This window comes from Ambystoma mexicanum, chromosome 13, assembly GCF_040938575.1.
Source record: "Ambystoma mexicanum isolate Mex_15411 chromosome 13, UKY_AmexF1_1, whole genome shotgun sequence".
Taxonomy (NCBI): Eukaryota; Metazoa; Chordata; class Amphibia; order Caudata; family Ambystomatidae; genus Ambystoma; species Ambystoma mexicanum.
In genome coordinates this window covers 829,034,374-829,322,731 of record NC_090938.1, presented here as the reverse complement: position 1 = coordinate 829,322,731, position 288,358 = coordinate 829,034,374, and positions in this window count along the sequence as shown.

Genomic DNA, 288,358 nt, shown 5'->3' with positions numbered 1-288,358 from the left:
TTTGTTATGCTGTGTTATACCTTGCTCTAGGGCCTTTAATGCTTTGTTATGCTGTGTTATACCTTGCTGTAGGGCATTTGAGGGCTTCTTTTTGCAGTGTTATACCTTGCTGTAAGGCCTTTGAATGCTTTGTTATGCCGTGTTGTACCTTGCTGTAGGGCCTTAGTATGCTTTTTTATGCCAAGTTATACCTTGCTCTAGAGCCTTTAATGCTTTTTTATGCCATGTTATACCTTGCTCTAGGGCCTTTGTATGCTTTGTTATGCCATGTTATACCTTGCGCTAGGGCCTTTGAATGCTTTGTTATGCCATGCTATACCTTGCTCTAGGGCCCTTAAGGCTTTGTTATGCTGTATTATACCTTGCTCTAGGGCCTTTAATGCTTTGTTATGCTGTGTTATACCTTGCTGTAGGGCATTTGAATGCTTTGTTATGCCGTGTTGTACCTTGCTGTAGGGCCTTAGTATGCTTTTTTATGCCAAGTTATACCTTGCTGTAGGGCCTTTGTATGCTTTGTTATGCCATGTTATACCTTGGTCTAGGACCTTTGCATACTTTCTTATGCCATGTTATACCTTGCTGTAGGGTCTTTGCATGCATGCTTATGCCGTGTTATACCTTGATGTAGGGCCTTTGCATATTTTCTTATGCTGTGTTATACCTTGCTGTAGGGCCTTTGCATACTTTCTTGTGCCGTGTTATACCTTGCTGTAGGGCCTTTGCATACTTTCTTATGCCGTGTTATACCTTGCTGTAGGGCCTTTGCATGCTTTCTTATGCCGTGTTATACCTTGCTGTAGGGCCTTTGCATAATTTCTTATGCCGTGTTATACCTTGCTGTAGGGCCTTTGCATGCTTTCTTATGCCGTGTTATACCTTGCTGTAGGGCCTTTGCATAATTTCTTATGCCGTGTTATACCTTGCTGTAGGGCCTTTGCATACTTTCTTATGCCGTGTTATACCTTGCTTTAGGGCCTTTGCATGCATGCTCAGGCCGTGTTATACCTTGCTGTAGGGCCTTTGCATACTTTCTTATGCCGTGTTATACCTTGCTGTCGGTCCTTTGCATACTTTCTTATGCCGTGTTATACCTTGCTGTAGGGCCTTTAAATGCTTTCTTATGCCGTGTCATACCTTGCTGTAGGGCCTTTGCATACTTTCTTATGCCGTGTTGTACCTTGTTGTAGGGCCTTAGTATGCTTTTTTATGCCATGTTATACCTTGCTATAGGGCCTTTAATGCTTTGTTATGCCGTGTATAGATTGCTGTTGTGCCTTTGAATGCTTTGTTATTAATGCCATGTTATACCTTGCTCTAGAGCCTTTAATGCTTTTTTATGCCATGTTATACCTTGCTGTAGGGCCTTTAATGCTTTGTTATGCTGTGTTATACCTTGCTGTAAGGCCTTTGAATGCTTTGTTATGCCGTGTTGTACCTTGCTGTAGGGCCTTAGTATGCTTTTTTATGCCAAGTTATACCTTGCTGTAGGGCCTTTGTATGCTTTGTTATGCCATGTTATACCTTGCTCTAGGGCCTTTGAATGCTTTGATTTGCCATGTTATACCTTGCTCTAGGGCCTTTAATGCTTTGTTATGCTCTGTTATACCTTGCTGTAGGGCAATTGAGGGCTTCTTTTTGCAGTGTTATACCTTGCTGTAAGCCCTTTGAATGCTTTGTTATGCTGTGTTGTACCTTGCTGTAGGGCCTTAGTATGCTTTTTTATGCCAAGTTATACCTTGCTGTAGTGCCTTTGCATACTTTCTTATGCCATGTTATACCTTTCTGTAAGGCCTTTGAGTGCTTTGTTATGCCGTGTAGTACCTTGTTGTAGGGCCTTAGTTTGCTTTTTTATGCCATGTTATACCTTGCTATAGGGCCTTTAATGCTTTGTTATGCCGTGTATAGATTGCTGTAGTGCCTTTGAATGCTTTGTTATTAATGCCATGTTATACCTTGCTCTAGAGCCTTTAATGCTTTTTTATGCCATGTTATACCTTGCCGTAGGGCCTTTGTATGCTTTTTTATGCCATGTTATACCTTGCTGTAGGGCCTTTGTATGCTTTGTTATTCCGTGTTATACTTTGCTCTAGGGCCTTTGAATGCTTTGTTATGCCATGTTATACCTTGCTATAGGGCCTTTGATGCTTTGTTATGCCATGTATAGATTGCTGTAGTGCCTTTGAATGCTTTGTTATTAATGCCATGTTATACCTTGCTCTAGAGCCTTTAATGCTTTGTTATGCTGTGTTATACCTTGCTGTAGGGCATTTGTATGCTTTGTTATGCCATGTTATACCTTGCTCTAGGGCCTTTAATGCTTTGTTATACTGTGTTATACCTTGCTGTAGGGAATTTGAGGGCTTCTTTTTGCAGTGTTATACCTTGCTGTAAGGCCTTTGAATGCTTTGTTATGCCATGTTATACCTTGCTCTAGAGCCTTTAATGCTTTGTTATGCCATGTTATACCTTGCTCTAGAGCCTTTAATGCTTTTTTATGCCATGTTATACCTTGCTGTAGGGCCTTTGTATGCTTTGTTATGCCCTGTTATACCTTGCTCTAGGGCCTTTGAATGCTTTGTTATGCCATGTTATACCTTGCTCTAGAGCCTTTAATGCTTTTTTATGCCATGTTATACCTTGCTGTAGGGCCTTTGTATGCTTTGTTATGCCATGTTATACCTTGCTCTAGGGCCTTTAATGCTTTGTTATGCTGTGTTATACTTTGCTGTAGGGCATTTGAGGGCTTCTTTTTGCAGTGTTATACCTTGCTGTAAGGCCTTTGAATGCTTTGTTATGCCGTGTTGTACCTTACTGTAGGGCCTTAATATGCTTTGTTATGCCAAGTTATACCTTGCTGTAGGGCCTTTGTATGCTTTGTTATGCCATGTTATACCTTGCTCTAGAGCCTTTAATGCTTTTTTATGCCAAGTTATACCTTGCTCTAGGGCCTTTGTATGCTTTGTTATGCCATGTTATACCTTGCTCTAGGGCCTTTGAATTCTTTGTTATGCCATGTTATACCTTGCTCTATGGCCTTCGTATGCTTTTTTATGCCAAGTAATACCTTGCTGTAGGGCCTTTGAATGCTTTGTTATGCTGTGTTATACCTTGCTGTAGGGCCTTTGAATGCTTTGTTATGCTGTGTTGTACCTTGCTGTAGGGCCTTAGTATGCTTATTTATGCCAAGTTATACCTTGCTATAGGGCATTTAATGCTTTGTTATGCCGTGTATAGATTGCTGTAGTGCCTTTGAATGCTTTGTTATTAATGCCATGTTATACCTTGCTCTAGAGCCTTTAATGCTTTTTTATGCCATGTTATTCCTTGCTATAGGGCCTTTAATGCTTTGTTATGCCGTGTATAGATTGCTGTAGTGCCTTTGAATGCTTTGTTATTAATGCCATGTTATACCCTGCTCTAGAGCCTTTAATGCTTTTTTATGTCATGTTATACCTTGCTGTAGGGCCTTTAATGCTTTGTTATGCTGTGTTATACCTTGCTCTAGGGCCTTTAATGCTTTGTTATGCTGTGTTATACCTTGCTGTAGGGCATTTGAGGGCTTCTTTTTGCAGTGTTATACCTTGCTGTAAGGCCTTTGAATGCTTTGTTATGCCGTGTTGTACCTTGCTGTAGGGCCTTAGTATGCTTTTTTATGCCAAGTTATACCTTGCTGTAGAGCCTTTGTATGCTTTGTTATGCCATGTTATACCTTGCTCTAGGGCCTTTGAATGCTTTGTTTTGCCATGTTATACCTTGCTCTAGGGCCTTTAATGCTTTGTTATGCTCTGTTATACCTTGCTGTAGGGCATTTGAGGGCTTCTTTTTGCAGTGTTATACCTTGCTGTAAGGCCTTTGAATGCTTTGTTATGCTGTGTTGTACCTTGCTGTAGGGCCTTAGTATGCTTTTTTATGCCAAGTTATACCTTGCTGTAGTGCCTTTGCATACTTTCTTATGCCATGTTATACCTTGCTGTAAGGCCTTTGAGTGCTTTGTTATGCCGTGTAGTACCTTGTTGTAGGGCCTTAGTATGCTTTTTTATGCCATGTTATACCTTGCTATAGGGCCTTTAATGCTTTGTTATGCCGTGTATAGATTGCTGTAGTTCCTTTGAATGCTTTGTTATTAATGCCATGTTATACCTTGCTCTAGAGCCTTTAATGCTTTTTTATGCCATGTTATACCTTGTCGTAGGGCCTTTGTATGCTTTTTTATGCCATGTTATACCTTGCTGTAGGGCCTTTGTATGCTTTGTTATTCCGTGTTATACCTTGCTCTAGGGCCTTTGAATGCTTTGTTATGCCATGTTATACCTTGCTATAGGGCCTTTGATGCTTTGTTATGCCATGTATAGATTGCTGTAGTGCCTTTGAATGCTTTGTTATTAATGCCATGTTATACCTTGCTCTAGAGCCTTTAATGCTTTGTTATGCTGTGTTATACCTTGCTGTAGGGCATTTTTATGCTTTGTTATGCCATGTTATACCTTGCTCTAGGGCCTTTAATGCGTTGTTATGCTGTGTTATACCTTGCTCTATGGCCTTTAATGATTTGTTATACTGTGTTATACCTTGCTGTAGGGAATTTGAGGGCTTCTTTTTGCAGTGTTATACCTTGCTGTAAGGCCTTTGAATGCTTTGTTATGCCATGTTATACCTTGCTCTAGAACCTTTAATGCTTTGTTATGCCATGTTATACCTTGCTCTAGAGCCTTTAATGCTTTTTTATGCCATGTTATACCTTGCTGTAGGGCCTTTGTATGCTTTGTTATGCCCTGTTATACCTTGCTCTAGGTCCTTTGAATGCTTCGTTATGCCATGTTATACCTTGCTCTAGAGCCTTTAATGCTTTTTTATGCCATGTTATACCTTGCTGTAGGGCCTTTGTATGCTTTGTTATGCCATGTTATACCTTGCTCTAGGGCCTTTAATGCTTTGTTATGCTGTGTTATACCTTGCTGTAGGGCATTTGAGGGCTTCTTTTTGCAGTGTTATACCTTGCTGTAAGGCCTTTGAATGCTTTGTTATGCCGTGTTGTACCTTACTGTAGGGCCTTAATATGCTTTGTTATGCCAAGTTATACCTTGCTGTAGGGCCTTTGTATGCTTTGGTATGCCATGTTATACCTTGCTCTAGAGCCTTTAATGCTTTTTTATGCCAAGTTATACCTTGCTCTAGGGCCTTTGTATGCTTTGTTATGCCATGTTATACCTTGCTCTAGGGCCTTTGAATTCTTTGTTATGCCATGTTATACCTTGCTCTATGGCCTTCGTATGCTTTTTTATGCCAAGTAATACCTTGCTGTAGGGCCTTTGAATGCTTTGTTATGCTGTGTTATACCTTGCTGTAGGGCCTTTGAATGCTTTGTTATGCTGTGTTGTACCTTGCTGTAGGGCCTTAGTATGCTTATTTATGCCAAGTTATACCTTGCTATAGGGCATTTAATGCTTTGTTATGCCGTGTATAGATTGCTGTAGTGCCTTTGAATGCTTTGTTATTAATGCCATGTTATACCTTGCTCTAGAGCCTTTAATGCTTTTTTATGCCATGTTATTCCTTGCTATAGGGCCTTTAATGCTTTGTTATGCCGTGTATAGATTGCTGTAGTGCCTTTGAATGCTTTGTTATTAATGCCATGTTATACCCTGCTCTAGAGCCTTTAATGCTTTTTTATGTCATGTTATACCTTGCTGTAGGGCCTTTAATGCTTTGTTATGCTGTGTTATACCTTGCTCTAGGGCCTTTAATGCTTTGTTATGCTGTGTTATACCTTGCTGTAGGGCATTTGAGGGCTTCTTTTTGCAGTGTTATACCTTGCTGTAAGGCCTTTGAATGCTTTGTTATGCCGTGTTGTACCTTGCTGTAGGGCCTTAGTATGCTTTTTTATGCCAAGTTATACCTTGCTGTAGAGCCTTTGTATGCTTTGTTATGCCATGTTATACCTTGCTCTAGGGCCTTTGAATGCTTTGTTTTGCCATGTTATACCTTGCTCTAGGGCCTTTAATGCTTTGTTATGCTCTGTTATACCTTGCTGTAGGGCATTTGAGGGCTTCTTTTTGCAGTGTTATACCTTGCTGTAAGGCCTTTGAATGCTTTGTTATGCTGTGTTGTACCTTGCTGTAGGGCCTTAGTATGCTTTTTTATGCCAAGTTATACCTTGCTGTAGTGCCTTTGCATACTTTCTTATGCCATGTTATACCTTGCTGTAAGGCCTTTGAGTGCTTTGTTATGCCATGTTATACCTTGCTCTAGAGCCTTTAATGCTTTGTTATGCCATGTTATACCTTGCTCTAGAGCCTTTAATGCTTTTTTATGCCATGTTATACCTTGCTGTAGGGCCTTTGTATGCTTTGTTATGCCCTGTTATACCTTGCTCTAGGTCCTTTGAATGCTTCGTTATGCCATGTTATACCTTGCTCTAGAGCCTTTAATGCTTTTTTATGCCATGTTATACCTTGCTGTAGGGCCTTTGTATGCTTTGTTATGCCATGTTATACCTTGCTCTAGGGCCTTTAATGCTTTGTTATGCTGTGTTATACCTTGCTGTAGGGCATTTGAGGGCTTCTTTTTGCAGTGTTATACCTTGCTGTAAGGCTTTTGAATGCTTTGTTATGCCGTGTTGTACCTTACTGTAGGGCCTTAGTATGCTTTGTTATGCCATGTTATACCTTGCTCTAGAGCCTTTAATGCTTTGTTATCCCATGTTATACCTTGCTGTAGGGCCTTTGTATGCTTTGTTATTCCGTGTTATACCTTGCTCTAGGGCCTTTGAATGCTTTGTTATGCCATGTTATACCTTGCTATAGGGCCTTTGATGCTTTGTTATGCCATGTATAGATTGCTGTAGTGCCTTTGAATGCTTTGTTATTAATGCCATGTTATACCTTGCTCTAGAGCCTTTAATGCTTTGTTATGCTGTGTTATACCTTGCTGTAGGGCATTTTTATGCTTTGTTATGCCATGTTATACCTTGCTCTAGGGCCTTTAATGCTTTGTTATGCTGTGTTATACCTTGCTCTATGGCCTTTAATGATTTGTTATACTGTGTTATACCTTGCTGTAGGGAATTTGAGGGCTTCTTTTTGCAGTGTTATACCTTGCTGTAAGGCCTTTGAATGCTTTGTTATGCCATGTTATACCTTGCTCTAGAACCTTTAATGCTTTGTTATGCCATGTTATACCTTGCTCTAGAGCCTTTAATGCTTTTTTATGCCATGTTATACCTTGCTGTAGGGCCTTTGTATGCTTTGTTATGCCCTGTTATACCTTGCTCTAGGTCCTTTGAATGCTTCGTTATGCCATGTTATACCTTGCTCTAGAGCCTTTAATGCTTTTTTATGCCATGTTATACCTTGCTGTAGGGCCTTTGTATGCTTTGTTATGCCATGTTATACCTTGCTCTAGGGCCTTTAATGCTTTGTTATGCTGTGTTATACCTTGCTGTAGGGCATTTGAGGGCTTCTTTTTGCAGTGTTATACCTTGCTGTAAGGCCTTTGAATGCTTTGTTATGCCGTGTTGTACCTTACTGTAGGGCCTTAGTATGCTTTGTTATGCCAAGTTATACCTTGCTGTAGGGCCTTTGTATGCTTTGTTATGCCATGTTATACCTTGCTCTAGAGCCTTTAATGCTTTTTTATGCCAAGTTATACCTTGCTCTAGGGCCTTTGTATGCTTTGTTATGCCATGTTATACCTTGCTCTAGGGCCTTTGAATGCTTTGTTATGCCATGTTATACCTTGCTCTATGGCCTTAGTATGCTTTTTTATGCCAAGTAATACCTTGCTGTAGGGCCTTTGAATGCTTTGTTATGCTGTGTTATACCTTGCTTTAGGGCCTTTGAATGCTTTGTTATGCTGTGTTGTACCTTGCTTTAGGGCCTTAGTATGCTTATTTATGCCAAGTTATACCTTGCTATAGGGCATTTAATGCTTTGTTATGCCGTGTATAGATTGCTGTAGTGCCTTTGAATGCTTTGTTATTAATGCCATGTTATACCTTGCTCTAGAGCCTTTAATGCTTTTTTATGCCATGTTATTCCTTGCTATAGGGCCTTTAATGCTTTGTTATGCCGTGTATAGATTGCTGTAGTGCCTTTGAATGCTTTGTTATTAATGCCATGTTATACCTTGCTCTAGAGCCTTTAATGCTTTTTTATGTCATGTTATACCTTGCTGTAGGGCCTTTAATGTTTTGTTATGCTGTGTTATACCTTGCTCTAGGGCCTTTAATGCTTTGTTATGCTGTGTTATACCTTGCTGTAGGGCATTTGAGGGCTTCTTTTTGCAGTGTTATACCTTGCTGTAAGGCCTTTGAATGCTTTGTTATGCCGTGTTGTACCTTGCTGTAGGGCCTTAGTATGCTTTTTTATGCCAAGTTATACCTTGCTGTAGGGCCTTTGTATGCTTTGTTATGCCATGTTATACCTTGCTCTAAGGCCTTTGAATGCTTTGTTTTGCCATGTTATACCTTGCTCTAGGGCCTTTAATGCTTTGTTATGCTCTGTTATACCTTGATCTATGGCCTTTAATGATTTGTTATACTGTGTTATACCTTGCTGTAGGGAATTTGAGGGCTTCTTTTTGCAGTGTTATACCTTGCTGTAAGGCCTTTGAATGCTTTTTTATGCCATGTTATACCTTGCTCTAGAGCCTTTAATGCTTTTTTATGCCATGTTATACCTTGCTGTAGGGCCTTTGTATGCTTTGTTATGCCATGTTATACCTTGCTCTAGGGCCTTTAATGCTTTGTTATGCTGTGTTATACCTTGCTGTAGGGCATTTGAGGGCTTCTTTTTGCAGTGTTATACCTTGCTGTAAGGCCTTTGAATGCTTTGTTATGCCGTGTTGTACCTTACTGTAGGGCCTTAGTATGCTTTGTTATGCCATGTTATACCTTGCTCTAGAGCCTTTAATGCTTTGTTATGCCATGTTATACCTTGCTGTAGGGCCTTTGTTTGCTTTGTTATTCCGTGTTATACCTTGCTCTAGGGCCTTTGAATGCTTTGTTATGCCATGTTATACCTTGCTATAGGGCCTTTGATGCTTTGTTATGCCATGTATAGATTGCTGTAGTGCCTTTGAATGCTTTGTTATTAATGCCATGTTATACCTTGCTCTAGAGCCTTTAATGCTTTGTTATGCTGTGTTATACCTTGCTGTAGGGCATTTTTATGCTTTGTTATGCCATGTTATACCTTGCTCTAGGGCCTTTAATGCTTTGTTATGCTGTGTTATACCTTGCTCTATGGCCTTTAATGATTTGTTATACTGTGTTATACCTTGCTGTAGGGAATTTGAGGGCTTCTTTTTGCAGTGTTATACCTTGCTGTAAGGCCTTTGAATGCTTTGTTATGCCATGTTATACCTTGCTCTAGAACCTTTAATGCTTTGTTATGCCATGTTATACTTTGCTCTAGAGCCTTTAATGCTTTTTTATGCCATGTTATACCTTGCTGTAGGGCCTTTGTATGCTTTGTTATGCCCTGTTATACCTTGCTCTAGGTCCTTTGAATGCTTCGTTATGCCATGTTATACCTTGCTCTAGAGCCTTTAATGCTTTTTTATGCCATGTTATACCTTGCTGTAGGGCCTTTGTATGCTTTGTTATGCCATGTTATACCTTGCTCTAGGGCCTTTAATGCTTTGTTATGCTGTGTTATACCTTGCTGTAGGGCATTTGAGGGCTTCTTTTTGCAGTGTTATACCTTGCTGTAAGGCCTTTGAATGCTTTGTTATGCCGTGTTGTACCTTACTGTAGGGCCTTAGTATGCTTTGTTATGCCAAGTTATACCTTGCTGTAGGGCCTTTGTATGCTTTGTTATGCCATGTTATACCTTGCTCTAGAGCCTTTAATGCTTTTTTATGCCAAGTTATACCTTGCTCTAGGGCCTTTGTATGCTTTGTTATGCCATGTTATACCTTGCTCTAGGGCCTTTGAATGCTTTGTTATGCCATGTTATACCTTGCTCTATGGCCTTAGTATGCTTTTTTATGCCAAGTAATACCTTGCTGTAGGGCCTTTGAATGCTTTGTTATGCTGTGTTATACCTTGCTTTAGGGCCTTTGAATGCTTTGTTATGCTGTGTTGTACCTTGCTTTAGGGCCTTAGTATGCTTATTTATGCCAAGTTATACCTTGCTATAGGGCATTTAATGCTTTGTTATGCCGTGTATAGATTGCTGTAGTGCATTTGAATGCTTTGTTATTAATGCCATGTTATACCTTGCTCTAGAGCCTTTAATGCTTTTTTATGCCATGTTATTCCTTGCTATAGGGCCTTTAATGCTTTGTTATGCCGTGTATAGATTGCTGTAGTGCCTTTGAATGCTTTGTTATTAATGCCATGTTATACCTTGCTCTAGAGCCTTTAATGCTTTTTTATGTCATGTTATACCTTGCTGTAGGGCCTTTAATGCTTTGTTATGCTGTGTTATACCTTGCTCTAGGGCCTTTAATGCTTTGTTATGCTGTGTTATACCTTGCTGTAGGGCATTTGAGGGCTTCTTTTTGCAGTGTTATACCTTGCTGTAAGGCCTTTGAATGCTTTGTTATGCCGTGTTGTACCTTGCTGTAGGGCCTTAGTATGCTTTTTTATGCCAAGTTATACCTTGCTGTAGGGCCTTTGTATGCTTTGTTTTGCCATGTTATACCTTGCTCTAGGGCCTTTGAATGCTTTGTTTTGCCATGTTATACCTTGCTCTAGGGCCTTTAATGCTTTGTTATGCTCTGTTATACCTTGCTCTATGGCCTTTAATGATTTGTTATACTGTGTTATACCTTGCTGTAGGGAATTTGAGGGCTTCTTTTTGCAGTGTTATACCTTGCTGTAAGGCCTTTGAATGCTTTTTTATGCCATGTTATACCTTGCTCTAGAGCCTTTAATGCTTTTTTATGCCATGTTATACCTTGCTGTAGGGCCTTTGTATGCTTTGTTATGCCATGTTATACCTTGCTCTAGGGCCTTTAATGCTTTGTTATGCTGTGTTATACCTTGCTGTAGGGCATTTGAGGGCTTCTTTTTGCAGTGTTATACCTTGCTGTAAGGCCTTTGAATGCTTTGTTATGCCGTGTTGTACCTTACTGTAGGGCCTTAGTATGCTTTGTTATGCCAAGTTATACCTTGCTGTAGGGCCTTTGTATGCTTTGTTATGCCATGTTATACCTTGCTCTAGAGCCTTTAATGCTTTTTTATGCCAAGTTATACCTTGCTCTAGGGCCTTTGTATGCTTTGTTATGCCATGTTATACCTTGCTCTAGGGCCTTTGAATGCTTTGTTATGCCATGTTATACCTTGCTCTATGGCCTTAGTATGCTTTTTTATGCCAAGTAATACCTTGCTGTAGGGCCTTTGAATGCTTTGTTATGCTGTGTTATACCTTGCTTTAGGGCCTTTGAATGCTTTGTTATGCTGTGTTGTACCTTGCTTTAGGGCCTTAGTATGCTTATTTATGCCAAGTTATACCTTGCTATAGGGCATTTAATGCTTTGTTATGCCGTGTATAGATTGCTGTAGTGCCTTTGAATGCTTTGTTATTAATGCCATGTTATACCTTGCTCTAGAGCCTTTAATGCTTTTTTATGCCATGTTATTCCTTGCTATAGGGCCTTTAATGCTTTGTTATGCCGTGTATAGATTGCTGTAGTGCCTTTGAATGCTTTGTTATTAATGCCATGTTATTCCTTGCTCTAGAGCCTTTAATGCTTTTTTTATGTCATGTTATACCTTGCTGTAGGGCCTTTAATGCTTTGTTATGCTGTGTTATACCTTGCTCTAGGGCCTTTAATGCTTTGTTATGCTGTGTTATACCTTGCTGTAGGGCATTTGAGGGCTTCTTTTTGCAGTGTTATACCTTGCTGTAAGGCCTTTGAATGCTTTGTTATGCCGTGTTGTACCTTGCTGTAGGGCCTTAGTATGCTTTTTTATGCCAAGTTATACCTTGCTGTAGGGCCTTTGTATGCTTTGTTATGCCATGTTATACCTTGCTCTAGGGCCTTTGAATGCTTTGTTTTGCCATGTTATACCTTGCTCTAGGGCCTTTAATGCTTTGTTATGCTCTGTTATACCTTGCTGTAGGGCCTTTGTATGCTTTGTTATGCCATGTTATACCTTGCTCTAGAGCCTTTAATGCTTTTTTATGCCAAGTTATACCTTGCTCTAGGGCCTTTGTATGCTTTGTTATGCCATGTTATACCTTGCTCTAGGGCCTTTGAATGCTTTGTTATGCCATGTTATACCTTGCTCTAGAGCCTTTAATGCTTTTTTATGCCAAGTTATACCTTGCTCTAGGGCCTTTGTATGCTTTGTTATGCCATGTTATACCTTGCTCTAGGGCCTTTGAATGCTTTGTTATGCCATGTTATACCTTGCTCTATGGCCTTAGTATGCTTTTTTATGCCAAGTAATACCTTGCTGTAGGGCCTTTGAATGCTTTGTTATGCTGTGTTATACCTTGCTTTAGGGCCTTTGAATGCTTTGTTATGCTGTGTTGTACCTTGCTTTAGGGCCTTAGTATGCTTATTTATGCCAAGTTATACCTTGCTATAGGGCATTTAATGCTTTGTTATGCCGTGTATAGATTGCTGTAGTGCATTTGAATGCTTTGTTATTAATGCCATGTTATACCTTGCTCTAGAGCCTTTAATGCTTTTTTATGCCATGTTATTCCTTGCTATAGGGCCTTTAATGCTTTGTTATGCCGTGTATAGATTGCTGTAGTGCCTTTGAATGCTTTGTTATTAATGCCATGTTATACCTTGCTCTAGAGCCTTTAATGCTTTTTTATGTCATGTTATACCTTGCTGTAGGGCCTTTAATGCTTTGTTATGCTGTGTTATACCTTGCTCTAGGGCCTTTAATGCTTTGTTATGCTGTGTTATACCTTGCTGTAGGGCATTTGAGGGCTTCTTTTTGCAGTGTTATACCTTGCTGTAAGGCCTTTGAATGCTTTGTTATGCCGTGTTGTACCTTGCTGTAGGGCCTTAGTATGCTTTTTTATGCCAAGTTATACCTTGCTGTAGGGCCTTTGTATGCTTTGTTTTGCCATGTTATACCTTGCTCTAGGGCCTTTGAATGCTTTGTTTTGCCATGTTATACCTTGCTCTAGGGCCTTTAATGCTTTGTTATGCTCTGTTATACCTTGCTCTATGGCCTTTAATGATTTGTTATACTGTGTTATACCTTGCTGTAGGGAATTTGAGGGCTTCTTTTTGCAGTGTTATACCTTGCTGTAAGGCCTTTGAATGCTTTTTTATGCCATGTTATACCTTGCTCTAGAGCCTTTAATGCTTTTTTATGCCATGTTATACCTTGCTGTAGGGCCTTTGTATGCTTTGTTATGCCATGTTATACCTTGCTCTAGGGCCTTTAATGCTTTGTTATGCTGTGTTATACCTTGCTGTAGGGCATTTGAGGGCTTCTTTTTGCAGTGTTATACCTTGCTGTAAGGCCTTTGAATGCTTTGTTATGCCGTGTTGTACCTTACTGTAGGGCCTTAGTATGCTTTGTTATGCCAAGTTATACCTTGCTGTAGGGCCTTTGTATGCTTTGTTATGCCATGTTATACCTTGCTCTAGAGCCTTTAATGCTTTTTTATGCCAAGTTATACCTTGCTCTAGGGCCTTTGTATGCTTTGTTATGCCATGTTATACCTTGCTCTAGGGCCTTTGAATGCTTTGTTATGCCATGTTATACCTTGCTCTATGGCCTTAGTATGCTTTTTTATGCCAAGTAATACCTTGCTGTAGGGCCTTTGAATGCTTTGTTATGCTGTGTTATACCTTGCTTTAGGGCCTTTGAATGCTTTGTTATGCTGTGTTGTACCTTGCTTTAGGGCCTTAGTATGCTTATTTATGCCAAGTTATACCTTGCTATAGGGCATTTAATGCTTTGTTATGCCGTGTATAGATTGCTGTAGTGCCTTTGAATGCTTTGTTATTAATGCCATGTTATACCTTGCTCTAGAGCCTTTAATGCTTTTTTATGCCATGTTATTCCTTGCTATAGGGCCTTTAATGCTTTGTTATGCCGTGTATAGATTGCTGTAGTGCCTTTGAATGCTTTGTTATTAATGCCATGTTATTCCTTGCTCTAGAGCCTTTAATGCTTTTTTTATGTCATGTTATACCTTGCTGTAGGGCCTTTAATGCTTTGTTATGCTGTGTTATACCTTGCTCTAGGGCCTTTAATGCTTTGTTATGCTGTGTTATACCTTGCTGTAGGGCATTTGAGGGCTTCTTTTTGCAGTGTTATACCTTGCTGTAAGGCCTTTGAATGCTTTGTTATGCCGTGTTGTACCTTGCTGTAGGGCCTTAGTATGCTTTTTTATGCCAAGTTATACCTTGCTGTAGGGCCTTTGTATGCTTTGTTATGCCATGTTATACCTTGCTCTAGGGCCTTTGAATGCTTTGTTTTGCCATGTTATACCTTGCTCTAGGGCCTTTAATGCTTTGTTATGCTCTGTTATACCTTGCTGTAGGGCATTTGAGGGCTTTTTTTTGCAGTGTTATACCTTGCTGTAAGGCCTTTGAATGCTTTGTTATGCTGTGTTGTACCTTGCTGTAGGGCCTTAGTATGCTTTTTTATGCCAAGTTATACCTTGCTGTAGTGCCTTTGAATGCTTCTTTTTGCCGTGTTATACCTTGCCGTAGGGCCTTTGAATGCTTCTTTTTGCCTTGTTATACCTTGCTGTAGGGCCTTTGAATGCTTTGTTATGCCGTGTTATACCTTGCCGTAAGACCTTTGAGTGCATTGTTATGCCATGTTATACCTTGCTTTGGGCCTTTGAAGGCTTCTTTTTGCTTTGTTATACATTGAGGGCCTTTAAATGCTTCTTTAGCCCATGTTCTACCTTGTTGTAGTGCCTTTGAATGCTTTGTTATTTATGCCATGTTATACCTTGCTCTAGAGCCTTTAATGCTTTTTTATGCAATGTTATACCTTGCTCTAGAGCCTTTAATGCTTTTTTATGCCATGTTATACCTTGCTGTAGGGCCTTTGTATGCTTTGTTATGCCGTGTTATACATTGCTCTAGGGCCTTTGAATGCTTTGCTATGCCATGTTATACCTTGCTGTAGGGCCTTTGTATGCTTTGTTATGCCGTGTTATACCTTGCTCTAGAGCCTTTAATGCTTTTTATGCCATGTTATACCTTGCTGTAGGGCCTTTAATGCTTTGTTATGCCGTGTATACATTGCTGTAGTGCCTTTGAATGCTTTGTTATGTATGCCATGTTATACCTTGCTCTAGAGCCTTTAATGCTTTTTTATGCCATGTTATACCTTGCTCTAGGGCCTTTAATGCTTTGTTATGCCGTGCATACCTTGCTGTAGTGCCTTTGAATGCTTTGTTATTCATGCCATGTTATACCTTGCTGTAGTGCCTTTAATGCTTTTTTATGCCATGTTATACCTTGCTCTAGGGCCTTTGAATGTTTTTTTATGCCATGTTATACCTTGCTGTAGGGCCTTTGTATGCTTTGTTATGCCGTGTTATACATTGCTCTAGGGCCTTTGAATGCTTTGCTATGCCATGTTATACCTTGCTGTAGGGCCTTTGTATGCTTTGTTATGCCGTGTTATACCTTGCTCTAGAGCCTTTAATGCTTTTTATGCCATGTTATACCTTGCTGTAGGGCCTTTAATGCTTTGTTATGCCGTGTATACATTGCTGTAGTGCCTTTGAATGCTTTGTTATGTATGCCATGTTATACCTTGCTCTAGAGCCTTTAATGCTTTTTTATGCCATGTTATACCTTGCTCTAGGGCCTTTAATGCTTTGTTATGCCGTGCATACCTTGCTGTAGTGCCTTTGAATGCTTTGTTATTCATGCCATGTTATACCTTGCTGTAGTGCCTTTAATGCTTTTTTATGCCATGTTATACCTTGCTCTAGAGACTTTAATGCTTTTTTATGCCATGTTATACCTTGCTCTAGGGCCTTTAATGCTTTGTTATGCCGTGTATACCTTGCTGTAGGGCCTTTGAATGCTTTGTTATTTATGCCATGTTATACCTTGCTCTAGAGCCTTTAATGCTTTTTTATGCCATGTTATACCTTGCTGTAGGGCCTTTGTATGCTTTGTTATGCCGTGTTATACCTTGCTCCAGAGCCTTTAATGGTTTTTTATGCCATGTTATACCTTGCTGTAGTGCCTTTGAATGCCTTGTTATTTATGCCATGTTATACCTTGTTGTAGTGCCTTTAATGCTTTTTTATGCCATGTTATACCTTGCTCTAGAGACTTTAATGCTTTTTTATGCCATGTTATACCTTGCTCTAGAGCCTTTAATGCTTTTTTATGCCATGTTATACCTTGCTGTAGGGCCTTTGTATGCTTTGTTATGCCGTGTTATACCTTGCTCTAGGGCCTTTGAATGCTTTGTTATGCCATGTTATACCTTGCTCTAGGGCCTTTAATGCTTTGTTATGCCGTGTATACATTGCTGTAGTGCCTTTGAATGCTTTGTTATGTATGCCATGTTATACCTTGCTCTAGAGCCTTTAATGCTTTTTTTTATGCCATGTTATACCTTGCTCTAGAGCCTTTAATGCTTTTTTATGCCATGTTATACCTTGCTGTAGGGCCTTTGTATGCTTTGATATGCCATGTTATACCTTGCTGTAGTGCCTTTGAATGCTTTGTTATGCCATGTTATACTTTGCTCTAGGGCCTTTAATGCTTTGTTATGCTGTGTTATACCTTGCTGTAGTGCCTTTGAATGCTTTGTTATGCCATGTTATACCTTTCTGTAGTGCCTTTGAATGCTTTGTTATGCCATGTTATACTTTGCTCTAGGGCCTTTAATGCTTTGTTATGCCGTGTTATACCTTGCTGTAGTGCCTTTGAATGCTTTGTTATGCCATGTTATACCTTGCTTTCGGGCCTTTAATGCTTCTTTATGCCATGTTATACCTTGCTCTAGAGCCTTTGCATGCTTTGTTATGCTGTGTTGTACCTTCTGTAGGGCCTTTGAATGCTTCTTTTTGCTTTGTTATACCTTGCGGTAGGGCCTTCGTATGCTTTGTTATGCTGTGTTGTACCTTCTGTAGGGCCTTTGAATGCTTCTTTTTGCCTTGTTATACCTTGCTGTAGGGCCTTTGTATGCTTTGTTATGCCGTGTTATAACTTGCTGTAGGGCCTTTGTATGCGTTGTTATGCCGTGTTGTACCTTGCTGTAGGGCCTTAATATGCTTTTTTATGCCATGTTATACCTTGCTGTAGTGCCTTTGAATGCTTTGTTATGCCATGTTATACCTTGCTCTAGGGCCTTTAATGCTTTGTTATGCCGTGTATACCTTGCTGTAGGGCCTTTGAATGCTTTGTTATTTATGCCATGTTATACCTTGCTCTAGAGCCTTTAATGCTTTTTTATGCCATGTTATACCTTGCTGTAGGGCCTTTGTATGCTTTGTTATGCCGTGTTATACCTTGCTGTAGTGCCTTTGAATGCTTTGTTATTTATGCCATGTTATACCTTGCTGTAGTGCCTTTAATGCTTTTTTATGCCATGTTATACCTTGCTCTAGAGACTTTAATGCTTTTTTATGCCATGTTATACCTTGCTCTAGAGCCTTTAATGCTTTTTTATGCCATGTTATACCTTGCTGTAGGGCCTTTGTATGCTTTGTTATGCCGTGTTATACCTTGCTCTAGGGCCTTTGAATGCTTTGTTATGCCATGTTATACCTTGCTCTAGGGCCTTTAATGCTTTGTTATGCCGTGTATACATTGCTGTAGTGCCTTTGAATGCTTTGTTATGTATGCCATGTTATACCTTGCTCTAGAGCCTTTAATGCTTTTTTTATGCCATGTTATACCTTGCTCTAGAGCCTTTAATGCTTTTTTATGCCATATTATACCTTGCTGTAGGGCCTTTGTATGCTTTGTTATGCCTTGTTATACCTTGCTGTAGTGCCTTTGAATGCTTTGTTATGCCATGTTATACTTTGCTCTAGGGCCTTTAATGCTTTGTTATGCCGTGTATAGATTGCTGTAGTTCCTTTGAATGCTTTGTTATTAATGCCATGTTATTAATGCCTTGCTCTAGAGCCTTTAATGCTTTTTTATGCCATGTTATACCTTGCTGTAGGGCCTTTGTATGCTTTGTTATGCCGTGTTATACCTTGCTCCAGAGCCTTTAATGCTTTTTTATGCCATGTTATACCTTGCTGTAGTGCCTTTGAATGCCTTGTTATTTATGCCATGTTATACCTTGCTGTAGTGCCTTTAATGCTTTTTTATGCCATGTTATACCTTGCTCTAGAGACTTTAATGCTTTTTTATGCCATGTTATACCTTGCTCTAGAGCCTTTAATGCTTTTTTATGCCATGTTATACCTTGCTGTAGGGCCTTTGTATGCTTTGTTATGCCGTGTTATACCTTGCTCTAGGGCCTTTGAATGCTTTGTTATGCCATGTTATACCTTGCTCTAGGGCCTTTAATGCTTTGTTATGCCGTGTATACATTGCTGTAGTGCCTTTGAATGCTTTGTTATGTATGCCATGTTATACCTTGCTCTAGAGCCTTTAATGCTTTTTTTATGCCATGTTATACCTTGCTCTAGAGCCTTTAATGCTTTTTTATGCCATGTTATACCTTGCTGTAGGGCCTTTGTATGCTTTGATATGCCATGTTATACCTTGCTGTAGTGCCTTTGAATGCTTTGTTATGCCATGTTATACTTTGCTCTAGGGCCTTTAATCCTTTGTTATGCTGTGTTATACCTTGCTGTAGTGCCTTTGAATGCTTTGTTATGCCATGTTATACCTTTCTATAGTGCCTTTGAATGCTTTGTTATGCCATGTTATACTTTGCTCTAGGGCCTTTAATGCTTTGTTATGCTGTGTTATACCTTGCTGTAGTGCCTTTGAATGCTTTGTTATGCCATGTTATACCTTGCTTTCGGGCCTTTAATGCTTCTTTATGCCATGTTATACCTTGCTCTAGAGCCTTTGCATGCTTTGTTATGCTGTGTTGTCCCTTCTGTAGGGCCTTTGAATGCTTCTTTTTGCTTTGTTATACCTTGCGGTAGGGCCTTCGTATGCTTTGTTATGCTGTGTTGTACCTTCTGTAGGGCCTTTGAATGCTTCTTTTTGCCTTGTTATACCTTGCTGTAGGGCCTTTGTATACTTTGTTATGCTGTGCTATACCTTGCTGTAGGGCCTTTGAATGCTTCTTTATGCCATATTATACCTTACTGTAGGGCCTTTGTATGCTTTGTTATGCCGTGTTATAACTTGCTGTAGGGCCTTTGTATGCGTTGTTATGCCGTGTTGTACCTTGCTGTAGGGCCTTAATATGCTTTTTTATGCCATGTTATACCTTGCTGTAGTGCCTTTGAATGCTTTGTTATGCCATGTTATACCTTGCTCTAGGGCCTTTAATGCTTTGTTATGCCGTGTATACCTTGCTGTAGGGCCTTTGAATGCTTTGTTATTTATGCCATGTTATACCTTGCTCTAGAGCCTTTAATGCTTTTTTATGCCATGTTATACCTTGCTGTAGGGCCTTTGTATGCTTTGTTATGCCGTGTTATACCTTGCTCCAGAGCCTTTAATGCTTTTTTATGCCATGTTATACCTTGCTGTAGTGCCTTTGAATGCTTTGTTATTTATGCCATGTTATACCTTGCTCTAGAGCCTTTAATGCTTTTTTATGCCATGTTATACCTTGCTGTAGGGCCTTTGTATGCTTTGTTATGCCATGTTATACCTTGCTCTAGACACTTTAATGCTTTTGTATGCCATGTTATACCTTGCTCTAGAGCCTTTAATGCTTTTTTATGCCATGTTATACCTTGCTGTAGGGCCTTTGTATGCTTTGTTATGCCGTGTTATACCTTGCTCTAGGGCCTTTAATGCTTTGTTATGCCGTGTATACATTGCTGTAGTGCCTTTGAATGCTTTGTTATGTATGCCATGTTATACCTTGCTCTAGAGCCTTTAATGCTTTTTTTATGCCATGTTATACCTTGCTCTAGAGCCTTTAATGCTTTTTTATGCCATGTTATACCTTGCTGTAGGGCCTTTGTATGCTTTGATATGCCATGTTATACCTTGCTGTAGTGCCTTTGAATGCTTTGTTATGCCATGTTATACTTTGCTCTAGGGCCTTTAATGCTTTGTTATGCTGTGTTATACCTTGCTGTAGTTCCTTTGAATGCTTTGTTATGCCATGTTATACCTTTCTGTAGTGCCTTTGAATGCTTTGTTATGCCATGTTATACTTTGCTCTAGGGCCTTTGAATGCTTTGTTATGCTGTGTTATACCTTGCTGTAGTGCCTTTGAATGCTTTGTTATGCCATGTTATACCTTGCTTTCGGGCCTTTAATGCTTCTTTATGCCATGTTATACCTTGCTCTAGAGCCTTTGCATGCTTTGTTATGCAGTGTTGTACCTTCTGTAGGGCCTTTGAATGCTTCTTTTTGCTTTGTTATACCTTGCGGTAGGGCCTTCGTATGCTTTGTTATGCTGTGTTGTACCTTCTGTAGGGCCTTTGAATGCTTCTTTTTGCCTTGTTATACCTTGCTGTAGGGCCTTTGTATACTTTGTTATGCCATGTTATAACTTGCTGTAGGGCCTTTGTATGCGTTGTTATGCCGTGTTGTACCTTGCTGTAGGGCCTTTGAATGCTTCTTTTTGCTTTGTTATACCTTGCGGTAGGGCCTTCGTATGCTTTGTTATGCTGTGTTGTACCTTCTGTAGGGCCTTTGAATGCTTCTTTTTGCCTTGTTATACCTTGCTGTAGGGCCTTTGTATACTTTGTTATGCTGTGCTATACCTTGCTGTAGGGCCTTTGAATGCTTCTTTATGCCATATTATACCTTACTGTAGGGCCTTTGTATGCTTTGTTATGCCGTGTTATAACTTGCTGTAGGGCCTTTGTATGCGTTGTTATGCCGTGTTGTACCTTGCTGTAGGGCCTTAATATGCTTTTTTATGCCATGTTATACCTTGCTGTAGTGCCTTTGAATGCTTTGTTATGCCATGTTATACCTTGCTCTAGGGCCTTTAATGCTTTGTTACGCCGTGTATACCTTGCTGTAGGGCCTTTGAATGCTTTGTTATTTATGCCATGTTATACCTTGCTCTAGAGCCTTTAATGCTTTTTTATGCCATGTTATACCTTGCTGTAGGGCCTTTGTATGCTTTTTTATGCCGTGTTATACCTTGCTCCAGAGCCTTTAATGCTTTTTTATGCCATGTTATACCTTGCTGTAGTGCCTTTGAATGCTTTGTTATTTATGCCATGTTATACCTTGCTGTAGTGCCTTTAATGCTTTTTTATGCCATGTTATACCTTGCTCTAGAGACTTTAATGCTTTTTTATGCCATGTTATACCTTGCTCTAGAGCCTTTAATGCTTTTTTATGCCATGTTATACCTTGCTGTAGGGCCTTTGTATGCTTTGTTATGCCGTGTTATACCTTGCTCTAGGGCCTTTGAATGCTTTGTTATGCCATGTTATACCTTGCTCTAGGGCCTTTAATGCTTTGTTATGCCGTGTATACATTGCTGTAGTGCCTTTGAATGCTTTGTTATGTATGCCATGTTATACCTTGCTCTAGAGCCTTTAATGCTTTTTTTATGCCATGTTATACCTTGCTCTAGAGCCTTTAATGCTTTTTTATGCCATGTTATACCTTGCTGTAGGGCCTTTGTATGCTTTGTTATGCCATGTTATACCTTGCTGTAGTGCCTTTGAATGCTTTGTTATGCCATGTTATACTTTGCTCTAGGGCCTTTAATGCTTTGTTATGCTGTGTTATACCTTGCTGTAGTGCCTTTGAATGCTTTGTTATGCCATGTTATACCTTTCTGTAGTGCCTTTGAATGCTTTGTTATGCCATGTTATACTTTGCTCTAGGGCCTTTAATGCTTTGTTATGCTGTGTTATACCTTGCTGTAGTGCCTTTGAATGCTTTGTTATGCCATGCTATACCTTGCTTTCGGGCCTTTAATGCTTCTTTATGCCATGTTATACCTTGCTCTAGAGCCTTTGCATGCTTTGTTATGCTGTGTTGTACCTTCTGTAGGGCCTTTGAATGCTTCTTTATGCCGTGTTATAACTTGCTGTAGGGCCTTTGTATGCGTTGTTATGCCGTGTTGTACCTTGCTGTAGGGCCTTAATATGCTTTTTTATGCCAAGTTATACCTTGCTGTAGGGCCTTTGTATGCTTTGTTATGCTGTGTTATAGCTTGCTTTAGGGCCTTTAAAGGCTTCTTTTTGCTGTGTTATACCTTGCTGTAGGGCCTTTGTATGCTTTGTTATGCTGTGTTGTACAGTGCTACATCTGTATTCTTGATTGCCCCCATCATTAACCCCCTCCCCGCTCTACTTTATACTACACAAGTATGCTGGCCACTCACACTATGCAAATGCACACCTGTAGCCCCCGACCCTCTCGAACACACGTACACCATGTGAACACCATACATGACACTCAGTCGACTGCACATTGACAGATACCCTACTCTTGGTGCTCCCTTCTGAATGCACATGCCCCAGGTGTCCACACCACAGTTCGCCTAGAAGCACACCAGCACACAGAGAGCGGCCCTTCTGATCTGCACACATGTGTATTTTATTGTTTAACGCATGGGCCTAGCGTGGGGGCAGTGGAGTGCTGCATAGTGTGTGCGTAGCCCATGTTTGGGCTGGCATCTCTTAACAGTAGCGCAGTACTGTGAGTTCCCGCCTGCGCATCGGTCTGTACATCCTTTGGGATTAGTCCTTGGCCAGGTGTTGTTGACACAATAGCAACACAACAGTGAACCAATCCTTCACTACTCCCTATGTTCCTACTAACTAAACTATTGTAGTTTCCCGCAGGGCTCAAAGCGTGCGGAGACCATGAGAAAGGCAGCAGGAGTATGCTATAAAACCTAAAATAACATAATATGACCAAGGCTCCCGGTTTTATGCAAATCATTTTTCTCTCATTTTATCTGTATTCATCCACATTTATTATTCGTCACATAAAACGTTAATTCGAAAGCATCATTTTTCTGCATGTAATGCTTTTAGGGCACAGTTATTCCACGTCATTGCCAGGTTCCGTGATGTCATGAGAGCTGATGGCTGCAGAGCAAAGATATGTGTCGTCACCAATTAGAAGCACTTTGCCGCCCTCTTTCACACATGCTGCACACTCTGCGAGTCTGACGTGGCACGGCCCACAGTGCTTGATTGGAGGGCGGGGAACGAGCACAGACAACGGCCTTCCTGGTTTTCTTTCTTCCATTTTTATTAATAAATGGAGACAGAAAGCAGACTGGTGTCCTCACCTGGGGTGTAGTGTCCAGGTGTAGGGGCGCTGCATTATCTCTTCTGTTACTTTTCTTGACTGGTCCCTGCGCCCATCTTTCGTGCGCTTCTCCCTAAGCGAGGGGATGGGACCGCAGAGGACAAGAAGAGGGGGGCGTGGGGGGAGGGGCAGTCCATGGACAATAGATGGTGGCCTCTTATTTAGAGACCACAGTGCACGACACTGCTTCAAGATGGAGGAATCCGAGGGGTTGCACAGGGATGGGCCTTTGGAGGGGAGGGGTCCAGCTAGAAACCTTTTCATCTTGACGTCTGCTTAGGGAAGCTGACCTGGGTTGTCTGAACAGCTGGAGGGGCACTCAGGTGTCTGTCCACTTTGAATTGTAGCCCTTGTAGGAACCTCCTTGCTCGTGCGGTGCAGCACATTGGGGCGTGCGGTGTTCTGAACACTCTGCAGCGTAGCCGTCGTCTTGCCAGAGAGGCCCCAAGACGGAGCCCGGTATGTGGAGAAATGTGGGCCTCGCTGGGGAGCACCACAGGGGCAGAGATTGAGGAATGTGTGGTGTAAGGGGCAAGAGGGCGAGAACCTGCACCAATCCATGCAGGAGGGAAGCTCTGTGAGGAACCAGGAACTCCAGGGTGGAAGCCAAGGCAGGGTCCCATGGAGGAGGCACAGGGGGTAGGAACACTCTGACGGGGCCTGGGGTCTTGTACCCACTCGTGGGGTGATATTTCACGACGTCTGTGGTATTGCCTCCAGCTCTGGAGGCTGCCCCTGCAGTAGCGTGTCCAGCTCCGGGGGCCACGTCTGTGGTATTACCTCCAGCTCTGGAGGCTGCCCCTGCAGTAACGTCTCCAGCTTTGGGGGCCACATCTGTGGGTATTACCTCCAGCTCTGGAGGCTGCCCCTGCAGTAAAATATCCAGCTCCGGGGCCACGTCTGAGGTATTACCTCCAGCTCTGGAGGCTGCCCTTGCAGTAACGTCTGGGGTACTGTACTCGTTTCTGGTGACCACATCAGAAGTATTGTAGCTAGTTCTGGAGGTCACATCTGGAGAATTGTGTCAATTTTTGGAGGCCACATTGGGAGTGTTGTATCCAGTTCTGGGGGTCACACCCAGGAACTTATAGCTAATTCTAGGGGCCACTTCTGGTTTATTGTATCTTTTTCTGGGGCCACAATTGGATTATTGTATCAAGTTTTCGGGATCACATCTGGATTGGTGTAACCCACTCTGGGGGCCACATCTAGGATTCGGTTTTCATTTCTGTCGACACATCCAGCGGATATTTTGACGCTTCTGGAGGGCACATCTGGGGTTCTGTTGCCATTTCTGGGGACACATCCGGAGTATTGTGTTCACTACTGGAAGCCACATCTGGGGTTCCGCTTCCAGATCTGGCGGTACATATGGAGTATTTGGTCCACTTCTGGAAGCCACATCTGGGTATTGCATGTAGTTTGGGGAGACATATTTGGGGGTTTGTGTCTAGATCTGGGGGCTACCACTGGATTGGTGTAGCCTGCTCTGCAAGGCACATCTCTGTAATTTTGTATCTAGTTCTGGAGGCCACCTCTGGAATTCGGTTTCCATTGCTGGAGACACATCAGGAGCATTGTTTTACACTTCTGGAATCAATATAATAAGGAGACAAAGCTAAAGTACAGTTGCTAGAGTATGAAAAAACTATACTCAGATAAGGGGGGACCTGACAGAGTTAAAAAATAGGTAACAATTTTAATAGTTTGTCATAAAGATTAAAACATACAATTAAATGAGATGGTCCACAATACAAAGCTAAACATCCAGTAAACGACAGGGGATATGTCACAGGCTTGAATAGCAAGTTAAAACAGGTTCACAGAAAAAACAACACACAAGGTTGGTACTTATAAAGCAAGTAGTAAAGTACCAGGTTCCTATTAACATAAATGTGTCGTGAATATAGGTCTCTGTTTTTAATCCAGAGAATTGTCTCGACATGTTTCTGTTCATAACAACATTAGTGTAGAACATTCATCAGGAGGAAGTATTATTACGACATAACCTAATTCTTATTGGGTCATGAATATAATCAACGTTTGTCTCGTAGCATCTGTGGGGTTAAAAAACACAAACAACAAAGAGTCAGCGTGTGGGTAGCTAGATACTTTGATAGGTTCTAATGAAAGAACTTGAACACTGAAAATAAGGGGTAAATACCTTAAATGGTGCTGGTGGGGGCTCTCTACTTTTGTTAGTAGGGTGGCGTAGGAGGATAATTCAGTCCTACAAAATATATAAGATTTATACGTATAAGCATACAACTTTACTTAAAGGTAAGAGCTATATATGTGCTCACAACACGATAGCAGAATCACTAGACCATCCTGTTCTGATAAGTTGAGTAATAGTGCAGTAGGGTCGAGTACCCTTAGAAAGGACGAATCAGAGGGGAGAGTCCCTAGAGTGCAGAAGATAGATAGAGTTGAGTATCGTGGCGTGCAGGTGCACGGTAGAACAGTAGCGAGAAGTGCTGGTACTAACTGGTACATTCGTGAGAGGTATGTATCGAGAGTCATAATGGAAAAGGAAAAAACGTGCAGCTGTTGGAAAAATGAGAACAGACACCAAGAAGGTACTTAACAGAGCCATACACTTCTGGAAGCCCCATCTGGGGTTCTGCTTCCAGATCTGGGCACCCATCTGGAATTCACTTCTGCTAGCCACATCATGGCATTGAGTACAGTTCTGGAAGCCACATCTGGGGTTCTGCTTCCAGATCTGGGGACACATCTGGAATTCACTTCTGCTAGCCACATCTGGGCATTGAGTACAGTTCTGGAAGCCACATCTGGGGTTCTGTCTCCAGATCTAGGGACACATCTGGGGTATTGTGTTCACTTCTGCAAGTCACATCTGGGCATTGAGTGCAGTTCTGGGCGCCACATCCGGGGTCTTGTTTCCAGTTCTGGGGACTTCTGTTGAGTTTGGGTAAACATAGCTCCAGATATAAACAGCACCATGAAGCTACATAACTACGGCAGGAGGCGCTAGAGGGTAACCATGTGCTCTTAAAGAAGGGGCTCAAGGGTTCCAACATTTTTACACTTGAGACAGGGCCAGATCAGAGAAAGGGGAGAAAATGCTGGAGGGGAAGAGACGGAGCGAGGGAGGGGGGGTAGGAGGAGGGGAAAGAAATGGAGTTCAGGAGGGGAGCGTTAAGTAGTGGTCTGCAATGAAAGGGAAGACAAACAGAGGGCACAGGCTATTCTGAAGACACTAATGACGAAACAATACAACACCCGCATAGACCGGGAGCCACATACTACGCCTGGGTAAAGCTGGGGACTGCATAAGATCACGGTAAGGGGCAGCCTGGAGCTGTGCTTTGCTCTGAGTTGGAGGAGGAATCGAGGCAGGCTTCTAACACGGGGCGTGGCCTAAGTATGAGCAGCTGGGTGTGGGGGTTAGTGGGGGCTGGACATCATTCCCAAGGACTGGCACTAGTAGCCAGGCAGGAGAGGAGGGTGCATTTCTGAGTCTGTCTCTTCATTGGTTTCTTAATCACAGGCGCAGATCCCCGCAGGCAGATCTATTCCCAACAGAGATGCTCTCTGCCACCTGGTAAAAGGGCTGCCTTAGGAGGGTGGTGCCTCTGATAATGAAACAAAAGAAGGCGGGTACATTTCTATCATAAATGTTGGTGTCCTTGTCACGCCTTTTGTTTCTTAATCAGAAGCATTACCCCCACAAGCAGCCCTTTCACTACAGGACAATGACCATCTCTGTTGGGTTAGGGGGTCAGCACCTCTGCAGCTAGTGAGGGGAGCCCAACAGAGCCCTATCTCCATAGCACTTTGTTGACACTGACGGGGCTCTGTCACAGCTAGCCCCGGCCCACTTAAAGCCCTGAGCTGGAGAGGTTTGCCGGCCCTCTGCAGACATGAAAGCCCATATTTCTGTTCTCCATCGACAGGTTATATTTTCTCGTTTTGAAAAGTTAATGCCCGCCCTCAGGGATGAAAACAATGAGACTTGGAAGATAGGGGGGGCCCAAAAAGACATGGGGTGGCAGGTTAAGGAGAGCGGTCAGGCTTTCGGGGAATGTACCAACCTGGAGACTGATCCCTATGGCAGAGGGTCTGCCACCAGCCTGACTCCAGTGACGCCATGTATTGGATCGGGGGCGCCCTTGGGGGGGCCTAATGATGGCCATTTAGACAGGACATGTTGTAGGGTATTAGAAAAGGACTGTAGTACGGCGCCTTTCCCAAATCTACCAGTGTTCCGTACAACAGCAAGGAAATAACCCCATGGTGTTGAGTGTGTAACCCCCCTCTGAGGAAACGTGTCTCCCTGATTTATAGAAGCTTAGCCCACTCCTGAGTCAAAAACGTCACTTTTTAGAGAAAACAACTGTGCATGTGGGTGCTGCACGTGTATATGCGTTTGTGTGTGTGCACATGTGTGTGCGCACGCCTGTATGTGCGTGCGCCCTTGTGTGGGTAACACAGCACCTAATTTTCAGGAAGGCGATCTGTGTGGGTGGAGAAAACGAAATGTAGATTCCTGCAGAGAATTCCCGAAAAAGATTTGCAAAGAAATGGAATTTCAAGGACATTTTTATTTACTGAGGGCACTTACTATCCCGCTAGACGGGAAAGCGGAGATACTATGCAAATAGATCGCAGATACAATAGACAAGATCGCCCCAGAAAAAACGCTCACCCCATCAAAGAAAAGAGCAATGACAAAATGGTTCACCCCACTATTAAGCGCCATGAAAAAGGAAAACAAAAAGATGGTACTATAATGGAGGAAAGAATACAACCCAAAAGAAAAACACTGTTCCAAAAACAAATCTGCACATGCAAGAAGGAAATTCAAAAGGCGAAGGGAAGACATTACGATGACAGAATCACCAATGCCGCCAACACACAAAAAGAAATATTTAGCATCATTAAAGAAATAAGAAACCCACCAGGCTGTGATAACAGCCCAACCCCCTCATAGAAACTATGCAACGACCTGGCAGACCACTTCAAGAAAAAAATCAATGACATCCGACAAACCATACAAAAGAGACCACCCAACCACAACATACAACCTAACAAACCTAACATGAAACCACAGCACAAACTCCAAAGCTTTCCTGAAATATCAGCAGAGGCATTCGCTATGCTGGTAAAACGAAGCAAGAAAGCTGGTTCACCCATGGACCCATGTCCCCCAGACATCTACAAATCAATCCTCGCACAAGGAACGCCAGCAGACCAGTACAGAAAGCTTCTAAATCTATCACTAACTACAGGGACTGTACCGAGGATCTTCAAATCAGCATATATCAAGCCACTCTTGAAAAACACAAGTGGCGACGTAGATGACCTCTCCAACTACAGGCCGATCTCTAACATCCCCTACCCGGCAAAACTTCTAGAAACCTATGTATATAAACTAACCCAAGAACACATAGAAAAACACCACCTTCAAGACCAAGCTCAAGTCAGTTTCAGACCAGCAAGAGGAATGTAAACAGCACTACTCTCCATCTGGGACGACCTCAAAACTAACGCAGACTCAAACACTACCTCAGCCCTTATTCTGCTCGACCTCTCCGCAGCCTTTGACACAGTGAGCCACAACACCCTGACCAAAACACTAGAAGACATAGGCATAACAGACACAGCCCTACTCTGGACCAAATTATTCCTAGCAGAAAGAACAGAAACCATATGGATTAAACCGTTCAAATCCACTCCACGAGTTAACGACTGTGGAGTGCCACAAGGATCCTCACTATCTCCACTATTTTTCAACATCTATCAGACTCCGGTTATCAGAATCTTAAAAAATACAACATCACATGCTACAACTACGCAGATGATACTCAGATCATCTACAAAATCAAAGACACCGATGCCGACCATTCAACCCTAACCGACTGTCTAAAAGAAGTCTTCAACTGGATGGATGCCAACAACCTGAAAATCAACCCACGAAAGACAGAAATCATGATCATATCCAAAGACCAAGAGAACGAAACCACCATCCTGTGGCCTACGGAAATGCGAAACGCACCAACACCATCGAAGGTGGTAAAAAATCTGGGAGTCCTAATGGACAACACCCTAACCTTAGAACCAAAAATAAATGCAACATCGAAGAAATGTTTTTTCCTCCTCCAAACGGCAAGAAGAATTTTACCGTTCCTCTCCTTCACGCACAAAACACTCACTATCGTCGCCCTAATCATGTCAATAATTGACTATGCAAACAGCCTCTACCTCAGAAAACCAGAACACCTCCTGAAGAAACTGCAACGGATCCAAAATGCAGCAGCAAGACTACTCCTCAAACCATCCAAAAGAGACCGCATCACCCGAGCCCTAAAAAACACTACACTGGCTCCCAGTTAAACATCGCATCACCTTCAAAACAATGTGCATAACGCACAGGGAAATCGGTGGACAAGGAGCAGAATTCCTACAAAAGAAAATAACAATCTATAAACCTACAAGATCCCTCCGATCAAGCAACGAAGTCCGCCTGGAAATCAAACCATACCAAAAAATTTGGAGGCACCTCCTTCTACCACTTACCACTACCACTTAGCTTCAAAAACTTGGAACAACATCCCAAAATAAATAAGAAACACAGAAGATCACCTAAAATTCAGGAAATCACTAAAAACCTGGCTCTTCAACACCACTGACCCAAACTGAAAGCCGAAACATACAAAAGGATGACTAAACTGGAAAGGACATGGACAGCCCTAGAAATAACGGGGAAGCTCCCTCGGCACCTGGACGGGTGACACCAGATAGACTGGAACTCAGGCGACACGCACTGAGACCAAATCAACTACCCCACCCGCCCCTTAGTTACCACCAGGTACCACAGTGTTGTGGAATTGCTGAGATATTGGCAACTAGCACACAACCTGAGTTGTTGACATTGGCAGGTGCACTGGCCACAGGAGTATGAAGGGAGGACAGGTGGGGCTATGAGAGAGCCTGATAGAGGCGGGACAAGATGAGTAAGGAACCTTGAATGTCAGAGGGACCCAGATCAGGACAGGCGCATCAGGGGAGACTACACAAGCCCAGCGCCTGAATTCAGGATAAAGATGCCAATTAATCAAATCCACTAACAATTTCCCCTTCTGCATACACCCCTCAATCTCCAAACCAAACACAACCAAAACCTACAGCACAACAAACCGCACAAACTTCACTACATTGCAACAACAAAACAATAAACACACATAGACTCGCACAACAGTACATGATGACTACCGGCCGCAAACACCCCAGGCCCAGCCAACGGACCCACCGTGCTGAGTCCGCCAACAGCACATCACTGCTCTCTTGCACTTTTCCTGCTTCTTCCCACTAACCCAACCCCCCCCCTCTTTCAGAGCCGCCAGAGCACCAGGGGACCACTCCGGTGGTGATAGTGCGCGGTACAAATGTCCATTAACATAAACATTAACATTAAAAAGTGGTGCACAAGCAGTTCCACCCCAGTGTGTCATCAAAGCATTGTGCCTTGACGCCCGGATAGGGAAGAACCCAGGCACTGCTTGGCACTGTTGGAATGTTCAAACCTGGAAAAGTAGCTGCGAGAGCATGGCAAGGACTCAGCCTTCCAGGTCAGAGTTACTTCATTGGAGATGTCGGACCAGTGCACACTTAACATCACACTGAGAGCACACCCTGCAATATTCCTGAATTCCCTGCTTAGCACTCTTTGCAGTTTCCATATGCTCACCCTGTGCCCACCTAACATTTGCATGGCCCCCTAGGCTCTGGTTAGCACTGTTTGAACTGTCCCATAATGCCCTAGTTCAAGTGGCCCACGCTGGAGAACTCTGCAGCTCTGCCCCGCAGGTCTGAACCTAAAGGGTGGGACGGCACCCGCCCACAGAGCTGTAGTGTGCCAGTCCAGAAAGGACTTTGCCGGTAAGTATACTGGCACCATTGTTTCCAGACCCGCAAACTTGTAATGAGGCCCATAGATTCCAATGTGCAACCCCACATTGGGAAAAGTCACTTGCAAACCCTGTGATCCAATGCCACATGAGGGCAGGCGCAAAATTCAACGCGCAAAGGATCCAATGCTTATAAAACACACAATGCACACCATACAAACGTTGCACAGTCACAATGAACGCTGCAATAGCGGAAGCCATCGTACACGGACACAGAAGGAGGAGGAGGATGCCCAGACCCTGGATTTTTACACCACGCACCACACTGATTAGGATGCCTAACGACCAGGTGCATGCTAGTTACTGGTACCCAGCCCCTGTCATCCTAGACCCTGTCAGGGGGTGAGGGTAAGACATAGCATCACCCACCATCTGCTCCTAGTCCCTTAACTCCTTGAAAAGGTGCTGACAGCACTACACTTCATTGCCACAGGCTCCCTTCAGCGCACCACTGCCACAGCTGGTGGGATATCTCAGGCCACACACAATCCTACTGGAGCCATCGACTGTCCACATGTTGCGCCACTGCTCCTCCGATTGACAGAGCGCATATACCGCAATGGTAAGCACTGTCAACGTGCAGGTCGTCTCAGATGCAAATAGAGTGATCATGCAAGTCAATGCCAATTTCCCTGCATATGCATGATAGCTATACTTACCGCAAGTCACCACTCTGCCGGGCCCTGGCATCTGGAAAATATGGCAACACCTGGCTCATTGGTGAGTGTGAACTGGCACACATGTGACACACTGAACAACAGTCCATGACAATAAACGCCAATAACAACCATATAACCATATGCAGGGGACAGTGCCTACCCGCTATCACTGTTCATGAGGACGCCATCAGGGAATCCCGACACCAGCATGTGTACTGCATAATGTAGCCACACGGCATGACATACCAGTTGATATACAGGTGGGACATCACCATCAGCCACAGGCACCAACCTTCCCTTGGTTCTCCAAAGGGCACAGGGAGAGGCTGCACACATTCAGCTTGTGCAAACAAACTTTACCTTAAAACCCGCCTCTCTGAAGCAAACGCACACTGAGGCCACTGCTTTGATGCCATTCAATGATGATTTGGGGCCTATCCTCCGTGCCCATAACAATACCCTGAGAATGTGTGTCTGGGAGAGGCAAACTGTGTGTGTCCATCACACATAAAATAACAGGCAGCAAACTCTGACACAGGCATAGCAGATGGAAACAACAGTATCCATTTTGTTATTTAGATGCACTTTCAGATCCCAGCCATTCCCAAATAATTCAGACTGCGGAAAATATACTAACACGTGGGGAATGCATATAGGTGGGTATAGAGGGGAGGAGGAATCATGTGGGTAGAGGTGACTGGCGGAAGACACGTGTATAGTAGAAACATATATACATTCAAGGGAAACTAACCACTTGCTTTGCAGAAGTGTCATGTAGAGTACATTGTATGCACATGATATTCATAACATGCACTAACGCCATAATCGAGAGTCGGCCTGAATCCTCGCAGGCCATTTCAGAAACACAAAACAACGAGGCCTCTCCTCTTGCATGACTATGACAGCCCAACCCCTAGGCAAGGCAGGGAACATGCACATACACACACATGCAAATGTATCTAGCTAGAACTATGTACAATTAGACAGGAAGGTGTTTGGCAAATGCGGTTAGGGTTGCAGCAGACTGTGAAGGTCATACCCATGGTGGGAGCAAGGGCAGAGGGTCTGAGCTGCCAAAAAACGAGCTGAGATCCAGGGCACCAGCATCCCCCCAGGATAACGCTCATCCCATTTGAACTACAAAGACGTCCAGGGATAAAGCTCCTAAATTCACTAGTTCAAAGGATTAGTGGGACATTCAGGAACCCCAGGCCTACCTCTAGGGTAGGCCTGGGGTGCCTGATAAAGGGGGCAACAGAGAACAACAAGGTCCATGATTTGTACCAGGGAGAGTAAACGGTGTAACCAACGTATATAGGATTGCTGCGGGGAGGCCTGATGGGGGCGCCTGCATGTCTGGGATGAGGAAAGAGTTGCTTTGTTTGCAAGGACCAGGCTGACCTCGAAGTTGTCTTCCAAGCACATGTGGGCGGCCAGATGCACATCACGCTGTAAGACCTAAAGATAGGCTGGTGTATTCGAAAGCCGAACCAATCATTTCACAGGGACCCAAGGTGAAGAGACTGTCACCCATGTGTTAAGAAGTTGGAGGAGAAGATGAAATGGCCAATGGGAGAGGGGTCTATGTGTGAATAATAGCATGTAAATAGGCACAAGCCAATGAGGGTGGGGGATGAATACTGTATATGTGTATACTGTATATGAACAGGTCATTGGGCTGTGTGCGTGCTGGTAGAGAGATTCCCAGACCCCCCTTTGTTCTGTATATGAAATGCACCACACATAACTATTTGTGGAATCAGACAAAATACAATATTACGGCTGTTACACCAAGCAAAGGAAAATACACCGACACAGGCTTGTAAAGATTCCCAGAATCTTTATTACAAAACTGAACAGTAGTCAACACAGTACACAAATAGCTATTTGGCCATCAATACATCACGGAGACCACCAGCAGGGTTTAATGTGAGCAGTGAGCAGAATTTGCTAGCTGTACATCGGCATATTTATACAGTTTTTTATAATGATGTCCAGCCTCTTACAAGTTAATAATACTTAATAATACTTTACTAATTTACATATCTCATGCATGCGGTTTACTTTTGAATACATTTACTAACACACTATATTATTCTTTAATTTAACGTTACACTCTTTATGTATCGTTTTAATACAGATCAAACAAATGTTTCGCATATCGTATTTGGATAGCATTACTGTTCTTGTATACTTATAGTTTAACATTTGCTCATTCAAGTAATTCCCTGATCCCGAGGTCAACAAAGGACAAGGTCTACATGACCCTAACATGTAGCCCGGAGGCAGGTTGGACATTAACCCCCCTACAGAGGTTGAAGAGGTTAAAGCAAGAACAAGAGCACACGAGACGGCCATTTTAGAATACAGGGTGACTTTGTACGAAAAACTAAAATGGCGGTTCTAACCTAAAATGGAGGCTCGATTTACTTGGGGTCATGACCTTGTAATACGGGTTTCCTCGCAAAGCGACTGGGCATAGGCCAACATATACGATGAGGATGAAACAATATTATATCAGTTCTAACAAACCCTCCTTTTGGCCTATGCCAAGCGCTAAACTATCTTCATTCACTTTGCGACTAACTCCACATTTCAACATCTATACATCCCGAATCATTGTCTGACATATCTATTGCCATTAGATCTGACACCAGAGTTTCTTTCAACACATACTCTTTGGAAACCTTCTCTGGGGTGTATATTTTATGCCCTAGTAGACTTGTTGCTTGCACGCAACATCCCCCTTATACTTACCATATACCAGGGAGACACTGTATACAACAGCAAAGAAACAGAAAACTTCCCAAGATAATCAACAGGGCCGAAAACAACTTCCATCCCCATGACCGTAGGAGGTCCCAAAACCATGCACTAGGTTCCCAGTTTCCCTCAGGAACATGTACTTCTGAACTAAGAACATGTAGATTTTGGATAGCCCTAAAGATCGTCGGAGAGGAGTCTGGTACGTAAACGCAGCAAGCGGACCCCACTAATTTAAATACTCCTCCACGCTCAGCCAGAATGACATCTAATGCCATCCGGTTCTGAAGAGCCACTAATCTTATCACTCTCTATTCTAACGTCATATTATAGAGTATGTCAGTGGTCCAATTGATGGTTCTCTCCAATATTCTCGCTAGTCCCCTGATATGTACTGAATTCGTAATTTGCCCAAAAAATGGCACAAAGGATTTCATGATATCTCCTAGAGTTTGTGTTGGAGTATCCCCTTTCACACCTCATCGTGGACGAGTTTTCGAAACATCTGCAGTACTGGCAATAAATACCCCAGGTAGTAGAATCCCTAAATAGCAGGTTCCTTGCCAATCCCTGGGCAGTCATGGAAATGCCACATTACCGCAAACAAAATAGACAGGTTCGCCTACGTACAGAGGTCTGTTTTCACTAGTCAAATTCGCAATGTTGGCGCACTTTCTAAAATTACCCATTGACCGCGTTCCATTCCTCTGTATGCAGAAGGATACTGAATCGCGGCTATGATTAACAGAATAAGATGGAGGCGTAGCATCCTTATTGCCTATAGGAGCCATTTTGAAAGAGAATAACGCTGAAAGGGACGAGACTATCTATCAGAGGGCCTAACAGAAGCAACGTTTGGCTTACTTCTATTTGCAAAAAGCGAGCAACCCAGGGGCATCAAAACATGCTTTTCAAAGTTATTTAAATTTGTACCATCAAAGTTCCCTGAGATGCTGTCATTCCATCGACCAAAAAATAGTGCTCTAAGAGAAGCGTAACAGGCAGTTGTCAAAGGTAAAGGATAAATATACCAACCTAGCCCCTTATCCCCATGTTGCGGTAAATGCGAACAGATCCAACAATTGGTCTTATTAAAAATTGCATGCGTGGAATTCATGATTAACAATAGGGTATTATTCTGATAGTTCCGTCTATGCAAAGAATCTCTAGGCGACAAAGTATGCAATTGTATGGAAGGAGTGGGGATAACAGATACGTTTTCAATGGGTAAAAAGTCCTCTAACGATATGATTCCTCCAGATACCAGAACCCAAAACCTACAGTTACTAAAAATCCAATAATTATCACAAAAAGGCAACAATACACTCTGGGGGTCCCTTTACATGTTTGATCATTGTCTCTGCTAGTCACATGTTTATCTAAAAGTTCCGTAACGGCGGTAGCGGGTGCAGGCATTGTAGTCTTCAACCGAAAAAACACCAATTGTTCGTTTGCTGGCGACTCCAGTCACGTGTCTTCTTAATGTCTTTCCCACAACCCTTAGCCAACAGAATCTTCCCGTACAGTCGGGCCAAAAAGCAAGCCCTCAAATGATTTTCTCAATCGCACAGTCAGACCATGCTGTACGTTTACTTCCTTGGACGCAAATTATATTTTGCAGTTTCTGGTGTGGACAAAGTGTTGTCACTTCCTCCTGGAAGTGGCGAATGAACGGAAATGTAATCAGAAAAGGATTGATCCGGAAGTTCCACTGTTGAGGAGTGCGGAGACAAGATGGCCGTTTTGTCTGGCCTTGCGGATTCTGAAGCGGTCTCCGATTCTCCCTTGTTGGTTTTTGCTGTTTCAGGCATGCTAGTTACAGCAGTGGGAAGGGATTCTGTATCTTCTGTATCATATGGCATGGGCTGTGGGATCCGTTTGGTGTGCGTCGCATGAATCCAGTTCTTATGACCCGCTACCCGCACAGCAGTCTGAGTGACTAGCAGGACTTGGTAGGGACCCCTCCACCGAGGTGCAAGGCAAGACAAACTCTCAAAAACCTTTGTGAGGATCCAGTTCCCCGGTCGTAGACTGTGACCCGGACCCTCGTAGCATACAGGTAATGCCTCTCGCACCTGGTGATAAATTGAAAACAGATTTTTAGTCAACTGGTTACCATAATCTGAAAGAAGCACATTTTCTAAGTCCCGTAGTGAACAGCTTTTTGGCAAACCCCACATATTAGCAGGTCTCCCCATTACCACCTCAAAGGGAGAGAGCCCAGTCTTAGTTTGAGGGGTTGTTCTCATCGACAGCAACACGATCGGTAAGGCGTCCGGCCATTTTAGATTGGTGCCGGCACACGTTTTAGCGAGTTTGTTCTTTATAATGCCGTTATGCCTTTCCACTAATCCGGCACTTTGGGCATGTCTGGCTGAATGGAACCGTTTGTCAATCTGTAATTCTTTGCAAATTTGTAGGATTATAGTAGTGATAAAGTGTGGCCCATTATCTGACCAGATGACTCTCGGCAGCCCGAACCTAGGAAAATACTCTTTCAACAGAGTTTTTGCCATGGTTATGGCCATTGTATCTCTAACCGGGAGGGCCTCAACCCACTTACTAAAGGCACAAATGACAACCAACACATATTTAAGATTGTTACAACGTTCCATTTGAATAAAATCAAAGTGAATAACCTCAAACGGGACCGAGGGTGGAGCGAAACTTCCTCTAGGAGTCGAGGTACCTTTTCCTACATTGTGGTGCAAGCAGACCATGCAGCTTTGAACAAAACGCTTCACAGTTTTGAAAATCTTATCAATGGCCCATACACTGTGTAGCATTTTAGTCAATTTACGCGCACAAACATGTATCGGACCATGAGCCATAATAACCATCATTGTAATGTAGGTGTCAGGGAGTAACCATTTTCCTTCAATATTGTCTACCCAACACCCATCGTCATCCAATCTCCCTGCACCCTCGATCCATCTCTTAGTTTCCTCTATGGTAGCATCTTCTTGAATATCTTTTACAGCATCGATACTTTCACCCAAAGTGCAAACGTTTACAATTTCTTTTACAGCATACATTTCTGAACTGAAATCAGTGGCAGTTTGTTTAGCTATCTGATCGGCGAAAGCATTCCCTTTTCCTACATCATCTGCAACCTTTTGATGTGCTGAACATTTTATGATAGTTAACTGAACAGGGAGTGCCAGTGTTGAAAGTAATCGCACTATTAAAGTGCCATGCTGAATTTTCGTTCCGTGCGAGGTAAAGAAACCTCGTTCTTTCCAAAGTCTACCGAAATTATGGGCCACCCCAAAAGCATACTGACTATCGGTTCATATATTTACTGTAAGCCCTTCAGAAAGTTCACAAGCTCGAGTTAACGCTATAATTCCTGCGGCCTGCGCGGAATTATGCATAATTCTTTTAGTTTCCACAATCGTGCTTAAAGTAGTGACAGCAAAAGCAGCCGTGGATGTACCGTCTTGAAGTTTAAAACAAGAGCCATCACAAAATAGCTCTCCTTGTGGGTTATTCAAAGGCGTGTCTTTCAGATCGATTCTGCCTTTAGTCTCCTGTTCTGTCATATAAAGGCAATCGTGTGACGTATCGTCACCATCAACAGTATCTTGCGAGACAGGTAAAAGTTCAGACGGATTTAATATACAACACCTCTGAATTTGAATGTGGGGGGCAAACAAGATTAGTTCATATCTTGTCAATCGTGCAGAAGTAAGGTGTTGCGTTTGAGTTCTATTCAATAAAATATCTACAGAGTGAGGTACCATTAGGGTTAACACATGACCCAGGACCATTCCCTCACTCTGTTTTACAGACGCAGCAGCAACAGCGCGCAAACATCTTGGCAAAGCGCATGCTACAGGATCAAGGGCGGAGGAATAGTAACCGCACGGCCTATTCTTCCCTCCATGCTCCTGCGTTAATACAGCCAAAGCACATCCATCACGTTCATGCACAAACAATACAAAGGCCTTGTCATAATTTGGAGTTCCTAAAACCGGCGCTGAACACAGTGCGGATTTGAGCAAATCAAATGCTGTCTGGTGTTCCAAAGTCCATTGCAATGGCAAAGAAATGCCCTTCTTTGTCAAAGCCAGCATTGGTTTAATCGTTAACGAAAAGTTAGGGATCCACAACCTACAATAAGAAGCCATACCTATCAGGGCTCTAACTTCCTTTTGCGTATTTGGGACAGACATGCCAGAAATAGTCTTTATTCGTTCAGGTGTCAACCGTCTTCCCTCCTTTGACAGGAGGTAGCCTAAATATGAGAAATGGAAGTGCACTACAAGAACGATGCACATCTCACCTCACATCTTTCACCTTCTGAGCCTGAACCAGCTGTACCGTCAAACACATCGAGGCACTCCTCCATAGGTCTGCAAACCACTCAACTCTGCCGATGTGTTGTGTGCATGCATCCATCAGCAATGTCCCCTTCAGGCTCAGCAAAGAACTTCCCCAGCCGAATGCAACAGTAGAGAAAAACAACACAAGGTCAGGACACGTAACACATCCATGCACTGCAACATGTGCCCCAATGTGTGCCATGTGACAAATGCAACCAAGGACTACCCAGCCACCCATCACCATGTGTCCCTGCACCCATGCAGTCACATCTGCCAACCTCAGGCACATGCAATTAAAACACCCTACACAGTGACACCTTCAACACCCACAATACCTCCACTGCATGCGCCTCAGAGTGCCATGCAGTGAAGGGCCATGTACCACTTACCCCTTGTTCTGGTGAGAGAACATTGTGAACACTCTGATCGGGCTCGAGTTAGAATGACACAGAGAGGACTCCAAAATAGAGGTCACTGAGAGGTTGGAAACCCAGGATCCCATTGGAAGCACTCCTGATGCCCCAAAATGGCACCCCCTGATTAACGTGGCATCAGGACAGTGCAGTAAAAACTGGCATGACTGGCAAACTGACAAACTGACAAACTGGCAAACTGACAACGGGATGCAAACATCTCATCAATTGCACTGAAGACAGGATCCGGCAGAAGGCAGTTGGACAAAGAGGCAGCAGTCATTCAGTAAGGCAGGGTACAGAGGCAACTGGCATAAAAGAGACAAACAAATTAGAGAAAGGAATGAGAAACGGAGGATAAGGAGACTGCTATAGAAAGTGTGCAGGGAACAGGCAAGAGGAAGGGACGGCAGACTTCAGAGGGACTGGACGTGGCCCAATGTGCTGGGAACTGACAGCAAAATATCTGGCGGTGTACCGTGCATGGTACATGTCCCATGGCAAACAACACCGGGCCAATGGCGTGTGCCTGATGTCTGTGGTGAACATGGCCTGCCATGCTGTGCTGTTTGTGGATTTGCCTCGGGACACCACCCCCAAAAGGGGCAGAAGTACCAAGAGTGGACTGCCAGCATGGTTAGACATGACATGAACAGCTGAGTGAACGGATGCCGCGGCGGCAGGCAATACACATGCAAAAACTGCAAGCACTCGCTAGACTCCCATCACCACATGTTCCAACCCCGATGTAGCCGGACCAGCCACACTCATGACAACTCACCAATGCCCGACAGCAACAGCCTACCTCACAGCAAACCCTCCGCAACCAGTGCTCCCCTGATTGCCATTTAAAAACCGCAAGCATAGACTCACCAGCTTACCATGTGTCCCCACACCCATGAAGCCATACCTGCTCACCTCAGTACAAGGAATAAAATGTAACAACCCACACAATGGCAGACTCCCAGCACCAACGACACCACAAGTGCCACCCTCAGTGCCTTCGACTTACCTGCACAAGGTACCCACCTGTGTTGCATCCACAGCATCCCCCCTGAAACAACATTCTGAACTTGCAAATACATCCAATGCATTAAAGTAAAGAAACTGCACAGCCTTCACAACTCCCATATGGACAAAGGAAACAGCCATGGACCAACCAGTGTCAATGTCCAGAAGTACAAATAACCCAGCGTTAGCAACTATCAACATCCCAACAGCAAAACTCACCAACAGAGAAATCAGTGACAGCGAAGCAAACAGATTGCAAGCACAGCACGTCATGAACCCTGGAAAAAGGTCTCAGTTAGCCCAGGGATGCGGGCACAAGTAAGGACATTGATTGCCGGCATACAAGTTCTGTACACTCACTGTCAGGTGTCACATGTGCCTTTGGGTCACACATGGATGCAGGGGAGGAAAAGGGACACCAAGTGAGGAGGAGATCTCCCGGGAGTGGAAGTAGAACTGTGCTAGCTGATGTGAAGGATGACAGAGGGCAAGAGGGAGACAGGACACAGAGTGATGAATGTGTAGCTGTGGAGTGGAGTGGAGAGAGGGACAGGGATAGGGAAATCGTGGTGCAAGGAGGAGACTGGCTGGTGGGGAGATGAGAGGAGATACGTTGGGCATTACAGTGGGTGAGGGCAGAGAGAAAGTGGGCAAGAGGGGAAGGCAGAGACAGAAACACTTGAAACAAATCAGCCTGGTCAGAGAGCCTGGAAGGCACATGGATGGAAAAGTAGCACATGTTGGGGGTGAGAAAGGACAAAGGTGGGTGACGGAGAGGGGCAGACTGGAAAAGAAAGGCCACCTGTCAAAGGTCAATCAGCAGGTTTACATCACAGAAACAACATGCTCAACCCACCATGCCATGTAAACCAGAAAAAGACCCATGTTTGCAACATCCACTCAAATAGGTGCCTTCAACCACATTTCCAAACCCTGCACCAAACACCAACTCCCCCTGTTGGACACCACTGTAAATGAACTTGAGGACAAAATGCAGCTCTTCACTCACCCTCCAACAGACCGCACACCCTGTGTGATACCACTGCAGTAAGTGTGCAGGGATCACAGGGTGCACTGGCAACACCTACAGGGGCAACAGGCGACCAGAAGGTGGGGTAAGCGGACTATGTGCCACATGCATGTGCCCACAATGTGCACACACACCGTGCTGGCGCTTACAGTGCTGGATTTGTGCAACAAGTCATGGAAAAGGCAGTCATGAATTAGTAGGACAAGTCATGTGAGTGGTTAAGGGAGTGGAATGGACAAGGAGTACACTGGCAGGGCCCCGTAGGACACGTAGGGCAGGGTGAAGAAAGGGGTGGCAGACTAGTGGTGACACAGGGTCCAGATGCACATAGAACGCAGGGCGTGAATGATGTCACTCCAGAAAGTGGCAAATACTGCAAATGGCTCCAGTGAGACAAGTGCTGCATTTTCCCATTATTTTTGTAGTCAATTGTGGAAGTGCGACCTCAGAACCAATGCACACGTATTGAAGTGGAAGGGCACATACACTCACATGCATGTGGACTGGCACACATTTGCACTGACATTCACTGTGACTAAATTATTACACTCACAGAAAGCAAATGTGTGAGAATGCATGCAAAGATTGTGGTGACCATTAATACAGATATAACACGAGAGACAGTGCTCATCCTTACCCTCATCACCTCCACCAGAAGCTGTACCTCCACATTTGTAAAAGGAGGGCCAGTACCTGGCAGAGGGCATGGGGACCAGGGAGGTGAAAGGGTGCAGGAAGGACTTCCCATGGAGTGCAGTCACTGGATGAATCAGGATCACTGCAACAACATGCAACATGGTATGCCACCAGCCAAAGTAGTAAATCATGCATAAAGCACATATGTGGAAAAAGGCCTTCAACCCATTGTTACCTGCACATGTCATCCAGTTGTTCTCATGACAACCATGACAGTTGACACCCCTGTGCATGGCTGCTTCTCCAGTGCTGCACTCACCAATCCACTGAGAGGGCAACAGCACATCGCTCAAGGAAAGAAAATAGAAAAACAAGAGCCCATCTTGGATTGGGGAAAAACAACACATGCCTCCATCCTGCACTGGGGGAAAAAAGTCTACCATGGAGGGGAGTGGGAGGGTGCATGTCAATATCCACATGAGTGCACCACAAAGAAATAAAAAATCAAAAAACCAATCCCTCCATGTGCTCATGTACATCACAGCAACAGTGGTTGAGGAGGTGTAGGGGTGCTGGTCGCCCATCCTGCGGTTGATCTGCAGGTGGTTGTGGTGGTGGCATGGATCTAATCCATGCAGTGCCAAGGCATGGTCTTCATTGGCCAGGTTCAGCCATGAAACGGATGCATGCACCAGCACCCCAAAGGTGATGAGGTCACAATGCACTTCATCCCGAGTGGCCACAGAGTCTGTATGCACACTCACTCGTGAAGCATCAAATTGCTGGTACATTGTCTGCCTCAAGGCATCCATCTCCTTGTGGAGCTGTGTCCTTGTGGCTAAGAGTTCATCATGCAGCGCAGTCCTCAAGCTCTCCATCTCATCGCGATTGGATCAACGAGATGCCAACATCTCATGCCTCAGGGCCTCTGTGTGTGCCTGAGCATCTGCATGCAGGCACTCCTGAAGACACCTCAGATCAGCCCGTCGGCCCCTGATGTTGGCCTCCATGACCACTCTTAGGGAGCGGCTTGAGGACTGCATGATCTCCAGCCGTTGTGCATCCCAGGTCCTTGGTGGGGTCATGTTCTCAGCCAGTCGATCCATGCCCTGTGCAATTCGATCCAACACATTGCCATGCCGGATGGCGGTACGCAACATTTGCTGCTCGCTCACTGTCTCTCCAGCCTGCACATGCCACCACATGTGTGGGGCCCACAGCGGTGTGATGCAAGGGATCAGACCCATTGCTGCGGTGTCCCTGTCATTGGCTGCAGGTCTGCAACCCTCAGTTGGACATCAGCCCCCGAACCTGACCCCAACTCTTGGGAGGGTGGCCGTGCAGCTGTAACCACCGTTGACGCGAGGCCCACCACTGACTGACCCTGTAAAGCCAGTAGCACTGACGCAGTCTCAATGGCCCCATCTGATGTGCCCGTTGGGCCACTCACCTTCTCCCTTAGTGCATGCTCCAGTTTTGGTTCTGCATCCGAATCAGTAGAGTCTGAAGAGTCCAAAGAAGCAAGAGCACGACTGATAATCACCTGTAGCGCCTGTGGATTTTCATGGTGCAGTACACTACGGCCTACACTGGTAGACTGACATCCCAGCACCTCTCCTTCCTCCTCCTCTGTATGCTCTGCATCATCACCTGCACATGGATAGGCATTGACATTTTGAGTCGTTTGTGTCCTCACATACATGCACGTGCGTGTCAAATGGCACACAGACACAAAATGGCAGGACACCCATGTATCTGACATTGTGACATGACACACTGTGAGCTATAGGCCATGGATAGATGGAATTTGCTGACATGCAGCACCATCCCACCCCTGGGCCAGTCCATGCTGTTGGTGGGCACATAGACATACTAAAGTAGCAGCCACAGTGATGCAAGGGATAAGCATGTGTGTGTCATGCATCGACTGATGGACACATACAGGGCTTTCATGTCAGACAGGTGGTACTATTTTGAAGTGTATGAACACATTTGTAAATTGACCATGCACCTATGCAACATGCAATGCATAGAGGTACACTCGTTGGCATTATTCATGCCCCTAACCGTTTGCATGGGATGTCTACAGACATTTCCATAGGAGAATACCAGACTGCCCAGCTTGCCATGATGGGCCACCATCAGCTATTATTCACCATGTTTTGTCTAGTGTTGCCCCTTGCATTATACAAGTAAAGTTGCATCTTCAGAATGCCTGCTACACAGGCCAGCGGTCTGTGGGCACTGATTCCCCGGCAGGCTAGTCACATCACACAGTGTCATGGCAGGAAGCTCGGATATGCATCCTGACATGCATCCCGCAAGAGCAGGTGACAACACAAATGATGTGTGTGGTCGAAATATATTGCACGCACTTGATGTACAATGCAATGAGACAGGCCCTAGGAAAGTGGAAATTAATGAATTGGGGTTGTTGTACCATAGTGGAAAGGTCCGCAAAGGAAATGACCGCATGAGAAATGTACGATATACATCAATGTTCATACATTTCTCATGCCGAAATTTGTTTAAAACAACCCCAAAACCTAACCCCTGCCCACACCCCCAACACACCCCAACCCCTACTTACCTTTTACCTCGAAGCGCAGTGTTCCTGCAACGCTGGTTCCCTTTCACTTCTGTGATCGGGAACTGGCGCTTTCTTCTTTTATTTTGTCGGGCAGTCGCTGGGGTGTCCCCTGAAACCTCGCTCACTATACTGAATGGTATAGTGAGCAGGGAGTTGCGTGGGAGACCCCCGCAGCCCCAGCAGCCTTTTTTTTTGGAGGTGATGTGTGCCTGTCAGGGGAGCATGTTATGGGGTGCTGCAAATTGTGCATATTACAAATATTGAAACCCTTCATGCAAGTGTTGGCACAGCTGTGTGGGCCAGCAGACAGTGATGAGGACAGTCACTCTAACATGTGCCACACATGTGTACAACACAGGAAAATCACTGAACGCAGCCCTTTGTGACAGAAGTGTGCACGGTAGCAAACATGCATTACCCATGGATGGCTGACAACTGCAGCCAGCTGCAGTGCTACACAAATATGGGTAGGTCAACCATTATTGTCCACCCGTATGATGCACACAAATGCCAATCACCATATGTGTCCTTGTGGGTCTCCACGCCTTCCACACCTTACACCTGCTAAATGCGGATGAGTTGACTCATGGCCTCTTCAATTGGAGTCAGCTCCAACTCATCTGGTGGCCCCCCTTCAGTGGGCAGTGCAGAGGCCAGGTTGACACTGTGCTTATGCTTGTTCCTCCATGTGAAATCATTCCACCACTTATGTAACTGTTCAGCAGTTCGATTCTCCACACCTAAGGCGTTGGTGAGGTCTGTGACATGCCGCCAATTCATGCCGCCAAAGCACGACTTCCTCAGTGAATCCTTATCCTGTTCCGAGTCTTGGGTTGAAGCCTCTTTCTGCTCTGCAGGGCGTCCCTTCTTGGCCCTAGTGGCCATAGCTGGTGCTGCTTCACCTGTCTGCCTCCGACCACGTCGACGTCCAAGTCCCGGGTCTACTGTGGGCTGAAACCCACCACGTCCTCCTGTGGATGGGGCAGATGTGTTATCACCATGTCCATGACCATGACCCAACCCTGTCTACTCCCTTTCCCTTTTGGGTCCTTTCCACTTATGGTGCAGATATAATGGATAAATGGAAAGATATTACGCTGGGCAATATGAGGAAGGGAACACGCTACGTTAAGTGCAATGTAGATCGGCCATGACGTTTAAAAGAAAGACACAAACACAAATTACAAAGACTCAAAAAATGTGTCACAGACCAACTGTCTACCGGTTTCAGTGGCCACGTGTGGCCACAACACACACGTTGCCACTGAAACTGGTAGACAGTAATTGCTACAATTTATAGATACCAATTTAACTTTTTGTATATGAGCAATTTTTTTACCTCACCCCTCTTGATGCAGTAATAACAAGACCTAGGAAAACGCATAGTAGAGTGTGTATTGTCTTTATGTTGGTCTGTGACACAATTTTCGAGTCTTTGTAATTTGTGTTTGTGTCTTTCTTTTAAACGTCGGTACACGTGGTTTATACACAATCCCTGGGTCATTAAAGTTATGTATAACCCAGTGGATGTTTGTATACCTAACCACTAAAGCACCAATTTGTTTCTCTGGCTATTTGTCTCTTCCAATACAGACACATAGTGGAAGAGAGTGGTTGATGGCCACGATTTAAACAATGCTGAACGTCTTACAACAACTAGAAGTAAATAGTTTATCTTCTTATCCTGTCCCCTGTTTGTAAGCGATACACCAGCGCTACATAGGGACAGATGTGGGTACGAGAAAGGGATATTCAGAATTTAATTCTATCCTTTTCTGTCTTCCTCCACAGCCTTGTTTACTGCTGGTGGTAAAATTCACAGCAGTTCTCTGTTGCCTTGAAAAATAAGTCTGCCCTCAACCACAGTAGTTTTATCCACAGTAGTTTTTGTCTGGTTTTGGAAATCAGACGTTGTTTGGTTTTAACTAAATCATACCACAGTTGGCAATTGCCTCACCATGCCACGTCATATGTCTTGGTATTGTCTGTGCACTGCCCTCTTTGTTCTGTGTTTACATGTGAATGTGTCCTGACTGTGCTCATAATTGACCCTGGATTGGTGTGTCTGTTTTGGATGCATATGAATTGTTCGTATCTATTTGCTCGTGGCCGATTTGGCTGATTTTTTGCAGCCGTTTTGAATGCAAATATATAAGGGGGAAACCCCCCGCATTCCCCCGCCCCCACGATCCTCCTATATTATTTATTACCACAAACCCACCCCCCGCATACATTTGCGGTCGAAATGGCTGTAAACATTTTGGCCAATTCGGTCGCTGGCAAATGGGCCCCGGTCAACTTGGGTAATACCTGTGTTTCCATGGAAATTGCATGGCCATGTGTGTGAGTGTGGCTGTTGCTGGTTGGACCATGGCAACTTTATGTTACTGCAATTGCCTCAACCCAGACCAGCCTCCCCATGCCAGTGATGTGTCCATCAGAGATCATATGTTGCCCGGTCTGGCTCGTCTCACGAGGCAGACAGCAGTCATCCGCGATAATGCACAGGGTACTCTTGGTATGCTTGTGCATCATCGCAATGAGCTATGCCGCCTTATGGGCTTTCTGGCAACAGCAATGGTCTCTGGTGGGCTCTCTGAGCTGTTCTCTGTCATGAACCTCTGCTCCGCTTCCTCCTCTGTGCACCAGTCATCCTCCAGGGTGCCTTCTGGCTACATTCCAGCCCAGCCCCCTGTGCACCTGTCCCACCACCAATGCCTCATCTGCTGGAGCTAACATCCCTGCCCGAGGTGCGAGTCCCATCAACAAAGGATGAGGTAGTCACTGTGCCTACCCAGGCACCGACACGGCCACAGGCAATTTGTACCAACACAGTGTGCACTGGGCACGGCGGAAGCAGATGGCAACAGTGAGGTGGCAGACTCTGACAGGAAAAAGCACCCCGAGCAGGCAGGTGGCACCTATAAGGCAGGGGGAGATAGAGTGGTCTCGCAGGCTATGTCTTATCTGGCGTTATCAGGGGCAGCTGGTTGCAGGGAGACAGCGGGCAAAGGAAGCCCAGGTGATGGTGTCCAGGGCTGAGTTGGCACTCCGGCGTGCACGTTTGACGGGCTGCCATCCTAGAGCTAACTTGCAGGTCGGCACAGGAGGCAGAGCATCAATTGGTGGCCACCCTGCAAGACCTCTAGGCTACTACGGAGGCCTGCCTGAGGGAGGAGGATGTGGCCCGTGGCTCAGCACTGGTGGACATGTTGTCAGAAATTGCAGAGGACTAGCCCACTGCCTTTGTATATGGTTATATAGGTTTCATTTCTGCTTTTTATTTTCCTGACTTCAAAGTCATTCCTTCCCTGTTTTTCGTGTATATAGTTGTTTAGCAATAGGGTTAATTTCTGTTTTTTGTCTTTTACCCTGCACTTCCGGAACATTCCTTGCCTTTTTTTATGTATATAGTTATTTTCAATACAGGTTTACCATGAGTTAATTCCACGCTTCATGCAGTTCATTTGTCTGTCTACGCATTTCATTGTTTGAATTTCATGCAGTGCATTTGTTCATTGCAGGTCATGTGTATTTTGGCATCGCTGTGTGTGTCATGTTGATGCTGTGAGGTTTGCAGTGGAGTGCACATGTGCATGACATGTGAGGTTGAGGCCATCAAATCACTTGAGGCTGCACTGGATGATTTGTATATTCCATTCCGTGTGCAGCAACACTGCATGTTTGGCGTTAGTGTGTAGTTGGCATGGAGGCATCTGTTGTGTGTGTGAGGATGTACATATGGGTATGGTTGTGGTGATGTGTGGATGTCTTATGATATTTTTTGTTGATTCTCATTGGGGATGGATTGCCACCTGTTCATGTATATTTTCACGCTTTCGCATTGTTTTCATTTCAGGTCCACTGTTGTTCATGTGTCCCTTTTGCACATGCTTGGGATTGTGTATGTGCCCACACTCTATTCACTGTAGTGTGTATTTATCATTGTAGGTGCTGCGGTGGGTAGTGGGCTCACTGTGGATGAGTGGTTTTTGACACATCACTTGTGCATTTGATATTTCATTGTTGTGTCACTTCCATGTAATGCTCACACACCCACCGACATCTGCAGTCAGGGTTTAATGTGAGCAGTGAGCAGAATTTGCTAGCTGTACATCGGCATATTTATACAGTTTTTTATAATGATGTCCAGCCTCTTACAAGTTAATAATACTTAATAATACTTTACTAATTTACATATCTCATGCATGCGGTTTACTTTTGAATACATTTACTAACACACTATATTATTCTTTAATTTAACGTTACACTCTTTATGTATCGTTTTAATACAGATCAAACAAATGTTTCGCATATCGTATTTGGATAGCATTACTGTTCTTGTATACTTATAGTTTAACATTTGCTCATTCAAGTAATTCCCTGATCCCGAGGTCAACAAAGGACAAGGTCTACATGACCCTAACATGTAGCCCGGAGGCAGGTTGGACATTAACCCCCCTACAGAGGTTGAAGAGGTTAAAGCAAGAACAAGAGCACACGAGACGGCCATTTTAGAATACAGGGTGACTTTGTACGAAAAACTAAAATGGCGGTTCTAACCTAAAATGGAGGCTCGATTTACTTGGGGTCATGACCTTGTAATACGGGTTTCCTCGCAAAGCGACTGGGCATAGGCCAACATATACGATGAGGATGAAACAATATTATATCAGTTCTAACAAACCCTCCTTTTGGCCTATGCCAAGCGCTAAACTATCTTCATTCACTTTGCGACTAACTCCACATTTCAACATCTATACATCCCGAATCATTGTCTGACATATCTATTGCCATTAGATCTGACACCAGAGTTTCTTTCAACACATACTCTTTGGAAACCTTCTCTGGGGTGTATATTTTATGCCCTAGTAGACTTGTTGCTTGCACGCAACATCCCCCTTATACTTACCATATACCAGGGAGACACTGTATACAACAGCAAAGAAACAGAAAACTTCCCAAGATAATCAACAGGGCCGAAAACAACTTCCATCCCCATGACCGTAGGAGGTCCCAAAACCATGCACTAGGTTCCCAGTTTCCCTCAGGAACATGTACTTCTGAACTAAGAACATGTAGATTTTGGATAGCCCTAAAGATCGTCGGAGAGGAGTCTGGTACGTAAACGCAGCAAGCGGACCCCACTAATTTAAATACTCCTCCACGCTCAGCCAGAATGACATCTAATGCCATCCGGTTCTGAAGAGCCACTAATCTTATCACTCTCTATTCTAACGTCATATTATAGAGTATGTCAGTGGTCCAATTGATGGTTCTCTCCAATACTCTCGCTAGTCCCCTGATATGTACTGAATTCGTAATTTGCCCAAAAAATGGCACAAAGGATTTCATGATATCTCCTAGAGTTTGTGTTGGAGTATCCCCTTTCACACCTCATCGTGGACGAGTTTTCGAAACATCTGCAGTACTGGCAATAAATACCCCAGGTAGTAGAATCCCTAAATAGCAGGTTCCTTGCCAATCCCTGGGCAGTCATGGAAATGCCACATTACCGCAAACAAAATAGACAGGTTCGCCTACGTACAGAGGTCTGTTTTCACTAGTCAAATTCGCAATGTTGGCGCACTTTCTAAAATTACCCATTGACCGCGTTCCATTCCTCTGTATGCAGAAGGATACTGAATCGCGGCTATGATTAACAGAATAAGATGGAGGCGTAGCATCCTTATTGCCTATAGGAGCCATTTTGAAAGAGAATAACGCTGAAAGGGACGAGACTATCTATCAGAGGGCCTAACAGAAGCAACGTTTGGCTTACTTCTATTTGCAAAAAGCGAGCAACCCAGGGGCATCAAAACATGCTTTTCAAAGTTATTTAAATTTGTACCATCAAAGTTCCCTGAGATGCTGTCATTCCATCGACCAAAAAATAGTGCTCTAAGAGAAGCGTAACAGGCAGTTGTCAAAGGTAAAGGATAAATATACCAACCTAGCCCCTTATCCCCATGTTGGGGTAAATGCGAACAGATCCAACAATTGGTCTTATTAAAAATTGCATGCGTGGAATTCATGATTAACAATAGGGTATTATTCTGATAGTTCCGTCTATGCAAAGAATCTCTAGGCGACAAAGTATGCAATTGTATGGAAGGAGTGGGGATAACAGATACGTTTTCAATGGGTAAAAAGTCCTCTAACGATATGATTCCTCCAGATACCAGAACCCAAAACCTACAGTTACTAAAAATCCAATAATTATCACAAAAAGGCAACAATACACTCTGGGGGTCCCTTTACATGTTTGATCATTGTCTCTGCTAGTCACATGTTTATCTAAAAGTTCCGTAACGGCGGTAGCGGGTGCAGGCATTGTAGTCTTCAACCGAAAAAACACCAATTGTTCGTTTGCTGGCGACTCCAGTCACGTGTCTTCTTAATGTCTTTCCCACAACCCTTAGCCAACAGAATCTTCCCGTACAGTCGGGCCAAAAAGCAAGCCCTCAAATGATTTTCTCAATCGCACAGTCAGACCATGCTGTACGTTTACTTCCTTGGACGCAAATTATATTTTGCAGTTTCTGGTGTGGACAAAGTGTTGTCACTTCCTCCTGGAAGTGGCGAATGAACGGAAATGTAATCAGAAAAGGATTGATCCGGAAGTTCCACTGTTGAGGAGTGCGGAGACAAGATGGCCGTTTTGTCTGGCCTTGCGGATTCTGAAGCGGTCTCCGATTCTCCCTTGTTGGTTTTTGCTGTTTCAGGCATGCTAGTTACAGCAGTGGGAAGGGATTCTGTATCTTCTGTATCATATGGCATGGGCTGTGGGATCCGTTTGGTGTGCGTCGCATGAATCCAGTTCTTATGACCCGCTACCCGCACAGCAGTCTGAGTGACTAGCAGGACTTGGTAGGGACCCCTCCACCGAGGTGCAAGGCAAGACAAACTCTCAAAAACCTTTGTGAGGATCCAGTTCCCCGGTCGTAGACTGTGACCCGGACCCTCGTAGCATACAGGTAATGCCTCTCGCACCTGGTGATAAATTGAAAACAGATTTTTAGTCAACTGGTTACCATAATCTGAAAGAAGCACATTTTCTAAGTCCCGTAGTGAACAGCTTTTTGGCAAACCCCACATATTAGCAGGTCTCCCCATTACCACCTCAAAGGGAGAGAGCCCAGTCTTAGTTTGAGGGGTTGTTCTCATCGACAGCAACACGATCGGTAAGGCGTCCGGCCATTTTAGATTGGTGCCGGCACACGTTTTAGCGAGTTTGTTCTTTATAATGCCGTTATGCCTTTCCACTAATCCGGCACTTTGGGCATGTCTGGCTGAATGGAACCGTTTGTCAATCTGTAATTCTTTGCAAATTTGTAGGATTATAGTAGTGATAAAGTGTGGCCCATTATCTGACCAGATGACTCTCGGCAGCCCGAACCTAGGAAAATACTCTTTCAACAGAGTTTTTGCCATGGTTATGGCCATTGTATCTCTAACCGGGAGGGCCTCAACCCACTTACTAAAGGCACAAATGACAACCAACACATATTTAAGATTGTTACAACGTTCCATTTGAATAAAATCAAAGTGAATAACCTCAAACGGGACCGAGGGTGGAGCGAAACTTCCTCTAGGAGTCGAGGTACCTTTTCCTACATTGTGGTGCAAGCAGACCATGCAGCTTTGAACAAAACGCTTCACAGTTTTGAAAATCTTATCAATGGCCCATACACTGTGTAGCATTTTAGTCAATTTACGCGCACAAACATGTATCGGACCATGAGCCATAATAACCATCATTGTAATGTAGGTGTCAGGGAGTAACCATTTTCCTTCAATATTGTCTACCCAACACCCATCGTCATCCAATCTCCCTGCACCCTCGATCCATCTCTTAGTTTCCTCTATGGTAGCATCTTCTTGAATATCTTTTACAGCATCGATACTTTCACCCAAAGTGCAAACGTTTACAATTTCTTTTACAGCATACATTTCTGAACTGAAATCAGTGGCAGTTTGTTTAGCTATCTGATCGGCGAAAGCATTCCCTTTTCCTACATCATCTGCAACCTTTTGATGTGCTGAACATTTTATGATAGTTAACTGAACAGGGAGTGCCAGTGTTGAAAGTAATCGCACTATTAAAGTGCCATGCTGAATTTTCGTTCCGTGCGAGGTAAAGAAACCTCGTTCTTTCCAAAGTCTACCGAAATTATGGGCCACCCCAAAAGCATACTGACTATCGGTTCATATATTTACTGTAAGCCCTTCAGAAAGTTCACAAGCTCGAGTTAACGCTATAATTCCTGCGGCCTGCGCGGAATTATGCATAATTCTTTTAGTTTCCACAATCGTGCTTAAAGTAGTGACAGCAAAAGCAGCCGTGGATGTACCGTCTTGAAGTTTAAAACAAGAGCCATCACAAAATAGCTCTCCTTGTGGGTTATTCAAAGGCGTGTCTTTCAGATCGATTCTGCCTTTAGTCTCCTGTTCTGTCATATAAAGGCAATCGTGTGACGTATCGTCACCATCAACAGTATCTTGCGAGACAGGTAAAAGTTCAGACGGATTTAATATACAACACCTCTGAATTTGAATGTGGGGGGCAAACAAGATTAGTTCATATCTTGTCAATCGTGCAGAAGTAAGGTGTTGCGTTTGAGTTCTATTCAATAAAATATCTACAGAGTGAGGTACCATTAGGGTTAACACATGACCCAGGACCATTCCCTCACTCTGTTTTACAGACGCAGCAGCAACAGCGCGCAAACATCTTGGCAAAGCGCATGCTACAGGATCAAGGGCGGAGGAATAGTAACCGCACGGCCTATTCTTCCCTCCATGCTCCTGCGTTAATACAGCCAAAGCACATCCATCACGTTCATGCACAAACAATACAAAGGCCTTGTCATAATTTGGAGTTCCTAAAACCGGCGCTGAACACAGTGCGGATTTGAGCAAATCAAATGCTGTCTGGTGTTCCAAAGTCCATTGCAATGGCAAAGAAATGCCCTTCTTTGTCAAAGCCAGCATTGGTTTAATCGTTAACGAAAAGTTAGGGATCCACAACCTACAATAAGAAGCCATACCTATCAGGGCTCTAACTTCCTTTTGCGTATTTGGGACAGACATGCCAGAAATAGTCTTTATTCGTTCAGGTGTCAACCGTCTTCCCTCCTTTGACAGGAGGTAGCCTAAATATGAGAAATGGAAGTGCACTACAAGAACGATGCACATCTCACCTCACATCTTTCACCTTCTGAGCCTGAACCAGCTGTACCGTCAAACACATCGAGGCACTCCTCCATAGGTCTGCAAACCACTCAACTCTGCCGATGTGTTGTGTGCATGCATCCATCAGCAATGTCCCCTTCAGGCTCAGCAAAGAACTTCCCCAGCCGAATGCAACAGTAGAGAAAAACAACACAAGGTCAGGACACGTAACACATCCATGCACTGCAACATGTGCCCCAATGTGTGCCATGTGACAAATGCAACCAAGGACTACCCAGCCACCCATCACCATGTGTCCCTGCACCCATGCAGTCACATCTGCCAACCTCAGGCACATGCAATTAAAACACCCTACACAGTGACACCTTCAACACCCACAATACCTCCACTGCATGCGCCTCAGAGTGCCATGCAGTGAAGGGCCATGTACCACTTACCCCTTGTTCTGGTGAGAGAACATTGTGAACACTCTGATCGGGCTCGAGTTAGAATGACACAGAGAGGACTCCAAAATAGAGGTCACTGAGAGGTTGGAAACCCAGGATCCCATTGGAAGCACTCCTGATGCCCCAAAATGGCACCCCCTGATTAACGTGGCATCAGGACAGTGCAGTAAAAACTGGCATGACTGGCAAACTGACAAACTGACAAACTGGCAAACTGACAACGGGATGCAAACATCTCATCAATTGCACTGAAGACAGGATCCGGCAGAAGGCAGTTGGACAAAGAGGCAGCAGTCATTCAGTAAGGCAGGGTACAGAGGCAACTGGCATAAAAGAGACAAACAAATTAGAGAAAGGAATGAGAAACGGAGGATAAGGAGACTGCTATAGAAAGTGTGCAGGGAACAGGCAAGAGGAAGGGACGGCAGACTTCAGAGGGACTGGACGTGGCCCAATGTGCTGGGAACTGACAGCAAAATATCTGGCGGTGTACCGTGCATGGTACATGTCCCATGGCAAACAACACCGGGCCAATGGCGTGTGCCTGATGTCTGTGGTGAACATGGCCTGCCATGCTGTGCTGTTTGTGGATTTGCCTCGGGACACCACCCCCAAAAGGGGCAGAAGTACCAAGAGTGGACTGCCAGCATGGTTAGACATGACATGAACAGCTGAGTGAACGGATGCCGCGGCGGCAGGCAATACACATGCAAAAACTGCAAGCACTCGCTAGACTCCCATCACCACATGTTCCAACCCCGATGTAGCCGGACCAGCCACACTCATGACAACTCACCAATGCCCGACAGCAACAGCCTACCTCACAGCAAACCCTCCGCAACCAGTGCTCCCCTGATTGCCATTTAAAAACCGCAAGCATAGACTCACCAGCTTACCATGTGTCCCCACACCCATGAAGCCATACCTGCTCACCTCAGTACAAGGAATAAAATGTAACAACCCACACAATGGCAGACTCCCAGCACCAACGACACCACAAGTGCCACCCTCAGTGCCTTCGACTTACCTGCACAAGGTACCCACCTGTGTTGCATCCACAGCATCCCTCCTGAAACAACATTCTGAACTTGCAAATACATCCAATGCATTAAAGTAAAGAAACTGCACAGCCTTCACAACTCCCATATGGACAAAGGAAACAGCCATGGACCAACCAGTGTCAATGTCCAGAAGTACAAATAACCCAGCGTTAGAAACTATCAACATCCCAACAGCAAAACTCACCAACAGAGAAATCAGTGACAGCGAAGCAAACAGATTGCAAGCACAGCACGTCATGAACCCTGGAAAAAGGTCTCAGTTAGCCCAGGGATGCGGGCACAAGTAAGGACATTGATTGCCGGCATACAAGTTCTGTACACTCACTGTCAGGTGTCACATGTGCCTTTGGGTCACACATGGATGCAGGGGAGGAAAAGGGACACCAAGTGAGGAGGAGATCTCCCGGGAGTGGAAGTAGAACTGTGCTAGCTGATGTGAAGGATGACAGAGGGCAAGAGGGAGACAGGACACAGAGTGATGAATGTGTAGCTGTGGAGTGGAGTGGAGAGAGGGACAGGGATAGGGAAATCGTGGTGCAAGGAGGAGACTGGCTGGTGGGGAGATGAGAGGAGATACGTTGGGCATTACAGTGGGTGAGGGCAGAGAGAAAGTGGGCAAGAGGGGAAGGCAGAGACAGAAACACTTGAAACAAATCAGCCTGGTCAGAGAGCCTGGAAGGCACATGGATGGAAAAGTAGCACATGTTGGGGGTGAGAAAGGACAAAGGTGGGTGACGGAGAGGGGCAGACTGGAAAAGAAAGGCCACCTGTCAAAGGTCAATCAGCAGGTTTACATCACAGAAACAACATGCTCAACCCACCATGCCATGTAAACCAGAAAAAGACCCATGTTTGCAACATCCACTCAAATAGGTGCCTTCAACCACATTTCCAAACCCTGCACCAAACACCAACTCCCCCTGTTGGACACCACTGTAAATGAACTTGAGGACAAAATGCAGCTCTTCACTCACCCTCCAACAGACCGCACACCCTGTGTGATACCACTGCAGTAAGTGTGCAGGGATCACAGGGTGCACTGGCAACACCTACAGGGGCAACAGGCGACCAGAAGGTGGGGTAAGCGGACTATGTGCCACATGCATGTGCCCACAATGTGCACACACACCGTGCTGGCGCTTACAGTGCTGGATTTGTGCAACAAGTCATGGAAAAGGAAGTCATGAATTAGTAGGACAAGTCATGTGAGTGGTTAAGGGAGTGGAATGGACAAGGAGTACACTGGCAGGGCCCCGTAGGACACGTAGGGCAGGGTGAAGAAAGGGGTGGCAGACTAGTGGTGACACAGGGTCCAGATGCACATAGAACGCAGGGCGTGAATGATGTCACTCCAGAAAGTGGCAAATACTGCAAATGGCTCCAGTGAGACAAGTGCTGCATTTTCCCATTATTTTTGTAGTCAATTGTGGAAGTGCGACCTCAGAACCAATGCACACGTATTGAAGTGGAAGGGCACATACACTCACATGCATGTGGACTGGCACACATTTGCACTGACATTCACTGTGACTAAATTATTACACTCACAGAAAGCAAATGTGTGAGAATGCATGCAAAGATTGTGGTGACCATTAATACAGATATAACACGAGAGACAGTGCTCATCCTTACCCTCATCACCTCCACCAGAAGCTGTACCTCCACATTTGTAAAAGGAGGGCCAGTACCTGGCAGAGGGCATGGGGACCAGGGAGGTGAAAGGGTGCAGGAAGGACTTCCCATGGAGTGCAGTCACTGGATGAATCAGGATCACTGCAACAACATGCAACATGGTATGCCACCAGCCAAAGTAGTAAATCATGCATAAAGCACATATGTGGAAAAAGGCCTTCAACCCATTGTTACCTGCACATGTCATCCAGTTGTTCTCATGACAACCATGACAGTTGACACCCCTGTGCATGGCTGCTTCTCCAGTGCTGCACTCACCAATCCACTGAGAGGGCAACAGCACATCGCTCAAGGAAAGAAAATAGAAAAACAAGAGCCCATCTTGGATTGGGGAAAAACAACACATGCCTCCATCCTGCACTGGGGGAAAAAAGTCTACCATGGAGGGGAGTGGGAGGGTGCATGTCAATATCCACATGAGTGCACCACAAAGAAATAAAAAATCAAAAAACCAATCCCTCCATGTGCTCATGTACATCACAGCAACAGTGGTTGAGGAGGTGTAGGGGTGCTGGTCGCCCATCCTGCGGTTGATCTGCAGGTGGTTGTGGTGGTGGCATGGATCTAATCCATGCAGTGCCAAGGCATGGTCTTCATTGGCCAGGTTCAGCCATGAAACGGATGCATGCACCAGCACCCCAAAGGTGATGAGGTCACAATGCACTTCATCCCGAGTGGCCACAGAGTCTGTATGCACACTCACTCGTGAAGCATCAAATTGCTGGTACATTGTCTGCCTCAAGGCATCCATCTCCTTGTGGAGCTGTGTCCTTGTGGCTAAGAGTTCATCATGCAGCGCAGTCCTCAAGCTCTCCATCTCATCGCGATTGGATCAACGAGATGCCAACATCTCATGCCTCAGGGCCTCTGTGTGTGCCTGAGCATCTGCATGCAGGCACTCCTGAAGACACCTCAGATCAGCCCGTCGGCCCCTGATGTTGGCCTCCATGACCACTCTTAGGGAGCGGCTTGAGGACTGCATGATCTCCAGCCGTTGTGCATCCCAGGTCCTTGGTGGGGTCATGTTCTCAGCCAGTCGATCCATGCCCTGTGCAATTCGATCCAACACATTGCCATGCCGGATGGCGGTACGCAACATTTGCTGCTCGCTCACTGTCTCTCCAGCCTGCACATGCCACCACATGTGTGGGGCCCACAGCGGTGTGATGCAAGGGATCAGACCCATTGCTGCGGTGTCCCTGTCATTGGCTGCAGGTCTGCAACCCTCAGTTGGACATCAGCCCCCGAACCTGACCCCAACTCTTGGGAGGGTGGCCGTGCAGCTGTAACCACCGTTGACGCGAGGCCCACCACTGACTGACCCTGTAAAGCCAGTAGCACTGACGCAGTCTCAATGGCCCCATCTGATGTGCCCGTTGGGCCACTCACCTTCTCCCTTAGTGCATGCTCCAGTTTTGGTTCTGCATCCGAATCAGTAGAGTCTGAAGAGTCCAAAGAAGCAAGAGCACGACTGATAATCACCTGTAGCGCCTGTGGATTTTCATGGTGCAGTACACTACGGCCTACACTGGTAGACTGACATCCCAGCACCTCTCCTTCCTCCTCCTCTGTATGCTCTGCATCATCACCTGCACATGGATAGGCATTGACATTTTGAGTCGTTTGTGTCCTCACATACATGCACGTGCGTGTCAAATGGCACACAGACACAAAATGGCAGGACACCCATGTATCTGACATTGTGACATGACACACTGTGAGCTATAGGCCATGGATAGATGGAATTTGCTGACATGCAGCACCATCCCACCCCTGGGCCAGTCCATGCTGTTGGTGGGCACATAGACATACTAAAGTAGCAGCCACAGTGATGCAAGGGATAAGCATGTGTGTGTCATGCATCGACTGATGGACACATACAGGGCTTTCATGTCAGACAGGTGGTACTATTTTGAAGTGTATGAACACATTTGTAAATTGACCATGCACCTATGCAACATGCAATGCATAGAGGTACACTCGTTGGCATTATTCATGCCCCTAACCGTTTGCATGGGATGTCTACAGACATTTCCATAGGAGAATACCAGACTGCCCAGCTTGCCATGATGGGCCACCATCAGCTATTATTCACCATGTTTTGTCTAGTGTTGCCCCTTGCATTATACAAGTAAAGTTGCATCTTCAGAATGCCTGCTACACAGGCCAGCGGTCTGTGGGCACTGATTCCCCGGCAGGCTAGTCACATCACACAGTGTCATGGCAGGAAGCTCGGATATGCATCCTGACATGCATCCCGCAAGAGCAGGTGACAACACAAATGATGTGTGTGGTCGAAATATATTGCACGCACTTGATGTACAATGCAATGAGACAGGCCCTAGGAAAGTGGAAATTAATGAATTGGGGTTGTTGTACCATAGTGGAAAGGTCCGCAAAGGAAATGACCGCATGAGAAATGTACGATATACATCAATGTTCATACATTTCTCATGCCGAAATTTGTTTAAAACAACCCCAAAACCTAACCCCTGCCCACACCCCCAACACACCCCAACCCCTACTTACCTTTTACCTCGAAGCGCAGTGTTCCTGCAACGCTGGTTCCCTTTCACTTCTGTGATCGGGAACTGGCGCTTTCTTCTTTTATTTTGTCGGGCAGTCGCTGGGGTGTCCCCTGAAACCTCGCTCACTATACTGAATGGTATAGTGAGCAGGGAGTTGCGTGGGAGACCCCCGCAGCCCCAGCAGCCTTTTTTTTTGGAGGTGATGTGTGCCTGTCAGGGGAGCATGTTATGGGGTGCTGCAAATTGTGCATATTACAAATATTGAAACCCTTCATGCAAGTGTTGGCACAGCTGTGTGGGCCAGCAGACAGTGATGAGGACAGTCACTCTAACATGTGCCACACATGTGTACAACACAGGAAAATCACTGAACGCAGCCCTTTGTGACAGAAGTGTGCACGGTAGCAAACATGCATTACCCATGGATGGCTGACAACTGCAGCCAGCTGCAGTGCTACACAAATATGGGTAGGTCAACCATTATTGTCCACCCGTATGATGCACACAAATGCCAATCACCATATGTGTCCTTGTGGGTCTCCACGCCTTCCACACCTTACACCTGCTAAATGCGGATGAGTTGACTCATGGCCTCTTCAATTGGAGTCAGCTCCAACTCATCTGGTGGCCCCCCTTCAGTGGGCAGTGCAGAGGCCAGGTTGACACTGTGCTTATGCTTGTTCCTCCATGTGAAATCATTCCACCACTTATGTAACTGTTCAGCAGTTCGATTCTCCACACCTAAGGCGTTGGTGAGGTCTGTGACATGCCGCCAATTCATGCCGCCAAAGCACGACTTCCTCAGTGAATCCTTATCCTGTTCCGAGTCTTGGGTTGAAGCCTCTTTCTGCTCTGCAGGGCGTCCCTTCTTGGCCCTAGTGGCCATAGCTGGTGCTGCTTCACCTGTCTGCCTCCGACCACGTCGACGTCCAAGTCCCGGGTCTACTGTGGGCTGAAACCCACCACGTCCTCCTGTGGATGGGGCAGATGTGTTATCACCATGTCCATGACCATGACCCAACCCTGTCTACTCCCTTTCCCTTTTGGGTCCTTTCCACTTATGGTGCAGATATAATGGATAAATGGAAAGATATTACGCTGGGCAATATGAGGAAGGGAACACGCTACGTTAAGTGCAATGTAGATCGGCCATGACGTTTAAAAGAAAGACACAAACACAAATTACAAAGACTCAAAAAATGTGTCACAGACCAACTGTCTACCGGTTTCAGTGGCCACGTGTGGCCACAACACACACGTTGCCACTGAAACTGGTAGACAGTAATTGCTACAATTTATAGATACCAATTTAACTTTTTGTATATGAGCAATTTTTTTACCTCACCCCTCTTGATGCAGTAATAACAAGACCTAGGAAAACGCATAGTAGAGTGTGTATTGTCTTTATGTTGGTCTGTGACACAATTTTCGAGTCTTTGTAATTTGTGTTTGTGTCTTTCTTTTAAACGTCGGTACACGTGGTTTATACACAATCCCTGGGTCATTAAAGTTATGTATAACCCAGTGGATGTTTGTATACCTAACCACTAAAGCACCAATTTGTTTCTCTGGCTATTTGTCTCTTCCAATACAGACACATAGTGGAAGAGAGTGGTTGATGGCCACGATTTAAACAATGCTGAACGTCTTACAACAACTAGAAGTAAATAGTTTATCTTCTTATCCTGTCCCCTGTTTGTAAGCGATACACCAGCGCTACATAGGGACAGATGTGGGTACGAGAAAGGGATATTCAGAATTTAATTCTATCCTTTTCTGTCTTCCTCCACAGCCTTGTTTACTGCTGGTGGTAAAATTCACAGCAGTTCTCTGTTGCCTTGAAAAATAAGTCTGCCCTCAACCACAGTAGTTTTATCCACAGTAGTTTTTGTCTGGTTTTGGAAATCAGACGTTGTTTGGTTTTAACTAAATCATACCACAGTTGGCAATTGCCTCACCATGCCACGTCATATGTCTTGGTATTGTCTGTGCACTGCCCTCTTTGTTCTGTGTTTACATGTGAATGTGTCCTGACTGTGCTCATAATTGACCCTGGATTGGTGTGTCTGTTTTGGATGCATATGAATTGTTCGTATCTATTTGCTCGTGGCCGATTTGGCTGATTTTTTGCAGCCGTTTTGAATGCAAATATATAAGGGGGAAACCCCCCGCATTCCCCCGCCCCCACGATCCTCCTATATTATTTATTACCACAAACCCACCCCCCGCATACATTTGCGGTCGAAATGGCTGTAAACATTTTGGCCAATTCGGTCGCTGGCAAATGGGCCCCGGTCAACTTGGGTAATACCTGTGTTTCCATGGAAATTGCATGGCCATGTGTGTGAGTGTGGCTGTTGCTGGTTGGACCATGGCAACTTTATGTTACTGCAATTGCCTCAACCCAGACCAGCCTCCCCATGCCAGTGATGTGTCCATCAGAGATCATATGTTGCCCGGTCTGGCTCGTCTCACGAGGCAGACAGCAGTCATCCGCGATAATGCACAGGGTACTCTTGGTATGCTTGTGCATCATCGCAATGAGCTATGCCGCCTTATGGGCTTTCTGGCAACAGCAATGGTCTCTGGTGGGCTCTCTGAGCTGTTCTCTGTCATGAACCTCTGCTCCGCTTCCTCCTCTGTGCACCAGTCATCCTCCAGGGTGCCTTCTGGCTACATTCCAGCCCAGCCCCCTGTGCACCTGTCCCACCACCAATGCCTCATCTGCTGGAGCTAACATCCCTGCCCGAGGTGCGAGTCCCATCAACAAAGGATGAGGTAGTCACTGTGCCTACCCAGGCACCGACACGGCCACAGGCAATTTGTACCAACACAGTGTGCACTGGGCACGGCGGAAGCAGATGGCAACAGTGAGGTGGCAGACTCTGACAGGAAAAAGCACCCCGAGCAGGCAGGTGGCACCTATAAGGCAGGGGGAGATAGAGTGGTCTCGCAGGCTATGTCTTATCTGGCGTTATCAGGGGCAGCTGGTTGCAGGGAGACAGCGGGCAAAGGAAGCCCAGGTGATGGTGTCCAGGGCTGAGTTGGCACTCCGGCGTGCACGTTTGACGGGCTGCCATCCTAGAGCTAACTTGCAGGTCGGCACAGGAGGCAGAGCATCAATTGGTGGCCACCCTGCAAGACCTCTAGGCTACTACGGAGGCCTGCCTGAGGGAGGAGGATGTGGCCCGTGGCTCAGCACTGGTGGACATGTTGTCAGAAATTGCAGAGGACTAGCCCACTGCCTTTGTATATGGTTATATAGGTTTCATTTCTGCTTTTTATTTTCCTGACTTCAAAGTCATTCCTTCCCTGTTTTTCGTGTATATAGTTGTTTAGCAATAGGGTTAATTTCTGTTTTTTGTCTTTTACCCTGCACTTCCGGAACATTCCTTGCCTTTTTTTATGTATATAGTTATTTTCAATACAGGTTTACCATGAGTTAATTCCACGCTTCATGCAGTTCATTTGTCTGTCTACGCATTTCATTGTTTGAATTTCATGCAGTGCATTTGTTCATTGCAGGTCATGTGTATTTTGGCATCGCTGTGTGTGTCATGTTGATGCTGTGAGGTTTGCAGTGGAGTGCACATGTGCATGACATGTGAGGTTGAGGCCATCAAATCACTTGAGGCTGCACTGGATGATTTGTATATTCCATTCCGTGTGCAGCAACACTGCATGTTTGGCGTTAGTGTGTAGTTGGCATGGAGGCATCTGTTGTGTGTGTGAGGATGTACATATGGGTATGGTTGTGGTGATGTGTGGATGTCTTATGATATTTTTTGTTGATTCTCATTGGGGATGGATTGCCACCTGTTCATGTATATTTTCACGCTTTCGCATTGTTTTCATTTCAGGTCCACTGTTGTTCATGTGTCCCTTTTGCACATGCTTGGGATTGTGTATGTGCCCACACTCTATTCACTGTAGTGTGTATTTATCATTGTAGGTGCTGCGGTGGGTAGTGGGCTCACTGTGGATGAGTGGTTTTTGACACATCACTTGTGCATTTGATATTTCATTGTTGTGTCACTTCCATGTAATGCTCACACACCCACCGACATCTGCAGTCACACACTGCTTGCTCTCATGTCATGCTCCACCTCTGCCTAGAATGCAGTTGTGTCCCATGTTAGCTGTTTCTGTGTGGCGGCACACATTTCCTGTCTCACTGAGTCATGCAGTCTCTGACTGACCTCCCGTCACCCAGGCACAGGCCTGTCATGTTGTGGTCCCTGACAGGGACTTTTCCACCCCTACCACCTGGGCTGGTGAGGGGGGCTGGTGGGTGGTGTCTAGAATTGAGAGGGCTGTCTGGCGGTATTGGCAGAGGTGAGGGGTGCTTGTGGGTGGTATGTGGGATTCACTGACTGCCAGGGGTATTGGCAGAGGTGAGAGGGGCTGGTGGGTGGTGTTTGGGCTTAAAGGGGTTGCTGGGGGTATTGGTGGAGTTGCAGGGGGCTGGTGGGTGGTATCTGGGCTTGAGGGGGCTCCTGTGCAGCAGGGGTATATTCAAGCAGTTTGGGTGCCTTAAGAGCAAGGACAACGTTTCACAGTTTTGCAGGGGTTCAGCCATTGCTTAGGGGGTCCTTGCACAGTTTTGCTGGGGTGCAGCTGTTACGGGGGACCGCACGTAGAATCGCAGGGATGCTGGCGTCACTTAAGGAGGACCTCTCGCAGATTTGCAGGGCTGCAGCCATTACTTAGGGGGGAGCTTGCGCAGTTTCGCAGCAGGGCAGCCATTATTTTTGGGGGAGCTTGCACAGTTTTGCAGGAGTGCAGCCATTATTTTTGGGGGAGCTTGCACAGTTTTGCAGGAGTGCAGCCATTATTTTTGGGGGAGCTTGCACAGTTTTGCAGGGATGCTGCTGTTACTTAGGGGGGAGCTTGCACAGTTTTGCAGGAGTGCAGCCATTATTTTTGGGGGAGCTTGCACAGTTTTGCAGGGATGCTGCTGTTACTTAGGGGGGAGCTTGCACAGTTTTGCAGGAGTGCAGCCATTATTTTTGGGGGAGCTTGCACAGTTTTGCAGGGATGCTGCTGTTACTTAGGGCAGAGCTTGCGCAGTTTCGCAGGAGTGCAGCCATTATTTTTGGGGGAGCTTGCACAGTTTTGCAGGGATGCTGCTGTTACTTACGGGGAACTTCAAGCAGATTTGCAGGGGTGCAGCTGTTAGGGGGGACCTCGCACAGATTTGCAGGGGTGCAGCTGTTACTTAGGGGGCGCCTCGTGCAGTTTTACAGGGGTGCAGCCATTACTTACAGGGGAGATGGCACAGTTTTGCTGGGGTGCTGCCGTTACTTACGGGGGACCTCACGCAGATTTGCAGGGCTGCAGCCTTGAGTTAAGGGGGACCGAGTGCAGTGTCGTCGGGGTGCTTGATGGTGGGTCAGTGGTGGACGCAGAGGTTTAGGCAAAGGTTGGTCTATGGCTATGGTTTTGGATTGCGTGGGGGCGTGTTGTGGGCGTTAATCGCGCAGCTCGGTTGTCTTTGCAGGTCGAGTTGATTTGTGCTTTAGAATCCATGAATACGCGGAGCGTTCATGGGATACTTTGGACATAGGGACGCACAAAGTCATTTTTGGTGTGGAGACTTTGCGGGATCATTGCACACCTTTCTATGAACTGGTCCCTTAATTTGTGTATAATTATTGTAATGCTTATAACACGGCCCTAGAACCCTTTGCAAGTTCTCATAATGTGTCACTTAGCACAGATTCACTCTGCCCATGTCCGTAGTGCCCCTGGATAAGGACCATGAGGTGATACCCAGGCCATGCCAGTCCAAGCCAATATTCTGCTGGACTCTTTGCCGTAGCCAATCACAGCACATATTCATGGTCACCCACAGATGAACATAACCAACCTCCCAGTACCATTTGGCAGGACATTGTGCCCATACTTGTGACCCAATGCCAGAATCATGTCTTCGGGGTACAGACCTTAATTGTGACCCTACCAGGCATTTACGTGTATGTTACTGCTCATTTAAAGGTCAAAGGTTGTGTGTGCATGTGGATCCCACAATCACCCTGATGTGGCATTCTGTTGCGCAGATCACATCATGAAACAGCAATAAAATGGTAAACAAATACATAGGTCTAAAGACTGAGCTCTCATGATTTCCTCCAGGCGGTGGTAGAGAACGGTGTGTTCTACAGTAGCGTATGTTGCCACGAGGTCTACAGGTTGAGCTCTCATGATTTTCTCCAGGCGGTGGTAGAGAACGGTGTGTTCTACAGTAGCGTATGTTGCCACGAGGTCTACAGGTTGAGCTCTCATGATTTTCTCCAGGCGGTGGTAGAGAACAGTGTGGTCTACAGTAGCGTATGTTGCCACGAGGTCTACAGATTGAGCTCTCATGATTTTCTCCAGGCGGTGGTAGAGAACGGTGTGGTCTACAGTAGCGTATGCTGCCACGAGGTCTAAAGATTGAGCTCTCATGATTTTCTCCAGGCGGTGGTAGAGAACGGTGTGGTCTACAGTAGCGTATGCTGCCACGAGGTGTACAGATTGAGCTCTCGTGATTTTCTCCAGGCGGTGGTAGAGAACGGTGTGGTCTACAGTAGCGTATGCTGACAAGAGGTCTAAAGATTGAGCTCTCGTGATTTTCTCCAGGCAGTGGTAGAGAACGGTGTGGTCTACAGTAGCGTATGCTGCCATGAGGTCTAAAGATGGTGCTCTCGTGATTTTCTCCAAGCGGTGGTAGAGAACGGTGTGGTCTACAGTAGCGTATGCAGCCACGAGGTCTAAAGATTGAGCTCTCGTGATTTTCTCCAGGCGGTGGGAGAGAACGGTGTGGTCTACAGTAGCGTATGCTGCCACGAGGTCTACAGATTGAGCTCTCATGATTTTCTCCAGGCGGTGGGAGAGAACGGTGTGGTCTACAGTAGCGTATGCTGCCACGAGGTCTACAGATTGAGCTCTCGTGATTTTCTCCAGGCGGTGGGAGAGAACGGTGTGGTCTACAGTAGCGTATGCTGCCACGAGGTCTAAAGATTGAGCTCTCGTGATTTTCTCCAGGCGGTGGTAGAGAACGGTGTGGTCTACAGTAGCATATGCTGACAAGAGGTCTAAAGATTGAGCTCTCGTGATTTTCTCCAGGCGGTGGTAGAGAACGGTGTGGTCTACAGTAGCGTATGCTGCCATGAGGTCTAAAGATGGCGCTCTCGTGATTTTCTCCAGGCGGTGGTAGAGAACGGTGTGGTCTACAGTAGCGTATGCTGCCACGAGGTCTAAAGATTGAGCTCTTGTGATTTTCTCCAGGCGGTGGGAGAGAACGGTGTGGTCTACAGTAGCATATGCTGCCACGAGTTCTACAGATTGAGCTCTCATGATTTTCTCCAGGCGGTGGGAGAGAACGGTGTGGTCTACAGTAGCGTATGCTGCCACAAGGTCTACAGATTGAGCTCTCATGATTTTCTCCAGGCGGTGGGAGAGAACGATGTGGTCTACAGTAGCGTATGCTGCCACGAGGTCTACAGATTGAGCTCTCATGATTTTCTCCAGGCGGTGGTAGAGAACGGTGTGGTCTACAGTAGCATATGCTGGCACGAGGTCTGCAGCTCTCATGGTTGGTTGCCGACTAGGACACTAAGAAGTGTTCCTTAATGTCTAGGTTGTTGGATTCTCTCCTGCTGGTGGATCTAAAGCTTGAGTCTGCAGCCTGCAACTCTTCAGAATGTATGGACTGTGACTCCCATTATTACATTGGCATTGATTGCGCTGGTTAAGGCAGATGGGAGATGTAGTCCAAAACATCTAGAAGGCCAAAGGTTGCAGACGCCTGCCCCAAATCCTGACTGATGGCCATGGAAGAGGCGGTGGTCCCAGCTGTCGGCCTGACATTGTTTTAAAATAATTCTCTTGGAAAACGTCGCTCTACATGGCAGGTCAGAATCTGGGCAGAAATATGAAGAATGGGTGGTGTTAGTTTTGGGCTATGTTGGACACATGCCCAGTGATGATCTGCCCCTAGATAAGTAAATCCGTGACTGAACACATTGGCAACTCAGTAGACACAGTCCATTCCTTTCTGATCAGACACATTGCTGCACGCGCAGCTTTCTAGTCTGGAAGCCCCACAGGAAAGGTTCCAAGTGTCTTGGTGGAGAGGACTTCATGATGGGGGCGGGGGGCATGTCAGGGCATCACAGCCTGCATAAGTTTAATGACAAATCTTCCCACCACCTCGCATGCCCAATGTGCCTTGAAGGGACCCTCACAGTGAAGCATTTGTATAAATCGCCAATAAAATGGAATATATAAAACGAAGACAGTCTGCACACCTGCCCCGTCCTGATTCCAATGGGAATGTCTGAACACTTCCTGCACTTGCGCTGCATGGCGGTGCTTTCTTCTGGAAGAGCTTTGGCTCCTCCATCCCTGACATATGATTGGTTCTTTTGATTGAAGCCATTTGCAGAATAATTAAGATCTCAAGAAAAGACCAAGAATGAGGTGAAGGAAGGGGTTCTGCTTCCTGTGGCATTTCATTTCTTTCTCTGATGACCCTGTCCAATATCCCAGTCCTCTGCTGCCTTCCTAGCTAGCGCTGGGCAACATTGTGAAATTCTCTTTCGTCAGCCGCAGAAGCCAAATCTGTAAAATGTTAATCTGCTTCACTGCAATCTGCCGTTATGCCACCCCTACGTATTGAAAAGAGCGCTGTGAAGTTTCTTGTGCCGTGTCGCGAAACTGAACGAGCTGCACAAAGTTTCTTGTGTCGCTGCGTGAATCTAGTAGGGATCGAAAAGAGCGGCACAAAGTTTCTTGTGTCGCTGCATGAATTGAGCATGAATCGAAAAGAACGACAAGAAGTTTCTCATGCTACTGTGTGAAACTACCATGGATCAAACAAAAAGCTGAGCAAAGTTTCTTATGCCGCTGCGTAAACCTAGCATGGTTTGAAAACAAATGTGTAAAGTGTCTTGTGCTGCAACTCCAAACTAGTAGTGACCTAAATAATAAGCACGCAAAGTTTTTCGTGTCACTGTACAAAACCAGCACTGATCGAAAAAGACATGCACAAAGTTTCTTGTACCACTGCAGGAGACTAGTACTGATTGAAAAAAGATCTGCACAAAGTTTCTCGTGCCGCAAACCTAGCACGGATCGGAAAAAGACCCGCACAAAGCTTCTTGTGACGCTGCGCATGCCTATCATGAATCAAAACACTGTGTATAGTTTATTGTGGCTCTGTGCGAAACTAGCATGGTTCGGGAAAACCCACATGTGATATCGTGATAGTGGACCTCCTCACGCAGCCACTCGAGTATCCTCTCACAAATGCAAGGATACCCCGACACAGGAGCTGGGGTGCAACACGTCTTTAATCAAACGATATCTGACTCGAACTGCCCATTTGGGTGGTAACCCCGCCCATCTACAACACGTGGGACGCAGCCCACTAAACAATGATAATTAGAAAGAGGACTCATCCTCATATCAACTAAACAGTGACAACACCACACCCTCCCTTTACTAAACATTTAGTTACGCCCTCAGTCCATTTCTTCGATGAGGCGATAAGGTTTTTTTCTTGTTCTCTGTGGTCGATAGTTCACTCTTGCAGATGGCTCTGCCCGTTCTTCAGGTGCCATGTCGTTTCCAGAGTCTTCCCTGTCTCCGTCATAGAGAGCGTCCCACTGAGAGAACGTTTCATTCATGCTTGTGTCACCGGCGTACTGAGTGCTATGCAGCCTTCTGAAATGAGAGGAGTTTCGAGTTATGGACCGGTGGTCTCCTTCCGCGGTGATGAGTGACCCTTTATTCTTGACAATGATGAGTGGCTCCTCATTGAAAGGAGCTGCATTTTTGCGCTGTTGAGGTTGTCGGACTACTACCATGTTCCCTGGTGCCAAGTCACTTTCTCTGGCCCGGCGAGTGATGTCGGCAGCTTGTTTCATGTTCTCCTTCATGAGAGTGTCTCTTATCCTCATTTCAGCGTCGTCCTCATATTGGTCTTCATTAGCGGCTACATGGGGTAGTCGTGTTCTAATCATTCGTCCGAACATCACTTCTGATGGCGACTTCCCAGTGGTGCTGTGTGGGGTATTCCTGTAGTCTCGCAGGAGTTGGCATAGCAGTTTTCCGACAGGCTCTCCTGTGAGGCACGCAATTTGTGTTGTGCGTTTGATGCTGCTCATGAACCGTTCTACTGTACCAATTGCCTAAGGCCACAAAGGTGTTACTTTTCTGTGGCGAAAATCCATGTATTCTGCGGCGAAAACCCATGTATTCTGCAAATCTCTGGAAGTCTTGTCCAGTGAATGGGGGTCCGTTGTCGGACTTGACTACTTTGGGTATTCCGTAGGTTGCGAACATTCGATCCAGTGCTGGGATGGTATGATGTGCGGAGGTGGACGGGACTATCTGCAGGTCGGGATACCTTGAGTATTCATCTACGGCTACCAATATGTAATCACCCCCTTCCATGGGTCCAAAATGGTCGACGGCTATTTCTTCCCAGGTTCCTTCAGGCAGCGCAGTCATGCTTAGCGGTTCAGGGAATGTGTGCGGCTTTATGATGGTGCAGGTGGGACAGTTCTTCAGTAGTTCTTCCACTGATGTGTCCAGCTGGGGAAACCAAAGTTTTTGTCTTAGAATCCTTTTTGTGGATACAATGCCCCTGTGTCCTTTGTGTGCTAGTTCCAGCACCTTCTGTCGTAGGTTTCTCAGGATGACGAGCTTGGTCCCTTTTAGCAGTAGTCCTTCCTCTGACTTTGCGAGTTTTTCTTTTACCGCTAAGAATCATGTGATGTCTTGTTTAGTGTCCTCATTCATTGTTTCGCGGATCTGCTTTGCATGTTTCCATCTCTCCGTTTCCAGGCATTTTAGGATGATTTGTATTCCTTGGTCTGTGTTAGATTCCCTCGTTATTTGTTCCATTTCAAGCCCTTGTGCTGTGCTGCTGTGAATGACGTATCTTATATACTGATCAGCAATGGATAGTTCTGGTCCACTCTTTTCTCTTGGGTGGCGGGAGAGAAAGTCTGCAGGGTTTTGTTCCTTCCCCGGCCTGTGTATGATGGTGAATTGCTAATCCTGTAATCGAAGTGCCCACCTGGCTATTCTTGGTGGCATTTTCGCCTGAGGATTGCCATAAATGAAAACGAGTGCCTGGTGGTCTGTTACAAAAGGTTTTCCATATAGAAAAAGATGAAAATGCTCGCAGGCCCAGACGACCGCCAGTCCTTCTGTCTCCGCTTGCAAGTAGGCTTGTTCAGTTTTGGAGAGGCTTTGACTGGCGTAGGATACTATGTGCTTCCCACTGCCCTCTCTGTTGTCCAATTGCGTGAGAATGGCACCCAATCCTACGGGACTGGCGTCCACGATGAGTTCTGTGGTCTTCTTGGGGTCAAAATAGGCCATGTTGCGGGCATCAGAGATGCGGTCCTTAATGATTTGGAATGCTTCTTGGCATTTGGGGGACCAGACAAATTCGGTGTTTAACTTGGTGAGGGCTCTGAGAGGTTCGCTGATGGATGCGAAGTCTCGTATGTATCTTGTGCAATAGCTTTCAAGCCCTAGGAAGGATCTGAGGTCTGAGGTTGTCGCGGGTGGTTCAGCTTCACGGAGTGCGCTTACTTTTTCGGGGTCTGGTGTCATTCTCTTCTCAGAAAATATGTGTCCAAAGAACCTGAGTGTCTTCTTGCGAAACTCACACTTTTCTTTGTTCCACGTTAGCTGGGCTTCTTCAAGAGCCATGCAGACCCTCATTAGCGTGTCATCGTGTTGCTCTTGAGTTTGGCCGAAGTCTAAGATGTCGTCGCTATAGTTCAAACAGTTGGGCACGTGTTTGATGACATTGTGTATTTCTGCTTGGAGGATTTCTGCCGCGGAGGACACTCTAAAACTCAACCGTTTGTAACGGAATAGGCCTAGGTGGGTGGCAAATGTTACATACCTGGAGTTTTTGCTTAGTTCCAGCTGGTGGTATCCTTTGTTTAAGTCGAGCTTGGAGAACACAGTCGCTCCATTCAAAAGATGTACCATGTCTGTTATTCTCGGAGCTTGGTGTCGTTCCCTCAGGATGGCCTTGTTTGGTCTCCTCATATCTACACAAACCCTGATGTCTGGGGAATCTCTCTTGGGCACCGGCACTATAGGGGAGACCCACGGCATGGGGCCTTCAGCTGGCTCAATGATGTCTGCCTCGAGTAGTTTGGCTAGCTCATTTTCCACTTGCTGTTGAATATTGATGGGGATACCCCTGTAGTGCTGTGCTACTGGTGGGACGCTGGAGTCGATATGGAGCTCAATCTGCCTGTCCTTCAGTTTTCTGAGGCCTTTGAACAGTGCTGGGAAGACTTGGTCGATGCTCGCTGTTGGGTCTAAGTACTTGTGCACCATGAGGCGATATAAGATGTGAATGAGTCCCATCTCAATGGCTGCTCGATAGATTAGAATGCATCCGCTCTCAGTGGCAGCCTCTAGCACATGCATGGGGATGTCCTTCTCATGTTCCTTGTATCGACATGAAGCCATGAAGAATCCTTTGCATGCCAGTGGTGTTTTTGATCCGTATGGGTAGATGAGAGCTTGTGCTGGCTGTAGGCGCGGGGCATTTGGTATGCTTTCATAGACCTCCTCACTGATTACATTCACGGTAGCTCCTGTGTCTATCAGAAATTCGGCCGTAGATTGGTTGACTTGTATTCTCAGAATTGGGCTGTGTTCTTTTGCCGTATTGTTCCCAAGGGCATATAGGTATCCATTTCTTCTTGGTGTTTCTTGATGTTTTTCTGGTCTGCTGGTTCTCTCTTCCGAGGATGCACTTGACACGCTTTCTGATTGTGACTGTTCTATGAGGCACCGCACGTACCTCCTGGGTCTTCTCCTTGTCTTGTGTGGTGTAGTTTTGCTCTCTCTCCAATCCCTTTTGTCTTGTCTTCTTTCTACTTGTTCGTCGAGGTATCTGTGACGTCCTTGTTCATGGGGTTGATGAGTGACCCGGTGATGTTGGGTGGGTGGGTTTTGTTCCAGTTCATTCGTGGGTTTTCCACTTCTCCCTGCCCCCTTCATCTTGCTGCGGAATATCAAACACACAGCCTTGTAGTGGTTGTCACCACCACATGCGGAGCATGTCTGGCCCATGGCAGGGCATGTCCCTTTTGGGGGTATTCGTGTCCACATCGATAGCAGAACGGGTCACTGTTGGCTTTCGCCATCCCTTCTAACTTGTTAAGACTTTCGTGCTTTCCGTGCGTGATTTTTATTTCATCCAGGCCCTCTACTTGCGCTGCGAGTGCAGCATCTGATCGGGCCAGATGCAGAATTTCGTCCAAACTTCTCGGTTGTTGCAGCAATCGTTTGCGAAAATCAGCGCTTTCACATCCCACAATGATTTGCGACCTTAGGGCCTCCTCATTGGAGTAGTTTTTGAAATCACAGTGTTTCATTTTTGCCCGTAGCCTCATGACGAAAGCATCCATGGTTTATTCCTTGATCTGCTTGGTGGTGTGGAATACATGTCGTTCATAGTCTACATTAGTGTGGGGCGTGAAATATTCTGTGAGCGTTGTCTTTAACTTGGCGTAGGTGTCTATGGTGTTTTCTGGTATTTCGTCGAGGATGTCTCGCACGTTGGAACCTACAGCATGGTTTAAGAGATTTAGTTTCTGTTCATCCTCTAGTGGTCCGGCCGCTTTTAAGCATACTTCAAAATCCCTCAGCCATCTTTTCCACCTTGATCCGAGGGTGCCAGTGTCAGTGAGGTCGAAGTTTGCCGGCAATTGGGCTAGGAGGCTGTCATCTTTCTGTGCTCTTTTCTGGCTGGAGTCACAGGGACTGTCAGTGGCTCCTCTTCCGAGCTATTCAGGGGCTGAGCCGTAGTTGCAGGGAATATCAGTGATTCCCCTTCCAATTCACTCATGAGCTGATTTTAGGTGTTTCTCCTTGCGCTGGCTGTGCAAGGTGGGGCTTCCTTTTCTCTGTTCGTGGCGACACACTTTCGTTTCTGGCGGCGCGCTGCGCTGGGCGTGTGTGCCAGGAGGGTGCACTGGGCCACGTGGTGGCAGCCTTGCAGGCCTTGAGTTTGATTCATGTGTTCACTTTGGGGAGGATGCTGCGTTGTGGACTTTGACGGCGGTTCGCGTTGGGGCGCGTGAGCTTACCCTTGTGTAGAAAGAAAACGGGAGGGCCGTGTCTCTCCCTCCCTCCTCAGAGTTTCTTGTCTCTCGTTGCCGTCAGCGGGAGGCCAGTGCTCCTCGACCGCCCGGAGATGTGCGCAGGGAGCCGCTGCTCCACCCGCGGGTGAATTGAGTGTGCCTGCCGGCGTCGTTTGGCGGGAGAGGTTATTCCTCCCCTCTGCCCGGATGTATGTCACGCGGGGAGCTGCTACGGGTGCTCCGCCCGTGGAATGTGCGCATGGGAGACTCTTCAGAGTTCGCGCAGGGCTGCAGGGCCTTTTTCAACAGTGGGGAGCCTTCTCGCTCCGACCCACTAGTCACCGGGAGTCCTCGACCGGGAGAAGTCCCGCGGCTCCAGTGGCGCCTGGTTGCACGCCACGAGCGCTTTGGACTTGAGGTGGCGGGCACGGTGGAGACAGGTGTCCACTTCGTCGCCAATGTGATATTGTGATAGTGGACCTCCTCACGCAGCCACTTGAGTATCCTCTCACACATGCAAGGATACCCCGACACAGGAGCTGGGGTGCAACACGTCTTTAATTAAACGATATCTGACTCGAACTGCCCGTTTGGGCGGTAACCCCGCCCATCTACAACACGTGGGACCAGGGGAGTTGCTAGGTCTGGAAAAGACCCGGGGCTAAACTGATGTCGGAACTGTCGGGACTGGGGGCTAGCTAGTCTTTTGGCTGTAGCTCCTGAGATTCTATCCGGGGCTACAACCAAAAGATAAGGGGCTATAGCCCCCTTAGCCCCCCCTAGCAACGCCCCTGCGTGGGACGCAGCCCACTAAACAATGATAATAGAAAGAGGACTCATCCTCATATCAACTAAACAGTGATGACACCACACCACACAAAGTTTGTTATGTCGCTGCACGAAACTAACACGGATTGAAAAAAAAGACCTGTGGCAAGTTTCTTGTTACACTACACGAAACTAACATGGGAACGAAACTGAACGTGCCACGAGAAACCACACAAAACCGGGCGAAATGTCAATGGCGGGGGAACCGCAAGGCTGATTTCGTAGAACACGTGGAAGCAGATTCCAGTGTATATTCTGCACTTTTCACTTTGAGGGCAAAAGTGTTGCCCACCCCTATTCGTAGCCCTGCTGTGGCCTAGTGTTAGTGCTACCTTCCAGAACGCTCATGTGTATTGAGCTCAGAAGGATGTGCTGTGAAACCCGCCTCTCCTAGAAACAAGGCACGTGAACTGCACTCATCATGTAGGTTTCGGCAGTAGATGCGTTCACCTGCTGAGATATCTGATGGTCTGATGCAGAAGGGGCTACACTTGCTCAGTTTTACTATGGTCTTACTATGGTCTTACTTGTTCAGTGCGGTTTTCACACAGCATTTACGTGTTATGGGACCGCGCCGTCATTTCGAGCTGTAGGGCTCCCAGAACCCTTTCTGAGGCCCAGCACTTGTGCACCAGATTCTGACACGTTTCAATACATTTGACTTTCACAGATGTGCGATGTGCGGGTGTGCAGTGGGCTACCGTGAGAGGTGGGGTGCACACCCGCCCCAGAGCGCCCGACAGGTGCTTCGAGACAGCCCGAGGGCCTCCCACCCGGCAGAAGGAGCAGAAAGTCCCCCTTTGTATGAAGGGGGGGCTGTTAGCCGGCACATTTCTGACAGCTGACACACCCAAAGGGAGAGGCCCCCTCTGGAAAATGCCTGCGTGTGGGGGGGGTGTGAGATAGCAACTATATTTTGGTATTTTTCTCTCTCCTCCAGCTGAGATGTAACTTTTTTGAGGACCTTCAGGGCTGTTGTCTTGATGTCTTGAGAACTCAAGAATGGCAACAGGTTGCAACTTGGCAAGCCGGGGTGGGGGGGGGGGGTCTGATCTCTGGCCCTGGGGGAGGGGGTGCGGGGAGGTCTGTGTGCACGCAGCAGAGGCGCCCCTGCGTCACCTGTGTCTCTATCTGGGACACAGAGTCTTGACGCCTTGTCTCTCCTATGACCCCATGACAGCCACGTATGGATTCACGTATGGATTGGAAATGTGACTTATGGCCCCGCTCCACGTATGGATTGGAAATGTGACTTATGGCCCCGCTCCACGTATGGATTGGAAATGTGACTGTCTTTATGGCCCCGCTCCACGTGTGGTTGGAAATGTGACTGTTGTTATGGCCCCGCTCTACGTGTGGATTGGAAATGTGACTGTTGTTATGGCCCCGCTCCACGTATGGATTGGAAATGTGACTGTTGTTATGGCCCCGCTCCACGTATGGATTGGAAATGTGACTGTTGCTATGGCCCCGCTCCACGTATGGATTGGAAATGTGACTGTTGTTATGGCCCCGCTCCACGTATGGATTGGAAATGTGACTGTTGTTATGGCCCCGCTCCACGTATGGATTGGAAATGTGACTGTTGTTATGGCCCCGCTCCACGTATGGATTGGAAATGTGACTGTTGTTATGGCCCCGCTCCACGTATGGATTGGAAATGTGACTGTTGTTATGGCCCCGCTCCACGTATGGATTGGAAATGTGACTGTTGTTATGGCCCCGCTCCACGTATGGATTGGAAATGTGACTGTTGCTATGGCCCCGCTCCACGTATGGATTGGAAATGTGACTGTTGTTATGGCCCCGCTCCACGTATGGATTGGAAATGTGACTGTTGTTATGGCCCCGCTCCACGTATGGATTGGAAATGTGACTGTTGTTATGGCCCCGCTCCACGTATGGATTGGAAATGTGACTGTTGTTATGACCCCACTCCACGTATGGATTGGAAATGTGACTGTTGTTATGGCCCCGATCCACGTGTGGATTGGAAATGTGACTGTTGTTATGGCCCCGCTCTACGTGTGGATTGGAAATGTGACTGTTGTTATGGCCCCACTCCACGTATGGATTGGAAATGTGACTGTTGCTATGGCCCCGCTCCACGCGTGGATTGGAAATGTGACTGTTGCTATGGCCCCGCTCCACGCGTGGATTGGAAATGTGACTGTTGCTATGGCCCCGCTCCACGCGTGGATTGGAAATGTGACTGTTGCTATGGCCCCGCTCCACGCGTGGATTGGAAATGTGACTGTCTTTATGGCCCCGCTCCACGCGTGGATTGGAAATGTGACTGTTGCTATGGCTCCGCTCCACGCGTGGATTGGAAATGTGACTGTTGTTATGGCCCCGCTCCACGCGTGGATTGGAAATGTCACTGTTGCTATGGCTCCGCTCCACGTGTGGATTGGAAATGTGACTGTTGCTATGGCCCCGCTCCACGCGTGGATTGGAAATGTGACTGTCTTTATGGCCCCGCTCCACGCGTGGATTGGAAATGTGACTGTTGCTATGGCCCCGCTCCACGCGTGGATTGGAAATGTGACTATCTTTATGGCCCCGCTCCACGCGTGGATTGGAAATGTGACTGTTGTTATGGCCCCGCTCCACGCGTGGATTGGAAATGTCACTGTTGCTATGGCTCCGCTCCACGTGTGGATTGGAAATGTGACTGTTGCTATGGCCCCGCTCCACGCGTGGATTGGAAATGTGACTGTCTTTATGGCCCCGCTCCACGCGTGGATTGGAAATGTGACTGTTGCTATGGCCCCGCTCCACGCGTGGATTGGAAATGTCACTGTTGCTATGGCTCCGCTCCACGTGTGGATTGGAAATGTGACTGTCTTTATGGCCCCGCTCCACGCGTGGATTGGAAATGTCACTGTTGCTATGGCTCCGCTCCACGTGTGGATTGGAAATGTGACTGTCTTTATGGCCCCGCTCCACGCGTGGATTGGAAATGTGACTGTTGCTATGGCCCCGCTCCACGCGTGGATTGGAAATGTCACTGTTGCTATGGCTCCGCTCCACGTGTGGATTGGAAATGTGACTGTTGCTATGGCCCCGCTCCACGCGTGGATTGGAAATGTGACTGTTGCTATGGCCCCGCTCCACGCGTGGATTGGAAATATCACTGTTGCTATGGCTCCGCTCCACGTGTGGATTGGAAATGTGACTGTTGCTATGGCCCCGCTCCACGCGTGGATTGGAAATGTCACTGTTGCTATGGCTCCGCTCCACGCGTGGATTGGAAATGTGACTGTTGCTATGGCCCCGCACCACGTGTGGTTGGAAATGTGACTGTCTTTATGGCCCGGCACCACGTGTGGATTGGAAATGTGACTGTTGTTATGGCCCGGCACCACGTGTGATTGGAAATGTGACTGTCTTTATGGCCCCGCTCTACGTGTGGATTGGAAATGTGACTGTTGTTATGGCCCCGCTCTACGTATGGATTGGAAATGTGACTGTTGTTATGGCCCCGCTCTACGTATGGATTGGAAATGTGACTGTTGTTATGGCCCCGCTCTACGTGTGGATTGGAAATGTGACTGTTGTTATGGCCCCGCTCTACGTATGGATTGGAAATGTGACTGTTGTTATGGCCCCGCTCTACGTATGGATTGGAAATGTGACTGTTGTTATGGCCCCGCTCTACGTATGGATTGGAAATGTGACTGTTGTTATGGCCCCGCTCTACGTGTGGATTGGAAATGTGACTGTTGTTATGGCCCCGCTCTACGTATGGATTGGAAATGTGACTGTTGTTATGGCCCCGCTCTACGTATGGATTGGAAATGTGACTGTTGTTATGGCCCCGCTCTACGTATGGATTGGAAATGTGACTGTTGTTATGGCCCCGCTCTACGTATGGATTGGAAATGTGACTGTTGTTATGGCCCCGCTCTACGTGTGGATTGGAAATGTGACTGTTGTTATGGCCCCGCTCTACGTATGGATTGGAAATGTGACTGTTGTTATGGCCCCGCTCTACGTGTGGATTGGAAATGTGACTGTTGTTATGGCCCCACTCCACGTATGGATTGGAAATGTGACTGTTGCTATGGCCCCGCTCCACGCGTGGATTGGAAATGTGACTGTTGCTATGGCCCCGCTCCACGCGTGGATTGGAAATGTGACTGTTGCTATGGCCCCGCTCCACGCGTGGATTGGAAATGTGACTGTTGCTATGGCCCCGCTCCACGCGTGGATTGGAAATGTGACTGTTGCTATGGCCCCGCTCCACGCGTGGATTGGAAATGTGACTGTCTTTATGGCCCCGCTCCACGCGTGGATTGGAAATGTGACTGTTGCTATGGCTCCGCTCCACGCGTGGATTGGAAATGTGACTGTTGTTATGGCCCCGCTCCACGCGTGGATTGGAAATGTCACTGTTGCTATGGCTCCGCTCCACGTGTGGATTGGAAATGTGACTGTTGCTATGGCCCCGCTCCACGCGTGGATTGGAAATGTGACTGTCTTTATGGCCCCGCTCCACGCGTGGATTGGAAATGTGACTGTTGCTATGGCCCCGCTCCACGCGTGGATTGGAAATGTGACTGTCTTTATGGCCCCGCTCCACGCGTGGATTGGAAATGTGACTGTTGTTATGGCCCCGCTCCACGCGTGGATTGGAAATGTCACTGTTGCTATGGCTCCGCTCCACGTGTGGATTGGAAATGTGACTGTTGCTATGGCCCCGCTCCACGCGTGGATTGGAAATGTGACTGTCTTTATGGCCCCGCTCCACGCGTGGATTGGAAATGTGACTGTTGCTATGGCCCCGCTCCACGCGTGGATTGGAAATGTCACTGTTGCTATGGCTCCGCTCCACGTGTGGATTGGAAATGTGACTGTCTTTATGGCCCCGCTCCACGCGTGGATTGGAAATGTCACTGTTGCTATGGCTCCGCTCCACGTGTGGATTGGAAATGTGACTGTCTTTATGGCCCCGCTCCACGCGTGGATTGGAAATGTGACTGTTGCTATGGCCCCGCTCCACGCGTGGATTGGAAATGTCACTGTTGCTATGGCTCCGCTCCACGTGTGGATTGGAAATGTGACTGTTGCTATGGCCCCGCTCCACGCGTGGATTGGAAATGTGACTGTTGCTATGGCCCCGCTCCACGCGTGGATTGGAAATATCACTGTTGCTATGGCTCCGCTCCACGTGTGGATTGGAAATGTGACTGTTGCTATGGCCCCGCTCCACGCGTGGATTGGAAATGTCACTGTTGCTATGGCTCCGCTCCACGCGTGGATTGGAAATGTGACTGTTGCTATGGCCCCGCACCACGTGTGGTTGGAAATGTGACTGTCTTTATGGCCCGGCACCACGTGTGGATTGGAAATGTGACTGTTGTTATGGCCCGGCACCACGTGTGATTGGAAATGTGACTGTCTTTATGGCCCTGCTCTACGTGTGGATTGGAAATGTGACTGTTGTTATGGCCCCGCTCTACGTATGGATTGGAAATGTGACTGTTGTTATGGCCCCGCTCTACGTATGGATTGGAAATGTGACTGTTGTTATGGCCCCGCTCTACGTGTGGATTGGAAATGTGACTGTTGTTATGGCCCCGCTCTACGTATGGATTGGAAATGTGACTGTTGTTATGGCCCCGCTCTACGTATGGATTGGAAATGTGACTGTTGTTATGGCCCCGCTCTACGTGTGGATTGGAAATGTGACTGTTGTTATGGCCCCGCTCTACGTATGGATTGGAAATGTGACTGTTGTTATGGCCCCGCTCTACGTATGGATTGGAAATGTGACTGTTGTTATGGCCCCGCTCTACGTATGGATTGGAAATGTGACTGTTGTTATGGCCCCGCTCTACGTATGGATTGGAAATGTGACTGTTGTTATGGCCCCGCTCTACGTGTGGATTGGAAATGTGACTGTTGTTATGGCCCCGCTCTACGTATGGATTGGAAATGTGACTGTTGTTATGGCCCCGCTCTACGTGTGGATTGGAAATGTGACTGTTGTTATGGCCCCGCTCTACGTATGGATTGGAAATGTGACTGTTGTTATGGCCCCGCTCCACGTATGGATTGGAAATGTGACTGTTGTTATGGCCCCACTCCACGTATGGATTGGAAATGTGACTGTTGCTATGGCCCCACTCCACGTATGGATTGGAAATGTGACTGTTGTTATGGCCCCACTCCACGTATGGATTGGAAATGTGACTGTCTTTATGGCCCCACTCCACGTATGGATTGGAAATGTGACTGTTGTTATGGCCCCGCTGCACATGGATTGGAAATGTGACTGTTGTTATGGCCCCACTCCACGTATGGATTGGAAATGTGACTGTTGTTATGGCCCGCTGATGCTTGTGGGGTAGATTTCCGTGAATCCCAGAGTTTGCTGTTCTCCAGACAGGCCCAGGGTGCTGCTTCGACCCCCCCTGCGAGGGAAGCGCAAGGCGTGCGTGGACGGGCGCCCTGTTAGCTCTGCTGGGGCTTTTCTAAGCAGGAGCCCTGCAAGTCTGAGCTGAAAGGCGATAAGTCATTCAGAGAAGACAGCGGAATGAAGGCAGGGCAGGGAGGCGATGGACACGTCGGAGCAAGTTCATGGGTAAGTGTGAGCAAAAGCACCCCCCTCCCACCCCCCCCGGGGGCATTCTGGGTACAGACAGACTGCCAAGTGCAGCTGCGCTGGAAGGGCCGGTGGTCGAAGTGTACGAAGGGGAGCAGTGGAATAAGTTCCCTGCTGGCCTCCCCCTGAACCCCACAACCCCCATCACCACGCCCCCCCCAACAAACGCACCTGCTGTTTAAGGGAATGTTCAGTGCAGTGACTGAAATGCAAGATTCCACTCCCTCCTACACTTTTATTTTAAAATGAAACCATTGGGTTGCGGCGCAGGGACGAGTGGGAACAGGAGACCCGGAGGGAAGCTAGGTGCATTTTACACATGTTTGGTTCTAGCAACTTTCCCAAACTCAGCAGTTCGGAATACCCAAAATTTGCATTCACAACCAGAATTGCAAAAAGAGCGCAATTCTGAATGATCGCACAGACCCCCGAGTGCACACAGGACCGGGAACAGCAAAGCATGCTGGGAATGGGCTTGTGTACAGCAGGGACTTGACTCACCACACGAAGAGGGCCTAAACCTTCACACACTGTTCCGACATGTGTCACCCCAAGTGCAAACATTCCACTCACAGGGTGACCTGCCCTCCATGAGGTGCCCTCCTTCTGCACGTGCTGGGGTTACTGGATCCGTGAGCTCGGGCCTTGTCAGCCACCATGGCACCCCTTTCCGCATACTCACAACACACCTAAGAAAACACCACACAGAACAAGTCAACATGTGACGCCTAAACTCAGCATCGGCCTCGTGACCTGTGTCAGCTTTACCTAAAGAGAGGTGGCTCCACACCGACGCCAGCGTTCCCCTCCAGCACCCCCCTGACTGCAGATCGGGGGCTTTGGTGCTATTTCTCTGCTCTTATGAGGGAGGCCCCCCACGTTTTCCAGCATGAAGCAGTGCTGTGTCACATGTTAACATAATCCTAAAGTAGGGTGCATTAGGGCATCCCTTGGTGCGTACTGCTGCCAACTGTGTGTAAGGCATTCCTCTAAAAGTATCTGGCTTGCTACACTCCTTTCAACATATCAAAATGTGCCTTGCGTGATCATGGCTAAATTGCAACTTCCTTCCAATCCAAGTCTTTCTTCTTGAGTTGAGTTTCAAAAGTAGTCTTCTGCCCCCAGGCAAGCACCACCATTAACTGCCCACAGAATAGTTATCACCAAGTTTAGAAAACCCTTGAACACCTTCCTACTCTGAAAGACACACTTCCATCAGCTTAAATGTCTTCAAGGAGTTTCTTCTTTTGCTTTCAGTAGTGTGTGTGTCTATCCTGGTCTAAAAGGATGACTTTAGACAGCATCCTGGAGTCATCCGATGATCATCGAACTACATTAGAAGTCATTCCCACATCATCAGAAGTCCTCAGGCTGTTAAAGTCATCAGCAAATGTCTCAGAATGGTGGGTGATGATTTGGGGATGAGTTTAGGATGACCGGCCGATTACTTCAAGAGCATCACCTTGTTTGTCCCTGATGATTTGGGGATGATTCTGGGATGACCTGCCGATTACTTCAAGAGCATCACCTTGTTTGTCCCTGATGATTTGGGGATGATTCTGGGATGACCTGCCGATTACTTCAAGAGCATCACCTTGTTTGTCCCTGATGATTTGGGGATGATTCTGGGATGACCTGCCGATTACTTCAAGAGCATCACCTTTTTTGTCCCTGATGATTTGGGGATGATTCTGGGATGACCTGCCGATTACTTCAAGAGCAACACCTTTTTTGTCCCTGATGATTTGGGAATGATTCTGGGATGACCTGCCGATTACTTCAAGAGCATCACCTTGTTTGTCCCTGATGATTTGGGGATGATTCTGGGATGACCTGCCGATTACTTCAAGAGCATCGCCTTGTTTGTCCCTGATGACCTGCCGATTACTTCAAGAGCATCGCCTTGTTTGTCCCTGATGATTTGGGGATGATTCTGGGATGATTCTGGGATGACCTGCCGATTACTTCAAGAGCATCGCCTTGTTTGTCCCTGATGATTTGGGGATGATTCTGGGATGACCCGCCGATTACTTCAAGAGCATCGCCTTGTTTGTCCCTGATGATTTGGGGATGATTCTGGGATGACCCGCCGATTACTTCAAGAGCATCGCCTTGTTTGTCCCTGATGATTTGGGGATGATTCTGGGATGACCCGCCGATTACTTCAAGAGCATCGCCTTGTTTGTCCCTGATGATTTGGGGATGATTCTGGGATGACCCGCCGATTACTTCAAGAGCATCGCCTTGTTTGTCCCTGATGATTTGGGGATGATTCTGGGATGACCACCTTTTTGTCCATGAACTGCTGATTACTTCTGATTTTCTTATCATTTTACACAGATGATGACTAAGACCCAATGAGTGTAATGCCTATAGGAGTTTTTTTTTTCAGGGTTATAGTTAACATCGTTTTGGGATTGTGATAGGATTGTCTTGGGTTGCACTGTTTTTGGATTTGTATAAGACTGTTTGGGGATTGGATTGCTTTTGGATTTTTACTGGATTTTTTGCAGATTGGATATCTTGGATTGTTTAGGGATTTCAAAAAAGGAAGCCAAATGCAATCCACTGAGTACAATGGGATTTTCTGCATAACAGGTTGGCTCGTGAAATGGATGTATTTGTAGTTTTGTACTAAATCCGCGATTTTAGCTACATTTGGGTGCTCCAACATAGAAGGCAAAGATGGAAAGTGAGTTTTTCCAGTACACTATACATGAGTCTAACTAGAGTCATTCTAACCAATCTTACTCAAAAGGGCTACATCCTGGGGTAATTCAAACCCCTTTCCCTGAATCTTTTGGAAGCATCTTGAAATAATTTAAACTCATCCTGGAGTGGTCTGCAATAACCATTCACAATTCCTAAAGTTATCATGGAACCATCCTGGAGTAATCCCCACCCATCTTGAAGTTATCATGAAGTCATCCTAGAGTTGTCATGGAGTCATCCTAGAGCAATACAAAGTCTTCCTGGAGTAATCCCAACTCATCCTGAAGTTGTGGAGTCATCCTGAAGTTGTCATGCAGTCATCTTAGAGTTGTCATGGAGTCATCCTAGAGCAATACGAAGTCTTCCTTGAGTAATCCCAACTCATCCTGAAGTTGTGGAGTCATCCTGAAGTTGTCATGCAGTCATCTTAGAGTTGTCATGGAGTCATCCTAGAGCAATACGAAGTCTTCCTTGAGTAATCCCACTCATCCTGAAGTTGTTGTGAAGTCATCCTGAAGTTGTCATGGAGTCATCCTAGAGTTGTCATGGAGTCATCCTAGAGCAATACGAAGTCTTCCTGGAGTAATCCCAACTCATCCTGAAGTTGTTGTGGAGTCATCCTGAAGTTGTCATGGAGTCATCTTAGAGTTGTCATGGAATCATCCTGGAGCAATACGAAATCTTCCTGGAGTAATCCCAACTCATCCTGAAGATGTTGTGGAGTCATCCTGAAGTTGTCATGGAGTCATCCTAGAGTTGACATAGAGTCATCCTAGAATAATCCAAAATCATCCACGAGTAATCCCCACTCATCCTGAAGTTGTCATGGAGTCATCCTGGAGTAATCCAAGATCATCACTGGAAGTAATCCAAACTCCTCCTGGAGAGAGCTTCTAGAGTCATCATCTCATTACATATTTTGGCCTGTACACATACTTCAGGATGATCTTCCTGAACTATCCATGGATGACTCTAGCACGGAGTCATCGGATGACTCCAGAATGATTCCAGGGTGATCTTCCTTGTGTCCTTGTGAGAAGAGCCGTGTGCTGTGACCATCCATGCAGTCCATGAAGCACATTCGAGTGTAGCATTACGCATCCACACTGCTTTGTTAATTTACCCATGATGGTCTAATCCAGCCTTAATCAGTCGGTATTCGCTTTATGTAACATGCATATTTATTCTCTCTACCAAACTATTGGCCCACGGATCATTCATCCTTCTGACATCCTGTAAACCTTGTGCTGTCAGTTAATTTTCATTTTCTAGAGAGGTGAATTGGACCACATGTCTGGTCCCCTTTTTTCCTTTTTATTAACTGGGTTTTCCAGCGGGAGGGGGGAGGGGGTGGGGAAGGGCAGATTACAAACACGTTAATGCCTGCAGGAAATTCGCCTGCCAGTGATTTGGAGGGAGTTTGAATTCTGACTCATATTACAGAAGAACAATGTTTCACCACTCTACTTTTGTGTGGACTAATGATCCTTTCTTACCTGGAAAAGGGAGAAGATTTGAGTTAGTTGCCAGTTGTCTGTTGTTAAGATGGCTATTTCTCAGTTTGCGAGCTCCCATTTCCCCATCTAATTTGTGTTGTTGCAAAATGGGCCCATGTCGTGCGGTGCACTTTGAGCCAATCGGCACTGGACACCTATGCCTGAATACAAGTGGTTAACAGAAACTACGTGTCCTAGGAAAGAACCATTAGGAAATGTAACCTGCTCTCAACAAGTGGAATCACTCAGAGAGATAAAAACATTGTATTTCATCTGCTCCATGTGGACCCCACCAAACCCTGTAGCCGCCAGTTTTGAAGAGTTCTGGCACGGAGGATATCGACTGGTTACTGCTGTTATTTTATTGATGTTCTTGCTGCAACTTCTTGCAGGGGCTCATCTTTTCGAGGGAAATCATGGCCCAAGGAGTTTAGAAAGTACAACAATGTCCAATTTCCCAATCACCCCATGGAATTCTCAATAAAATGATGAGATTCCAAATCACCCTCATGGAATTTCGACTAAGACTGTGCAATCAAGAAAGAACCTATGGAATTTTAAAATGAACACAGAGCATACAATTGACCCCAAGGAGGTCTGAAAGACAACGTGTTAGAGGGAATGATATTCTGGGTGTCCAAAAGACAAAGTGCTACTGGCAATGATATTCCGGGTGTCGGGGCGTCACGAGGCTTCGGTGCATTGATTAGAAGGTTGGGAAAATGATTGGCTTGCCAGCCAGAACTGTCAGGTAAAATACCTGGCTGGTGAGAACATCTGGAGGTCTGGTCATAGGTTGCACAGTGGGTTCAGAATTCTCCTTGATTAAAAATGCACCATTTTGCTTTTAGGGTGGACCCCCCTGGGGAAAAGGATGAAAGGGAGCAGTGCAACCAGCTGTTGGGTGAGTCCAAAGCACTGGGGATGACTATCGCTCGGATAAAAAAGAAAACCTTGTTAGCAATCACCTGACACGTGAGAGAGTCGGCCACATGCGTGCCAGCCTCCCAGGAAACGAGAGACTGCGCAAACAGGCAGAGTATGCCGCTGGCTAGTACCTCAGATGACCCCTTACAGGCTTCTGTTAGCCCCTCACACAGGACTCCCTGATGGGCCCCACTGATGGGCCCCACTGCGCCTGGCACTTATACAGCACACTGACCCCATCACTCATGGGCGCCTCAAGCATTTCTTCTTTGTCACAGAAGGTCAATGAGGACACATTGTTGCTAACATCGAGTGAACGACCAAAGAAGATTGTTTACAATTGATTTTGGGGGGCGAGCGTATGGGATAACGCCATCCTGCATGTGCCACCCTTTACAGACCCTCCCAATACCCTTTTCCATAACGATAAAAGCAACCCTCTCCTTGGCACATAGGTCGGGTGTGGGCAAGTGACACTGAGAGGCAGTCAATTCCTCACATATGCTCATTGGATGCCAGCTCTGGGCACATAGGATGGGCATGGCCATAGGGCCAGTGAGAATCAGTCGATTCCTCACATGTGCTCATTGGATGCCAGCTCTGGCCACATAGGATGGGCATGGCCATAGGGCCAGTGAGAAGCAGTCGATTCCTCACATATGCTCCTTGGATGCCAGCTCTGGCCACATAGGATGGGCATGGCCATAGGGCCAGTGAGAATCAGTCGATTCCTCACATGTGCTCATTGGATTCCAGCTCTGGGCACATAGGATGGGCATGGCCATAGGACCAGTGAGAAGCAGTCGATTCCTCACATATTCTCCTTGGATGCCAGCTCTGGCCACATAGGATGGGCATGGCCATAGGACCAGTGAGAAGCAGTCGATTCCTCACATGTGCTCATTGGATGCCAGCTCTGGGCACAAAGGATGGGCATGGCCATAGGGCCAGTGAGAAGCAGTCGATTCCTCACATGTGCTCCTTGGATGCCAGCTCTGGGCACATAGGATGGGCATGGCCATAGGACCAGTGAGAAGCAGTCGATTCCTCACATATGCTCCTTGGATGCCAGCTCTGGCCACATAGGATGGGCATGGCCATAGGGCCAGTGAGAAGCAGTCGATTCCTCACATATGCTCCTTGGATGCCAGCTCTGGCCACATAGGATGGGCATGGCCATAGGGCCAGTGAGAAGCAGTCGATTCCTCACATATGCTCCTTGGATGCCAGCTCTGGCCACATAGGATGGGCATGGCCATAGGGCCAGTGAGAAGCAGTCGATTCCTCACATATGCTCCTTGGATGCCAGCTCTGGGCACATAGGATGGGCATGGCCATAGGGCCAGTGAGAAGCAGTCGGTTCCTCACATATGCTCATTGGATGCCAGCTTTTGCCACATAGGATGGCATGGCCATAGGAACAGTGAGAAGCAGCCGATTCCTCATATATGCTCCTTGGATGCCAGCTTTGGCCAAATATGATGGGCATGGCCATAGGGCCAATGAGAAGCAGCCGATTCCTCATATATGCTCCTTGGATGCCAGCTCTGGCCACATAGGATGGGCATGGCCATAGGGCCAGTGAGAAGCAGCCGATTCCTCATATATGCTCCTTGGATGCCAGCTCTGGCCACATAGGATGGGCATGGCCATAGGGCCAGTGAGTGAGAATCAGTCGATTCCTCACATGTGCTCATTGGATGCCATCTCTGGGCACATAGGATGGGCATGGCCATAGGACCAGTGAGAATCAGTCGATTCCTCACATATTCTCCTTGGATGCCAGCTCTGGCCACATAGGATGGGCATGGCCATAGGACCAGTGAGAAGCAGTCGATTCCTCACATATTCTCCTTGGATGCCAGCTCTGGCCACATAGGATGGGCATGGCCATAGGACCAGTGAGAAGCAGTCGATTCCTCACATGTGCTCATTGGATGCCAGCTCTGGGCACATAGGATGGGCATGGCCATAGGGCCAGTGAGAAGCAGTCGATTCCTCACATATGCTCCTTGGATGCCAGCTCTGGGCACATAGGATGGGCATGGCCATAGGACCAGTGAGAAGCAGTCGATTCCTCACATATGCTCCTTGGATGCCAGCTCTGGCCACATAGGATGGGCATGGCCATATGGCCAGTGAGAAGCAGTCGATTCCGCACATATTCTCCTTGCATGCCAGCTCTGGCCACATATGATGGGCATGGCCATAGGGCCAGTGAGAAGCAGTCGATTCCTCATATATGCTCATTGGATGCCAGCTCTGGCCACATAGGATGGGCATGGCCATACGACCAGTGAGAGGCAGCAGGTTCCTCATATATGCTCATTGGATGCCAGCTTTGGCCACATAGGATGGCATGGCCATAGGACCAGTGAGAAGCAGTCGATTCCTCATATATGCTCCTTGGATGCCAGCTTTGGCCAAATAGGATGGGCATGGCCATAGGGCCAATGAGAAGCAGTCGATTCCTCATATATGCTTCTTGGATGCCAGCTCTGGCCACATAGGATGGGCATGGCCATAGGGCCAGTGAGAAGCAGTCGATTCCTCATATATGCTCATTGGATGGCACCTCTGGGCACACAGAATGGGGTTGGCTGTAATGCCACTAAGAGACAGAGAATGCTTCCTTGGAGGCCAGCTCTTGGCATGCAGGATGGGCATGGCCATAGGGTCACTGAGAGACAGCAGGTTCCTCATGTATGCTCCTTGGATGCCAGCTCTTGTCACTTAGGATGGTCATGGTCCTAGTGCTGGCAAAAGCCTGACATTTCCTTGGATTTCCTTCTAAGCAGCCAGTCCTCCGCCCATACTGGCGTTGGTCGTATATGCACATAGATGGTCTTTGGGGAGGGGATTGAGTCACTGGCGGTTGGTTGGCAGTCAAAGGCCTCCTATCCAAGGCCTATTATAGGTGCCCTCTTGAAGCCTGAGACGTGGCAGAGTCCTGATGCCCAGGTCCAGGTGTTCCCCAGGACTGAACTCTGTTGTTTGTCGGTCTTGACAGAGGTCTGGAGCAAAGCCATAATCACATCAGATGCTTACATTGTGCACTACAACTACCAAAGTAAGAAGGCTTTTGGATCGATGCACAGGGCTCCCTAACCCCTATTGGTATGAACGAGTTCATTCATTAGTCAATATTTTCTTCTTTTAGGATCACATATTGATCGCTGCTTTTTGTAAAGTTGCCTCACCCAATGTCTAGACTTTTTCTTTTACCCTTCACCTCTAAGCTCTTCCGTTAGTCTACAATGACACCCCTTCTTTCATTCCTTTCTTGTCCTCTCTCTTTTCGGTCTTCCACTGGATTACATTTGTACCTTACAATCCCTTCTATTTTTTCTTTCCTTCCTTCTCGTTAACCACTCCCGTTTTTTTGTCGCTGTTGCTCGACCTTCCTACCACATCTTCCATTTCATCCCTTCTAATGTTTACCCTTTCACACGTGTTTACTTTGAGAGCTCTTTATTCTCGCGCCTGACCCCCAGGTACGCGCCTTTTCCTCTTTTCCTTTCCTTGATGTAATGGAAACACCTTCAGGGTGTCCAGCCTTGTCGCTTGGAAATGTTTGTGGATACCTCTGCGCGCGCATTTCAAGTGCAGGCGCAATTTACAGGCGCAGCACTTTGCCCCTGGTTTCAAATGCCTTTGTGAATCTGGCCCTCTTTTGGATGCTTAATCCATGCCAGTGAGGTCTGGTGCCCGGTCATCAGTCCTGGATAACTGCCCCGACTCCCTCTCGGTGAGTGGTCATGTAGGCATGCACTGCTTGCCAGTGAATTTGAAGGGGATTGCCCTGTTTTTCCAGCCCAGCACTGAAATCCAGGCACACTGCACCCCACGTGCTTTCGGTTTATGGAACGCTTTCCACCTGCGGCTCAGTGTGGGCACCTCTGCTGTGCCAGTTGGATTTCATAGTGCCATCGCAGATTGGAGGCTGCATCCAGCTGGCCACGAGTGCTGCTTAGTGCTCAGACTAAAGGGCAACAGGTCAAGGAGCTATGTCTACCCTCAGGGCGAGCACACATTGCTTCCCCATCACTGTGTGCCGGCTTGTGGGCGTGGCTCTCGGCAATGCACGCGTTGCTCGGTATTTTTGGCGGGTTCATTGGTGCCTAAGTATCTGGAAACCGTGCCAGCAGCATGCCAGACTGGTACATTGGGCGAAGTTTCAACCAATGACTACTGTATTATTGAACAACACAAGCTTCTGTTGACTTTTGAACTGGCCTACTTTATGTTTGCGCTTAACCTGATCGGCGACTGGGAGGGCGGATGCGGGCCCTTCCCATGACGTCAGCCGATGTCATCCCTTGACTGGATGGGTGGGGGGGAGGAGTCACTGCTCCATATGCTGGCTCTGCATTCCCTCCCTGGGGAGCATGCAAAGAACACGAGATCTCCAGCGAAACAATATCCCCACTGGCCAATAGGTGGCACTGCCCCCACAACGAGCACTGCACTGACTCCCTTCCCTGTGTGGACTCTTCTGGCTATCCACCTATGCCATATTCCAACACGCCAGTAGGTGTCACTGCTCTCACTGACAGGCACGGCGCCAGCTCTCTATGCTGAAGGGAAGGACCTTCATACTTCTTCCGGACCCCAGTCAAAGTCATATTGAAATGGCCACTAGGGGTCACTGCTTCCATAGAGACTGCACTAGGTTTCTATGGAAGAAAGCAGACCACTTCAGGGCCTCAACCAATGATATCCTTTGACCGGCCACTAGGTGTCACTGCTCCTATGGTAGTGTTCTTGGTTTTGGCAGTGGGGGTAGCAGGGTTGGTGATATGATATGATATGGCATTTATAGCGCGCCTATACACAAGTGTTTCAAGGCGTGACGTGGCAAGGGAGGAGGAACAGAGGGAAGACAGAGACAGCATCTTACTAGGCCAGGTGACACTGAGACTGCGCAAGTGCAGAGGAGGGGGAGGGGGAAACATGGGGTGGAAGGGGAAGGGAAGGGGGCAGTGAAGTGCATAGGATAAAAAGTAAAATAAATAAAAACAATAAATAAAAGTGCGGCCCGCTAGTGGCAACTTCAAGGGTAAGTGCAGACATCAGGTGTCAAGTACTGGCAGGGAGCTGTAGGGATACAGAACAGTCCCCGTGTGCAGGGGTTGCCAGGGGGCAGTGCAGGTGTCTGACGCTGGCGGAGAGGGGACCTGGGCCCGAGATTAGAGGGTAAACCAGGGCAGTTTCAGCCAGGAGATCAGCAGAGGAGAGAAGGATTGAAAGCAGAAGCAAAAAGGAAGGTTGTGAGGTGCTTCCGGAACCTGAGATGGTTCTCCTCAAGTTTCAGAGAGGCAGGGAGGCTGTTCCAGAGGGAGTCCCCAGCAGAACAAAGAGATCTACCACCAGCTCGCTGCTTGGAGAAGTGACTGACCCTGAGGAAGTTGGAGGCGGATGAGCAAAGAGCTCGAGAAGGAAGATATTTAGGAAAAGAGAGTTGAAGGTATTGAGGCCCCAGGCCCCAGAAGGCCTTGTGGAGAATGCAGAGGGTTTTGAACTTAATCTTTGCAGCCACTGGGAGCCAGTGCAGAGATTTCATTCCTGGAGAGATACGTTCGCTGGGCTTGAGGTCAAGCACAAGTCTTGCAGTCGGAAGGTTCGGTTCTAGATTCGTTGGAAAGCCCAGGAACACAGCTTTAAGATGAAAGTTCAATCTCGTTCCTAGCACAAATGGTTTCGGAGATATGGATGATTTTGTGAAAGTAGTTTTTCGAATTTGAAATTTTAAAGCTCAGAATGACAGGTGACAGTTTGCAGCTTTAGAATGACAGATGACAGGATTACTAGGAGGCAGTTCTACTTAGGTTAAAATAGTTTGGATTAGATTATTTTAACTAATAGATTGGTTCTGCACAGTTCTGCTAGGTACTCACAATATAAATTTGAACTAGGCCTCGTCACGGATCTGGTCAACACGTCCGGCGGCGGTTCTCTCTGCTCGGCGGGTCAATCAGGCACCGGTTCTGCTCACAGCGATCCGGATCTCTGGTTCTGCTCACAGCGGTCTGGGTCTGGTCTGCGGTTCCGGCAAAAGTTCTTGGCAGGGAATTCAAACAGCTCGCCCGGCTGTTGAATAGTTTGCAAATGATTTTAAGGATGCTGAGGCCTGCTGAGAAGAGTTCTCAGTTTGTGGGTTTAGGCCCTTGCTTTAAGTTCTGAAGTAAATTTCTGGTCTCTGAAGATTGATGGATGTGAAGTCTGGAGTCTCCCGGCAGAGGGTCCCGCAGAAAATGGAATTGAATGTCTCTACCTGTCCCAGCAGTCTCTTTTTATGTGTTTTGGAAGTGTGTGTGTGCGTGGCATAACTGAGCCTGCCCCTCTCTACTTGTCATTGGCCCAATTCTCCCCTCTCCCATGATTGGGGGAAGGAAATGGATTGTCATCATGATGAGGTCTGTTTATGGGTCAGAGGATCCTCCCCTGGTCAATTTGCCCACAAATCTATATTTGTTTCAAATACATATTTCCCAGGTACACAAGTGGTTGACATTGCATGTACATATTACACCTTGCTTAAGGTAGTCTCTGTTCCGCCTCTGGCGTTTCTAGGAGCTTGCATTTAAAAATGGCAACTTATTTTCGATTTTAGTGGGTTGTGCAATATGGGATTTTCATCAAAAATTATACAAAGGTACATTTCCCTTCCACATATATCCCAGTAACTTTCCATGTCTCTAGCTTAAACACATTGTCTACAATATTCATAATTAGCGGGGTTTTGCCCCAGAACATGGTACAAATTGGAGTTTGGACTCAAATTGTGAGGGCATTTTTGAAACTAAGACTCTCAAAGTTGTACATTCCTGTCATTTGGTTACAATAAGTTATCACTGTTTCTATAAAATATATATTTGTTGCAATTCAACTCCCCAAAGTGTTTGGGTCCGCCTCCAGAAGTCTGGGTGGGTCAGTGATCACATGTCTCTCCTTGCTGGCTGAGGGCTGTTGACAGGAAACACTCAAAATTAACATACCCCATTTAACAGAAAGGGGCTATTGTCACTCTCCTCCAGGCTGAAGGGGAAACCCCCTCCCTCTCACTCAGAAGGGCCATGTGATATCCTGCCACCTGTGGTGAGTCTCTGGGGTGCTAAGAGTTCTCAGCCTCTTGGCCTCTGGGAACAGCAGGTGACTAAGATTTTCAATTAACCAACAAGCTTTGAAGTCCCTGCGTCTCTTGCAACTCCTAAATACAGTTTCCCTGTCAGAGTTTAGACCGCAAGCGCCGCCTTGGGGAATTTGTCAGCAGGTGACTAAGATTTTCAATTAACCAACAAGCTTTGAAGTCGCTGCGTCTCTTGCAACTCCTAAATACAGTTTCCCTGTCAGAGTTTAGACCGCTAGCGCCGCCTTGGGGAATTTGTCGGTACTGCATCCATTTTTGAGTTGTCTTGAATTACTGCATTTCAATAGAGTGGTCTTTTGCTTGATAGTATAGGATCCTTGCTTAACATTGTTTTGATGGCATCCTTACAGTAGAGTGGTGATGTGGAACCCCCCACAAGAAGGTTGTATCTTTGGAGTGGTCTCGTGCCAACTGTGCAGTTCTCCTATTCTGGCGTGAATGTGGGCGGCGATAGCTCATCCCCACATCCACCCAGTCTATTGATTTAGTTTGTTCTGGGATAGAATAATGGGCAGCGACAGCTCATCCCCACATCTACCCAGTCTATTGATTCAACATGGGTCAAAACCCTTGACAAAACCCCCCCCGCCCGACTACGCTTTGATTCAAGTCGAGGGGAAGTCGGGTGCAAAGGAGGTTTTGAGCCCTTGCGCTGGTATTGTCACGAGTGTTGGGAACCAGCGTATTATCCTCCAAATCTGATAAATCAATGTCCACCTCCCCTTTCTCCTCATCTGTCTCTTCCGGAACTGGGTTTCGTCTGGAGGTCTTGGTCTGGGGCTTCTTCTTCTTTGTGAAGAGGAACGGCCGTCCGCGGGAAGAAGCCACCCTGATCCCCTCATAAACAGGGAAGCAGCCGGCCCCCTTCCTGCAGAAACCAAGATGAGAGGAAAAAAGCAGCCGCTTAAAACAACCTCTCTACGGATGTAGTTGGTACCAATGCTGAGCAGGAAGAGATGACTGTGAGCCCGAGAATGCAGAAAAAACCGGAGCAGGATAATCAAGGTAAGTCTTTCTCGGTGCAGCAGTAGGCTGGAGAATCCGGTGAAGCAGATACTGAACAAGGAGCAGTGCGAGAGACCGGAGTGGAGAAACCGCCAAGAATCAGGAACGGGAGCAAGGAAGGAGAGGAGAGAAGTAGAGCGAAAGGATACCGCGATAGAGGTCGCGGTGAATGGCAACTGGAGTAAGGCAAGGAAAATAAAGTAGCACGGCAACAAGGCACAGGAAACAAAGTTGCAACACACAGAGCCCAGGGGAGGGCATGGTTAAATACAGGAACAAGAGAAAAAGACTAGACCGTCAAACCAGGAAGTGAAGAGAAAAAACACGGAACATTCTAATGGCGCCGCCAACGCCAAGCCTTCCATAACCGCCAGCGACCACCAAAAGACGGCGGCATGACAGGTATGTCCCCATTATCTTCTTCCAATTCTGTAGATGGCACAGTTCAGCATCTTTTCCTCCACCCAGTTGGATCGATCGGTTCTCCTCGCCGGTCCTGATGGGAATATTGGGCGGTACCCCGGGCCCCTAGGGTCTCTGCTCCCGGTCCCCGGACGTCCTCCTTGGTCAGTCTCCATGGTTTCCTCTCTCCTAGGATGATAAAGCAAAAGCGGCAATACACATTCCTAGACATTTTTCCACCACTATTAATGGTGTGGCGAACATGTACATTTTATACATCCGAATGCATTTTGCAGTCTGATTTTAAAAACAATATATAACAAGGAACTTTTGCATTACGTTACTATATTTTTGATATGTGGAATATTTTAGAGTTTGAACTGACTTACTCTGGAGCGGCCCCCTCTGGTATTGCAGAGGACTCCTCCAGTTGCTGCAGGGTGTGCCTGGGATAGCAACACTTTAGCTGATTTATATGTACCCACTTGTCTTCCCCCTCTGCCAAACCGCCTTTGGGGATGCGGATCTTATAGGCAACAGGGGAGATCTTGTCTATAATTTCAAACGGTCCCTTCCATGTAGGCAAGAATTTTCGCTGTTTGGCCTGGTTCCTTTGGAAATTGTATAGATAGACCCAATCACCCACCTTATATTCCTTTCGGGTAGTCTTCAGGTCGTAGTGGGTTTTCATGCTATCAGCTGTCAGCTGATCTTTCTAGATTCCGCTGAGCATAGGCAAAAGCATGTTGGAGGTGTTTCCTTAAATTTTCCACATACTCATGAGTTGTGGAGGCATTTATCAGTGTCTGCTCTTGGGTCCTGTAGAGCAAATGCTGAGGAAGCACCATCTTGCGTCCAGTCATCAACTCAAATGGTGACATTTTAGTTGCAGATGAAGGGGTAGATCTGATGGCCATTAGGACCAGAGGTAGTCGGATATCCCAACTTGGCCCAGAATCTGCCACAAACTTTTTTAATATGCTCACAATGGTTCGTTTGTATCTCTCCGCTGCTCCAGAAGAAGCTGGCCTGTAAGCAATACGTAACTTCCTTTTGACCCCCAGTATCTCCCACATCTTTGTCATTACTTCACTGGTGAAGTGGCTACCTCTGTCTGACTCAATCCTTTGAGGTAGACCGAAACGGGAAAAGATGTGGTTAATCATCAGGGCAGCTGCAGTTTCTGCCTTGCAGTTTGGGGCTGGGAGACATTCCACCCACTTGGTAAACAAGCATGTAACGTTCAACATGTACTTGTTTCCTCTAGACGAGCGAATTACAGGGCCTACGAAGTCGATTTGCAAATCTGACCATGGCAGTGTCATCCCCCTCTTTTGGAGAGGCGCACGGTGTGTGAGGGATGATGGCTAAAATTGTGCACACACAAGACACCCCTTCAAGTATTGGTTGAGGTCCTGGCCCATGTGTGGCCAGTATGGAACCTCTCTTAAGATTTCCAGTGTTGTGTGAAACCCCCTATGACTGGCGGTGGCCGCATCATGGGCGTGACTTAACATCAGGCTTCGGAATGAGGTAGGAACCACCCACTGATCGTGGCCAGGTTTGGATTTTCTTACCAGCAAACCGTCTTGGATTCGGAACATTTTTGGACATTTCATCAACACTCTTAGGTCCCCTTTCCCAATGTAATCGGTATCCATCAGGGGAAAGTTCTCAGGGTCCTCAAGGTGTTGGCAAAACTTATCAATAATTGGATCCCCCTTCTGAGCTGTAATTAAATCAGCATCAGGGGTCTCCTTACTCCATTGTGCAGTTGAAAGATCATTGTGAGCATTTGTCTGGGACCTGGTGATAGCAGTGACCTGGATTTCCCCCAACAGGGACTCTATTTTGATTAGATCCCCTTGGATGGCCCCGGTTTTGGCCAGCTGATCAGCTAAGTCATTTCTAGTTTTGTCTGGTCCCTCTACTTTGGAATGACCCTTGATCTTTTTCCAGTAGATGGTCATCCCATTCAATGTGACCAGATAATCTATGTTTTGGATTAACTTCCCATGTTTCAGGGGTTTGTTATTAGCACATAACATGCCTCTGGTTTTCCAATTAACCAGGTGCTCCACGAACCCGTTCTGTACATAATCCAAATCTGTGATTATGACCAGTTTGTGGAGTTGATGTTGGACAGCAGTGAGGATCGCCTGTTGCACAGCCATTAATTCTGCCACCTGACTACTTCGGGGACCAATTTTGTATCCAGCGGAGGGTTCTGGAAACTCCCTCACCCATGCATTCCCTACGCCGGCCACCAGTTCTTTCTCCCCGTTGTTGTCAACATGGTAAGAGCATCCATCCACATAGACAGTGGGCATTCCCTCACACTTGTCTTCTTCAAAGACTTTGTGTGGGGAATTAAGGTATGCCTTCATGTTGTCCATGGTTTTTAGACTTTCGTCCTCGAGACAGTTTTCTCTGGCACAATCATGCAAGTCAGCCAGACCTTGCGCGAGGGGCCTCTTCTTGTTTTGGTCATATCTGATCTCTACAGGAAAGCCTTGCATTGACAGAATCCAGGAAGTAATTCGGGAATTACTCACATTTCCGGCCCGGATTCTGTCACTTTGGAGGTATTGCAGAGGCTGGTGTGGAGTCTCCACTATGATGAGTTCCCCCTGGATAAACAGGCAGTAATTTTTCAATGCCCACACCGTTGCCAGGAGTGCCTTCTCACAATCGTTGAATTTTTCCTCCACAGAGGATAAAGTTTTAGTCGCATAGGAGATTACTTTATTGACCTTGTCATGCTTTTGGTATAATACTGCTGTCAAGCACCTATGAGAGAACCCTGTCTCCAGGAAGAACTCCTTGTTTCTGACAGGGTAAGCTAGGCACGGTGCTTGTGAGAGGCTTCTCTTGAGTTGTCTTACTGCCTCGGATTGTTCTGGACCCCATTCCCACTTGACCCCCCCCTTCAAGAGATGAATCAGGGGTCTAGTGATCTCTGCGTAGCCTTCAATGAACTTTCTGCTGTAATTAGTCAGTCCAAGGAGGCTCCTTAGTTCCCGCAGGGTTGTGGGGTCTTTCAGTTTCTGAAGTGCTTCCACTTTCTTTTCCTGGGGACAGAGACCCTGAGGAGTAATCTCATGCCCCAAGAAATTAACACAGGTTCTACACCACTGTGCTTTCTGAAAGGAAAGTTTGCTCCGGCGGCCCTCAACTGTGTCAGAACATAATGGATCTGCGCTATGTGTTCTTCCACAGATGAACTTTTGATGAGGACATCATCTACATAAGCCAGGTTACCCCTCGCACCCAGGTCGGGCATGGCCTTGTGTAGGAAAATGTTGAATTCATTGCCGGAGTTGAGGTATCCGAAGGGAGTCCGGGTCCAGGTGTAATGCTGGCCCCCAAAGGTAAAAGCCAGTTTGTATTGGTCCTCCCTACTGACAGGCACGGTCCAGTATCCATTGGTCAGGTCTATTGCAGTGAATACTTGTGACCCTTGAATCTGGGCCAGCCCTTGGTCAATGTAGGACAGAGGCCATCGGGAAGTATGGACCCGTTTGTTGAGCTCCCTAAGGTCGGCACAGAGTTTCCACTGGCCATTTGGCTTCAATATTCCCAACACCAGATTATTGAAAGTGCTGTGGACTGGACGGATTATTCCCCCGGAATCAAGGTTCTTAATTATTTCAGTAAGGGACTCCATGGATGCGAGAGTCAAACGATATTGCTTCACAAACACTGGAGTCATTCCAGGGTCCGTGGGAATTGTTGTGGTGTGGATGTTGGTGCGACCACAGTCATATGAGTCTACCGCAAAGAGATCTTGAAAATCCAAGAAAACTTGTTTCAACTTTTGCTTCTGTTCCAGAGTCACACAGGCATCAGCTAGGTTGACTCTCTCTTCCACCATCTGCCTGAAGCCTGGAAAGACTTCTGGTTTTGCTATCTCAGCGGCCTCCTCCAGCTGGGTGGAGAAGTCCCTGGTCAGAGTACTGATTTGGACCAGAGGCTTCAGTTGGGCAAGGCAGCCCTCATGGACCTGGAAAATCACCTCATCCCCTCTGAAGTCACAAGTCACATCTTCCTTACCATAAGGGCAAGAAGTGTACACCAGGAACTTCCCCCCATGCCAGGTGAAAATCCTGTCTGGTGTTGTATTGTCCTCACTGTCACTGTCAAAACAGTCCTTGGGGATCGGTCCTAACAGTTCATTTCCTAAATCAATGGAGAAATGTCGGTCATCAACCGCCATTCCAATGATGGCGCCTGCGGCTAGAGTAATACTCTGTAAGTCGCTGTTATCCACCTCTATTGGAATGGTTTCATGTTCTATGTTGGCTAACGCTGTTGGGTTTACCCCTAACCCTTGCTGTTGGAGAGAAGCATTTAGATGAATATAAGCAGCAGGGTTTTTCAATTTTTGTTCTCTTTTAACTTTCACTTCCAGGGAGAATTGTCGGGTCCTTCCTGGGATGGTGACTTCCTCTTTAATCTGAATTTCAACTGCATAAGGTAGAAATTGAGCTGACCTAAATGCTTTTTCTGAATCATCAAAGCCCATGGGATTATCCGCTAATCGGGACCAAGCTTTGAAGTTTATTAGGTCCAAACTAATGGCAAAGCGATTGAGAATGTCACTGCCTAAGTAAAAGGCGGCAGTGACGTCTCGCACGACCCTTCAATTATGGACTATGCTCATGTTGCCAATGGAGATTTTGAGCATACACCTGCTTGGCAGGAGATGTTTGGAATTAGGTGCTTCCAGGTCCATTTCCCATTTGTCTATCAGTTTAAATGTGGGAATGGCTGGATCTTTTGGGAGTTGGCGGAACATGGGTTCGCTAATGAAGCTCTTACCGTTGTTCACACACACTCGAGCGAGAACAGAGTCCTTCCCATCATTTAACTGAACAGGGATGAATAACTGCTCTCCAATTTGCTGAATATCATCCAGGCTCTGAGCTGATTTCACATCTTTCTGGACTATAGGAGTGGGAGTTTCTGATTGTGGATTAGTAAAGAATTTCAGGGTGTTTCCTTCCAGTGTGGAATACCACCTTAAACTGGAAGGAAGGTTGATTTTCAGAAATAGAGAGGACCCTCCATCACCAGTCTGTTGTCCTACTGCTATTACTGTCACGTCTGGAATTTGGTTGTTCTGGAAGTGAAATTCTACTTGGTCAGATTTTTGTTCAACCATGTGGCAGGTGCCAGTTAAACTAACATGGTTGACACTCTGTTTTAATTTTATTGGTCGACTAGTCTGGGTCCAGAGGACCTTGTTTACGCAATCTATTAGGGGTTACAACCTTCTCAGGAGGTAATTCCCTAGTAAACAAGGGGTGCCCTCTGGAGTCACTACTATGACCGGGTGTTTCACCTTGTGTCGCCCAATTTTGATGTCCAAATCTGTAGTCCCCTCGACAGGAATTTCCTTCCCGTCAAAGTTCTGCAGTTGTCCAGGAAGAGAGGTGAGAGGAATACAGTAATTCTCCCCCCTTCCTGCATTTAGTTCATCAAAGGCCCTTTTGGACAGAAGGGTAGCTTGGGATCCAGTGTCCACCAGTACCGAAATTGTACCCTGCCCCTGTACTTGTAGCGGGGCATAATATCTTCCCTCCTTCTCCTCAAGGGGGCACAGATAATGCACATTTTTGGACAACTGGTGGGCTAACTTTCTGGTTTTGGACATTGCTAGCGAAGAGATTTGGGCAGAATTCTGTGGAGGGCCTGGGGAATCTGAAAGAAAAAGTTGGCAACTGGAAATGGTTTTGGGTTCTGGGCTGCCCCCCCCCCTTTTTGGAGGCAGTCATCAGGATGGGTTTGACCCATGGGATTTTGGTATTGTCGGTTCTGGGATGAGATGATGGGCGGCGGTAGCTCAGTCTCCACATCTCCCCAGTCTGAATTGGCATCCCTTGGGACCCATTTTTCCTTGGGAAGAGTTCCCCCATCTCTGAAGGAGAAGTTCCTTTTCCCAGGATCTTCTGAGGATCCCTCTCCCTCAAATTGGAAGACCTGTACCTCCTCCACAAAGTGGGTCTGTTTGGGTCCTTTTTTTCTCCTACCCCCCCCCTCTGCTCCTTGGGAAGCAGTCTTTCAGGGGCAGGAGATTTTGTTTCTGGTTCCTGGTTTTCCAGGGGCTGTTTACAAGTTGGGAAGGAAGCTTCCTCAAAGGCTTAAAAACACTCCCTTCCCCTTGTGCCGCCTCCCTGGGAACCGGTGGGTTATCGGGGTGCTGCCCCCAGTATTGTTCTGGAGCACCAGGTCCAGAGTTTGGGGCATTCTGCGGTGGCATGCTCATCTGAGGGTTCTGTTGAGCCCTCAGTATGTGACCCAGATCTCGTGCCATATTTTGGACCTGGCGCTCAAGTTGTGAAACCCGCTCAGTCTGATACGGGGCTCTATTTTCTCCCCTGGGCTGATCCCAGGAAGGGTAGCTATCCCTTCTCTGGTAATACCCAGGATTGGGAAGATTTGGGTACCCCTCCACCCTTGGCCTCCCCTCTCCCGGATCAGGTTGTCTGGGCTCAGGGAATTGGGGAAAGAAGGATGGATGATTTTGGGGCTGGAAATTGGGTGGATACCTAGGGAAAAAGTTCTGCCCAGGATTTGGTGAATTTCTGCCCTCCTAGGGGACGCTAGGAGGGAAGTTCCCTGGGTCAGGTGCTTGGCTGGATCCCCCCCCTTGGGCTGGAGGAGTCCACACACAACCCAGGATGGGTCGGTTTCCCTTGTAGCGGGGACTTACATAATCAGGGGATCGGGGGACCCCATTTGTGGGACTACCTCCTTGACTCCCTGTCTGTGACTGGCCCGAGGGCCTTCTGGTGTTAGAGTTATTTGGTGCAGGCAGGTTTTTAGGCCCCCCATCTCCAAATCTAAAACGGGGACAACCTTTACCTCTGCCACCTTAGCAGCAGCAGGGGTGCTGTTGGTTTTGGGGTTTTTCTGTGCATTATTTTTATTTTCGATGGGCTTCTGCACCTCATAGATCCGGGTAGCCTGTTCAATGACCCAGTCTAAAGATCGTTTCTCATGAAAATCTCTCACGAGCTGGGTATTTATGTATTTGGGTAAGGCATGGAAAAACGTATTGATAAATTCTCTGCTATCCGTGCGCATCCTTCTGGTGGTCTGCGCAAAAGCACCCTTTAATTCTTGCACAAACTCTTGTGGGGCCTGCTCCTCCCCACATTGCAAATTGTAGGCTGCCTTACGAGCCTCTTGAGGATTTCTGTGCACAGAAAAATGTTTCAAGATGGCCGCCCTGTATGTGGACCACCTTGAATGGTTTTGATCCTCCAGCCCTGCAAAGAAACTGGAGTATTCTGGTGAGAAGGTCCATTTGACATACTGGATGCAGCTACTGCTGTCCTTCAAACGGAAAGTCTCCATCATTTGCCCATAGAGCTCCAAGTGTTCCCAAACAGAATACTTGGCGTTCTTATGATAAGGCATGATGACACTCCTTATTGCCTTTATTTGTTTCAATGGGTCCTTAAGCAAGGCCCTTTTTGCCTTATTGGCCTTTTTGGTTCGGGTAACCCTGGTCCATTCATCCTCTGACTCAGAAGCACTGCTCCCAGAGGTGCCCGTCTGATCTTCTAGGTTTTCCCGGATTCTGCGAGCCTGGAAATGGCTGGCAGAATGTGGGGACCTGGTCTCCTGTGTCCTGTAATGCTCAGAGGAGTCTTCAGATCCCTCCTTGCTGCCAGGATTTGATGGGTACACCCCCACTGACATAACTGGGCAGAGGTTTTCAGGATGCCCTTAATGTGCCTACTCTCCTGGGGTTCCCCACTAAATTGCACTGTGCTTGGGTGCCCATACCCGGATGCCTGCCCCTCCATTCCTGGGTGGTACTGGCCTATGAGCCCCATACATTTGGCTGGTTGGTAATCTGCCACTCCTGTGGCCCTGTGCTCATGCTCACCAGGGGACATGGGGGTGGCAGAGTCCAGGGACTGGGAGAGATGAAGGCCTCTGGTACCAGGGCTCCTGAGGGTATGCTCAGGCGTTTCCCTTTCCCAGCAAACCTCGTCTCTATCAGCCCCTGCTCCCTGTTGCAATGCAAGAGCCTGCACTTTCAGTTCCTCAGTCAAGGCCTTACTAGACTCTATCAGTCTCTCCTGCATGGCTACCTGTTGCTGGAGCTTATCATTGTGCTGACAGAGAGCCTAATTTTCTCTCTGTGCCTCCTGATTGGTCCTGGAGTACTGGGCCAGTCTCTGCTGCAGGAGGGTTACCTCCTCAGTCCCATCCCTACTGGCCTGCTCCTTTCTTGCCAGAGCCTCCTCCACCCTCCTGGTGTGATCTAGCAAGCCCTGATGCTCTTTTTGGAGGTCACCCAGCCCCTGGAGGGCCAAGTGATTTTCTTCAATTTTTCTTTTTAAATGGCAGAATTCCTGGCATAAGGTATCCCTTTCCTGACCAAGAGCCTGCATTTGTGATGCCAGGTCGTCCCTCTGCCTTTGAAAGTCACCAGCTTTCTGGTGTTCTTCATCAAACTCTGCCTGGGTATCCAGGTATTTCAAAATCAATTTATTGCTTTCCTCTTTCTCTCTGTCTAGTTGGATTTGCAGGGTGGCTACCTGCTCTGTGCATGCCCTGTTGAAATTGATCTGTTGCTCCAGCTTTTTCTGGCTCTGCAGTAAGGAGTCCAGACTGTCTTGGTGCTCCTTCTGCAAAGCCAGAATTCTGGTATCCTGGTCCGTCTTTTCCTGTTGCAGTCTATCCATGTCCTCTTTTATTTTAATGATATACTGCCTACTATCATTTTCTGACTCCTGGCTCCTCTGCAGCCTCTGCTCAGAAGAGACCAGGTCAGATTGGGCCTTTTCTAACACCATCTGTTGCCTACTTGCCAGATCTTGGCCTTCAGCACATTTGTCCTGCATGGCTCTCATATATAGATACAAATATGCCGCTATCCTAACCATCTTGTCGTGTTCATCTTTAGCTTTAGGAGCCATGTATAATTCACTCAGGGCCACATGTAATGGACCCTGATCTCTCCATATATCTGACCCTGTTTCAGAGACCTGTTGCGCGATTGCCTGCAACCACACCTTTTGATTCTGATGAGTCCACTCACCTCTCACAAATGGCTTATGTAAGAAGTGCTCTCTGGCTATTTTGATGTCTACCAGTGTCGTCATTCTGGAATTTGAGTAAATTCCTGACTTACAGAAGTTTGTATTTTATTTTTGCAAGACAGACCGTTTCCTTAGAGCGTTCCTTTGAGGAGTGCTTTACAGCGTAACACAACGTGGTGATCCGACCAGATGTATGTCTCCTGTCAGTTAGCAGACTGTATTAATCTGCAAAAGTGATAGATCTAACCCAGAATCTCCGGCTACGAGCCCCCACTTTTGTAAGCGATATTCAATCAACACTACAGCTACGTCAATGCCTAGTCTGGGATGCTGAGGGAAACCCTTATTGATATATTTTTAGGTCCAGTTCATGTACTCTGGATGACAACCCTTATATAACACCCCTCTCTTAGAATCCCCCTGACCCCACTGAGCCAAGAAGTAGGTCTGTTTTGCAAATTTAAAAGGTTTATTTGAGAAATATAAACAATATATATATATATCACACGTCTATAAATAAATTGATAATGGATCTTACACTTGTGAATATGAGCAGTAATAAGCAAGAGGTAACTTATGAATCGGAACAGAAGAATATGGTGGGAAAGAATGCTTTATATGGTTCAAGGAAACGCAATGATGAATGAAATGCAGTACAGAAAATAACTTGATATGGCTTCAACAAAAGACAATGGCCCTCATTACGACCCTGGCGGAGGACCATGGTGCAATTTGCACCATAGTCCATGGCGCAAAGCTGCCAACTCCGCCATGGGGGTTGGCGGACTTACCACCCCATTCCGACCTTGGCGGGGCGGTAAGTCCCCAATCCCCATTTACCCTTCCCCATTCCCATTTTTGCCCCATAGGGTATAATGGGAGTGGGGAAGGCGTTAATTACGCCACCGTAAATTACGGTGGCGTAATTAACAACAGGTCCCGTAGCGCCATGGATTTTTCCGCCCGGAAAAACCAGGCGAAAAAAGCACCATGGCGCTACGGGAACTCGTAGTAAGGCGGAAAGGTACGCCATGCATTACGCTGGCGTAAACCCCTTTCCGCCAGGGTCGTAATGAGGGCCAATGTAATCACTTTTCCCCTGGTGGCAATTCACCCCCCCCCCTGTATGCAATGCAAGGAGATGGAAGTACACACACAGTCTTCGGGAATACAATCAAATACAATACGGAATTCAGTTCCCCCCCCCCAGCAAGCTTAGAGGAAACAGGCAGAAGTTTTAAACACAGGCCCAAAATGCTTTTAAATGTGATGGCAATAGATGGGAAAATGTGCTAACTGATTTTAATTCCCTCTAGAGATTCAGGGTGAGTGAGAGATGCTTGTTGGTATTAGTTCAGGCTCACTTGAGCAATGCTCTATGAGTTATTATCAGGTTTCAAATGGATTTTTAACAAAGGAAAGAATGGAGCTGCTATTTTGACAAGTGGAGAAATTTAGCCAAAATCGCAAATCACGGTAAATTTCAGGAGTGTGTAAATCGCGATCGCGGAAAAGATATAGGGAGTAGGAAGTCGTTTCTAGGTCCGTTGGAAAGCCTAGAATCACAGCTTTATGATGGAAGTTAAATCTCGTTCCTAGCACAAACGGTTCCAGAGATATGGACGATTTTATGAAAGTAGTTTTTCGGATTTGAAATTTTAAAGCTCAGAATGACAGGTGACAGTTTGCAGCTTTAGAATGACAGATGACAGGATTACTAGGAGGCAGTTCTACTTAGGTTAAATAGTTTGGATTAGATTATTTTAACTAAGAGATTGGTTCTGCACAGTTCTGCTAGGTACTCACAATATAAATTTGAACTAGGCCTCGTCACGGATCTGGTCAACACGTCCGGCGGCGGTTCTCTCTGCTCGGCGGGTCAATCAGGCACCGGTTCTGCTCACAGCGATCCGGATCTCTGGTTCTGCTCACAGCGGTCTGGGTCTGGTCTGCGGTTCCGGCAAAAGTTCTTGGCAGGGAATTCAAACAGCTCGCCCGGCTGTTGAATAGTTTGCAAATGATTTTAAGGATGCTGAGGCCTGCTGAGAAGAGTTCTCAGTTTGTGGGTTTAGGCCCTTGCTTTAAGTTCTGAAGTAAATTTCTGGTCTCTGAAGATTGATGGATGTGAAGTCTGGAGTCTCCGGCAGAGCGTCCCGCAGAAAATGGAATTGAATGTCTCTACCTGTCCCAGCAGTCTCTTTTTATGTGTTTTGGAAGTGGGTGTGTGCGTGGCATAACTGAGCCTGCCCCTCTCTACTTGTCATTGGCCCAATTCTCCCCTCTCCCATGATTGGGGGAAGGAAATGGATTGTCATCATGATGAGGTCTGTTTATGGGTCAGAGGATCCTCCCCTGGTCAATTTGCCCACAAATCTATATTTGATTCAAATACATATTTCCCAGGTACACAAGTGGTTGACATTACATGTACTCATTACACCTTGCTTAAGGTAGTCTCTATTCCGCCTCTGGCGTTTCTAGGAGCTTGCATTCAAAAATGGCAACCTATTTTCGATTTTAGTGGGTTGTGCAATATGGGATTTTCATCAACAATTATACAAAGGTACATTTCCCTTCCACATATATCCCAGTAACTTTCCATGTCTCTAGCTTAAACACATTGTCTACAATATTCATAATTAGCGGGGTTTTGCCCCAGAACATGGTACAAATTGGAGTTTGGACTCAAATCGTGAGGGCATTTTTCAAACTAAGACTCTCAAAGTTGTACATTCCTGTCATTTGGTTACAATAAGTTATCACTGTTTCTATAAAATATATATTTGTTGCAATTCAACTCCCCAAAGTGTTTGGGTCCGCCTCCAGAAGTCTGTGTGGGTCAGTGATCACATGTCTGTCCTTGCTGGCAGAGGGCTGTTGACAGGAAACACTCAAAATTAACATACCCCATTCAACAGAAAGGGGCTATTGTCTCTCTCCTCCAGGCTGAAGGGGAAACCCCCTCCCTCTCACTCAGAAGGGCCATGTGATATCCTGCCTCCTGTGGTGAGTCTCTGGGGTGTTAAGAGTTCTCAGCCTCTTGGCCTCTGGGAACAGCAGGTGGCTAAGATTTTCAATTAACCAACACGCTTTGAAGTCCCTGCGTCTCTTGCAACTCCTAAATACAGTTTCCCTGTCAGAGTTTAGACCGCTAGCGCTGCCTTGGGGAATTTGTCGGTACTGCATCCATTTTTGAGTTGTCTTGAATTACTGCATTTCAATAGAGTGGTCTTTTGCTTGATAGTATAGGATCCTTGCTTAACATTGTTTTGATGGCATCCTTACAGTAGAGTGGTGATGTGGAACCCCCCACAAGAAGGTTGTATCTTTGGAGTGGTCTTGTGCCAACTGCGCAGTTCTCCTATTCTGGCGTGATTGTGGGCGGCGATAGCTCATCCCCACATCCACCCAGTCTATTGATTTAGTTTGTTCTGGGATAGAATAATGAGCGGCGACGGCTCATCCCCACATCTACCCAGTCTATTGATTAAACATGGGTCAAAACCCTTGACAAACCCCCCCCGCCCGACTACGCTTTGATTCAAGTCGAGGGGAAGTCGGGTGCAAAGGAGGTTTTGAGCCCTTGCGCTGGTATGTCCCCATTATCTTCTTCCAATTCTGTAGATGGCACAGTTCAGCATCTTTTCCTCCACCCAGTTGGATCGATCGGTTCTCCTCGCCGGTCCTGATGGGAATATTGGGCGGTACCCCGGGCCCCTAGGGTCTCTGCTCCCGGTCCCCGGACATCCTCCTTGGTCAGTCTCCATGGTTTCCTCTCTCCTAGGATGATAAAGCAAAAGCGGCAATACACATTCCTAGACATTTTTCCACCACTATTAATGGTGTGGCGAACACGTACATTTTATACATCCGAATGCATTTTGCAGTCTGATTTTAAAAACAATATATAACAAGGAACTTTTGCATTACGTTACTATATTTTTGATATGTGGAATATTTTAGAGTTTGAACTGACTTACTCTGGAGCGGCCCCCTCTGGTATTGCAGAGGACTCCTCCAGTTGCTGCCGAGTGTGCCTGGGATGGCAACAATTTAGCTGATTTATATGTACCCACTTGTCTTCCCCCTCTGCCAAACCGCCTTTGGGGATGCGGATCTTGTAGGCCCTTCCATGTAGGCAAACATTTTATCTGTTTGGCCTGGTTTCTTTGGAAATTGTATAGATAGACCCAATCACCCACCTTATAATCCTTTCGGGTAGTCTTCAGGTCGTAGTGGGTTTTCATGCTATCAGCTGATCTTTCTAGATTCCGCTGAGCATAGGCAAAAGCATGTTGGAGGTGTTTCCTTAAATTCTCCACGTACTCATGAGTTGTGGAGGCATTTATCAACGTTTGCTCTTGGGTCCTATAGAGCAAATGCTGAGGAAGCACCATCTTGCGTCCAGTCATCAACTCAAATGGTGAAATTTTAGTTGCAGATGAAGGGGTAGATCTGATGGCAATTAGGACCAGAGGTAATCGGATATCCCAACTTGGCCCAGAATCTGCCACAAACTTTTTTAATATGCTCACAATGGTTCGTTTGTATCTCTCCGCTGCTCCAGAAGAAGCTGGCCTGTAAGCAATATGTAACTTCCTTTTGACCCCCAGTATCTCCCACATCTTTGTCATTACTTCACTGATGAAGTGGCTACCTCTGTCTGACTCAATCCTTTGAGGTAGACCAAAACGGGAAAAGATGTGGTTAATCATCAGGGTAGCTGCTGTTTCTGCCTTGCAGTTTGGGGCTGGGAGGCATTCCACCCACTTGGTAAACAAGCATGTAACGTTCAACATGTACTTGTTTCCTCTAGACGAGCGAATTACAGGGCCTACAAAGTCGATTTGCAAATCTGACCATGGCAGTGTCATCCCCCTCTTTTGGAGAGGCGCACGGTGCATGAGGGATGATGGCTGAAATTGTGTACACACAAGACACCCCTTCAAGTATTGGTCGAGGTCCTGCCCCATGTGTGGCCAGTATGCAACCTCTCTTAAGATTTCCACTGTTGTGTGAAACCCCCTATGACCGGTGGTGGCCGCATCATGGGCGTGACTTAACATCAGGCTTCGGAATGAGGTAGGGACCACCCACTGATCATGGCCAGCTTGGGATTTCCTTACCAACAAACCGTCTTGGATTCGTAACCTTTTTGGACATTTCATCAACACTCTAAGGTCCTCCTTCCCAATGTAATCGGTATCCATCAGGGGAAAGTTCTCAGGGTCCTCAAGGTGTTGGTAAAACTTACCAATAATAGGATCCCCCTTCTGAGCTGTAATTAAATCAGCATCAGGGGTCTCCTTACTCCATTGCGCAGTTGAAAGATCATTGTGAGCATTTGTCTGGGACCTGGTGATAGCAGTGACCTGGATTTTCCCCAAAAGGGACTCTATTTCGATTAGATCCCCTTGGATGGCCCCGGTTTTGGCCAGCTGATCAGCTAAGTCATTTCCAGTTTTGTCTGGTCCCTCTAATTTGGAATGACCCTTGATCTTTTTCCAGTAAATGGTCTTCCCCTTCGATGTGACCAGATCATCTATGTTTTGGATTAACTTCCCATGTTTCAGGGGTTTGTTATTAGCACATAACATGCCTCTGGTTTTCCAATTAACCAGGTGCTCCACGAACCCGTTCCGTACATAATCCGAATCTGTGATTATGACCAGTTTGTGGAGTTGATGTTGGACATCAGTGAGGATGGCCTGATGCACAGCCATCAATTCTGCCACCTGACTACTTCGGGGACCAATTTTGTATCCAGCGGAGGGTTCTGGAAACTCCCTCACCCATGCATTCCCTACGCCGGCCACCAGTTCTTTCTCCCCGTTGTTGTCAACATGGTAAGAGCATCCATCCACATAGACAGTGGGAATTCCCTCACACTTGTCTTCTTCAAAGACTTTGTGTGGGGAATTAAGGTATGCCTCCATGTTGTCCTTGGTTTTTAGACTTTCGTCCTCGAGACAGTTTTCTCTGGCACAATCATGCAAGTGAGCCAGACCTTGCGCGAGGGGACTCTTCTTGTTTTGGCGATATCTGACCTCTACAGGAAAGCCTTGCATTGACAGAATCCAGGAAGTAATTCTGGAATTACTCACATTTCCGGCCCGGATTCTGTCACTTTGGAGGTATTGCAGAGGCTGGTGTGGAGTCTCCACTATGATGTGTTCCCCCTGGATAAAAGCGCGGTAATTCTTCAATGCCCACACTGTTGCCAGGAGTGCCTTCTCACAATCGTTGAATGTTTCCTCCACAGAGGATAAAGTTTTGCTCACATAGGAGATTACTTTATTGACCTTGTCATGCTTTTGGTATAATACTGCCTTCAAGCACGTATTAGAGAACCCTGTCTCCAGGAAGAACTCCTTGTTTCTGACAGGGTAAACTAGGCAAGGTGCTTGTGAGAGGCTTCTCTTGAGTTGTCTTACTGCCTCGGATTGTTCTGGACCCCTTTCTCACTTGACCCCCCCTTCAAGAGATGAATCAGGGGTCTAGTGATCTCTGCAAAGCCTTCAATGAACTTTCTGATGTAATTAGTCAGTCCAAGGAGGCTCCTTAGTTCCCGCAGGGTTGTGGGGTCTTTCAGTTTCTGAAGTGCTTCCGCTTTCTTTTCCTGGGGACAAAGACCCTGAGGAGTAATCTCATGCCCCAAGAAATTAACACGGGTTCTGCACCACTGTGCTTTCTGAAAGGAAAGTTTTGCTCCGGCGGCCCTCAATTGTGTCAGAACATAACGGATCTGCGCTATGTGTTCCTCCACAGATGAACCTTTGATGAGGACATCATCTACATAAGCCAGGTTACCCCTCGCACCCAGGTCGGGCATGGCCTTATGTAGGAAAATGTTGAATTCATTGCCGGAGTTGAGGTATCCGAAGGGAGTCTGGGTCCAGGTGTACTGCTGGCCCCCAAAGGTAAAAACCAGTTTGTATTGGTCCTCCCTACTGACAGGCACGGTGCAGTATCCATTGATCAGGTCTATTGAAGTGAATACTTGTGACCCTTGAATCTGGGCCAGCCCTTGGTCAATGTAGGGCAGAGGCCATCGGGAAGTATGGACCCATTTGTTGAGCTCCCTAAGGTCGGCACAGAGTTTCCACTGGCCGTTTGGCTTCAATATTCCCAACACCGGATTATTGAAAGTGCTGTGGACTGGACGGGTTATTCCCCGGGACTCAAGGTTCTTAATTATTTCAGTAAGGGACTCCATGGATGCGAGAGGCAAACGATATTGCTTCACAAACACTGGAGTCATTCCAGGGTCCGTGGGAATTGTTGTGGTGTGGATGTCGGTGCGACCACAGTCATATGAGTCTACCGCAAAGAGATCTTGAAAATCCAAGAAAACTTGTTTCAACTTTTGCTTCTGTTCCAGAGTCACACAGGCATCAGCTAGGTTGACTCTCTCTTCCACCATCTGCCTGAAGCCTGGAAAGACTTCTGGTTTTGCTATCTCAGCGGCCTCCTCCAGCTGGGTGGGGAAGTCCCTGGTCAGAGTGCTGATTTGGACCGGAGGCTTCAGTTGGGCAAGGCAGCCCTCATGGACCTGGAAACTCACCTCATCCCCTCTGAAGTCACAAGTAACATCTTCCTTACCATAAGGGCAAGAAGTGTACACCAGGAACTTCCCCCCACGCCGGGTGAAAATCCTGTCTGGTGTTGTATTGTCCTCACTGTCACTGCCAAAACAGTCCTTGGGGATCGGTCCTAACAGTTCATTTCCTAAATCAATGGAGAAATGTCGGTCATCAATCGCCATTCCAATGATGGTGCCTGCGGCTAGAGTAATACTCTGTAAGTCGCTGTTATCCACCTCTATTGGAATGGTGTCATGTTCTATGTTGACTAATGGTGTTGGGTTTACCCCTAACCCTTGCTGTTGGAGAGAAGCATTTAGATGAATATAAGCAGCAGGGTTTTTCAATTTTTGTCCTCTTTTAACTTTCACTTCCAGGGAGAATTGTCGGGTCCTTTCTGGGATGGTGACTTCCTCTTTAATCTGAATTTCAACTGCATAAGGTAGCAATTGAGCTGACCTAAATGCTTTTTCTGAATCATCAAAGCCCATGGGATTATCCGCTAATCGGGACCAAGCTTTGAAGTTTATTAGGAAGCGATTGAGAATTTCACTGCCTAAGTAAAAGGCGGCAGTGACGTCTCGCACGACCCAACAATTATGGACTATGCTCTTGTTGCCAATGGAGATTTTGAGCATACACCTGCTTGGCAGGAGATGTTTGGAATTAGGTGCTTCCAGGTCCTTTTCCCATTTGTCTATCAGTTTAAATGTGGGAATGGCTGGATCTTTTGGGAGTTGGCGGAACATGGGTTCGCTGATGAAGCTCTTACCGTTGTTCACACACACTTGAGCGAGAACAGAGTCCTTCCCATCATTTAACTGAACAGGGATGAACAACTGCTCTCCAATTTGCTGAATATCAGCCAGGCTCTGAGCTGATTTCACATCTTTCTGGACTATAGGAGTGGGAGTTTCTGATTGTGGATTAGTAAAGAATTTCAGGGTGTTTCCTTCCAGTGTGGAATACCACCTTAAACTGGAAGGAAGGTTGATTTTCAGAAATAGAGAGGACCCCCCATCACCAGTTTGTTGTCCTACTGCTATTACTGTCACGTCTGGAATTTGGTTGTTCTGGAAGTGAAATTCTACTTGGTCAGATTTTTGTTCAATCATGTGGCAGGTGCCATTTAAACTAACATGGTTGACACTCTGTTTTAATTTTATTGATCGACTAGTCTGGGTCCAGAGGACCTTGTTTACCGCAATCTATTAGGGGTGACAACCTTCTCAGGAGGTAATTCCCTAGTAAACAAGGGGTGCCCTCTGGAGTCACTACTATGACCGGGTGTTTCACCTTGTGTCGCCCAATTTTGATGTCCAAATCTGCAGTCCCCTCGACAGGAATTTCCTTCCCATCAAAGTTCTGCAGTTGTCCAGGAAGAGAGGTGAAAGGAATACAGTAATTCTCCCCCCTTCCTGCATTTAGTTCATCAAAGGCCCTTTTGGACAGAAGGGTAGCTTGGGATCCAGTGTCCACCAGTGCCGAAATTGTACCCTGCCCCTGTACTTGTACCGGGACATAATATCTTCCCTCCTTCTCCTCAAGGGGGCACAGATAATGCACATTTTTGGACAACTGGTGGGCTAACTTTCTGGTTTTGGACATTGCTAGCGAAGAGATTTGGGCAGAATTCTGTGGAGAGCCTGGGGAATCTGAAAGAAAAAGTTGGCAACTGGAAATGGTTTTGGGTTCTGGGCTGTCCCCCCCCCTTTTTGGAGGCAGTCATCAGGATGGGTTTGACCCATGGGATGTTGGTATTGTCGGTTCTGGGATGAGATGATGGGCGGCGGTAGCTCAGCCTCCACATCTCCCCAGTCTGAATTGGCATCCCTTGGGACCCATTTTTCCTTGGGAGGAGTTCCCTCATCTCTGAAGGAGAAGATCCTTTTCCCAGGATCATCTGAGGATCCCTCTCCCTCAAATTGGAAGACCTGTACCTCCTCCACAAAGTGGGTCTGTTTGGGTCCTTTGTTTCTCCTACCCCCCCTCTGCTCCTTGGGAGGCAGCCTTTCAGGGGCAGGAGATTTTGTTTCCGGTTCCTGGTTTTCCAGGGGCTGTTTACAAGTTGGGAAGGAAGCTTCCTCCAAGGCTTCACACCCTTGTGCCTCCTCCCTGGGAACCGGTGGGTTATCGGGGTGCTGCCCCCGTCATTGTTCTGGAGCACCAGGTCCAGAGTTTGGGGCATTCTGCGGTGGCATGCTCATCTGAGGGTTCTGTTGAGCCCTCAGTATGTGACCCAGATCTCGTGCCATATTTTGGACCTGGCGCTCAAGTTGTGAAACCCGCTCAGTCTGATACGGGGCTCTATTTTCTCCCCTGGGCTGATCCCGGGAAGGGTAGCTATCCCTTCTCTGCTAATACCCCGGATAGGGAAGATTTGGGTACCCCTCCACCCTTGGCCTCCCCTCTCCCGGATTAGGTTGTCTGGGCTCAGGGAATTGGGGAAAGAAGGATGGATGATTTTGGGGCTGGAAATTGGGTGGATACCTGGGGAAAAAGTTCTGCCCAGGATTTGGTGAATTTCCGCCCTCCTAGGGGACGCTAGGAGGGAAGTTCCCTGGGTCAGGTGCTTGGCTGGGTCCACGCACAACCCAGGATGGGTCGGTTTCCCTTGTAGCGGGGACTTACATAATCAGGGGAGCGGGGGACCCCATTTGTGGGACTACCTCCTTGACTCCCTGTCTGTGACATGCCCGAGGGCCTTCTGGTATTAGAGTTATTTGGTGCAGGCAGGTTTTTAGGCCCCCCCATCTCCAAATCTAAAACGGGGGCAACCTTTACCTCTGCCACCTTAACAGCAGCAGGGGTGTTGTTGGTTTTGGGGTTTTTCTGTGCATTATTTTTATTTTCGATGGGCTTCTGCACCTCATAGATCCGGGTAGCCTGTTCAATGACCCAGTCTAAAGATCTTTTCTCATGCAAATCTCTCACGAGCTGGGTCATTATGTATTTGGGTAAGGCATGGAAAAACGTATTGATAAATTCTCTGCTATCCGTGCTCATCCTTCTGGTGGTCTGCGCAAAAAAGCACCCTTTAATTCTTGCACAAACTCATGTGGGGCCTGATCCTCCCCACATTGCAAATTGTAGGCTGCCTTACGAGCCTCTTGAGGATTTCTGTGCACAGAAAAATGTTTCAAAATGGCCGCCCTGTATGTGGACCACCTTGAATGGTTTTGATCCTCCAGCCCTGCAAAGAAACTTGAGTATTCTGGTGAGAAAGGCCATTTGACGTACTGGATGCAGCTACTGCTGTCCTTCAAATGGAAAGTCTCCATCATTTGCTAGTAGAGCTCCAAGTGGTCCCAAACAGAATACTTGGCGTTCTTATGATAAGGCATGATGACACTCCTTATTGCCTTTATTTGTTTCAATGGGTCCTTAAGCAAGGCCCTTTTTGCCTTATTGGCCTTTTTGGTTCGGGTAACCCTGGTCCATTCATCCTCTGACTCAGACGCACTGCTCCCAGAGGTGCCCGTCTGATCTTCCAGGTTTTCCCGGATTCTGCGAGCCTGGGAATGGCTGGCAGAATGTGGGGACCTGGTCTCCTGTGTCCTGTAATGCTCAGAGGAGTCTTCAGATCCCTCCTTGCTGCCAGGATTTGATGGGTACCCCCCACTGACCTAACTGGGCAGAGTTTTTCAGGATGCCCTTAATGGGCCTACTCTCCTGGGGTTCCCCACTAAATTGCACTGTGCTAGGGTGCCCATACCCGGATGCCTGCCCCTCCATTCCTGGGTGGTACTGGCCTATGAGCCCCATACTTTTGGCTGGATAGTAATCTGCCATTCCTGCGGCCCTGTGCTCATGCTCGCCAGGGGACATGGGGGTGGCAGAGTCCAGGGACTGGGAGAGATGAAGGCCTCTGGTACCAGGGCTCTTGAGGTTATGCTCAGGCGTTTCCCTTTCCCAGCGAACCTCGTCTCTATTAGCCCCTGATCCCTGTTGCAATGCAAGAGCCTGTGCTTTCAGTTCCTCAGTTAAGGCCTTACTCTATCAGTCTCTCCTGCATGGCTACCTGTTGCTGGAGCCTATCATTGTGCTGACAGAGAGCCTCATTTTCACTCTGTGCCTCCTGTTTGCTCCTGGAGTACTGGGCCAGTCTCTGCTGCAGGAGGGTTACCTCCTCAGTCCCATCCCTACTGGCCTGCTCCTTTCTTGCCAGAGCCTCCTCCACCCTCCTGGTGTGATCTAGCAAGCCCTGATGCTCTTTTTGGAGGTCACCCAGCCCCTGGAGGGCCAAGTGATTTTCTTCAATTTTTCTTTTTAAATGGCAGAATTCCTGGCATAAGGTATCCCTTTCCTGACCAAGAGCCTGCATTTGTGATGCCAGGTCGTCCCTCTGCCTTTGAAAGTCACCAGCTTTCTGGCGTTCTTCATCAAACTCTGCCTGGGTATCCAGGTATTTCAAAATCAATTTATTGCTTTCCTCTTTCTCTCTGTCTAGTTGGATTTGCAGGGTGGCTACCTGCTCTGTGCATGCCCTGTTGAAATTGATCTGTTGCTCCAGCTTTTTCTGGCTCTGCAGTAAGGAGTCCAGACTGTCTTGGTGCTCCTTCTGCAAAGCCAGAATTCTGGTATCCTGGTCCGTCTTTTCCTGTTGCAGTCTATCCATGTCCTCTTTTATTTTAATGATATACTGCCTACTATCATTTTCTGACTCCTGGCTCCTCTGCAGCCTCTGCTCAGAAGAGACCAGGTCAGATTGGGCCTTTTCTAACACCATCTGTTGCCTACTTGCCAGATCTTGGCCTTCAGCACATTTGTCCTGCATGGCTCTCATATATAGATACAAATATGCCGCTATCCTAACCATCTTGTTGTGTTCATCTTTAGCTTTAGGAGCCATGTATAATTCACTCAGGGCCACATGTAATGGACCCTGATCTCTCCATATATCTGACCCTGTTTCAGAGACCTGTTGCGCGATTGCCTGCAACCACACCTTTTGATTCTGATGAGTCCACTCACCTCTCACAAATGGCTTATGTAAGAAGTGCTCTCTGGCTATTTTGATGTCTACCAGTGTCGTCATTCTCGAATTTGAGTAAATTCCTGACTTACAGAAGTTTGTATTTTATTTTTGCAAGACAGACCGTTTCCTTAGAGCGTTCCTTTGAGGAGTGCTTTACAGCGTAACACAGCGTGGTGATCCGACCAGATGTATGTCTCCTGTCAGTTAGCAGACTGTATTAATCTGCAAAAGTGATAGATCTAACCCAGAATCTCCGGCTACGAGCCCCCACTTTTGTAAGCGATATTCAATCAACACTACAGATACGTCAATGACTAGTCTGGGATGCTGAGGGAAACCCTTATTGATATATTTTTAGGTCCAGTTCATGTACTCTGGATGACAACCCTTATATAACACCCCTCTCTTAGAATCCCCCTGACCCCACTGAGCCAAGAAGTAGGTCTGTTTTGCAAATTTAAAAGGTTTATTTGAGAAATATAAACAATATATATATATCACACTTCTATAAATAAATTGATAATGGATCTTACACTTGTGAATATGAGCAGTAATAAGCAAGAGGTAACTTATGAATCGGAACAGAAGAATATGGTGGGAAAGAATGCTTTATATGGTTCAAGGAAACGCAATGATGAATGAAATGCAGTACAGAAAATAACTTGATATGGCTTCAACAAAAGACAATGTAATCACTTTTCCCCTGGTGGCAATTCACCCCCCCCTATATGCAATGCAAGGAGATGGAAGTAACACACACAGTCTTCGGGAATACAATCAAATACAATACGGAATTCAGTTCCCCCCCCAGCAAGAAGTTTGAAACACAGGCCCAAAATGCTTTTAAATGTGATGGCAATGGATGGGAAAATGTGCTAACTGATTTTAATTCCCTCTAGAGATTCAGGGTGAGTGAGAGATGCTTGTTGGTATTAGTTCAGGCCCACTTGAGCAATGCTCTATGAGTTATTATCAGGTTTCAAACGGATTTTTAACAAAGGAAAGAATGGAGCTGCTATTTTGACAAGTGGCGAAATTTAGTCAAAATCGCAAATCGCGGTAAATTTCGTGAGTGTGTAAATCGCGATCGCGGAAAAGATATAGGACAATTTTGTGAAAGTAGTTTTTCGGATTTTAAATTTTAAAGCTCAGAATGACAGGTGACAGTTTGCAGCTTTAGAATGACAGATGACAGGATTACTAGGAGGCAGTTCTACTTAGGTTAAAATAGTTTGGATTAGATTATTTTAACTAAGAGATTGGTTCTGCACAGTTCTGCTAGGTACTCACAATATAAATTTGAACTAGGCCTCGTCACGGATCTGGTCAACACGTCCGGCGGCGGTTCTCTCTGCTCGGCGGGTCAATCAGGCACCGGTTCTGCTCACAGCGATCCGGACCTCTGGTTCTGCTCACAGCGGTCTGGGTCTGGTCTGCGGTTCCGGCAAAAGTTCTTGGCAGGGAATTCAAACAGCTCGCCCGGCTGTTGAATAGTTTGCAAATGATTTTAAGGATGCTGAGGCCTGCTGAGAAGAGTTCTCAGTTTGTGGGTTTAGGCCCTTGCTTTAAGTTCTGAAGTAAATTTCCGGTCTCTGAAGATTGATGGATGTGAAGTCTGGAGTCTCCGGCAGAGCGTCCCGCAGAAAATGGAATTGAATGTCTCTACCTGTCCCAGCAGTCTCTTTTTATGTGTTTTGGAAGTGGGTGTGTGTGTGGCATAACTGAGCCTGCCCCTCTCTACTTGTCATTGGCCCAATTCTCCCCTCTCCCATGATTGGGGGAAGGAAATGGATTGTCATCATGATGAGGTCTGTTTATGGGTCAGAGGATCCTCCCCTGGTCAAATTGCCCACAAATCTATATTTGATTCAAATACATATTTCCCAGGTACACAAGTGGTTGACATTTCATGTACATATTACACCTTGCTTAAGGTAGTCTCTGTTCCGCCTCTGGCGTTTCTAGGAGCTTGCATTCAAAAATGGCAACCAATTTTTGATTTTAGTGGGTTGTGCAATATGGGATTTTCATCAAAAATTATACAAAGGTACATTTCCCTTCCACATATATCCCAGTAACTTTCCATGTCTCTAGCTTAAACACATTGTCTACAATATTCATAATTAGCGGGGTTTTTCCCCAGAACATGGCACAGATTGGAGTTTGGACTCAAATCGTGAGGACATTTTTCAAACTAAGACTCTCAAAGTTGTACATTCCTGTCATTTGGTTACAATAAGTTATGACTGTTTCTATAAAATATATATTTGTTGCAATTCAACTCCCCAAAGTGTTTGGGTCCGCCTCCAGCAGTCTGGGTGGGTCAGTGATCACATGTCTCTCCTTGCTGGCAGAGGGCTGTTGACAGGAAACACTCAAATTAACATACCCCATTCACCAGAAAGGGGCTATTGTCTCTCTCCTCCAGGCTGAAGGGTAAGCCCCCTCCCTCTCACTCAGAAGGGCCATGTGATATCCTGGCTCCTGTGGTGAGTCTCTGGGGTGTTAAGAGTTCTCAGCCTCTTGGCCTCTGGGAGCAGCAAGTGGCTAAGATTTTCAATTAACCAACAAGCTTTGAAGTCCCTGCCCCTCTTGCAACTCCTAAATACAGTTTCCCTGTCAGAGTTTAGACCGCTAGTGCCGCTGTGGGGAATTTGTCGGTACTGCATCCATTTTTGAGTTGTCTTGAATTACTGCATTTCAATAGAGTGGTCTTTTGTTTGATAGTATAGGACCCTTGCTTAACATTGCTTTGATGGCATCCTTACAGTAGAGTGGTGATGTGGAACCCCCCACAAGAAGGTTGTATCTTTGGAGTGGTCTTGTGCCAACTGCGCAGTTCTCCTATTCTGGCGTGAATGTGGGCGGCGATAGCTCTTCCACACATCCACCCAGTCTATTGATTGAGTTTGTTCTGGGATAGAATAATGGGCGGCGATAGCTCATCCCCACATCTACCCAGTCTATTGATTCAACATGGGTCAAAACCCTTGACAGGATAGTCTCGGTCTTACTGGCATTAAGGCAGAGATCATTGGCGGCCCACCGCTCCTGGTGGTGGTCGTGTCACTGGAAGGGGAAGAGTTGGCAATGATAGACTTCTTGCAGTGGGTTTACCAAACCCATCCACTTGACGAGGGTGGCAATAGTGGGTACTAGGTAGAGCCCGAAGCTATGTGACCAGGAACCAAAGGATTCACAAGATGAAGCGTATGGACCCCTCCCTCCAGGCCAGGGACAGTTCCCATGGGAACCAACCACCCCCACCTCCCAGACCAGCTGTTGAGAAAGGGTGCACTGCAACCTGCTAATAAAACCGCTGTTACATGGGTCATGGGCTACACCCAGAGCTCCGGACTTCTACATTCCAATGGGACACAGGCTCCAGAGGGGCTATTTAGGGATTCCAACAGGGACCCCTCTTCATTTATAAAACCACAAAACAAATGCTCAAACATTTCCTTTATAAACACAGCCCGATAAATACAACACTGGGCGTGAGGTCCCGCTGAGCCCCCATCAGCCCCTCGGGTAGACCTATAGGGGGGAACTGACGGAACAGACCCCTTCTTCCTGTCTATTAGCACCCACTGGAGAGGGAGTTGTGGGGGGTCCCAGTGGGGCATCCACCACCTGTGTGGTCCCCAGCTGGAGGTCACTTCCCTTACCTGCCCCACACCAGGGTAGACAATACCACCATTTCCACTATTATTCTATCCCTTTCCCCTCACTTATCAAAACTACCACCCAGCTAGACTCCCCTACTTAATTACTAACATTCACTATCCTACGAATAACTATAATCATAAATAACACTAACTGTGAGGAATTCAACCATCCGCACGGTAGAGTGCGCTTGCCTCGCTTTTTTGATTTTTTAATAATGAACAGGAATGATGGGAGACCAACCTCAGAGGACTGTCTGAGACCATTCCACACACAGACCATCTGCTTCCCGCACAAAACGTATAGCCACATGTACTCCGGGAAGACGCAGCCTACAGGTGCCGTCTTCCCCTGTCATATTCAACTGGAATGTGACAGCCCTGGATACATCAAAGCATCTCAAGGAGGGGGAAGGCACACCTTCCTCCAGCATGGGCAGCCTAATTTAAAAATCAAAGGACCCATGGATCTGCTTTCCTTTGTCTTACAGCTGGTGGCAGTGCATACTCATGAGAGATAATTGCAGCAAGCCTGAAGTGGCTTGGTTGCCGAATAGACACCAGGAAAGGCGGGGCTAACACCTCTTTGGTATGCAATGTCAACATGAAGCTAGTTTCCACCCCTCTGTATGAAAGGCAGTGAAATGCATGTCTGGGTCCACCATTTACCATAGGCAAATCCTTGCAGAGCTGATCCCTTTCAGAGGGGGGAGAAGTATGTGATTTGGGGGAGACAGGAAGTCTGCTCCCAGCACAAACTTCAAGGGAACCCTGCGCTTTAATCAAAAGTCACAGAGGGCTCAGTTAACCAGAGAGACACTTTGATCTACAACAAACAGGGAGATGGATAGACTTAGGTTTATGTTGTCATCCCCTTGTCTGTCCTGTTGCAAAGCAATCTGGTCCTGACCTCATGCATAACAGAAGATTGTTGGTGGGAACCCAGGATTGGTTAATTAAGGTAGGCTTAGCCTGCACCAATCACTGGGGCCCATTTAGCTTTAATAGAGGGCTGAACCCCCCACTTAGCAGATAATTTGAAGACTTTGAACGGAGTAAGAAGAATGACTTATTTGGATGCAAGCTGAAGGTACACTCTACCTTGCATCTTCTACCAGTGAAGGAAGGCCAGGAGTTCCAAGAGGGAAGCAAGATCCCTCCTCTAAACATCTCTCAGGGAACAGAGGGAGATACTGGACTCAGAGGACCCATCCAGCAGCTCCAGAACAGGTACCCAGCCAGCACACAACATGCCCGGCTAGGTTCTGCCAGCAAGCTTCCTAGGTAGGACGTGCCAGCAATCCAGATCTGCCAACCAGCACAGAGACAACACTTCTTGACCCTGAGCAAGCGCGCTGGACAGCTTGCAGACTTCCGTCCAGCCTTGCTTGCCGAAATGTCTGTCGCCTGGTACCCACAGCTGTCTCATGCCACTAACTCTTTCTCAAGGGTTGCAAAGCACCTTTATTTTATTTATTTGCATTTATCAAGCACGCTTGCAGCCCATGAGGCATCGAGGCGCTGTTACAGATGATAAGCAGACTTGAGTTACAGGCGGGTGCCCAATGGGCTCATGGTTATACAGTAACAAACAAATATGCAGGGAATTGCTCAAACCAATTCATGATAGATATTCTGTTTAGACAAAGAGTCTAGTTTTGATAGCCTTGCGGAAGGCTAGGTGTGATTCAATCAGTCTTAGTTGAGGTGGCAGTGCGTTCCAGTACGTGGCTGCTTGGGTGGGGAAGCTGGAACCTCCAGCGCGCACCTTTCGTGAGGTAGGTGTGACAATCATGTTGGCATAGCATGGTCTTAGGGGTCTAGTGGCCGTGTGCCTGATGATTCTGTCGATCAGGTAGGGCGGGGCGAGCTTGTGGAGGCATTTGTGGGTGAGGGCAAGCGTTTTAAAGACAATTCTCTCTTTGACAGGGAGCCAGTGCTCGACGCTTGACTGCCTCGACGCTGTCAAGCACCAAGAACTTCTTCAGCACCAGGTACATTGTTGTTCTGCCCCCCTGGCCCTTCTTCGAAAGCCCCTAGAGACAGTTGATAATAACCTGCAGTAAGAACTCCCTGAAGGAATATGAGAAGGAGCTAAGCACATGAACTGATGACGTCATAAGAAAGTGTGCACGATGTCCCGAGCTACTGCCTAAAGACAATATATGGATCCTAGAGGATGAATGACGAAGTAAAGAATTGAGTAAACTGACAAACGTGAAAAAGAAGATGATCACACGTTTACAAAGTGCTGCAGAAAACAGAAGTTCAATGAATGTACAGACTCTGAAACGCAAGGTAGATCAAGTGATCACAGAGGTTAGCTATGAGTAGTGAATAGAATGCAGGCGAAGCTGCCATTGTAAAGAAATTGGACATTGGTATCATGAAATAAATACGCCAGAAACTATGAAGGGTAAATGGAAAGCTGTGTCTCAGCTGAATAGCAGGGGTATGGAGCTGTGGGGCGAGGCTGCCTGGCCTGAAGTCAAGATCCTAGAAATCGAGGTCAGCTATCGACTCTGAAGAAGAATGAGCGTGCCAAGGATGAATCCTCTCACCTTAAGGTGTGAGAAAGAACACATGGGATGCCAAGTTTGAATTCACTTAGAGTATTTAAAAGCTGCAAAGTGAACCAGATTGTGGTCTCCTGTCACGTGAGCCAAGGATGGAATAGGAACTTGAACTTGGAGTTCCAGACACAATATTGAGTGCCCTCACTCCCGTGCATTCCCAAAGATGAGAATACTCTACAAGGCCAAGTACAAAGATAATTTCATGGCAGAAGACATGGGCAATGAGAGATGCTGGGCTAATTGGGTGGTGAGGTAGCTTCATGTCCTACTCCCTGCACCTGGGTCTTGGCTTATGTGTTGCTAAGTAAACTGAATGTTCCAGACATTGAACAAGCATGCCAAACCAATTGTACTAATCCTTATAACGAATGACCTTATAGCATGTAAGACCAATGAGAAAGTATGTATCTATTGTTTCTGAAATTACATGTTTTGAGAAAAAGGCATAAATTGTCCACCTGATAAAGGACAGCCAATAACAATCCTAGCTCTGATATAAGTCTATATCTAGATGTTTAGCTTAACCAATCCCGATCCTTGATAGATTTTTCACTATTGCCACGTAGTATGACATCACTGTCATGCATTGTTGAGTATAAGAATTGTATTTTTTGTGGAGATCATGGAGAGACTAAGCCTCCGTATGTTGATGTTCGTTGTAACCTCCCTGTTTTAGATCATTGTTAATAAAACAGTAACTTGCCATCTTCCTGAGTTGGTTCCGTTATTTGGACTCAGAGGTATTCTGCATGATCCCATCCATTGTATATGCAGGTTCCAACGGGCCATAAGCTCAATGGCGCAGGGGAAGCCAGGAACATGAAAAGGAGACAGTACACAGGTTCATATTGAAAAATAGTAGAATAATGTACAGTGGTTTGTATCATGTACCGTGGGGGGGCCAGGGAAGATGGTCACTGAAGGGGTGGAGGCGAGCAGCCATTGATGCAAATGGGCATCCTTTGAATACCACGTCAGAGCTCTGCAGAGGTGTTTGTTTCTAATGTATATGGTCAATACAGTGGTATGCTGGTGGCTCATGGGGGGGCATAAGTGGTAGGTAGTGTGTAGTCTGCTATGTCTGCAGGTTACACCCCCACTATTGCCAGTTATTTAGGTGGGATGTGAAATCCAGTGGAGGCTTTAACATGGGGGTGTGGCCTAAAGGTGGGCTGCCTGCCCGAAACAGTACATCATGAGACCCCGTGAACATGCACTTTGGGATGTCCAGTGTGGTCTCTGGGGGCCATGTGAGTCTGCACACTATAAGTACATCTTTGTCTCCAGCTTGTAAATACATGGCTGTCTATCAATAAAAAGCCCTCACTTTGCATTAACACAATCCACTCAGAGTGAAACTAACTCCCATCCTATAAATAAATCACGCATAAGATGAGAAAGGAGAGGGAGACCCTGCCCACATGAGATTTGAAAGCAGATGGAGACACTGCCCGCATGAGATGAGAAAGGGAAGGGGGACCTGGCCCACATGTGATGAGAAAGGGGAGGGAGACCCTGCCCACATGAGATGAGAAAGGGGAGGGAGACCATGCCTGCATGAGATGAGAAAGGAGAGGGAGACCCTGCCTCCATGAGATGAGAAAGGGGAGGAAGACTCTGCCCACATGAGATGTGAAAGCAGATGGAGACCCTGGCCGCATGTGATGAGAAAGGGAAGGGAGAACCTGCCCGCATAAAATGAGAAAGGAGAGGGAGACCCTACCCGCATGAGATGAGAAAAGGGAGAATGACCCTGCCCACATGGGATGTGAAAGGAGATGGAGATCCTGCCCACATGAGATGAGAAAGGAGATGGAGACCCTGCCCTCATGAGAAGAGAAAGGGGAGGGAGACCCTGCCCGCATGAGATGAGAAAGGGGAGGGAGACCCTGCCCGCATGAGATGAGAAAGGGGGGGACCCTGCCCACATGAGATGAGAAAGGGGAGAGAGACCCTGCCTGCATGAGATGAGAAAGGGGAGGGAGACCCTGCCCGTATGAGATGAAAAAGGGGAGGGAAATCCTGGCTGCATGAGATGAGAAAGGGGAGGGAGACCCTGCCCATATGAGATGAGAAAGGGGAGGGAGACCCTGCCCGCATAAGATGAGAAAGGAGAGGGAGACCCTGTCCGCATGAGATGAGAAAGGGGAGGACGACTCTGCCCACATGTGATTTGAAAGGGGAGGGAGACGCTGCCCACATGAGATGAGAAAAGGGAGGGAGACCCTGGCTGCATGAGATGAGCAAGGGGAGGGAGACCCTGCCCGCATAAGATAAGAAAGGAGAGGGAGACCCTGCCCACATGAGATGAGAAAGGGGTGGACAACTCTGCCCACATGTGATGAGAAAGGAGATGTAGACCCTGCCCACATGAGATGAGAAAGGGGAGGGAGACCCTGCCCGCATAAGATAAGAAAGGAGAGGGAGACCCTGCCCACATGAGATGAGAAAGGGGTGGACAACTCTGCCCACATGAGATGTGAAAGGAGATGGAGACCCTGCCCACATGAGATGAGAAAGGGGAGGGAGACCCTGCCCGCATAAGATAAGAAAGGAGAGGGAGACCCTGCCCGCATGAGATGAGAAAGGGGAGGACGACTCTGCCCACATGTGATGAGAAAGGGGAGGGAGAACCTGCCCACATGAGATGTGAAAGGAGATGGAGACCCTGCCCACATGAGATGAGAAAGGGGAGGGAGACCCTGTCCACATAAAATGAGAAAGGAGAGAGAGACCCTACCCGCATGAGATGAGAAAAGGGAGAACGACACTGCCCACATGTGATGAGAAAGGGCAGGTAGAACCTGCCTCCGGGAGATAAGAAAGGGGAGGAAGACTCTGCCTGCATGAGATGAGAAAGGGGAGGACGACTCTGCCCACATGTGATGAGAAAGGGGAGGAGAACCTGCCCACATAAGATGGAAAAGGAGATGGAGACCCTGCCCACATGAGATGAGAAAGGGGAGGTAGACCCTGCCTCCAGGAGATAAGAAAGGAGAGGAAGACTCTGCCTGCATGCGATGAGAAAGGGGAGGACGACTCTGCCCACATGTGATGAGAAAGGGGAGGAGAACCTGCCCACATAAGATGTGAAAGGAGATGGAGACCCTGCCCACATGAGATGAGAAAGGAGATGGAGACCCTGCCAACATGAGATGAGAAAGGGGAGGTAGACCCTGCCTCCAGGAGATAAGAAAGGAGAGGATGACTCTGCCCACATGAGATGAGAAAGGGGAGGGAGACCCTACCCACATGTGATGAGAAAGGCGAGGGAGACCCTGCCTCCATGTGATTGAGAAAGGGGAGGAAGACTCTGCCCACATGAGATGTAAAAGGAGATGGAGACCCTACCCACATGTGATGTGAAAGGAGATGGAGACCCTACCCACTTGAGATGAGAAAGGGGAGGGAGACCCTGCCCACATGAGATGAGCAAGGGGAGGGAGACCCTGCCCATATGAAATGAGAAAAGGGAGTGAGACCGTGCCCACATGAGATGAGAAAGGGGAGGGAGACCTTGCCTCCATGAGATGAGCAAGGGGAGGGAGACCCTGCCCACATGAGATGAGAAGGGGGAGGAAGAACCTGCCCGCATGAGATAAGAAAGGGGAGAGAGACCCTGGCCCCATGAGATGAGAAAGGGGAGGGAGACCCTGCCCACATGAGACGAGAAAGGGAAGGGAGACCCTGCCTCCATGAGATGAGAAAGAAGAGGGAAACCCTGTCTGCATGAGATGAGAAAGGGAATCCCTGGCCACATAAAATGAGAAAGGCTAGGGAGACCCTGCTCGCAGCAGATGAGAAGAGGGGGGGGACTCTGCCCACATGAGATGAGAAAGGTGAGGGAGACCCTGTCCGCATGAGATGAGAAAGGGAGGGAAACCTTGGCCGCATGAGATGAGAAAGGAGAGGGAAACACTGCCTGCATGAGATGAGAAAGGGGAGGGAAACAGTGCCTGCATGAGATGAGAAAGGGGAGTGAGACCGTAGGGGAGTGAGACCCTACGCACATGAGATGAGAAAGGGGAGGGAGACCCTACGCACATGAGATGAGAAAGGTGAGGGAGACCCTGCCCAAATGAGATGAGAACACAGAGGGAGACCGTGCCCGCATGAGATAAGAAAGGGGAGGTAGGCCATGCCCGCATGTGATGAGAAAGGGGAGGGAGAACCTGCCCACATGAGATGAGAAAGGGGAGGGAGATCCTGCCCACATGAGATGAAAAAGGGGAAGGAGACCCTGCCCACATGAGATGTTAAAGGAGATGGAGACCCTGCCCAAATTAGATGAGAACGTAGAGGGAGACCCTGCCCGCATGAGATAAGAAAGGGGAGGTAGGCCATGCCCGCATGAGATGAGAAAGGGGAAGGAGACCCTGCCCACATGAGATGTGGAAGGAGATAGAGACCCTGCCCACATGAGATGAGAAAGGGGAGGGAGACCCTGCCCACATGAGATAAGAAAGGGGAGGGAGACCCTGCCCACATGAGATGAGAAAGGAGATGGAGACCCTGCCCTCATGAGATGAGAAAGGGGAGGGAGACCCTGCCCGCATGAGATGAGCAAGGGGAGGGAGACCCTGCCCACATGAGATGAGAAGGGGGAGGAAGAACCTGCCCGCATGAGATGAGAAAGGGGAGAGAGACCCTGGTCCCATGAGATGAGAAAGGGAAGGGAGACCCTGCCCTCATAAGATAAGAAAGGAGAGGGAGACCCTGCCCACATGAGATGAGAAAGGGGTGGACGACTCTGCCCACATGTGATGAGAAAGGGGAGGGAGACACTGCCCACATGAGATGAGAAGGGGGAGGAAGAACCTGCCCGCATGAGATGAGAAAGGGGAGAGAGACCCTGGCCCCATGAGATGAGAAAGGGGAGGGAGACCCTGCCCACATGAGACGAGAAAGGGAAGGGAGACCCTGCCCACATGAGATGAGAAAGGGGAGGGATACCCTGCATGCATGAGATGAGCAAGGGGAGGGAGACCCTGCCCTCAAAAGAAAGGAAAGGAGAGGGAGACCCTGCCCACATGAGATGAGAAAGGGGTGGATGACTCTGCCCACATGTGATGAGAAAGGAGAGGGAGAACCTGCCCACATGAGATGTGAAAGGAGATGGAGACCCTGCCCACATGAGATGAGAAAGGCGAGGGAGACCCTGCCCGCATAAGATAAGAAAGGAGAGGGAGACCCTGCCCGCATGAGATGAGAAAGGGGAGGACAACTCTGCCCACATGTGATGAGAAAGGGGAGGGAGAACATGCCCACATGATATGTGAAAGGAGATGGAGACACTGCCCACATGAGATGATAAAGGGGAGGGAGACCCTGCCTGCATAAAATGAGAAAGTAGAGGGAGACTCTACCCGCATGAGATGAGAAAAGGGAGAATGACACTGCCCACATGTGATGAGAAAGGGGAGGAGAACCTGCCCACATAAGATGTGAAAGGAGATGGAGACCCTGCCCACATGAGATGAGAAAGGGGAGGTGGACCCTGCCTCCAGGAGATAAGAAAGGGGAGGAAGACTCTGCCTGCATGCGATGAGAAAGGGGAGGACGACTCTGCCCACATGTGATGAGAAAGGGGAGGAGAACCTACCCACATAAGATGTGAAAGGAGATGGAGACCCTGCCCACATGAGATGAGAAAGGAGATGGAGACCCTGCCCACATGAGATGAGAAAGGGGAGGTAGACCCTGCCTCCAGGAGATGAGAAAGGAGAGGGAGACCCTGCCCGCTTGAGATGAGAAAGGGGAGGATGACTCTGCCAACATGAGATGAGAAAGGGGAGGGAGACCCTACCCACATGTGATGTGAAAGGAGATGGAGACCCTACCCACTTGAGATGAGAAAGGGGAGGGAGACCCTGCCCACATGAGATGAGCAAGGGGAGGGAGTCCCTGCACACATGAGATGAGAAAAGGGAGTGAGACCGTGCCCACATGAGATGAGAAAGGGGAGGGAGACCTTGCCTCCATGAGATGAGCAAGGGGAGGGAGACCCTGCCCACATGAGATGAGAAGGGGGAGGAAGAACCTGCCCGCATGAGATGAGAAAGGGGAGAGAGACCCTGCCTGCATGAGATGAGCAAGGGGAGGGAGACCCTGCCCTCATAAGATAAGAAAGGAGAGGGAGACCCTGCCCACATGAGATGAGAAAGGGGTGGGCGACTCTGCCCACATGAGATGAGAAAGGGGAGGGAGACCCTGCCCACATGAGATGTGAAAGGGGATGGAGACCCTGCCCACATGAGATGAGAAAGGGGAGGGAGACCATGCCCACATCAGATAAGAAAGGGGAGGGAGGCCCTGCCCACATGAGATGTGAAAGGAGATGGAGACCCTGCCCACATGAAATGAGAAAGGGGAGGTAGACCATGTTCGCATGAGATGAGAAAGGGGAGGGACACCCTGCCCGCAGGAGATGAGAAAGGGGAGGGAGACCCTGCCTGCATGAGATGAGAAAGGGGAGGGAGACCCTACCCACATGAGATGAAAAAGGGGAGGCAGATCCTGCCCACATAAGATGAGAAAGGGGAGGGAGACCCTGCCCACATAAGATGAGAAAGGGGAGGGAAACCCTGCCCGCATGAGATGAGATAGATGAATAGGGAGATCCTGCCCACATGAGATGAGAAAGGGGAGGGAGACCCTGACTGCATTAGATGAGAAAGGGGACGGAAACCCTGACTGCATGAAATGAAAAAGGGTAGTGAGATCCTGCCTGCATGAAGTGAGAAAGGGGAGGGAGACCTTGCCTCCATGAGATGAGCAAGGGGAGGGAGACCCTGCCCACATGAGATGAGAAGGGGGAGGAAGACCCTGCCCGCATGAGATGAGAAAGGGGAGGGAGACCCTACCCACATGAGATGAGAAAGGGGAGGGAGACCCTACCCACATGAGATGAGAAAGGGGAGGCAGATCCTACCCACATGAGATGAGAAAGGGGAGAGAGACCCTGCCCACATGAGATGAGAAAGGAGATGGAGACCCTGCCCGCATGAGATGAGAAAGGGGAGGGAGACCCTACCGGCATGAGATGAGAAAGGGGAGGCAGATCCTACCCACATGAGATGAGAAAGGGGAGAGAGACCCTGCCCACATGAGATGAGAAAGGGGAGGGAAACCCTGCCCGCATGAGATGAGAAAGGGGAGGGAGACCCTGTCCACATGTGCTGAGAAAGGGGAGGGAGACCCTGCCCGCATGAGATGAGAAAGGGGAGGGAGATCCTGCCCGCATGAGATGAGAAAGGGGAGGGAAACCCTGCCTGCATGAGATGTGAAAGGAGAGGGAGATCCTGCCCACATGAAATGCGAAAGGGGGGGGAGACCCTGCCCACATGAGATGAGAAAGGGGTGGGAAACCCTGCCCGCATGAGATGAGAAAGGGGAGGGAGATCCTGCCCGCATGAGATGAGAAAGGGGAGGGAAACCCTGCCTGCATGAGATGTGAAAGGAGAGGGAGATCCTGCCCACATGAGATGCGAAAGGGGAGGGAGACCCTGCCCACATGAGATGAGAAAGGGGTGGGAAACCCTGCCCGCATGAGATGAGAAAGGGGAGGCAGATCCTACCCACATGAGATGAGAAAGGGGAGAGAGACCCTGCCCAAATGAGATGAGAAAGGGGAGGGAAACCCTGCCCGCATGAGATGAGAAAGGGGAGGGAGACCCTGTCCACATGTGCTGAGAAAGGGGAGGGAGACCCTGCCCGCATGAGATGAGAAAGGGGAGGGAGATCCTGCCCGCATGAGATGAGAAAGGGGAGGGAAACCCTGCCTGCATGAGATGTGAAAGGAGAGGGAGATCCTGCCCACATGAGATGCGAAAGGGGAGGGAGACCCTGCCCACATGAGATGAGAAAGGGGTGGGAAACCCTGCCCGCATGAGATGAGAAAGGGGAGGGAGACCCTGCCCGCATGGGATGTGAAAGGGGAGGGAGACCCTACCCACATGAGATGAGAAAGGGGAGGAAGACTCTGCCCGCATGAGATGAGAAAGGGGATGGAGAAAACCCATGAGGCCAACTGCATCCTTGTCTATCAAGACCAAAAGGTAAACTAAAACAAAATCCAATAGACAAACAACTAGGAATTCCCATTTGCATTTCCAGACGCCTAACATTACAATGTCACAAGGACATGAGAGCTCATAAAGATCCATTTGTTTTGCCTATAGGAAATATCAGAATTAATAAGAACCGTCACCTAATAAGGCAACCTACAAACAAATTCACCAACAATGGATGAGCACTTATGAAATGCTGCTGTTTATGCAACGGTCCATTAGAACACAAGGCTATCTTCTCTATGAGTGGCTAAGGATATGACCTGTCCCTCCTTTTGAAACAGTGTTTTATTTATGTATCTGTTTTGCTTTTCTTTAGGCAATTTTAAAACATTACCTCCTGATGACCGACTAGAAGTATAGTGGAGCAACACGTGATGAGGTAGGAATTTCTTCTTGAGGATTTGGAAACTATTGTACTTTACTTTATTTATTTATTTTATTTTGTATTTATTGTATTTGTTAATACGCCCAAACCCTCGGGTATCACGGCGTAGACTTTACCCTTTTCCATTGGGACAACGCATAACACTCATGATGGTCTTATTAAAGAATGTTCACCTTTGAACACCTGACTGTTTTAAACTTTGCATTCTTAAACGAGTCACAGTTGGCACAATATTTATGTGCCCCATCCCTGTTTTTTTCAAAGGTGGGTTTAATTGTTGTAAATACTGTTGGAGTGCACACTGGGGTGCTGTGCGGCCTCGGTGTGTCTGCATCGACAATGCCCCTTCTGCTCTGCACACTCCACCGGAAGCTTGATACTCCATAACTGGCCACATCACAATGTTGTGTCTCTCGAAATTCTATCAACTTCATATTCTCCTAGATGTATCCGCTGCTTGCGGCATGGTGCGGCACCCCAATCTTCCCGACTCTCATCAACGTTTGGCATTTCGGGGTCTTCTCCCTTAAATTTTTAGTATATCATTTAGGTGTGGTGATCTGTCCAAGTGGGGTAGTCAGTGAGTCAGTCAGTCAGCCTGTGAGTCAGTCAGTCAGGCAATCTCTGTCTTCCTACACTTACTCTGTGTACTGGGGCCAGTGTTTCCTTTCCTTCTCTTCCTCCCTATTGTAGAGCTCCCCAAGGCTCTGCTCTGGAACCTCCACTCATCACTATTTAGGTCTGCTTTTACTTCTTTTAATTCTTCCTTTCATCTGTGAAGGCACTTTGCTGCTGATGAATCTGACATCTATTCTATCTCTCCTCTTCAGTTCTCCAACGGACTAACTAAAGCTGTCTTTCCTCTGTCGATTATTCGATGTATTTTACCCTCTGCATCTCAACCTTAACACAAATGCAATGCTATCTGTGTGCCCCAATTGTATGCGCGTCCGTCCCTCTCTCTCTTCCGATCTCATTCTATCATCCACGGCGTGTAGCCTTTTCAAGGTCTTTGACTATCCTTTACCTCAGCACATTTCCACAGTTGCACAAATATATCGCCGTTTGCTTCAGAACATCAGCAAATGTCGTCCTGTCGCCATGAGTTCCTTGTTTGCAAGCATGGCAGCCTCCTGGCACTTAGCTTTCTACTGTCTACACGGGTATGTTCCTGCTTTACCCACTTCTCCTCTTTGCTCCTGACCCCACCTTCCTACTCTGCCACTGAACGTCAATATCTCTATAACTCATATATCCACCCACTCTTCCAGCTCACATACTCTGCACATATCCCTCCTCAGCCCATCTCTTGCCACTCGCTCCTACTTTCTTGTGCCTGCAATCGAGTTTACTGTCAACTGCCTTCATATGCACCCTGGCTCTTCTGCCAACTCCTCTGCATTGCTTTCAACAACCCCCAGCTCTCTCTGTCTGACTCAAATGTTTCCACTCTCTGCCACCAATAAGCGTTTCCTGCCACTTCAAATTTCTCTCTATCTCTTTCTTACTGCCCCATACTCCGGAACCCCCATCTCTCATCCTGGGCTCAACCCCTAAACATCCCTGCATTTGTGTCATGCAAATGTAATGTCTGATTTCAATTGTCCTTTCATGGCAAAGGATTATGGCTCACTTCTTTTTATATCACAAAATAAATGTGTCTCTTGCCTATTAATTTGTTCTATTGTGTTTCCCTCTGCTAAGAAAGTTGGCAAAGGAACTCCTTAGGTTAGGCCAGCTTATACTGGTTGCACCACTTTGGCAAGAGCACTTGTGCTACACAAACTGGATTATTGCAACACCCTCTATTTGGGTTGTAATAAGTACATTACGAAGAAAATTCAAATACTTCAACATAACGCACTAAGAGCAGCCCTAGGAATGACTAAAAGAGAACATATATCAACAACTAGAAGAAAATGTAATTGGCTTTCAACTATTGACAAAATTAAACTAAAAACTATCTCACTAACTTTCAAATGCCTCAATAATGCAGCACCCAGTTACCAGACAGAGAGATTCGAAAGAAGACTCACATCCAGAGCCACTAGAGCAGCTTACACTAACTGCTTATCAGTCCCCCCCTTCAAAATGACCACAATCGGGGGGAATAGTTTCCCTGTCAAAGCTGCCCTTCTGTGGAACTCCCTCCCACCTACATTAAGGACTGACCAATCCTACCTACACTTCAGACTACACATCATCAGCTGGCTTACAGAAAATGATCTGTAGCTTTAGCACCCCCTGCTATTCCTTGTACTAGACCGCTGTACCCTATACGGCATGCTTTGCATTTGTGTAACCCTATCTGTATTCTACTTGTATTATACGCTGCATTGTGCTACTGCACCTGTAATTATATAATTATGTAACTTTGTAATTACGTAACTATGTAACTATGTAAGCTTAAAGTATTCCTGTCCTCGCGCCCTGATACCTTTGGGTCAGGTGCACGTTATAAATAAATAAATAAATAAATAAACAAATAAATAAATAAATAAACAAAACTTTTGGCGGCTGTCAACCACCATGGAATCTGTTCTTTCACGTCCATTCACTCTATTGGGCTCTGACCCGGTGAAAATGAAATATGCTGTTTTCAACCTCCGAGGGGACTAAAAGGGTTGAGTCGAGGCATGACGTCCTGTCCCAAGTCTTGTCATGTCCTGCCCATGGTTTTTGTCCCTTTCTGGATACCTTTTTTGTCTCCTGGGCGGGTGAAAACAACCAACTTAATTTTGAATGGGTGATAGCACATGTAAGTGAATGGACATGTACAGAGCTTGGTGGGTGAGAGAACTGATGACAAGGCTGGCGATAGCCAGCAAAAACATGTGCCTTGAGAGGTATGCTTTTAGTTTCTGTCCACAGCCTGGTCATTTCCTGCCCCACGTCTTGTCCTTTCTTGTTCACTGCCTTGTCATTTCCTGATCTTGGCCACTTTCTGTCCGCAGCCTGGCCATTTCCTGACCCTCATCTTGTCACTTCCTGTTCCTAGCCTTGTCATTTGCTGCCCATGGTCTTGGTCACTTTATGTCCACGGCCTAGCTAAGTCCTGCCCCGCGTCTTGTCACTTCCTGTTCCCAGCCTTGTCATTCCCTGGTCTTCTCTATTTTCTGTCGACAGCCAGGTCATCTCCTGCCCCTCATCTTGTCATTTCCTAACCCCAGCCTTGCCATTTTCTGCTCATTGTCTTGGTCACTTTCTATCAACAGCCTGGCCGTCATCTTGTCACTTCCTGTCCCCAGTCTTGTCACTTCCTGTTCTGAGCCTTGTTAATCCCTGGCATGGCCTTGGACACTTTCTGTCCACAGCCTGGTTATTTCCTGGCACTCGTCTTGTCACTTTGTGTTCTCAGTTTCATGTCTATGCTGTGATCATGCTTTTTCCTGTGTTTATCACTTGCCCGCCATAGATTAGGCACTGTGTTCTTGTTACTTCCGTTCTGCTCTTAATAGTACATATATCTGCTTGTGCCAGGTCTATTCTTATATAAGATACTTTCCTGTTCTGAGTTTTAATGTTTGCTATGGGTTTGCCTACGTCCTATCTATGGGTTGTTGAACCGCAGCCCACAGTCTGTGCACTTCCTTCTCACAGTCTATGCACTTCCTGCCCTCAGTCTGTGCACTTCCTCCCTCAATCTGTGCACTTCCTGCCCACAGTATATGCACTTCCTGGCCACAGTCTATGCACTTCCTGCTCTCAGTCTGTGCATTTCCTGCCCACAATCTATGCACTTCCTGCCCTCAGTCTGTGCACTTCCTGCCCTCAACCTGTGCACTTCCTGCCCACAGTATATGCACTTCCTGGCCACAGTCTATGCACTTCCTGCCCTCAGTCTGTGCACTTCCTGCCCACAATCTATGCACTTCCTGCCCTCAGTCTGGCCACTTCCTGTTGTCAGGTCTTGTACTTCCTATCTGTTTATCCACTTCTTGGCCAGGAATGTACTCGTTTGTTATCCTAAATTGGTGAAACCCAGAAACATGGACCGCGTTGCCTTACAGACAGACCTCTCCACTCAGAATACTCGGATGCACTTATCCAGCTGCTTCTGCCTCTTCTTATCTCTGGAAGTTCACCGTATCTTTTTCTTTGAGCTTCACGGGTCATTTTATCTTCACATTTGCAAAGGACACGTGTTTTTCACTTTCATTTTCAGCATAGGTTTTTTTCAAAGAAAATATTGAAATACAGCTTTGGAAAAGCAGAAATATACTTTCGATTGGTAAACATCGGGTCTTCAGGTTACAATGAATAAGGTTTGATAAGAAAATGTAGCTAATAAATGAGATTAAATTCACCTTAATCTAAAAAAAGCAAAATAGGTCGGGAATAATGATTTATTTGTGGATGCTTTATTCCCAGTTTTGGAGAAACCAAAGTCTAACTTGCCTGGGGGGGGCAAGTTAGTGACCTGAGTGGGGTCAAGCAAGGTTGAGCTTGGATTCCACACTAAGGGACACTGGGCCTCATTACGACTGTGGCGGCCACAATATAAACAGTACCAGTAAGGGACCGGCACCGTTCATTCCGGGCCCCCACATTACGAGTTCTGCAGCGGGTCCCGCTCTGTACGCCTGGCCAGACCAGACGTGCAGAGCGGCACCCGCTAGCAGAACAGGATGCTAACAACGGACCTGTTGTTAGCATCCTCCCATTCCCATTGAGCCCTATGGGGGCCCCCTATGGGGGCTCAAATGGGAATGGGGATGTACCAGGTCCGGGTCCCGTGAATGGGAATTATCGGGCCCGCAAAGGTCGGAATGGCCCAGTAATTCCCATTTTGCGGGACCCGGTCCCGAGTTTGGGGGTAGCCATGCTGCTAAAAACGGCATGGCTACCTCCAAACTCGTAATGAGGCACACTGTCAGATTGCACAGGCAAGGAAGACAAGCGTGAGTTGCTGACAAGATGGAAGAAGTGCTTGTGGATGACATCAGACTTCAGTGATGAGAGGAGGGGGCATTGGGCCATGTGAGGAAAGGTGACAGAAAGGAGATGGCATCGGGAGCCTGAGAAGCCGGGCTTAGAAGAGTGTGGGCAGCCAGACCATTGGGCCATAGAGAGGAGGTGTGTGCTGAGAGCTGTGCCCTGTGCCCAGAAGCCAGGGATGGTTCAGCAGGAACATGGTTGCTAACAGGAGGTTAGTGGAGGCTGCCACATTGTGAAAACAAAAAGGAAATACACTGAACATGGGTTACAAAGGAACATACAAATATCTTTATTTTATACTGAACAGGTTCAAAGGACAAAGCAACAGATAGCTATCGGCCCTCAGTACAACACAGCAAACTCCAGCGTGGTTTGGTGTGCTCAGTGAGTGCGACTGTACATTAGAATAGTCACACTTTATATACCTTAGAAACATGATGTTCAAACTATTTCCCAGTTAATATTAGTTAATGCATTACGGATCTAGGGTTCATGCCGAGTTCACGCATCTGTGCACTTAGAGTTTACCTTTAATGTATTCACTAACAAGCCTTACTGGCAACAGTATATCTTAGGATTTCATGTTAAGCCTTCTAAACAGTTTTATACAATGTAGTCAAGCAAGTGTTCACATTTCAGTATTTTAATACATTGTGTTTTACATATGCTCATGGATTAGCTTCGTTGGTTCAAGTAATCCTCTACATACAGGTCAGCGAAGGACAAGGTCTCAGTTCCTGATGCCATCATGTAGCCTGCAGGCAAGTTATACATTAGTTTATACACAGAGGTCAAGGCGGCCATGTTGCATTTGGAGTGACATTGTCCACCATCGTAGAACACAGGGTGACTTTAGAGGGAGAATCTAAAATGGTGGATAGATCTGAAATGGTGGCTTACACTGATCTAAGGTCAAGACCTTGCAACGCGGATTTCCTCGCAAGTGGCTTTTAAGCAACTTGGCGTAGGCCAATTCACATATATTCATACAGTATAGGAGGCACGATATAATTTCCCGTTCGACAACATGACAGGTGGTTATTTATGGTATGTTATGTTAGGTGATATTTCCATAGCGTCTGCGTCTGCTCGAAGCGCTGTGAGGATGAATGCCCTTTGCAAGACTGTAGTCTGTGTTGAAACTAATGAAGGAGTGGTAACATGCGTGTCTGCATTTATAGCCCAATCGAAGGTAGGTAGAGAATGGCTTCTCTCTAACAGCAGCCCATATTGCAGCCCATATTGCAAAGGCGAGAGGACGGGTGCTGTGTCAAATTGTCAAAGAGTCGAAGAGTCAAGCTATGTGAACAACTAAACTGAATTTTGCGTGCGACTCAGCTGTATTATATGGGTCATAGCGCTTAGGGGCTGAGGGTGATGTATGTTTAGGGCAAGGTATAGACAAATAATACTTTTGTCAAAGGTGTGTGGTTGTGTGAACAGCTGGACAGAATTTGTTTCGAGGGGCTCAGCTGTATTCTGTGAGATGCAGCGCACGAGAGTCTTGGGGAGAAGGACTGAAGCATATTAGTTTTAGTCATGTGGTGTGTACTATATAAGTGTGCTAAGGAGTGCTCTGATCCCCCTAACATACAATAATTTCCCACAAGGGAGGGTGGGCGGCGGTTAGCACTTGTGTGTGAGGGTGCTGAACGGAAGAGGCAGGTTGTGAGTGCCTTCCTGAAGGCAAGGTGGTCCACAATGCAGCAGGTGGTTTCTGGGAGGATCTTCACAGCAGTGTTTTGTACTCAGAGTTTTCCTAGCTTCGATGCAGGTGCTCCTAGGTATAGGGCATTAGCGTAGTCTGGACGTAAAAGGATGTTAGCAACGATCGCAGATCCTCTGTGTGGGAAGGTCAGGTAAGGAAAAAGGCAGCGGAGGATGCGTATGTGGAGGTAACAGTATTTTACCACAGAGTTGATGTGTTGTGATAGGGCCAAGTCTGCGTCCATAATGCATCTGAGATCTTTACTGTGTTGGAGGTGGGGGGGCCTAGGGAGAGCGGCCAGGTGGTGGGTTGAGGGAAAAGGGCAGTCTTCCCGCATAGGGAGATTTCAATTGCACCTGGATTAAGTAGGAGGTGATTGGCCGTAATCCAGTGTTTGATATCTGAGAGGCAGGTTGTGAGATCAGGCGAGGCAGAAGCTGGGCTGGTGGGGATTTTAAGATGATTTAAGTTTTGTCTCTGTAATTGTAGCACAATAGACCATTGGATTGAATGAGTGCAGGTAGGGGGCTCAGGTAGAGGTTAAAGAGGAGCAGAGAGAGAGAGAGGTGCCCTGTGCCACTCTCTGGCTGACTGGGCGGGGAGCCGAGGAGAACAGAGGTATGTGCAATATTTGCGATCTCTTGGCAAGGAAGGAGCATATCCATTTCAGATCAGTATCCCTTATTCCGGGAGTGTGTCGTCTCCTGGTGAGGATGAAGTGGTTGATGTGTTGAACGCTGATCAAAGGTTGAGTAGGATTATGGCAGCACAGCCATCTGAGTCGGTGTGTCTTTTAAGATTGCCCGAGATGGAGACTAAGCAAGATTATGTTCCTCATAATGGTGTGAAGCCTGATTGAGCAGTGTCTAGGATCTTGTTGGATTCTGAGAAGAGGCATAGTTTTCAGTAAGCCGCTCAGCCAGCTAATTTGGCTATGAAGCAGTTATTCGAGATGGTACTGTTGTTGGTATAGTCAAGGGAGGTCTTTTTAAGGAGGGGATTGAAAAGCAAGGTCTTACATTCTGCTGGGAAGATACCAGAAGAGAGTGATGAGTTGATGATGGATTGGACAAGATTGCCAGCATAGGTGGATGTCAAGATTTCTTTTAGCAGAGTGGGGAGGAGGGCTGTAGTCTCCGGGGGAGCCAGGAAGATGGCTAACTGATGGTAGTTTGAGGAATTCTGGATGGAAGAACAGTGATAAGGAGGGGAGAAGTGGTAGTTTAGTAGGTTGTCCTGTTACCGGGGAGGAGATGGAGTAAAGGGGGCTGTGGGGGTCAGGATTTTATAGAGGATTGAGGTGTGTCTTTCCTGGACTCTGTTCTGGAAGTGTCTGAGGGAGAGTCACACAGGGATTGAGTGTGGCGGGGTGAGTTGGTGGAGTATGCAAGGGCATTGAATTCAGAGATGAGCTTAAATAGTTCCCTGGTTGGGTGCAGGGGTTTGGAGATTCTGTTCCAGTAATGGGATTTCTTGGCTTTGCTCACTTCTGCGTGATAGAGTTTGACCTGAGATTTAGGCCATTCGGCTGGTTGAGGATGGGTCTGCACGCCATCTACGCACACCTTGATATGGTTCAAGGGTTTCAGTTTTTGGGGGCTGGGGTGAACCATCTGCGTGAATGGCCTTGTCTATTAGAGAAAGATCTGATGGAGCAGAGGGGGCTGAGTGCTTCTGAAAGTCAGTGATCGAAGCTAGAGCTGGTGATCTGACCTGAATAGAAGGGGGTGGGGTCAGGGAGGCGAGGGGGGTCTCTGCCAGATCAGGAGTCACTTTGTTTTCCTTCTAAAGGCGGGTGTGAGTTGGAGGAGTACAGGCCAGAACTGGAGAACACAGTAAGGGGCGCGACTGATAAGGAGTGGAGCCAGTGGTTAGCAGGAGGGGATGTGGAAGGGACTGGGCACCCCTGCTTATATGCGGGCCACTGGGAGAGCTCTCCCACCCTAGGGTTTAGCTAGACCACCACATGAGTATTTTTTGTGACTGTTCCAGTGAATCATTCTATATCAGGTGTACAAAGCTGCCACCTGACCCGAGAGCAGGTAGCTAGGATATTATACTATATATAGGGAACATACGTGCCGCTCACCCTGAAACCCTGATGAGGTAAAGCTTAGGGTTTCCCAACTCAAAATCCACCATCTCACACACACAGGTACTAATATGTGATCATTTTTGGAAGTACCAATTTTAAATACTTCGTCAGGTTTGCCTCCTTTTGCTTGAACACAGATTTCATAAAGTTGCCAAGTGTGGGATGAGAATTAGCAAACATTCTGAAACTAAGTGACTGCAGTTACATGTCACTAACATATAGGCCTGGTTTTTCTCACGTGTTTCCTAGCCTGTCAGATTTCGGGAAAGCTATGTTCCGAACCATTGTTCGATGGTTTGCAGATCTTAGGTGACTGAGAGGCAGCTGGCTTTTTTCATTGGTTTATACACATCGAGAACCAAACCAATGTAATGTAATGTAATGTGGCATTTGTATAGCACCTATTGCTACTGGTATGGCCACTAAGCGCTGTGGGTGAGCGCCCATTGGAGGACTAAAGTCTGGGGTATGAGAGATTAGTCTGGGGAATTCTGAATGCGTGTGTGCATTTAGCCGGTATGAAAATAGGTGGGGGTGGCTAAGTCCCAGCCTGTGACCCAAGTAGAACTGGCTTGTGGTTGGCTGCTGTGAAGCCTGTCGTGAGAGTATGCAAATCAGGGAAACTGATTATGTGCACAGCTTGTGCGAAAGAGATTGAGCAGTGTGTGTTTGTCGATGTTTGCGTGTGGGTGGCCATGCTAGTGCGATGCATAGCAGAGATTCATGGCAGGTTACTTGTTTTGTTGATGGATTGCCGGTCCTGTGGTGCAGCAGAATCCATTCTGTGCGTGCTCAGCACTTTCTTGCCGTCTCCTCACGTGACTGATCCATGCCCCCACCTACCTTTCTGGGGGTGGAGTTCATACGAGAAGTGGATTATCTCAGTCAAGATAAAAAAATAAAAAATACGATGCAGGTGGGAAGAGCCAGGTCCTAGTGCCCTCTGGAGACGAGGCGATCGCACGTGCACCGGATGCCAAGAGGGATGGCACTCCATACTGTGGGTGCCTGGATGGAGAAGAGGGATCCCCCTATTCTGGTTGATCCAGTGGAAAGGATGGCCAAGAGGAGAGCTGCACCCAATCTCAGGTCTCTACCTGGTCCGCCGGTGGTAAGCCCTTGTCACAGATATTCTCAGCCTGTGTAGAGCACAGTGCGAGATGCACACGGCCCTGAAGGTGGACCGTCCTCCCACAGGGAATCAGTGCAGGACACAGAGGGAGGGTGTGATGTGCTCTACAGGGCCCAGGAGGAGCCTATGTGAGGGCATTAAAAATAAATAAAGTAATAACTATTAATAAAATGTCATGCAGATCTGTGGAGGAATCACGACAGTACCCTCTTAAGCCTGTTCTGGCAGGGAAGAATCAACTTGCGGGGCACCAGTGATCCAGGGATGAATATCGGTTTCTAAACTCTGGTTTGAGCCACTGCTGCTGCCTTCACTAGGAGGTGGATCTGTTGGTCTCCTTCTGCTCTTCAAGTGCCAGCGTGCTCAGCTCTATGGGGACCTTGTCCCGCTGTTTCTGTTCCTCTAGCGCTAGTCTCCTCTCCTTGAGCAGGAGCTTTCTGGCCGCTACCTCATTAACAGCTGGAACAATTACTGGGCCACTTAGAGTCTGTGCTGAGCACCTGTGGGATGTCGCACTAGCCCCTGCCCTCACTGACACTCTAGAGTGTTGAGAAAACATGCTTTCCCCCACAGCGGGATGGTTGGCGAGACACACTGCTCATGCTGTCTTCCTGGTCACCTTCCACTTCCCACTCTGGGAGGTCTTTTCTGTCGGGTACACAGGGCCTAGCCCATCCCCAGGGGTCTTCTCCCCAACTGCCCTCGCTTCTACCCAAGCTTGAAGGCTCATCAGCAACTCAGGTTTATTAAACCCGGTGCTGTGGGGAAGTCCCCACTCTTGACATAGGACGCGCAGGACATCCTGGTTTATATCTTTCACAGTCTTCATGTCAAGCTCAGTGATTATTACAAACATCTAGAAGTGCCTAAACATTGCCTGCAACAGTACTTTTATCGTTGGGTGACTAAACTGTGGCCAAGGCTCCAACTCGATCCGACCGACTGCAACCAATGTGACAAATCAACTTGCGGGGCACCAGTGGTCCAGGGATGAATATGGGTTTCTAAACCATCAATCAGCCTCACACCTCTAGTGCACAGAAGGGATCGGAACAGATTGGAAACACAAGCAAATTATTAACCTCCTTGTCCAATTTTGGGAATGTGGACGGAACGGCAGGCTTATCTCTACAAGGTTGTGGATCGTTGGTTAGTTGCAACACAGTGAAATTACAATTATTACCCAATGAGAAAAGGGACTGTCCAGTCAAGGTTGTATAAAAATATCTACTTTATTATTACTACAACAGACAATTCTGGCAACACTACAAAATACAACCCACCCTGTAAAGGAATGCAGAGGGTAGACAGTTTCAAGAAGGAAAAAGGGCTGCACTCTGGATACTGACAGGAGGGTAGTCGGTAAAGTAATTAATCACAATAGTTCAAGGATACTTGGTTTCAGCACCAAGGGAGCAATGGGTCATAAAATGTCACTAGGGGCCTTTGGAGAAGGACCAGGGGGTCAGAATCACAATGTACCTTCTGCATGTAGAAGTTCTTGCTGCTCGACGGTGTGGAGTCGGTTCCAGGGCACTTTGCAGCTTCTGTGACAGAGTTCAAGATGGGAGACAGCTGTGGGTATCAGACAGCAGGCAGTTTGGTGAGCAAGGCAGGATGGACGGCTGCACGCTGACCTACATGGTGACTCAGCATCAGGAATTGTTGTCTCAGTGCTGGGTGATGGTTCTGAAGCACTGGTTGAGGTGTCTCAGACAGTGTTACCGACTGTGGTGTAACAAGAGTCAGTGGCGCAGTCAGTTGCAGCTGGAGGGGCTCGACTGGCTCAAAAATGTCCTTTAAGGTGGACGCTACTGATGCTTGTCATGCACTACTCCTAGCTTCTTCACTGGGCTTGTGTCAACCTTACTTGTACTTGGTTTGGTTCACAGACTGTCTGGCACTTCCCACCTAGGAAGCTTGCATGCAGAGCCTAGCAGGGCACACTGTGTGCTGACTGGGTGCCAGGTCTGGAGCTGCTAGACGGGTCTTCTGAATCCGGTATCGCCCTCTGTTCCCTGGGAGATGTTTAGGGGAGGGATCCTGCTTCCCTATTTGCTAATCCTGGCCTTCCTTCACTGGCAGAAGGCAGGGTTCAATGAGTTCTTCTTGTTACTCCTAGCAAAGTCTTCAGATGATCTGCCCAAAAGGGGGGCTCAGCCCTATTTTAAAGCCAAATGGGCCACAGTGATTGGGACAGGCTAAGGAAACCTCCATGAACCAATCCTGGGCCCCCACCAACAATCTCTTGTATGCATGAGGTCATAATTAGAATTATTTGCAACAGAAAAGGTAAAGGGGTGAAATCATGTAATACTAAGTCCAACCCATCTTCCTATATGTTGTAAATTAAAGGGTCTCTCTGGTTAATTAAGCTCTTTGTGGTTCCTGATTAAAGAAGTGGGTCTCCCTCGAATCTGCGATGAGAACAGGCTCCCTGTCTCCATCAAATCACATACTCTTACCCTCTGAATGAGGTTTCCCTGCAGGAGTGACTAATGTAAACACAAGTCCCAGACATGACAGGTCACTGCCTTTGATATTGAGAGGCGGGAGCTGGCTTCAGGTTGACCCAGTGCATACCAAAGGTTCTTGGGGTTTCCTGTCTGTTTTGTTAAACTCTGCAGCCAAGCCTTATGTGAGCCTGTTTGAAGTATACTCTATTAGTATGTTAATAAAGTTAATTGCTTTCACCATCTGCAGGGGGTAAACAAACGGACAGGGTGGATCCATGGAGCCTTTTATAGTAAATTAGGCTGGCCATGACAGGACGAAGGTTTTGGCCCTCCCCTTTCTGAGTTGTATTATGTGCTCCACCTGTCAGACCCCAACTAAATATGACAAGGAGGACTGCGCCTCTAGGCTGTGTCCACCCAGAGTACATGGTCTATGTGTATGTCGTGAGGTGAGCATGGGAAAATGTGTGTGGATTATCCCCACACATTTTCCGGTGGTCGATCTACCATCATTCAATTTCATATAACATTTCGTAAAAGCCCAGGTGAACGCGCACCCACTGTGCAGATGATCGAATTCCTGGCAATGGCTGCAGCAAAAGAACGTTAGACCCATATGCACTGTCCAGATCAGAACCCGTTATCAGAAATAGCACCCTAATTCAGCAAACTTGTACCTAGAGGTAACGTTCCGAGTGGAATTCCCTCCTTCAACCGATCTACATATTTGCCCTGCCCCACGCCCCATGCACTCTTTTGCAAGGGTAACACTTGCCACCCCAGGGTAGAGAATGTAACCTTGGATACATGCAGAGGTTTCTCACAGCAGGGCAGGGCAGGGTTCCAACTATTCTCCACTCATCCTTTGCATCTGTGCTTCTTTCGAACCCTTAAGTCCAAGGTACAAGTGAATTGGCCAGAAGGTATTGAGGATTTTGTCCAAATGCGCCCCATGGTGCAGAGGTCAGCTAACTCAAAGTTAACCCTTTCCTAAAAGCAGAGTTTGGATTACGACACAAGATGACTCTTTAAGTTTTAACTGCCATGGGTTCCCCCCTTGGCCCCCCAGTGCCAAGGCCTTTTTTGGAGATTTCGGTATTTCACCATTCAAAGCCTTCTAACATTTGCTCCTTCATTAACCTCTTAAGTTCCAAGGACGAGCTATCTCGTCATTGGCACTGGGGAGGTAATCCCAAGGACGAGATACCTCGACCTTGGCACTTAAGGGGATTTAATATTGGGTTGTTAACCATTTCAGAAACGTCCATTCTTCACAGGGCCCTGGAACTTGTGTGGCTTCCAAGTGCACAGGGCCCTTCTTGGTCTTCCAGTCCCTCCAAGTTCTTAAGTCTTTGAATCGATCTGTTTGACCTGCGGGGTTAAAGTTGACTTTCTTTCTGTACCCCAAAGATCCTCGCTGAGGCCTTCTTCAAGTTAAGCCTCAATGCATTCATTCATTCATTCACATGAAGCGCTTCGTTGAGCTCCTCCAGAGCCCATGGGCATTTAGTCACCCAGATGCCTCAGTGGGCTCGATTCGTAACCCATAGACCGCTGCTTCCAGAAGTAATGTCTCTGGGAAATCACTTTTACTGAAAGTATTGAGGAGAACTGTGAGGGTCAGCGCACTTCAAGAGTCACGCTTTCTTTTCCTCAAAATCAGCTTGCAACTTTTCTCCAAGTCATTTCTTTTCAATGTTAAGATGGACCCATGTAGGCGATTTGCTTTCTTCAAGTGTAGCTGTTTTTGCTCAATTGAATGAGAAAGTTCAACCACAGGAGACTTTTGTGAAATAAATTGAGTTTCTCGTGTGAAATCGCTTAAAGCGTTGTTCGTTCTCCCGTGACTAAGCATTCAAGTGTCACACGCATTCTTTGATTTATTTGCAATTTATGAAGATTTTATCTGAGGAAGTTTTTTTGTTGCGAGGAAAGAAGGAGATGAAAAGGGAACTCAGAAGTGGGTCCAAACATATTGACTCCCTGCCAACGGAGTCCCTCAGCAGCCCCCGCAATCACGCCCCCTTCTCGAAGCAGTTTACCAGACAACTAACTCACTTCAAAACAAGCACGTCTTGGGGTTAGGGTACCAATAACCACTAGTGTGCTGCAACAGCGCCAAGAAATTCCCGAATGCTGCCCTGAAAAGTGCCGTGAAGCGCCGCACCCCCCTGCGGCATGGCGCCCGTCCCCCCAGGGGGGCCTCTGCAGGCACCTGGGCTTCAGGGAATTCACACGTTTGCGCAGCTGTTCTTTCAGATGTCTTGTGTTCACTTCAAAGGAATGTTAGGTTTTCACCAAATCGACATTTCTTAAGATGTAAAATATGGCTCTGTGCTGCTGCACCCAAAACGTGAATGCAATCTCGTGACTGGCTGCATGGGGGCCAGACTTGCGATGCAGCTTATAGAGGGGGCTTCAGTTTCAGGGGCTTTTGCTTTCTTTCCAGATTACTTCGGCTAAGTATTTTTATTTCATTGTGGCGGTCCCTATGCCATTCCATTCCCTTGGTGATGCGTGCTTCCGGTCCTGATAATGCAGATTACAGCGAGGAAGGAAGTGCAGCCAGAGTCGAGGGAAGCACAGCAAGTGTGGAGGGAAGCGCAGCCAGTGTGGAGGGAAGTGCAGCCAGTGTGGAGGGAAGTGCAGCCAGAGTCGAGGGAAGCACAGCAAGTGTGGAGGGAAGCGCAGCCAGTGTGGAGGGAAGTGCAGCCAGAGTCGAGGGAAGCGCAGCCAGTGTGGAGGGAAGTGCAGCCAGAGTCGAGGGAAGCACAGCAAGTGTGGAGGGAAGCGCAGCCAGTGTGGAGGGAAGTGCAGCCAGAGTCGAGGGAAGCACAGCAAGTGTGGAGGGAAGCGCAGCCAGTGTGGAGGGAAGTGCAGCCAGAGTCGAGGGAAGCACAGCCAGTGTGGAGGGAAGCGCAGCCAGTGTGGAGGGAAGCGCAGCCAGTGTGGAGGGAAGTGCAGCCAGAGTCGAGGGAAGCACAGTGTCAAGACTTGATGGTCGTGTAGGCGATGATACCACTGTCCCCAAGTTCCACTCGAGCAAACAATCAATATACTGCTCGAGCAGCCCTTGAGGCCACAGGTGGTGAATGTCGTCAGCCGGAACCAGGAATGCCGGAAGATGTCCCCCCGACCACTGTAAGGCAAACATGTGGGTTAGATAACAAATACACCCTGTACACAATCCTTAATGTTTATCTACAAGGGAGCTTACCCTGAGTGGTTGTTTGGAAACCAGTGTTGATGTGGGGTCAAATATTTTGGCCAACTCACTCACCAGGAGGTCGAAATCATAAAGGTCCGGGTGATCGTTTTCAAGGAAAGGATTAGCGGCAACCCCAGACAGATGGGAAAGCAGAAAAGCGGCCTTTGTGGTGGAATCATGAAAGACTAAGGGCCGACAAAGGAAATGAAGCTTACACTGATTGATAAAGGTACAGTATTTTCTGGGGTCCCCCTGGAACTTCTCAGTTGATGCCAAAGGAAACTGGGTGGGCAATACCACGGGAGTAGGTGGCGTGAGGGGTGCAGAGGGGTCTGGGGTTGGTGGTGCCGGATCCCCAAATTCGGCATCTGGCGGTAAAGGGTTACGGTTGCTCTGGATGTTGTCTAAGCGATGATGAATAGCGGTTGTGGCAGCCGCCACTTTCATTCTAAGGGATGCAACAGCTTGCATTAGAGCAGCCACAGGATCCCCGGCAGCGGGTTCCATCGCCTGAACGACCAGAAATGGTTTCACAGTCTGTCAAGACTTGATGGTCGTGTAGGCGATGATACCTCTGTCCCCAAGTTCCACTCGAGCAAACAATCAATATACTGCTCGAGCAGCCCTTGAGGCCACAGGTGGTGAATGTTGTCAGCCGGAACCAGGAATGCCGGAAGATGTCCCCCCGACCACTGTAAGGCAAACACGTGGGTTAGATAACAAATACACCCTGTACACAATCCTTAATGTTTATCTACAAGGGAGCTTACCCTGAGTGGTTGTTTGGAAACCAGTGTTGATGTGGGGTGTTTGTCTGAGGGAGCCGGCAGGGTTGACGACAAGGTAGCAGCCTGGCAATGCACTTGAAGGATGGAATCACCACCTGATACGGAACCTGGTACTGTGAGCCAAACAATATGGCACGTGATCCAAAGAGCAGAGTCTAAACCAAGGGGCAATCCAATTGCAGTCCAGGAGGAAAGCCGAGGTCGTGTCCAGGGGGAGCGGTTCAAGACAAGGTACCAAACAAGGGAAATCCAAGAAGCAGTCCGTGGGAGGAGCCGAGGTCAAAGCCAGAAAGAAGCAGGTCTGGGCGAGGTACAAAGGGGAAGTGGGTCGGAATCCAAGGGCAAAATCCAAGATCCAGAAAAGCAGCGTCAAGTCCGTAGTCCGTAGTCCAACCAAGATCAGCTGTGAAGCGCGGATGGGAGTTCGCGCGTCGCTTTTGAACGCTCGCTCCAGTGACCATGTGGCCCACGCACGTGCTCGTGATTGGGCGCTCCTGCGATCACGTGGCTCACACACGTGATTGGCGCACACACGATTGGACGCGTGGAGGAAGAGCGTCCAAGCGCCGCAGCGGAGACGCGGAATGCCCGTGGCGCATTTCCACGGCAACCGCCAATGCAGAAATGGAGAGCGAGGCATAAATCAGCGCCGCTGAGTTCGGCCAGCCCCTTGTCGGCAAACCTGAAGGTGAGGATGTGCAATGGTGCGTGTGGAGACTTGCTGTGCTCTATGTCTCTGCCGTGTATTGATGGAATTACGGGGTGCAACAGGAGGGCTTGTGGATGTGGATGGGGGCGTGACACACAGCAAGTGTGGAGGGAAGCGCAGTCAGTGTGGAGGGAAGTGCAGCCAGAGTCGAGGGAAGCACAGCAAGTGTGGAGGGAAGCACAGCCAGTGTGGAGGGAAGTGCAGCCAGAGTCGAGGGAAGCACAGCAAGTGTGGAGGGAAGTGCAGCAAGTGTGGAGGGAAGTGCAGCCAGTGGGAGGGAAGTGCAGCCAGAGTCGAGGGAAGCACAGCAAGTGTAGAGGGAAGCGCAGCAATTGTGGAGGGATGTGTAGCCAGTGTGTAGGGAAGAGCAGCCAGAGTCGAGGAAAGCGCAGCAAGTGTGGAGGGAAGTGCAGCCAGTGTGGAGGGAAGCGCAGCAAGTGTCGAGGGAAGCATAGCAAGTGTGGAGGGAAGAGCAGCCAGTGTGGAGTGAAGTGCAGCCAGAGTCGAGGGAAGCAGCACAGCAAGTGTGGAGGGAAGCGCAGCCAGTGTGGAGGGAAGCGCAGCCAGTGTGGAGGGAAGTGCAGCCAGAGTCGAGGGAAGCACAGCAAGTGTGGAGGGAAGCACAGCCAGTGTGGAGGGAAGTGCAGCCAGAGTCGAGGGAAGCACAGCAAGTGTGGAGGGAAGTGCAGCAAGTGTGGAGGGAAGTGCAGCCAGTGGGGAGGGAAGTGCAGCCAGAGTCGAGGGAAGCACAGCAAGTGTAGAGGGAAGCGCAGCAAGTGTGGAGGGATGTGTAGCCAGTGTGTAGGGAAGAGCAGCCAGAGTCGAGGAAAGCGCAGCAAGTGTGAAGGGAAGTGCAGCCAGTGTGGAGGGAAGCGCAGCAAGTGTCGAGGGAAGCACAGCAAGTGTGGAGGGAAGTGCAGCCAGTGTGGAGGGAAGTGCAGCCAGAGTCGAGGGAAGCGCAGCAAGTGTGGAGGGAAGTGCAGCCAGTGTGGAGGGAAGTGCAGCCAGAGTCGAGGGAAGCACAGCAAGTGTGGAGGGAAGTGCAGCCAGTGTGGAGGGAAGTGCAGCCAGAGTCGAGGGAAGCGCAGCAAGTGTGGAGGGAAGTGCAGCCAGTGTGGAGGGAAGCGCAGCAAGTGTCGAGTGAAGTGCAGCCAGTGTGAAGGGAAGCACATCCAGAGTTGAGTAAAGCACAGCAAGTGTTGAGGGAAGTGCAATCAGTGTGGAGGGAAGTGCATCCAGTGTGTATCGAAGAGCAGCCAGAGTCGAGGAAACCGCAGCAAGTGTGGAGGGAAGTGCAGCCAGTGTGGAGGGAAGTGCATCCAGAGTTGAGGGAAGCACAGCAAGTGTGGAGGGAAGTGCAGCCAGTGTGGAGAGAAGTGCAGCCAGAGTCGAGGGAAGCACAGCAAGTGTGGAGTGAAGCGCAGCCAGTGTGGAGGGAAGCGCAGCAAGTGTCGAGTGAAGTGCAGCCAGTGTGGAGGGAAGCACAGCAAGTGTGGAGGGAAGTGCAGCCAGTGTGGAGTGAAGCACACCCAGAGTTGAGGAAAGCGCAGCAAGTGTGGAGGGAAGTGCAGTCAGTGTGGAGGGAAGTGCAGCCAGAGTCGAGGGAAGCACAGCAAGTGTGGAGGGAAGTGCAGCCAGTGTTGAGGGAAGTGCAGCCAGAGTCGAGGGAAGCACAGACAGTGTGGAGGGAAGCGCAGCAAGTGCGAGTGAAGTGCAGCCAGTGTGGAGGGAAGCACAGCAACTGTGGAGGGAAGTACAGCCAGTGTGCAAGAAGTGCAGCCGGAGTTGAGGGAACCACATCAAGTGTGGAGGGAAGTGCAGCCAGTTTGGAGGAAAGCACAGCCAGAGTTGGGAGAAGTGCAGCAAGTGTGGAGGGAAGTGCAGCCAGCGTGGAGGGAAGAGCAGCCAGATTCGAGGGAAGCGCAGCACGTGCGGTGGGAAGAGCAGCCAGTGTGGAGGGAAGTGCAGCCAGAGTCGAGGGAAGTGCAGCAAGTGTGGAGGGAAATGCAGCCAGTGTGGAAGGAAGTGCAGCCAGAGTCGAGGGAAGTGCAGCAAGTGTGGAGGGAAGTGCAGCCAGTCTGAAAGGAAGTGCAGCCAATCTGGAAGGAAGCACAGCCAATGTGGATGGAAGCACAGCCAGAGTGGAGGGAATCACAGCCAGTGTGGAGAGAAGTGCAGCCAGAGTCGAGGGAAGTGCAGCAAGTGTGGAATAAAGTGCAGCCAATGTGGAGGGAAGCACAGCCAAAGTGGAGGGAAGCACAGCTAAAGTGGAGGGAAGCACAGCGAAAGTGGAGGGAAGCACAGCGAAAGTGTAGGGAATCACACCCAGTGTCAAGCGCAGTGCATTGAGTGTGAAGAGAACTGCAGCCAGTGTGGATGGACGCACAGCCAGAGTGGAGGGAATCACAGCCGGTCTGAAGGGAAGTGCAGCCAGTGTGGAGGGAAGCACAGATAGAGTAGAGTTACGTTTACTCAGTTTGGATGGAAGTGGAGCTATTGTGGATGGAAGCCCAACCAGTGTGGATCAAATCAGTCCATGTGGAGGGAAGTGCAGGCATTGTGGTGGGAATTGCAGGCAGTGTGGAGGGAAGTGCAGACAGTGTGGAGGAAAGGGCAGCCAATGTGGGTGTTAGGCAAGAACTGGAGTAGTAACCCTGTGGGAGACTACACCACCCTTGTCCTCTTGGTATTAGGTAACCCACCTATTGGCATAGGCCTCTACTACACATGTTGGTAGTGTGACTGAACAGCCAGGCTTATCTCAAGAGGGGTAAGTGTGAGCTGTAGAGCTGTAGCATTGGAATTCATCAATACATGTATCCAAATAACACTTCACTTCAGGTTTTTTAGTAAAATATTTATTTATTTAACTGTCCATTTTAAATAAGTATTCTTTAAAAGGGGCAAGGTGTAACAATAAAAATACACTTCAAAATACTTTGTCAGAATCAAGACAAGAAAGTAGATACTCTTTAGAAATGCTTCATACAAACTTACTACACCCTGAGGTGACTTCACTAACTAGGACAGTATTGGCATTTATATATCACTTTTGTACTTGGCAAGTTCTGAGGTTGGCAGAAAGGAATGGTTAAAGGAAGGAAAAAGGTTAAACAGGTTCTCTGAGCATGTGAGCACTTTCAAATCTTCCAATGAAGTCTAGATAAAAACCTTTCCCAGCAATATTAGTTCAAAAGCAATGTATCACCTATGAGGGACAGTTAGAATCAAAGTCAATGGGACAGAAGAGTCTGCAGGGAGCCAGGACAGTCAAAGCCAATCTGAACAATGTCTGTAGAGCGGAGGCACTTCTTAGATAGCAACAAAAGTCTTGCACAAAGTTAGAGAGTTTGTTGACGAAAATCACTGTTGGGCCACAAGCTGTTACACTTGTGAAAGTTAGAGCTACAATCAACTCTAGAAAAGCAGCTCCTTCAGATCTCAATGGAGAAGAGCAAGCTACAGACAAAGAGGTAGGTACCCGTTAGTCAGATCAGTACCTTAGGTTAGAAGAAGAGGATCCCGTTGGCTTCTTTCCTGGTTGCAGACTTGTAGATCTTGTGTTCCTGGGCCTCAGTCATCGGGACAAGAGGGAGGAAGTCTGGAGGACTCCTGCACAGCATTTCAAAGGTGGGCCGCAGCTACAGGCGTTCTTTGGGTCAGCAGTACTTCACGGTTTCAGCGCCTGCTAAACAGCACTGTTGCAGATCTTGGACACCGGTTGGACTTCCTTCACTACTTGTGCCCAGCACTCTGGTGAGGTGACTCGAGCTTGGGTCGTCCTGCTTCGGGAAGGTCCTCAGGAGACTCCTGGAGCTTTTGGCCGACTTACAGAGGTTGCACTTGACTATAGATGTCTCAACCCCTGGCACTCGGTTTGAGCAACAGCAAAGAAATACAGTGAGTTGGGGAAGGTCTTCCAGCAAAGCTTGCCTCGGGGTTAGTTGGTCCCACTAACCTAACGGAAGAAGCCGTACTTTCCGGAGCTTCTCTGGTCGTTTTGGAAAAGCAGTTTCAGCACAGCAGAAGGGCTTCACCTGGCAATTCAATGGCAAGGAAGATGCATCAAGCTTTGTTGACCATTCCTTCATCGGATTTTTGTCCAGTGGTCGACTCTATCTTCAGTCCAAGAAGCCTCTCCTTTTTAAGCAGGTTTCTCCATTCATGCACAGCCTAGCTGTCACTCATACAGCAGGACAGCCAGCCAGCCAATTAGGACTGGGTGCATTCAGGTTATCAAGGAGACAAAGGACAGGGGAGTTTCGGGCACATGCCTCACTTCCTGCCCTTTCAGACACACTGGAGCCAGAGGCGGGATTCAGTACCGATGCCTGCCAAAGGCAAAATGAACAAAGGGCTTAAACTTGGTTTGGCACGTAGAGTAAAACCCACAAAAGACCTCACAAACACAAAATGGTGAAAAAAAGAAGACCAGGGCCATTATGACATAATGGTCACCCATGGGTGCTATACTGCAGCTGAGGATTTCGCCTGAGGAAGAAAAGCAGAATTGTAGGAAAATTAAACCACTGCGACCAGCCATTTAATGTATGTAGTGAGGATAAAATAAAAATGTTACATGAGTAAGTAGGAAAAGGGGTTAATAAGTAACACCCCCAGCCCTCCACATAAAATGGGGTGTGCTGGACTTACAAAGAGAAAAGATTAGCAAAGTCAATTTCACTTTACAATACTTTGGAACAGTAGTTCACACAAGAAAAGGTATCTAAACCTTAGGAGAAATCGAAAGGATTTCTCTGTGACACTGCACTGAGGGTTCTGTGTGTCACTGTACAAAAGTAGATGCCTATGGAGTTTGACAGAGTCCAAAAACAAAAGAAACATATGATCCAAATCATATCAAAACACACGAGAGAGTGGGAAAACAGGCTCACTCTCTCCAGGGTGAAAATACAAAAAGTCCTAAAGCCCAGCAAAAGGGCTGGGGGTCTCTAAAGTTAAAGGGAAGTAGCACAGAAATGAGAATTCTCCCTAACAGGGGAAGCACAGTCAGTGTGAAAGTAAGTTCACACTGCATGGAGGGAACTAAAGCCCTGTGTAGAGGGAAGCACAGCATTGTGGAGGGAATCACAGCCAGTATGGCGGGAAGTGCAGCAAGCGCAAAGTGAAGTGCAGCCAGTGTGACTGAAGTGTAGGCAGTGTGGAGTGAAGTGCAGCCAGAGTGCAGGGAAGCACAGGTAATGTGGAGGGAAGCACAGCAAAAGTGGAGAGTAGTACAGGCAGTTTGGGTGGAATCGCAGACAATATGAAGCAAGGTGCTGGCGGTGTGGAGTGAAGTGCAGCCAGAGTGCAGGGAAACCCATAGGTTTTATGTGGAAGGAGGTACTCCAGCACATAGGAGAAAGAAACGAAAGGTGGCAACTGCCACAAGGAGGTAGGAAGATGCTCCCCTGAAAATCCAATAGATTACCTAACCGTCTTCTGAAAGGCGCACGTTTTAACCTTTGTGACCCAGATTTAAGAAGGCAAGAGGTGCACACCACATATGGTTTACACAAGTGTGGGGGTCTCTCTAGCCAGAACAAACCTGTCTATGGGATATATTCCACCTAATAGGGTCTCGAACTTTGTTTTAGCTGTCTGCACCTTTCACAGAGGAGAAATATCCATTTTCACATCAGTCTGGTCCCACCCATGAGGGCAGCCCAGCTCTGAAATGCTTCGCAATTATCCTCTGAACAAGAGTACTGTCAGCAACCCCAAACATGTGTTTCAGCCTTGCTGGGCCTCCTCCGTGAGGTGGAGCTGTGCCTCTCTGAGCACAGTGAGCAGGGAGTCCACGTCTGCGTTACCCTCGGTGAGCTAGGGTAAAGCAGAGCTTTTTTCACAATGTATAAAGGAACATGGTTCTATGGGATGTATCCCACTCACGAGGGTCTGCAATCACGCTTTAGCCCCCGCACCTGTGCACATCGCAGAGGCTGAGGGCCATATCCTGATTTGCTCCAGAGAATGAGTCCCATTTTCTTCTTTGGGGGTTAGTCGCAAAACACTGAGTGAAGCCTCCACTGTGCACCTTCTGACATTTCCACGCACAATTGACGTGTTTGCTCTGAGGCGTCTCTTAAATTCTCAGGCAGCGGTGAAAGTGGGTGGAAATGAACGGGTACGGCGCTCCCTTACTTTTCCTGGAAATCCTTCAAGGTTCCCTTACATTATGCGACTGAGAATACTGTTCCAGGACGGCAACGCTTTAAAAAGTACTTTTTGTTTTAAACTTCACCCCTTCTGGGTCTCAAACCCTAGTGCTGCAGATATGAAGCCAGTGTAACATTGCACTGAGCTATCTCACAGGTGCTTGACTTAGGGTTATTATTTCAATAGACTGCTTGGGATGTAAAACCCATTCCCAGGCAGCTAAAAAGCACTGCGTTACAGCAATCGGCGTATGAATGGCTGTAGACGGAGCCACGTTTGGAGGCAATGGGAGGGGCGTGTGTGGCTGGGCGTGTTCTTTAAGAGGTGCGAATGGTGCATTCCAAGGAGGACAGTGACACACTAATGGTGGTCATTTAAATGCCATTTCTTTCGTGTTTTTGTCAGTCTTCCTAGAACTGTTGTAAAACACAATGTTGCAGGGTGGGGTTCAGGAAAGGAATGGGGTCTGAATGGAGGGGTTAGGGGATGCAGTGATGGTATGGGGGAGTGGGCAAAGGGAACATCCTTCCACTACTTTTTGTTTACACTTCAACCACTGCCAACATTTTATATTTTTTGTCTCGTTATCTTTAACGATAACATTGGTGGCTAATTGGAAATAAAGGGAATATCTGCACACTGCAATTAATACTAATTGATCAAACATACATCCAACATCACATTGTTGTTGCAGGTCTGCAGCGGTCATCGGTATTCTCATGAGCTCCCTTCTGCCCACAGACGCACTCGGAGACTGGTGTGTGCAGTTCGGCTCCCTGGTCGTTCTGATACGGCTGGGAACTCCCCATTTACTTATAGTGCACGCAGCGGAGAGCAATGTCACTCCGCCACGTGCTGAGCCCTTAAAGGGGAAGCACCACACTCCTCCTTTTTCATAAGGACAAAAATGAACATCTTAACACTACTTTAATTAACACACATAACACACTGCAAACCAAAAACCCACAAAGACCCCTTTAATGGCAACCACCTGGACCCCCTCTCCAACTGTAGAATCCCAGAATGTTGCTCCTGGATAAGGACTCCAGTACATAGTCACTGAGGAGAACAGGTTTCCCTCGCCCTGTCCTCAGGGGGTACCTCCTGCCAGCCTCCCGTTGTCATGATTCCTGCCCCTCATGTCCCCAGTCCTCCAAGATGTCAGGCTGGAGCCAGGCCACAATCACCTACATGGCCCTCAAGGGACTCTCCATCCCTCCAAAGACCCACTTGGAGTCAGACTTGGCGCTTGTGGCACCAGACTCACTCACTCCCATAGGATAACATTGGGGATTGGACTTGTAGTGCATTGATGGGGACAAGATGAATGCCCCCACATATTTCGGTTCCCAGAACTGCATGTGCAGTCAAGTCTTTTGGGTGTGGTTCAGCCCAGAGACACCTGGGATACCCAGAGACTATTTAAGCCACACCCAGGCTGAGAAACATGCTTTGCGTTTTCTGCACCTGCAACGTGACACTCACCGTGTTTGGATCGGTCTCCAGTAGGCCTGCATCTTTCTTCTGCGCTCAGCTCCTGCAAGAACAAGAACACCGTTAGGAACATCCTTATCCTGCGGCGCTTCTGCCCATCATTCATCGCTCCTTCTGTTCTGTGGGCATCTTCGGCGGTGTCATTCCCACCCCGGCACGAACAGAAAAAAGGCATTAGTAAGCATTCGGCAAATCTTCGCTTATTTTTAAAGACTGTATGAGCTTCAAACACTTACCTGAATCCCAGCCGCTCTGGGGGAATTCTGTCTCCGGAACTTCTCACCCATCTGTAAGAGGGAAAGACACTCCAGGTTAGCGTGGAAACATCTAGAGGCGCTGCATACTGCGCTTACTCACCGCATTTCTTCTTCATAACCGGCATCCACGCTGAAAACGTCGCGGCACCTAAAAGACACAGAAAAAGAACTCAGTTCAATACAAATATGAAAGGGTCGCATCGCGCATCGCACCCTCACTCACCTTCAGCACTACTCATCTCAGCAGCACGCCGCCATCCCCAGACGCCGGTCATCATCTAAGGAAGGAAAGGAACGAAGTTAGAGAGCTGTTTTAAAGACTCATTATACTTACCTGTCAGACTCTTGCCAGTGAAGTAACTAGGCAGCAACGAACCCGCGTCAATCAACGCGCCCCTGCACTGAAAGCAGGACAGAGAGCACACTTTCCAAGAAAACAAGGTGAGCTGTGGATCAAAGGGAAGGGTTGGACCCCGTGGAAGAAGGGGTTCAAGCACACAGAGACAATAGGGAGTTAAACTCTACCAATCCTGTGCTTCAGGCACAGTCTCCAGTCGAGTAGACTCCAGGGAAGGGTTTGAGGTCATAAGAGGTCAGAACAGACTGAGTGACGTCCCCGTGGATACCAGGTGAGCGTTACACCCATATAGGGACTCCCTCGGTGGTACTCTCTCTGGCTGGAGAGCTGGGAGATGGGGTGACACCCCCGCCCTCATCTGGAACCTCCATCATGTCCCGGCTTTGAGTCACCCCGCCCTAGGCTTCCCTAGTCTCTTAAAGAAGCTGGCATTGCGAGTGACAGACACAGTTCCATCAGAGGCCGTCACCATTGACCCCTTTACAGTCCCCACGTCCATTGGCCCGACTCATATGCTAATGACATCTTCCCATGAGGGTGCCGGTTCCTTACCAGCACCTCGTCACCGGGAGAAAACTGCTGAGTCCTGAGCCCCCTCCGAAGGTTCTCCTGTTCCATCCTTTGCCTCCGGTCCCTTTCCACTTGCTGGTCATCGATCACAGCTGGCTTCTTCTCCCCCATCTCGGGCAACAGTCCTCTTGGGCACCGTTTGAATAGAGCTTCTGCAGGTGCCACCCCATAAACGTATGTAGGAGTGCCCGATATTCACGCAGAAACTGTTATAAAGCCCTCTTCAAGCACTGGCCTTGTCCCTGTGCGATGCGGAATACGTTGTTGAGGGTCCACATCATTCGCTCTGCCTCGCCGTTCGTCCGGGGCCACAAAGGAGTGACCTTCCTGTGGTGGATTCCATAGTCCTCCATCATGTTGGCAAAGCTCTCACCTTGGAAGGGTGCTCTGTTGTCCGAGCACATTACCCTGGGGAGCCCATGAGTGCCAAAGATCTTCTCCACCGCCACCACCACGTTCTCAAATGCCACAGACTCAATGAACTCCACCTCCGGGTACCTGTACCACTCGTCCACCACGACCAAGAAATGCATGCCCCGGGTTGTCTAACCAAAGTCCGCATGGACCACCTCCCATGGTCTTGTGCCACGCGGCATGGTTTCGATGACAGGCTCCTTTTGTGCTGGTGATGCCGCCGGACACCATACAAATGCTGCGACCAACTCTTCCACCATCCTCTCCAAATCTGGAAACCAGACCTTCTGTCGCAACCAGGCCTTTGTTTTGGCCACACTGTGGTGTCCTTGGTGTGCCAGCCAGATAACCTGCTGTATTTTCACCTGCAGGACCACGATACAGTCTCCTCTGAGTAGAAGCCAGCCTCTGAGAATGTCAGCTCATCTCTCACCTTCCACAGTTGTTCCAAGGTGATTTTGGGCTCCTGCGTCCGAGGGGAAAGGGTGTCCAGCACAGCCGTCCATGAACCTTGCTGAATCGCCGACTTCAGGATGAGGAAGCTGCCAGTTCTAGATCATTCAGCGGCCCCGAATTGGGAGTCGCCGCCTCCACCACCAAATGAACATGCACATCCACCTCCTCTGCACAGCTGTCCGCCTGCTCTTTTGGGGCACCTCTTGGATGGCGAGAAAGATAATCAGACGCATTGTTTCTCCCAGGTCGGTATACAAGTGAGACCCCATACTCCAGTAATGCTAGCATCCACCGCTCTATCCTCGCACGGGGCTTTGAGGATGAGCCTGCCAGGTTGGGCAGCAGGGGCTTATGGTCAGTGACCACCGTCACTGGCCGCCCCAGGACATATAGCCTAAAGTGCCGACAGCTACACAGGACCACCAGGGCCTCCCGCTCAATCTGGGAATAACGCTGCTCGGTTTCTGAGAGGGCCTTGCTGGTGTATGCCACCGGACGGACACCCAGATTGGCATCCACTTGGGTTAGCACCGCCCCCAGGCCAAAGGGGCTGGTGTCCACCACAATTTTCAACTGCAGGGCAGGGTCGAAAAAGGCCATGATGTCTTCAGCTGTTAGGGCACTCTTGATGTCTTCAAATGCTGCTTGCTCCAGTGGTCCCCACTACCACGTGACCTCCTTCTTCGTGAGGGCTACAGCCGCGAAGCCGAGTCGTTAATGAAGCAGCCACAGTAGGTTACCATGCTGAGAACACTCTGCACCTCTGACACATTCTCTGGTGGACGTGCCTCCATTATGTCTTTAACCTTTCGGGGGTCAGGTGACACGCCTCCTTCCTTAAACACAAACCCAAAGAATTCATTGGTGGTCTTGAGGAACTTGCACTTGTCACGGTGTAAGGTTAAACCGCCGCTCAAACGTCTTTGCCAACTTATTCAGGTGCTCTGCTTCCGACTTTGCAAAGACTAAAATGTCATCATTTATGTTGAGGACACCATCCAGGTCAGCTAGGGCGCCACGGATAATGTTCTGAAACACAATTCCGCTGCCTAGGACTCCCCAAAGCTCAGTCTTTTATAGCGGTAGAACTTGCGATGGGTGGTGAACGTGGTGATGTACAGCGAGTCAGGGTGCAGCATCACCTGGTGGTATCCGGCTCGTAGGTCCAATTTCGAGAAGAAACGAGCACCATGCAGCTCTGTGATGATATTGTCGATGGTAGACGTCAAGTGCCGCTCTCTCTTGATGGCTTTGTTGGGGAGCCGCATGTCAACACTTATCCTGACTGAGTCCGGCTGCTTTGGCTTCCTGGCAATGACGATCGGGGACACCCACGGGATTGGGCCCTCAACTTTCTCAATGATGTTGAGACTAACCAGATTGTCAAGCTCACGGTCGACTTAGTCCCGCAGGTGGAACGGCACACGTCGATGTTTCAGAGCGATGGGTTGAATCGACTCATCAATGTGCAGTCTTACAGGGTCGCCTGCCATTCACCCAATCCCCTCAAACAGATGGGAGGGAGTACTTGTCCAACAACTTTTGGATGCCTTCCAAATACACAGAGTATGCAAAGCTGATGATCCTCAGCGCATCCGCAGCCGCGTAGCTCAGCAGGGTGTTGCTGCTCACTGTTGTGATGTAGAATGGTGCTCTTATTCGGGGGTCCCCATGCCCCACGTCAGCCACAAAGGCCCCATCGAGTGGAATTGGTTGCAACCCCCCAAATGTGAATATGCAAACCTTGGGGGCGGTCAGCCAAAGAAGGGCACCCCATGGCATCATAATGTTCTCTCGCCATGACGTTGACGGAGGCTCCGGTGTCTACTGGTACAGGGACTGATGACTCATTCACCGTGACCAGACAACTAGGCTGGCGCCTGTTCTTAGAGTGCAGGACACCCACACTGGACACAAAGAAAATGTTCTCCTCCTCATCTTCTTCGGCCTCTTCAAAATGGGCACCCTCTTCTCCTTGGTCCACCTGAGCAACATTGGGTGGCTGTGACTGATGAAAATAACCAGACCAGACTGGACCTCTCGGAACCACCAGTGGCAGTGGGGCCCTGCACATATGGGCATAGTGGTCGGCCAGACCACAGTGGCCACACACTTTCCCTGCAGCTGGGCACTCGGCAGGGTGGGGCAAGTCATACCCATATTTCAAACACGAGTCCCCTGACCTGCCACCACAGTCACGGTGGTTGCTTCTGGGACTCCTGTCACCCCTGCTACCTGTGCCACGGCCTACGGCTCACACCTCTCCTGCTTTGCCAGGACGCACTCCAGCTTCCATCCAGGATGCTCTTACTTCAGAGACTTCCTGGCACCAACCCAACTCAAGGATGCGAGGCAAAGTGATGCCGGGCTCCCGCACAACCTGTTTGCGTAGCTTGCCAGATGCACACCCCTGGATCAGCTGGTCCCTGATAATTGTGTCAGGGTTGTCACAGGCGCATGACACTGACAGCCGGCGCAGGCGACCATAGAGGTTGTCCAGTGTCTCATCCTCTTTTTGGCCAGTAGACCTCATCACAAACCGCTCATAGTCCACATTCACCAGGGGCAAGAAATAATTGTGTAGAGCAGCCTTTGCTGCACCGTATGAGTTGTCAGCGGTATGATGAGATTAAAAACTTCATGTACCGCAGGCCCGGCCCAGTACAACAGGGTTGCCAGCTTACTGTCGTCATTTGTTTCGATGGTAGCTCGAAAGTACATATCCAGCTGATCGATCCACATTTTCCATCAGGGCTCCAGGCTGGATGGGGCACCCGAGATGTCAAACTCAGGTATTGGCTGCAGCGCCCCTGGTGGTCTCATCGGGGCCAGTGGCTGGGGCACTGCGAGTGGAGGCACGGCTGCAGGCCCTACTTGGTTGTTGGCATCACTCATGGCCGTGACGGCACAAGCACCCCACCCAGTTCACAGATGGGGCCGCAACTCACCCAGACAGTCCTCTCACAGATGGTACAGAAGGCTCCTGTATGCTTCACCCCCACCAATGTCCAGAAAAACAAGCACTGGTGGCCATAAACAAACACGCAAGTTCAGAGTTCAGGCAGGGTAGAATGGAAAACCACAGGAAACGTTTGAGGCACCACAGTGAATTCAAAAATTGAGCTGGGTGGGCCCAGGGGACCAACAAAGAAAACCCCAGGCCTCCCAGAGCACCTCACCTCAACTCGACGGAATTTGCACTCCAAAACACCAAAAAGGAACTCCAGATGTGAAGTGCGAGCAGTGACAGCTGAATGTTGCTGATATGTCCAGAAATTGAGGCTGGATGGTGCACAGGCACCCTTTTACAGTGCCACAACCATCCCAGGCCTAAGTACCAAAATGGCCGCTGAGCCAACTGGTCCGTCCCCTCTCAGCGGCATGAAAGCAATGAAATATTGACCCAAATGAGGAAAAATATTCACTGTCGCACCTGGGTGTTAATCAGACCTTGTCGCCACTGTTGCAGGTCTGCAGCATTCATCGGTATTCCCATGAGCCCCCTCGTGCCCACAGACGCTTTCGTAGACTGGTGTGTGCAGTTCGGGCTCCCGGGTCGCTCTGATGCGGCTGGAACACCCCATTTACTTATAGGGCACGCGGCGGAGTACAAGGTCACTCCGCCGCATGCTGAACCCTTAAAGGGGAAGCACCACAATTGTCACCAGCAGGAGAAACAGAACAGGGGAGTTGGGGGTTTTTGCTGTGAACTCTCCTGGGCTGTTGTGATGAACTTGGAATGGGCGTAGGCCAGCGATGGCGGGCATTGAGTGGAAATCCCCCCAGTGACATAGTAAAATGACTAAATACAACACCACCCCAGTGGCCATCTTTGAATAGGATTTAGTCATTCTCACAAATAAAGTTTAAATTGTATATGCTCACTAATTTAAAAGCTTTACGATAATTCAAATGAAATGTTGTACAATGATAAAATATGAAATGTTTTTTGTTTTTTAAACAATGAAAATACATGTCATTAATTGCTGTTTTCCCTATCCTGCAAGCATGTATGTAAGTTGGGATATGTAAAGGGAAAGGTAGCTGGTAAGCAATGGAGCACTGAACGTAGGAGAAGCACATATGTAAGAGCGTAGGGCTACTAGAGGAGCTGGCATTGATAAGGAGAGCAGGGGACATCATTGCATGTGGTTATGCTTCATTCTTGTGCTGTTGTGTTAGGTGTCCACTTGTTTCCTGAGTATATTGAAGGCTTGTTGGGCATGTCTTTTGCTTCACACCTGGCAACACGGATTGATTCCTATAGATGTGGGGCAGGTGGCTTGGTCACTGAGCAGAATGGCGGCGTGAGCATTGAGCTTCGGCCTGCAGGAATGAATCGATACATAAATAGCGATCTAACGAAACCTTTGATTCAGAAAGCAAGGGATATGAGGCACAAGTGAACCCGTAGGCCCTTTAAGTGAGGTAGCTCTCTATGGGCAACAGTTTTTAATTGCAATTGTCTAAAACAGGGAGGACAATGGGCATCAACAGACGACCTACAGCATAAGTCTCATCACATTAAAAAAAAACATTACTTTTATAGCAAAAAAGTCATCATACTGTAAAACCTGATAGTATGGAGAAGCCTGGTTTGTTATCATTACAGAATCATTACCCATTATTACAGAATCATTACCCATTGTTAGAGAATCATTACCCATTTAGGGATCCAGTTATTCATCATACATTCTGATTGGTACTGATTAGTAGTGACATGAAGTAGTGACATTAGATTATCCACATTATTCTGCCACTTTGTATGCATTTGCAATTTGCTATAGAATGAGGCCTGTTATATTTGAAGTGCCATGTACAGACATGTAGACACATGTAGAGATATTTTGTTATGTATTATGTATGCATGTAGAGAGACACGCATGAGTGTGCACTTAGAGTATGCATTGAGGCATTAGAGATAGTGCTTGGGTTTGCGAGAGAGAGCATAGGCACTACATTCGAGAATAGAGAAAGCATGAAGCCATTCCAATGAGACACACAGAAGCTGTTCATTCCGCGGAGTGCGGAGAGATTGTTATGAGTTACAGTGTGAAGAAAGTATGCGTAAACAGTTTGCTTGGCAGACAGATAACCCAACCTTTGTCCAAGTGGAGAGGGATGCTGGCCTTATCAGCCTGGGCTGGTTCTCCGCAGACAGAGAGAAGGTGGGGGTAGGCAGTACCATGGAGGGAGAGGAGCTTTGCACGGAGAGACATGCAGAAGGATAGAGCGAGTGAATGGAGAAACAATTGGAGATGGTAAAATGGTGACCGCAGACAGAAGATATGGTATAGATATGTAGAAAATGTCATGATGACCAGAACATGCAGTGATTGAAAAGTACAAGACATGCATCACATACATTTAGGCACTGCTGAGATTTAGAAATTGATATTGCTTGCATTAGACGCCTGTAAGGCTTATATTAATTGCATTGCATGGTAGATTTGCACCAAAAGCATAAAAGGTGCACATTCGATATTTGCATTATAGTAGTGTTTGTATCATGCATTGCTATGTATGAATAAAAGTGTTTCTACTGTTGAATCGATTCATGTGTTTTCTTTGTGTCTTATGTTAGTGTGTCCATAGGAGTAAGATAGAAGTAACCTAGGAGTAACACAGTGCACAAAGGCCCTGAGATACAAGAGCAGGGGGGGCATAGTGATCCACACCCCCCTAGGAGATTGTCTAAGACTGACAACAGGTCACCCACGCGGGGGTAGGCCAAAGGTAGATTTGTGTTACTTTCTCACAATACGTGATGCGATACTACGTGGCAAAATATGAAAACCTACGTGAGATTATGATAGGATTAAGGCGAACATGTAGGCATACTTTCTATTGGGGGTATCACTGTGATTGGATCTCTAAGGTCAGGTGGGCAGCTATGCCCACACCTAGTGCAAGTCATCTTTGCTTTCATGAAATACATGATGCTTTATTTGCTTTCAAACTATAGGGCTCTTTACTACGTGGCCCTCTATGATTGGTTGGCACGATTGTACTCTTCTGGAATATTCCACTCATTAGCAGCACGCAAGTTGGTACCCCAGGTGCTGGTGGGTTGGACTTGACCATGCCTTCCCACCTAATTAGCCCAACATCCATCATCACTTCTGCAGTCTGGCATTCAATTAGTCCTTGAACTCTGCCTTGCAAATATCACTGTGCCTGAGAATAGAAGGGAGTGTGGCATGGTCTTGTCTTCACGTCTCGGTGTAGCTCGCCCAACGTCTATTTTCATCTGACCATGTGAGAGGAGAACGTTTTTTGAGCTCCTTCTTCGCATTTAACACTATTACATGAATAAAACCTTGCAGTTCTAGTGTTTTTCCATTACATCTCAACAGGAGCTCATCTCACTTCTCACCTTCATTTTGTATCTTCTCGAGTAGATAACCAGTTTCTTGGCTGCCCCAACCTCGACACTCAAATCTTTTCTTTTTGTCAGCTGTTTTCTTCTACTGCTCCACACTTTCAGCCCTTCTGTTCATGGGGTCTTAATTTGCTCAATGTGCATCGTGGAACATCCAGATTCCATACACACATATATAATGGCGGCAATGCCTGCAGTCTATTCACTACGTATAGCCATTATAAAACGGCTCTCATGTACTTCAGTGCTTTCCGCACGTGCAATCTTCCTTTTGCACATGAAATGTTGCTCAATTCTTTTCTTCGCCATCAGATTCGATAAGGTCTATATGCTCTCTTGATTGGCATCACTTCTGGGTGCATTATTTCTGCTTCATATGACACCACCAGTCTTTCATTCATCTTCACACTTCTTTCCGAACCTCCTTTAAAAGACTGTAGTTTCTCCACGGTTACATCATACAGGGATTTCTCAATGGATTCCTTGTTTTGTGGATTCTTCGAGGTATTGGAACCATTATTGGCGCTGTGAATGTCGTAATTTCCGGTTTCCAACATAAATGGCAAAATGGGGGTGGGACTTTCGGTAGAGGCACTTGGCTCCTCCTCTACACAAGTACGGAGTACTCTTGCAGAGCGAGCGATGAAACTAAATTGAGCTACTCGACCATTGCGACTCACTCGATAGTCAGTGCCAGGGAGGTGTGGAAGAGCAGCGCCATTTTGCACTAAAATGAAAGTAATCAGGGAAGGATGGAGGGTAAACAAGAAGACCACCCTGTGCAACAATCAGTGCAATAGAGAGCTGCAGAGGATTTTCATATCCCCCGGACCCCTGCCTTCTCAACCACACAGGCTTTTGTCATAAGTGATCAGCAGTGTCTGTTCCAACTCTGGATGCTGGTTAGTTAAAGATCCAGAGCAATGCATCAGCATTCAGCCCCCTAACTCCTCCTGTGTCCCCAGAGAGTTATAAACTGCTCTGCGAAAGCGATTGGCTGATTAATTGAGCCAGAGGTTTCTGGGGGCTGCAGTGTCACATCTTGAAAGGCAGCGCTGTCATACCTACCCAGGGCTTTAAGTGGGCCCGGGCCAGCTTCGGCTGAGCCACTGCAATCTCCAGAAAGGGCTCTCAAGCCGAGGCCATGCTAGGGCCCAGCCCGCCTAGCCCCAGCCATGCCGACACCTCAGGCAGTCGTAGCACTGCCTGCAGGTGTCGCCACTTCGGAAGTACTGGCATTGCAAACAGCCAGTATAACTGTGGCTTTGGCTGCATGGCTGCCAGATGACGCTGAACTCCGAAACAGAAGGAGGGCCCAATCTCTCCTTTTGTTTCTGAGTAAAGAGTCATCGTGCACCATGAAGCCTTTTAAACGGGGCATCACACATGACTTATTCTGCTCTAGCCATCAGAATACAATATGAGCCAAGGGTCTGCTTTCTTGTGATGTAACAGCGCAGACAGAGGGTCTGTAACGGGTGTTATAGCTGAATTATGGGCCTGAGCTGTCATAAAAAGCAAACATCCAGGATGCAACTGCTTTTTATGGGAAATTGAATTCATGCACAGTGTGCATTAGCAATGCCATCAGTTTGGGCTTTTGGGTAGGCACGGGTAAGGCACTTGCCAGGCACTGCCACAACGGTATTAACTGGTTATTAATGGTAGAAGGTGCAAAATGATGCGAGTATCTTGGCATCTAATAGCAGTGCCTGGCAAATGCCTTATATTTACACACACAAGCCAACACTGTTGGCTTTGCCACTGATAGTTTGCAACAGGATTTCAGTGAAGCACACAGATAGTGCTTATAAATCAAGTTGCTGAAGGCAGACCAGGTTACAACATTTTTATTACACCAGGAGCAGGTTTACAGCTCCAATGAAGTCATTCACTCACAGAAGAGTGCTTTGAGAAAACCCTGGCAGGCACTTCAAGTGCAACGTTTGATGGTAAGGCTTGTTTAAAGCAAGCTCAATGTGTTCCAATGAGGTGGTGTTTTGGGGGGTGTGGGGGCGGGGGCTGGATGGGAATGGCTATAGGGATTAGCATGGTCATGGGCACTCAATGGGTGAGCAAATAGCCAAATAACACCTACACGCTCTGTGCCCCTTCTCATGTGCCATTTCTCCCTATCTGTACTCTAATGCAGTTGCTTTGGCTTATAGATGGTGCAAGCGCCACCTAAGAGCCCAAGCGAAAAAGGATAAAGAAAGAGGACCAGCACTGGAAGTGGGAGCACCTGGGCCTGCATGACATGCCAAGAAGGGAAGATACCGGTGTGGAGGAAGTGGAGAGTGAGGGGGGGCAGCTAAGTGGTGCTCATGGGGCTGCGATACAGGGGTCGTGGAAGCAAGGGCCATGGCGGTGGCTGTGAAGGCAGGGAGGGGTCAAACAAGATGGTGGCCTGAGCAAGGGAGTTGGGTGGGAACAATGCAATGCATTTTTATTGTGGCATTCAGCCTGCATTCCAGGCCACTCGATTGGTTGGTGTTTGTTACCCGGGTACTGTGTTTACTGTGAAACTTTAAGAACATATTACCCACACTAAAAGGTTTTTTTAATCATTTTATTAACTGAGCTGCTTTCCTACAAGACTAACTCCCCATTGTGGTGTTTTCATACTGATGGCTCTATGGGTGTCATGCTAGGTTAGAGTCGTGGGAGCCTCCCAGCTACCCTTGCCATTTAAGGGGCAACCATCTTTCACCTAACATGGAGGGCTCTTGATTAGAAGCACTGCAGAGCCCATGGGGCTGCCAGGCCAGGGATCAGCAGGAGGCAGAGGAAAGCCGGATCAGCAGGAGGCGGAGGAAAGCCGGATCAGCAGGAGGCAGAGGAAAGCCAGATCAGCAGGAGGCGTAGGAAAGCTGGATCAGCAGGAGGCAGAGGAAAGCCAGATCAGCAGGAGGCAGAGGAAAGCCAGATCAGCAGGAGGCGGAGGAAAGCTGGATCAGCAGGAGGCGGAGGAAAGCCGGATCAGCAGGAGGCAGAGGAAAGCCGGATCAGCAGGAGGCGGAGGAAAGCTGGATCAGCAGGAGGCGGAGGAAAGCTTCATCAGCAGGAGGTGGAGGAAAGCCGGATCAGCAGGAGGCGGAGGAAAGCTTGATCAGCAGGAGGCGGAGGAAAGCCGGATCAGCAGGAGGCGGAGGAAAGCTGGATCAGCAGGAGGCGGAGAAAAGCTGTATAAGCAGGAGGTGGAGGAAAGACGGATCAGCAGGAGGCGGAGGAAAGCTGGATCAGCAGGAGGCGGAGGAAAGCTGGATCAGCAGGAGGCAGAGGAAAGCCAGATCAGCAGGAGGCGTAGGAAAGCTGGATCAGCAGGAGGCAGAGGAAAGCCAGATCAGCAGGAGGCAGAGGAAAGCCAGATCAGCAGGAGGCGGAGGAAAGTTGGATCAGCAGGAGGCGGAGGAAAGCCGGATCAGCAGGAGGCAGAGGAAAGCCGGATCAGCAGGAGGCAGAGGAAAGCTGGATCAGCAGGAGGCGGAGGAAAGCTTGATCAGCAGGAGGTGGAGGAAAGCCGGATCAGCAGGAGGCAGAGGAAAGCTTGATCAGCAGGAGGAGGAGGAAAGCCGGATCAGCAGGAGGCGGAGGAAAGCTGGATCAGCAGGAGGCGGAGGAAAGCTGTATAAGCAGGAGGTGGAGGAAAGACGGATCAGCAGGAGGCGGAGGAAAGCTGGATCAGCAGGAGGCGGAGGAAAGCTGGATAAGCAGGAGGCGGAGGAAAGACAGATCAGCAGGAGGCAGAGGAAAGCCGGATCAGCAGGAGGCGGAGGAAAGCTGGATCAGCAGGAGGCGGAGGAAAGCTGTATAAACAGGAGGTGGAGGAAAGACGGATCAGCAGGAGGCGGAGGAAAGCTGGATCAGCAGGAGGCAGAGGAAAGCTGGATAAGCAGGAGGCGGAGGAAAGACAGATCAGCAGGAGGCGGAGGAAAGCTGGATAAGCAGGAGGCGGAGGAAAGCCGGATCAGCAGGAGGCGGAGGAAAGCTGGATCAGCAGGAGGCGGAGGAAAGCCGGATCAGCAGGAGGCAGAGGAAAGCCAGATCAGCAGGAGGCGGAGGAAAGCTGGATCAGCAGGAGGCGGAGGAAAGCCGGATCAGCAAGAGGCGGAGGAAAGCCAGATCAGCAGGAGGCGGAGGAAAGCTGGATCAGCAGGAGGCGGAGGAAAGCGGGCAATGAAACTGCTGATATTCAGTAACAGGATTCATCTTCTGTGAAAGTGAGATTGTGAGTGCCAATGTGCAAATAGATGAGAAAATAAGGCCAGTCTATCTGCAAAATTGGGGTCCTTTACCTTTATTTTTACCTAGCGAGGCTAAATTCCTGAGCTATATCCCACAAACATTGGTGAGACTATGAGAGGGTTTAGCTCAGGCAACCCATTTAAGGACCATTGAACAATCTCGTAGAGCAAGCCGACTCCTACCCCAGCCTCGAGCAAGCCGACTCCTACCGCAGCCTCAGCTATCTTTACACACTCGTAGGGCAAGCCGACTCCTACCCCAGCCTCGGCTATCTTTGCACACTCCTACAGCAAGTCGATTCCTACCCCAGCCTCGGCTACTTTACATACTCGTAGGGCAAGCCAACTCCTACCCCAGCCTCGGCTATCTTTGCACACTCTTAGAGCAAGCCGATTCCTACCCTAGCCTTGGCTATCTTTGCATACTCATAGAGGAAGCCGACCCCTAATCCAGCCTCGGCTATCTTTGCACACTCATAACACCAGCTAAACCCCTGCTTCCTGCCACCTCCCTAGATTAGACCTTTTTTCCATATTTTCCTCAAGCAATCTGTTAATGAGTCCTCACATTTAATCCTTTTTCCAGATTCATTCTTTTGTCCTTTTTTTCATTGTGTTTCCTTTCTTTTTTCTCACATATTTTTGTGCAATCCTTTCCCAGGGCTGCATCTAATATATTTGTGTTATCCAACTCATCATTCCTTTTATGCTTACACCAAAAGGGCACCTTCCCACTTCTGTCCTTTACACTGCCTAATGTTCACCCCTTTTCTCCTTATAGTCTTAGTTGACTCCCAATTTTAACATGTGGGCTAGCATTTTCTCTGTCCCTTTCCCATGAGGCGGAACTGGCTGCCTTTTAGCAGTGAACATTCTTCCCCATATCCTGCTCTCTCTCCCACCCTGATTTATGATGGCTGCATCCTGCGCTCTTAACTCTCACACCAGAAACACAAGACAGGGGCCTAGGCACTTCTCTGATCGCCACCCCTAGCCCCGCCCCCACACTTACGTCAGGAGACATCTGTTCCATTCCACATGCAGTGTAGTTCACTGCAGCTCAACTCTGAGGTAAGACATGTTCTGCTTGCTTCCCTCCACAAACTCCCTGTACCCTTTCAATGGGTGTATGCAGTGTGTGATCATACGGTAATGGCTGAACTCTGATGCTGGAAATGCATCGGAGGGACAGGGCCTCCTTATCCTTGTCCTTTACTGTTTTTTATCATGTGTTTGTCATGTTTTCCACGCAGGAGATCATGTGGGACTCCTGGTGTTGCAGCTCTCTTTTGGTTTGGTGAACAGACCCATGGGATACCCTATGGCACCCAGGGGTCGGGGTACAACCCTGTGCCCCTAGTGTATGGTTTTGGGCACCTGTGTGTGGCCCACAGAGCAGGGTATGGGCTGGTGGCAGCTCCATGCTGAATTTGACAGGTGCTCTGAGTATCCTCCATTTTGGGATACCCAGGCCCTGCCATTGGAATCAGTTGATTCCTGATAGGAAACAAGATGGCCCCTGTGGCCTCTTGCTTTCTATTGCCTATTACCTTGTTTTCCCAAAGTCCTGGGAAGCCCTGACTCTGTCCCTTCCCCTGACTGGCTATTGGGTGGACGTTCCATATATGGTATTGTGGGGAAGTCCAGGCCAGACTGGCTGGAGCCTTCCCAGTGACTGTATGTTGTGGGTACACCCTTGGGGTGGGACCTGGGTGAATGGATTGTGTGAAAAATATGCACTTCTTGTTGTGGATGTCTGGTTTCTGGTGTTTGACACAATGACTGAGACAGCCCTGCCCGAAACTGGTATAAATGCAGTGTGGATTGTTGAATGGCTGGGTACTTGTCCCAATACACATAACTTGTTGTGAGTGTCTGGAGAGAAGTGAATGGCCTAAATGCACAATGCACCTGATTGGCTGCCTGCATGAATGCCCTTCTGACCGATTGGTTGCCTGAGTGTGACCCAGCAGAATGAATGGGAGATCAACTAGTATATCCAGGGTCCTCTCATTGCTAGAATTTGTGTTCAGAAGCTGAAGAGAAACTGTAGTTGAAACTGAAGCTTAACCTTGAAGCCCTGCTGGAAGAGAAGTCTTGCTGCTGCTCTACTTCGTTGATCTGAAAGCTTCTGTGTCTCCAAGGACTGACCCAGAGAGGACCTGTTTAGGCACCCTCTTCCCGAGCTACGAGGGACCATCGTGCACCAGCTGATCTTTGCCAAAGCTCCCTTGTAGACCAACCTACGACAGGCTGCCGACGGGAGACGGGGACCGCCGCGTAATCCTAAAGAGAAGCGCCCGGACTGTTGTCCATTACCGTCGACGACCGCTGTCGCTGACCAGAGTCGCCGTGCTCCCGTTGGCCAAGAACTTTCGATTCACAGACGTGCTTGTCCGCATCGCAGCCCGCCTTATCCCGCCGGAGAAGGCCAGGCTGTCAACGCGCTGAGGGGCATCCGTCGGTGGGTTTCCCACTATCCAAAGACCACAGAGATGCCGACTGCTAGACGCCCTTGCTGGGCCACATTTCTTCAAACTCTTTGCGGTCTAGAACTATTGACATCGAGGTGCCCCGCACGCCTCTTCCCTGCAGGACGTTTATGCTTCCCCGTCGACGAGCACCACTCGGAACGAAGCTGCCACTTCACTGCTGTAGTTCACCGTGTTCATCGCCGGATGTTCGACGACCCGTGGCTCCTGCCTTAAAGGGAGTGCACTCAAAAAGGGCCGTCGATTTCCCAACGAGGAACTCTACAACACCAGGTAATTTGGGGTTGCAGAACTATTGGAAAGTCTCCTGTGAACAATATATGGACTGGGCTTGCGATATATCTTTATTCTACAGGTTGCCCAGGTGGTGGGATCTCCACACAGAACTATGATCAGGGCCAGCATTCTGCCACTTGTGCTAACCAACTTCTTTCCTCTTATATCTATTGTTGGTTTCCGTTACAAACTGGTTTGTGTGCCATTTAACCATACAGTTGATGCACTTTAAAGAGATCTAATAGTAATTGTGGTACCACTTAGAACTGTGTATATTTGCCATTGTAGATTCACTGAGCACAAAGTGAGTTATCGTGATTGTGTACATAACCTTGAACTTAATTATATAAAGACTATGTTTTAACTAATACAGAGTGTGAACATTCCTTTGTGGGGGCTTGGGGACTACACTGTACTTAAGAACCAGCCTGCATCACCTCCTGAGAAGCTAGGCCCTGATTGCTCGTCCATTGTTACCAACAATAGAGAATCTTGGCTGGGTTCCTCTGTGCCTCTCCTCTGCCATATAGAGAGCAGAAGTACAACCCCCCCCTCCAGTCTTTATAGCGGAGCCTCTATGTTGGCCCACAGAGATCTGTGAACATTTGTGAATGGCTGGACTGTGGAGACATGCAGGCCTCTACGTTGGCCCACAGAGATCTGTGAATATACGGGAATGGCTGGACTGTGGAGATGGTTGAGGCCTCTACGTTGGCCCACAGAGATCTGTGAACATAGAGGAATGGCTGGACTGTCGAGATGTGCGAGGCCTCTACGTTGGACCACAGAGATCTGTGAACATACGGGAAAGGCTGGACTGTGGAGACAGGTCCAATGTTTGAACTCTATACCTTGTTGTGTCCACAGACAACATACCACAACCACAGACAGAGCAATCTCTAATGACCGAGCCACTTCACCTGTGGTCCATTAATAGTTATTTATTACTGCTTAGCAACGATCACAGGAACTTCGACCAGCATCATCCTGGGAAGTATCTAATATATAAAATATCATCCAGAACAACTCTTATCTTTACATGCAAATCAAAATGCCCTATAAGGCAGGATGGAGAGCTCAGTCAAATATTCGACTCGGGAACGGGATGAGGTCGCGCTACAAGATTTTAAAACCCCAGACAGGGGCTGACTCGGGCCTTCATCTGTTCAAAGCCCATAAATCGAGAATGATGAATTTGTAATAATATCACAGATTATGATAGCACTTAGAAGAAGTCTGTCTGCATGAAACACTATAAAAATCACATTATTATTAACATCAACAAAATAAATAATCTAATAAATAATCTAAAAAAATTAGAAACCATGAACAAATAGATACAGGTAAATTGCAAGTGTTCTTTAACTCGAAGTCTGGGCAATCGTGTTTTGAATAAAGATTTTGCATCTGACCGAGAAGGGAAAGGGGAGGATACGCGCAGCTGGAAGTTCTAAAATGAGTGGTCTTGCGTGACATGGTTGGCAGTACATTGGTTGGGGGTGGCATGTATGGTTGGCACACCTGCATAGTGATAGACCATGTTAATAGGGCTTGCAGAGTCCTGAACGGCCAGATATTGTGGTGTGGCGGGGGTTAAAGATCCTTTGAGTTGTGCCTCTAGGATGCCTTTGTGATGGCAGTGAATCACAAGGCTACATGGAGCATGGTGAGTGATGAGTGGTGTCCAAGCTCTTCCTAATCACTGCACTGACAGCAGCAAAGGCAGGAATGCGAAGATGTGCAGGTCTCTTGGCTACTCTGAAACTTGGACTTGCAGCACAGGCACTGGAAAGGAAACAGAGGGAAGAGTTAGCAAAGATAGTCTACTACCTGGGTGCTTGGAGAAGAGGAGACAAAGACCCAAGAAACCAGCCAATGCCGTCTCCAGGGCACCCTGTTACTGCCAGACAATCTACTGCCTGAGTGCTTGGAGAAGAGGGGTCATTAACCAAGAAGCCATCTGATCTCATCTCCAGTGTTATCCCCTTACTGCTAGGGAGTCTCTGTTACGCTCACCTGGTATCCACAGGGATGCCACTCTGCCCTGGTTGATTGATTTGCGCCTGGAACCCTCTTCCCGATCCCAGGTGGTGCCTTCGATGGAAGTCGGGCCTGAAAGCACAGGAGGACTGGGTTCCAGACTGGTCGGCACAGGTAAGGTCCTCTCCTACCCCCCCTGGGTTCGACCCTTAGGCCCTCTCCTCACCTTATTGTAGTATTCGGCGTGCTCTCCATCCTGCCTTCTTGGCAGGGGTGCGTAGTCTCCAGTGGGCTAGGGCGGCCGAGTTACTTCACTGGTGCGAGCCCATTCAAGTGTCTTTAAGGTAGGTCTTATTGCAGCAGTCTTTGTATGATACTGCTCTTGCCTTCCTTTCTTTTGTGGTTAATGTTTTTTCTTTCTCCCTAGGTGAGTGGGAGATTCGGCGTGTCGTGCTGGTTGGTTTGAGCGAGCACCTGCCATTAATGGATGGAGCAAAAAGAGCGCTGCAGTTCGGTAAGTAACGCGCTATGCGCGGCGCTGCTTCGCCTTGTATTTGCTAACCTGTGTTCTTCTTTCCTTACAGGTCGCGATGGTCTTCCCAGGTGGGCGCGGTATTTTGGAACTATGCCGGCCAAGAGGCGACCAGCCAGGTGAGGTTCTCGTGATGTTCGTGGCTATGCCGTGAGCAAACCTTTTTTAACGTTATCTTTCTCCCTCGCCTTTCAGGTTGCTCCGGTGAGTATACAGTGACCAGAAGATGCAGTTCGCTGGATAGATGACCGCAAGTAAGCAGAATCAAGAACGAGCGTCGGGCGGATTACAGGATGGAATTCGCAGGTAAGAGTCTATTAATGATGTTCTTTTTCTCCTCTGCAGGCTCGTTGCTCCGATGATTGCCGGTATCAAGGACACTGGATTTCTGTTCTGTTGCTTGGGTGTGGTTTAAATAGCCCCCCAGCAAAGTAGCCCAGGTAAAGTAGTCCCAGGCTACCACACCCAAAACACTATACCGCATAGTCTAGTTCTAGGGAACTAGACTATGTGAGTGCCTCCATGTTGACTGCAGGCCCAAGGAAAAGTAGTCCCATTCAAAGATGTTCTTCAAACTGAATATGAGCCTGGCGCCAAAGGCGCCAGGACTGACTCCAAGAGAGTCTTGGAAGAGGGTGCAAGGCCTCCGAGGCCCTAATGGAGCCCCTAACCCTGACCTTACCTGGCATGTGGACATGGGGGTTTTGGTTAAGGGTCGTGACAGCCTACTAACTGGTCCTTTGAGAAGAGGGGGTGAAGAAGCAAGAAACCAGCTTATACCATCTCCAGGGCCATCTCGTTACTGCCAGAGAGTCTACTACCTGGGGGCTTGGAAAAGAGGGGGTGAAGAACCAAGAAGCCAGCTGAATATATCATCAGTGTCACCACTTTACTGCCAGAGAATATTCTTTCTGGGTGCTTGGCGAAGAGGGGGTGATGAACCAAGAAACTAGCTGATCTAATCTCCAGTGCCACCCTGTTACCGTAAGAGAGCCTACTAATTGGGGGCCTCAGGAAGAGAGTGTGAAAACTGAACAAACAATGTGATTTCATCTCCAATGCCACCCCATTACTGCCAGTGGGTCCACTACCTGGTTCTTAGAGACAAGGGGGCGAAGAACCAAGGAACCAGCTGATCTCATCTCCATTGCCACCCCGTTACTGCCAGAGAATCATCTTCCTGGGGGCTTTGAGAAGAGGGGTGAAGAACCAAGACGGCAGCTGATCTCATCTCCTGTGTTACCCCCTTATTGCCCTACCAGAAAGTCGTCTACCAAGAGGCCCTAAGAAGAGTGTGTGAAAACCAAGAACCAGCTGATCCCTCTCCGGGACCATGCCACTACCTCAAGAGTCTACTACCTGGGCGCTTGGAGAAGAGGGGGTGAAGAACAAAGAAACCAGATGTTCTCATCTCCAGTGCCACCCTGTTACTGGCAGAGTCTACTACCTGGGTGCTTGGAGAAGAGGGGGTCAAGAAACAAGGAACCAGATGATCTGCTCACCAGTGTCACCTCCTTACTGCCAGAGAGTCTACTACCCGGGGTGCTTTGAGAAGAGAGCATGAAGTACCAAAAAACCAGCTGATCCCATCTCCAGTGCCACACCCTTACTACCAGAGAGTCTACTACCTGGGTGCTTGGAGAAGAGGGGTGAAGAATGAAGAAACCAGTTGATCTCCTCAACAGTGTCACCCCCTTACTGCCATAGTGTCTACTATCCGGGGTGCTTTGAGAAGAGAGCATAAAGAACCAAGAACCCAGCTGATCCCATCTCCAGTGCCTTACTACCAGAGAGTCTACTACCTGGGGACCTTGAGAAGAATGTGTGAAAAACCAAGAAACAGCTGATCTTGTCTCCAGTGCCATCCCATTACTGCCAGAGTCTACTATCCGGGGGCCTCGAGAAGAGCGTGTGAAAAACCAAGAAACCTGCTCATTTTGTCTCTGGTGCCACCCCGTTACTGCCAAAGAGTCTACTACCTGGGTGCTTGCAGAAGAGGAGACAAAGAACCAGGAAACCAGCTGATCCCGTATCCAGGGCACCCTATTACTACCAGAGAGTCTACTAGCTGGGTGCTTGGAAAAGAGTGGTGAAAAATCAAGAAACCAGATGTTCTCATCTCCAGTGTCCCACTTTACTGCCAGCAAGTCTACTTCCTGGGGGATTAGAGAAGAGGGGGTGAAGAACCAAGAAGCCAGCAGATTATATCAGCAGTGTCACTTGTTCACTGCCTGAGAATCCTCTTCCTAGGGGCTTGGAGAAGAGGGGTGAAGAACCAAGAAACCAGCTGATCTCCTCTCCAGTGTCACCCCCTTACTGCCAGAGAGTCTTCTAACTGAGGGCTTTGAGAAGAGCGTGTGAAAAACCAATAGACCTTCTCATTTCGTCTCCAGTGCCACCCCGTTACTGCCAAAGTGTCTACTACCTGGTTGTTAGAGAAGAGGGGGTGAAGAACCAAGAAATCAGATGATCTCTCTCCAGTGTCACCCTTACTGCCAGAGTCTACTATCTGGGGGCCTCGAGAAGAGCGTGTGAAAACCAAGAAACCTGCTCATTTTGTCTCTGGTGCCACCCCATTACTGCCAAAGAGTCTACTACCTGGGTGCTTGCAGAAGAGGAGGCAAAGAACCAAGAAACCAGTTGATCCTGTCTCCAATGCCACCCTGTTACTCCCATAGATTCTACTACCTGGGTGCATGGAGAAGAGGGGTGAAGAACCAAGAAACCAGATGATCTCCTCTCCTGCGTCACCCACTTACTGCCAGAGAGTCTATAACCTGGTTTTTAGAGAAGAGGGGGTGAAGAACCAAGGAACCAGCTGATCTCATCTCCATTTCATTGCCACCCCATTACTGCCAGAGAGTCTACAACCTGGTTCTTAGAAAAGAGGGGGTGAAGAACCGAGAAACCAGATGTTCTCATCTCCAGTGCCACTCCATTACTAGCAGAGTCTACTGCCTGGGTGCTTAGAGAAGAGGGGGTGAAGAAACAAGAAACCAGATGATCCCACCTCTAGGGCCAACCCGTTACTGCCAGAGAGACTACTACCTGGGTGCTTGGAAAAGAGGCGTGAAAAATCAAGAAACCAGATGGTCTCATCTCTAGTGTCCCACTTTACTGCCAGTGAGTCGACTTCCTGGGGGTTTGGAGAACAGGGGGTGATGAACCAAGAAGCCAGCTGATAATATCGGCAGTGTCACCCGTTCACTGCCTGAGCATTCTCTTCCTAGGGGCTTGGAGAAGAGGGGTGAAGAACCAAGTAACCAGCTCATCTCCTCTCCAGTGTCACCCCCTTACTGCCAGAGAGTTTTATGCCTGGGGGCCTTGAGAAGAGCGTGTGACAAACCAACAAATCTTCTCATTTTGTCTCCAGTGCCACCCTGTTACTGCCAAATAGTCTACTACCTGGTTTTTAGAGAAGAGGGGGTGAAGAACCAAGAAACTAGATGATCTCTCTCCAGTGCCACCCTGTTACTGCCAGAGAGTCTACTACCTGGTTCTTAGATAAGAGGGGGTGAAGGACCAAGGAACCAGCTGATCTCATCTCTATTGCCGCTCCGTTACTGCCAGAGAGTCTACTACCTGGTTCTTAGAGAAGAGTGGCTGAAGAACCGAGAAACCTGCTCATTTTGTCTCTGGTGCCACCCCGTTACTGCCAAAGAGTCTACTACCTGGGTGCTTGCAGAAGAGGAGACAAAGAACCACGAAACCAGTTGATCCTGTCTCCAAAGCCACCCTGTTACTGCCATAGATTCTACTACCTGGGTGCATGGAGAAGAGGGGTGAAGAACCAAGAAACCAGATGATCTCCTCTCCTGTGTCACCCACTTACTGCCAGAGAGTCTATTACCTGGTTCTTAGAGAAGAGGGGGTGAAGAACCAAGGAACCAACTGATCTCATCTCCATTGCCACCCCATTACTGCCAGAGAGTCTACTACCTGGTTCTTAGAGAAGAGGGGATGAGGAACCGAGAAACCGGATGTTCTCATCTCTAGTGCCACTCCGTTACTAGCAGAGTCTACTGCCTGGGTGCTTAGAGAAGAGGGGGTGAAGAAACAAGAAACCAGATGATCCCACCTCCAGGGCCGCCCCGTTACTGCCAGAGAGACTACTACCTGGGTGCTTGGAAAAGAGGCGTGAAAAATCAAGAAACCAGATGGTCTCATCTCTAGTGTCCCACTTTACTGCCAGTGAGTCGACTTCCTGGGGGTTTGGAGAACAGGGGGTGATGAACCAGGAAGCCAGCTGATAATATCGGCAGTGTCACCCGTTCACTGCCTGAGCATTCTCTTCCTAGGGGCTTGGAGAAGAGGGGTGAAGAACCAAGTAACCAGCTCATCTCCTCTCCAGTGTCACCCCCTTACTGCCAGAGAGTTTTCTGCCTGGGGGCCTTGAGAAGAGCGTGTGACAAACCAACAAATCTTCTCATTTTGTCTCCAGTGCCACCCTGTTACTGCCAAATAGTATACTACCTGGTTTTTAGAGAAGAGGGGGTGAAGAACCAAGAAACTAGATGATCTCTCTCCAGTGCCACCCTGTTACTGCCAGAGAGTCTACTACCTGGTTCTTAGATAAGAGGGGGTGAAGGACCAAGGAACCAGCTGATCTCATCTCTATTGCCGCTCCGTTACTGCCAGAGAGACTACTACCTGGTTCTTAGAGAAGAGTGGGTGAAGAACCGAGAAACCTGCTCATTTTGTCTCTGGTGCCACCCCGTTACTGCCAAAGAGTCTACTACCTGGGTGCTTGCAGAAGAGGAGACAAAGAACCACGAAACCAGTTGATCCTGTCTCCAAAGCCACCCTGTTACTGCCATAGATTCTACTACCTGGGTGCATGGAGAAGAGGGGTGAAGAACCAAGAAACCAGATGATCTCCTCTCCTGTGTCACCCACTTACTGCCAGAGAGTCTATTACCTGGTTCTTATAGAAGAGGGGGTGAAGAACCAAGGAACCAACTGATCTCATCTCCATTGCCACCCCATTACTGCCAGAGAGTCTACTACCTGGTTCTTAGAGAAGAGGGGATGAAGAACCGAGAAACCGGATGTTCTCATCTCTAGTGCCACTCCGTTACTAGCAGAGTCTACTGCCTGGGTGCTTAGAGAAGAGGGGGTGAAGAAACAAGAAACCAGATGATCCCACCTCCAGGGCCGCCCAGTTACTGACAGAGCATCTACTACCCGGGTGCTTTGAGAAGATGGGGTGAAGAACCAAGAAACCAGTTGATCCTGTCTCCAGGGCCACCCTGTTACTGCCATAGATTCTACTACCTGGGTGCATGGAGAAGAGGGGTGAAGAACCAAGAAACCGGATGATCTCCTCTCCTGTGTCACCCACTTACTGCCAGAGAGTCTATTACCTGGTTCTTAGAGAAGAGGGGGTGAAGAACCAAGGAACCAGCTGATCTCATCTCCATTGCCACCCCATTACTGCCAGAGAGTCTACTACCTGGTTCTTAGAGAAGAGGGGGTGAAGAACCGAGAAACCGGATGTTCTTATCTCCAGTGCCACTCCATTACTAGCAGAGTCTACTGCCTGCGTGCTTAGAGAAGAGGGGTTGAAGAAACAAGAAACCAGATGATCCCACCTCTAGGGCCACCCCGTTACTGCCAGAGAGACTACTACCTGGGTGCTTGGAAAAGAGGCGTGAAAAATCAAGAAACCAGATGGTCTCATCTCCAGTGTCCCACTTTACTGCCAGTGAGTCGACTTCCTGGGGGTTTGGAGAAGAGGGGGTGATGCACCAAGAAGCCAGCTGATAATATCGCCAGTGTCACCCGTTCACTGCCTGAGCATCCTCTTCCTAGGGGCTTGGAGAAGAGGGGAGAAGAACCAAGTAACCAGCTCATCTCCTCTCCAGTGTCACCCTCTTACTGCCAGAGAGTTTTCTGCCTGGGGGCCTTGAGAAGAGCGTGTAACAAACCAACAAATCTTCTCATTTTGTCTCCAGTGCCACCCTGTTACTGCCAAAGAGTCTACTACCTAGTTTTTAGAGAAGAAGGGGTGAAGAACCAAGAAACTAGATGATCTCTCTCCAGTGCCACCCTGTTACTGCCAGAGAGTCTACTACCTGGTTCTTAGATAAGAGGGGGTGAAGGACCAAGGAACCAGCTGATCTCATCTCTATTGCCACTCTGTTACTGCCAGAGAGTCTACTACCTGGTTCTTAGAGAAGAGTGGGTGAAGAACTGAGAAACCTGCTCATTTTGTCTCTGGTGCCAACCCGTTACTGCTAAAGAGTCTACTACCTGGATGCTTGCAGAAGAGGAGACAAAGAAGCAAGAAACCAGTTGATCCTGTCTCCAAGGTCGCCCTGTTACTGCCATAGATTCTACTACCTGGGTGCATGGAGAAGAGGGGTGAAGAACCAAGAAACCAGATGATCTCCTCTCCTGTGTCACCCACTTACTGCCAGAGAGTCTATTACCTGGTTCTTAGAGAAGAGGGGGTGAAGAACCAAGGAACCAGCTGATCACATCTCCATTGCCACCTCATTACTGCCAGAGAGTCTACTACCTGGTTCTTAGAGAAGAGGGGGTGAAGAACCGAGAAACCGGATGTTCTCATCTCTAGTGCCACTCCGTTACTAGAAGAGTCTACTGCCTGGGTGCTTAGAGAAGAGGGGATGAAGAAACAAGAAAGCAGATGATCCCACCTCCAGGGCCACCCCGTTACTGCTAGAGCATCTACTACCCGGGTGCTTTGAGAAGATGGGGTGAAGAACCAAGAAACCAGTTGATCCTGTCTCCAGGGCCACCCTGTTACTGCCATAGATTCTACTACCTGGGTGCATGGAGAAGAGGGGTGAAGAACCAAGAAACCTTATGATCTCCTCTCCTGTGTCACCCACTTACTGCCAGAGAGTCTATTACCTGGTTCTTAGAGAAGAGGGGGTGAAGAACCAAGGAACCAGCTGGTCTCATCTCCATTGCCACCCCATTACTGCCAGAGAGTCTACTGCCTCGGTGCTTAGAGAAGAGGGGGTGAAGAAACAAGAAACCAGATGATCCCACCTCTAGGGCCACCCCGTTACTGCCAGAGAGACTACTACCTGGGTGCTTGGAAAAGAGGCGTGAAAAATCAAGAAACCAGATGGTCTCGTCTCCAGTGTCCCACTTTACTGCCATTGAGTCGACGTCCTGGGGGTTTGGACAAGAGGGGGTGATGAACCAAGAAGCCAGCTGATAATATCGCCAGTGTCACCCGTTCACTGCCTGAGCATCCTCTTCCTAGGGGCTTGGAGAAGAGGGGTGAAGAACCAAGTAACCAGCTCATCTCCTCTCCAGTGTCACCCCCTTACTGCCAGAGAGTTTTCTGCCTGGGGGCCTTGAGAAGAGCGTGTGAAACACCAACAAATCTTCTAATTTTGTCTCCAGTGCCACCCTGTTACTGCCAAAGAGTCTACTACCTGGTTTTTAGAGAAGAGGGGGTGAAGAACCAAGAAAGTAGATGATCTCTCTCCAGTGCCACCCTGTTACTGCCAGAGAGTCTACTACCTGGTTCTTAGATAAGAGGGGGTGAAGGACCAAGGAACCAGCTGATCTCATCTCTATTGCCACTCCGTTACTGCCAGAGTCTACTACCTGGTTCTTAGAGAAGAGTGGGTGAAGAACCAAGAAACCAGATGTTCGCGTCTCCAGTGCCACACCGTTACTGGCAGAGTCTACTGCCTGGGCGCTTGGAGAAGAGGGGGTGAAGAAACAAGAAACCAGCTGATCCTGTCTCCATCGACACCACCTTACTGCCGTAGAGTCTACTACCTGGGGGCTTGGATAAGAGGAGGTGAATATCCAAGAAACCAACTGTTCCAAGCTCTAGTTCCATCACCTCACTACCAGAATCAGCCCCTTACTGCCAGAGAGTCTACTACTTGTAGGCTCGGAGAAGAGCATGTGAAGAACTAATAAAGCAGATGACCTCACCTCTAGTGTCATCCCGTTACTGTTCTTACCTCCTCTCGATGAAGAAACTGATCATTAAATTCAGAAACTCCATTTTATACAGGAGGTTTTGACGGTGGTTGTTGCATGTACGCAGACAAACTAATTGGGTGCATGGATATCTATGGCTGCCTACCCAGTCAACACCCGTCCAACACAGAATCCTATTTGCCTGCCTTCACCAAGTGTCAAACAGAGGGATGAATGCAGATTGAATTTAAAGTTGGCTGGTGTTGGTTTACAAGGTGAGTACACAATGTTCCAAAGTTCAAAGTGATATATTCCAAATTATATGAAGACGTAGAAATCAAATAAGTTCTGTTATTAACATCATAATGAGAACTTGGTCAAGCTGTCGCTTTGGATAATTACGCCTAAGCCGCATGCCAAAGCCGCGGCAAGGGCCAGGGCACCCAGGACGATGAGGCCGATGGCTCACCCCTCCAGGGCTTGTGAATTCCCCACGGTGGTCGTGGCCGTCGTCTTGTTGATGGAACTCTTGGATTTTGCGATGGGAGTCGTGGAGGTCATGGTGGGGTGGTGGTCGTAGTGGTGACTGTGTAGAAGAGGGGATGAAAGAGATCATTACTGGGTGTAGTCCTGGTGAGGTGCAGGGAATGCTCATATACACTGGCTGTTTATAGTGCCCAATGACACCCAAAGACTTTTCGGCACTTTATAATATTACTATTTCCTGCCCGATTCTTATTTATTAAGCTCAGATGGAGGTGATTGTTGCATTAACCCATTGAGGTCATACTCATAATTGCAGGGAAGGAGCCTGCCTGGGCTGGGCTGCACAGAGAAGGCTGCCCTGTGTGCGGGTGTGCAGCTGCCCCCTCATGCCTCTGCAATGCCATGGCAGTGACACTCTGGCCCTGTGAGACGTGACCTTACCAGAGCAAGAGTAGTGCAGCACAACGCTGCCAAGGGCCTGACATTTGAGACATTCAGTTGGTCAATTCGAGTACAGGGTCTACTTTCCCAATTCTTTGCAGGTTTGGCTTCTGGAGTATTCTTCACCTCGGGTGACATTCTTTGTAACTCTGTGATATACTCAGCGTATGTACCAGAAAAAGCGAAGCAGCCATTTTCTGTGCCCACGTGCAGCGGTGTGGCAGCCCCCGTAATGGCGCATAGCTATATTTGGTATTGAGTTGGCCGAGACTAGTTTCTTGTACCAAGGAATCCTGTAAGGTGCTTCCTGAGGGAGGGTGGAGCCACTCGGTGCAGGCCTGGTTTGCGATTCATTTTCCCAGTTGTGCCACCCTTAGCTTGGGCTTTGGGCATTTGGTCATCAGCCCAGGTGATTTCTTTGGATAGTTTATTGTTGAAAACTATCCTGAGAGCAGCATAGAGAGCAGCTGGAGGGGGCCAGCATTGGGCTTGCCATGTTTTACAGTAGCACCTACTGTTGGTACAGGGACAGGGGAATCTTATTCGTCTAGCAGATATTGTTGAAAGAGCCATGTTTTTAATTATTAGCGGAACTGGCGAGCGCTTGTAGCAGGCAGGTCTATTTAGCAGAAGTGGACCAACCCAGGAAAGCAGCATTAATGCGCACTCTCTAGCACACAACCCTGCAGGGAATAGAGTTTCCTTGACCCCCATAGCCCTCAACCGTGGAGCGCTACCAGAAGTTCATACCCCTCCCATCATCATGAGGCTGACATGGGTACCCAGAACTATATCTTGGCGGAATGCAGAATAGAGCAGCCTTTTTACACTGCTCCTGTCCAGCTGAAGGACTGGGTGTCACCGGCTAACCCCTCAGAATTAGTAAAAGGAGCATAACTCAGGGGCTGTTATGAGTTATTGTTGTGAGCAGGTAGAGTGGGGTGATGACAGTGGGTCACCAGGTCACCTCAACTTGTCAGAACTGAGCGTGAAACAGGAATATGTTCGATAGGGGCCAATGCATTGGGGGGTGTGAAGATCCTGGGAACTTGCACCCACTGGCCCCTTTGCCATTAAAGGACTTCACGGTCACAGTTATCTCTTCAGCAGCCGAAAGGCACAGCGGTCCATCAGGGCCAACTTCTATAGGATCGCCAAGCCACAGATACCTGTGGCACCCGCAAAACACTCAACTGAGCCAAGGAACCAGCTCCACTTTGCCTACAGGATTGTCCAACCAGCAAGCCAGTCACCCATCAACCATGGGCAGCCAAGAATCAATTTAGCTTTGAGAAAGACCAGCTGGGTCGAAACACGTCTCGGCTGAACTACTTAAATCACCAATTAAATCCTGCATATGAAAAACTAGAAAAATGTCAACTTCTTCATTATCAGCTCAAGCATTACAGGGTCCAACCCTTCCTTTTCCAAACTGGTCGGGTAGGTCTGTAAAGAGGAAGTGTCTATTTGCAGGATAAAGGGTAAATAACATACATTCTGCGCCATAGTACACACTGGGCGCTATTTACCCTTCGTCCTTGCGAATAGACGCTATCTTGTAAATAGGACACATTGGGCCTCATTACGAGTCCGGTGGTAACCCGCGGTTGCTACATGCCGGTCGCCGCCAGACTCGTAACACTTTTCCGGCACCTGACTTTCCGGTGCCACACAAGTCCTTGTGGATCGGGAAGTCGGGCGGCGGGAAATGTCACTCCCCATTCCCGTGGAGTCCCAAAGGACTCCATGGGAGTGGGGAGACGGAAGCACTGGCACCACTGCTGACAGTGACAGTGCTTCTGTAAAAGGTCTGCCTATCGGGACCGTTGCACGCGGCAGGTCAGACCTGCCGGGCGCAACGGCCCTAGCAGGCAGACTTGTAGTGTGGCGGTCCGGAATGGGTGCCGGTACTTTGCTACCGGAGCCCTGAATTCCAGAAGCCACACTTGTAATAAGGCCTATTGTCTTGGTTTTAAGTAAAACTCTGACCTACTTGACAGCAACCCTCTTGTAGGCATTTTAATAGATAGCGTCATTGTTGGGGTCAAACATCGAGGGTTGTGAGCAAGAGATGTGCAGTACCTCCAGACGAAGGTGGGACCAGGAAGGGGCAGGGAAGGAAGCGAGGAGTCAGAATGGAAGGAGAGTTGGATTTCCGTGTAGGCCTCCAGCGGCCCATGCTGGCAGAGCGCCCCCTTCCCATGACCTAGGGGGGTACTGGACTGATCTGGAGAGAGAAGACACAGCCAGGGCCACAGAGATGGGGAAGGCATGGGCACAGTGCTACGAGAGACAGCGTGACAGAAAGAGACATGAGGCCCCCATCAGGATAGGCTGAGGGAGGGCGCGCAGCAGACTGCTACCAAACCTGGGCTGCTGAGGCGGGAGACCGTCAGCTGGAATCTGAAAGAAAGGGGAATAACATCAGAGTAATTAGCATTTCTAGGGTGCTAACCTTTTACCGGGCAGTACCACTAACCCGTTACTCAGACCAGAGGTGCGGTCACCAGCCGTTCACCCTCACTGTAGCCTTGAACCCAACGCCAAACTCATACTGCCACCATAACTAGAACCCTCACCCAAGCCTTCGCCCAATCTGAATCCCACCTCCCACTTCAAAACATATCCCATCACCATCACCTTTGAGTCCAAATCCCAGGGCATCGTCCAGACTTTCCATAAAAGCAGCACCAGCCTTCTGGCTAGGTTGCACCTCAAAACGCTAAACTCAACCCAACCGCAGCCCTGCATGCCTTGTGTACCTCTATCTTAAACCCCTAGTCACATCCCAAGGCTGCACCCTCTATAGACTAAGCACGAGACCTTATCCTTCTTGCCTCTATCCCTAAACCCTGACAAAAACCCGCCCCCACCATACACATAACCATTCATCCATGCTGCACTCCTGCCTCACAGCGCTAGCCATGCACCTAGGGCGAAGTCATGAAGACCGCAGCCCTAAACACACCCGAGCCTTCATCTAGGCTATGTCTCTGAACCCTGACTTCATCCAGACCCAAAACTAATCCCAACCCTTCACCCCTTCTGCACTCCGGCCTCACAGCATTAGCCACGCGCCTAAGGCGAAGTCATGAAGACCGCACCCCTACACATGCCAGAGCCTTCATCCAGGCTATGTCTCTGAACCCTGACTTCATCCAGACCCTAACACTAATCCCAACCCTTCACCCCTTCTGCATTCCTGCCTCACAGCATTAGCCACGCGCCTAGGGCGAAGTCATGAAGACCGCACCCCTACACACGCCAGAGCCTTCATCTCCGCTATATCCCTACACTCTAGCATCAAATTAACCCAAACCATAACTCTTCATTAGTCTTTTACTCCTTGCCCTAAACACCACCCCATCTGTACCTGAAACACGCAAGGTCAGGCCCCTCACGTAATGGAACCCCTAAATGTGAACACCAAAGAATTGTTTAAAATTCTAAAGGAGCTAGAAAACCCCAATCCCCCTCCAGACACCTGCTCAAAAGATAAACCCTGGTGCACCAGCATCCAGAATGCCCTCAACAATAAAATCACAGGACTCCAGACCAAAATCGAGAACAAACGTCAACAACAGCCCGGCAACAAAACCGCCAACCCTAGCTTAAGCCCACCAACACCTAACAAAGCCAGTATAGGCTTCACCTTCAAGAAAGTGACCATCCTAGAAGTCCAAAAAATCATCACCTCCCTAAAACCCTCTAATTGCAAAGGGGACAGCTGCCCTGCCCAAATAATAAAAGACGCTGCCAGAGACCTTTCCCCCTTTATCACCAAGCTAATTAACCTCTCATTTGCTAACAATTCTGTCCCCAACAACCTAAAACAATCCTGGGTGCTCCCTCTCCTAAAAAAACAATCCCTGGACCCAGCCATAACAACGAATTATAGACCCATCACCACTGTCCCTTTTCTGCTAAACATCCTGGACGGAGTCGCCTACATCCAGATTCAGGAGTACCTGGAATCTAACCAACTGCTGGGTATACGTCAATCTGGCTTCAGACCTCAACATGGAACAGAAACCGCTCTGGTTGACCTCAAAAGCCAGATTGATGAAATCAAAGACCAAGGAAATGCAGCCATCCTACTTCTCTTAGACCTCTCAGCGGCCTTCGACTTAGTCTACCATGAAATCTTATGCAACCACCTCTCCATCGCTGCCCACTTCTCCTCCTCTGCCTCCGCTTGGATACAATCCTTCCTGGCGAATAGAACCATGCGAGTCTTCTCCACAACATCTGCTGCTGACCCGATCCCCATCACCTGCGGAGTCCCACAAGGCTCCTGTGTCTCCCCCACCTTGTATAATATATTTACGAAGCCCCTATTCGACAAATTGGACCGTCTGGATGTTACCTACACCAACTATGCAGATGACACCCAGATTCTCCTCACCATCTCAGGCAACTACAATGCGGACGTCACCCGGATCAACGAAATCTTCTCAATCATTCAGGCATGGATGGCCACCCACGGCCTCTGCCTGAATGATGAGAAGACGGAGCTTCTGCTGGTCGGCTCTCCTAACAACCTGTCTAAACTCAGCCCCAGCTACAAGAACATTATCATTGACGGTAATACCATCCCCATCGTTAAAAGTGTGAAAACTTTAGGTTTCCACCTTGATGCCAACACCAACCTCTCCAAACAAATCAATTCAACCGCCTCGGCCACTGCCTATACGGGTAAGCTTATCAGAGCAAGCAGACCCTTCCTATCCCCCGACAGCTGCCTCACTCTGGGCAGAGCACTCATGCAATCCAAACTAGACTATTGCAATAGCCTGTACCTAGGAGCCAACCAATCCGTAACTAACTCCAGGTTCTCCAGAACAATGCTCTACGCGCAGCACTCAACATCCCAAGGCGTGAGCACATCTCCACAACCAGGAAAGCGGGCAAATGGCTCTCCATACAGCAAAAAATTGACCTCAAAACTATCTGCCTCACCTGCAAGGCCTTAAACAACCTAGCCCCACTGTACCTCTCCAACAAATTCACTCTAAAATCCACATCCAGCACCACTAGATCATCCAACTCCTTATGCCTGCTAGTGCCCAGATATGCCTTAAAAAGAGCAGGGGGTGCGAGCTTCACTGTACTAGCCTCCCAACTCTGGAACACCATACCACTCAAAATTAAAACTACTGAGTCCTTCCCGATATTTAGGAAACTTGTTATTGGCTGGTTACTGAACAAAGAGTAGCATCCACCAACATCCCGTAACTTACCTGCACTATATGTAAATTGTTGTACTATGTAAATCCTTTGTAATTGATGTACCTGTAAATGTAAATGCGTATCTTTTGCCTGTAACCGTGTCCTTAAGCGCCCTTCTACCCACGGGTCAGGAGCGCTCTACAAATAAACTAAACAAACAAACAAACAAACCCAAGACCTAACCCAGAATACACCTCAATTCCTAACCTCAATTTTCTCTGCTTACCCTGAGCACTCCCACAAGAGCACGGGCTGTTTACCTACAAATGGCGCCCTCTTCCTGGTGTACAGTCAGTGCAATCTTGCTGTTACACAGTGTGTGCACCTCACACTAGAGTGCTCGCCCTGTTACACCGCCATTATACCTGACACTAGTGCAATCTCGCTGTTACACAGTGTGTGCATCTAACACTGGAGTGCTCCCGCATGCCTCAGGGCTGACACTAGTGCACTCTTGCTGTTACACTGTCAGTATACCTAACACTAGTGCACTCCTACTGTTACACAGTCAGTAAATATAACACATTTATTTATTTTGGATTTGTAAAGCGCACTGCAGCCTTCTAGGCAACGAGGCGCTATAAGTATACATAAGGAGGCTTGCTTGTGGGTTACAATAAGCAGCCCAATGTGTGAGGCTTGACAACATACAGTTATTTATACAGTTGAGTTACAGTGTACAATGTTCTACAATACAGGGTGTGTCGAGTTCAAATTATAGCAGTAGTAGAAATATTATACAGGAGGAGGAATAGGCTCTTTAGACAAAGAGCCTAGTCTTTAGGGCCTTGCGGGAGGCGGCATGGGACTCGATAGATCTAATCTGGTCTGGGAGTTTGTTCCAAAGAGTGGCGGCCATAGTTGGGAAGCTAGATCCTCCAGCACGCACTCTGCGTGAGTGGGGTACTGTGATGCGGTTAGCATATGCAGTTCTTGCAGGTCTGGAGGCTGTCTGGAGATCCTTTGCGTAAGGTATCTGGGGGCGAGGCCGTGAATACATTTGTGGGTTAGGGCTAGTGTTTTGAAGACGACCCTTTCCTTAATAGGTAGCCAGTGTGCCTGTCTTCTGATCGTGGAGATGTGTTCCCTGCGTGAAAGGCCAGTAGCTGCCCTTAAGGCATTGTTCTGTGCTATCTGAAGTTTGCCCAGGTTCTTTTGAGATGTGCTAATGAAGAGGGCATTGCAGTAATCCAGTCTAGAGCAATAGTGCACTCCTGCTGTTACACAGTCAGTAGTTCTAACACTAGTACAATCTCGCTGTTACACAGTCAGTGTATCTAACAGTAGTGCACTCTTACTGTTACATTGTCAGCACATATACCACTAGTGCACTCCTGCTGTTACAGAGTCAGTACATCTAACACTAGTACAATCTCGCTGTTACACAGTCAGTGTATCAAACATTAGTGCACTCTTGCTGTTACACTGTCAGTGTACCTAACACTAGTAAACTCTTACTGTTACATTGTCAGCATATATAACACTAGTGCACTCCTGCTGTTACACAGTCAATATATCTAACACTAGTACGATCTCGCTGTTACACAGTCAGTGTATATAACATTAGTGCACTCTTGCTGTTACACTGTCAGTGTACCTAACACTAGTGCATTCTTACTGTTACATTGTCAGCACATATAACACTAGTGCACTCCTGCTGTTACACAGTCAGTACATCTAACACTAGTACAATCTCGCTGTTACACTGTCAGTGTACCTAACACTAGTGCACTCTTACTGTTACATTGTCAGCACATATAACACTAGTGCACTCCTGCTGTTACACAGTCAGTACATCTAACACTAGTACAATCTCGCTGTTGCACAGTCAGTGTATCTAACATTAGTGCACTCTTGCTGTTACACTGTCAGTGTACCTAACACTAGTGCATTCTTACTGTTACATTGTCAGCACATATAACACTAGTGCACTCCTGCTGTTACACAGTCAGTACATCTAACACTAGTACAATCTCGCTGTTACACTGTCAGTGTACCTAACACTAGTGCACTCTTACTGTTACATTGTCAGCACATATAACACTAGTGCACTCCTGCTGTTACACAGTCAGTACATATAACACTAGTACAATCTTGCTGTTACACAGTCAGTGTATCTAACACTAGTGCACCCTTGCTGTTACACTGTCAGTGTACCTAACACTAGTGCACTCTTACTGTTACATTGTCAGCACATATAACACTAGTGCACTCCTTCTGTTACACAGTCAGTACATCTAACACTAGTACAATCTCGCTGTTACACAGTCAGTGTATCTAACATTAGTGCACCCTTGCTGTTACACTGTCAGTAGACCTAACACTGGTGCACTCTTACTGTTACATTGTCAGCACATATAACACTAGTGCACTCCTGCTGTCAAACAGTCAGTAAATATAACACTAGTGCACTCCTGCTGTTACACTGTCAGTAAATATAATACTAGTGCACTCTTGCTGTTACACTGTCAGTACATCTAACACCAGCGCCTTATTGCTGTTAGACAGTCAGTATATGTAATACTAGTATACTTTTGCTGTTACCCTGTGAGTATACGTAACACTAGTGCACTCTTGCTGTTACACGACAGTACATATAACACTAGTGCACTTTTGCGGTTACACTAGTGCAATCTTGCTGTTACACTGTCAGCATATATAAAACACTGGAACACTCTATGTTCTGTTCCACAGTCAGTATATCTAACATTAGTGCACCCTTGCTGTTACACTGTCAATATAGCTAGCACTGGTGCACTCTTGCTGTCACACAGTCAGTACATATAAAATTAGTGTACTCTTGCTGTTACACTAGTGCAATCTTGCTGTTACACTGTCAACATATATAAAACACTGGAGCACTCTCTGTTCTGTTACACTGTCAGTGTATCTAACACTAGAGCCTTTTTGCTGTTACACAGTCAGTAACGTCTAACATTCGTGCACTCTTGCTGTTACAGTCAGCACATTTAACATTAGTGCACTCCTGCTGTTACACAATCAGTAAATATAACACTAGTGCACTCTTGCTGTTACACTATCAGTAGACCTAACACTAGTGCACTCTTCCTGTTACACAATCCGTATATATAACACTGGCTCGGTCTCTCTGTTACACTGTCAGTGTATCTAAAACTAGTGTTTTCTTGCTGCTACACAGTCAGTATATCTAACACTAGTACAATCTCGCTGTTACAGTCAGTATATCTAACATTAGGGCACCCTTGCTGTTACACTGTCAGTGTACCTAACACTAGTGCATTCTTACTGTTACATTGTCAGCACATATAACACTAGTGCACTCCTGCTGTTACACAGTCAGTACATCTAACACTAGTACAATCTCGCTGTTACACTGTCAGTGTACCTAACACTAGTGCACTCTTACTGTTACATTGTCAGCACATATAACACTAGTGCACTCCTGCTGTTACACAGTCAGTACATCTAACACTAGTACAATCTCGCTGTTACACTGTCAGTGTACCTAACACTAGTGCACTCTTACTGTTACATTGTCAGCACATATAACACTAGTGCACTCCTGCTGTTACACAGTCAGTACATATAACACTAATACAATCTTGCTGTTACACAGTCAGTGTATCTAACACTAGTGCACCCTTGCTGTTACACTGTCAGTGTACCTAACACTAGTGCACTCTTACTGTTACATTGTCAGCACATATAACACTAGTGCACTCCTTCTGTTACACAGTCAGTACATCTAACACTAGTACAATCTCGCTGTTACACAGTCAGTGTATCTAACATTAGTGCACCCTTGCTGTTACACTGTCAGTAGACCTAACACTGGTGCACTCTTACTGTTACATTGTCAGCACATATAACACTAGTGCACTCCTGCTGTCAAACAGTCAGTAAATATAACACTAGTGCACTCCTGCTGTTACAATGTCAGTAAATATAATACTAGTGCACTCTTGCTGTTACACTGTCAGTACATCTAACACCAGCGCCTTATTGCTGTTAGACAGTCAGTATATGTAATACTAGTATACTTTTGCTGTTACCCTGTGAGTATACGTAACACTAGTGCACTCTTGCTGTTACACGACAGTACATACAGCACTAGTGCACTTTTGCGGTTACACTAGTGCAATCTTGCTGTTACACTGTCAGCATATATAAAACACTGGAACACTCTATGTTCTGTTCCACAGTCAGTATATCTAACATTAGTGCACCCTTGCTGTTACACTGTCAATATAGCTAGCACTGATGCACTCTTGCTGTCACACAGTCAGTACATATAAAATTAGTGTACTCTTGCTGTTACACTAGTGCAATCTTGCTGTTACACTGTCAACATATATAAAACACTGGAGCACTCTCTGTTCTGTTACACTGTCAGTGTATCTAACACTAGAGCCTTTTTGCTGTTACACAGTCAGTAACGTCTAACATTCGTGCACTCTTGCTGTTACAGTCAGCGCATTTAACATTAGTGCACTCCTGCTGTTACACAATCAGTAAATATAACACTAGTGCACTCTTGCTGTTACACTATCAGTAGACCTAACACTAGTGCACTCTTCCTGTTACACAATCCGTATATATATAACACTGGCTCGGTCTCTCTGTTACACTGTCAGTGTATCTAAAACTAGTGTTTTCTTGCTGCTACACAGTCAGTATATCTAACACTAGTACAATCTCGCTGTTACAGTCAGTATATCTAACATTAGTGCACCCTTGCTGTTACACTGTCAGTGTACCTAACACTAGTGCACTCTTGCTGTTACACTGTCAGCACATATAACACTAGGGCACTCCTGCTATTTCACAGTCAGTAAATATAACACTAGTGCACTCCTGCTGTTACACTGTCAGCATTCCTAACACTAGTGCATGCTTGCTGTTACACAGTCAGTACATATAACACTAGTGCACTCTTGCTGTTACACAATCAATATATATAACCCGGGAGTACTCTCTCTGGTGCACTGTATCTAACACTAGTGCACTCTTTCTATTATACTAGTGCACTCTTGCTGTTACAACGTGTGTGCATCTTACACAGGAGCACTCACGTTGTCACATGGTACAGCTAATACTGGAGCACTCCCTCTGTTGCACTGTAAGTGTATCTAACACTAGTTCACTCTTGCTGTTACACAGACAGTTAACATAGCACTGGAGCACTCTCTCTGTTACACTGTCAGTGTATCTAACACTGAACCACTCTCTCTGTTAAATGTTTATGATAATATATATGATATGATATTTTATTTGTATCACGCCCATACACCAGTGTTTCAGAGCGCGACGAGGCAAGGGAGGGTAAAACAAGGAAGGACAAAACAACAATCTTACTAGGCCCAGTGACATAGAGAACGTGCAAGTGCAGGGGGAGGGAAGGGGGAAAGTGCGAGGGACAGGGGAGGAGTAGAAAGTGCTGAACACAAGACAGAGCAACAACAGGTATTGCGGCCAACAGGTGGTACATGCGAGAATAAGGGGTAGACAACGAGTGTATGATAAGTGCTGGAAGGGGACTGTAGGGTTGCAGATACAGACCCAGGTGGAGGGGTTGCCATGGGGCAGTGCGGGTGTGTGCCTAGGGTGGGCAGGGACCTGGGCCCGAAGTCAAAGGGTAACCAGGTTCCCGGTTCCAAAGCAGACAGATCAGCAGCGGAGAGGAAGAGCGAAGGCAGAAGCAAAGAGGAAGGTTTTGAGGTTCGTCCAGAACCAAAGATGGTTCTCCTCAAGTTTCAGAGAGGCAGGGAGGCTGTTCCAGAGGGAGGCCTCAGTCGAAGAAAGTTGGAGAAGCAACTGACCCTGGGGGAGTTGGAGTTGTAGGAGCGAAGAGCTCGAGTAGGAATGTATTTAGGGAGGGAGAGTTGAAGGTATTGTGGGCCCAGGCCCCAGAAAGCCTTATGGACAATGCAGAAGGTCTTGAATATAATCCTTGAAGTCACTGGGAGCCAATGAAGAGATTCCAGGGCTGGAGAGATACAATCCCAGGGCTTGAGGTCAAGGACAAGTCTCGCAGTCCTGTTCTTTATGAGTTGCAGAGGGCAGAGAGTAGTAGCAGGCAGATTGAGACTGTTGCAATAGTCCAGCCTAGAGAGAACTAGAGCTCTGGAGACAGTGAGCTTCTGGGGGAAGGAGAGGAAAGGAAGAATACCTCTGAGGAGGTGCAGTTGGTAGTTTGACTTCTTAGAGACGTCAGAGACCTGAGGAGAAAAGAAAACGTGGAGTCAACGATGACCCTTAGGTTCTTAGCCTCGCAAGTGGGAGCAGGGAGAGTGCCAAGGGAGGCCGGCCAGAGAGTAACAGGAAAGGACCTCCTCTTCACCATGGGCCATTTACCTGCTGTGTGTAGGTACATGCCCAGGAGCAGCACCAGGAGGCCGAGGGCGTGCTTAGGTTGAGTCCTCGATGGCGCCATTTTGAGCGTGTTCTAAAGATGTCTCTGGTCTCGAAGTGAGTGTGGGCTCCTTAGGCGATGGTGGTGTCCTCAGCCTGTGCACTGCAGCTTGAACACCCACCTGCATTCAGTAAAGCGACATCCCCCACATTTCTTGGACTGGCCTTAATACACTGTTGTCAGTCCTTGTCATGACTCCGTCACTGACTCAATGAAGCCAGCACATTCCTGGGCCAAGAGGGCACCGGATACTCCTGATCTCGTGGCAGAGCTGGCATGCAGTCAATAAACCTACTTTAGGCTTTTATTGGGCTGGGAGTGCCTCCTTCTCTCCCAGAGTAATGCTTACCTCACTGACTCCAGCCCAGTGGGGATTCCTGGAGCCGGGCTCACCTGGCGGATTGCCTTGGTGACATCTCTGAACATTTTCACATATGGCACAGTGCCATGTCACGTCCCCCATGTCATCGGAGGTGGCGGGTGGCTGGCAAACCAGTTTGTGTCTGAATTTACTTTAAGATGTTTTGTTCTCTGGATTGTGACTGCTGAAACACCAAGGTGGTGGGCAGCATTTGAACTATGGAGCAGTGAGGCTCTTTCCACCTGGGTACTACAGGGAGCCCCTGCCCTGACCTACAGGGGCCCTTTACTGTGTGCAAGGACCCTGTGCATTCTACACCTGGGGGTACTTGGCGCGGCTTTCAGGAACTGGCCCATCACTCTCAGCAGACATCACCAGATGCCAACAGCCACCCCTTACTGAAGATTTTGATTGGCAAGTCAAACATCTTTACCAGCCTGTCTTCTCCGAGACATTCACCAAAGTACATGGAGGCTCCACTCAGAAGCTGCACCCCCATGTGATCGACCTGTTCACAGCAGGATTCTGTCTCACCGTCTCAAGTTCGGAATGAGGTCCCGGAGAAGTTTAGTAGTTAAGATCCACAACTGCCTACCGTAGATTAAAAACACAGTTTAAACATTGTTTCCTGTCAATATGATGACTCCACAGGTTTAATATTTCATGTTCCTCTGCCTAGTGGTCCTTTACGCTTTACAAGAATTAATAACATAACATAACATGGGCTGGGACAAGGAAATAGCTCACTAGTTCCCCACGTTTGGTACTTAAAGCACTATTGTCACTCCGTGCTGACACATCTGCACATCTGGCCTCTTCATATCTGAGAGGGTGGCCCTTTTCTGAGTGTGGACAGTTTCTGTTTCCCCTGGTCACTTCCTGATTGCAGTGTATTCCTTATCAGAGCCTGAGTCTGTGTGCCAAGTCACTTCCTGTCACTGTTACATGTCATTTTCCGCTGCTCTGGGTTGGTCATACGAATATGACCCATGAACACCTCATCACCCTAATAAAACGCAGCTAGCCGAGCACATTCCGGCCTAGCTGCTCACATAAGCGTCCTTCAGGCCTAGCAAAGCCAGAGCCAAGTCTGGGTGTCCACCCACCACACTGCACACATCCAACTGATATCTTCAGCATCACACCTACCATCCGGCAATTACATCAGCTGCACACATATCTGGTGCATCCACGCACCCTACGACTCTACCTCTCTCTACTGACCAGAACTACGGTTCCTAAGGGCGTTCAATCTACCAGCGCTTTGAGGTCATACCAATGATATATAGGACGCTATATAAATGCCAAGTAACATAACATAACTTGCTTCCTCCAGAGTTCTCTATATGGGAGTCTGGATAATCTACGGATCTGGTAATATCCTGATGCTTTCACATTTCATTTCCTGTTCTGGGTTAGATATTCTTGTCTCTGGTGATGTTTGCACGAGAGTCTGGGTGCTCATTTATTTGGGCCAGTTCCTGTCGCTGTTACGTTCCACTTCCTGATCAGGGTTCGGCACTTCCTGACTCCAGTGCTTTGTTCATGAGTTCTTGGGTACACAATGTCTCTGGTCACTTTTTTTTCACTTTTATATTTTATTTCCTGCTCTGGGGTGGTCTCTTCCTGTCTCCAGTATTTTGCTTATGAATCTGGGTCCGCTTTCGGTCTGGCCATTTCCTGTTACTTCTACTTTCATTTCCTGCTCGGGGTGGGACACTGCCTTTCGCCAGAGTTAGGTTTATGTTAGCCTGGGTACTCTATAATCATTCTAGCCACTTCCTGTTGCTGCTGCTTCCATTTCCTGATGTGGTTTGGTCACTTCCGCTTTCATGGCCTGGACACGCTCTGAATATGACCACGCTCTTTCTACTGGAGGACATCGCAAGATGGGCGCCATCTATGCTGATCTAAGACCTGTGTCCACCTCTTTCCACCTCTAGAACATAGTCCATCTCTAGAACATAGTCTACACCACTAACGATGCATTTTATGATGATGTATCCGCTACAGTTATAGATTTATTTCCAATGGAAATGTCCATAGTTTATTGGAAAATCTGCCACCTGTCCTGAGAGAAGATATTTGATAACATTGTAATGTATTCTGAAAACATGTAGGTGACCCTGACAAAATAATTCCCTCGTTCCACGAGACCCTCAGAAATGGCCAAAATGTCTAAGAAACTTCATGTTCTGTGGCTTTTCCTGTCCCTAGTCAAGTTACTTCCTGTCCTAAGGCTAGTACTTACCTGTCCACGCTCCAAGTCTAGTAATTGTTTGACCCTTGTCTGGTCTCCTCCTGTCCTCAGTCTGGTAGTACCCTGTGCTGCTCTCGGCGTGCATGATTATGTCATGTTCTTGGGTTTGGTTATTCTCTACCTTGGAACTTGTCCTGTGGTGATGCTGCTCCCCCTTCCTGCCCCTAGTTTACTCACTTCCTGCTCGTAGTCTATTCACTTCTGCCCTATGTCTACTCACACCTCACCTCTAGTCTACTCACCTCTTGCCCCTAGTCTACTCACTTCCCGCCCCTAGTTTAGTCACTTCCTCACCCTAGTCTATTCACTTCCTGCCCCTAGTCTACTCACTTCCTGCCCCATGTCTACTCACTTCTTGCCCCTAGTCTATTCACTTCCTGCCCCATGTCTACTCACCTCTGGCCCCATGTGTACTCACTTCCTGCCCCGTCTCTACTCACCTCTTGCCCCTAGTCTACTCACTTCCCGCCCCTAGTCTAGTCACTTCCTGACCCTAGTCTATTCACTTCCTGCCCCATGTATACTCACTTCTTGACCCATGTCTACTCACTTCTTTCCCCTAGTCTATTCACATCCTGCCCCATGTCTACTCACCTCTTGACCCTAGTCTACTAATTTCCCGCCTCTAGTCTAGTCACTTCCTGACCCTAGTCTATTCACTTCCTGTCCCATGTATACTCACTTCTAGTGCTTAGTCTACTCACTTCCTGCCCCTAGTCTATTCACTTCCTACCCCGTGTCTACTCACTTCCTGCCCCATGTCTACTCACTTATTGCCCCATGACTGCACACTTCTTGCCCCTAGTCTGCTCACTTCCTGACCCATGTATACTCACTTCTTGCCCCTAGTCTAGCCACTTCCTGCCCCTAGTCTATTCACTTCCTACCCCATGTCTACTCACTTCCTGCCCCATGTCTACTCACTTATTGCCCCATGACTGCACACTTCCTACCCCATGTCTACTCACTTCCTGTCCCATGGCTACTCACTTCTTGCCCCATGATTGCTCACTTCTTGCCCCTAGTCTACTCACTTCCTGACCCATGTCTACTCACTTCTTGCCCCTAGTCTACTAACTTCCTGCCTATAATATATTCACTTCCTACCCCATGTCTATTCACCTCTTGCCCCATGTGTACTCACTTCCTGCCCCATGTCTCCTCACTTCTTGCCCCTAGTCTATTCACTTCCTGCCCCATGTCTACTCACCTCTTGCCCCTAGTCTACTCACTTCCTGCCCCTAGTCTCGTCACTTCCTGATCCTAGTCTATTCACTTCCTGCCCCATGTATACTCACTTCTTGCGCCTAGTCTACTCACTTCCTGCCCCTAGTCTATTCACTTCCTACCCCATGTCTACTCACTTCCTACCCCATGTCTACTCACTTCCTGCCCCATGTCTACTCACTTCTTGCCCCATGACTGCTCACTTCTTGCCCCTAGTCTACTCATTTCCTGACCCATGTCTACTCACTTCTTGCCCCTAGTCTACTCACTTCCTGCCCCTAGTCTATTCACTTCCAACGCCATGTCTACTCACTTCCTGCCGCATGTCTACTCACTTCTTGCCCCATGACTGTTCACTTCTTGCCCCTAGTCTACTCATTTCCTGACCCATGTCTACTCACTTCTTGCCCCTAGTCTAGTCATTTCCTGCCCCTAGTCTATTCACTTCCTACCCCATGTCTACTTACTTCCTGTCCCATGGCTACTCACTTCTTGCCCCATGATTGCTCACTTCATACCCCATGTCTACTCACTTCTTGCCCCTAGTCTACTCACTTCCTGCCTATAGTCTGTTCACGTCCTACACCATGTCTACTCACTTCTTGCCCCTAGTCTACTCACTTCTTGTCTAAGTCTACTAACTTCCTGCCCCTAGTCTACTCACTTCCTGACCCATGTCTACTCACTTCTTGCCCCTAGTCTAGTCACTTCCTGCCCCTAGTCTATTTACTTCCTACCCCTAGTCTATTCACTTCCTGCCCCATGTCTACTCACCTCTTGCCCCTAGTCTACTCACTTCTTGCCCCATGACTGCTCACTTCCTGCCCCTAGTCTATTCACTTCCTGCCCCATGTATATTCACTTCTTGCGCCTAGTCTACTCACTTCCTGCCACTAGTCTATTCACTTCCTTCCCCATGTCTACTCACTACCTGCCCCATGTCTACTCACTTATTGTCCCATGATTGCTCACTTCTTGCCCCTAGTCTACTCATTTCCTGACCCATGTCTACTCACTTCTTGCCCCTAGTCTACTCACCTCCTGCCCCTAGTCTATTCACTTCCTACCCCATGTCTACTCACTTCCTGCCCCATGTCTACTCACTTCTTGCCCCATGACTGCTCACTTCTTGCCCCTAGTCTACTCACTTCCTGACCCATGTCTACTCACTTCTTGCCCCTAGTCTACTCACTTCCTGCCCCTAGTCTATTCACTTCCTACCCCATGTCTACTCACTTCTTGCCCCATGTGTACTCACTTCCTGCCCCATGTTTGCTCACTTATTGCCCCTACTCTATTCACTCACTGCCCCATGTCTACTCACTTTTTTCTCCTAGTCTACTCACTTCCTGACCCTAGTCTATTCACGTCCTACCCCATGTCTACTCACTTCTTGCCCCTAGTCTACTCACTTCTTGTCTTAGTCTACTAACTTCCTGCCCCTAGTCTATTCACTTCCTGCTCCATGTCTACTCACTTTTTCCCCTAGTCTACTCACTTCCTGCCACATGTCTGTTCACTTCCTGCCCCCTGTCTCTTCACTTCTTACCCCTAATCTACTCACTTTCTGCCCCTAGTCTATTCACTTCCTGCTCCATGTCTACACACTTCTTACCCGTAGTCTACTCACTTCCCACCCCTAGTCTATTCACTTCCTGCCCCATGTCTACTCACTTTCTGTCCCAAGTCTATACACCCCCTGCACCATGTCTACTAACTTCTTACCCCTAGTTCACTAACTTCCTGCCCCTAGTCTATTCAATTCCTGCCCCATGTCTACTCACTTCTTGCCCCTAGTCTACTCACTTCCTGCCCCATGTCTACTCACTTCATGCCGTTAGTGTATTCATTTCCTGCTCCATGTCTACTCACTTCTTTCCCCTAGTCATCTCACTTCCTGCCCCATGTATACTCACTTCTGGCACCTAGTTTACTCACTTCCTGCCCCTAGTATATTCACTTCCTACCCCATGTCTACTCACTTCCTGCCTCATGTCTACTCACTTCTTGCCCCATGACTGCTCACTTCTTGCCCTAGTCTACTCACTTCCTGACCCATGTCTACTCACTTCTTGCCCCTAGTCTAGTCACTTCCTGCCCCTAGTCTATTCACTTCCTACCCCATGTCTAATCACTTCCTGATCCATGGCTACTCACTTCTTGCCCCATGATTGATCACTTCTTGCCCCTAGTCTACTCACTTCCTGACCCATGTCTACTCACTTCTTTTCCCTAGTCTACTCACTTTCTGCCCCTAGTCTATTCACTTCCTACCCCATATCTACTCACTTCCCGCCCCTAGTCTAGTCACTTCCTGACCGTAGTCTATTCACTTCCTGCCCCATGTATACTCACTTCTTGCGCCTAGTCTATTCACTTCCTCCCCTAGACGTTTCACTTCCTACCCCATGTCTACTCACTTCCTGCCCCATGTCTACTCACTTCTTGCCCGATGACTGCTCACATCTTGCCCCTAGTCTACCCATTTCCTGACCCATGTCTACTCACTTCTTGCCACTGTTCTACTCACTTCCTGCCCCTAGTCTATTCACTTCCTACCCCATGTCTACTCACATCCTGCCCCATGTCTACTCACTTCTTGCCCCATGGCTGCTCACTTCTTGCCCCTAGTCTACTCACTTCCTGACTCATATCTATTCACTTCTTGCCCCTAGTCTACTCACTTCCTGCCCCTAGTCTATTAACTTCCTACCCCATGTCTACTCACCTCTTGCCCCATGTATACTCACTTCCTGCCCTATGTCTACTCACTTCTTGCCCCTAGTCTATTCACTTCCTGCTCTATGTCTGCTCACTTTTTTCTCCTAGTCTACTCACTTCCTGCCCCCAGTCTATCCATGTCCTGCCCCATGTCTACTCACTTCTTGCCCCTAGTCTACTCACTTCTTGTCTCAGTCTACTAACTTCCTTCTCCTAGTCTATTCACTTCATGCCCCCTGTCTCTTCACTTCTTACCCCTAGTCTACTCAATTTCTGCCCCTAGTCTATTCACTTCCTGCGCCATGTCTACACACGTTTACCCCTAATCTACTCACTTCCCACCCCTAGTCTATTCACTCCCTGCCCCATGTCAACTCACTTGCTGCCCCAAGTCTATTCACTTCCTGCCCCATGTCTACTCACTTCTTGACCCTAGCCTACTCACTGCCTGCCCCTAGTCTATTCACTTTCTGCCCCATGTCTACCCACTTCTTACCCCAGTCCACTCACTTCATGCCCCTAGACTATTCAATTCCTGCCACATGTCTACTCACTTCCTGCCCCTAGTCTATTCACTTCCTGCTCCATGCCTACTCACTTCCTGCACCTACTCTATTAACTTCCTGCCCCGTGTCTACTCACTTCTTGCCCCTAGTATACTCACTTCCTGCCCCATTTCTACTCACTTCATGCCGCTAGTGTATTCACTTCCTGCTCCATGTCTACTCACTTCTTGCACCTAGTCATCTCACTTCCTGCCCCTAGACTATTCACTTCCTGCCCCATGTCTACTCACTTCTTAACCCTAGTCTACTCACTTCCTGCCCCATGTCTATTCACTTCCTGCCTCATGCCTACTCGCTTCATTCCCCTAGTCTATTCACTTCCTGACCCATGTCTACTTACTTCGTGCCCCTAGTATACTCACTTCCTGCCCCATGTCTACTTACTTCCTGCCCGTAGTCTACTCACTTCCTGTTCCATGTCAACCCACTTCTTACCCCTAGTCTACTCACGTCCTGCCCCATATCTATTCACTTCCTGACCCATGTCTACTCACTTCGTACCCCTAGTATACTCACTTCCTGCCCCATGTCTACTTACTTCCTGCCTGTAGTCTACTCACTTCCTGTTCCATGTCTACCCAATTTTTACCCCTAGTCTACTCACTTCCTGCCCCTAGTCTATTCACTACCTGTCCCGTCTCTACTCACTTCTAACCCCTAGTCTACTCACTTCCTGCCCCATGTCTATTCACTTCCTGCCTCATGCCTACTCACTTCCTGCCCATAGTCTATTAACTTCCTACCCCATGTCTACTAACTTCTTGTCCCCAGTCTACTCACTTCCTGCCCCATGTCTAATCACTTCCTGCCCCTGCTCTAATCACTTCCTGCCCCTTGTATACTCACTTCCTATTCCATGTCTACTCACTTCCTGCCCCTGGTCTATTCACTTCCTGCCCCTTGTCTACTCACTTCTTGCCTGTAGTCACCTCACTTCCTGCCCCTAGTTTACACACTTAGTGCCCCATGTCTACTCACTTCTTACCACTAGTCTACTCACTTCCTGCCCTATGTCTATTCACTTCCTACCTCATGTCTACTCAGTTCCTGCCCCTAGTCTATTCACTTCCTTACACATGTCTACTCACTTCGTGCCCCTAGTATACTCACTTCCTGCCCCATGTCTACTTATTTCCTGTCCATAGTCTACTCACTTCCTCTTCCATGTCTACCCACTTCTTACCCCCAGTCTATTCACTTCCTGCCCCTAGTCTATTCACTTCCTACCCCATGTCTACTCACCTTTTGCCCCATGTGTACTCCCTTCCTGCCCCATGTTTGCTCACTTCTTGCCCCTACTCTATTCACTCACTGCCCCATGTCTACTCACTTTTTTCTCCTAGTCTACTCACTTCCTGCCCCTAGTCTATTCACGTCCTACCCCATGTCTACTCACTTCTTGCCCCTAGTCTACTCACTTCTTGTCTCAGTCTACTAACTTCCTGCCCCTAGTCTATTCACTTCCTGCTCCATGTCTACTCACTTTTTCCCCTAGTCTACTCACTTCCTGCCACATGTCTGTTCACTTCCTGCCCCCTGTCTCTTCACTTCTTACCCCTAGTCTACTCACTTTCTGCCGGAGTCTATTCACTTCCTGCTCCATGTCTACACACTTCTTACCCATAGTCTACTCACTTCCCACCCCTAGTCTATTCACTTCCTGCCCCATGTCTACTCACTTCCTTCCCCAAGTCCATTCACTTCCTGCCCCATGTCTACTCACTTCTTACCCCTAGTTCACTCACTTCCTGCCCCTAGTCTATTCAATTCCTGCCCCATGTCTACTCACTTCTTGCCCCCAGTCTACTCACTTCCTGCCCCATGTCTACTCACTTCATGCCGTTAGTGTATTCATTTCCTGCTCCATGTCTACTCACTTCTTGCCCCTAGTCATCTCACTTCCTGCCCCTCGTCTATTCACTTCCTGCCCCATGTACACTCACTTTTGGCACCTAGTCTACTCACTTCCTGCCTCTAGTCTATTCACTTCCTACCCCATGTCTACTCACTTCCTGCCTCATGTCTACTCACTTCTTGCCCCATGACTGCTCACTTCTTGCCCTAGTCTACTCACTTCCTGACCCATGTCTACTCACTTCTTGCCCCTAGTCTAGTCACTTCCTGCCCCTAGTCTATTCACTTCCTATCCCATGTCAACTCACTTCCTGCCCCATGGCTACTCACTTCTTGCTCCATGATTGCTCACTTCTTGCCCCTAGTCTACTCACTTCCTGACCCACGTCTACTCACTTCAGGCCTCTAGTCTACTCACTTCCTGCCCCTAGTCTCGTCACTTCCTGCCCCTAGTCTATTCACTTCCTGCCCCATGTATACTCACTTCTTGCGCCTAGTCTACTCACTTTCTGCCCCTAGTGTATTCACTTCCTACCCCATGTCTACTCACTTCCTGCCCCATGTCTACTCACTTCTTGCCCCATGACTGCTCACTTCTTGCCCCATGTCTACTCATTTCCTGACCCATGTCTACTCTCTTCTTGCCCCTAGTCTACTCACCTCCTGCCCCTAGTCTATTCACTTCCTACCCCATGTCTACTCACTTCCTGCCCCATGTCTACTCACTTCTTGCCCCATGACTGCTCACTTCTTGCCCCTAGTCTACTCACTTCCTGACCCATGTCTACTCACTTCTTGCCCCTAGTCTACTCACTTCCTGCCCCTAGTCTATTCACTTCCTACCCCATGTCTACTCACCTCTTGCCCCATGTGTACTCACTTCCTGCCCCATGTTTGCTCACTTCTTGCCCCTACTCTATTCACTCACTGCCCCTAGTCTATTCACTTCCTACCCCATGTCTACTCACTTCCTGCCCCATGTCTACTCACTTCTTGCCCCATGACTGCTCACTTCTTGCCCCTAGTCTACTCACTTCCTGACCCATGTCTACTCACTTCTTGCGCCTAGTCTACTCACTTTCTGCCCCTAGTGTATTCACTTCCTACCCCATGTCTACTCACTTCCTGCCCCATGTCTACTCACTTCTTGCCCCATGACTGCTCACTTCTTGCCCCATGTCTACTCATTTCCTGACCCATGTCTACTCACTCCCTGCCCCTAGTCTAGTCACTTCCTGACCCTAGTCTATTCACTTCCTGCCCCATGTATACTCACTTCTTGCCCCTAGTCTATTCACGTCCTACCCTATGTCTACTAACTTCCTGCCCCTAGTCTATTCACTTCCTGCTCCATGTCTACTCACTTTTTCCCCTAGTCTACTCACTTCCTGCCACATGTCTGTTCACTTCCTGCCCCCTGTCTCTTCACTTCTTACCCCTAGTCTACTCACTTTCTGCCCCGAGTCTATTCACTTCCTGCTCCATGTCTACACACTTATTACCCGTAGTCTACTCACTTCCCACCCCTAGTCTACTCACTTCCTGCCCCATGTCTACTCACTTCCTATCCCAAGTCTATACACTTCCTGCCCCATGTCTACTCACTTCTTGACCCTAGTCTACTCATTTCCTCCCCATGTCTACTCACTTCTTACCCCTAGTTCACTCACTTCCTGCCCCTAGTCTATTCAATTCCTGCCCCATGTCTACTCACTTCTTGCCCCTAGTCTACTCACTTCCTGCCCCATGTCTACTCACTTCATGCCGCTAGTGTATTCATTTCCAGCTCCATGTCTACTCACTTCTTGCCCCTAGTCATCTCACTTCCTGCCCCATGTCTATTCACTTCCTGCCCCATGTATACTCACTTCTGGCACCTAGTCTACTCACTTCCTGCCCCTAGTCTATTCACTTCCTACCCCATGTCTACTTAGTTCCTGCCCCATGGCTACTCACTTCTTGCCCCATGATTGCTCACTTCTTGCCCATAGTCTACTCACTTCCTGACCCATGTCTACTCACTTCTTGCCCCTAGTCTATTCAATTCCTACCCCATGTCTACTTACTTCCTGCCCCATGGCTACTCACTTCTTGCCCCATGACTGCTCACTTATTGCCCTAGTCTACTCACTTCCTGACCCATGTCTACTCATTTCTTGCCCCTAGTCTAGTCACTTCCTGCCTCTAGTCTATTCACTTCCTACCCCATGTCAACTCACTTACTGCCCCATGGCTACTCACTTCTTGCCCCATGACTGCTCACTTCTTGCCCCTAGTCTACTCACTTTCTGCCCCTAGTCTATTCACTTCCTACCCCATGTCTACTCACTCCCTGCCCCTAGTCTAGTCACTTCCTGACCCTAGTCTATTCACTTCCTGCCCCATGTATACTCACTTCTTGCGCCTAGTCTATTCACTTCCTGCCCCTAGACTTTTCACTTCCTACCCCATGTCTACTCACTTCCTGCCCCATGTCTACTCACTTCTTGCCCCATGACTGCTCACTTCTTGCCCCTAGTCTACCCATTTCCTGACCCATGTCTACTCACTTCTGCGCTTTATCTGCACTTGCACTTGCCTTACCCTGCAGATTCAAGAAATGTCCACTATGCTTACCTTGTAACCTGTAACTTGTAACTTGTAACGTCTTTAACTAAGCTGTAAACCTCCTTGTTCTCTTGCGCCGTGCTACCCCAGGGTCCGGTGCGCAGAATAAATAAACAAACAAACAAACAACAAACACTAGTCTACTCACTTCCTGCCCCTAGTCTATTCACTTCCTACCCCATGTCTACTCACTTCCTGCCCCATGTCTACTCACTTCTTGCCCCTAGTCTACTAACTTCCTGACTCATATCTACTCACTTCTTGCCCCTAGTCTACTCACTTCCTGCCCCTAGTCTATTCACTTCCTACCCCATGTCTACTCACCTCTTGCCCCATGTGTACTCACTTCCTGCCCTATGTCTACTCACTTCCTGCCCCTAGTCTATCCATGTCCTGCCCCATGTCTACTCACTTCTTGCCCCTAGTCTACTCACTTCTTGTCTCAGTCTACTAACTTCCTTCTCCTAGTCTATTCACTTCCTGCTCCATGTCTACTCACTTCTTTCCCCTAGTCTGCTCACTTCCTGCCACATGTCTGTTCACTTCCTGCCCCCTCTCTCTTCCCTTCTTACCCCTAGTATACTCAAATTCTGCCCCTATTCTATTCACTTCCTGCGCCATGTCTACACACGTTTACCCCTAATCTACTCACTCCCCCCCCTAGTCTATTCACTTCCTGCCCCATGTCAACTCACTTGCTGCCCCAAGTCTATTCACTTCCTGCCCCATGTCTACTCACTTCTTGACCCTAGTCTACTCACTTCCTGCCCCTAGTCTATTCACTTTCTGCTCCATGTCTACCCACTTCTTACCCCAGTCCACTCACTTCATGCCCCTAGTCTATTCAATTCCTGCCACATGTCTACTCACTTCCTGCCCCTAGTCTATTCACTTCCTGCTCCATGCCTACTCACTTCCTGCACCTACTCTATTAACTCTCTGCCCCGTGTCTACTCACTTCATGCCGCTAGTGTATTCACTTCCTGCTCCATGTCTACTCACTTCTTGAACCTAGTCATCTCACTTCCTGCCCCTAGACTATTCACTTCCTGCCCCATGTCTGCTCACTTCTTAACCCTAGTCTACTCACTTCCGGTCCCATGTCTATTCACTTCCTGCCTCATGTCTACTCGCTTCATTCCCCTAGTCTATTCACTTCCTGACCCATGTCTACTTACTTTGTGCCCCTAGTATACTCACTTCCTGCCCCATGTCTACTTACTTCCTGCCTGTAGTCTACTCACTTCCTGTTCCATGTCTACCCACTTCTTACCCCTAGTCTACTCACTTCCTGCCCCTAGTCTATTCACTTCCTACCCCATGTCTACTCACCTTTTGCCCCATGTGTACTCCCTTCCTGCCCCATGTTTGCTCACTTCTTGCCCCTACTCTATTCACTCACTGCCCCATGTCTACTCACTTTTTTCTCCTAGTCTACTCACTTCCTGCCCCTAGTCTATTCACGTCCTACCCCATGTCTACTCACTTCTTGCCCCTAGTCTACTCACTTCTTGTCTCAGTCTACTAACTTCCTGCCCCTAGTCTATTCACTTCCTGCTCCATGTCTACTCACTTTTTCCCCTAGTCTACTCACTTCCTGCCACATGTCTGTTCACTTCCTGCCCCCTGTCTCTTCACTTCTTACCCCTAGTCTACTCACTTTCTGCCGGAGTCTATTCACTTCCTGCTCCATGTCTACACACTTCTTACCCATAGTCTACTCACTTCCCACCCCTAGTCTATTCACTTCCTGCCCCATGTCTACTCACTTCCTTCCCCAAGTCCATTCACTTCCTGCCCCATGTCTACTCACTTCTTACCCCTAGTTCACTCACTTCCTGCCCCTAGTCTATTCAATTCCTGCCCCATGTCTACTCACTTCTTGCCCCCAGTCTACTCACTTCCTGCCCCATGTCTACTCACTTCATGCCGTTAGTGTATTCATTTCCTGCTCCATGTCTACTCACTTCTTGCCCCTAGTCATCTCACTTCCTGCCCCTCGTCTATTCACTTCCTGCCCCATGTACACTCACTTTTGGCACCTAGTCTACTCACTTCCTGCCTCTAGTCTATTCACTTCCTACCCCATGTCTACTCACTTCCTGCCTCATGTCTACTCACTTCTTGCCCCATGACTGCTCACTTCTTGCCCTAGTCTACTCACTTCCTGACCCATGTCTACTCACTTCTTGCCCCTAGTCTAGTCACTTCCTGCCCCTAGTCTATTCACTTCCTATCCCATGTCAACTCACTTCCTGCCCCATGGCTACTCACTTCTTGCTCCATGATTGCTCACTTCTTGCCCCTAGTCTACTCACTTCCTGACCCACGTCTACTCACTTCAGGCCTCTAGTCTACTCACTTCCTGCCCCTAGTCTCGTCACTTCCTGCCCCTAGTCTATTCACTTCCTGCCCCATGTATACTCACTTCTTGCGCCTAGTCTACTCACTTTCTGCCCCTAGTGTATTCACTTCCTACCCCATGTCTACTCACTTCCTGCCCCATGTCTACTCACTTCTTGCCCCATGACTGCTCACTTCTTGCCCCATGTCTACTCATTTCCTGACCCATGTCTACTCTCTTCTTGCCCCTAGTCTACTCACCTCCTGCCCCTAGTCTATTCACTTCCTACCCCATGTCTACTCACTTCCTGCCCCATGTCTACTCACTTCTTGCCCCATGACTGCTCACTTCTTGCCCCTAGTCTACTCACTTCCTGACCCATGTCTACTCACTTCTTGCCCCTAGTCTACTCACTTCCTGCCCCTAGTCTATTCACTTCCTACCCCATGTCTACTCACCTCTTGCCCCATGTGTACTCACTTCCTGCCCCATGTTTGCTCACTTCTTGCCCCTACTCTATTCACTCACTGCCCCATGTCTACTCAATTTTTTCTCCTAGTCCACTCACTTCCTGCCCCTAGTCTATTCACGTCCTACCCTATGCCTACTAACTTCCTGCCCCTAGTCTATTCACTTCCTGCTCCATGTCTACTCACTTTTTCCCCTAGTCTACTCACTTCCTGCCACATGTCTGTTCACTTCCTGCCCCCTGTCTCTTCACTTCTTACCCCTAGTCTACTCACTTTCTGCCCCGAGTCTATTCACTTCCTGCTCCATGTCTACACACTTATTACCCGTAGTCTACTCACTTCCCACCCCTAGTCTACTCACTTCCTGCCCCATGTCTACTCACTTCCTATCCCAAGTCTATACACTTCCTGCCCCATGTCTACTCACTTCTTGACCCTAGTCTACTCATTTCCTCCCCATGTCTACTCACTTCTTACCCCTAGTTCACTCACTTCCTGCCCCTAGTCTATTCAATTCCTGCCCCATGTCTACTCACTTCTTGCCCCTAGTCTACTCACTTCCTGCCCCATGTCTACTCACTTCATGCCGCTAGTGTATTCATTTCCAGCTCCATGTCTACTCACTTCTTGCCCCTAGTCATCTCACTTCCTGCCCCATGTCTATTCACTTCCTGCCCCATGTATACTCACTTCTGGCACCTAGTCTACTCACTTCCTGCCCCTAGTCTATTCACTTCCTACCCCATGTCTACTTAGTTCCTGCCCCATGGCTACTCACTTCTTGCCCCATGATTGCTCACTTCTTGCCCATAGTCTTCTCACTTCCTGACCCATGTCTACTCACTTCTTGCCCCTAGTCTATTCAATTCCTACCCCATGTCTACTTACTTCCTGCCCCATGGCTACTCACTTCTTGCCCCATGACTGCTCACTTATTGCCCTAGTCTACTCACTTCCTGACCCATGTCTACTCATTTCTTGCCCCTAGTCTAGTCACTTCCTGCCTCTAGTCTATTCACTTCCTACCCCATGTCAACTCACTTACTGCCCCATGGCTACTCACTTCTTGCCCCATGACTGCTCACTTCTTGCCCCTAGTCTACTCACTTCCTGACCCATGTCTACTCACTTCTTGCCCCTAGTCTACTCACTTTCTGCCCCTAGTCTATTCACTTCCTACCCCATGTCTACTCACTCCCTGCCCCTAGTCTAGTCACTTCCTGACCCTAGTCTATTCACTTCCTGCCCCATGTATACTCACTTCTTGCGCCTAGTCTATTCACTTCCTGCCCCTAGACTTTTCACTTCCTACCCCATGTCTACTCACTTCCTGCCCCATGTCTACTCACTTCTTGCCCCATGACTGCTCACTTCTTGCCCCTAGTCTACCCATTTCCTGACCCATGTCTACTCACTTCTGCGCTTTATCTGCACTTGCACTTGCCTTACCCTGCAGATTCAAGAAATGTCCACTATGCTTACCTTGTAACCTGTAACTTGTAACTTGTAACGTCTTTAACTAAGCTGTAAACCTCCTTGTTCTCTTGCGCCGTGCTTCCCCAGGGTCCGGTGCGCAGAATAAATAAACAAACAAACAAACAACAAACACTAGTCTACTCACTTCCTGCCCCTAGTCTATTCACTTCCTACCCCATGTCTACTCACTTCCTGCCCCATGTCTACTCACTTCTTGCCCCTAGTCTACTAACTTCCTGACTCATATCTACTCACTTCTTGCCCCTAGTCTACTCACTTCCTGCCCCTAGTCTATTCACTTCCTACCCCATGTCTACTCACCTCTTGCCCCATGTGTACTCACTTCCTGCCCTATGTCTACTCACTTCCTGCCCCTAGTCTATCCATGTCCTGCCCCATGTCTACTCACTTCTTGCCCCTAGTCTACTCACTTCTTGTCTCAGTCTACTAACTTCCTTCTCCTAGTCTATTCACTTCCTGCTCCATGTCTACTCACTTCTTTCCCCTAGTCTGCTCACTTCCTGCCACATGTCTGTTCACTTCCTGCCCCCTCTCTCTTCACTTCTTACCCCTAGTATACTCAAATTCTGCCCCTATTCTATTCACTTCCTGCGCCATGTCTACACACGTTTACCCCTAATCTACTCACTCCCCCCCTAGTCTATTCACTTCCTGCCCCATGTCAACTCACTTGCTGCCCCAAGTCTATTCACTTCCTGCCCCATGTCTACTCACTTCTTGACCCTAGTCTACTCACTTCCTGCCCCTAGTCTATTCACTTTCTGCTCCATGTCTACCCACTTCTTACCCCAGTCCACTCACTTCATGCCCCTAGTCTATTCAATTCCTGCCACATGTCTACTCACTTCCTGCCCCTAGTCTATTCACTTCCTGCTCCATGCCTACTCACTTCCTGCACCTACTCTATTAACTCTCTGCCCCGTGTCTACTCACTTCATGCCGCTAGTGTATTCACTTCCTGCTCCATGTCTACTCACTTCTTGAACCTAGTCATCTCACTTCCTGCCCCTAGACTATTCACTTCCTGCCCCATGTCTGCTCACTTCTTAACCCTAGTCTACTCACTTCCGGTCCCATGTCTATTCACTTCCTGCCTCATGTCTACTCGCTTCATTCCCCTAGTCTATTCACTTCCTGACCCATGTCTACTTACTTTGTGCCCCTAGTATACTCACTTCCTGCCCCATGTCTACTTACTTCCTGCCTGTAGTCTACTCACTTCCTGTTCCATGTCTACCCACTTCTTACCCCTAGTCTACTCACTTCCTGCTCTAGTCTCTACTCAAGTCTTAACCCTAGTCTACTCACGTCCTGCCCCATATCTATTCACTTCCTGCCTCTTGTCTACTCACTTCCTGCCCTACTTCCTGTTCCATGTCTACCCAATTTTTACCCCTAGTCTACTCACTTCCTGCCCCTAATCTATTCACTACCTGTGCCGTCTCTACCCACTTCTTACCCCTAGTCTACTCACTTCCTGCCCCATGTCTATTCACTTCCTGCCTCATGCCTACTCACTTCCTGCCCATAGTCTATTAACTTCCTACCCCATGTCTACTAACTTCTTGTCCCCAGTCTACTCACTTCCTGCCCCATGTCTAATCACTTTCTGCCCCTGCTCTAATCACTTCCTGCCCCTTGTATACTCACTTCCTATTCCATGTCTACTCACTTCCAGCCCCTGGTCTATTCACTTCCTGCCCTTTGTCTACTCACTTCTTGCCTGTAGGCACCTCACTTCCTGCACCCAGTTTATACACTTCCTGCCCCATGTCTACTCACTTCTTACCCCTAGTCTACTCACTTCCTGCCCTATGCCTATTCACTTCCTACCTCATGTCTACTCACTTCCTGCCCCTAGTCTATTCACTTCCTTACACATTTCTACTCACTTCGTGCCCCTAGTATACTCACTTCCTGCCCCATGTCTACTTATTTTCTGTCCATAGTCTACTCACTTCCTCTTCCATGTCTACCCACTTCTTACCCCCAGTCTATTCACTTCCTGCCCCTAGTCTATTCCCTTCCTACCCCATATCTACTCACCTCTTGCCCCATGTGTACTCACTTCCTGCCCCATGTTTGCTCACTTCTTACCCCTACTCTATTCACTCACTGCCCCGTGTCTACTCACTTTTTTCTCCTAGTCTACTCACTTCCTGCCCCTAGTCTATTCACGTCCTACCCCATGTCTACTCACTTCTTGCCCCTAGTCTACTCACTTCTTGTCTCAGTCTACTAACTTCCTGCCCCTAGTCTATTCACTTCCTGCTCCATGTCAACACACTTCTTACCCATAGTCTACTCACTTCCCACCCCTAGTCTATTCACTTCCTGTCCCATGTCTACACACTTCCTTCCCCAAGTCTATTCACTTCCTGCCCCATGTCTACTCACTTCTTGACTCTAGTCTACTCACTTCCTGCCCCTGGTCTATTCACTCCCTGTCCCATGTCTACTCACTTCTTACCCCTAGTTCACTCACTTCCTGCCCCTAGTCTATTCAATTCCTGCCCCATGTCTACTCACTTCTTGCCCCTAGTCTACTCACTTCCTGCCCCATGTCTACTCACTTCATGCTGCTATGTATTCATTTCCTGCTCCATGTCTACTCATTTCTTGCCCCTAGTCATCTCACTTCCTGCCCCTAGTCTATTCACTTCCTGCCCCATGTATACTCACTTTTGGCACCTAGTCTACTCACTTCCTGCCCCTAGTCTATTCGCTTCCTACCCCATGTCTACTCACTTCCTGCCTCATGTCTACTCACTTCTTGCCTCATGACTGCTCACTTCTTGCCCTAGTCTACTCACTTCCGGACCCATGTCTACTCACTTCTTGCCCCTAGTCTAGTCACTTCCTGCCCCTAGTCTATTCACTGCCTATCCCATGTCAACTCACTTCCTGCCCCATGGCTACTCACTTCTTGCCCCATGATTGCTCACTTCTTGCCCCTAGTCTACTCACTTCCTGACCCATGTCTACTCACTTCTTGCCCCTAGTCTACTCACTTTCTGCCCCTAGTCTATTCACTCCCTACTCCATGTCTACTCACTTCCCACCCCTAGTCTAGTCACTTCCTGACCCTAGTCTATTCACTTCCTGCCCCATGTATACTCACTTCTTGCGCCTAGTCTACTCACTTCCTGCCCCTAGTCTTTTCATTTCCTACCCCATGTCTACTCACTTCCTGCCCCATGTCTGCTCACTTCATGCCGCTAGTGTATTAATTTCCTGCTCCATGTCTACTCATTTCTTGCCCCTAGTCTTCTCACTTCCTGCCCCTAGTCTATTCACTTCCTGCCCCATGTATACTCACTTTTGGCACCTAGTCTACTCACTTCCTGCCCCTAGTCTATTCACTTCCTACCCCATGTCTGCTCACTTCCTGCCTCATGTCTACTCACTTCTTGCCCCATGACTGCTCACTTCTTGCCCTAGTCTACTCACTTCCTGACCCATGTTTACTCGCTTCTTGCCCCTAGTATAGTCACTTCTTGCCCCTAGTCTATTCACTGCCTATCCCATGTCAACTCACTTCCTGCCCCATGGCTACTCACTTCTTGCCCCATGATTGCTCACTTCTTGCCCCTAGTCTACTCACTTCCTGACCCATGTCTACTCACTTCTTGCCCCTAGTCTATTCACTTCCTGCCCCATGTATACTCACTTTTGGCACCTAGTCTACTCACTTCCTGCCCCTAGTCTATTCACTTCCTACCCCATGTCTGCTCACTTCCTGCCTCATGTCTACTCACTTCTTGCCCCATGACTGCTCACTTCTTGCCCTAGTCTACTCACTTCCTGACCCATGTTTACTCGCTTCTTGCCCCTAGTCTAGTCACTTCTTGCCCCTAGTCTATTCACTGCCTATCCCATGTCAACTCACTTCCTGCCCCATGGCTACTCACTTCTTGCCCCATGATTGCTCACTTCTTGCCCCTAGTCTACTCACTTTCTGACCCTAGTCTATTCACTTCCTGCCCCATGTATACTCACTTCTTGCGCCTAGTCTAATCACTTCCTGCCCCTAGTCTTTTCACTTCCTACCCCATGTCTACTCACTTCCCACCCCTAGTCTAGTCACTTCCTGACCCTAGTCTATTCACTTCCTGCCCCATGTATACTCACTTCTTGCACCTAGTATACTCACTTCCTGCCCCTAGTCTTTTCATTTCCTACCCCATGTCTACTCACTTCCTGCCCCATGTCTACTCACTTCATGCCGCTAGTGTATTCATTTCCTGCTCCATGTCTACTCATTTCTTGCCCCTAGTCTTCTCACTTCCTGCCCCTAGTCTATTCACTTCCTGCCCCATGTATACTCACTTTTGGCACCTAGTCTACTCACTTCCTGCCCCTAGTCTATTCACTTCCTACCCCTTGTCTGCTCACTTCCTGCCTCATGTCTACTCACTTCTTGCCCCATGACTGCTCACTTCTTGCCCTAGTCTACTCACTTCCTGACCCATGTTTACTCGCTTCTGGCCCCTAGTCTAGTCACTTCTTGCCCCTAGTCTATTCACTGCCTATCCCATGTCAACTCACTTCCTGCCCCATGGCTACTCACTTCTTGCCCCATGATTGCTCACTTCTTGCCCCTAGTCTACTCACTTCCTGACCCATGTCTACTCACTTCTTGCCCCTAGTCTATTCACTTCCTGCCCCATGTATACTCACTTTTGGCACCTAGTCTACTCACTTCCTGCCCCTAGTCTATTCACTTCCTACCCCATGTCTGCTCACTTCCTGCCTCATGTCTACTCACTTCTTGCCCCATGACTGCTCACTTCTTGCCCTAGTCTACTCACTTCCTGACCCATGTTTACTCGCTTCTTGCCCCTAGTCTAGTCACTTCTTGCCCCTTGTCTATTCACTGCCTATCCCATGACAACTCACTTCCTGCCCCATGGCTACTCACTTCTTGCCCCATGATTGCTCACTTCTTGCCCCTAGTCTACTCACTTTCTGACCCTAGTCTATTCACTTCCTGCCCCATGTATACTCACTTCTTGCGCCTAGTCTACTCACTTCCTGCCCCTAGTCTTTTCACTTCCTACCCCATGTCTACTCACTTCCTGCCCCATGTCTACTCACTTCTTGCCCCATGACTGCTCACTTCTTGCCCCTAGTCTATCCATTTCCTGACCCATGTCTACTCACTTCTTGCCACTAGTCTACTCACTTCCTGCCCCTAGTCTATTCACTTCCTACCCCATGTCTACTCACTTCCTGCCCCATGTCTACTCACTTCTTGCCCCATGGCTGCTCACTTCTTGTCCCTAGTCTACTCACTTCCTGACTCATATCTACTCACTTCTTGCCCCTAATCTACTCACTTCCTGCCCCTAGTCTATTAACTTCCTACCCCATGTCTACTCACCTCTTGCCCCATGTGTACTCACTTCCTGCCCTATGTCTACTTACTTCTTGCCCCTAGTCTATTCACTTCCTGCCCCATGTCTACTCACTTTTTTCTCCTAGTCTTCTCACTTCCTGCCCCTAGTTTATCCATGTCCTGCCCCATGTCTACTCACTTCTTGCCCCTAGTCTACTCACTTCTTGTCTCAGTCTACTAACTTCCTTCCCCTAGTCTATTCACTTCCTGCTCCATGTCTACTCACTTCTTGACCCTAGTCTACTCACTTCCTGCCCCTAGTCTATTCACTTTCTGCCCCATGTCTACCCACTTCTTACCCCAGTCCACTCACTTCCTGCCCCTAGTCAATTCAATTCCTGCCACATGTCTACTCACTTCCTGCCCCTAGTCTATTCACTTCCTGCTCCATGCCTATTCACTTCCTGCACCTACTCTATTAACTTCCTGCCCCGTGTCTACTCACTTCTTGCCCCTAGTCTACTCACTTCCTGCCCCATGTCTACTCACTTCATGCCGCTAGTGTTTTCACTTCCTGCTACATGTCTACTCACTTCTTGCACCTAGTCATCTCACTTCCTGCCCCTATACTATTCACTTCCTGCCCCATGTCTACTGATTTCTTAACCCTAGTCTACTCACTTCCTGCCCCATGTCTATTCAATTCCTGTCTCATGTCTACTCGCTTCATTCCCCTAGTCTATTCACTTCCTGACCCATGTCTACTCACTTCGTGCCCCTAGTATAGTCACTTCCTGCCCCATGTCTACTTACTTCCTGCCCGTAGTCTACTCACTTCCTGTTCCATGTCTACCCACTTCTTACCCCTAGTCTACTCACTTCCTGCTCTAGTCTCTACTCACGTCTTAACACTAGTCTACTCACGTCCTGCCCCATATCTATTCACTTCCTGCCTCATGTCTACTCACTTCTTGTCTCAGTCTACTAACTTCCTGCACCTAGTCTATTCACTTCCTGCTCCATGTCTACTCACCTTTTCCCCTAGTCTACTCACTTCCTGCCACATGTCTGTTCACTTCCTGCCCCCTGTCTACTCACTTCCTGCCCCATGTCTACTCACTTCTTGCCCCATGTCTACTAACTTCCTGACTCATATCTACTCACTTCTTGCCCCTAGTCTACTCACTTCCTGCCCCTAGTCTATTCACTTCCTACCCCATGTCTACTCACCTCTTGCCCCATGTGTACTCACTTCCTGCCCTATGTCTACTCACTTCCTGCCCCTAGTCTATCCATGTCCTGCCCCATGTCTACTCACTTCTTGCCCCTAGTCTACTCACTTCTTGTCTCAGTCTACTAACTTCCTTCTCCTAGTCTATTCACTTCCTGCTCCATGTCTACTCACTTCTTTCCCCTAGTCTGCTCACTTCCTGCCACATGTCTGTTCACTTCCTGCCCCCTCTCTCTTCACTTCTTACCCCTAGTATACTCAAATTCTGCCACTATTCTATTCACTTCCTACGCCATGTCTACACACGTTTACCCCTAATCTACTCACTCCCCCCTAGTCTATTCACTTCCTTCCCCATGTCAACTCACTTGCTGCCCCAAGTCTATTCACTTCCTGCCCCATGTCTACTCACTTCTTGACCCTAGTCTACTCACTTCCTGCCCCTAGTCTATTCACTTTCTGCTCCATGTCTACCCACTTCTTACCCCAGTCCACTCACTTCATGCCCCTAGTCTATTCAATTCCTGCCACATGTCTACTCACTTCCTGCCCCTAGTCTATTCACTTCCTGCTCCATGCCTACTCACTTCCTGCACCTACTCTATTAACTCTCTGCCCCGTGTCTACTCACTTCATGCCGCTAGTGTATTCACTTCCTGCTCCATGTCTACTCACTTCTTGAACCTAGTCATCTCACTTCCTGCCCCTAGACTATTCACTTCCTGCCCCATGTCTGCTCACTTCTTAACCCTAGTCTACTCACTTCCGGTCCCATGTCTATTCACTTCCTGCCTCATGTCTACTCGCTTCATTCCCCTAGTCTATTCACTTCCTGACCCATGTCTACTTACTTTGTGCCCCTAGTATACTCACTTCCTGCCCCATGTCTACTTACTTCCTGCCTGTAGTCTACTCACTTCCTGTTCCATGTCTACCCACTTCTTACCCCTAGTCTACTCACTTCCTGCTCTAGTCTCTACTCAAGTCTTAACCCTAGTCTACTCACGTCCTGCCCCATATCTATTCACTTCCTGCCTCTTGTCTACTCACTTCCTGCCCTACTTCCTGTTCCATGTCTACCCAATTTTTACCCCTAGTCTACTCACTTCCTGCCCCTAATCTATTCACTACCTGTGCCGTCTCTACCCACTTCTTACCCCTAGTCTACTCACTTCCTGCCCCATGTCTATTCACTTCCTGCCTCATGCCTACTCACTTCCTGCCCATAGTCTATTAACTTCCTACCCCATGTCTACTAACTTCTTGTCCCCAGTCTACTCACTTCCTGCCCCATGTCTAATCACTTTCTGCCCCTGCTCTAATCACTTCCTGCCCCTTGTATACTCACTTCCTATTCCATGTCTACTCACTTCCAGCCCTTGGTCTATTCACTTCCTGCCCTTTGTCTACTCACTTCTTGCCTGTAGGCACCTCACTTCCTGCACCCAGTTTATACACTTCCTGCCCCATGTCTACTCACTTCTTACCCCTAGTCTACTCACTTCCTGCCCTATGCCTATTCACTTCCTACCTCATGTCTACTCACTTCCTGCCCCTAGTCTATTCACTTCCTTACACATTTCTACTCACTTCGTGCCCCTAGTATACTCACTTCCTGCCCCATGTCTACTTATTTTCTGTCCATAGTCTACTCACTTCCTCTTCCATGTCTACCCACTTCTTACCCCCAGTCTATTCACTTCCTGCCCCTAGTCTATTCACTTCCTACCCCATATCTACTCACCTCTTGCCCCATGTGTACTCACTTCCTGCCCCATGTTTGCTCACTTCTTGCCCCTACTCTATTCACTCACTGCCCCGTGTCTACTCACTTTTTTCTCCTAGTCTACTCACTTCCTGCCCCTAGTCTATTCACGTCCTACCCCATGTCTACTCACTTCTTGCCCCTAGTCTACTCACTTCTTGTCTCAGTCTACTAACTTCCTGCCCCTAGTCTATTCACTTCCTGCTCCATGTCAACACACTTCTTACCCATAGTCTACTCACTTCCCACCCCTAGTCTATTCACTTCCTGTCCCATGTCTACACACTTCCTTCCCCAAGTCTATTCACTTCCTGCCCCATGTCTACTCACTTCTTGACTCTAGTCTACTCACTTCCTGCCCCTGGTCTATTCACTCCCTGTCCCATGTCTACTCACTTCTTACCCCTAGTTCACTCACTTCCTGCCCCTAGTCTATTCAATTCCTGCCCCATGTCTACTCACTTCTTGCCCCTAGTCTACTCACTTCCTGCCCCATGTCTACTCACTTCATGCCGCTATGTATTCATTTCCTGCTCCATGTCTACTCATTTCTTGCCCCTAGTCATCTCACTTCCTGCCCCTAGTCTATTCACTTCCTGCCCCATGTATACTCACTTTTGGCACCTAGTCTACTCACTTCCTGCCCCTAGTCTATTCGCTTCCTACCCCATGTCTACTCACTTCTTGCCTCATGTCTACTCACTTCTTGCCCCATGACTGCTCACTTCTTGCCCTAGTCTACTCACTTCCTGACCCATGTCTACTCACCTCTTGCCCCTAGTCTAGTCACTTCCTGCCCCTAGTCTATTCACTGCCTATCCCATGTCAACTCACTTCCTGCCCCATGGCTACTCACTTCTTGCCCCATGATTGCTCACTTCTTGCCCCTAGTCTACTCACTTCCTGACCCATGTCTACTCACTTCTTGCCCCTAGTCTACTCACTTTCTGCCCCTAGTCTATTCACTCCCTACTCCATGTCTACTCACTTCCCACCCCTAGTCTAGTCACTTCCTGACCCTAGTCTATTCACTTCCTGCCCCATGTATACTCACTTCTTGCGCCTAGTCTACTCACTTCCTGCCCCTAGTCTTTTCATTTCCTACCCCATGTCTAATCACTTCCTGCCCCATGTCTGCTCACTTCATGCCGCTAGTGTATTCATTTCCTGCTCCATGTCTACTCATTTCTTGCCCCTAGTCTTCTCACTTCCTGCCCCTAGTCTATTCACTTCCTGCCCCATGTATACTCACTTTTGGCACCTAGTCTACTCACTTCCTGCCCCTAGTCTATTCACTTCCTACCCCATGTCTGCTCACTTCCTGCCTCATGTCTACTCACTTCTTGCCCCATCACTGCTCACTTCTTGCCCTAGTCTACTCACTTCCTGACCCATGTTTACTCGCTTCTTGCCCCTAGTATAGTCACTTCTTGCCCCTAGTCTATTCACTGCCTATCCCATGTCAACTCACTTCCTGCCCCATGGCTACTCACTTCTTGCCCCATGATTGCTCACTTCTTGCCCCTAGTCTACTCACTTCCTGACCCATGTCTACTCACTTCTTGCCCCTAGTCTATTCACTTCCTGCCCCATGTATACTCACTTTTGGCACCTAGTCTACTCACTTCCTGCCCCTAGTCTATTCACTTCCTACCCCATGTCTGCTCACTTCCTGCCTCATGTCTACTCACTTCTTGCCCCATGACTGCTCACTTCTTGCCCTAGTCTACTCACTTCCTGACCCATGTTTACTCGCTTCTTGCCCCTAGTCTAGTCACTTCTTGCCCCTAGTCTATTCACTGCCTATCCCATGTCAACTCACTTCCTGCCCCATGGCTACTCACTTCTTGCCCCATGATTGCTCACTTCTTGCCCCTAGTCTACTCACTTTCTGACCCTAGTCTATTCACTTCCTGCCCCATGTATACTCACTTCTTGCGCCTAGTCTAATCACTTCCTGCCCCTAGTCTTTTCACTTCCTACCCCATGTCTACTCACTTCCCACCCCTAGTCTAGTCACTTCCTGACCCTAGTCTATTCACTTCCTGCCCCATGTATACTCACTTCTTGCGCCTAGTCTACTCACTTCCTGCCCCTAGTCTTTTCATTTCCTACCCCATGTCTACTCACTTCCTGCCCCATGTCTACTCACTTCATGCCGCTAGTGTATTCATTTCCTGCTCCATGTCTACTCATTTCTTGCCCCTAGTCTTCTCACTTCCTGCCCCTAGTTTATTCACTTCCTGCCCCATGTATACTCACTTTTGGCACCTAGTCTACTCACTTCCTGCCCCTAGTCTATTCACTTCCTACCCCATGTCTGCTCACTTCCTGCCTCATGTCTACTCACTTCTTGCCCCATGACTGCTCACTTCTTGCCCTAGTCTACTCACTTCCTGACCCATGTTTACTCGCTTCTTGCCCCTAGTCTAGTCACTTCTTGCCCCTAGTCTATTCACTGCCTATCCCATGTCAACTCACTTCCTGCCCCATGGCTACTCACTTCTTGCCCCATGATTGCTCACTTCTTGCCCCTAGTCTACTCACTTCCTGACCCATGTCTACTCACTTCTTGCCCCTAGTCTATTCACTTCCTGCCCCATGTATACTCACTTTTGGCACCTAGTCTACTCACTTCCTGCCCCTAGTCTATTCACTTCCTACCCCATGTCTGCTCACTTCCTGCCTCATGTCTACTCATTTCTTGCCCCATGACTGCTCACTTCTTGCCCTAATCTACTCACTTCCTGACCCATGTTTACTCGCTTCTTGCCCCTAGTCTAGTCACTTCTTGCCCCTAGTCTATTCACTGCCTATCCCATGACAACTCACTTCCTGCCCCATGGCTACTCACTTCTTGCCCCATGATTGCTCACTTCTTGCCCCTAGTCTACTCACTTTCTGACCCTAGTCTATTCACTTCCTGCCCCATGTATACTCACTTCTTGCGCCTAGTCTACTCACTTCCTGCCCCTAGTCTTTTCACTTCCTACCCCATGTCTACTCACTTCCTGCCCCATGTCTACTCACTTCTTGCCCCATGACTGCTCACTTCTTGCCCCTAGTCTATCCATTTCCTGACCCATGTCTACTCACTTCTTGCCACTAGTCTACTCACTTCCTGCCCCTAGTCTATTCACTTCCTACCCCATGTCTACTCACTTCCTGCCCCATGTCTACTCACTTCTTGCCCCATGGCTGCTCACTTCTTGTCCCTAGTCTACTCACTTCCTGACTCATATCTACTCACTTCTTGCCCCTAGTCTACTCACTTCCTGCCCCTAGTCTATTAACTTCCTACCCCATGTCTACTCACCTCTTGCCCCATGTGTACTCACTTCCTGCCCTATGTCTACTCACTTCTTGCCCTTAGTCTATTCACTTCCTGCCTCATGTCTTCTCACTTTTTTCTCCTAGTCTTCTCACTTCCTGCCCCTAGTTTATCCATGTCCTGCCCCATGTCTACTCACTTCTTGCCCCTAGTCTACTCACTTCTTGTCTCAGTCTACTAACTTCCTTCCCCTAGTCTATTCACTTCCTGCTCCATGTCTACTCACTTCTTGACCCTAGTCTACTCACTTCCTGCCCCTAGTCTATTCACTTTCTGCCCCATGTCTACCCACTTCTTACCCCAGTCCACTCACTTCCTGCCCCTAGTCAATTCAATTCCTGCCACATGTCTACTCACTTCCTGCCCCTAGTCTATTCACTTCCTGCTCCATGCCTATTCACTTCCTGCACCTACTCTATTAACTTCCTGCCCCGTGTCTACTCACTTCTTGCCCCTAGTCTACTCACTTCCTGCCCCATGTCTACTCACTTCATGCCGCTAGTGTTTTCACTTCCTGCTCCATGTCTACTCACTTCTTGCACCTAGTCATCTCACTTCCTGCCCCTAGACTATTCACTTCCTGCCCCATGTCTACTGATTTCTTAACCCTAGTCTACTCACTTCCTGCCCCATGTCTATTCACTTCCTGTCTCATGTCTACTCGCTTCATTCCCCTAGTCTATTCACTTCCTGCCTCATGTCTACTCACTTCTTGTCTCAGTCTACTAACTTCCTGCACCTAGTCTATTCACTTCCTGCTCCATGTCTACTCACCTTTTCCCCTAGTCTACTCACTTCCTGCCACATGTCTGTTCACTTACTGCCCCCTGTCTCTTCACTTCTTACCCCTAGTCTACTCACTTTCTGCCCCTAGTCTATTCACTTCCTGCTCCATGTCTACACACTTCTTACCCATAGTCTACTCACTTCCCACCCCTAGTCTATTCACTTCCTGTCCCATGTCTACACACTTCCTTCCCCAAGTCTATTCACTTCCTGCCCTATGTCTACTCACTTCTTGACTCTAGTCTACTCACTTCCTGCCCCTGGTCTATTCACTCCCTGTCCCATGTCTACTCACTTCTTACCCCTAGTTCACTCACTTCCTGCCCCTAGTCTATTCAATTCCTGCCCCATGTCTACTCACTTCTTGCCCCTAGTCTACTCACTTCCTGCCCCATGTCTACTCACTTCATGCCGCTAGTGTATTCATTTCCTGCTCCATGTCTACTCATTTCTTGCCCCTAGTCATATCACTTCCTGCCCTTAGTCTATTCACTTCCTGCCCCATGTATACTCACTTTTGGCACCTAGTCTACTCACTTCCTGCGCCTAGTCTATTCGCTTCCTACCCCATGTCTACTCACTTCCTGCCTCTTGTCTACTCACTTCTTGCCCCATGACTGCTCACTTCTTGCCCTAGTCTACTCACTTTCTGACCCATGTCTACTCACTTCTTGCCCCTAGTCTAGTCACTTCCTGCCCCTAGTCTATTCACTGCCTATCCCATGTCAACTCACTTCCTGCCCCATGGCTACTCACTTCTTGCCCCATGATTGCTCACTTCTTGCCCCTAGTCTACTCACTTCCTGACCCATGTCTACTCACTTCTTGCCCCTAGTCTACTCACTTTCTGCCCCTAGTCTATTCACTCCCTACTCCATGTCTACTCACTTCCCACCCCTAGTCTAGTCACTTCCTGACCCTAGTCTATTCACTTCCTGCCCCATGTATACTCACTTCTTGCGCCTAGTCTACTCACTTCCTGCCCCTAGTCTTTTCATTTCCTACCCCATGTCTACTCACTTCCTGCCCCATGTCTACTCACTTCATGCCGCTAGTGTATTCATTTCCTGCTCCATGTCTACTCATTTCTTGCCCCTAGTCTTCTCACTTCCTGCCCCTAGTCTATTCACTTCCTGCCCCATGTATACTCACTTTTGGCACCTAGTCTACTCACTTCCTGCCCCTAGTCTATTCACTTCCTACCCCATGTCTGCTCACTTCCTGCCTCATGTCTACTCACTTCTTGCCCCATGACTGCTCACTTCTTGCCCTAGTCTACTCACTTCCTGACCCATGTTTACTCGCTTCTTGCCCCTAGTCTAGTCACTTCTTGCCCCTAGTCTATTCACTGCCTATCCCATGTCAACTCACTTCCTGCCCCATGGCTACTCACTTCTTGCCCCATGATTGCTCACTTCTTGCCCCTAGTCTACTCACTTCCTGACCCATGTCTACTCACTTCTTGCCCCTAGTCTATTCACTTCCTGCCCCATGTATACTCACTTTTGGCACCTAGTCTACTCACTTCCTGCCCCTAGTCTATTCACTTCCTACCCCATGTCTGCTCACTTCCTGCCTCATGTCTACTCACTTCTTGCCCCATGACTGCTCACTTCTTGCCCTAGTCTACTCACTTCCTGACCCATGTTTACTCGCTTCTTGCCCCTAGTCTAGTCACTTCTTGCCCCTAGTCTATTCACTGCCTATCCCATGTCAACTCACTTCCTGCCCCATGGCTACTCACTTCTTGCCCCATGATTGCTCACTTCTTGCCCCTAGTCTACTCACTTTCTGACCCTAGTCTATTCACTTCCTGCCCCATGTATACTCACTTCTTGCGCCTAGTCTACTCACTTCCTGCCCCTAGTCTTTTCACTTCCTACCCCATGTCTACTCACTTCCCACCCCTAGTCTAGTCACTTCCTGACCCTAGTCTATTCACTTCCTGCCCCATGTATACTCACTTCTTGCGCCTAGTCTACTCACTTCCTGCCCCTAGTCTTTTCATTTCCTACCTCAGGTCTACTCACTTCCTGCCCCATGTCTACTCACTTCATGCCGCTAGTGTATTCATTTCCTGCTCCATGTCTACTCATTTCTTGCCCCTAGTCTTCTCACTTCCTGCCCCTAGTCTATTCACTTCCTGCCCCATGTATACTCACTTTTGGCACCTAGTCTACTCACTTCCTGCCCCTAGTCTATTCACTTCCTACCCCATGTCTGCTCACTTCCTGCCTCATGTCTACTCACTTCTTGCCCCATGACTGCTCACTTCTTGCCCTAGTCTACTCACTTCCTGACCCATGTTTACTCGCTTCTTGCCCCTAGTCTAGTCACTTCTTGCCCCTAGTCTATTCACTGCCTATCCCATGTCAACTCACTTCCTGCCCCATGGCTACTCACTTCTTGCCCCATGATTGCTCACTTCTTGCCCCTAGTCTACTCACTTCCTGACCCATGTCTACTCACTTTTGGCACCTAGTCTACTCACTTCCTGCCCCTAGTCTATTCACTTCCTACCCCATGTCTGCTCACTTCCTGCCTCATGTCTACTCACTTCTTGCCCCATGACTGCTCACTTCTTGCCCTAGTCTACTCACTTCCTGACCCATGTTTACTCGCTTCTTGCCCCTAGTCTAGTCACTTCTTGCCCCTAGTCTATTCGCTTCCTACCCCATGTCTACTCACTTCCTGCCTCTTGTCTACTCACTTCTTGCCCCATGACTGCTCACTTCTTGCCCTAGTCTACTCACTTTCTGACCCATGTCTACTCACTTCTTGCCCCTAGTCTAGTCACTTCCTGCCCCTAGTCTATTCACTGCCTATCCCATGTCAACTCACTTCCTGCCCCATGGCTACTCACTTCTTGCCCCATGATTGCTCACTTCTTGCCCCTAGTCTACTCACTTCCTGACCCATGTCTACTCACTTCTTGCCCCTAGTCTACTCACTTTCTGCCCCTAGTCTATTCACTCCCTACTCCATGTCTACTCACTTCCCACCCCTAGTCTAGTCACTTCCTGACCCTAGTCTATTCACTTCCTGCCCCATGTATACTCACTTCTTGCGCCTAGTCTACTCACTTCCTGCCCCTAGTCTTTTCATTTCCTACCCCATGTCTACTCACTTCCTGCCCCATGTCTACTCACTTCATGCCGCTAGTGTATTCATTTCCTGCTCCATGTCTACTCATTTCTTGCCCCTAGTCTTCTCACTTCCTGCCCCTAGTCTATTCACTTCCTGCCCCATGTATACTCACTTTTGGCACCTAGTCTACTCACTTCCTGCCCCTAGTCTATTCACTTCCTACCCCATGTCTGCTCACTTCCTGCCTCATGTCTACTCACTTCTTGCCCCATGACTGCTCACTTCTTGCCCTAGTCTACTCACTTCCTGACCCATGTTTACTCGCTTCTTGCCCCTAGTCTAGTCACTTCTTGCCCCTAGTCTATTCACTGCCTATCCCATGTCAACTCACTTCCTGCCCCATGGCTACTCACTTCTTGCCCCATGATTGCTCACTTCTTGCCCCTAGTCTACTCACTTCCTGACCCATGTCTACTCACTTCTTGCCCCTAGTCTATTCACTTCCTGCCCCATGTATACTCACTTTTGGCACCTAGTCTACTCACTTCCTGCCCCTAGTCTATTCACTTCCTACCCCATGTCTGCTCACTTCCTGCCTCATGTCTACTCACTTCTTGCCCCATGACTGCTCACTTCTTGCCCTAGTCTACTCACTTCCTGACCCATGTTTACTCGCTTCTTGCCCCTAGTCTAGTCACTTCTTGCCCCTAGTCTATTCACTGCCTATCCCATGTCAACTCACTTCCTGCCCCATGGCTACTCACTTCTTGCCCCATGATTGCTCACTTCTTGCCCCTAGTCTACTCACTTTCTGACCCTAGTCTATTCACTTCCTGCCCCATGTATACTCACTTCTTGCGCCTAGTCTACTCACTTCCTGCCCCTAGTCTTTTCACTTCCTACCCCATGTCTACTCACTTCCCACCCCTAGTCTAGTCACTTCCTGACCCTAGTCTATTCACTTCCTGCCCCATGTATACTCACTTCTTGCGCCTAGTCTACTCACTTCCTGCCCCTAGTCTTTTCATTTCCTACCTCATGTCTACTCACTTCCTGCCCCATGTCTACTCACTTCATGCCGCTAGTGTATTCATTTCCTGCTCCATGTCTACTCATTTCTTGCCCCTAGTCTTCTCACTTCCTGCCCCTAGTCTATTCACTTCCTGCCCCATGTATACTCACTTTTGGCACCTAGTCTACTCACTTCCTGCCCCTAGTCTATTCACTTCCTACCCCATGTCTGCTCACTTCCTGCCTCATGTCTACTCACTTCTTGCCCCATGACTGCTCACTTCTTGCCCTAGTCTACTCACTTCCTGACCCATGTTTACTCGCTTCTTGCCCCTAGTCTAGTCACTTCTTGCCCCTAGTCTATTCACTGCCTATCCCATGTCAACTCACTTCCTGCCCCATGGCTACTCACTTCTTGCCCCATGATTGCTCACTTCTTGCCCCTAGTCTACTCACTTCCTGACCCATGTCTACTCACTTCTTGCCCCTAGTCTATTCACTTCCTGCCCCATGTATACTCACTTTTGGCACCTAGTCTACTCACTTCCTGCCCCTAGTCTATTCACTTCCTACCCCATGTCTGCTCACTTCCTGCCTCATGTCTACTCACTTCTTGCCCCATGACTGCTCACTTCTTGCCCTAGTCTACTCACTTCCTGACCCATGTTTACTCGCTTCTTGCCCCTAGTCTAGTCACTTCTTGCCCCTAGTCTATTCACTGCCTATCCCATGTCAACTCACTTCCTGCCCCATGGCTACTCACTTCTTGCCCCATGATTGCTCACTTCTTGCCCCTAGTCTACTCACTTTCTGACCCTAGTCTATTCACTTCCTGCCCCATGTATACTCACTTCTTGCGCCTAGTCTACTCACTTCCTGCCCCTAGTCTTTTCACTTCTTGACTCTAGTCTACTCACTTCCTGCCCCTGGTCTATTCACTCCCTGTCCCATGTCTACTCACTTCTTACCCCTAGTTCACTCACTTCCTGCCCCTAGTCTATTCAATTCCTGCCCCATGTCTACTCACTTCTTGCCCCTAGTCTACTCACTTCCTGCCCCATGTCTACTCACTTCATGCCGCTAGTGTATTCATTTCCTGCTCCATGTCTACTCATTTCTTGCCCCTAGTCATATCACTTCCTGCCCCTAGTCTATTCACTTCCTACCCCATGTATACTCACTTTTGGCACCTAGTCTACTCACTTCCTGCCCCTAGTCTATTCGCTTCCTACCCCATGTCTACTCACTTCCTGCCTCTTGTCTACTCACTTCTTGCCCCATGACTGCTCACTTCTTGCCCTAGTCTACTCACTTTCTGACCCATGTCTACTCACTTCTTGCCCCTAGTCTAGTCACTTCCTGCCCCTAGTCTATTCACTGCCTATCCCATGTCAACTCACTTCCTGCCCCATGGCTACTCACTTCTTGCCCCATGATTGCTCACTTCTTGCCCCTAGTCTACTCACTTCCTGACCCATGTCTACTCACTTCTTGCCCCTAGTCTACTCACTTTCTGCCCCTAGTCTATTCACTCCCTACTCCATGTCTACTCACTTCCCACCCCTAGTCTAGTCACTTCCTGACCCTAGTCTATTCACTTCCTGCCCCATGTATACTCACTTCTTGCGCCTAGTCTACTCACTTCCTGCCCCTAGTCTTTTCATTTCCTACCTCATGTCTACTCACTTCCTGCCCCATGTCTACTCACTTCATGCCGCTAGTGTATTCATTTCCTGCTCCATGTCTACTCATTTCTTGCCCCTAGTCTTCTCACTTCCTGCCCCTAGTCTATTCACTTCCTGCCCCATGTATACTCACTTTTGGCACCTAGTCTACTCACTTCCTGCCCCTAGTCTATTCACTTCCTACCCCATGTCTGCTCACTTCCTGCCTCATGTCTACTCACTTCTTGCCCCATGACTGCTCACTTCTTGCCCTAGTCTACTCACTTCCTGACCCATGTTTACTCGCTTCTTGCCCCTAGTCTAGTCACTTCTTGCCCCTAGTCTATTCACTGCCTATCCCATGTCAACTCACTTCCTGCCCCATGGCTACTCACTTCTTGCCCCATGATTGCTCACTTCTTGCCCCTAGTCTACTCACTTCCTGACCCATGTCTACTTACTTCTTGCCCCTAGTCTATTCACTTCCTGCCCCATGTATACTCACTTTTGGCACCTAGTCTACTCACTTCCTGCCCCTAGTCTATTCACTTCCTACCCCATGTCTGCTCACTTCCTGCCTCATGTCTACTCACTTCTTGCCCCATGACTGCTCACTTCTTGCCCTAGTCTACTCACTTCCTGACCCATGTTTACTCGCTTCTTGCCCCTAGTCTAGTCACTTCTTGCCCCTAGTCTATTCACTGCCTATCCCATGTCAACTCACTTCCTGCCCCATGGCTACTCACTTCTTGCCCCATGATTGCTCACTTCTTGCCCCTAGTCTACTCACTTTCTGACCCTAGTTTATTCACTTCCTGCCCCATGTATACTCACTTCTTGCGCCTAGTCTACTCACTTCCTGCCCCTAGTCTTTTCACTTCCTACCCCATGTCTACTCACTTCCTGCCCCATGTCTACTCACTTCTTGCCCCATGACTGCTCACTTCTTGCCCCTAGTCTATCCATTTCCTGACCCATGTCTACTCACTTCTTGCCACTAGTCTACTCACTTCCTGCCCCTAGTCTATTCACTTCCTACCCCATGTCTACTCACTTCCTGCCCCATGTCTACTCACTTCTTGCCCCATGGCTGCTCACTTCTTGTCCCTAGTCTACTCACTTCCTGACTCATATCTACTCACTTCTTGCCCCTAGTCTACTCACTTCCTGCCCCTAGTCTATTAACTTCCTACCCCATGTCTACTCACCTCTTGCCCCATGTGTACTCACTTCCTGCCCTATGTCTACTCACTTCTTGCCCCTAGTCTATTCACTTCCTGCCCCATGTCTACTCACTTTTTTCTCCTAGTCTTCTCACTTCCTGCCCCTAGTCTATCCATGTCCTGCCCCATGTCTACTCACTTCTTGCCCCTAGTCTACTCACTTCTTGTCTCAGTCTACTAACTTCCTTCCCCTAGTCTATTCACTTCCTGCTCCATGTCTACTCACTTCTTGACCCTAGTCTACTCACTTCCTGCCCCTAGTCTATTCACTTTCTGCCCCATGTCTACCCACTTCTTACCCCAGTCCACTCACTTCCTGCCCCTAGTCAATTCAATTCCTGCCACATGTCTACTCACTTCCTGCCCCTAGTCTATTCACTTCCTGCTCCATGCCTACTCACTTCCTGCACCTACTCTATTAACTTCCTGCCCCGTGTCTACTCACTTCTTGCCCCTAGTCTACTCACTTCCTGCCCCATGTCTACTCACTTCATGCTGCTAGTGTTTTCACTTCCTGCTTCATGTCTACTCACTTCTTGCACCTAGTCATCTCACTTCCTGCCCCTAGACTATTCACTTCCTGCCCCATGTCTACTGATTTCTTAACCCTAGTCTACTCACTTCCTGCCCCATGTCTATTCACTTCCTGTCTCATGTCTACTTGCTTCATTCCCCTAGTCTATTCACTTCCTGACCCATGTCTACTCACTTCGTGCCCCTAGTATACTCACTTCATGCCCCATGTCTACTTACTTCCTGCCCGTAGTCTACTCACTTCCTGTTCCATGTCTACCCACTTCTTACCCCTAGTCTACTCACTTCCTGCTCTAGTCTCTACTCACGTCTTAACACTAGTCTACTCACGTCCTGCCCCATATCTATTCACTTCCTGCCTCATGTCTACTCACTTCCTGCCCCTAGTCTATTAATTTCCTGACCCATGTCTACTCACTTCGTACCCCTAGTATATTCACTTCCTGCCCCAATGTCTACTTACTTCCTGCCTGTAGTCTACTCACTTCCTGTTCCATGTCTACCCAATTTTTACCCCTAGTCTACTCACTTCCTGCCCCTAGTCTATTCACTACCTGTCCCGTCTCTACTCACTTCTTACCCCTAGTCTACTCACTTCCTGCCCCATGTCTATTCACTTCCTGCCTCATGCCTACTCACTTCCTGCCCATAGTCTATTAATTTCCTACCCCATGTCTACTAACTTCTTGTCCCCAGTCTACTCACTTCCTGCCCCATGTCTAATCACTTCCTGCCCCTGCTCTAATCACTTCCTGCCCCCTGTACACTCACTTCCTATTCCATGTCTACTCACTTCCTGCCCCTGGTCTATTCACTTCCTGCCCCTTGTCTACTCACTTCTTGCCTGTAGTCACCTCACTTCCTGCCCCTAGTTTATACACTTCCTGCCCCATGTCTACTCACTTCTTACCCCTAGTCTACTCACTTCCTGCCCCATGTCTATTCACTTCCTACCTCATGTCTACTCACTTGCTGCCCCTAGTCTATTCACTTCCTTACTCATGTCTACTCACTTTGTGCCCCTAGTATACTCACTTTCTGCCCCATGTCTACTTATTTCCTATCCATAGTCTACTCACTTCCTGTTCCATGTCTACCCACTTCTTACCCCCAGTCTATTCACTTCCTGCCCCTAGTCTATTCACTACCTGTCCCGTCTCTACTCACGTCTTAACCCTAGTCTACTCACTTCCCGGCCGTAGTCTACTCACTTCCTGTCCCATGTCTACTCACTTCTTACCCATAGTAAAGGTAATCACTAATTCAATTACCTAACTTCACAGAAAATAATCACACATATCTGGTAGGCAATGTTTGCCACTGCTCTGTAGCAGCAGCCCGGGCAGTACATATTTATTCCTGCAGTGCAGGTTGAACACTGAGTAACATGGAGACTGATACCTCCTCAGTCTGATATGCAGATGCTGTGTGATGGTGGCACGCTCTGCCACTTGCCTTCACTGGTGGCTCACCCAAGGACTGTCCTGGCCAGAGTGCAGGGCAGAGTCATGCAGCTGTCAGATCAGGGGATTCATCTGATCCCATCACCCAAATGTAACATTTGCCCGCCCACCGCACAGACAGATTAATTGCCTTAGAGTCACATAAATTACCTGACTCTGTAAAAAGCAGTAGGATCTGTCACCCAAATCTGGAAGCGGTAGGACTGCTTAAAAAGCAGAAGCTTCTGCCTAAATCAGTAGGGTTGGCAAGTATGCCCGTTTCCTTTGCTGCGATTTTCTTGATTTGTTTTTTTGTTTTCATCAATTCTTGTTATACAAATATTGCACACCGGGTTAGAGATCATTTCATGCCACAATGGCTCCTGGCCGGAAGCTGCACCATCGCCTCTCTACGCTACTCCGACTTGCACTGCGGCAGGAGAGAAAGAGGAGTGCCCCTCCCACGCCTCCCTGGTTGACATTGGGAACTTGCTACTTCATTAACCAAGAGCCCCAGAAGTGGGATTACGCAAGAAGTCTCAGGGGTATTGTCAGGGAGACAAGGCACGTTCAAGTATATATTGACCGGAAGGTGGGTAAAGCCACTCAAATTCACCCCAATGTTTTCACCCCACTGCCAGGTCAATACCGCCCTGGGTGCCATCTTCCCGTAACCATTATTCTTGAACAATTGCTGTCATAATAGGTGTGGCTATTACCCAGTCTAATGGGGCAGAATGTACAGATCCCATAAGAGCAAAAGCTGATGAGTAACAATCACTGATTTTAGGATGAATTCATCTTGACCTCTTACATGTGGGACTTCAATGTGGACATTTTTATTAATATATTAAAGAAACCCAGAGGTCAAGGCAGAACATTGTGAAGGGGCTGTGTGCACCATTTGAAGATGTGAAAGTCTATACATTGTGAAGGGGCTGTGTGCACCATTTGAAGATGTGAAAGTCTATAAATTGTGAAGCGGATGTGTGCACCATTTGAAGTTGTGAAAGTCTATACATTGTGAAGGAGCTCTGTGCACCATTTGAAGATGTGAAAGTCTATACATGTGAAGGGGCTGTGTGCACCATATGAAGATGTGAAAGTCTATACATTGTGAAGGGGCTGTGTGCACCATTTGAAGATGTGAAAGTCTATACATTGTGAAAGTCTATACATTGTGAAGGGGCTGTGTGCACCATATGAAGATGTGAAAGTCTATACATTGTGAAGGGGCTGCGTGCACCTTTTGAAGATGTGAAAGTCTTTACATTGTGAAGCGGATGTGTGCACCATTTGAAGATGTGAACGTCTATACATTGTGAAGGGGCTGCGTGCACCATTTGAAGATGTGAAATTCTATACATTGTGAAGGAGCTGCGTGCGCCATTTGAATATGTGAAAGTCTATACATTGTGAAGGGGCGGTGTGCACCATTTGAAGATGTGAAAGTCTATACATTGTGAAAGGGCTGTGTGCACCATATGAATATGTGAATGTCTATACATTGTGAAGGGGCTGTGTGCACCATTTGAAGATGTGAAAGTGTATACATTGTGAAGGGGCTGCGTGCACCATTTGAAGATGTGAAAGTGCATACATTGTGAAGGGGTTGTGTGCACCATTTGAAGAAGTGAAAGTCTATATATTGTGAAGGGGTTGTGTGCACCAAATGAATATGTGAAAGTCTATACATTGTGAAGCGGATGTGTGCACCATTTGAAGATGTGAAAGTCTATACAATGTGAGGGGGCAGAGTGCACCATTTGAAGATGTGAAATTCTATACATTGTGAAGGGGCTGTGTGCACCATTTGAAGAAGTGAAAGTCTATATATTGTGAAGGGGTTGTGTGCACCATTTGAAGATGTGAAAGTCTATACATTGTGAAGGGGCTGCGTGCACCATTTGAATATGTGAAAGTCTATACATTGTGAAGGGGCTGTATGCACCATTTGAAGATGTGAACGTCTATGTATTGTGAAGGGGCTGCGTGCACCATTTGAAGATGGGAAAGTCTATAAATTGTGAAGGGGCTGCGTGCACCATTTGAATATGTGAAATTCTATACATTGTGAAGGGGCTGCGTGCACCATTTGAAGATGTGAAAGTCCATATTAATTAATGTGTGTTTTTCAATACTATGTCATAGGAAAAGCACGTAGTTTCTCTGGGCTCTACATACTCTCCGTAGCCAGATTTGCCAACCGGCAGAATGTCCACAGAGCCCCTCGGAGTAGTGTGAGAATGAACCTGAATTGGGAAGGTGCCATTTACAGGCTGCTAACAGGGCCGGGTTTCCTCTGCTTTAGGACCAAACTTGTCTCGAGCAGTGGTCGAAGTGTCCAAAAAGAAGTAGTGGAACTTTGTTCCCTGTGGATCCCACTCCCCACGAACTTCATCACAACGCCCCCTCCCGCACACAATACAAACCCCCAAACACATGCACCTGCTTTTAACGGAGCGTTCAGAGTAAGTTTCACTTCTTCCTACATTTTCATTTGAAAACGAATGGTTTCTTTTTAAAATAAAAGTATAGGAACGTTAAACTTAAATTAAAAAAGTAGAGGAGCACCTCTCCCAACCGATCCTGCTCACTACGATCACACCGGGGAAACCTCTCCACTTCCCAGACAGACAGAAACACCGGGAAACCTCTCCACTTCCCAGACAGACAGAAACACCGGGGAAACCTCTCCACTTCCCAGACAGACAGAAACACGGGGAAACCTCTCCACTTCCCAGACAGACAGAAACACTGGGGAAACCTCTCCACTTCCCAGACAGACAGAAACACCGGGAAACCTCTCCACTTCCCAGACAGACAGAAACACCGGGGAAACCTCTCCACTTCCCAGACAGACAGAAACACCGGGGAAACCTCTCCACTTCCCAGACAGACAGAAACACGGGGAAACCTCTCCACTTCCCAGACAGACAGAAACACCGGGGAAACCTCTCCACTTCCCAGACAGACAGAAACACCGGGAAACCTCTCCACTTCCCAGACAGACAGAAACACCGGGGAAACCTCTCCACTTCCCAGACAGACAGAAACACCGGGGAAACCTCTCCACTTCCCAGACAGAAAGAAACACCGGGGAAACCTCTCCACTTCCCAGACAGAAAGAAACACCGGGGAAACCTCTCCACTTCCCAGACAGACAGAAACACCGGGAAACCTCTCCACTTCCCAGACAGACAGAAACACCGGGGAAACCTCTCCACTTCCCAGACAGACAGAAACATCGGGGAAACCTCTCCACTTCCCAATATGGATTGACACGTCAAGTCCACGCTTTGATCTCCCCGTGAGCCCCATGGCAGACGATTCAATCCCAGACACAAGGATTGATTAGTCGAGTTTGGGGAGAGCTGGTGCCCGCCTTGATATTAGGCTGATGCAAAAGTGAAGTTTAAGTTCTGTCATCAGTCACCTGGTTATTCTTCACGTTGATCTTTGGTCTGTGGGATGTTAAAGACTGCAGACATCTCAGTGGTTTACAGCCCCGGAAACTGTCCAAGTTCCAAAGGGAGCGGATGCTTCTTGGAGAGCCCAATCGTAGGCCTGAGTGAGGTCTCCGCTCCTCGTGGCTTACACATTCCACAAGTTCTGTCCCTGCTGATCGAGTTGACTTTTCTTATTCCAAAGGGAATTATAGCTGTGCTGTGCTCTGGGCATCAAATGGTTGGCATCTAATCTTATAAGGGTTCGTCGTCCACATACATCCTTATAACACAAGGAACGCTACTAATCCCTGATGGAGAGTGTCACTAATGCACAATGTCTCTGTGAAGCTCTCTTAATACTGTGATGTGGTACTGAGATAAGCGCAAATCAAGAATAAGCTACGAATTACCTCTACCTCATTCTTACCACTTCGATGTTTTTTTATTGAGACATCCTTTCCCCCCTCTCTTCTACTCCACAGCATACACCAACACCGGAGCCTTCCTTCGCCCCCCCTCCTCCTACCCTCTCCTCTCTCTCCCTCCCGTCACACCTGATGAGGACACCAGACAATTCCAGTCTATGAAGGCCTCATCCAAACAGGTGGACCCCTGCACCTCTAAAACTATTAAGAACAATATTGACTCCCTCACCCCAGCCTTGGCTGATCTCTGCAATCTATCCTTCTCCACTGGAGTTTCTCAACTTCCCTTAAGCACTCCCTTGTGCACCCCCTGCTCAAGAAGCCCACTGCCGACCCTTCCATTCCGGCAAACTACCGCCCTATCTCTATCACTCCTTTATTGGGAAAACTCCTGGAGAAGTTGGCTATCACTCAAATGACCCTCCACACTGAATCTATTGCCTGCTTCCATGACCATCAGCCTGGCTTTAGAGCATCCAGAGGCAGAAACTGCTCTTCTGAACACCTGTGAATACCTGCTCTCAAATCTTGACACTAACACTCCCTCTATCCTCATTCTCCTTGACCTCTTCTCTGCCTTCGACACGGTAAACCACAAGATCCTGATCGCACGTCTCCATGACACTCTGGGAATCACAGGTCAGGCTTTGGTGTGGTTAATCTCCATTCTCTCCGACCGGCCATCCCAGGTGGAACTCATTTCTCTCGACTATCGCTCTTTCAAACTGTGGCGTTCCCCAGGGATCTAACCTCTCCCCCTAAATGGCTGCCTTGGCATGTGTCACTGCCACTTTCACCTCTAACTTCCAGTGTTATGCAACTATCTTTCAGACTACCCTCAGCTGCCTCCTCGTTCTTGCTTATTTCTGACTATCTGTCCGCTGTTCAGTCATGGTGTGCTGCAAACGACCTCAGCCACAATGCCAGTAAGACTGAGATCATTCTCATTGGGACCCCTGCTCCCTCTTTTCTATTTTCACTCTGGCTGGCCTTCCTTGGTCTTGCGCCTGCACCCACCTGCGAGGCAAAAAACCTAAGGGTCATCTTCAACTCCACTCTCTCTTCTCACATCTCTGACATCTCTAAAAAGTTTAACTATCAGCTACACCTCCTCATAGATACTCTACCTTTTCATTTTCCCCAGTGGTTCACTGTCTGTCAAAACTGATATAATATTGTTTTGTCTTCATTGTATATGTTGGCCTATGCCCAGTCGCTTTGCGAGGAAATCCGCATCGCAAGGTCGTGACCTTAAGTTAATCAAGCCTCCATTTTAGGTTAAAGCCACCATTTTGGCTTGTCGTGCAAAGTCACCCTGTGGCCTAAAATGGCCGACCTGTGTTCTCTTGTTCTTACTTTAACCTCTTCAACCTCTGTAGGCGAGTTAATGTCCAACCTGCCTGCAGGCTACATGTTAGGGTCATGTAGACCTTGTCCTTTCTTGACCTCGGGATCAGGGAATCATTTGGATCGACGATGTTAACCTACAAGTATACAAGAACGATAATGCTATTTAAAACATCATACGTGAAACATCTGTTTTACCTGCATTGAAGCAAATGTGTAAAGAGTGTAAAGTTAAACCCAGAGAATAATAGTATTTGTTAGTAAATGTATTAAGAAGTAAACCACATGCACGAGATATGTAAATTAGGAATGAACCTGGCGCGAACCCTAGCCCAGTACATGATTAACTCGTAAGAGGCTGGACATCGTTACGAAGAAACTGTATAAATATGCTGATGTACAGCTAGCAATTCCTGTTCACTACTCACATTGAACCTGCTGGTGTTCTCTGTGGTGTACCGACGGCCAAACAGCTATTTGTGTACTTTGTTTTGTAAACTGTTCAGTGTTGCAATAAAGATTCTGGGAATCTTTACAAGCCTGTGTTGGTGTATTTCTCTTTGCATGGTGTAAAAGCCTTAATATTGTATTTTCTGATTCCACAGATGGCGCCCGAATAGGGACCCTCAAGATTGACTTTGTCTCGTTGAAGGCTGGCTCGGCTATAGGACCGGGATCGGACGCTGTCAACAAAAAGGCCCCTCTGGATGAAAAGCGAATTCCTCGACAGAACAGCACGGTCTGATCCCTGAACGGTGAGCTGTAGCCCGAGACGACGTCTTGACAAGGGTCCATATATCGAGGTGGGTAAATTGGCCGAAATCACCAGACATGTGCGTCCTTAGATTGTCCTTAGTAACCCGATCGGGCCTCCCAGTCCTTTGGTCAGGTGAATTGTGACCCGATTCTTAATTTAACCCTGACAATTTGAATTTGGCACATCGTACTCGCGAGCACAATTATTTGACCAGGTAACACCAGAATTCTGATATGCCTGGGAAATTGTCTGCCTGCTTTAGGGCATTATTCCGCAGCGACAGACAATCTTTGGAAGTTAGCTGTCCCGCACCACAGAAGGGGTCGCCGGTATGTACTATGTACTGTAAGAAAGGCTTTGGTAGTATATTTAATGATATTTGGCACAGACAGACCAGACATAACCCTACTCTTCGGTGGCCAACCAATGGTAGCTTTGAAATCCCTCGGTTAGAATATTTAGAGTCTGTATTGATAAAGAAACAGGCTAAACGTGCAGCATTTGATGCATTGCACAGTTGGAAAACAGAAGCTTTGCAGCAACAAAAGAGTAGAGAAAAACATATGCGTCGACATATGACGAATGCCGAAAAAGCATTGTTATATGATCAAAATAAACAATTGGAATCAGTTAGGAACACGGACAGAGCGTTTCAATTAGGCATTCAGAAAATGTACCCTTACAAAGATTTTCATACGTCCGATGAATTGATTAACAAACTTTTGCATGAACGAAGGCTCAATGCCTCTGCGCCACCCCCATACGTCCCTCCTCCCTGTGCTTTGCCCCTTCCTGTTGTTATTCCTCCTCCTATAGTTCCTCCGGTCCTCCCTGTTCTTCTTCCTGTTGTTCTTCCAGCCGTCGCTCCTTTGCCTGCCCCCTTGCCTCCACCTGTTGATATTCAGAACGTGCCTACTCTTCCTCTTCCAAGTGATTCCGCATCGCTTGTAGTAGACCAGGGAGCGGGATCAAGGGTTGTGACTAGTAATACTGTGTCCCCAGATAAAAAGAATGAATTGATTGCTTGGGCTAAACATTGTATGGAGAAGGGTGAACAAGCTGATGTTTTTTCCACACTCGAAAATCTAAAAAGTATTCCTGAGAAAAATGTTTTTATTGAAGGGTTAAGAATTCATTTAAGCCTAATGTGGAATAGATTAAATGATGTATATCTCCCACAAGGGTTATGGGATATGAACGCCTTAGTGTTGGCTAGAGATACTGCGGAGTAAAGTATATGAGCACGTCAAGAGGATTTTTGTGTATAGGAAGGAGTTGGAAGAGTTACAGAATGAAGAAGTAGATGGTGATAGTTTAGGCACTGTATTCTTACAGAAACGGTTTTCTCCTACCCGTGAATTGATAGGTGAGGAAGCGCAAATTTGTACAAAGGATGCGATAAAATGGATTTCGGATATGTCGATAACTCCAGATGAAGTATATGACACGTATAGTCAGTATACGTTAGAAATGCAAAAGAAGGTGATACAGGTGATGGTAGAATACCTGCAGAATGAGTGTGTAAAAAGAAAGATTTGTTGTCCCGCAGAATTGTTGGGTGTTTATAAGAGAGCCTTTTCGATTCATACCTGTTCGACTGCCTTAGCGCTTGATTTGGCTCTGTTGCTTAGTAAACGTTCGGAGCTACCTACTTCTCAGTTGCCTATGAGAGAGGCCCCTCCGAAATTTGTCCCAAAAGTTGAGATTGCGGCCGATGCTGCACGAGGTATAGTCGCTGTGGACATTCCTGCACATTATGTATCGCAGTTTGTTCACGTCCCGTTCTCGAGACAGGAAGTGAACACCATAAAGCAATCTATTCCTGATATAAGGAAGAATCCGACGGGGTTCTATAAAGAAATAGAGTCAGTCTTACAATCATCGGTATTCACCTTAAGCAATATTGATTTATTATTTCCTGTACTCCTGCCAGTTGATTTGTGGAAACAGATTAAGACTGTAGATGATGTACCTGGGTTAGGAGATACATGGTATAATATGGTTAGGCTCGACAGAGAAAGACCAGCTGTCGAGAGACTGCCTCAAGTGATATTAACTTTGCTTGATAGGATTATTGTAAAATTGAAAACCAGAGTTCCTGAAAAAAGAATTATTTGGGACAAGTTTACGGCCTGTGTCCAAGGAAAGTCTGAGGGTGCTACCATGTTCTTCAATCGGTTCTAACAGGTATTTTCAGATTTCAGTGGACAAGACTTAGGCACAGAGTCACGGAAAAGGCTGTTTGTTGACAAATTTGTACGTGGATTGCTGCCTGACATCCAGTTACAGATTATGTCCGCCGAAAGCGCTTGGCAGGCCAAGTCTCAATCAGAAGTACTGCACATGGCTCAGTACTATGAAAATCGTGTGAATAATGAAAAGGAAAAACTTGAGAAAAGAAAGGGTGACCTGAAAACAAAAGTACTATTACAACAGATTGTTAGAAGCCCTAGAAGGGGTAATACGCAATTTAGAGGTCAATACGTTCCACAGGGAAGTACGCCCCTGGCTCCGGTAACCATTAACCAGTGTGCTTATTGTCGAAGGGAAGGTCACTGGCGCGCACAATGTCGACCTTGCAGTAAAGGTCATTTGGGAACATGGGTAGAAGATCCAGAGGTCGACCTGGTGTAGGGGGCCCCGTTAGAGGCCAGTTTACGCCAGAATCACAGCAACCTTCTTCACAGGATAAATAAGTTTCGAGTGTGGATAATAGAAACATTTTTGATCATCCTTCTGCCGCGTACCTCTCTGAAGAACTTCCTTTTGATGACATTCTGTTTCGTTAGGATTGCCTGAAGCAGGATTTGGAACCAACGCCTATTCCTGTTCATCAGAAAGATCCCTACGTTGAGATGGCGGTGGGAAATAGGAAGCATCTATTTTTAGTAGATACGGGAGCACAAAAGTGTTCCATTGACCATTCACGGGTACCTAACATTCCCCTGTCAGAGCAATCCAACGTTTCCGTAGGGTTTTCAGGCACACCTGTAGTTTGTCCAGTCTCTTTACAGGTACCGATAACAGTGGGTCCCTTGACGGCGCAGTGTCCATTTCTACTTACTACAAACTGTGGAGAGAATTTGATGGGGTTAAATTTGTTGAAGGAATTGAATGCAGTAATACATTGCTACCCGGATGGAGTTCGGTTAACAATTTCACCTCAGCAATCACTCGCCTCTCAGTTCTTGACTTGACCTTTACCGCCAGAATTCAGTAACATTCCGGAATGCTTATGGGCAATTGATGATAATGATGTGGGCATTCTTCAAATTGAGCCTGTTAAAATTATTCTGAAACATGGAGTAAAACTGCCTAGCATTCCACAATATAAAATCTCAGTTGAAGGCGAACACGCTTTGAAATGTATAGTTTCTGACTTTATACATTGTGGAGTAATTGAGGAAATTACAGGTAGTTTGTATAACAGCCCGATTTTGCCAGTATACAAAAAAGGTGATAATGCGATTCCTTTTCGGTTTATAATTGATTTGCGTGCTATTAACAAAATTGTGGCTCCTCAATTTCCCATTGTGCCTGATGTAACTACGATACTAACTATGATTCCGGCTTCTGCCACTCACTTTAGCGTTGTTGACCTCAAAAATGCGTTTTTCAGTATTCCTATACACAAGGATAGTAGGTATTTATTCGCGTTTACCCTAGGTGGACGCTCGTTCACATTTACTCGTGCACCACAAGGGTACACTGAGAGTCCAAGTATTTATAGCAGAGCATTGAAAGAGCAACTCGATACTCTCAAGTTGCCTACTACTTGCACGTTACTACAGTATGTAGATGATCTCCTCTTGGCTGCTGATTCTAAAAGTACCTGTAAAGAAGGCACCATGTTGTTGCTTTGTCATCTAACAAAACATGGCCATAAAGCTTCACTCAAAAAATTCCAATATTGTTGTCAGGAGATCGCCTATTTAGGCTATCTCCTGTCAAAGGAGGCGAAAAAAGGTTGACACCTGAACGAATAAAAGCTATTTCTGGCATGTCTGTCCCAAATATGCAGAAGGAAGTTAGAGCCCTGATAGGTATGGCTTCTTACTGTAGGTTGTGGATCCCTAACTTTTCGTTACGGATTAAACCAATGCTGGCTTTGACAAAGAAGGGCATCTCTTTGCCATTGCCATGGACTTTGGAACACCAGACAGCATGTGATTTACTCAAAACCGCGCTGTGTTCGGCACCAGTTTTAGGAACTCCAAATTATGAAAATGCCTTTGTGTTGTATGTGCATGAATGTGATGGATGTGCTTTGGCTGTGTTGACGCAGGAACATGGAGGGAAGAATAGGCCGTGCGGCTATTTCTCATCCATCCTTGATCCTGTTGCATGCGCTTTGCCAAGATGTTTGAGAGCTGTCGCTGCTGCTGCTACGTCTGTAAAACAGAGCGAGGGAATGGTCCTGGGTCATGCGTTAACCCTAATGGTACCTCACTCTGTAGATGTTCTATTAAATAGAACTCAAATGCAACACCTTACTTCCGCACGATTGACAAGATACAAATTGATCTTGTTTGCTCCCCACATTCAAATTCAGAGGTGTTGTGTATTAAATCGGCTGAACTTTTACCTGTCCCGCACGATACTGTTAATGGTGATGAAACGTCACACGATTGCCTTTACACTACAGAACAAGAGACTAAAGGTAGAATCGATTTGAAAGATACGCCTTTCAATAGCCCACAAGGAGAGCTTTGTGATGGCTCCTGTTTCAAACTTCCAAATGGTACATCCACGGCTGCTTATGCCGTCACTACCTTAAGCACGATTGTGGAAACCAAAAGAATTATGCATAGTTCCGCGCAGGCGCAGAAATTATAGCATTAACTCAAGCTTGTGAACTTTCTGAAGGGCTTACAGTAAATATATATACCGACAGTCAGTATGCCTTTGGGGTAGTTCACAACTTCGGTAGACTTTGGAAAGAACAAGGTTTCTTGACCTCACATGGCACAAAATTACAGCACGGCACTTTAATAGTGCGATTACTTTCAGCGCTCGCGCTCCCTGTTCAGTTAGCCATTGTAAAATGTACAGCACATCAGAAGATTACAGATGATATAGGAAAAGGGAATGCTTTCGCTGATCAGATAGCTAAACAAACTGCCACTGATTTTAGTTCAGAAATGTATGCTATAAGGGAAACTTTACATGTCTGTATTGATTCTGTAAAAAAACATTCAAGCAGATGCTACTGTAGTGGAGACCAAGAAATGGGTCAAGGGTGCAGGGGGATTGGATGGTGATGGGTGGTGGATGGACAATGTTGAAGGAAAATGGTTACTCCCTGACGCCTATATTACAATGATGGTCATTATGGCTCATGATCCGACCCATGTCTGTGCGCGTAAATTGACTAAAATGTTACACAGTTTATGGGCCAATGATAAAATCTTCAAAATTGCGGAGTGCTTTATCCAAGGGTGCATGGTCTGTTTGCAGCACAATGTAGGAAAAGGTACCTCGACTCCTAGAGGAAGTTTCGCTCCACCTTCTGTTCCGTTTGAGGTCATCCACTTTGATTTTATTGAGATGGAACGTTGCAACAATCTTAAATACGTGTTGGTTGTCATTTGTGCATTTAGCAAGTTGGTTGAGGCTTTCCCTGTTAGAGCTGCAACGGCCATAACCACGGCAAAGACTCTGTTGAAAGAGTTCTTTCCTAGGTTCGGGCTGCCGAGAGTCATCTGGTCGGATAATGGGCCACACTTTATCGCTGCTGTAATCCTACAAATATGTGAAGGATTGCAGATTGATAAACGGTTGCATTCGGCCAGACATGCCCAAAGTGCCGGATTAGTGGAAAGGCATAACGGCATTATAAAGAACAAGCTCGCTAAGACGTGTGCTGGCACCAAGTTAAAATGGCCAGACGCCTTACCGATCGTGTTGCTGTCGATGAGAACAACCCCTCAAACTAGGACTGGTCTCTCTCCCTTCGAGGTGGTGATGGGGAGTCCTGCTAATATTTGGGGTATGCCAAAGAGTCGCTCATTGCGGGATGTAGAGAATGTGCTTCTTTCAGATTACTGTAACCAGTTGACTAAAAATCTATTTTCAATTTATCACCAGGTGCGAGAGGCATTACCTGTACGGTACGAGGGTCTCGGTCACAGTCTACGACCGGGGGACTGGATCCTCATGAAAGTTTTTGAAAGGTCGTCTTGCCTTGCACCTCGGTGGAGGGGTCCCTACCAGGTCCTTCTAGTCACCCAGACTGCGGTGCGGGTAGCAGGGCAGAAGAACAGGATACACACAACACACACCAAACGGATCCCGCAGCCTGTGCCATACGATACAGAAGACACAGAATCCCTTTCCAATGCTGTAACCAATGTGCCCAAAACAGCAATAACCGACAAGAGAGTATCGGAGACCGTTCTAGTATTTGTAAGGCCAGACAAAACGGCCATCTTGCCTCCGCACTCTCCAACAGTTGTACTTCCGGATTATCCATTTTCTGATCCCATTTCCGTTCACTCGCCACCTCCAGTGGAAAGTGACGACACACTGCTTTCTGATCCTTCAGCACCGGAAATTGTGAAATATAATTTACGTCCTAGAAGATAAATGTACGGCACTCTTTGACTGTGTGATTGGAGAGATCATTTGAGGGCTTGCCTTTTGGCCCGACTATACGAAAGGATTCTGTTGGCTAAGGGTTGTGGGAAAGATATTAAAAAGACACGCGACTGGAGTTGCCAGCAAACAAACAATTGGTGTTTTTTCGATTGAAGACTACGATGCCTGCACCCGCTACCGCTTGTACTGAACTTTTAGATAAATATGTGACTAGCAGAGACAATGATCAACTATGTAAGTAGATCCCGAAAATGTATTGTTGCCTTTTTGTAATAATAACTGGGTTTTTAGTAACTACTGGTTTTGGGTTGTGGTATCTGGAGGAAGCATATCCGCTAGAGGGCTTGTTACCTGTTGAACATGTAACTGTTATACCCACTCCTTCAGTGCAATTGCATACCTTGTCCCCTAGAGATTCTTCGCATAGAAGGAACTATCAGAATAATACTCTTTTGTTAACAATGAATGCCACTCATGCAAAGTTTAATAGGACCAACTGCTGGATCTGCTCACATCTACCGCAGCATGGGGATAAGGGGCTAGGTTGGTACATTCATCCTTTACCTTTGACAACTGCTTGTTATGCTTCTCTTAAAGCACTATTCTTTGGCCGTTGGAATGACAGCATCTCAGGGAACTTTGATGGTCCAAATTTGAATAGTTTTGAAAAACGTGTTTTGATGCCCCTGGGATGCTCGCTTTTTGCAAATAGGAGTAAGCCAAACGTTGCTTCTGTTAGGCCCTATGATAGATTGTCTCGTCCTTTTCAGTCTTTGATCTCTATAGGCAATAAGGATGCCACGCCTCCATCTTTTCTGTTAACCATAGCCTCGATTCAGTTTCCTTCTGCATACAGAGGAATGGAACACGGTCAATGGGTGATTTTAGAAGTTGCGCCAACGTTGTGAATTTGACTAGTGAGAACAGACCTATGTATGTAGGTGAACATGTCTATTTTGTTTGCGGTAATGTGGCATTTCCATGGTTGCCCAGGGATTGGCAAGGAACTTGCTATTTAGGGATTCTACTACCTGGGGTATTTATTGCCAGTACTGCAGAAATTTCGAAGACTCGACCACGACGAGATGTGAAGGGGGATACTCCAGCGCAACCTCCAGGAGACATAATGAAATCCGTTGTGCCATTTTTTGGGCAAATTATGAATTCAGAAGATATCAGGGGACTAGCGAGAGTACTGGAGAGAACCATCAACTGGACCAATGACATACTCTATAATATGACGTTAGAACAGAAAGCGATAAGACTAGTAGCTCTTCAGAACCGGATGGCATTAGATGTCATTCTGGCTGAGCGTGGAGGAGTATGTAAATTAGTGGGGTCCGCTTGCTGCATTTACGTACCAGACTCCTCTCCAACGATCTTTAGGGCAATCCAAAATCTACATGTTCTTAGTTCGGAAGTGCATGTTCCTGAGGGAAACTGGGAACTTAGTGCATGGTTTTGGGATCTCCTACGGTCGTGGGGATGGAAGTTGCTTTCGGCCTTGCTGATTATCTTGAGTAGTTTACTGTTCCTTTGTTGTTGTATACAGTGTCTCCCTGGTATATGTTCGGTATTAGGGGGATGTTGCACGCAAGCAACAAGTGTATTAGGGCATAAAATATACACCCCAGAGAAGGTTTCCAAGGAGTACGTGTCGAAAGAAACTCTAGTGTCTGACCTAATGGCAATAGATATGTCTGATAATGATTAGGGTTGTATAAATGTTGAAATGTGGAGTTAGTCGTAAAGTGATTGGAAGTAGTTTAGCGCTTGGCATAGGCCAAAAGGAGGGTTTGTCAAAAGTGATATAATATTGTTTCGTCCTCATTGTATATGTTGGCCTATGCCCAGTCGCTTTGCGAGGAAATCCGCATTGCAAGGTCGTGACCTTAAGTTAATCAAGCCTCCATTTTAGGTTAAAGCCACCATTTTGGCTTGTCGTGCAAAGTCACCCTGCGGCCTAAAATGGCCGACCTGTGTTCTCTTGTTCTTACTTTAACCTCTTCAACCTCTGTAGGCGAGTTAATGTCCAACCTGCCTCCAGGCTACATGTTAGGGTCATGTAGACCTTGTCCTTTGTTGACCTCGGGATTAGGGGATTATTTGGATCGACGATGTTAACCTACAAGTATACAAGAACGATAATGCTATTCAAAACATCATACGCAAAACATCTGTTTTACCTGCATTGAAGCAAATGTGTAAAGAGTGTAAAGTTAAACCCAGAGAATAATAGTATTAAGAAGTAAACCACATGCACGAGATATGTAAATTAGGAATGAACCTGGCGCGAACCCTAGCCCAGTACATGATTAACTCGTAAGAGGCTGGACATCGTTACGAAGAAACTGTATAAATATGCTGATGTCCTACTAGCAATTCCTGTTCATTGCTCACATTGAACCTGCTGGTGTTCTCTGTGGTGTACTGACGGCCAAATAGCTATTTGTGTTCTTTGTTTTGTAAACTGTTCAGTGTTGCAATAAAGATTCTGGGAATCTTTACAAGCCCGTGTTGTTGTATTTCTCTTTGCTTGGTGTAAAAGCCTTAATATTGTATTTTCTGATTCCACATGTCAACAGAGTCATGGTTCTCTCAAGGCTGGACTACTGCAACAGCCTCTTTCTCAACCTCCCTTCTTTGGAGCTGCACCTTCTACAACTCATCCAGAACAGAACTGAAAGACCTATCATTAGCCTCAAGCCCAGGGACCGCATCTCTCTGACACTGAAATCTCCTTACTGGCTCTCCGTGGCTACAAGGATCAAGTTCAAGACCCTCTGCATTGTCCACAAGGATTTCTGGGGCCTGGGACCAACCATCCGTCAACGCTGCCTACCTAAATACTTTCCCTCATAAGCCCTCCGCTCATATACCTCCAACCTCCTGCGAGTGAGCCAGTTACCAAGCAGAGATTTGGAGGGAGATCTTTTTCCTCAGCAGGGGCCTCCCTCTGGAATAGCCTCCCTGCCGCCCTCTGTCTTGAGCCTGATCTTAAGTTCCGGAAACTCTGCAATAACTTACTCTTCTCTTCCTTCTCTCTCCCTCTACCCTGCTAACCCAACTCTCCGCTCTCTCCATTTCTCCCTCCTCTTCCTTACAGCATGCTGACTGGCCGCCTGGTGCACCTCAGAGTCTCACTGGTCCCAGGCACCCTCCGCCGGTCCTCTATCGCACTTGCCTCAGGGCCCTACACCCATCCACCTTCACAGCACTTAGAAATAACCTAAGAGAGTGGCTCTATCTGCACTTACCCAAGTCTCCACCGACTGAGTGCACTTGGACCTCCCCTCCCTGTGACCATTTATGCACTTGCACGATCCGTACGCACCATGCCTGAAGATCGCCTGTCTGTTCTCCCCTGTCTTCTCCCCTTAATTACACTCGTAAAAATTCTGAATCGCTGTCAGGCCTATTTGCTGTGTCTCAAATGTTAAATGTATTTTTACGAACTTACTCTGCCTGTGCAGACTAATATCGCTTCAGAATTTCAAGGGCTCTGAGCAACTGTTGTTTTTTCCCCTGTTCCCACACCACCTTGAGTGCTTTGAAATACTTCCTGTGTATAGGCGCTATATAAATAAATACACACAATACAAATGTACATTTTTATGATGGCATCACACACTGGTGCTTTACATTTTTCAAATAAAGAACATTTTACTATGTGTTTTACTTATTTACTAACCAGATATAAGTGATGGTTGAACAAATAAAACTCAAAACAAGGCATGGAACATCCCATAGTCATGAGAAATAGTTTGAATGACTTTGCATTCTCTAAAAGCTAAGAAAAACATTTGCGCACCCCCATTAATGATTTTGTCAGAGATAGACTTCAAGACACTTTCACATAGTTCCACGATTTACAGCAATGTTTCTTAGTATTAAGACTTAGAGGCTCTTCTTGTGACTTTGAGTGATAATCTGTTATAAAAGGTGAGATTGGGCCTTATTACGTGTGCCAATAAGAAATTCTAATTACCGGCATGCCAGTGCCACTGTGTCCATGAACACCAGCTGCCGGAAACACTGATTGATTCCATTTTCTCATGCACGTGCATTCCGGCATGCCGGATACGGTGGCACTGGTATGCCAGTAATTCCACCAACCCCCCTCAGAATCCGGCATCACGCTCGCGGGTCCACCATCACCGGTAACCACAGTGCTGCAATTACCGTGACTGGAAATACAGTGATCGCCGGAACAGGAAATTACCTGGCGGCCATTAATAAAACACAGTCCATTGCAATCCTGAGAGCACAGGACACATCCTTAAATCCTGAGCATAGATTTAGGTAATACACCATGACATCAAGAGTCCATGCAACCCAGAGGCTCAAGCCATGCTTCAGCGAGGTGGAGCTAAAAATGTTGGCGGGCACAATTGTCCAACATGCAGACAAACTGTTCTCCACCGACCAACGCAGGCACGCAAAGCTCAGTAAGAAGACCATCTGGGAGGAGGTTGTCCAGAAAGTGACAGCAGTTGGCACAACCCCCTGCACTCTGCGTGACTGCCTCAAAAGGTGAGATGACCTGCTTTTGAGGGTGCGTAACCTCCTGTCAGCCCATAGCAGACAGGGCATGGCCACAGGTGGCGGCAGCTCATCCCCCATCCACCTGCAGCTCTGCGAGGAGATGTGCAGCAATGTGCTCCACCTTGAGTCCATAGAAGGTGTTGGTGCTGCGGAGACCGGAGCCATGATATCCGAGGAGGCTGGTGAATACACGTAACCCCAATGTCACATCAACCTCCCTGTCCTTCCGGCACACACTTCAGCTGAAAAACGCGCCAAGTGCAAAGTGCACAACACCAATCCCAAACACACATAGAACATAGCACAGGCACCCTGTATCGCCAACATAACATGTTCCTGCTGCCACTCAGACACACATCCTCCTGCCACAGCAAAATTGGTGTGTTTCAACCATGCTAGCCCAAGTACAAAGTCCCATCAGTGCCAAGCACCTACACCACCCACAAATGACCAGAGTCACACATCAAGGAAACATGTGACTCCCTCGTCCCAGCCAGCCTGACCCATCAGCACACATTTCCACAGATCCCTGTAAGTGCTACAGGCAGCAGGCACAGGGGGACCCCATCCATGGCACAACACTCTCCAACACAACATCACACAGCATGTGTGCCACACCCCTAAAACCCTACCCAGAAATTTCCAGTGCACCACAACAGTATCTCTGGCACACCACACACCATGTACGTACATCACACATCCATCCGCACAGTATCCATGACACAAGCATGTCTGCACCATGCCATGTCCCCCCTCATGTCCCTGACACAGCACTGTCATTAAAAAGCAAAAGCATTAGTGTCTGTCTCATCAATCCACACTCATCACTGGTGTCCTGCCTTTCTGACTCCCTCAGGCACATCATCTGGCAATGAGGATGCCCATCCCAGCACATCAAGGGGCACCCAGCGTCGACACTGAAGGACCGCCACCACCTCAACCCAGGACTCCACAGCCTCAACAGGTGGCCGTGCAACTACAACTCCATCTGCATCCATCCAGCAACCGCAGGTCCCTGTGGTCCCTCCAACACTGCCACTGTACTGCCGCCACAGGCCCCCGTAGTGCCTCCTGCACTGCCACCACCTGCCCCTGTGGTCCCCCCCACACTGCTACCTCAGGCCCCACAAGCTGCACCCATCCTGGCAGCTCCAGAAGCAGCAGTGCCACCACCACTGCCACAAGGCTGTGCACATGTGTGCTTGAGAGATGACACAGCGGACGAGGGTGGTGTGGAAACTGGAGACACGAAAGACCACGCATTGAGGAGCCCCTGCTCTTCAGCCCCATGGGCCCAATTAGCCCCAACGTCCCCACTTTCCCAGTGTGAGGGACTTTGAACGACGCCTCACCAGGATGGAGCAACGGCAGGATGCACTCACATCCTTGGTGCATCAGCACATTCAGGATGCCCAGCTCATCGCGAAAGCATGCAGGCCAGTGGAAGATGTAATGCACGTGCACTTGGCCACTGCACACGTGCCATTGTCCAGATGTCACCGAGGGTAAGGGAGGGGAACAGTGTGATGTTTTCCATAGCTGCAACAATGATATGATATCATATGATATGATATGTTATTTATAACGCGCCTATACACAAGTGTTTCAAGGAGCGACGAGGCAAGGGAGGGGGAACAAGGGGAAGACAGACAGCGATCCTACTAGGCCAGATGTCACTCAGATCATACATGTGCAAGGGAAGGGGGAAAAAAGATGGTGCAGGGGGATGTAGGGGGAGGGGAAAGTGCAGTACATGGGATAATAAAATAACAAGATAAATAAAAGAACGGCCAGCTGGTGGCAAGTGCAGGGTGAGTGCAGACATAAGTGCTGGTGGGGAGTCTGTAGGGATACAGAAAACATCCCCCAGGTTCAGGGGTTGCCAGGGAGGCAGTGCAGGCATGCAACTGGCAGGGCTTGGGCCTGAGATCAGAAGGGTGGCCAGGTAACCAGTGCAGTCTCAGTATCAGTCAGGACTTCAGCAGGGGAGAGGGGGAGAGAAAGCAGAAGCAAAGAGGAAGGTTTTATGGTGCTTCCGGAACCGAAGATGGTTCTCCTCAATTTGCAGGAAGGGAGGGAGGCTGTTCCAGAGGGAGGCACCAGCCGAAGAGAGAGAGAGAGATCTACCACCAACTTGTTGCTTGGAGAAGCGACTGACCCAGAGGGAGTTGGAGGCGGATGAGCGAAGAGCTCGAGAAGGAAGATATTTAGGAAGAGAGAGTTGAAGGTATTGAGGCCCCAGGCCCCAGAAGGCCTTGTGGACAATGGAAAGGGTTTTAAACTTAATCCTCGCAGCCACTGGGAGCCCATGCAGAGTTTCAGTCCTAGAGAGTTACGATCCCTGGGCTTGAGGCCTGTTCTGGATGTGTTGCAAGGGGCGTAGAGTAGAATCAGGCAGATTTAGAAAGACGCTGTTGCAGTAGTCCAGCCTAGAGAGAATCGGACCTCTGGAGAGAGTGAGCTTCTGGGAGAAAGAGAAGAGAGGAAGAATACCTCTGAGGAGGTGCCGCTGTTACTGTGACTTCTTAGAGACGTCAGAGATGTGAGGAAAGAAAGAGAGTGTGGAGTCGAAGATGACCGCAAGGTTTTTAGCCTTAAAGGTGGGAGCAGGGAGAGGGCCAACAGAGGTGTGCATGTTGTTTAACAGGCGACATAGTGGTGTCAGTTTGGTTCTCAAGTACAGTGGGGATGTGTTGGGCCGGGTGTCGGAATTCCGATATCTTGGTGTGCTCTTGGATGAGCGTCTGTCATGGAGCCTGCAAGTGGTAAAGACAGTGACAAAGTGTAAACAGCGTCTTATTTTGTTGAAGGCGGTGTCGGGCCAGGAGTGGGGTGGAGGGCAGAGGAGTATGAAGATGTTGTATGCAGGGTTGGTCAGGAGTGTGCTGGAGTTCGGAGTTCAGCTGCAGTGCAGTAATAGTAGGACTCAGCTTAATTTGTTGGATGGTGTCTAGGCAAGGGCAATGACAACTGTGACAGGGACTGTTCGGTCATCCCCCACAGAGGCTGTGCAAGTGTTGGCAGGGATGTTGCCATTGGATGTGAGAAGGGAGGAGCTCAGTGCTAGGTATTGGTTTGGTTGTAAGTCCCTCAGTGTGTGGCATCCTGTGAAGAAGTGACTGGCGGTTATTTGGATGCATGCTTATAAGAGTGGGAGTTGGGAGAGGAAAGGGGGACTTTTGGATTCCATGCGGACAGGCTGGTGAAAAGATTGGGGGTGGAAGGGTTGTGTATGGTGGAAGATGTGGCTAGGGTTGTAGGGCTGGTTTGGATACAGCATGATCCAATTGTCTGTTTGGATTTGGCCAATGTGGTGACCAAGAAGGGTGGTGATAGAGGGGTGATCAAGAGATTGGCGGTGCAGTATGTGTAGGGGAAATTTGGCGCTCAGGTATATACGGATGGTTCCAGGGATCTGGAGAGGAACAGGGTTGGTATAGCTCGTTATTTTCAGGCGGATGAGGAGTTTTGGGTGGCTAGGTTGTCGGATGATGTATCCGTCTGCCCGGCGGAGTTGATGGCTGTTAATATGGCGGTGCTTTGGATTATGGGGAAACAGTTGGCTAGGGTGATGGTGTTTGTGGATTCGATGAGTACGTTGTTGGCCATCAAGGAGAGGAATTGTCATAGGAGGGATATAGTTGTACTCATAGACGTCGATTAGAGGAGTGTGTTGCAGGGGGTACCGTGGTGGAGTTGGCTTGGGTTCCCAGTCATTGTGGGGTCTTGGGTAATGAGTTGGTGGATCGGGCTGCGTATGGGGCCACGTTGCGGGGGGAGGTGGATGTGAAAGTCCCATTGAGTGTGGCTGAGGTACAGGTGATGGTGCGGGGCAAAATTAAGGATGTGTGGCAGGATCGGTGGGATATGAGTTCAAAGGGGCGGCAGTTGTATGCAGTGTGCAGGAAGTGCGGGTTCGGGAGTTTGAGGGGGGTGGAGTTGACACGAAGGGAGGAAACTATTTTGAATCGCCTTAGGGTGGGTCATGCAGGGTTGACGGGATGGAGGTGTTTGATGGGTAGAGTTGCATCAGCGGCGTGTGAGGCTTGCGGGTGCCCAGAGACAGTGCCTCATTATATGTTGGACTGTGTGAGGTTTCATGTGCAGCGGGAATTGCTCAGAGTCAGGGTGAGTGGCATTGCGGTCGTTGTACAGGGGTTATCTGATCTGTTCAGCTGGATAATGAGGGGTGGTGGATGAACAGTGTAGGTTCCTGCTTCAGGTTGTGCAGGAGATGGGGAAGCGGGAAGAGATCTAGTGCAGGTGGATGGCTGATTGGTGCTTATTTTGGGGAACATCATCTCAATAGATGGAAATCGCCGGCTTTGGGTTTCTGGAGTCACCCTAACAAGAAAAAGATTACCAGCTTCTTCCTTGCTTCCTCTCCTGCCTCTGCCAATCCAGCCGCCTCTTCTCTGATCCTCTCACCTCCAATGGGCTCCTTCTCTGCCTCTCTCTGTTCTACAAACTGAATTCCCCTCACAGTTATGTTAGGCCTGCAATCTATAGGTGTCTTACTCCTCCCTTAGACTCTACCCTCTACTCCCTCTGAGTGGGTGAACGTCTTTTTAAAGGCTTTTCTGGGATTGGTTAGTTCTGATATTTCTGTAGTTTCTGTGTTGCTTTCAAGGCTCTGCAGTCGATCCTCTAAGAATGCTGGATGCCATCTTCCATCCACAGTGGACACCGGCATGTGTGCAGGCCACTATAGCAACTGCAAGAGTTATGACATCCTGCCTTCATCTGTTCACTGGTCCACAAGCTTCCGAAAGTAAGCCAGTCTCAATGCGCCATAAGTAAGCCAGCCTCAATGCGCCATAAGTAAGCCAGCCTCAATGCACCGTAAGTAAGCCAGCCTCAATGCGCCGTAAGTAAGCCAGCCTCAATGCGCCGTAAGTAAGCCAGCCTCAATGCGCCATAAGTAAGCCAGCCTCAATGAGCCATAAGTGAGCCAGCCTCAATGCGCCGTAAGTAAGCCAGTCTCAATGCGCCGTAAGTAAGCCAGTCTCAATGCGCCATAAGTAAGCCAGCCTCAATGCGCCATAAGTGAGACAGCCTCAATGCGCCGTAAGTAAGCCAGTCTCAATGCGCCGTAAGTAAGCCAGCCTCAATGCACCATAAGTAAGCCAGCCTCAATGCACCGTAAGTAAGCCAGCCTCAATGCGCCATAAGTAAGCCAGCCTCAATGCGCCATAAGTGAGCCAGCCTCAATGCGCCGTAAGTAAGCCAGTCTCAATGCGCCGTAAGTAAGCCAGTCTCAATGCGCCATAAGTAAGCCAGCCTCAATGCGCCATAAGTGAGACAGCCTCAATGCGCCGTAAGTAAGCCAGTCTCAATGCGCCATAAGTAAGCCAGCCTCAATGCACCATAAGTAAGCCAGCCTCAATGCACCGTAAGTAAGCCAGCCTCAATGCGCCATAAGTAAGCCAGCCTCAATGCACCGTAAGTAAGCCAGTCTCAATGCGGCGTAAGTAAGCCAGCCTCAATGCGCCATAAGTAAGCCAGCCTCAATGCACCGTAAGTAAGCCAGTCTCAATGCACCGTAAGTAAGCCAGTCTCAATGCACCGTAAGTAAGCCAGCCTCAATGCACCATAAGTGAGCCAGCCTCAATGCGCCGTAAGTAAGCCAACCCAGTCTCAATGCGGCGTAAGTAAGCCAACCTCAATATGCCATAAGTAAGCTAGCCTCAATGCGCCGTAAGTAAGCCAGTCTCAATGCACTGTAAGGAAGCCAGCCTCAATGCGCCGTAAGTAAGCCAGTCTCAATGCACTGTAAGGAAGCCAGCCTCAATGAGCCATAAGTAAGCCAGCCCTAATGCTCCGTAAGTAAGCCAGCCTCAATGTGCCGTAAGTAAGCCAGCCTCTAGGCGCCGTGAGTACGCCAGCCTCAATGTGCCGTAAGTAATCCAGCCTCTAGGCGCCGTGAGTACGCCAGCCTCAATGTGCCGTAAGTAAGCCAGCCTCTAGGCGCCGTGAGTACGCCAGCCTCAATGTGCTGTAAGTAAGCCAGCCTCAATGTGCCGTAAGTAAGCCAGCCTCTAGGCGCCGTGAGTACGCCAGCCCCAATGTGCTGTAAGTAAGCCAGCCTCAATGCGCTGTAAGTAAGCCAGCTTCAATGCGTTGTAAGTAAGTCAGCCTCAATATGTCATAAGTAAGCCAGCCTCAATGCGCTGTAAGTAAGCCAGCCTCAATATGTCATAAGTAAGCCAGCCTCAATGCGCTGTAATTAAGCCAGCCTCAATGTGCCGTAAGTAAGCCAGCCTCTAGGCGCCGTGAGTACGCCAGCCTCAATGTGCTGTAAGTAAGCCAGCCTCAATGCGCTGTAAGTAAGCCAGCTTCAATGCGTTGTAAGTAAGTCAGCCTCAATATGTCATAAGTAAGCCAGCCTCAATGCGCTGTAAGTAAGCCATCCTCAATATGTCATAAGTAAGCCAGCCTCAATGCGCTGTAATTAAGCCAGCTTCAATGTTCTGTAAGTAAGTCAGCCTCAATGCGCTGTAAGTAAGCCAGCCTCAATGCGCTGTAAGTAAGCCAGCCTCAATATGCCATAAGTAAGCCAGCCTCAATGCTCAGTAAGTAAGCCAGCCTCAATGCGCCGTAAGTAAGCCAGCCTCAATGCTCTGTAAGTAAGCCAGCCTCAATGCTCTGTAAGTAAGCCAGCCTCAATGCTCTGTAAGTAAACCAGCCTCAATATGCCGTGAGTAAGCCTCAATACGCCATAAGTGAGCCAGCCTCAATGAGCTGTGAGTAAGCCAGTCTTACAATGCGCCGTAATGCGCCGAAGTCTGCAGTTGCTTGAGTCTAGCTCTGAGGCTTTCTAAGAGCAGAGACACTAGTTTCGCTTGTCTTTCCTCAGAATCTGAGCTTATTTCGGGGTGCCCAGCAGGGGAGAGGGAAAACATAGCAGTGCCTGTCCTCAGGGGGAAAGTAATGTGTGAGCGAAGGTTCACGATACGATGGCGGTAAGTGTCCAGTAGTGTGTTGAAAAAGTACACAAGTGCACGATTCACACTAATTGAGCTGTGGACCTGGTGATACTCAAAGCCACATCAGAAAAGCACAAAGAGGGAGCACTTCACTGGAGGTTCATCACACATTATTTATTAACTTGATCAATGTATCAGTGACAGCATGGGCCTCTCCTGGCTTCTTAGAAGGCACTGGGATCTTCTAACGGACAGACTACAACCATGACAGACAGACATCTCCACATGTGACATTAACGTAAAGAAAAGAAATAGTCTAAAAAATCCACAGACAAAGGCTTGCAACCCGCAGGTGTGCGCAGGAGCCACTGCAGAGGCGCTGCACCACAGTGCAGCATGGAGGGCGGCGAGGGAGGGTGCTCTCAAGAGCTTCCTAGTTTCCACAGCAGCAGCAGCAGCGCGGGCGGCACCGCGAAGATGTGCAGGTCTCTCGGCTGCCCTGAAACCTGGACTTGCAGCACAGGCACTGGAAAGGAAGCAGAGGGAAGAGTTAGCAGAGAGTGTCTGCTGCCTGGGTGCTTGCAGAAGAGGGGTGCAGAACCGAGGAACCAGCTGATCGCGTCTCCAGTGTCACCCCCTTGCTGCCAGAAAGTCTACTACCTGGTTCTTAGGGAAGAGGGGGTGAAGAACCAAGGAACCAGCTGATCTCCTCTCCAGTGTCACCCCATTGCTGCCAGAAAGTCTACTACCTGGTTCTTTGGGAAGAGGTGGTAAAGGACCAAGGAACCATCTGATCCCATCTCGAGGGCCACCCCGTTACTGGCACAGTCTACTGCCTGGGTGCCTGGATAAGCGGGGGTTAAGAAACAATAAACCAGCTGATCCCGCCTCCAGGGCCACCCCGTTACTTCCAGAGAGTCTGCTGCCTGGGTGCTTGCAGAAGAGGGGTGCAGAAACAAGGAACCAGCTGATCGCGTCTCCAGTGTCACCCCCTTGCTGCCAGAAAGTCTACTACCTGGTTCTTAGGGAAGAGGGGGTGAAGAACCAAGGAACCACCTGATCTCCTCTCCAGGGTCACCCCGTTACTTCCAGAGAGTCTACTGCCTGGGTGCTTGCAGAAGAGGGGTGAAGAAACAAGAAACCAGCTGATCCCGCCTCCAGGGCCACCCGTTACTGCCAGAGAGTCTTCTACCCGGGTGCTGGGGAAGAGGAGACAAAGGACACAGTCACCAGCTGATCCCATCTTCAGTTTCACCCCTTTGCTGCCAGACCATCCTGGGCATGCAGCCTGGCCCTCCTCTGGCAGAAGAGGCGCTGCATTAAGCATGCACGTAGCTAGTGCTGTGGTTAGGGGCTTCAGCTTGGTGAAAGGGGCGGGAATGTCCAATCCTAGCGCACATCCTTCTACACCCAGACACTCCCCCCCTAACCCCTCCACATGCAACCAGAGGAGGTGGAGTGATCCAATGGGCAGGTGGCAGGAATGTGATGGCCATCCGTGCCAGCCCTGAGCCAGCATTCGGAGTGAAATACTCCAGGTGCCCACAGCCCAGTATGATGAGGGCGAGGATGTTGTGCTAGCACTAGGGTAAGGCGGCGAGGATTGTACCGACCCCCTGTCCCCCCACCTGATCTGGAATCCCAGGGACTTACGCAGGAGAGGAAGCCCAGGGCCGCGGCCGTGGCCAGGGCGCCCAGCACGATGAGGGCGATCGCCCAGCCCTCCAAGCCGCCTGAGTTCCCCATGCTGGTGCTGGCTGTTGTCCTGTTGGTGGAACTCGTGGATGTTGTGGTGGGGCTGGCGGTGGTTGTGGTGGTGGTAGTGACTGTGTAGAAGAGGGAAACAAGAGACAATTACCGAGGGTATCTCTGATGTGTGGGCAGAGAATGAGCATATACTCTGTGTCTTTATAGCGCCCAATCACACCCAGAGCGTGTCTGGCGCTTCATAACATCACACTACTGTCCCACAGACCTGGGGCTTATTCACTTACCTCGGAAGGCGAAAGGTTTGCAGATGCTGAGGTACCCCTGGGTTACCAGAACTGCAGGGAAGATGAGAGGCTAGCGGGCTGTGCGGGGGGGGGGTGTCCCTGCTGTTGTGCACATGCCTCCTTGTACACACCCATTGGCAGCGTCAGGGCAGTGCCACCTGTGAGATGTGCTCTCCAAGGAGCCGGGCACCTCATAATCCACCAAGCTCCAAGCGGTGGCCCCTCCTTCAGCCCAGCCGCAGGGCAGTGTCTGTGGAGAGAAGTGGCCCAGGCCAGGTTCTTGCACCCCCAGGAATCCGGTAAGAGTAGGAGTGTTACCCCAGGGAGGGTGGAGCCACTCCTGGGCAGGCCTCCTGGGCTTGTGATTCGCCCTCACAGGAGGGCCATCCGTGCCTTGGGCTTCGACCCTCCAACACCCCAGGTGAGTCTCTGCGCCAGCTGAATCAGGAAGGGGGCTGGGGGGGGGGGTGCTTTCAGCGGCTGCATTGGCTGTCATGCAGGAGTGCACCATCACAGGAAGATGCCACACTTTTGCCCCCCCTCCTCCCCCTGGTCACTGACCCCCAAGCTAGAGGGAGGTGTGGTTATAATCTTGCAGTCGGGGAGGGTTTGAAGTGACCCCTCCTCCACTGCTAGTTGGCTCAGGGCTCTACCACAGTGCCCAGCCCATTCCATACTGCCCCGGCCCAACGGGGGGCTGTGCCCGCCCTGTGCCCGCCCGCTAACCCAACAACCTTCCTAGGAGGGGCGACCGTGTACACCACATGGCTGCCCTGCTGGCGCCATCTTGCCAGGCCTGAGAGGGGAGACAGACTATGCTCCCGAGAGGGAGGCTGAGCAGGGGCACGTGGGGAGAACCTGAAGACACCCCTGATGAGCTCGCACTCACTGGGGTCAGTGGGTGATGGGCCCCCCTACACCACATCTCCATTAAGGACCTGAGAGGTCTCTTCTTGGTAATAGGGGCAGTCTGGTGGCCCGGAACAAGGACCCTTCTTCCACTCCATTGGCTGCTTTGTCCTTATTCTAAGTCACGCTTCTTTTGAACTCTGCCCCCGAAGTGGTGTCATTATACCCTTCGGGTACAGTTATTTCCCCTTCCTAGTCAGTGTGTGCTCAATTCTTGCCAAACACGGCCCCACAGTAGCCCGAAGAGGCAGCTTCCTGCACCCCCCAAACAGGGGAAGCAGGCAGGGCTTTCTAGAGGATGGTAGATGCCCGCTGGCGCCCTGCTTTGGCAGGAACAGGCCGCCCCCACCAACCCCAAACCAGTAGTGCCAGCTGGCATCCACTCTTCTACCTGTGCCACCCCTAGTCTGGAGTCTGCCGCCCTCCACTGAGCCTCAGGGGTCCTCTAGGACCCCAGGTAAGTGGCTAGTATCTGTGAACCCCTTACTCTACCCTTCCGCTCCTATTATCACACGTGTGTAAGACACAGGAAAGTACAACTGAGATCAGGTCAGCATTGGACTCCACAGATGGGGACTGAGGGCCGAGGCGTGTCACACAGAGACACCCCGCTGTGGCCCAGGGGTGCTGGAGGAGCTTGGGGAGATGGCGAGACAGCATGATGCCAGAGACTCACAGCGAGACAGACCCTTCAGGATAGACTGCACTGTATTTCTATTTTATTAAATTTATAAAGTGCTTTTGCCAAAGGCGCTAAACAAAGTAAAGAATCCAAAAATACAGTACAATCAAAATGGCACAAATGCGATAGGAGTAAATGTTACACCAGCAGCGAGAGAGAAAAGAAGCTTTAAGAAACAAGAGGTGAAAGAAGGCAGAGTTTGAGAGGTTTTGGGAAAATGCAAAGAGATGAAGAGGAGCAAAGTGAAAGGCGTAGAGCGTTCCAGTGCTTAGGAGCGAGACGAGGCACACAGAGATACCCAAAGTGGAAAGAGAGGAGAAGAGAGTGGCCCACAGTGGCAAACACCACAGACAGAACGAGAAGAGTAAGAGTAGAAGAAAGCTGTGAGTAACGAGTGAGGAGGAGAGGATTAGAAACACAAAGAAGGGCCGTGTCAGTGGGGTGAGCCGGGTGGAAACCAGACTGCAAGGGGAGAAGAAAAGAATGAAGACTCAAGTAACGAGTTACCTGGGAGTAGGCAGCGGCCAGGGCAAGCATTTCAGAGAGAAAGGGTAGAAGGGAAATAGGGCGGAATTAGCTGGGGAAGACGGATCAAGAGAAGGTTCTTTCCGTACAGGGAGAATAACACATGCTTGAAAACCGCAGGAAAACAAGACTATACACGAGAGGAGGTACTACGGGAAGAAGATGGGCAGATACTTGGGGGATGAGAGGAGAAGGGAGAGGGTTAGAAGGAGAGGCAGGACGATGAGCATGAGTGAAGAGAGCCAAAGTGTCAAGGTCCGTACGGAGAGAGAATGATGACAAGGAGTGAAGTAATGGAGCAGGAGATAGAGGAAGAGAAGGGGGGGTGGAAGCTGGACAAAGGTTAACTACTACAGATGTAAAGTAGAGTAAGAAAGGGACGAGAAACCAGAAGGATCAGGGGCTTTTTGAGAGAGGATATTGTGTGGAAGCTGATAGAGACGACAACGGTTGAGAGATAGGAAAAGTGTACGTTCAGAGAAGTCCGATTTCTTAGCGATGAGTAAAGCAGAATCAAAGAAGAGGGCAGCCTTGAAAGAGTAGCAAGATGGGAGGGGGATTGAGAATTATTCCAAAGCCGCTCGGGGCAAAGGGAAATAAGACTTGGAGTGAGCGAAGGCTGGGAAGTTTTACGAGTGGGCGAGAAAGAACGTAAAGGCAAAGTGAAATTCAAGAACAGTTCATACAGAAGAGCCTAGAGTACTGGCAGCCAAGTCGGGAGAAAGTGGAGAGAAAAGCTGAACTGGAGGAAGGGAAGAGCTCAATGATGACACAAAAGTTGAAGAATCAAAAGAAGAGAGGTTACGACGTGTAGCAATAGTCATAGGAGGGACGGGGACAGAAGGAGAAAGGGAAAGGGAGAGAATTTAATGATCAGAAGCATAAAAGAGGGAAGAGGAGACATGAGGGAGGGGGAAGAAGAAGAGAAGATGGAATGAGGCAGGAGCCAGACTGACGAGGAGAAGGAGAAGGAAGGAAGTACGAGTGATAAGAGTCGGCAAGAGAGAGCATCCGAGGGAGTGACGAGTTAGTGGCAGGAAGATTAAAATCCCAAAGGAGAAAGAAAGGGGAGGAAGATGGAAGAAGATGGGATAGGAGGAGATCAAGATGTTTTAGAAAATCAGTAGGCAAGCCAGGGTGACAATAAACAACAAGGAGAGAGATAGGGAAACGATTACAGAAGGAAGGAGGAAAAGAGGTATTCATAGGAAGGGAAGCTTGGGAGAAGAAGGAGATAGAAGAGTCCAGGCGGAATTGAAAAGGATTTCAGTATCCCCCCCACTCCCCCCCCACCCCCCGTGGTGCCTAAGTGGGTGAGGTGGGGGAAGTAGATGCAGGAGTTACAGAGTTATCAGGGATGATCCAAGTTTCACTTAAACAAAGAAAATGGAAATCAGAACGAAGAAAGTGGTCAAGAATAGAATGTGATTTATTACAAATAGAGCGAGCATTTAAGAGACCAAAGTGGAAATGCAGATATGCGTCCGAAGAAATGAGGGGGCAGTACAAGTGAGATGAATTAGGCAGACGAGCAGAAGGTAGCACGGGAGGAGTGGGATCGGTTCTCCTAGATGGGATAGAATGAGCCATAGAGCAGAAAGAAGACAAGAAGGGAGAAAACTCGACCAATAGATGACGCGTAGTCACATGATCTGCTACAAACACAAACTAATGATGAAAATCAAAGCCTTTCGAAAGGCACCGTACATAGAGGAGGGTGTCCAGGGCTACAGATGTACAAGGGGGCCCCTAAAATAGCAGTCACGTGGAAACACGTGACTGCGCCGGTCACCCAACACGGGTGGCGGGATAAGATTGTGAAACCCGCTGCCGTGGCGGTGAAATGGCCACGAGGAAGTCCGTTTGGAGGTCCAGGAACAATGTCGGCAGCAGATGATAATGGGAGAACAGTGCAGGTACCAGTCCAAGGAAAGGCACAGCGTTGGAAAATCAGGGGAGATGCTAACGTGGAGGCAGTGGAAGATGGTAGTTCTGGCTCTCACTTCCTCTACCTTCTACTCTTATTATCCCACTCATGTACAATTGAGATCAGGTCAGAATTGGACTCTACAGATGGGGACTGAGTGTATCAGGTGTGTTACTCAGAGACACATAGCTGTGGCCAGGGGTGCTGGAGGAGCTTAGAGAAATTAGAGAGGGATGGCCAGAGAGATGGCGAGACAGCATGATGCAAGAGACTCAGAGCGAGACAGACCCTTCAGGATAGACTGTGGGAGGAAATGCAACTGTACCTTGGGTGCTGGAGGGGAGCAGAGTCAGCTGGCAATCTGAAAGAGAGAAACAAGATCAGGATGTTGAGATTTCATGACAAGGATCCTGCAGCCAGAGTACACCACCCCTCTCCTCAGACAGTGACGAGGATCCTTCAGCCAGAGCACACCAGCCCTCTTCTCAGACAGTAGATTTCATGACAAAGATCCTCCAGCCAGAGCACACCAGCCCTCTTCTCAGACAGTGGATTTCATGATAAGGATCCTCCAGCCAGAGTACACCACCCCTCTTCTCAGACAGTGGATTTCATGACAAGGATCCTGCAGCCAGAGTACACCACCCCTCTTCTCAGACAATAGATTTCATGACAAGGATCCTTCAGCCAGAGCACACCACCCCTCTTCTCAGACAGTGGATTTCATGACAAGGATCCTGCAGCCAGAGTACACCACCCCTCTTCTCAGACAATAGATTTCATGACAAGGATCCTTCAGCCAGAGTAAACCACCTCTCTTCTCAGACAGTAGATTTCATGACAAGGATCCTTCAGCCGGATTACACCACCCCTCTTCTCAGACAGTGGATTTCATGACAAGGATCCTGCAGCCAGAGTACACCACCCCTCTTCTCAGACAGTGGATTTCATGACAAGGATCCTCCAGCCAGAGAACACCACCTCCCTTCTCAGGCAGTAGATTTCATGACAAGGATCCTGCAGCCAGAGTACACCACCCCTCTTCTCAGACAGTAGATTTCATGACAAGGATCCTTCAGCCAGAGTAAACCACCTCTCTTCTCAGACAGTAGATTTCATGACAAGGATCCTTCAGCCGGATTACACCACCCCTCTTCTCAGACAGTAGATTTCATGACAAGGATCCTGCAGCCAGAGTACACCACCCCTCTTCTCAGACAGTGGATTTCATGACAAGGATCCTCCAGCCAGAGAACACCACCTCCCTTCTCAGGCAGTAGATTTCATGACAAGGATCCTTCAGCCAGAGCACACCAGCCCTCATCTCAGACAGTAGATTTCATGACAAGGATCATGCAGCCAGAGTACACCACCCCTCTTCTCAGACAGTGGATTTCATGACAAGGATCCTCCAGCCAGAGTACACCACCCCTCTTCTCAGACAGTGGATTTCATGACAGGGATCCTCCAGCCAGAGAACACCACCTCCCTTCTCAGGCAGTAGATTTCATGACAAGGATCCTTCAGCCAGAGCACACCAGCCCTCATCTCAGACAGTAGATTTCATGACAAGGATCCTTCAGCCAGAGTACACCACCCCTCTTCTCAGACAGTAGATTTCATGACAAGGATCCTTCAGCCAGAGTACAACACCCCTCTTCTTAGACAGTAAATTTCATGACAAGGATCCTGCAGCCAGAGTACACCACCCCTCTTCTGAGACAGTAGATTTCAGGACAAGGATCCTTCAGCCAGAGTACACCACCCCTATTCTCAGATGGTACCCGAACACTTTACACACTCCAGTACATGTGAACACAACACCCTGCTTTCATTTAGACTGTACGCATGTTTACACTCCACACCCTGACACTATTCATTCACTCCAACTAGACCCCATATCCAAACACTACCCAAACTGACCCTTCTTCTAGACTGTACCTTTAAACGCTGTCATTAAAATGGACCAACGGGAACCTTTCATCAATGATGCACTTTAATCCCTAAACATTAACCCAACTGTACCCCAAACACCAAACCCGACCTCAAAACAAGGCCAGGGCCTTCACTGGATTGCACTCCTAAATTATTATTATTATTATTATTATTCTTATTGTATTTATTGCGAGCGGACCTAGCTTTGAGAGGCAACGGAGTGCTTTACAGAGGTGTACAACAGTACAGATGCATAACGGAGCTCTTTTCAGAGATAAGAACAGAACAGGAAAACAGTGGGTGGTAGGATACAAAGGGGCACTGAGGAGGGGTACAGCTGTACAGGGTGGCAGAGAGGCGAGGGGCGGACAGAGTCTAGCGAGTCCGGGGGCAAACGGGGTTGATGTGATGGACTAGGTGTTGAGGAAGACGGACTCCTTAAAGAGGTGGGTCTTGAGTATTTTTCTGAATTGTGGGAGCGTGGGTGCGAGTTTGATGCTGTCGGGACGGTGGTTCCATAGTCTTGGAGTATCGGTGGAGAAGGGTTGCTTTCTGGACCTTTTCCTTTTTCCAGCAGCAGATTTAAAGTCTGCACGTGTCCTGGCTTCTGGTGGTGCGCTGTCCGCCGGAAATGCAGAGTTTTTTCGCAAGGTTGCTGAGTGACTTGAGGGCGACTGCCTTATAGATGATGCAGCAAGACTTGAAGGTGATTTGGGCATCCAGTGGGAGCCAGTGAAGGTTGATGAGGGCCAGTGTGATGTGGTTGTATCTATGTAGACCCTTGATGAGGCATGCCGTTGTGTGTAGGACACTTCTCAGGGGCACAAGGGAGGACAATGGCAGGCCTTCAAGGAGAGCATTGGCCCCATCCAGGTGGGATAGAACAAGTTCTTAAACAGTGGATCTAAAGCTGTCCGGAGGGAGGAAGGGATTGACTTTCCACAGGAGGGAGATCTGATACCAAGCAGTCTGAGTTTTCTTAGTTATGTGTGTCTTGAAGGAGAGGTGTTTGTCAATGTGGAACCCGAGGGACTTGGCACTGGAGGTGAGCTTGGGTTTGACATTCTCAGGGCTCATGGCTGATAGTCAGGTCTGTATGCCTGGGAGTTCGATGTTGCTGGTTAGGAGTAGGAATTTGGTCTTGGAGGGGCTAAGCTTCAAGTATGCCCTCGACATCCAAGACTGGTTCAGCAAAAGGCAGGTTTTGAGTCTGTGGATGTCCTTGATGGATGTGGAGTTTGTTTGTTTGTTTGTTTGTTTATTAATTTGTATAGCGCTCCGGACCCAGGGGTATATGGGCGCTCAAGGAAATGGTTACAGGCAATATATTAGGGCAGTTGTGCAGCATATATACAATTACAGAAATAATGTGCAGGAGTTTATACATTTTGCAAAAATACAGTTGGTGTAGATAGTAAGCAGACAGTTTTATAAAGGTGTTGAGCTGTTAAAGTGACACCTATACAAGATACAGGGTCTGTATTAGCTAGTAGCGGAAGAGGCAGGGTAGTGGTGAGTGAGGTAAGTGACGGATCCCTGAGTTATTTGTTTAGAAGCCAGGTGATGACCTGGGTTCTGAAGGGTTGAAAGGTGGGGATGGATTTAATGTTCAGTTGAATAGTGTTCCAAAGTTGGGCGGCTAGAACCGGGAAGCTAGTTCCGCCGGCTCTTTTGAGGGTGTATTTGGGCACTGTCAGGTGTAGTGTGTTGGAAGATCTGGTGATGTGGCTAGGAGGGCTCCCACTGGTTCCGTGTATAGATTGAAGATCACTGGGGAGAGGATGGAACCCTGGGGGACTCCACTGGTGACAGGTAGCATTGGCAATCTAGAGGAGTTCATCTGAAGAAACTGCGGGCGGTTGGTGAGTTAGGACTTGAGCAAGTGTAGGACAAGGTTACTGATCCCGATGCACCAGTGTAGGGTGTCTGTAAGTGCCTGATGCTCTACTGTGTCGAAAGCAGCCGAGAGTTCGAGTAGAACCAAGAGGCAGGGATGGCTGTTGTCAAGGATGTTGAGGTCGTCATTGACCACCTTTATGGTTGCTGTCTCGGATATGCGTCTGGGTCTGCATCTGGATTGGTAGGTTTGGAGGTGACTGTTGGTGTCAATGTGTTGCTGCAGTTTTACTGCTACCATTTTCTTGATGATCTTACCAAGGAAGGTTAGATGGGTTATGAGGCAATAGTTATCTATGTTGTCGGGATTCAGAGTGGGTTTATTTAGTAGAGGGAAGTTTCTCCTGTCTTTAGGGTTGATGGGAAGGTATCTTGACTTAGGGAGTTGTTGGTGATCTCCAGGTAGGGAAGGAGAGCTTCTATGGGGAGGGTCTTGAGGATGGATGCTGGGCATATGTCATCTGTATACGATGTGGACTTGAGGGCAGCCAGGGTTTCTACCAGGTCCTCTGTCGAGAGTGCCCTGAATGTTATCCAGTTTGTGGCAATATCCCGGTGAGGGAAATATGCTGGCTCTGTAAATGCAGAGCTGGTGTCTATGTGCTGGCGAATCTTTCTGATTTTGTCGGTGAAGAATGTGTTGTAGGCAGTGTATTTTTTGATGGAGTGTGGTATGGCAGGATCGGGTAGCGGGTTGATGCAGTGCTTTACCCCTTTGATGTGGGCTCTGATTTTGTTGTCGACTTCTGCTATTGTATTCTGATACTATCAGACCTTGGCTCTGTTGATTAGTTGACGGCGGGTTGCTCGCAGTTCCTTGCGAAGCTGCAGGTCGGATGTGGTCCTGAAGCAGCACCAGGTTATCTCTTCTTTCCTGAGGACTATTTTGCAAGAGGTTGAGTTTTTGTGTGTACCATGGTGCTGACGGTTTCAGTTTGCAGGTGCGTTGTTTAAGAGACATGTGTCTGTCGATGGAAACTGAGAGAGTGGCGTTGAGTGCCTCCAGTAGGGAGTTTCACTTTGGTTGGGGGTGTTTGGTCCATGTGTGGTGGAGGGTGGCAAGGTCTTCCGTGAGGGCTTCCACCGGGAAGTTCGTGAAGGACCTAAAGCTTTGTCTGTAGTGGAGGGAAGGCATTTACCTTTCTCAGGAGTAGGGTCTTTCGTGTGCTGTGTGATGCTGAGGGTGTCGAGAAAGCTGAGGAGAGCTTCCTTCATCTGTTTGATGGCCTTGTTTCCTGGGGGCGTGAAGTCGTCTAGGAAGATGTTGTTGGCATGCGTGAGGGACATGGTAGTGACCAGGTTGATGAATTCTCTGATGAAGGCGGTGTTGGGTTTCGGTGGTCTGTAGATGAGATGGAAGGTGATTGTGGCCGCCGGGGAGAACGGGAAGTGACAGGAGAGGACTTGGACATGTGCACACCCCAAATATTAATCAAAATCTCTCACTTTTAATGAAGACTGTACACTTAATCCTGAGCACTCTCGCTATAGCAGTCTCTCTACTCGTCTCTCTAACAATAGAGCCCTCTGACGAACATGCACTTTCGAGATATATCACTGGAGCACCCTGACTGTTGAACAATCTCTTTAGGTAACAGGGGAGCAGTCTCACGGTCACACAGTCTATATGCCAAACCGAGGCATCTGCACGCAGCACGGTTAGTAAACGTAACCCGAGGGTACTCCCACTATTAGACTACCAGTCCCCACCTCTCCCCATCTCCCACCTCAGCCCCCGCAGTCCGTTCTTGCCTCCCGGTCCTGGTCTTCTCCATGGGCCACTTACCTGCTGTCTGTAGGTAGAGGCCCAGGAGCAGCGCCAGAAGGCTGAAGGCTTGCCTGGGTGCAGTCCATGCTGGCGCCATGTCGAGGAAGCTCAGGAGGCGTCCCTGGTGAGGCTGTCACTGCCGGCTCTGGGAAGAGTGGTAATGTCCTCTACCCCACACTCCAGCTTTTATATCAGTCAGTGGCCAGTAAGGTGACCGCATGTCACGTTTCAGGACCTGTCCTTATTAAACTCTTGTCAGGCCTTGTCACCTTTCTGTCACTGACCAGGTCAAGACATCACATCCCATAACTCCTGGTCTCGTGACAGAGCTGGCATGCAGTCAATAAACCTACTTTAGGCTTTTATTGGGCTGGGAGTGCCTACTTCTCTCCCAGAGTAATGCTTACCTCACCAACTCCAGCCCAGTGGGGATTCCTGGAGCCGGGCTCACCTGGCAGCACCTCGGTGCCATCTCGGGATGTTGCCACACATGGCGCTGTGTCATGTCATGATCAGCTGTGACGGGGGGGGGGGGCTGATATGATCAGTGTGGTCTGCTATGGGTCCAATCCTCGAGATGCTTGTTTCTTTTTCTGGGGTGCACAGGTGAACACCGGAGATTGAGGCCACCCCTTTTGGGAGAGGGGAGGGGTGCAGTGAGACACCTTTCATTTGGTGGTCTTGGGAGCTCCAATCTCTTAACATATTGGGTCCATTTAGTGCTCACAATGTCGCTAGTAAGCTCAGGTCTATTGGGTGCCTAATTTAGAAATATGGCTCCGCATCACGGGGCAGCCCTGCTTTTGGGCCAGTCTTGCGTTTTAACAGCAACATTGTGAGGTATCAATAATGAGTCGGTTTAGGAGGTTTTAACAGGAAATGTAAGAATGAAATATCTCTTTGTGCACCAAGAAGATACGCTATGTTACGCTCTTCCCTGAGGATTTACACTGCGTGCGCGCGGCAGCCATCTGCATGGTCTCAGGAAGAGTGTGGGTGGGTCTAGTTAATTGCGAGACCAGAGAAAGGCAAGAGTGTAGTGCTTCTCTGTTGAGGTTGCATATCGTAAGTACCCTGAGCTCTGCGTGCTTGTAAGCTTTCTAGGTGTGAAGTGTAGGAGGCATCGGAGGCGCTGTGTCCTCTAGAGAGGTGGAGGAGCTCTGCGTGCTTGTAAGCTTTCTAGGTGTGAAGTGTAGGAGGCATCGGAGGCGCTGTGTCCTCTAGAGAGGTGGAGGAGCTCTGCGTGCTTGTAAGCTTTCTAGGTGTGAAGTGTAGGAGGCATCGGAGGCGCTGTGTCCTCTAGAGGGGCGGAGGAGCTCTGCGTGCTTGTAAGCATTCCAGGTGTGAAGTGTAGGAGGCATCGGAGGCGCTGTGTCCTCTAGAAGGGCGGAGGAGCTCTGCGTGCTTGTAAGCATTCAAGGTGTGAAGTGTAGGAGGCATCGGAGGCGCTGTGTCCTCTAGAGGGGTGGAGGAGCTCTGCGTGCTTGTAAGCATTCAAGGTGTGAAGTGTAGGAGGCATGGGAGGCGCTGTGTCCTCTAGAAGGGTGGACGAGCTCTGCGTGCTTGTGAGCTTTCTAGGTGTGAAGTGTAGGAGGCATGGGAGGCGCTGTGTCCTCTAGAGGGGTGGAGGAGCTCTGCGTGCTTGTGAGCTTTCTAGGTGTGAAGTGTAGGAGGCATCGGAGGCGCTGTGTCCTATAGAGAGGTGGAGGAGCTCTGCGTGCTTGTGAGCTTTCTAGGTGTGAAGTGTAGGAGGCATCGGAGGCGCTGTGTCCTCTAGAGGGGTGGAGGAGCTCTGCGTGCTTGTGAGCTTTCTAGGTGTGAAGTGTAGGAGGCATCGGAGGTGCTGTGTTCTATAGAGGGCCGGCCTCTTTCCTGGTGTGTGGACGTGTGTTGGCCAGGGGCTGAGTACTTAGTGGTGCAGGTTTGATGTTTGAAGTATGGGGAGTTTAAAGCCGCCTGCAAGGGGCTGGTTTGTATATATGTTTGGTGAGTCAGGTAGAGAGAAATTGATGGCTGGTCCAAAGGTGTGGTGGGTGTTCCTGAGTTTTCTGTAGTGCTTTCAAGTTATTGGTCTTGCCGTCGGTTGCAATATGGTGAGAGGTGTTTGTGTTTAGTGGTTGATGTGTGAAGATGTCCTGTGTTGATGTTTAGATATTCTTTGAGACAGAGAAGGCTTTCCTTTAGGGTTTTTTGCAGGGCCTTGATGTAATATCTTCCAGGCATTATATTTCCTGAGTGCCTTACGCTGTGTCCTAGGCAGACGGTCGTGAGCCAGTATGTCATCCTTTAAGTTGGGTCTGCGTGTGGAATTCAAACTATTAAGGAGTGTAATTTTCGCTTATTGATGGGTGTATGTTAAACATTTGTTCTGTAAAGCATTAAAGAGTCAGGTTTTCTGACTTTTCATGAATTTTCAGGTGGTCCTTTAGGGAATGGGTTTCCCTTGTTAGCGCCTTCCAATGTTTGGCAGCCATAGTGGAAAAGGCAGAACCTCCATGCAGGGGGGTATCCAGCATTGCACGATTGGGTAGGGGGGGGGGCACACATGGCCTGGGGAGCCAAATGTCGCTCCTGGTAACTATTGGTTGTAAGCTAACCAAATTCTCCTAGGGTAGAAGAAAACAAAACGTCATGCCACAGTACGAAAGGGCTAGTCTGGCTGGCCCAAATGCCAGTCTAGCCAAGTGATAACACATACAATGCTTGGTTTATCATGGATGCCAATTAAACAAGTGTCATGGCCTTTATGGCACACTGCCTCCCACCACAATCTACTTCTTGTCTGCCAGCCCAGCACAGACTGTACAGTACTGTGGCATGACTTTTTTTTCTAGGCATCTATGATAAACCAAGGGTCATCATGCCACAGTAAGAAAGGGCTAGACTGACTGCTCCCAAATGCCAATCTAGACAAGTAATAACACACGCATATGTTATTACTTGGCTAGACTGGCATCTGTGGGTAGTCAGTGTAGTGCTCTCTTACTGTTGCGTGGCATTTGCTTCTGGGCATGTATGATAAGCTATGCTGTTTATATGTCAGAGGCGTAATCTTTCTTGATTGGCCGTTTACATACAGCAGCTCATGTTGCTCTAAGGCATAATTTCATGGCAGGAGTTTGAACATTTGCACTCTGGCATAGCCAAGTCTCTGATGACAATTCTTTGTCATTTGCACAGCGGAGTGCAAATGTGCAGGACAAAAGGCGGCGTACACACATATTCAAAGTGTGTAAATGCTGCCTAGCATGCTTGCATGGCAGGCAGTGTGTACAACGGAACCCTGTGGGGTCTGCCGGCTTTATGCTGGTGAATAAATCCATCCAACCGCGTTGAGACCTGCAGCTTTTGCGTCAAGTGGGAGAATCCGGGAGCATATGTATGGCGCAGTAGAAGGGAGCGGCGGAAACACAAGTTGCACTCCGCCCCTCATCTGCACCATTTAAATTGACAAAAACGTGGTGCAACACCTTCCATTACGCTATTCCCCAATCCAACATGGGCTCCATAACCTACAGTAGCCTTTATTTTCAGAATTAAACATTTTAACAAATGAACACATCTGCCAGTTAATTCAAAGGCCTAGGCCTCTGCATGACACACACTATAGTTTCCACCCTTGAAAATTGTCTGCACGCCTGCCAAGTAGCAACAAATGATATGTCTGGGGACTCGCGTGCCTGGCATGCAATTGAGGTAGTTCGTGCAGCAACTCCAACGTTTTCCTCTGTCTACATGCGTGTGAGTCAGCAGGAACATGGAGGAGGACTTTCTATCTAGTCACTCCATTTCACAGTCCTTCTGCGGTAGACTGATGGCTCAAAGTTTTGGCGCCCTGTGGTAAATGTACGTGGTAATTTGCTTCGAAATTCTCCACTGTTGACATTCTAAACTACATTTACAGTGAGTGCTAATTCTGCGCCTTTACATTCCCTTGAGTTTTGGCTTTAAAGTGCAGGTTTTACCTCCAGCATCTTTCTGAAGTTGAATCACCCACTTCAAGGTCAAACTCAGACTTTGGTGGTGAGGACTATCAGTGGCATTAATTCCATTTACACCAACAACAACAAAAATCAGTTGTAACGAAATGACTTACACTTTTCTAAAGCACCCCTGAACTTGTAATGATGCCCATTGACTCATTTCCTTGTGCCCAAAGATGCAAGAACCCTCAGTCAAAGCTGACAGTCTCAAGGCATGATCATTTCCTGTCCCTGGTCTTGTCACTTCCTGTCCTTAGTACAGTATTTGTCTACTCTGGATTGGTCACTTCCGGTCCTCAGTCAGGTAATTCCCTGCCCCCAGTCTTATCACTTCCTGCCCTCAGTCTGGTAATTCACTGTCCCTAGTCTTGTCACTTCCTGTCCTTAGCCTGCTAATTGGCTGCCCTGGTCAGTGACTGTCCTCAGTCTGGTAATTGCCTGTCGCTGGTCTTGTTACTTCCTCTCCTCATTCTGATAATGGGCTACTCTGGTCAGTTCCTATCCGCTTTCTGGCAATTTCCTGTGCCTGGTCTTGTCACTTCCTATCCTCACTATAGTAATTCACTGTCTCTAGTCTTGCTACTTGCTGTTCTCAGTCTGGTCATTTGCTGCTTTGGTGAGTTCCTGTCCTCAGTTTGGTAATTTGCTGCTCTGGTCAGTTCCTGTCCCTATTGCCTGTGCCTAGTCTTGTCACTTCCTGTCATCGGTCTGGTAATTCCCTGTGCCTAATCTTGTTACTTCCTGTCCTCATTCTGGTAATTCCATGTCCCTAGACTTGTCACTTCTTGTCCTCATTCTGGTAATTCCCTGTTCTTACTGTTGTCACTTCCTGTCCTCATTCTGGTAATTCCCTGTCCATAGTCTTTTTACTTCCTGTCATCACTCTGGTAATTCCCTATCCCTAGTCTTGTCACTTCCTGTTCTCGGTCTGGTAATTCCCTGTCCCTACTGTTGACACTTCGTGCCCTCAGACTGGTAATTGCCTGTGCCTAATCTTGTCACTTCCTGTCCTCTGTCTGATAATTCGCTGTCCCTGGTCTTGTCACTTCCTGTCCTCAGTCTCGTAATTCCCTGTCCGTAGTCTTGTTACTTCCTGTTCTCATTCTGATAATTCCCTGTCCCTAGTCTTGTCACTTCTTGTCCTCATTCTGGTAATTCCCTGTCCCTGGTTTTATCACTTCCTGTCCTCAGTCTGGTAATTCCCTGTCCATAGTCTTGTTGTTTTCTGTCCTCATTCTGGTAATTCCATGTCCCTAGACTTGTCACTTCTTGTCCTCATTCTGGTAATTCCATGTTCTTACTGTTGTCACTTCCTGTCCTCATTCTGGTAATTCCCTGTCCGTAGTCTTGTTACTTCCTGTTCTCATTCTGATAATTCCCTGTCCCTAGTCTTGTCACTTCTTGTCCTCATTCTGGTAATTCCCTGTCCCTGGTTTTATCACTTCCTGTCCTCAGTCTGGTAATTCCCTGTCCATAGTCTTGTTGTTTTCTGTCCTCATTCTGGTAATTCCATGTCCCTAGACTTGTCACTTCTTGTCCTCATTCTGGTAATTCCATGTTCTTACTGTTGTCACTTCCTGTCCTCATTCTGGTAATTCCCTGTCCGTAGTCTTTTTACTTCCTGTCATCATTCTGGTAATTCCCTGTCCCTGCTCTTGTCACTTCCTGTCCTCGGTCTGGTAATTCCCTGTCCCTGGTCTTGTCAATTCCTGTCCTCGGTCTGGTAATTCCATGTCCCTACTTTTGTCACTTCCTTTCTTTGGTCTGGTAATTGCCTGTGCCTAGTCTTGTCACTTCCTGTCCCCGTTCTGGTAATTCCCTGTCCCTGGTCTTCTCACTTCCGGTCCTCAGTCTGGTAATTTCCTGTCTGTTGTTTTGTCACTTCCTGTCCTCGGTCTGGTAATTCCCTGTCCCTGGTCTTGTTACTTCCTGTCCTCATTCTGGTAATTTCCTGTCCCTACTGTTGTCACTTCCTCTCCTCGGGTGGGTAGTTCTCTGTGCCTAGTCCTGTCACTTCCTGTCCTCAGTCTGGTAATTCTCTGTCCGTAGTCTTGTCACTTCCTGTCCTCGGTCTGGTAATTCCCGGTCCCTGGTCTTGTCACTTCCTGTTCACGGTCTGGTAATTCCCTGTCCGTAGTCTTGTTACTTTGTGTCTTCATTCTGGTAATTCCTTGTCCCTAGTCTTGTCACTTCCTGTCCTCGGTCTGGTAATTCCATGTCCCTACTTTTGTCACTTCCTGTCTTTGGTCTGGTAATTGCCTGTGCCTAGTCTTGTCAGTTCCTGTCCTCGGTCTGGTAATTCCCTGTCCCTGGTCTTGTCACTTCCTGTCCTCAGTCTGGTAATTCCCTGTCCCTGGTCTTGTTACTTCCTGTCCTCATTCTGGTAATTCGCTGTCCCTGGTCTTGTTACTTCCTGTCCTCATTCTGGTAATTCCCTGTCCCTACTGTTGTCACTTCCTTTCCTCGGGTGGGTAATTCCCTGTGCCTAGTCCTGTCACTTCCTGTCCTCATTCTGTTAATTCCTTGTCCCTTCTGTTGTCACTTCCTGCCCTCAGTCTGGTATTTCTCTGTCCGTAGTCTTGTCACTTCCTGTCCTCTTTTTGGCAATTGCCTGCTCTGGTCACTTCCTGCCCGTTTCTGGTAATTTTCTGTCCTTGGTCTTGTTGTGTATGATCCTGTCCTGTCCCCTGGGCATGGCTATTTCCTTCCTTAGATCTGGTTTTGTCTTTGTGTTTCTCCCCCTTTGTTTGGTCCCACTTGAACACATGCCTGCTAGGTCTGGATCTGCGAGCCGGTGACTTTCTTTCATTGAATAGATAATCCCTTGATCGTGGCTTTGTTGCCCCCTATAGGCCTGGTTCCATCATGTCCATGGCTCTTCCGATTCCTGACCCTCTGTCTATTCTCCTCCTGGCCCCAGCCTTGCCATTTCCTTAACAAAAGCCTGCCCACTTCTGATTGGGTCTGTCTATTCTGATAATAATACATAATATTTCAAACCAAGTCAATACCAGCAACCAGGCCTCCTGGCTAAAAGCCACACCTCAGACATAATCCCCCTAACCCTTCGTCCTCCTCCCCCACTGTAATGAGAGTCAGATCACATTACCAGTATTGACAGAGATCACGTGAGAAAGAGAGAGAAACACGAGAGAGCGAGAGGCAGAGAGAGGGACTGAGAAAGAGAGGGAAATGCGAGAGAGCGAGAGGCAGAGAGAGGGACTGAGAAAGAGAGGGAAACGCGAGAGAGCGAGAGGCAGAGAGAGGGACTGAGAAAGAGAGAGAAACGCGAGAGAGCGAGAGGCAGAGAGAGGGACTGAGAAAGAGAGAGAAACACGAGAGAGCGAGAGGCAGAGAGAGGGACTGAGAAAGAGAAAGATACGCGAGAGAGCGAGATGCAGAGAGAGGGACTGAGAAAGAGAGGGAAATGATAGAGAGCGAGGGGCAGAGAGAGGGACTGAGGAAGAGAGAGAAACGCGAGAGAGCGAGAGGCAGGGAGAGGGACTGAGAAAGAGAGAGAAACACGAGAGAACGAGAGGCAGAGAGAGGGACTGAGAAAGAGAGGGAAATGCGAGAGAGCGAGAGGCAGAGAGAGGGACTGAGAAAGAGAGGGAAACGCGAGAGAGCGAGAGGCAGAGAGAGGGACTGAGAAAGAGAGAGAAACGCGAGAGAGCGAGAGGCAGAGAGAGGGACTGAGAAAGAGAGAGAAACACGAGAGAGCGAGAGGCAGAGAGAGGGACTGAGAAAGAGAAAGATACGCGAGAGAGCGAGATGCAGAGAGAGGGACTGAGAAAGAGAGGGAAATGATAGAGAGCGAGGGGCAGAGAGAGGGACTGAGGAAGAGAGAGAAACCCGAGAGAGCGAGAGGCAGGGAGAGGGACTGAGAAAGAGAGAGAAACACGAGAGAACGAGAGGCAGAGAGAGGGACTGAGAAAGAGAGAAAAACGCGAGAGAGCAAGAGGCAGAGAGAGGGAGTGAGAAAGAGAGGGAAACGCGAGAGAGCGAGAGGAGAGAGGGACTGAGAAAGAGAGGGAAAAGCGATAGAGCGAGAGGCAGAGAGAGGGACTGAGAAAGAGAGGGAAATGCGAGAGAGCGAGAGGCAGAGAAAGGGACTGAGAAAGAGAGGGAAACGCGAGAGAGCGAGAGGCAGAGAGTGGGTCTGAGAAAGAGAGGAAAACGCGAGAGAGCGAGAGGCAGAGAGAGGGACTGCGAAAGAGCGAGATACGAGAGAGAACGAGAGGCAGAGAGAGGGACTAAGAAAGAGAGGGAAACGCGAGAGAGCGAGAGGCAGAGAGAGGGACTGAGAAAGAGAGGGAAACGCGAGAGAGCGAGAGGCAGAGAGAGGGACTGAGAAAGAGAGGGAAATGCGAGAGGGCGAGTGGCAGAGAGAGGGACTGAGAAAGAGAGAGAAACGCGAGAGAGCGAGAGGAGAGAGGGACTGAGAAAGAGAGGGAAACGCGAGAGAGCGAGAGGCAGAGAGAGGGACTGAGAAAGAGGGAAACGCGAGAGAGCGAGAGGCAGAGAAAGGGACTGAGAAAGAGAGGGAAACGCGAGAGAGCGAGAGGCAGAGAGAGGGAATGAGAAAGAGAGAGATACGCGAGAGAGCGAGAGGCAGAGAGAGGGACTGAGAAAGAGAGGGAAACGCGAGAGAGCGAGAGGCAGAGAGAGGGATTGAGAAAGAGAGGGAAACACAGGAAAGCGAGAGGCAGAGAGAGGGACTGAGAAAGAGAGAGATACGCGTGAGAGCGAGAGGCAGAGAGAGGGACTGAGAAAGAGAGGGAAACGTGAGAGAGCGAGTGGCAGAACGAGGGACTGAGAAAGAGAGGGAAACGCGAGAGAGCGAGAGGCAGAGAGAGGGACTGAGAAAGAGAGGGAAACGCTGGAGAGCGAGAGGCAGAGAGAGGGACTGGGAAAGAGAGAGAAACGTGAAAGAGTGAGAGGCAGAGAGAGGGACTGAGAAAGAGAGAGAAACGCGAGAGAGCGAGAGACAGAGAGAGGGACTGAGAAAGAGAGAGAAACGTGAAAGAGCGAGAGGCAGAGAGAGGGACTTAGAAAGAGAGGGAAACGTGAGAGAGCGAGAGGCAGAGAGAGGGACTGAGAAAGAGAGGGAAACGCGGGAGAGCGAGAGGCAGAGAGAGGGACTGAGAAAGAGAGAGAAACGCGAGAGAGCGTGAGGCAGAGAGAGGGACTGAGAAAGAGAGAGAAACGCGAGAGAGCGAGAGGCAGAGAGAGGGACTGAGGAAGAGAGGGAAACGTGAGAGAGCGAGAGGCAGAGAGAGGGACTGAGAAAGAGAGGGAAACGCGAGAGAGCGAGAGGCAGAGAGAGGGACTGAGAAAGAGAGAGAAACGCGAGGGAGCGAGAGGCAAAGAGAGGGACTGAGAAAGAGAGAGAAACGCGAGAGAGCGAGAGGCAGATGGAGGGACTGGGAAAGAGAGGGAAACGTAGGAGAGCGAGAGGCAGAGAGAAGGACTGAGAAAGAGAGAGAAACATGAGAGAGCGAGAGGCAGAGAGAGGGAATGAGAAAGAGAGAGAAATGCGAGAGAGCGAGAGGCAAAGAGAGGGACTAGAAAGAGAGGGAAACGCAGGAGAGCGAGAGTCAGAGAGAGGGACTGAGAAAGACAGAGAAACGCGAGAGAGCGAGAGGAGAGAGGGACTGAGAAAGAGAGAGAAATGAGAGAGAGTGAGAGGCAGAGAGAGGGACTGAGAAAGAGAGGGAAATGCAGGAGAGCGAGAGGCAGAGAGATGGACTGAGAAAGAGAGAGAAACGCGGGAGAGCGAGAGGCAGAGAGATGGACTGAGAAAGAGAGGGAAACGCGGGGGAGCGAGAGGCAGAGAGAGGGACTGAGAAAGAGAAACGTGAGAGAGCGAGAGGCAGAGAGAGGGACTGAGAAAGAGAGAAACGCGAGAGAGCGAGAGGCAGAAAGAGGGACTGAGAAAGAGAGGGAGATGCGAGAGAGCGAGAGGCAGAGAGAGGGACTGGGAAAGAGAGAGAAACGTGAGAGAGCGAGAGGCAGAGAGAGGGACTGAGAAAGAGAGAGAAACGCGAGAGAGCGAGAGGCAGAAAGAGGGACTGAGAAAGAGAGGGAAACGCGAGAGAGCGAGAGGCAGAGAGAGGGACTGAGAAAGAGAGGGAAACGCGAGAGAGCGAGAGGCAGAGAGAGGCACTGAGGAAGAGGGAAACGCGAGAGAGCGAGAGGAGAGAGGGACTGAGAAAGAGTGGGAAACGCGAGAGAGCGAGAGGCAGAGAGAGGGACTGAGAAAGAGAGAGATACGCGAGAGAGCGAGAGGCAGAGAGGGACTGAGAAAGAGAGAGAAACGCCAGAGAGCGAGAGGCAGAGAGAGGGACTAAGAAAGAGAGGGAAACGCGAGAGAGTGAGAGGCAGAGAGAGGGACTGAGAAAGAGAGGGAAATGCGAGAGAGCGAGAGGAGAGAGGGACTGAGAAAGAGAGGGAAACGCGAGAGAGCGAGAGGCAGAGAGAGGGACTTAGAAAGAGAGGAAAAAGCGAGAGGCAGAGAGAGGGACTGAGAAAGAGAGAGAAACGCGAGAGAGCGAGAGGCATTGAGAGGGACTGAGCAAGAGAAGGAAACGCGAGAGAGCCAGAGGCAGAGAGAGGGACTGAGGAAGAGAGGGAAACGCGAGAGAGCGAGAGGCAGAGAGAGGGACTGAGGAAGAGAGGGAAACGCGAGAGGCAGAGAGAGGGACTGAGAAAGAGAGGGAAACGCGGGAGAGCGAGAGGCAGAGAGAGGGACTGAGAAAGAGAGAGAAACGCGAGAGAGCGAGAGGCAGAGAGAGGGACTGAGAAAGAGAGAGAAACGCGAGAGAGCGAGAGGCAGAGAGAGGGACTGAGAAAGAGAGAGAAACGCGAGAGAGCGAGAGGCAGAGAGAGGGACTGAGAAAGAGAGAGAAACGCGAGAGAGCGAGAGGCAGAGAGAGGGACTGAGAAAGAGAGAGAAACACGAGAGAACGAGAGGCAGAGAGAGGGACTGAGAAAGAGAGAAAAACGCGAGAGAGCAAGAGGCAGAGAGAGGGAGTGAGAAAGAGAGGGAAACGCGAGAGAGCGAGAGGAGAGAGGGACTGAGAAAGAGAGGGAAACGCGAGAGAGCGAGAGGCAGAGAAAGGGACTGAGAAAGAGAGGGAAACGCGAGAGAGCGAGAGGCAGAGAGCGGGTCTGAGAAAGAGAGAGAAACGCGAGAGAGCGAGAGGCAGAGAGAGGGACTGCGAAACAGCGAGACACGAGAGAGAACGAGAGGCAGAGAGAGGGACTAAGAAAGAGAGGGAAACGCGAGAGAGCGAGAGGCAGAGAGAGGGACTGAGAAAGAGAGGGAAACGCGAGAGGGCGAGTGGCAGAGAGAGGGACTGAGAAAGAGAGAGAAACTCGAGAGAGCGAGAGGAGAGAGGGACTGAGAAAGAGAGGGAAACGCGAGAGAGCGAGAGGCAGAGAGAGGGAAAGAGAGGGAAAGGGTACTCTCAGATAGACATTGACCGGAAGCTGGGATATGGCCATCGCTTAACCTGGGGGTGTGTGGACTCCACTGCCCGCTCCCTGAGTGCCCCTTTTCCTTAACAATACTGTTTAAATATCACGTGTGCATGTAGCGCTTCATGGCAGATACCTGGAGCTTCTTTGTGCTGTAATAATAGCTGTGAATATAAGAATGCTCATTGTATCTTGCAAAGATGGGTAGATCGCTCTAATGTCAACCAAAGGTTTTCTTCAATCAGAAGGTCACAGCAGAGATATGAAAACGTGTGCAGAAGTGTAATGACACAAGCAGACAAAAACTGCTCTGGTTACACAGAAATAGCTGCACCAAACAATCCGGGGATAGAGGCAGGCGTTTATAAATGATCGCTCAGAAGATTGAAGTAGCTATATTAGTTTAGAATGATTGGGAAGACTACTTTAGAAGAAGACGGCATCTCTGGGATCTTTCCAAACAACTTGGCCTTCTTCCTTCGGGGAAACACAGATGTCATGAAAGTTTCCAAGCGCGGTATTAGAAATCGCGGGGATATTCACAATAGCAGAATCCCTATAGTTCTTGTCCTTATGAACGAGGCCTCTTATTATCTGACCTGGAGATCCACGTGGTGAGGAACTCATTCCTCTAGAGGGATGTTTGGGTGAGAGTCCCCTCTACCCATGGTGGAGCCACCCCCTTTTGGAACTAGACAGGTGCCCTTGCTACGCTTAAACCCGTTAGGGGACAGGACAAGCAGGATCCCCCTGGGCGTGACCTCCCTAAGGAGACAAGGGATCACCACGTAGAGTTTTTACCCATCCTCCCTTTGAATACAGAATCCCAATTGTATGTTGACTGTATGGGAACTGCCAGGGCCATGAGGTGCAAGGCCCTTTAAACATGGCTCGTGTGGTTTCTGATCCTTTATAGTTGACATCCTTGCATGAAACACAAGACCAATGGGTTGCCCCGTGTACTATTGCATGGAGCAACATGACGATCACGTGTCACCTACGGGGGGGGGGGGGGCAAGAGAGTGAGGGATGCCTGTGGAGTAGGGAACATCTCTCTCTGGAAGGTGGAGGAGGGAGTAAGCCTGCAGAACACTGCTGCCTTCCTCACACCTGAGAGCCAGAAGAGCTGGGGCCCGCCAAGGGTAAAGAGACCCGGCCGGCTCAGGAGTGGTCACTCTGCACCCAAAGTCCTGCTGTGCGCTGACAGGTGGAAATGACACATCGAAACTGGCAAAGAGGACCGAAGGGAACTCAGAGTGACGGTTTCACACTGGCCATAGAGACCATCTCCTCCAATGAGCACCAGGGTACAGCACATGGTACGCGGCACAACCCGGGCAGAGGGAGGAGAGCAGCACGGCGTGGCGAAAGCACAAAAGGGGCAAATCTCAAGAGACAGCAAGAAAGGGTGAGGAACCCAATCTCCCAAGAGGGGGAGAGACCCAAGAAGTACCTGGAGGGGGCGAGAAATGAATGCCCATGTCAAGAGCTTCCAGGGAAAGGTGAGAAGCCGGAAAGACTCAGATACTCCAAGGTGGGTCGAAATACAAACCAGAAGAAAGCAGAGTGAGAGAGAGAAAGAGACAAAGGGGGACTAAAAGACAGACGAGCACAAGACTGGGGGTGAGAAGTTGAACACCAGGTTGTGGAGTGAGAAGCAGGAGCTCAAGGTCAGGTGTACACAAAAAGCCTCCAAGCAGGGAGAAGGAGCAGATACTCCAAATAGGGGTGAAAGACATTATACAAGACTACGTATTTACAGGTCACCCAACAAAACAGAGACTAGCACCCAAGGCAGAGCATACAGAGACTGGCACCCAAGGCAGAGCACACAGAGACTAGCACCCAAGGCAGAACATACAGACACTGGCACCCAAGGCAGAGCATACAGAGACTGACACCCAAGGCAGAACATACAGAGACTGGCACCCCAAGTCAGATCATACAGAGACTAGCACCCAAGGCAGAGCATACAGAGACTGGCACCCAAGGCAGAGCATACAGAAACTGGCACCCAAGGCAGAGCATACAGAGACTAGCACCCAAGGCAGAGCATACAGAGACTGGCACCCAAGGCAAAACATACAGAGACTGGCACCCACGGCAGAGCACACAGAGACTAGCACCCAAGGCAGAACATACAGAGACTGGCACCCCAAGTCAGATCATACAGAGACTGGCACCCAAGGCAGAGCACACAGAGACTAGCAACCAAGGCAGAACATACAGAGACTGGCACCCCAAGTCAGATCATACAGAGACTGGCACCCAAGGCAGAGCACACAGAGACTAGCACCCAAGGCAGAACATAAAGAGACTGGCACCCCAAGTCAGATCATACAGAGACTGGCACCCAAGGCAGAGCACACAGAGACTAGCACCCAAGGCAGAACATACAGAGACTGGCACCCCAAGGCAGAACATACAGAGACTGGCACCCAAGGCAGAGCACACAGAGACTAGCACCCAAGGCAGAACATACAGAGACTGGCACCCCAAGTCAGATCATACAGAGACTGGCACCCAAGGCAGAGCATACAGAGACTGACACCCAAGGCAGAACATACAGAGACTGGCACCCAAGGCAGAGCATACAGAGACTGGCACCCAAGGCAGAGCATACAGAGACTAGCTGAATGCTAACATGTGCCACACCTAGAGTTGTGAACACCAGCCTGCGTGGCGCTCAGATGGAGTTGTGAATGTTAGCATGCCCACACCTGGACGGGTCTCTAGACACTGGCCTGCGCTGCATCTGGGTGGGAGTGTGAGGGCCAACAGGTGCCACACTCAGACAGAACCATGAATGTTAGCATGGTAAAGGTCAGGTAACCCACTAACCAATATAAGCTCAAACTCTGCATACTGATCTCACTCAAAAAATTCACACAACCATCTCTCGCACAACAAGCTGCACACAATTCACAACACTGCAACAACGCATAAGCCGGAACAACAGCACACGTGGACTGACTCCGATCCGATACCCGCACCAAAGCTCAGCACCCGGTGTATACCGAGTTGAAGCTGCCAACAGAACACCACTCCTCTCACTATCCTACTCCCTTCTTCACCTTACTAACCCATCCCACCTTTATCGTTTACAAATCCGCCAAAGCGCCTGGGGACCAATTCCGTTGGTGACGGTGCGTGGTACAAATACCTTTAACATTTAACATTTAACATTAACTAGCACCCAACACAGAGCATAGAGAGACTGGCACCCCAAGGCAGAGCATACAGAGACTAGTACACAAGGCAGAGTATACAGAGACTAGCATACAGAGACTGGCACCCAAGGCAGAGCATACAGAGACTAGCACCCAAGGCAGAGCACACAGAGACTAGCACCCAAGGCAGAGCACACAGAAACTGGTAACCAAGGCAGAGCATACAGAGACTGGCACCCAAGGCAGAGCATCCAAAGACTGGCACCCAAGGCAGAGCATACAGAGACTAGCACCCAAGACAGAGCATACAGAGACTGGCACCCAAGGCAGAACATACAGAGACTGGTACCCAAGGCGGAACATACAGAGACAGGCACCCAAGGTGGAGCATACAGAGACTGGCACCCAAGCCAGAGCATACAGAGACTGGCACCCAAGGCAGAACATACAGAGACTGGCACCCAAGGCAGAGCATACAGAAACTGGCACACAAGGCAGAACATACAGAGACTGGAACCCAAGGCAGAGCATACAGAGACTGGCACCCAAGGCAGAGCATACAGAGACTGCACCCAAGGCAGAGCATACAGAGACTAGCACCCAAGGCATAACATACAGAGACTAGCATACAACGACTGGCACCTAAGGCAGAGCATACACAGACTAGCACCCAAGGCAGAGCATACAGAGACTGGCACCCAAGGCAGAGCACACAGAGACTGGCACCCCAAGGCAGAGCATACAGAGACTGGCACCCAAGGCAGAGCATACAGAGACTAGCATACAGAGACTGGCACCCAAGGCAGAGCATACAGAGACTAGCACCCAAGGCAGAGCATACAGAGACTGGCACCCATGGCAGAGCATACAGAGACGGGCACCCAAGGCAGAGCACACAGAGATGGGCACCCAAGGCAGAGCACACAGAGAATGGCAACAAAGGCAGAGCATACAGAGATTGGCACCCAAGGCAGAACATACAGAGACTAGCACCCCAAGACAAAGCATACAGAGACTGGCACCCAAGGCAGAGCATACAGAGACTAGCACCCAAGGTAGAGCATACAGAGACTAGCACCCAAGGCAGAACATACAGAGACTGGCACCCCAAGGCAGAGCATACAGAGACTGGCACACAAGGCAGAGCATACAGAGGCTAGCACTCAAGGCAGAGCATACAGAGACTGGAACCCAAGGCAGAGCATACATAGACTAGCACCCAAGGCAGAGCATACAGAGACTATCACCCAAGGCAGAGCATACATAGACTGGCACCCCAAGGCAGAGCATACAGAGACTGGCACACAAGGCAGAGCATACAGAGACTAGCACACAAGGCAGAGCATACAGAGACTAGCATACAGAGACTGGCGCCCAAGGCAGAGCACACAGAGACTAGCACCCAAGGCAGAGCACACAGAGACTGGCACCCAAGGCAGAACATACAGAGATTGGCACCCAAGGCAGAGCATACAGAGACTGGCACCCAAGGAAGAGCATACAGAGACTGGCACCCAAGGCAGAGCACACAGAGATGGGCATCCAAGGCAGAGCACACAGAGAATGGCACTCAAGGCAGAGCATACAGAGACTGGCACCCAAGGCCAAGCATACAGAGACTAGCACCCCAAGGCAAAGCATACAGAGACTGGCACCCAAGGCAGAGCATACAGAGACTAGCACCCAAGGCAGAGCATACAGAGACTAGCACCCAAGGCAGAACACACAGAGACTGGCACCCCAAGGCAGAGCATACAGAGACTGGCACACAAGACAGAGCATACAGAGGCTAGCACTCAAGGCAGAGCATACAGAGACTGGCACCCAAAGCAGAGCATACACAGACTGGCACCCAGAGACTAGCACCCAAGGCAGAGCATGCAGAGACTGGCACCCCAAGGCAGAGCATACAGAGACTGGCACACAAGGCAGAACATACAGAGACTAGCACACAAGGCAGAGCATACAGAGACTAGCATACAGAGACTGGCACCCAAGGCAGAGCATACAAAGATGGGCATCCACGGCAGAGCACACAGAGAATGGCACTCAAGGCAGAGCATACAGAGACTGGAACCCAAGGCAGAGCATACAGAGACTGGCACCCAAGGCAGAGCATACAGAGACTGCACCCAAGGCAGAGCATACAGAGACTAGCACCCAAGGCAGAACATACTGAGACTAGCATACAGTGACTGGCACCCAAGGCAGAGCATACACAGACTAGCACCCAAGGCAGAGCATACAGAGACTGGCACCCAAGGCAGAGCACACAGAGACTGGCACCCCAAGGCAGAGCCTACAGAGACTGGCACCCAAGGCAGAGCACACAGAGAATGGCACCAAAGGCAGAGCATACAGAGATTGGCACCCAAGGCAGAGCATACAGAGACTGGTACCCAAGGCCGAGCATACAGAGACTAGCACCCCAAGACAAAGCATACAGAGACTGGCACCCAAGGCAGAGCATACATAGACTAGCACCCAGGGTAGAGCATACAGAGACTAGCACCCAAGGCAGAACATACAGAGACTGGCACCCCAAGGCAGAGCATACAGAGACTGGCACACAAGGCAGAGCATACAGAGGCTAGCACTCAAGGCAGAGCATACAGAGACTGGCACCCAAGGCAGAGCATACACAGACTAGCACCCAAGGCAGAGCATACAGAGACTATCACCCAAGGCAGAGCATACAGAGACTGGCACACAAGGCAGAGCATACAGAGACTAGCACACAAGGCAGAGCATAAAGAGACTAACATACAGAGACTGGCACCCAAGGTAGAGCATACAGAGACTAGCACCCAAGGTAGAGAATACAGAGACTAGCACCCAAGGCAGAGCATACAAAGACTGGCACCCAAGGCAGAGCATACAGAGACTAGCGCCCAAGGCAGAGCACACAAGACTAGCACCCAAGGCAGAGCACACAGAGACTGGCACCCAAGGCAGAACATACAGAAATTGGCATCCAAGGCAGAGCATACAGAGACTAGCACCCAAAGAAGAGCATACAGAGACTGGCACCCAAAGCAGAGCACACAGAGAATGGCACTCAAGGCAGAGCATACAGAGACTGGCACCCAAGGCAAAGCATACAGAGACTGGCACCCAAGGCAGAGCATACAGAGACTAGCACCCAAGGCAGAGCATACAGAGACTAGCACCCAAGGCAGAACATACAGAGACTGGCACCCCAAGGCAGAGCATACAGAGACTGGCACACAAGACAGAGCATACAGAGGCTAGCACTCAAGGCAGAGCATACAGAGACTGGCACCCAAGGCAGAGCATACACAGACTGGCACACAGAGACTAGCACCCAAGGCAGAGCATACAGAGACTAGCACCCAAGGCAGAGCATACAGAGACTGGCACCCCAAGGCAGAGCATACAGAGACTGGCATACAAGGCAGAACATACAGAGACTAGCACACAAGGCAGAGCATACAGAGACTGGCACCCAAGGCAGAGCATACAGAGACTGCACCCAAGGCAGAGCATACAGAGACTAGCACCCAAGGCAGAACATACTGAGACTAGAATACAGTGACTGGCACCCAAGGCAGAGCATACACAGACTAGCACCCAAGGCAGAGCATACAGAGACTGGCACCCAAGGCAGAGCACACAGAGACTGACACCCCAAGGCAGAGCCTAAAGAGACTGGCACCCAAGGCAGAGCACACAGAGAATGGCATCAAAGGCAGAGCATACAGAGATTGGCACCCAAGGCAGAGCATACAGAGACTAGCACCCCAAGACAAAGCATACAGAGACTGGCACCCAAGGTAGAGCATACAGAGACTAGCACCCAAGGTAGAGCATACGGAGACTAGCACCCAAGGCAGAACATACAGAGACTGGCACCCCAAGGCAGAGCATACAGAGACTGGCACACAAGGCAGAGCATACAGAGGCTAGCACTCAAGGCAGAGCATACAGAGACTGGAACCCAAGGCAGAGCATACACAGACTAGCACCCAAGGCAGAGCATACAGAGACTATCACCCAAGGCAGAGCATACATAGACTGGCACCCCAAGGCAGAGCATACAGAGACTGGCACACAAGGCAGAGCATACAGAGACTAGCACACAAGGCAGAGCATACAGAGACTAGCATACAGAGACTGGCGCCCAAGGCAGAGCACACAGAGACTAGCACCCAAGGCAGAGCACACAGAGACTGGCACCCAAGGCAGAACATACAGAGATTGGCACCCAAGGCAGAGCATACAGAGACTGGCACCCAAGGAAGAGCATACAGAGACTGGCACCCAAGGCAGAGCACACAGAGATGGGCATCCAAGGCAGAGCACACAGAGAATGGCACTCAAGGCAGAGCATACAGAGACTGGCACCCAAGGCCAAGCATACAGAGACTAGCACCCCAAGGCAAAGCATACAGAGACTGGCACCCAAGGCAGAGCATACAGAGACTAGCACCCAAGGCAGAGCATACAGAGACTAGCACCCAAGGCAGAACATACAGAGACTGGCACCCCAAGGCAGAGCATACAGAGACTGGCACACAAGACAGAGCATACAGAGGCTAGCACTCAAGGCAGAGCATACAGACACTGGCACCCAAAGCAGAGCATACACAGACTGGCACCCAGAGACTAGCACCCAAGGCAGAGCATACAGAGACTAGCACCCAAGGCAGAGCATACAGAGACTGGCACCCCAAGGCAGAGCATACAGAGACTGGCACACAAGGCAGAACATACAGAGACTAGCACACAAAGCAGAGCATACAGAGACTAGCATACAGAGACTGGCACCCAAGGCAGAACATACAAAGATGGGCATCCACGGCAGAGCACACAGAGAATGGCACTCAAGGCAGAGCATACAGAGACTGGAACCCAAGGCAGAGCATACAGAGACTGGCACCCAAGGCAGAGCATACAGAGACTGCACCCAAGGCAGAGCATACAGAGACTAGCACCCAAGGCAGAACATACTGAGACTAGCATACAGTGACTGGCACCCAAGGCAGAGCATACACAGACTAGCACCCAAGGCAGAGCATACAGAGACTGGCACCCAAGGCAGAGCACACAGAGACTGGCACCCCAAGGCAGAGCCTACAGAGACTGGCACACAAGGCAGAGCACACAGAGAATGGCACCAAAGGCAGAGCATACAGAGATTGGCACCCAAGGCAGAGCATACAGAGACTGGTACCCAAGGCCGAGCATACAGAGACTAGCACCCCAAGACAAAGCATACAGAGACTGGCACCCAAGGCAGAGCATACATAGACTAGCACCCAGGGTAGAGCATACAGAGACTAGCACCCAAGGCAGAACATACAGAGACTGGCACCCCAAGGCAGAGCATACAGAGACTGGCACACAAGGCAGAGCATACAGAGGCTAGCACTCAAGGCAGAGCATACAGAGACTGGCACCCAAGGCAGAGCATACACAGACTAGCACCCAAGGCAGAGCATACAGAGACTATCACCCAAGGCAGAGCATACAGAGACTGGCACACAAGGCAGAGCATACAGAGACTAGCACACAAGGCAGAGCATAAAGAGACTAACATACAGAGACTGGCACCCAAGGCAGAGCATACAGAGACTAGCACCCAAGGTAGAGAATACAGAGACTAGCACCCAAGGCAGAGCATACAAAGACTGGCACCCAAGGCAGAGCATACAGAGACTAGCACCCAAGGCAGAGCACACAAGACTAGCACCCAAGGCAGAGCACACAGAGACTGGCACCCAAGGCAGAACATACAGAGATTGGCACCCAAGGCAGAGCATACAGAGACTAGCACCCAAAGAAGAGCATACAGAGACTGGCACCCAAAGCAGAGCACACAGAGAATGGCACTCAAGGCAGAGCATACAGAGACTGGCACCCAAGGCAAAGCATACAGAGACTAGCACCCCAATGCAAAGCATACAGAGACTGGCACCCAAGGCAGAGCATACAGAGACTAGCACCCAAGGCAGAGCATACAGAGACTAGCACCCAAGGCAGAACATACAGAGACTGGCACCCCAAGGCAGAGCATACAGAGACTGGCACACAAGACAGAGCATACAGAGGCTAGCACTCAAGGCAGAGCATACAGAGACTGGCACCCAAGGCAGAGCATACACAGACTGGCACTCAGAGACTAGCACCCAAGGCAGAGCATACAGAGACTAGCACCCAAGGCAGAGCATACAGAGACTGGCACCCCAAGGCAGAGCATACAGAGACTGGCATACAAGGCAGAACATACAGAGACTAGCACACAAGGCAGAGCATACAGAGACTGGCACCCAAGGCAGAGCATACAGAGACTGCACCCAAGGCAGAGCATACAGAGACTAGCACCCAAGGCAGAACATACTGAGACTAGCATACAGTGACTGGCACCCAAGGCAGAGCATACACAGACTAGCACCCAAGGCAGAGCATACAGAGACTGGCACCCAAGGCAGAGCACACAG